The following is a 288,358-nucleotide window of genomic DNA, read 5'->3' on the forward strand; positions in this document are numbered from 1 at the left end:
GTAAAAAATTCTATATTAATTTTTTTTTTCTAAATTTATTTAAATGAATAATGTACTTAGCATATTCTTTTTTTAGTATTGGTATTAAATACTAATGGTATTTAACACTTTTTAAAAATATTGTCTTGCAATTAATGAGCGATACTCTCCGAAAAATTTAAAATTCTATACCCAATAGCATTTTTTCTATAGAACTAACTGAAGTGATGGACGTTTAAAAAGCTCTTAGTTGGATCAAAGACCAAAACTGGCGGAGGATTAGTGTGGAAACGGACTACATACCTTTGTGTTATTCAAGCTTTACAGAGTGTTGTTGCTATGATTTCATTATTTAGTAATGTAATCAATGATTGTAAAGTTTTATTTTCGGAGCTTAGAGATGTTTGTGTCTATTTTGTAAAATGATGAGCGAATAAGATATATAGTTCATAGTTTTGCTAGAACTTCTTTACTTTATTCTAATTATACTTTTAATTTGGCGTCTGTGTTAACTGATTTATTACTATTGTTGGTAGCAGAATTTAATAGTTAATAAAATTAATTTATTACTTAAAAAAAGAGAAATGGTAAAGGGCACTACTGGTGCCTAGCACCCTCCTACGTGTCAATATCGCTATTGGTCCAACTAAATATCGAGTTCCATATAATTTAATATAATAGTTTTTAGGGAGTATCGCAACGCGACATTTCGAAAATTATTCACGCTAATAAAAAAATAACAAATAAAAACCACACTAATACTATTCACGCTAATCAATAAATGGAGTAAATGCTGATTAATGAACGTAAAAATTATTTCTTCTAAAGTTATCAAATGTTTTATTTATATATTTTTCCTGATAAAACAATTGTATATTAAAATCATTAATTTTTTTTTCCAATTTTTTCTATAATAACAAATAAAAACCACACTAACCAATAAATGCAATAATCTTGCCCGAGAATTTTAAGTGCTTTTAATTTTTGATTTAATGCAATGCTTTTCTTTCAAAAATAAATACAATAAATGCTGATAAATAGAAAGTAAAACATAAATTCTTCTAAAATCATAAAATACTTTAATTATATATTTTTCTTAGCTCTATTTTAACTCACTATCTTTCTGAAGGAGGTACATTTTTATACAATTCTTTAAAATTTAGCAAAAAAAGCTATTTTACTAATTTAATAAGCTATTTAGCAACAAAAATTTATAAATAATATTTTTACTTTGCAATTCCATCAATTTTGTTTATATATATTAATTTGTTTTTTAATCAGGCAAGAGTAATATGTATTTATTGTTTTATTGGTTAGGGTGAAGGGTATTAATTTAGTTTTTATTTGTTATGAAAATGTTTAGACAAATAAAGTCTCATAGCAATGTTGTCATATTCTTGTGTGGTGGACAGGAAATAGAGCAGAAATTGTTGACAGAGGATTAATGTTCTTAAGAGTACTCACATGTAAAATAGAAAATTTTTAAAGAAAAATAGGTCATAGTAAATGTTTTAAATTCTTTATTTATTTTAAAATTTCTTTAAAATGTACTATTTATACGTTATATTTGTATAATATTATTCATTATTCTAAATATATTTAATTAATTATTTTAAGTTTTAATAAATATTTTTATATAGGGATATGTGTATATATTAATATTATATATTTAAAATTAATAAAATATAATAAAATTTAAAAAAATGAGTTTTGGTAATGTATTTTAAAGAAGTTGGTGTATGATGTATTGTAAAAGTGTGTTGTAAAATAGAGAAAGTAGAGTTTTAGTGATGTATTTTAAAAGATAGAGTAGAACAATTATTGGGAGTACTCTAATATTAAAATTTAATCTTTGTTATTAAGCATGCACCATTAATATTGTTGTCGGAGAAATTTTGCCAACACTAAAATTATGTGAGTATTCAAATAAAGTTAGGATACTTAAAAGTAGATGTTCGAGTACTCAAAATATAGACTATAGTTAGAGCTTGGTCTGCTCAATCCACTTTTGATAATGATTCCAACTTAGTTTATTTGATTTGAATCACTCCTTTATATAGAAAGCAAATATCCTTTAGAATTACATAATTGATCGGTTTAGAACCGTTTTTATAATACATGATAGTATTTAATCGAAATAGACGTTTAAGGAATGAATTAACGATTTCATCCATTCTTGAATTGTCACAATGTATTTGACTTGTCTATTCATATTCCAACACACGGGCTCACAGACTCTACGTCGTTGTACTCGCAGGATTGGCCTTTGGACTTATTTTGTTTGAATGTCTGCGTTCATCTTTGATCGCATAGTCGAACATTCTATGCATTGACAACGTGGAACATGCGAGTCCCTGACGAGTCCTCTAACACATTAATCATTCAGACCAAAGCTCTGTAAATAAATGATCTTTACTCGTCTCAGGAGATCATATACTTGGTCATCACATATCATCGGTATATATACGTGATACTAGCACTAACGCCTCTTGGTCCTACTTATTATTTTGACTATGCGGGACATAATATGCGACTAGACCCTGTCTCGGTCGTATCTTCTCGCAAGTTCGTGTTAAGCGAAGTTAGCTCTATTAAAGCTATTTATTGATTCATCATCTTTTTCCACCGTGAACTAAGTCCACGTGTAAGCTATTTATGAGACTGTACTCGTATTTTTAGGCAAAAAAAATTCACTATAACAAATACTAGTATTAGGTGACGCCTTATGTGGTTTGTGATATTTTATAATAATTATTAAATTAAATTATGTGAGATGAGTATGATACTTTAAAAAGTACTAAGCACCATTGATATTCTTTAGCATATATATGCGTTAAAAGAGAATAATAAAATTGGCAAACATTTATATTATATCTATGCTATATTAAATGTGAATATATAATAAATATGTTTTTTTTTTTCAAAAGATTACACTTTAAATTTAAACTAAATACACATATCTCTATTATCTTATATCTTATATTAAATATTAAATGTGTCTATATAATATAATTATTTTTTTAATATTGCAATTTAAATTTAAACTCATTGTACATATTTTAAAAATAAATTCTTTATATTATTATGTTTTTTACTAAAAAATAAAAAAAAAGTATATGCTATTTTAAAAACAATGAAAAGTATTATAAAATAAAAGTATTATGATACTTAATCTAAATTTATAATTAATAACAATTTTTACATATTATTATATTTTTTTTATAAATAATACTTAAATTAATTATTTTATAATAAAAAATATTTTGTTATTGAATAATACGAAAAAATTATTTATATAATTAAAATAAAAATTAAGAATATAGTAATATTAATTTAATATATAAGATATTTTGAAATAATTAATGTTATAGAGCATAGGAAAATGGAATAATTACATAAAGTACCAATTTTTGTAAAATATATACATTTTTACGTTTAAAGAATGTTTTTTTACATTTTTACAGTTTCTCAAAAAATAACACGAAAATAACATAAAATCAACAAGAAAACAACATAAAAGTAACATGAAAATAACAACAAAAAATAACATACAGATAACAAAAAATTAACAACAAATGAACAAAATTTTAACATAAAAGACCGTATTTTATATAAATAAAATAAAAAAAATCGTAAAAATGTTTAAAATTCCGTGAAACCGTATTTTTATTGGTTTTGTGCATTTGTGAAATTATCCCTAGGAAAATAGCCTAGACTAATTATTGGTGGATTGATAATACTCTTCTACTAATTCTTTTTTCTTTTTCCCTAATTAATAAACAGGCTGATAATGTATTGATAATACTCAACTGGACCAATTTCAAATCTTAGATGATGATCTGATCCCAAGTGATATCATTGATTCTTATCATTTTAGTGGCTCTTTATAATTTATTTATTTATAATTTTAAAAAATATAAATGGTATTTATTACTTTTATTATTGCAGACAAACCTTGGTTCTTGATTCTTCCACTTGATGTTATTCCAACCAATAGATGGACTCAATTTATTGCAGCCTAAAAAATATATATGTAAGGTATATTCTCAACTTGAGATAATATCTCACAGTGAAGATACTCAGAATTTCCATTCCATACCAACCAACTTGGTTAGTATAGTACACTTCCTTTCCCTCTAAATTAATGTCCTTCATTTCTTTGTTTTCACATTTATCACTTTTTTTTTTGAAATGTCCACATTTAGCACTTATATACAATTGTTTATATTAAATACCCCACTAATAAGCTGACTATTTGTGTATTTTTTATATATTATATCTTTGAAAAAAAAAACAAAAATTATATCCATCACTTAATGTAGAATAATACTTGCTTTTTGGAAAATACTAAAAGATATACTATAATTTGGTACTAAATAAAACTTAATAATATTTTAATCGCAACATAAATTTTTTATAATTAAATGTGATAATTAATCATAATATAAAATTATTTATGAGTAAAATATAGTATTTAGATATATATTTTTACTAATTTAATTTTAGTCACAACAAATATTGTAACTAAAAACACATTTAATCAGAATAAATTGTAATTTTGTGATTTTTGTGACCAAAAGTAAAAAAAAATTATAGTAATAAAAAGTAATATACTGTACTTAGAATATTTTAATATAACTCTTTTTAATTAATAAATAATATAATAAAAAAAAACTAAGAACTAATTATAAGTTTCACTTTGATATAATATTAGACTTAAGGTGTGAAATATATATTAATACTCTTGCTTTTTATGTCCTGTTGCATTTAGTTAACCAAATTAGCATTTTTTTTTTTTAATTCTTATATACAATACACATAACAAATAGTATACTAATGATTCTCACACTATTATACAATTCTTAGCCTAATACAGTTCACTAAGAATACTTATGCAATGAAGTGTAAAACTTGAACAATATTGATAAGAACAAGAAATAATAATACCACCACTACTAAGTATATAGCCAAATTGGCTTTCATCACAAGATAATCAAATAATTAATTAATTAATATGCTGTAAAAAGCCAATTGATCCATTTTTGTATTGTTCTATTCTATATAGTTGACATGATTAATCCTTAATTGGGATTTTTTTAGTTTGTTTCCTAAGGAGTTGAAAAGAGAGAAGTAAAGACTAAAGAGCCTTATGTGATGATTATGAATATCATTGGCTGAAAGAGACTACTTTGGCAAAAGTGTAGGGAATATGTACTACTACTGATTTTTATATATGTGTGTGTATATATATAGTGGTCCTTGTAGTAATAATAGTTATAGTACACACAAATCTCACTGATATATATTTCGAATCCTTATCATCTTAGGTCTACCCCCTCTCTATAAAATTAAAATAAAAAAGTAGTGCTGTGATAGTTGATTCCTTTTGTTTTTACACTACAACACACAAGATTTTTTAATATCAATTATATATCATTTTTAAATTTTAAAAATAAAAAATCAACTCACTCATCATGCTAATTTCTGAAAATTCTTACTGTACAGCTGCTTATTTCATTGTCCATCAAATTTTGATAAATATAACTTTTTTGAAGGAATCTTTGAACAAAAACTGAGGTCATATTCCGCTGACAAAATAAAATATTACAAAATAAGAATCTGAATCTGCATTTTTGGTGATTTTTTTCTACCAATCATAGATACAAGTATAAAGTTTACATACCAATATAAGCAATATGATATAATTAATAGATATATTTATAAATGTATACATTACATACATAGACGATAGACACACATAGAAACCAACGTAACACATTTGATTTATATTTTTTGAAAATAAATCATCCTTTTATTAATTGCAATTCTTTAAGATTACATTATGAAACTCAGAAGAAACATCATTACTTCTGATAATACGATCAGCAACAGAATAGGAAGCTCAAGCCAAATAATGAGCAACACTATTCGCAAACTGTATTCTAATCGTACGTTTTTAACTGTATATTTTTTGGTTGATTAACTGTATATTTTTTGGTTGATTTATATTTTTGGTGTGATTTGTTTTTAATCGTACCTTTTTTGAAAAACTTTCTTAAGAGTTCACACTGTATTCTAAGATTATTTCATGGTTAAATGCACTTAATTTTGGAAATCTCAAGTGATAGGTCACCAAAAATAAGATGCACATCTTTTTGTATAAAAATGAGTACCCATCAATCTATTTAAATTCTTTTAATTATATAGTTTTATACCTATATACTGGCAGACTACTAACTGTTACATAACATATATTAAAATGTAATATTTATTAACGAATAACATTACTTTTTAATGGTTAAGCTACCTTATCAATAAAACTTGCATGAATTCCTTAACCATATAGAAGCTCAACTTATATTGTTATATATTATTGTTGACCGAGGTTTTCGGCAACTAGTAAAATATGAATATAATGATGAGCTGTAAGAAAGCGAGATGAAGACTTTTTACGTGGTTGGGGCGTTAATGAGCCTTAGTCCACGAGCCACTGCTATTTATGGATATCTTTAATACAGATTTTACACTTGGGAGAATGTTTCTCTCTTTAATACAAAGAATGTTCTTGGTGAGTTTTTTCTCTGTTTGCTCTTGAGCAACCAAGATCCTCCGACCCCATTAAATGAGCTTTGAGGGGGTATTTATAGTGTTTTGGTGGGGTAATCCCTAGAATTGTTCTTACATATGTGTCTGTAAGTATCCATAAAGTTGGGCATTTCCGATGAATATACCATGGGTGATGCATGGTCAAATCCCTAGGTGCTGTAGGGTTTTTATGGAGAATGTCCTTTTTGTCTTATGATTGACGTGACTCTTCGCAGAGTAGCCGTCGCTAGACTTAAATGATCATTACTGTAGCGCTGCTGTTTGGGGGTTGTGCCGTCAGACTTTATTGCGTGTTACAGTCCCAACACGCTTCCTCCCATGCAGCATTAAATGCGACTTGATTTCTCGGGAGAGATCTGACACATCCCGGAGTGCCTTCGAGCTATGCTCGCTTCCGGGAGTACCTTGTACTCCGGGTATATCCTCCGGGACCCATACGAATAACGCTTCCTGATGCCATAAACAGACTTAGCAGTTCTTCCCAAGTAATTTGATCCACGTGTCCCCTCTTGACTGGTCCACGTATATTGGGCGATTTTAGGAGCAACATTTACCCCCCAAGCCTTGTTTACTTAGTAAAAATAAACCAAGGCTTGTTCAAGTGTCTCCAGTTGACTCCTCATTTCCCTAGCTCGAACCTCGAGCGCGTGGGGGCACATTAAATGATGTTATTTAATGCGACAATACGTTTGTTCGCAGGAATGTTTCCAGCCGCCTCCTCGGTCTTATGATACGACTTGGGGGCGCGTGAAGGTGTGTCTAATAATGGCATTAAATGCAGTGATTCACTTTTGCAGAGGTCGATTCGTTTCACGCCCCATGATTGATGCGGCGCATTGATGGTGTCAGGCGGATACTCAAACGTTTGCACCGCCTTAATGGTAGATTGATCTAGCCCGTTGATCTTTTGGGAATTCGAATCGTGCGTTTCCCCTGCCGTACGATTGGTAGGTGAAGACGCCTGTTCCTCATGCATTTTTGCCTATAAAAGCCACCACCTTTCCTTCATTTCGGTTACTTTCCATTCCTTACCATTTTTGCTCGAATTTCTCAGAGAGAAAAATTCCTCAAAGTAGCACAAACCGCCTTAACACTTAAACACTTCCTGTAATTTTCCACTGTTCGGTTTTTGCCAGGGCTTCTCAACTCCCGCTCAACCATACCCAGTACCCCCAGTTCAACAATCAACTGTAAGTTTCTTGTATCTTTAGACAGTAACATGCTTACATTTATTTTGTTTGTTTTTTGGGTTCGCACTTAGAGATTTCTGGAGTGTGAGGGTTTGAGCTCTTCGAGTTCTGCTTTTCGTTTGACTGTACTAGCTGTAGAGTCGCCATTGTCATGCCTCTGTCGTAGGCGTACAGTTTTGTTTGAAGAAGGCCATGTATCCTTCGTTTAGCAATCGCTTAGGGCATAGGAAAACTTTTCTCTTTTCTTTTCCTTTTTGCAAAACCACTTTTACTGCGATTTTACCGCACCCGACACTTGTTCAGGGATCCTCTTTTTAGTTTCCCAGGTGACACGTGTCCGGAGGGGGCCTCTTTCCAGCGGTTAGGGGACCCCCACTCCCTTTTTTCTGGTTTAGGGTTTAGTACGGGGCCTAACTGCTGGGTTTTCTTTTCTTTTTGTTTTTCTCAGAGCATAACATGTCTGCTTCTGGCTCGAAGTCTTCAAAGAAGAAAGGGAAGAATATTGCCACCCTGGAGGAGGTCTCTCTGGGACCTGTTGCCCAGGAAGGGTACAAATCCCGCGCCACTGGTTGGGAGGCGGCCGAGCTCCGGTCGACCCTGACCTGCCCTCACCAGCTGGAGAACATCATTAATGTAGCTGGAATCAAACCCTCTACCTCAGGGACCTTCCACCGGCCTCCCCGTGATTCGGAGATGCCCAATCTCAACTATGATGGCTTCGGGGCTTGGAGTCAGACCCATCTGATGGCCGGTGCAATGCTCCCGCTCCAGGATTATTTTGTTAATTTTCTTGTATTTGTCGGCCTTGCGCCATACCAACTTATTCCTCAAGCTTACCGCCTGCTCTCAGGCTTATTTATTTTTTACGCCGCACGCGGCTGGGGGTCTCCCAGCCCGTCGGAGATTTTATATTTTTACGAACTTGTATCCGTCCCCAAGAAAGGGGACAAACTTAAGGATGGTTTTTATGGGTTCCGGATCCACCCTGCTAACGAAGGGGTGGTTCCGTATAATAGGCAGACTCATGTTAAGGAGTACCGCCACCGATTTTTCTTCTCCTCCGGTTTTAGCGTCCAGCTGGTTTCGGCCCTCGGACAGTTATCTTGGAGATGATGCTGCCAGCATTAAAGTTCGGGACTTTGCTAGGGCCGAATTAGGGAGTCCGGGTAGGAGTAGTTTATTTGCTGCACCTTTTTGTAAGCAGTTTCTCGCGAACTTCTAACACTTGCTTATTTTATTGGAACAGGTACCTCCATGGATGCCATCCTGGAACAGCTTGCCGGGGTCCATACTCCGGTGGCTCCTCCGGCTTTCACCCCTTCTCCCCCGGCCCCTTCCTTGAAGGTTTCTTCCGGCGCCCCTCCCGAAACCATTGACTTAGTGGATGACGAGGAGGTGCTTCCGGGAGAAGGCCAGGGGAAAGGGTGGGACTTCTCGGAGGAAGCCGCCGAGGGTGCTGGAGAGCCTCAAGCCCTTCCAGTGGTAGCAGAGGAGGACGAGGAGGAGCCTGAAGTGGCTCTGATTCGCAAGCGTAAGGGCAAGATGATTGCCCAGGATGAGCCGAAGAGGCCTCGGAGGGCTGACACTCCCGCTCATGGCCTAGACGGCGGGGTTTCTCCGATGGAGGAAAATCCTGCTCCTCCTCACATTGAGCTTACCCCGATTCCGGGGGATGAGGCAAGGCAGGAGCTTCGCATAGCCAAACACAACTACGCTATGGACGAGTACTCCCGGGGATATGCCGATGTGGAGGCCCTTAGGAGGATTCTGCGAGCGGAGGTTGAGGCGAGCATTAACCATCCGGACTATCATGATCCGTGGAACCTCAACCTGGATCCTTTGGCAGACTGGTTCCGTCCCCTCCTAGGGCCCACTTTGGCTCCCTTTGCCGCGGAAATGACCGGTGAGTTCGCTTCTCAGCTTACACGCTGTGCGCCCAAGCGGTTTGCCACTTGCGCTTCTCTGAACTCCATCTTCCAGGTCCAGGACCTCAGCCATTCCCTCACAGTGGTAAGTACTTTGCAATTTCTTGCGTTTCCTTTTTTTTGGTGTTTGTATTTTGTTTTCTTCCTTTGGGGAATTTTTCCTTACACCCCGTTATGGTTCAGCTTGCAGCTGAGGCTGGTCGCCTCTCCAAGAACATTATAAGCCATGGCTTCGCTCTGTCCGATTTTGGGGACATGAACGACGTCAAGAAGGTCCTCCAAGACCTTACAGCGGAGAGGCAGATCTACCAGGAGGCTGCCGAGCGCCAGGAAGCAGCGGCCAAGGCCAAGGAAGAGAAGGCCAAGGCCAGGGAAGAGGAGGCCATCCGGAGGGAGGCTCAGGCGGAGGACATGATCCAGGCCGAGGCCCAGCGGAGAGGCAGGATGGAGGCCCACCATCAGGAGGAGCTGAGGGCTCAAACCGAGGCTGCCGAGAAGGCTAGGCGAGACCTTCGGGAGGCCAGGGAGGCTTTGGATGAAATGGCCGCCAAGGTGAGGTCTCTAGAGGAGACTCACCAGTCGGATATCGAATCCAAGGCCGCTCTAGCTGCGGAGTTGAAGGAGCTTCGGGACTACAAAGATCAGTCTATCAGGAAGGCCAAGAGGGTCGAGCTCCTTTCTCCCGTCTCCTGCGCCCGGTGCCCGAAGCGCTTTGATGATGGTGTCTACATGGCTTGGGCCACCAATGATCAGAGTATCAAACTTTCTTTTTATCCCAAACCCGAGGACATGATTGCCAAATTTCGGGAAAAGAAGAAGAGACTTGATGCTGAGCTTGAGGCACGGATCGGACCTCGTCTTCCGCCGCGGGCTGACTGAGCTGCCATATTATTGACCCAGATTGTACCCGCTCTCTTTATAACTCTTTTTTTTTTTTTCTTTGTACATACTTGCTGCTGCCTTAGAACAATTTACATACAGGCGGCAGCTTTTATTTGAAGGGGAGACAATTTAAGGCCTGTCCCCGGGCCATTTATATGTGTATAACCTACCCTTCGGGCTAGGATATTTTATTATTTTTTTTTTATTTATATATATGTGCGATCTTTTTTCACACTTTATATATTTCAACCTGTCCTTTGGCTCAGGGTTTCATACTTACGCTCTTTATTTTTGCGCATGTTTTTGACACCTTACTTTGGGTCAGGATATTTTACTTAGCTTGACCTGCCCTTTGGGTCAGGATATTTTACTTAGCTTGACCTGCCCTTTGGGTCAGGATATTTTACTTAGCTTGACCTGCCCTTTGGGTCAGGATATTTTACTTAGCTTGTTTTTGTTTGTCCGTGCGGTATACCCTAGTACCCACGAGTGGCATAGAAACTTTGTTTTTAAGGCACTCAGTTTTATTTAATATAGAGGAGGCATACATTTGGACGGTACAAACCCTTTGAACAAAAGCTAAGTTTAATTCGCTACTGGTAGTATTTTCTGAGGTGATCGGCATTCCAGGCTCTTGGGACAGTAGTTCCGTCCATTCTTTTCAGTTTGTAAGTGCCAGAACCGATTTCGTCCTCGATTTCATATGGTCCTTCCCAATTTGGTCCAAGTACCCCCACTCCGGGTTCTTGGGTGGCTGGGAAGACCCTTCTTAGGACCATGTCACCAATAGCGAATTTTCTGTTTTTAACCTTGGAGTTAAAATACTTGGTCACCTTCTTTTGATAAGCGGCCATCCGTATTTGGGACTCATCCCCGAGTTCTTCGACTTGATCCAGAGCTTCTTGGAGCGGGGCACGATTAGTGGCGGATCGTAGGTCGTTCTCCTGTGGGATGGGAATAATGTTTCCACCGGGACCATTGCTTCACAACCGTATGCCATTGAGAATGGCGAGTGACCGGTTGTGGTTCTGGGGGTCGTCCGGTAGGCCCACAATACCCTTGGAAATTCTTCAGGCCAGTTATTTTTACAAGCCAGCAGCTTCTTTTTCAAGGTGACCTTTAGGATTTTATTGACTGCCTCCGCCCGGCCGTTTGTTCGAGGTCGGGCTACCGCGGAGAAGCTTTTCACTACTCCGTGTTGGTTGCGAAGTCGAGAAATTCCTCGCAATCAAATTGCTTTCCATTGTCCGAGACTATTTTGTGAGGTAAGCCGTATCGACACACTATGTTTTTGATAACAAAGTCCAACGCCTTCTTAGCGGTTATTGTCTTCATAGGCTCAGCCTCTGTCCACTTGGTGAAGTAGTCTACTGCTACTATTGCATACTTTACTCCTCCTTTTCCCGTAGGTAGAGACCCGATGAGATCTATGCCCCAGACCGCGAAGGGCCAGGGGCTTGTCATCAGCGTGATCTCATTTGGAGGAGCTCTCGGTATGTTCGCGTACCTTTGGCACGAGTCACACTTTTGGACATAGTCTATACAATCTTTTTTCATTGTTGGCCAGAAGTATCCCTGCCTCAATATTTTCTTTGAGAGGCTGGGTCCTCCTGTATGATCTCCACAGAACCCTTCGTGGACCTCCAGCATGATTTGTCTAGCTTCAGGGTCCGATACACACCTTAAATAAGGCATGCTGAGTCCTCTTCGGTAGAGAATTTGATCCATCATTACATAACGATGAGCCTGATACTGAATCTTTCGAGACAGTGCCCTCTCTTGGGGCAACTCACCTGTGGTTATGTATTTTATGATGGGGACCATCCAGCTGGGTTCTTGCCCAACCGTTTGTGTGGTCTCTTTTATTTTGATGCTTGGCTCTGCCAAACGTTCCACTGGTACTACCCCCAGCTCTTCGATCTCACTGTCCGAGGCTAACTTAGCCAGACAGTCCGCGTGAGCGTTCTTTTCTCGGGGGATTCTTTCTATTTTATAGTCTGTGAACTCGTGGAGCAGTTCTCGGACTATTGTTACGTACGCGGCCATCCTTTCGCCGCGGGTTTGGTATTCTCCGGATACTTGGTTTACGACCAGCTGAGAATCGCTGTAAACTTCCACCCTCTTGGCTCCTACAGCTTTAGCCAACCTTAGCCCTGCTATCAGGGCCTCATATTCGGCTTCATTATTCGAAGCTGTGAAGTTGAATCGGAGTGCTGCCTGGAGCCGTAACCCAGTAGGTGATATCATAGCCACTCCGGCTCCTGAACCGTTTTCATTAGAAGCCCCATCTACAAATACTCTCCAAGTGGGGATGGATGGCTCCGGTGTATTGGCTGTTGCCTCGGCTTCATTACATTCGGTGATGAAGTCCGCCAAGGCTTGGCCTTTTACGGAAATCCGGGGCACGTAATGTAAGTCGAACTGACTTAGTTCCATGGCCCATTTGAGGAGTCTTCCGGAGGCTTCAGGTTTCTGGAGAACTTGCCGGAGTGGATGATTAGTCAAAATTCTGATCGGATGGGCTTGGAAGTATGGTCTCAACTTCCGTGATGCCATCAGGAGGCAGAATACCAGCTTTTCAATGACCGGATACCTTGTCTCGGCCCCTATCATGCGTTTACTAACATAGTACACGGGGTCCGAATCTTTTCTTCCTCCGGACCAATGCAAAGATCGACCGCATGCTCGGAGACGGCCAAGTAAAGGAACAAGTCTTCTCCAAGGACGGGCTTTGATAGGATAGGAGGTTTGGCCATATGGTCTTTTAACCTTTTGAATGCCTCTTCGCATTCGTCCGTCCATTCGAACTTTTGGCATTTCTTCAGTATGTTGAAGAAGGGTATGCACTTGTCCGTGGATCGTGAGATAAAGCGGCTCAATGCGGCCACCTTTCCGGTCAAACTTTGCACGTCCTTATGTTTCTTGGGGGATGGCATGTCCAAGAGAGCTTGGATTTTCTCCGGGTTTGCCTCGATCCCCCTTTGGCTGACTATGAAGCCCAGGAATTTTCCCGACTTGACCCCGAAGGTACACTTTTTCGGATTGAGCTTCATGCCGTATCTCCGGACGACTTCGAAACATTCTTCTAAGTCGTTTGCATGGCTATTGCATGCTTTGGATTTGATGAGCATGTCGTCTACATATACTTCCATGTTTCGTCCCAGGAGGCTTTTAAACATCCGGTTAACCATTCTTTGATAGGTTGCCCTAAGGCGTTTTCAGTCCGAAAGGCATGACTAGGTAACAGTATACCCCCTTATCGGTCCTGAAGCTAGTGCACTCCTGGTCTGCCGTATGCATTTTTATTTGATTGTACCCAGCATAGGCATCCATGAAAGATAGTAGTTTAAATCCGGAGGTGGCGTCCACCATCTGGTCGATCCTGGGCAGCGGAAAGCAGTCCTTTGGGCAGGCTTTGTTTAGATCTGTGAAATCTATGCAAACCCGCCAAGTCCCGTTTGGCTTGGGCACCAGGACCGGATTGGCCAGCCATTCCGGATAGTATACATCGCGGATCATGCTATTAGACAAAAGTTTATCCACCTCTTTCTCTAAGGCCTCGGCTTTCACCGAGTCGAGCGGGCGTCTCTTTTGCTGTATAGGAGGCATGTCCGGGTTGACGTTGAGGACATGGGTGATGACATGAGGGCTGATGCCGGTCATGTCCTCTTGGCGCCATGCAAAAATGTCAATGGCGCCCTTCAGTGTTTTTATTATTTTATCCTTTTCCCCCGGATCTAGGCCTCTCCCTATCCGGAGTACTTTGGTGGAGTCGTCGTCGCACACTGGTATCTCTTCGACGTCCTCCATTGGTTCCACGACCCTTTCGGATCCTATACGAGGATCCAACTCGTCTTCTTCAGCCTTCTCTACTTCAGGGGGCCCCCGGACCATGAGCACTGACAAGTGGGTGGCAACGTTGTAACATTGCCTGGCCTCTCCTTGATTTCCCCTCACCGTTCCGACTCCGGCTTCCTGGGTAGGAAATTTTAGGCATAGGTGTCGGATAGAAGTTATTGCACCAAAGTCGACGAGGGCCGGTCGGCCCAAGATTGCGTTGTAGGCTGTTGGACAGTCTACTACCACGAAGGTGCAATACTTGAACGTGCTCTGGGGAGTATCCGGGCACAGGGTAACTGGGAGCCTGACTTTTCCCATCGGGATTAGAGTTGTCCCGTTAAACCCTGTGAGCTGCGATCCGCTAGGAGAGAGGTCCCGGTCGGTCAACCCTATCGCAGTGAAGGCCTCTTTGAAGAGCAAGTTCACGGAACTTCCATTATCAATCAAGACCCTGGCCACTACTTTATTTGCAATGGGGGTCTCTATGACCAGCGGGTCGTGATGAGGAAAACGCACCGTCTTGGCGTCTTCTTCCGTGAATGTTATGGGCTGGTCCATTAGCCGAGGCCTTTGAGCTGGGAGTTGAGTGACCTCCCACACCTCACTGTGCCTTGCGGCCTCGGCATATCTCTTCCGCTCCTTTCGAGTGTTTCCTCCGATATGGGGACCTCCGGAGATCATGGCTACCCGTCCATTAGGCCGGGGCGGTAGTCCGGGTATATGCTGGGCGTCACCTGCGGGAGCAGCTGGAGGCAATGCTCCTGCTGTACCCCCTGGTGTTCCCGAAGGCATGCCCCCTGCCACCTGCCCCGGGTTAAGGTGGGGCAACCTATTTTTGATCCACTCATAGAGGTGGCCCAACCGGATCAGATTCTCAATCTCATCTTTGAGATTTTTACACTCGTTGGTGCTGTGGCCAATATCGTTGTGATATTCGCACCTTTTACTCGGATCTCTCCGGGCTTGTCCATCCAATACAATGGCCGGGGCCTCCCGTGTAATGCGTATTCTGCCTTGTGGCAAAATAGACACGTTCCTGAGAGTCCGTGAGCTCTGTGTACTGGGTGTATTGGGGTGTGTACCCCTTCTTTTGGCACTTTTCTCCCGTTCGGGTGCTGCCCTTGGAAGATCTCTTGCTTCTAGACCCTTGGGTAGGGCCTGTTAAGCTAGCGGTTGGGGCAGCCTGTGAAGGAGCCCGTCCATTCACCCCGGACGGATTGCCGTAATGGGAAGATGCCGGGGCGAGCTTGGCCACTGGCTGTATCCGGGAGTAGCAGAAAACTGTATGCCACTAATCGGAGGGGTCGCGGTCGGGACAGTACCTGAGGGCGATACTCCTGGCATGTATCCTGCTATCCCGGTGGGATAATAGCCTCCGTAAGCCACGATCTGGGCTTCCTCGAGGTTAATATATTTTTGGACTCGCTTCTGGAAGTCCTGAAGGCTAGCAGCGCCTTCTTGCTGTAATTCGTTCCAGAAGGAAGTCCCAGTGCGGATTCCTGCTTGGAGAAGCGCAAGCTGTTGTCCGTCATCGACCTTCTTGGTCTTCGAGGCTTCTTCTCGGAACCTCTTGATGTAATTTTTCAAGGTCTCGGTGGGTAGTTGCTTGATGTTAGTCAAGGCACTAACTTCCAAATTGACCTTCCTGGCGGCGACAAATTGTCTCCGGAAGTTGGTTTGGAGTTTGTTCCAACATCCCACCGATCCTGGTTCTAGTTTCTTGAACCATTCCTCCGCCGAACCGCTCAGAGTGAGGGGGAAGCATAGGCATTTGGCGTCATTGCTGACCCGCATGACTGTCATGACTCGGTTGAATCGTGACAAGTGATCACTGGGGTCGGAGTTCCCAGTATATGCCGCCATTTCGGGCATTTTGAAGTTTTTAGGGAGCTCCGCCTCCAGGATATGCTTGGCACAGGGCTCCCGGTCCTCACTGTCCGAGTCGGAGTCATCTCCCTTCTACCTCCGGGAGACTCGGGCAATATCTTTTCGTAGGATGGCAAGCTCTGCCATAATCCCTTCGTTTACAGTACCCGAGGAGACTTCGGGTCTGTATCTTTTTTGATCAAGGTGATCCCGGAGGTCACCTTGATTCCCATTGATTTGATTTCTCAGATCAATGGGTGGACATCTCTGTCCTCCTCTTCCTCTACCCCCCGGTTCCTGGTGCACGGAAACGCTTTTCCGGTCCCCTCGATCCTGAGGGCCAAGACTCCCTCTTTGGGGCTTGCCCCTCTGCGGACCTTTCCCTTTAGGGAAATCTGAGCGGACCTTTCGCGGATCCTGCGCCTTTTTCTTTCGACCGGGGGCAGAAGTAGGGTTTTTTGCTTGGTTTTCCTCAGCAGGGTGCCTTATAGGGCTAGGTTCCCTAGGCCTTTGCTGCTGGGAATTAGGCGAAGACGTAGCTGGCTCTCCGTCGAGTCCAGCGGCCATTGCCTTGGGATGCACGTGAATGCCACCGCCTCCATGGCTTCTGCATGGCTAGCATCACCTCATGCATCTTTTGATTTTGCACTTTCTGAGCTTCGATCTCAGCTTCGTGATCGATAGCTTTTTGTCTGAGGAGCACCAGCTCTTGGTAGCTTCCATCATCGTAAGCGTACTCGTCGAGGTGTTCCTCGTGGTTTTCATCTGGAACTTCTTCCTCGGACTCCTCTGCTGCCCTTGAGGCTACATCCTCTTCATTGGGATCTTGAGCGTCTTCTAGAGGGCGAGGGTGACGTGTAGCTCTTGTCTCCACCATTGTTGTGAAGTTAAATGCTTGTTGTGAAGCAGCTTTCCTCAGCTCTCAATGAAAGCACCAAAATGTTGACCGAGGTTTTCGGCAACTAGTAAAATATGAATATAATGATGAGCTGTAAGAAAGCGAGATGAAGACTTTTTACGTGGTTGGGGCGTTAATGAGCCTTAGTCCACGAGCCACTGCTATTTATGGATATCTTTAATACAGATTTTACACTTGGGAGAATGTTTCTCTCTTTAATACAAAGAATGTTCTTGGTGAGTTTTTTCTCTGTTTGCTCTTGAGCAACCAAGATCCTCCGACCCCATTAAATGAGCTTTGAGGGGGTATTTATAGTGTTTTGGTGGGGTAATCCCTAGAATTGTTCTTACATATGTGTCTGTAAGTATCCATAAAGTTGGGCATTTCCGATGAATATACCATGGGTGATGCATGGTCAAATCCCTAGGTGCTGTAGGGTTTTTATGGAGAATGTCCTTTTTGTCTTATGATTGACGTGACTCTTCGCAGAGTAGCCGTCGCTAGACTTAAATGATCATTCTTGTAGCCATTTCTTGTTTGGGGGTTGTCTTGTCGGACTTTATTGCGTGTTACAGTCCCAACACGCTTCCTCCCATGCAGCATTAAATGCGACTTGATTTCTCGGGAGAGATCTGACACATCCCGGAGTGCCTTCGAGCTATGCTCGCTTCCGGGAGTACCTTGTACTCCGGGTATATCCTCCGGGACCCATACGAATAACGCTTCCTGATGCCATAAACAGACTTAGCAGTTCTTCCCAAGTAATTTGATCCACGTGTCCCCTCTTGACTGATCCACGTATATTGGGCGATTTTAGGAGCAACAATTATATTTAACACTATAAAAATTTAAGTTAATTATATCAATTTTTAATAGATTTTTTTTTAATTTTATATTGTATACAAAAAATAAAGTATACCATCCTTATTCCTTACAAAAAAAAAAAGGAAAAACTCACCCCTTAACTTAAAATCTGGTTCCGGCACTGTATAATATAATGGTCCCCTTTTTTTTTAATGTGATATTTGAATATATATTTATAAATATACTTTGAATAATTCTATGCATGAACTTGTAAGTTGTAATATATAAAAGTGGGTCATGATCATGATAAAAAGTTTGTGGTTTTTAAACAGTTTACGAAGCAATATATTATCGTTATTGGGTTTGAGATTGAAAAGAAAGAACAACTTATATTTTGTGTGTGTATAATAAATTGATAATTAATGAAAAAGAAAAAAAGAAAATCTAAAAGACGACATCATAATAATAATAATAATAATAATAATAATAATAATAATAATAATAATAATAATAATAATAATAATAATAATAATAATAATAATTGGAGGAGGTGATGAGTTTGGAGTAGTGATTCTATATAATCTGGAGTTTTGTTTTACTGTCCCGACCAATCCTTATGTATCAGACTTATTCAAATCTAGCTAATATATGTTATGTTTTTTTTTGTTAGTTCAGTTTGGAGTTTGGACACCCTATTATTGCAACCTTTAACTGTGCTTTCCTTTTGTCCTATTATTATTATAACTATATAACAATATTTGGGCAAAAATTTTTTAACATTTCTAATTGTTACACATATATATCAATTTTAATTAAAAAGAGTAACGACAAAATATTTTCTTTTACGATTTTGTTACAGTCCTATCTTTTTTGGTTGTTAGGTGTCAATTAAGTTCCGTTAAGTGCCAGCTCAAAAACACATGACGACATATTTCTTTAACTTATTTAATACATAGTCCAATGATATGTCGTCACGTGTTTAATGACCAAAAAATGGTAAGATTGCAACAAAATCGTAAGATAAAATACTTTTGCTGCATTTTTTTTTATTAAAGTCATATATGTAACAATTATAAATATTAAAAGAGTTTCACCATGTGCTGATTATATATACATTAATTATGATTAAAAAAAATGCACTAGTTTTAAGTTCTAAGTAAAAGAGAAAAGAAAAGAGGTGTATACTCTATAACCCCCTACTTTATTTGTGTAGTCTCATACTTACGTTACTTTTTGGCTACATTTTAGAATGATAATTGGCTTTATAAATAAATACAAAATTTTTGTGCATGTTTTTTTTTTTTACTTGTACGCTTTTTCAGAAAAAATTTCTTAGAAAGTTACCTATCCTAAAATTGTTTCATGTCAAGCAAGTTTAATTTTAGAATTTTTAAGTGACGTACTGCCTAAAAGAATATGCATCTTGTGGATTTAAGTAATATCTATCAATTCATTAAGCTTTTTTTAACTGTGTAGTCCCACATATACAATCATAGAATCATTACATTTAATTTTACCCAAGTGTGATGTGGGGTGGCACAACTTACTTAATCTTTTTTCTTACAGATCACGGGAGTCTGATTGTGTTATTGTACTTTATATTATATTTGGTAATTTACAAAAATAAACTTTCAATATTTTTGGTACTTAGACATGTTATGTTCCTTCATTTTTTTTAGATTTAGTGTTAAAATATTTTTATAGTTGGTACTTGGTAGAGCTAATCTTATGCATTGGTAAGCTAGTTCTGTGTCTAGAGTTTTACTTTTTAGGGGCTCATTTGAAAATTTAAAGACCTTACTATTTAACTGTTATATTTGATTACAATCACGAGTTTTATATAGCTAAAATGTGACCAGCATAGTGGTAATCTCAAAGTATAAGCTTTTCTCAAAGGGCCTGAGTTCAACTCTAACAGGTGCATAGTATTCCACTTCAAGCTTTTATTAGGCATCCACCACGAACTTATAACTTTTATACACGGTACTCTTTTCAGTATGTTTTGTCCTTATTTATACGCTTAGTTTTTTCAAGAGATCACCCATCGTAAGACTATTCTAGGTCAAACATACTTAACTTTAGAATTCTCAAGTAATGGGATTGCACAACTTACGCGATCTTTCTTCTTGCGAATAAACTGTTACATGGAGACTAGCTACCTAGGGAAACAGAGCTGGCAAAGTGCTAATAGATGATCCTCATCCAGTCAAGAAAGCTTATTGTCTAACCTAAGTGTATATTTAGCCAAATAATCATCATGGAGTCGCAAAATTAAAGGTGCGATTGACATGATGAGTTAAAATTACCTCTAAAAATTTAGACAATAAATATATATCATTTGCTAATAGCTACTCAGTTCATTAGTATAATCAATACTGTCATTCAAAATTAAAGCGAGTGAATCCGAACAGGTTACTTTTTTTTTTAAAAAAAAATTATAAATTAATAAAAGAAAGTAAGAGTTAGACCTTACGGTCATTACATAAGATATTACCTGTTATGAAAGAAAGCTAAACCATGTTAGTAATATTTTTGGCGAAATCCCACTTAGCCACATTATGGACTGCAAAATTACAAATTCTAGAAATGAACAAAAAATTACAACTTAACAAAATGTTAGAAAGATGTCTGTATTAACATAGATAGTTGTCAATACTCTAACTAGAATAAGCTTTTCTTTAGCGTTTTGATAATCATCTCAAAGTCACTCTCAATCGTCACAAAGAGATGTTTCATCTAAAAAGGTTGCTTGAATATGAAAAGCAACAACTTTTGCTTGAAAAACCAAGATTCTAGAAAGGTAAAACCAATATTAGTAGGGCTATTTTCAAAAATATGGGAAAAATTATTAAGGTTATGATAAATATGGCATAAAAAGTAAATGTCACTAAGTAAGTATGCCATTATCTAACCAATCAAGCTAAAAATATGGTTTTTTTTAGAAAAAAAACCATATAAAACATTAAAAAGAAATCTGAATTTAAAATTCATAAAAAATAAAAACTTAATTAAATTACAATAAAAAATATTAAAATTCCCTTCATATTTATTTTTTTAAAAAAATAAAACAAATAAAACTATAGTGATTGCCGAAGTTGTCACTCGTGCTGGAAAAGTCACCGGAGTTTACTTCCGGCACCGAAAAAAGTCGTCAGAGTAGCTGCCGGTGCTAGAAAAGTCACCGGAGTTGCTTCCGGTGCCGAAAAAGTCGTCAGAATTAGCATTGTCGCTGGAAAAATCACCAAGAAACTGGTTTCTTGATGATAGAAACCGGTTTCTTGGTGATTTTTCCGGTAATTTTACCGGTGACAATGCCAAGTCCGACGACTATTCTGGAGTTTGATGTCGGTGCCGAAAAAGTTACCGGAGTAGTTCCTGGTGTTGGAAAAATTGCCGGAGTTATTGCCGGCGTAAAAAAAGTCGTCAGAATTGGCATTGTCGCCAGCAAAATCATTAGAAAAATCACCAAGAAAGTGATTTTTTCATCAAGAAACTGGTTTCTTCACTAAGAAAGTGGTTTCTTCATCAAGGAACTAATTTTGTTACACAACAATAATAAAGATTATGAAAACAAAACAAAAATGATATACACTGAAAATAATTGAAACCGGTTTCATCAATCAACCAAATAGAGAAAAAAATACAAAAAAAATTACCAAGAAATTGGTTTCTTGATGAAGAAAAAAAACCAGTTTCTTGGTGATTTTTTCGATAATTTTTCCGGCGACAATGCCAATTCTGACGAATTTCCCAGAGTTTACTGTCGGTACTGAAAAAGTCACCGGAGTAGCTGCCGGTGTATTAGTCGTCAGAGTTGCTACCAACGCTAGAAAATTCGTCAGAATTGCCATTGTCGTCAGAAAAATTACCGGAAAAATTACCAAAAAACTGGTTTCTTCATCAAGAAACCAGAAACCAGTTTCTTGGTAATTTTTCCGGCGACTATGCCAATTCTGATGACTTTTCTGAAGTTTACTGTCGGTGCCGAAAAAGTTGCCGGAGTAGCTGCTAGCGTCAGAAAAGTCGTCAGAATTGGCATTGTCAACGGAAAAATCACCAAGAAACCGGTTTCTTAGACTTCAAGAAACCGGTTTCTTGGTGATTTTTCAGTGATTTTTCCAGCGACAATGCCAATTCCGACGAATTTTCCGGCACCGGCAGCAACTCCGACGACTTTTCCGGCACCGACTGCTACTTAGGCGACTTTTTCGGCACCTGCAGTAAATTCCGGTGACTTTTCCGGCATCAATGACAAATAAAACTTCCTAAACAAATAAAAACATTAAATATGGGATTTAGAAACCTAATTACATATATATGGCATATCAAATACCATAAAAAAACTTAAAAACAAAAAAATACCATATAAATTGGCCAAACTTAAATGTGCCATATTTATCATAAGAACTTTTAAAATCACATACTAATTGTAATTTCCTCATATTAGTAACATAAACCAACATATGGGTTTATATTGTAAATATCATTTTATAAGAAATAATTTGTCAAATGCCATGTTTTATATAATTAGACCTCCACCATATGGGTTAGGCAAGGTCTATGGTACATTTTCCCGTTGAATATTTATTCTTTTAAATTTGTTCGATCGTTGATACTTGTTTATTAAGACCATGGGAGATTAAAAATTGTGTTATATTTGGCAAAAAAAAAAAAATAGTTTTGTGGTAAATTTATATAGAATTTTAGTATTGTGTTCTAATACACAATTACAAAATTTTGATATAAAATTTATTATCTAATTAATATATTTTTATTAAAAAAATGAAAATTAGTAACTTTATTATCAATTTTATTATTATTTTAATATATAAAACAATAAAAAAAATAATATAAATGCTTCATAATTTAATGCTATAGTTAAATATATTAATAAAATAATACATATGGCATAAATATAAATAAAAAAATAGTACATTTATTGTGACGTAAATTTTACATTATAGTAAATATTTTATTAAATTTGGCACAAAATTTACTTTTTGACATACTATTAGAACACCTTTTTTGTTAAATAATTTATATTTTAACTTTCCACTATTTATTTGCATCTCCATTAAAAATGCTAAAAAAATTAGTTCATAATTGAGCTGTTGTAGTAATAATCAGGTTACATTTTTTTAACTTGTTTTAGGCTGTTAAAAAAAAAAGGCTTTGTTTTAGGCTGTTTATTTATATACATTTTTATGAGTAAGATACCACTTTAGCCTCCTTTAAAAAAAACATTTTAGCTTAATATAAATCCAAATAATGATAGCAATATCTTTCAAAAAAAAAAATGATAATAAGAAAAATCTAGGACGAAAATTTTCTTGCGTAGATTTAAAAACAATATATATTATTAATTTGGGCCTATTTTGCTTTGTCATTGGGCTTTAATAGGACTTTAAGCTGCAGCCGTCTTTAGTATGTAATTTGCTTTTTCACAAGTGATCCCTTCATATATTCCATTTTATTATTTTAGAAATGCCCAACAACAATAAAAAAAATTTACTTTTTTTTTTTTACGGAATTCAATTTTTTAAATCTTTTTATATTTTTGCTGGCATTTTCTTTTCTTCCCGACAGTTATTTTTTTTTTTAAGGTATAGACCGTTACTTTTAGAGCATCTCCAAAGAAAATGCAAATAAGTGATGCAAATGTAAAATATAACTCACTTAAAAGTATACTATCACCAGAATAAGAAGCTCTACTAGGGTTCCCGAATCCCTTTCCCCTTTGATTCTTATTTCCTTCTTCAGCGTCGGTCGCATTCTGCCCAAGGTGGGATATGCTCTCGTTTTTGACGAAAAGCCAATTGATTATTTCTCCTTGAGAGATGTTTCGATGGAGGACCTGTTGGAGCACACAAAATAATTGAATGTAAATGATGGAGAAAGTTGAGAGATCACTGAATCCATATAGGAATTGGTGGGCAAGCTCTGCCTCCTTGGCCAACTGTGTACCCAGCAAAAACACTGTAAGTCCTTCCTCAAGCATGTCCTGTGACACATCTAGAATTTAATTGAGAAAGATCGGGATTTCAAATTCAAGTGGAAAACTGATTTTAGTCTTTTTCTTATTCTATCTTTCAACAATCTGAGCCACTTGGATCGAATGCTGACAAAGATGTCCTGGGTATTGCAGCACAAATTTTTAATTCTTGCAAAAATGGACCACATTCCCCTTAATTGGGACACAGAATTGATCTGGTTTCCCTTAGAAGGGCGAGTTCTTCAATTACTGAACTCGTCCATGATGAAGAATAACATGACACACCTTGCGAGACTCGCTGGCAAAGTCATCTCTGTTCAAGAACTAGATGTTACTGAAATGGCAATAAATGGCTACTTTCATTTCAAAGTTATGAGCGCCATTCATTCTAAGATTTGTCCTGTTTTTGTATTCCTGACTAAAGGCAATATCCATATATGTTTTTTCAGTGTGGGCAAGTGGGTCATGAAAGCAAAAATTGTAATGCCCAGAGAAAATGTATCAATATGCAGAAGGGAATTTGGAATAAGCTTATAGAACTTGGCTGGCTATTGATGCGACACCAAGAATTCAATTCCTCCGAGAGCCAATTGCGATTAGTGGGGCTCCTCTCCATTCCCTAGCCCAACATATTCGGGACACTCCCCCAAGCCCTGTGATTGTCGCTAAAGCCAACGCCCTCAAAATTCCACTCCTGGGGAATGCCTTAAGGCTGTTATGGTTCCAAAAGATCATTAAGAATACACTCATAAGAATACACTCAAGGTGAGTCCTTGGGTTCTCAAGATGAAGACCAAGCTTCCGCTATGGTGAAAATTAACAGTATATGATCACTTATTACTCAATATTCAAGTATAAATTTTGATTTCTTTATGCTCTGGAAGTCTATCAAAAAATGGGCCAATTGTCCCCCTAAATCGAGGAATTTTGTGGCTCAGAAAGGGCCGAAAAGGACTAGTCCGAAAACAACACGTATTTATTTGGACCCAACTGAGAATGATTATGGGGAGCAAATTGTAGCAGGTTTGACTGGGAAGGGAAATGTTTCCTATGTGTTGGATTTGAACCCTAACAAGGATGATAGATTAGCGCACCATGCCCAGCAGGGCCATCAAGAGCCATGATTTCCTTATTCTAGAATGTCCAAGGGTTGGGGAACTCTTAGACGATGAATTCCCTTCAGTCCTTGGTTCGTGAGCATGTTTTGAGTGTGATCTTTTTGTCTGAAACAAAGACTTCTTTGTCCTAAATGGAGTGGGTTTGTGTGCATCTTGGCTTTACGAGTTTCTTCTGTGTGGATTCGATTGGAAAGAGTGATAGTCTTGCTTTGCTTTCGCATGATCCGATGGATGTTAGAATTCTCTCTTACACTCGATATCACATTAATTTGAATGTAAGTTCGGTGGGGGACATTGATTGGAAGTTTACAGGATTTTACGGTGACTTAGATTTGAGTTAGCATGTGAATTGCTGGGCGCTCCTCAGACGGTTGCATGAGCGTATCCTGGGTCTTCTTAAAAAGAGTGGTGGTGGGACCAAACCGAGCAGTCTGATGAGAAATTTTTAGAAAGCCATTGATAATTATTTAAGGAGATTTCCTTTGAAGGGAGTAAGTACACTTGGTGTTACAGGAAGTCCGAGAATCTAATTTTAGCGGTTGGATAGAGTTCTTGATAATTTGGGGTGGCACAATTTATTTCCTGTCTCTATGGTGAAGCATCTACCTCGGTGGAATTCTGATCATTACCCTTTGTTGCTTTGTTGTAATTTTGTACCCACAAGCAAAAATATTATGTATAGATGGGGATCTCAGTTTCATTATCATCAAGTTAAGAATGATAGTGAGGAATGTAGGTAAATAGTGATGGAGTGTTGGAAGAGTGAGGTCTCGATTGGGCTACCTAAACAATTTGCGAATCATATATACAAGTGCAGTCAACAGCTAGACAATTGGAATGAGCAACAAAAAAGGCCGCCCATACTCGTGTTAAGACCCTTAAGGATTAGGTGGCTTCATTGTCTTTATTCTCTCAATTTGAAGATTGGCAATTATTGTCTAAGGTGGAAAAGAGTTAAATAATTAGTTGGCAAAAGAGGAGATGTTTTGGCGCTAAAGGAGTTGAGCTCTTTGGTGCAGCAATGACAATAGAAACACTCATTATTTCCACCAACAAGCCTGAAAGCGCCGAAAGAAAAACAATATCAATGGTAGCTTCGATGAGAACTATGAATGGCAGGACTCCTAAGATAGAGTTGCTGCAATTTTTACACAATATTTCTCAACAACTCTTTACGTGTCAGCATGGTCAAGACATGGTCTTCCAATAACTCCATTGATTCGTTCTTTATTGTTTATCTTTTTTGGAAAATGAACGGCTGCTGAAGCTGTTTAAGGCAGATGATATAAGGCTGACGCTGTCTCAAATTGATCCTTTGAAGGTGCCTGGGGTTGATGGTCTCCCGAGATTATTTTATCAAGATCATTGAGATATATTGGGGAGATGATCTTAGTCAGTTGTGCTTGATGATTCTTAATAATGATGCAGATTGTGGGGAGCTTAATCAGACTTTAATTTGTCTTATTCCAAAAGTTAAGCGACTAACTCAAGTAATTGAGTTTCGTTCTATAAGTTTGTGCAATATTAGCTATAAAATTATTTTCAAATGCATAGCAAACCGAATGAAACAAAGTCTATCTCGGGTCATTTCAGATAATCAAAGTACATTCATTAAGGGGCATTTAATTCAAGATAATACTATTCTCAAATTTGAAAGTCTCCATTGCATGAAGAAAGGTCAATTCTGAAATGGCAAGAAAATAGTTTGGAAGTTAGACATGTCAAGAGCTTACGATCGCGTGGAGTGGGGCTTCCTTACTGCAATGATAGATTGTTTGGGGTATGATCCCCAATGGATAAAGAAAATTATGAACTGTATAAGGCCAGTTTCCTTCTCAGTTCTCCTTTCTGTCGCACCGGTCGAGGTCTTAGATAGGGCGACCCCTTATCCCCTCATATGTTCCTCATTTATTCAGAGGCCTTTTCCTGCTTATTACATGAAGCAGAAAGGATTGGTTTTATTTGTGGTCAGCACATCAACGTGGATATATGTCCCTTTAATCCAAATTCTGAATGAATATATCTCTTTCTAGTCAACACATCAACATGTATACATCGTAAATATGTATGGGTTAAAGGGTAAATGAAGAAAGTGGGGGAAATATAGCTAATACTCTTGGGTTTATTTGGTTGCTTGCCATCATGTGTATCTCGGTATGCTAGTCTATGTGGGTCAAAGGAAGAAAGAAGTATTTGCCAAAGTCCAAAGCAAAATTTAGAATAAGCTTCAAGGATGGAAATCTTGTTTATTTTCTCAATCAGGTCGGGAAATTTTGATTGAAGTCGTTGTTCAGGCTATTCCAACCTATGTTATGAGTTTTTTTTCTCATTCTTAAAGGCACAATAGATGAAATTCATGCAACATAAGCTTGTTTCTAATGGGGGTCTTCCATGTCAACGCGAAAAATCCATTAGAGGTCTTGGGATAAACTTTGTCTCTCAAAGAATAAAGGCGGTATGGGTTTTCCAAATTTAAAAGATTTTAATCAAGCCATGCTTGCCAAATTGTATTGAAAAGTCATTTCTAATCCGCAATCATTATTGGCAAGGGTGTTTAAAAAGTGTTAGTTTACTAATGGCAATTTTATGGCATCCTGTTTATCGCCTCATGCCTCCTATATTTGGCAAAGCTTGATGTGGGCTTGTGAGCTTCTCAATCAGGGGATTCATTGGAGGATTTGAAATGGGTTGACAATTCGGATCAATGAGGACGAATGGATCCTTAAAGCCTTTCCTTTCTCTCTTTGGACTAAAATCAATATTGTCCCCCTAACACTAGAGTTACCAACCTTTTAGGCGAATAGGGCCCCTAGTATGAGGATAGTATCTAGTCATTTTTTTACACTGAGGATGTACCTTGGGTGCTTAGCCTTGTTTCAATTAAGAATCAAAAGGATGATGATCTCATATGGTATTTTTCTCCTAATGGCACGTTCTCAGTGAAAAGCGGCTACGAGGTGTGCACTTTATTGAAAACTAAAATAGAATGTGTCCATTATTCAACAGCAGAGCGATGGTGGAAGTTCATTTGGGGGTCGGGAGTGAGTCCCAAAATCAAAAAATTTGCTTGGAGAACGTGTTTGTTGGATCCCCGTGAATACCAACCTGAAATAGTGAGGTATGAAAGTTGATATAAATTGCAATAGTTGTGGTTATTCGTTTGAAACCATTTGTCATGCTCTGCGATTTTATCTGGCTATTAAATCGCTTTGGAGCTATATGGGGTGGCATCATTGTATCCCGAAGGCTCCAATGGAGTCTTGAGACTTCTTATTATATCTCCATAACCACCATCTAACTATATGTTCCGACTTGCTTTTTTTTATCTTAGCTGGTGTGGTCTAGGAGGAATAAGAAACACTTGTACCTTTCTACTGCTTTGTTGGTTGGTTGGATCCCTTTGGTCCTGTCTCAAATTGAGTTTCAGCAGGTAGTTCCTATGAAGGCAGAAGCGACTATAATTATGCAGGGGACCCCGAAGTCTTACTAGTTTGATGATCAAGAGGAGACTATTATTCTCAATTGTGATGCAACTATCACGGAAGGTCTTCCTAGATGTGGTGTGGGAGCTTTAATAAGATCAAAACAAGGCCTCGTCCTTGGTGCTACTGCTATTTCCCGGTCTGATTTCTCTTGGTCCCTATGGCGGAATGCCTTGCAATTTAGATGGAACTAGATTTGCTGCACCATCTTGAGATTCAAAAGTTCCAGCTAACTTGAGATTGTCTTCAAGCTACCAATTATTTGACTTAACCTTCTAGTCAGTCGGAGTGGAGTTCTATTCTATATGATATTGTACGCAGTGGTTTGCTATGTAATTGTGTCAATCTTTTATTCTTCTTGTTGTAAAAATAGAGCTGCTCACTTTCTTACTCAGTTAGCTAAAACTTCAGGGTGTCATTCAGTTTGGGTGGACAACTTCATTTGCTTATGCCTTTCAAGCTAATTGGCTTTTGTTGTAGTTGGTTTGTTTGCTAATAAAGAATTTGTTTAAAAAATAAAAATACTAATTAATTTTTTGTTATATTATAAAATAACTAGAGGTCACAAATTAAAGAAAATTCCAATACAACTTTCATTCTATTTTTCTAAAATATAACAAAATTTCACAATACAACAATTATTCTATTTTCTAATTTACCACATTTTATAACATGAGATAACTAATTTACATTACTTAATTTGTGCGCAATTGCTCAGAAATTATACAATTAAATTTCACTAAAATAGTTTTGTTAATTGTTTAATCCATCATTATGAAACAAATATAGCATTTGGTATTTCTTAATTTTAATATATGTCCACTTTTATATGCTCAATTTTTTTAAAATATTGTAGGATCTTTGTGTTTAATAATTTATTTATTATGTGGAGCATGCTCTTTACTATAAAAACAACAAGTTGGCTATGCTATCAATATGTCTAAATAAATTAAAAACTTAATAAAATATTAAAATAAGTACTAATAAGAAAGAAAAAAGAAAAGGTAGACCCCACCCATCACTTTACCCACAAGTCACATTATCATTAGTACCAATTACTCTCAAAGGTTCTATTTTTGCTTTTTCCTATGGCCAACCATTGCAAAAATAGACACGAGAAAAAGCTTAGCAATTCAATTATATATTCTTCTAACATTAAAATATGACAAATTTCAAAAATAAAATATAAAACTATAACCATAAAAAATAATATAAGAAGACTTACCAAACAATAACCATAAAAATAATATTAGAAGACTTACCAAACAAGCGATTCAGGACCTTTCATCAATATTCTTCTTCTTTTTTATTTGGGCTGTTTTGTAAATTTTATGATTATTGGATTGTTCTGCAAATTTTTATTTTGCAAATATAGGCACTTGACCAGACAAGGTGCATGTGTTGTGTGAGCCAATGGGACATGTGGGGTCATTTGCTCCCCTTGATTTTTTGTTTATCATATTTTTGAATATTTTATATTTTCTCTCCAAAAATTACTATTTTATATTTATATCTTTATAGATTTTTTATTTTGTCCCTATAAAATTTATGTATTTTATTTTTATCTTTATAAAATTTATATTTCTTATTTTTACTCTTAAATATTTTTTATCCAACTAAAAATTATATTTTTCTCAATTAAAATTATATTTTTTATTATTAGTACTCTAATTTTTTTTTTGCCCTTACTAGAAATATGGTTGGCTTGGCCACTACCTGTGAGTCCAAAGGAGCTTATAAGAAAATAATGAAAATTACATTTACGTACATGTAAATAAAGTTTCAGCTATGCCCTTGTTAAGAAAAGTAATTTCAACTATGCCCCAATTAAATTTGGAAATTAAAAATTAAAAATACAACAAAGCATTTACACCCCCAAAACTTATAACTACACCCTATTACTAAGTTTACCCCAATTAAATATTGTTTTTATAATCACACCCCATCACATTTACTAAATGGGTATTTTTTAGTACACCCCAAGACTTAAAAAAAAAAAGAAAAAAACTTTTGATCAAAGAACGGGAGAAGAAGTTAGGCTTCAACATAATCGACGTCTTTTCCTGAGCCAAGACTTCGCACCGAACCCACCAGTACTTCATTGTCGCACAAGATTTTGCGGTCTACCACTCTCGCTCTCTGCTCCGCCAACCATTCGAAGAACCACCGTGAGTTACAAAAGCCACCGCCAGTTGACAACTGTTATTTATCTCTGGTCAAGTCGTGTTTCACTCAGTTTCCTTCGTGTGGTTGGTGTCGATGAATGGTTTGGAACAACATCGTTTCATTGCTCACAAGCCCATGACCCTTTTCTTCTTTAAATTTTCTCATATTTGTACTAATAGAACTATACAGATCAAATTTTTGTTTAAAATATTCATTCTAATTATATATATTATTCTATTAGATAATTAAGTTTGGGAATTTTCGGAATATATTGTAGTATACATGACTTTTCATAATAAAAGATAAGACTTTTTTGTGAAATTTTGATTTTTATTTTGAATGGTTGAGACATAGATTTCAATCAAATTTGCTGGGAATAATGATATTTAGTTGAATCTGTGTTGAATTTTTTGAAATAGATGAGCATTTTACTAGTTTGATTTGGATCAATTTTATTGAAGGTCATCAATTAAAATTTTAAGGGAGTAGGTGATTCTACAATGCACTTCCTTAAAATAGATGTATTGATGCACCCTCTACTTTTTTCGGCATCCAGAAAAAAAATTTAGTCTAATTTTTTTCATATTCATATACGTTATAGCTATTTGAGATATCCTACAAAATTTTAAGAAATTCGGAATAATTTACAATATAGAAAACAATGTTCAAACAGTCTATTTTACACGCGTATAAAATAAAATAGTCACGCGTGCAACACACTACTTGAACACAATTTTCGGCGTGTTAAACTTTTCCGAATTTCTTAAAATTTTGCAGGATGTCTTAAATAAATATAATTTACATGACCATGAGAAAAAATTTGACTAAAAAGTTATTTTGGATACTAAAACAGATAAAGATGTATCGGTGTATCCCTTTTAAGGGGATGCATTATAGAATTTCCCGAGATTTATATACTGCTATTTCTCCAAAATATATATTTAAAACAAAATAGGATTATTTTCTTCTTTAAATGTGTATTAATAGAAATTTACTTTTCTGTAACTGCTACTAAGTCCCATGCTCAATCAAAAAACGTAAATATTAAAAATATCAAAGCTTTTTTCTATTGATGAATGCTTTTAGGTTTGAAATCTTTTAACGAGGAGTTTTTTAAAAAGTTCTACAATCAGTTTATATATATAATTCTGTTAAAATTTGAGTGGTGGGGTGTACTTATAAAAAATAAAATAAAGAAAGGGAAATTTGAATTTCTATGCATTTTTTATACCCAAATTAATTATCTAAACTAATACTTATAACTCTTGAAAAACTAGGACTATTTTTACCTAAACCCCAAAATACCCCCCTCATTATTCTCAACCATTTCTCTCTCTTCCTCCTTTCTCTCTCAAATCAAACCCATTCTGAAATCTGAAGAAAAAAAAAAAAAACCAGTTCCGTCCCACATTATTTTGAATATGGGTAGGGAAATTTGAATTTGTATGCTTAATAAATAATAAAATTTGAATCCTAATACAATACTAAACATAATTTGTAAAGTGGGATACATTTTCCCTAAATCCCAATTTTACCCCTCTCATTTCAAAATTCTCTCTCTCTCTTCGTCCCCTATTCTCTCAAACCGAACCCTCTCCAACTCGCAACCCTAACCCCTTCATCAACCGACGGTGACAGCGCAGCCCATTCCTCAACCGACGGTGACGGCGCAGCCCCTTCCTTGACCGACGGTGACGGCGCAGCAGAGGACCGACGGTGACGGCGCAGCAAAAAAATGGCCAAGGTGTGATTTTTTTGTTTTTTTTAGAAAGTGTTTTTAAGATTTATTAAGTGTGTGATTTTGTTTGGAATTGTTAGTTGTTAGATTTAAAAAATTGTTTGGGTTCGATTTGGTGTGGGGTTGTTTCGGATCTGTGAACGGACTGGGTAGATGAAGCTTCGGATGTGTTTCGGACTGGGTAGATGAAGAAGGTCCGATGGTGTGGGGGGGGTCCGATGGTCAAATTTGGTTGGCCCGATTGTGTGGGTCCGATGGTCATAGGGGGTCAGATTGTATGGGTCCGATGGTCATAGTTGGGCCCGATTGTACAAGGGTCCGATGGGTGTTGTTGAGGCCCGATGGTCCGATTATGTCGGGTCCGATGGTGCCAATTTTGTGGTTTTGTATGGGTCCGATGGCTACCAATCGGACTTCACAGTGGGTCCGATTGGTAGCCATCGGACCCGTAGGTTAATTTTTTTTTATTAATTATTAATTAGTTATTGTTTGATTACCAATTAATAATTTTTTATTTATTATTAATTTTTATTGTCTTATTAATTTTTTATTATTTATTGATTATTATTTTATTATTAATGATTAATTATTATATTATTTTTTATTGTTTTATTATTTATTAATTTTTTAGTAATTATTAGTTATTAATTATTAATTTTTGTTAATTATTAATTAATGTTTATGACTTAATTATTAACTATTGTATTAATTTGTATTGTTTTATTAATTATTATTTTTTTACTAATTATTAATTATTAATTTGTATTATGTATTAATTATTGTTTTATTATTAATTATTAATTTTTGTCTTAATTTTTATTGTCTTATTAATTTTTGATTATTTATTGATTATGGTTTTATTATTAATGATTAATTATTGTATTATTTTTTATTGTTTTATTATTTATTAATTTTTTACTAATTATTAGTTATTAATTATTAATTTTTGTTAATTATTAATTAATGTTTATTATTAATTATTAACTATTGTATTAATTTGTATTGTTTTATTAATTATTATTTTTTTTACTAATTTTTAATTATTAATTTGTATTATTTATTAATTATTGTTTTATTATTAATTATTAATTTTTGTATTAAATTTTATTGTTTTATTAATTTTTTATTATTTATTGATTATTGTTTTATTATTAATGATTAATTATTGTATTATTTTTTATTGTTTTATTATTTATTAATTTTTTACTAATTATGAGTTATTAATTATTAATTAATGTTTATTATTAATTATTATTTTTTTACTAATTATTAATTATTAATTTGTATTATTTATTAATTATTGTTTTATTATTAATTATTATTTTTTGTATTAATTTTTATTGTCTTATTAATTTTTTATTATTTATTGATTATTGTTTTATTATTAATGATTAATTGTTGTTTATTTATAGGTTTAGGGTGTAATATAATTTTTTTTTTTCAGTCTTCCAAAGTTCCACGACTTTTACTGCCAGTGTCTGAACATTACACTGGTCGTGTTACTTGGCGGGGCGGTAGTTACTATTACCCCAAAGTAAAAGCCAAGTTTGTACAAATGCAGTTGTTGGAAAGGGTGAAGGAGGAATCCCCTTTCAACAATTTTTTTGAGAGAGAGCCATTAGCGTTTTCAGGTGCTCTTATCCATCAGCTCTTCATGCATAAGATAAAATCAGATAAAGATGATGAGGTGCATTTTTATATTGCAAAGAAGAGATGCCGATTCGGCCGAACTGAGTTTGCCTTGGTGACTGGGCTTAATTTGTTACGTGGACCGACTGAGGCTGAGGTTTCGGAGAGGGCGACGTCAGACCGTTTGATAGTAGAATATTTTAATGGGGATCCATCTATCGACGTGGTCGTACGCGCAGCGTCTTTGAGAGTTGCACCGAGAAGGATGATTGTTACAAGTTGGGTTTGGTCTTTGTTCGTGATGGGTGTTACGGCGGGAAAGAAGAGAAGACCTTGGTTCCCCCATTTATCATTAGAATGGTTGAGGACCTCCCTTTTTTCTACAATTACCCGTGGGGGAAAATTTCTTTCAACTTGTTGAAAGATACTTGGAGTAAGGACTTCGTACAAAAGAAAAAGCATATGGATGAGAAGATTGTGAAGGGAACGACTCAGAAGGAGTCAAAGTATTCGGCCTATGGATATGCTGTAGCATTGCAGTATTGGGCTTATGAGTCCATCCTCGAGCTTGCTGAGAAATTTGCAATCGAAGATCGCATCGCTTTCCCCGAATGGTGAGCGGGAGAGTAAGGATGCCCCACTCGGGAAAGAGGAAGTCATCAGATTATTTGCAAAAAAAGTGAGTTTGTTAATTCATTGCATTTGCTTACGTTTATTTATTTATTTTATTTTAATTTAAGTCTAATAATCAATTTGTTATAATTTGCAGTTGACAGTGTACTTTGTTTTATGTCCGCGGAGTAATGAGGCCGAGTTTTTGAGCCACGTCACTGGAGGTGAGGCGCCTCTATTTGTGGATATGGAAGAATTGGTTATTGGCGATGATGGCCAGCCAACTCAGGATAGTTTGCGCAGCCAAGCTTCAAAGCTTGCACTCACGCTAGAACAGCGAGCGGAGGAAGCTGGAATCTTCAGAGATGATACACCACCACATTCTCCACCATCAGGGGCCCGTTCTGTTCCACCGTCTGCCTCAATGCCCGATTCTGCATCTATGCCGCAGTCAGCATCTATTCCCAGCACCTCACAGCCTCAGGTGCCAATATCTTCTGCCATATTGGCAAGATTGGAGCGTGTTGAAAAGGAACAGCTTGCTTTGAAGCAAAGATGATATTTTGAAAGGGCGAGAATGAGATAATGGGTTACTTGAAGACCCTATTGGCTCTTATGGGAGATCGAGAGAAGGCCCGGCGCGAGAGGCGAGCCACGGCCAGACGCCGTGTCTCAGGAGATGAGTTCATTCTTCCGAATGATTACGGACCTAATGATGAGGAAGATGTACTCCGGACACCTCGAACATGTCGGTCACGTCCATTGGAGATACCCAAGATTCGGAGGTTCGGGTTTTAGAGACCGTTCCAACACGGTGGAGAAGAGAACGAAGAAAAGGCCAAGGTGGTTTGACGAGTACACCGAAATGAAGAAGAAGATGAAGCCATCAACAACCAATGTGAATGTTGACCCACTTCGGCCCGTTGATGAGAAGCTACTACATAGTTTTCGAAATTGGTTAGTGGGAACCATCGGAAACAAGTATCCGAGGGACGTCTTCAGGTACGTGTGGCGTGGCTTGGTTCTCGACCCTAAATACAGACAAACTATGGCTTTCTGATGACGTAAGTTTATTAACTAAGTATTATATGTTGTTATTCTTGCTTTTTACCGTTGTTATTTGTTTTTTTTTTTAATGTTGTTATTCTTTTGACTTATTTATATGTGTTGTGCAGCATTTGGATGCTGCTTTCCATATGATGAGGAGGAGGCAACACTTCTTCCCGGAGTTGTACCCACGTAAGTGTACTGTGATGCCATCTTGGTTTACCTCATCGTTGAGGGGTCGGTGGGATGCTTGGAAGAGCAATACTGACCATGATGGTTTTGTTTGGGATGAGTCCATCTTGGAACTCCTTCGTGGGGATCCAAACCAATTTTTGCCTTCTTGGAAGGGTATGGAGTGCATATACATGTCCATGTTCTTGAACAGACCGAAACATTGGATCGCTATGGAGGTCAATCTTGAGTTGTGGAAGATATTCCTCTTCGATTCGAGTCTTGGATCTCTAACGAAAGACGAACTGAATTCGCTTATGGATGTGTGGTGCCCTTTACTAGCCAAATTGGTGGACCAGTGTGGTGTATGTGACACTCATTACATGGTGATGGTCCCTCAAATGACGACCTCACGAAAGTCGGGTCGGACCCTTCGACTGGGAAATGATGGACAATAAAGTTGTACCTCAGACAAAATCGAGGTAATTTAAATGCATTTTTTTATAGTATGTTTATTAATTAACAAAAAAATTTTATAATATTCTCTATGGTTTATTAAATTTGGCGTTTACCTACTATTGCAGCGGCGATTGTGGAATGTACGTCATAGAGCATATTGAGCATAAGTTATTGGATCTACCATTCGATGGAGTACATGATCAGCATATGTCGCTCTTTCGCCAGAGATGGGCAGTAGATTTATTCTACCAGAACTTGGCATGAACTTTAGATGTTTAATTTTTTATATTTGTTGAACAATGTTTACTTTTACACTTTTCAATTTGAACAAACTACTTTCACTAAAATTATTTTATTTTATCAGTAGAACTTGTTTTTGGCTCAGATTTTTAACAAAGTTTAGAAATAATGCAATGCGAAATACGTAACAGTACAACACATGTTCATGCCACAAATTAAAAATATTTTACACCATAAATATAAATAACATAATAGTCCAGCGCATCACAATACTAATAAACTAAAAATTTATGTTAAACCTCGGTAGGTGCAAGTGCTTCTGTTGTGTCCCGTGGCACCGCACTTGCTACATTTTCGTGATTTGATAATCCTTTCACCATTACAAGCAGTTCGGTTGTTCTTAATTCTTCCAACCTTTTGCTTCTTGGGTCGCCCTACTGGTTGCTTCTCAACAGGCACTCCAACTGTCATGTTCTTTATGTCATCAGGTAATTCCCAATCATCCTCGTCACCAACTGGCATAATTGTTCCTTCGTATGTTCTCCTCCAATATTCGGTTGTGTAATATGGCGAGCATAGTGTGTACACGCTAATACTTCGCTCACGAGATGCGGCACATGCATGAGGACAAGGAAACTTCATGCACCGGAACAAGCGCAAGTGCAACTCTTTTCCTGCAAGTCCACTACGCCACGGTGAGAACTGTTCTTCCGGGGTGAACTGCAACGTGTAAGGCTCGCATGAGTCAACGTTCAAAAACTGACCTTTTTTCAAAATGCAATGCCAAGTCCTCCTCCATTTCTGGTGCTAGGGGTTTCGTCCACTTGTCAGCTTTTTCTTTTCGTGAAGCAAACCACTTCTGGACTTTGGACCTCAGGAATGCTACGACGGCGGTTGATCGGGAAGCCTCTTGCATCCTTAGTTGTGTTGTTGAAGCTCTCAGCCCAGTTGCTCGTCATTACATTGTAACGTACCCCTGGAAAGTACGACCGAACCCATTTTTCAAATCCGATTTCCTCAAGATATTTTGCAACCGCTGGATTCATGGCCCGAATGTTCTCAAATTCTCTGTGAAACTCTGATCTTGAATACGTGTACGCACACGTGTAAATGTGATTCGTGAAGACGTCGATCTTGAACTTGTGGTTCACGTTCATAATAATGTGGTGGTAGCATGCACCGTGGTGTGCATCAGGGAACACGATATCCAAAGCACGAACAATACTTTGATGCCTATCCGAAACAAAAGCTAAGTTCTCAACATCACCAATCGTTTCTTTTAATTTTCTCATAAAATAGGTCCAGGAATTGTGGTTTTCACTGTCAACTATAGCAAAAGCTATCGGAAAGATATGACTCCCTGCATCCAAAGCCACTGCACACAACATTTGCCCACCATACCTAGTCTTCAAGAAAGACCCATCAACGCATATAACAGGTCGACAAAACTTAAACCCCCGAATAGAAGGACCCAGAGAGAAGAAACAATACTTGAAGCGACCATCTTCTACCACAAAATCCGTGATGGTACTGGATTCCACAAGCCGTAGCATGTGCAAGTAACTAGGTAATAAAGAGTACGAATCTTCGGGTGTACCGAGTCGAGTGTATTGCCTTCTCTGCACCTCCATGCCTTTTCGTAACTCATTTGGATCCCGTAATCCTTGTGCATACTTTTTCTTATATCAGAGGGCAACTGATCCGAGCCGTCAGTTGTGAACTTATCCTTAATTAGATGGGCAACTATTACAGGTGATGCTTGACGGTTATCTTTTCCTCGAAGATCAAGGGAACATGTATGTACATTATGAAATGTACTCACCTCAAACATGTTAGAAAGTACGTTCTTCTTCGCTCTTAATCTCCACCCACAATCTGTATCCTTACATGTGACGTACCAAATATCAGTACCGGACTTCCTAACGTAGTAGTCAAACCCTTTCTTCATTGCATACAGGCCAACAACCATCTTTAAATGCTCTTTGTCTCTAAAAAACTTTCCCACATGTAACTCCCCGCCTGGTGTGCCACCCGTAGATATATAATGACTATGATCCTCGATGTCTTCTCTTGTATACATTTTCTCCTTGAATTTACCGTAACTTGTCGAAGAAGAAAATGGATCGCTCCATCCAGTCACATTGGTACCTCGAGCATCAGTAGGACCACTAACATCATTGGTCTCTCTACCATTATTAGGACCTGTACTGTCAGTAGTTCCTCTAGCATGACTGGTTTCGCCTGGACGACTACTACTAGTACCAGGTGTTTGGCAATTTTCTCTACGGGGCATTCTTTTATGTGTCGGTGGCCTCGGTGGCCTCGGTGGTATTTGGTACGATAGTGGAGTCAAGTTCAAAGGTACAGCAACAGGGGCCTCTGTACCTTCGTCGTCTCTTTACGCCATCATTGCCCTCAACATAATATTCAGGGTCTGGACCATCACAAAAACCATCAATGAAGGGCATTTGTGCTACAATATCAGCACTCGGCATCATAGTGTTTAATTCAGGTAATACATCCGCAACCAACACCTCTGGATTTGTTTCTGGAACAAAACTCCCAACCTCGCTACGATTATCCTTAACAGAACTTGGTGTGGGACTAGGATCAACCCAAACATTCTTCTTTAACAAAGTCACAAACAAAGGAATAAATTCATCTGGCTTCTTCGCAAGTGTAGATAAAAAGTACCTTGCACGCTTATCATTTCGAATAACTTCAGCAGGATACTCATAGCCTTTCCTGTACTTGTAATTTACTTCCAATTTCAAGTCATACTCCGCTTTGTCAACATCCAGTTCTTCGTACAAAACATCAACCAAACCTGAGTAGCTTAGGTTCGGATCAATGTCAATTGTCAAAGCGGCACTCCCTTTATAAATCCAATCTCTACCATCAAGCTCCCAAACACCATTATACATAACACACGCATTAACAGTTGAATCTGTCACAAACATTTAAAAAAACACAGTTATAATTTACAACAAAAATCTCACCGAAAAAAATCTTAATTAATCATTAATAACAAAACAATAATAATTAATTGATAATAAAACAATAATTAATAATTAATAAATAATAATAAAATAATTATTAATAAAAAAATGAAAAATAAAACTATAATTAATAATTCATAATAAAACAATAATTAATAATAAAAAATTACAAAAAAATAATAATAAAATATAATTAATAATTATTACTAAAACCATAAAAAATATAACAATAATTAATAAAACAATAATTAATAATAATTCATAATATAAAACAATTATTATTTAAAATAATAATTAATAATAAAAAATAATTATTAATTGATAATAAAATAATAATTATTAATAAAAGAAAAATTAATAACACAAATATTAATAAATCACTACAAAATAAATTAAGCATACAATAATAAACAATAAATAATCATAATTAATTAAATAAAAAAAAAAAAAACTTGCAGTAGGGTCCGATTGGTCCGACCATCGGACCCCATGGAGGTGCATCGGACCATCCTTTAAAAAAATAAAAAAAATTCAAAAAAGATCCAAAAACCACTCGGGTCCGATGTCGGACCCATATGGAGAGCATCGGCCCCAGGGTCAAAAAAAATTAAAAAATCAAATTTCCCATAAAAAAATAACAAAAAAAAACCAAAAGGGTCGGACCATCGGACCCACATGGTCCGACCATCGGACCCATCGGGCCCACATAAAGAGCATCGGACCCAGGGCCAAAAAATACAAAAATAAATAAAAAAAAACCAAAAGGGTCGGACCATCGGACCCACATGGTCCGACCATCGGACCCATCGGGCCCACATAAAGAGCATCGGACCCGAGTCCAAAAAATAAAAAATAAAAAAAAACCAAAAGGGTCGGACCATCGGACCCACATGGTCCGACCATCGGACCCATCGGGCCCACATAAAGAGCATCGGACCCAGGTCCAAAAAATAAAAAAAAAATTAAAAAAATACAGAACGGGTCAGACCATCGGACCCACATGGTCCGACCATCGGACCCATCGGGCCGTCTTCCCTGCCATCAAATTTTTCAGCTCATCGGACCCCCATCGGGCCAGCATCGGGCCCGACGAAAAAAATGCAGAAAACCAGAACAAATCCAGATTTCACAGGCAGCAAACTTTATCAGAAAAAAACGGCTAAATAACGACGACAATCTACAGATCAAGCATCAAAATAACATTCTAAACTAAATATAACAACAACAAACAAGATTGTTCAAACAAAAAAAAAATTACCCATAAGTTAGTGTATGATGCTCGTCCAAAAATGAGAGAAATTATGTGGTGAGCCTTGTGGTGAGCCTTGTGCAGTGTGGTGCTAGTGTAGTGAGGATGAGAATAGAGGAGCAAAATTTGACCTCCTCTGTGTAGCTTCGGGCAGGTTAGAGAAAAGAAGAGAGAGGGAAAGAGAGAAGAAGTGATAGGGGGGTGAAGGAAAAAAGAGAGGGTATTTTGGGCATAATAGAAAAATTGTCATATATTTTAAATATAGGGTATTATGAGTTTTGAGGATAAATTTTATTATTTATTAAGCATACAAATTCAAATTTCCCTATGGGTAAGAGGCACTCTGTCCAAAAGCCACCACCATTGAAGACAGTGCAACTCTCTCTCTCTTATTTCTCTCTCTTTAAGGATTAATCAACTTCATCTTCTTCATGTTATTTTGTCCCAATGTCTAGGCCTTCTTATCCTCCGACTGTGAGTTTTTTTTTTTTTTTTTTTTTTTTTTTTTCGATTTCGAGAGAGAGAGGAAGAGAGAGGTCAGATGGTCGGACCTTGGGGTCCGATTGGTCGGACCCCATCGGACCCCAAGGTCCGACCATCGGCCGTGGTTTTTTTTTTTTTCTTGATTTCGAGAGAGAGGTCAGATGGTCGGACCTTGGGGTCCGATGGGTCCGATTGGTCGGACCCCATCGGACCCCAAGGTCCGACCATCGGCCGTGGGTTTTTTTTTTTTTTTTTTCTTCAAATTTCAGAAAGGGCCGGGGTTGAGCGTTCGGCCGTGGTTCAGTTCGACGAAGGAATGCTCGGGCTCGGGGTCGGGGTTGAGGGTTGGTTCGTTGAGTGATGGTTCGGCTGGCTGCGTTTTTGAGAGAGGGGGTTTGGCTGAGAGAGATGAAGAGAGAGGAAGAGAGAGGCTGATTCAAATGAGGGGGGTAGTTTAGGAAAATTGGAAAAGTGGTCATACATAACCAATTTTAATAACTTTGGATTCAGGAAAAAAATTATAGGTATTAGTAAGTATATTAATTCAAATTTCCCTAAAGAAATTAAAAATATCTATTTCAGTCATTTTATTAAAGGTTAAATATGTAATTATAATTTTGGGGTGTAGTTAGAATTTTGTGGGGTGTAAATATAACTTCCCATAAGACAATAATGAAAATTACATTTACGTACATGTAAATAAAGTTTCAGCTATGCCCTTGTTAAGAAAAGTAATTTCAACTATACCCCAATTAAATTTAAAAATTAAAAATTAAAAATACAACACAGCATTTATGTATTGTAGACCTTATATATTAATACAAAACATATCGACCTTTTGTTAAGTTTTACTGAAAAAATAACTATTAAGATTTGTCACTAAATATTTTGTTGGTTGTAAAAATCAGTAAATAATATATAATAGGGGAATTACTTAATATACTATTTTTTTTAACTTTTTTTTTTTAAATTTACGGTTTTGGTTTCTAAAGTGGTTGCAACACTAGTTGCAATAGGGGTTTCTATACGATTTTTTGTTGCAAATTAAGTTGCAACGCTAGTTGCAATATGAGCTTCTATGTAAAATTCCGTAAAAATGCAAAAAAAAAAAAAAAATAGTTAGAAGTGTAAAAATGAAAAAACCCTATATAGTATGAAAATAAGGTTTTTATAAAAATATTAAATTTTGAGTAAAAATTTACAATTTTATTGTCACATAATTTTTTTTTACAAAAATATAGTCTTTTTATAAAACAACCGTAATATAAAATAGAATAATCAAAACAACAGTAGAACAACTAAAAAATAATTGTGGAACAACAGTGAAAATTTAATACAGTACACAGTATAAAACTTACATATTTTTGAAAAAAATTCTACCCTACAGTAAAAAAATAAAAAATTTAGTATGTGGTGTAAAAACCCCTATAAAATAATTTTACCTACACTAAAATTACTAAAGAGTAAGTCCGACCTTTTTTTTTTGGGAAGAGTAATATATTTTACATCAATTTATTAGTACAAATAGTTTTTTAAATTCAATGAAGATCGAGTGACACCAATTTTTTTTGAGAAATGTAAGTAAATGACTATATTTCTAACTTTATAGATAGTTAATGTCCATTTTTTAAAATAATAAAGCAAATGTCCTTTTTTACTTTTTAATACTTAAAATACCCTTCATTATATAAAAGGTATTATATGTTTTATTCCTTTAATAGAAATTATGAAAAACAATAAATCAAAATCTATCTACTGAATTTTTGTCAACTATTTTTTCATTATATAAAATGTATTATATATTTTATTCTTTTACATTTTGCTGCTGTTGTTGTTGTCTAATATGTTATTTAACCATATAATTAATTTTTTATTAATATATCATATGATATACAAATAATATACCTTAAACTAATATACATATATCACAAACTTAAACTAATATACTATTAAATGAATTGTTTTTCACAATATACAGTAGCATACAAAAATTATATATCACAATCATAAGCAGATATACCATAGTCAAAAATTAATATACCACCAACATAGTGAAAAAAAAAATATACAAAAAATTTAATTTAATATTCCACAAGTTTTTCTTTTCTTGTTCTTTCCTTCATGAAATACCAATGAACATAAAATCAATATACCTCAGTCAAATATAACTATACCTCATACTTAAATTAATACTTAATAGTTTTTTTTTTCTTTATATCCTTCACGATATACATATCACATACAAACGATATACCTTAGACCAATATAAATATACCATAAACTTAAACTAATATACTATTAAATGATTTTTTTTCCACGATATATAATAACATATAAAAACTATATTATGCAATCATAAGCAGAAATACTATAGTGAAAAATTAATATACCAACAATATAGTGGAAAATATATATATAATAAAAATTTAATTTAATATTCCACATGTTTTCTTTTTCTTTTTCTTTCCTTCATGATATACTAATGAACATAAAGACAATATTTCTTAGTGAAATATAACTATACCTCAAACTTAAACTAATATTCCATATTTTTTAATTTCCGTCTTTCGTTCATTATATACCATAGCACATTAAAATAATATACTACAATCTTAAACTAATATACTACCTTTCAGTTATTTCAAAATATATATATATACTACCTTTCAGTTTTTTTTAATATATTATTGCACATAAAAACGATATATTATTGTGCAAAATAACTATACCAAACACTTAATTATTTAAGGTTATAATTGTAATTTTATCATCAAATTTTTAACTAAAAGGACATTTTGTTAATTTTTTTTAAAAAAGGGACCTTTATTAACTTAATTGTTAGATTTAGGACCATTTTACATCTTGACCCTTTTTTTTTTATTCAAGACTCAAGAGTGACACCAAATTAGTGTAAGTAAATTATGACTTTTGCCACAAAAGTAATACTTAGTGACTCAAATGCAATATTTTAGATTTTTTTTTAATTTTTAAATTTAATATTTCAGAATATATAATGACTTTCATGCTATAAAATTAACTAAATAATCACTTTCATGATTTTATCACAAAATTTTATTTAAAATTTAATGATACATTTAAAATAAGGTTTTAAATTTTGTGTGAGATATCATTACTTTTATCGAGTTTAAATATATCTTTATATATTAAAAGTAGCTATCTAACGGTAATTCTTGGTTTAACGATTTTTTTTAACGTCCAGGACGATCCTTTTTATTTTACAAACGGATCTCTTCTAACGCCGTTAACTATTAATCTTATTAAAAAAAAAGTTCAAAAAAAATTAAAAAACCAATCGACTCTTCCATTTCACTCTCCCGATCGCAATCTGAACAACTCTAAGGTGATCTTTGTGATGAGGAAGTCTCAGAGGTCAATCGATTTTTTTCCCTCGATTAGAGTCGACGATTGAAGAATTTCACTCTCCCAATCCCAATCTGAACGACTGTGATGAAGAAGTCTCGGAGGTCAATCGATTTTTTTCCATCGGTTGGACTCGACGATTGAAGGCATAAAGAACGATTTGGGTTCTTAATCGCTACTTTCCAATCAAAAATTGCAATTTTAGCCGCTTCAGTCGCTGAGTGCAGATGTTTCAAATTTGTGATTTACCAAAGACTTGTACAACTTCTTCTTTTGCTTGTTTCTTCTACTACTCTTTCAAGTCCGGAGTCAGTTCGACTCATTCACTTGCAAAATGTTTTTCGCTGATCTGCTATTGGAGATGAATCCACCCCAGCACCCCGCCGCCACTACTAGCCCCAAGGCTCGTAGATCTGACTCCAGATTTCTTTTTTGGTATATTGGACACGAGAATCGGTTAGTATCTCCACGCCCAAAACATTGATTTCAGACCCAACCCAGTTCACAGTGTTCACCATTCTCATCTTCTTCCACCTTGATTTCAGATAGTTTTTTTCGTTCTTAATGGATTTTGTTTGTTGGTGTAGATGGGAATTCTTGAAAGAAATTCTGCTTGGTGATTAGACTGATGAGATATTAATGGGATTTTGTTTGTTGGTGTTGATGGGAATGCTTGAAAGAAATTCTGCTTGTGTGGGAAAGGCAGAACATAGTAGTAGGTACTTGGCTAAATAACTTCTATAGGAAATTGAAGAACCCAGTTCTTATGTCACCCTGTGGTATGTTTGTGTATATAGTATAGTTCTATCCCAAATGAAATAGGAGAATTTGATTGACTGGGATTGTTATCTATTTTCATTTATGAATTGGGTTTTGTGTGAATTTTGATTTTGAATTTTTAAACTTTATTTATTTTCAGGAAGTGGGTCACTTTGAATTTGAGATACAAGAGGTTTTGCGCTGTAAGTTTCCTATATTTTTTTGTTATTCCATCTCAGTTGGGCTCTTCTTGTAACTTTTTCTTAATTAAATATTAATCAGATGATAATTAGTTACTTGTTTTTTGTTCTGTAAATTGAATTGCTTTATTTAGATAGGTCAATTGCTTTTGATAATTCATCTTAGGAGTAAAACCTTATGCAAAAATTTTATAACATAAGCTGTTTGATCCTTGATCATAGCATAGTTGTAAGGTTTAGAACAAAATAGAGCTTAATTAAGGCAGAGTGGTTTTGGACTTTGGTATGCTTTAACTGACTTGTGCTAGGAACGGGCTCTGTATTTGGGATTAATTATGTATGCATTCAATTGTGAATTTTTTCTTGGAATCATTAATAATAATGCTTGCTCATATGTTTCCTCTGATTCTGGTTCAAACATTATTTGGCTTTAAAGTTATTGTATTGGCCTTTAGCCAATGACATCAAAGTTTCTGTAAGTGGAACAACTTTTAAGATCAATATGGTCGAAAGTGTTGTCTTATGATGAGAAATATTTGAATGCAACTACTTTTATTTTTACTTCAAATGATTTTTCTGCCACTATCATCTAAATAAGAAACCAAAAGGGGAGTCATTTTGGTGGTTGATCATTTTATCCAAAATACTTCGGATACTTTCTAGAAACTTGGCCATCGTGTTTAGATGATATAACGATGCACAGTGGCCTTTCTTTGTTGTTGAGGTCTTCTTAGTCTTTAAAGTTATGATGTCTACCTTTGAATCAATACTTTTCATTTGTCTTTCCTTTTTACCTCATTACATTGTCTTCAAATCGACTGCAGACATACTTCATACAATTTTGTTTCATCGAGTTGTTGGTCTTGTGAGGCCCAAAGATGCGGATTTGGAACTTTTTGATATTACATATGTAAGTATTTGTGTTTTCATCATTGATAGTTCTTATATTTTGTTGTAGTAGTCATACTTTGTTATGATTATAAGTAATCACATATGTAATTTCTTACTTATTCAACACATGTTCCTTGGATGATTACTATATTTTTCTTACAACTAGATGACTTTTACTTGTATGGCTGCTATTTCTATGTGCTATCAAATGAAGTTCTCACGTGTTTATGTAAATCATAGGTATTTTATGTACTTCTCTTCACACATCTCTTATTTTATAGGTCCAATGTGGAGATTTGAAAATTGAAAAGAAAATCGAGGAGAAGATTGAGCAATTTATTAGTTGGGTTGAGAAACACCCCAACAAAAAGAGTCAGGTTTGTGGCGTTTGGACTGTTTAAATTTAAACAACATAATGTAGTTTGCGAGCTGGCTTCGAAAGATGTAAAATATATGTTTTTTTCTTTATGCTTTCCAAAAAGTACACTAAATTAAAATGTATGATGTTTATTTTCATTTCTCAGTAATAGGGATATGTTCTTTCTCAACTCATTGATTTGTCACATCCTTGTGTGAAATAAGTTCTGATGGAAAAGTTTATGTGGGAAAGGCAGAACATAGTAGTAGGTACTTGGCTAAATAACTTCTATAGGAAATTGAAGAACCCAGTTCCTATGCCACCTCGTGGTATGTTTGTGTATATAGTATAGTTCTATCCCGAATTAAAAAGGAGATTGATTGACTGGGATTATTATCTATTTGTACTTAAATGTAGATTCTTGATCTTCAAAGGTTTGGCTCCTGGAAAGCTCCTCTAGCTGATAAACTGCTTATAAGCTCCCAGATCATTATCCTTTGGTGATACTAATATCCTATGTTCATATAAAATAACGGTTGTTGGGGTTGGTCAATGCATTCGATGATTGGTTATCACGAATATATCTCCAGTTCAGTGTATTTGGTTACATGTATTGCAGCACTGGCCTACATGTTTGGAATGTCCCTGTGCACGTTTAAATTTAAGTGATTTAAAGTGATTAAGCAATTGCCTTTGTATTTTTCTTTTCTTATTTTTTATAATCTTGGCCAATGTCATATTCCTTAAAGATTATTATCTGGAAAGAGTTTACAATTTATAATAATTGTTTGCCTTCAACATATACGCATATTTTCTCATGTGACTTGTGATCTTTCCTTCTTTTTTCTTTCCATTAAGTGTAAAAGTTAACTATATTTTGACTTTATTAGAAACCATTTTTCTGTTCCTTAGTCTGTGGTTATACTTACACTAATTTAATTTGGTGAGTTAGGAAGGATATGAATGTGTTAAACGTGCAAAGGTTGCAGAATTTCTGATAGATAAGTTTCAAGATTTTGTTTGCCATTGCTATTTATTTATATAATAAACATGAGGGAAGAAAAACTGAATTTTGAAGTATTTCTTATTGTATTTGTTGGGTTGCTTATGAAGTTTCTGTCAGTAAAAGATTAAATCAAACATTATTTTATATCCCTTCCTAAGGTAACATTTAAAAGTTAGTTTGACATAGTTTTCTTTTTTTCTTTAATACAGATTTATGACTTTGACTGAGATTACAAGGATGTTGAAGTTGCTCTTTTCACTACTAAATATTTTGTTGTCTGAAACTGCTTGCCGAATGCAAAGTCAGATATGCTTTTATCAGCATGGAATCCTCCACCAGAGTGGGGAAATTTTCTTAACCAATACTAAAAAATAGTGCCAATAAGGTACTATGGTGCCAATAAGTTACTATTTTCAATTGATCAGTCATTCTACATCTTCTTCTTTCTGTTTCTTTCTTCCTTTCTTTTGTCTTGATTCTTTCTTTGAAGTAATCAGAGTCTAGATATTTTGCATAAAAAGAAAGGTGTAAATTAGAAAATACATTTGAAATTATGTGTTGATAAATTTTCGGTTCAATTTTCATACATGTTGTTAACTTTCACATGATGATTTATGAAATTACGTGTAATCATATAAATATTTTATTGTAAATATATTTTTTATTTTAAGACTTTATTTAATAATTTCTTTTTCTATTTTAAGATCACACATTTTCTTTAATTTTCATTACATAATATTTGCTTTAAATTTTACAAAACACATATATTGTTCATCTAAATTCTCTAAGTAAATAATAAATTTTATTTTCATATATTGTTATGACTTATATATACACAATTATATTTGATTAACCAAATATAATAACACAAATATTACTTTAAGAAAACAAATCATTTACATAATCATACCTTTATTAATAGAAATCTAAGAAAAATGAAGAACTAAACTTTAAATAAAACTAATATTTACGTGCCTCGGCACGTAACTTCTACCTAGTGTATATACTAGGTGGTCAAAAATGTGCCAAAGACACGTAATTTCTGTTAAAATTAATGGATTAATCATATTTCTTATTTTTATTAATTAATATCTAATTAAATTAGCAGATCAAATGTAAAAAAAATAAAATTTTAATCAAAATTACTAAAGATAAGTACATATTAATATTAGTGTCAACTAATTATTGGGTACCAGATCAATATGGTATTGAACACTTAAGGTGTCACATAACAATAATAGTACAAAAATCATTTACCAAAAAATAGTACGAAGATTATTCGTAAAAAGTAAAAATAGAAAGACAAAAAAAAATTACTAACCAATTATTGGGTACCACACCGATATTTTTTTTTTGAAAAATACGTTTATAAATATAATTGAAGTTAGACCTCATGGTCATTACAAAAGATATTAACAGGTATAATAGATATCTCTACCATGCCCGTAACATTGTTGGCAAACGCCCATTTGGTCACATTATGGGCCACACCGATATAGCATTAAGTACATGAAGAGTACCAATAACAAGTACAAAAAATTACTTTTAAAAAATAAAACAAAAAAACATAAAAGATAAAAAAAAATAGTAAATGGTACACAAATCATTCATAAAAAATTACTAACTAATTAATAATTATTTGCCAAAAATAATAGTAAATAGTACAAAGATCATCCATACAAATGAAAAAAATACAAGAGACAAAAAAAATTACAAATCACTTATATTGAGTATCATACCGATATGATATTAAGTACATTAAAAATACTAATAACAAGTACAAAAAATTATTTTTTTAAAAAAATAAAATTAAAACAAATTTAAAAAAGTACAAAAAAATGGGACCATACCGATATGGCATTAAACACATTAATGATAAGGCATTAAGCACATTAATAGTACCAATAATAAGTAAAAAAAATTATTTATCAAAATAAAATAAAAACAAAATTAAAAAAAAAAACAAACTTATAAACCACAAAATAAAATAAAATATTATAAAAAAAAATTGTAAAATAAATATTATAAAAAAATTGTGAAAAAAAAACTTAAAAAAAGACAAAAACAAGTCTTTTCTTTTGTCTTTTTGTGGAGATCCATTTATTTATAAATGTTAGATATATATATTTATGCCGGGACCAATCTATCTACAATTTCAAAGTAATTATTAATAGAATAAATATTATTAAATAAAGTAATGAAAAGTAGACTAATATATGTTAGAACTCTTTACATTGTTAATGTGTGGAAAGATAATATATTATATAAGATGAATGGATGAATGCGTTACTTTCTTATTGTCAATTAATTTTGAGATAAAACCTCATTCACTTTTTTCCAAATTTTAACATGTTAAAATGAATAAAAAAACCTCTAACAACTATCCGACCCAAGTTGTAACAATAACAAGATTCAATTTTATAAATAAATATATTATCTATTAATAATATAATTTATATAAATGTATAGGCATTAGATCTAAATAATATATTTATTGATTCAAAGAAAATAACTCAAATAATGAGAGCGTACCTTAATTCATAAATAGTAAATAATATTCTTTCGAGTATATATGACTTAGGGTTCTTTAGTTATTTCTCTCTTCATGGTGAAAGATGAGAATAATATTACTCTTATTTCTTGAGAGCTACTACCAATATATACTAGGTTATTAATTTTAAGTACTTTTAATTTAATCACTTAATAAATTAAAAATATTCTTAAAGATATTTACACATTTAGTCTATCATACTTTAATATTATGACCCACAATTACTAAATTATATCTTATTTGAGTCAAACTTTTGTATAACAATACATACAAATATACATATGAGCCTATTTTAGTCCAACAATATAATTATAGTAACTCTAACATACTTTTAGAATACACTTTCTATACTCAAGAATATATAATTTAATCTGAAGAATATAACCATTAAAATTATATATAATCATTGTATAAAATTATGTACAATTTTTGTACGTATATCTAGCATTTTATCATTTGAATTATTCTTGGGACATATATAAAAGTCCACACGTATGTAATAGTTGAAAATATTAATCTATCTCTATAAGATTACCACTAAATCTAATACTTCTACTACGTACTAACCGTAGCCACAACCACTAACTACCCATTTAATTATTATTTCACTTAAATAATAAGTAGACCCAAATAATAAAAAGTAAAAGAAAAAGGAAAGGAGGACCACTTTTTTCACAGTTACGTAGAAGCTAGCATGAAAAGAAAATAATACATAATTTTTTGATTATTATTTTCTCAATAAATCCCAATTGGCGTGCGTTTTGACTTATTATTATATGTATTACCACATATAATAATAATAACAAGATAAAGGCAAAAAGACACGGGGCATAGTATTTTAAGTGTAATTAAATATTAAGTTTTATATAATTTTAAATAATAAATTTTAGAGAATATAATTAATTAATTGTAGGATGTCATCATTAAGTGTTGTGCTATTAGTATTTAATAACAATACTCTAATAATAATATATATTACCATTAAAATGTAGAGTTTAAATTTTGTGAGGTCTTAGGCAATTATCTAAGTTGCCTTGTAATTAAGTCGGCCCTGCTCTATTATTGGTACGTGGTCTTTAAAATTGTCAAAAATACTAAAAGAGTGAGGAAGGGATATCCACCATCTCATTATTTTTTTGTTAATAATAATAAAAAAAAAATTAACACTTTGTTACTTGAATTTTGATATATATTAAATTATGTTTTTTAAACTTTTAAGACCGTTAAATTTTTTTTTAAAATATATAAATTATTAGATTGAAAATTTTTTATCTTATTTTTAAAGAAAAATTTAACATGAATAAAAATTCATAAAACATGTATTGGTAAATATCAAATTTGAAAGGCATAATTTAATAGATATCAAAATTTAATTAATAAAATTAAATAAGATATGATAAAAATTCTTAATTTTAACGATGTCAATAATTTTAAATTTTTTTTTAAAGACTAAGAAAATTCGGACCAAAAAAACCAACTGTTCCAGAAAATCTCTGTTCTTTCTTTAATGTATAAAGTTCATCATTTTTACAATTATATTTAATTGTTCAACCAAGTCTGCGCTTTGAAATGTCAGCTCCTATTGTTGTCTTTTATTATTATTATTTTAAAAAAAAATATAAATATAAATAAATAAATTGGGAATAAGTGAGTGCTGTCACCTTTCATTTCCGTCACAGACAACTTGGCCAATCAGAAGCTGACTTCAATCATCACAGTTGTCACAGCCAGGGAGCGTCACAGTCAAGATAGAGATATGAATGGAGCATTTATCTTGGCGCAAACTTTCTCTCTCCTATTATCTCTGTCTCTCTCTCTCTCTCTCTCTCTCTCTCTCTCTCTCTCTCTCTCTCTCTCTCGTCTTATGGTGGAGGAAGACCATGAAAACCAGAAACGGGTTGACGATTTCTCACTCATAAATTTTGTGTCTTACTTAGTCTAGTTTTTTCCTCAGATATTTATTTAATCTTTCTTGTTCTTAAAGTTGAAGACTTTGTGGCTCAGTTTTTCCGGAGAATCAATCAATGATGTTGTTCTGCTTTTGAGAATTGTTTTGTGCTTTTTGGATAAGCTTTATACTTTCGAGTGGGTTTATGTTTATATACCTTGAAAGGTAGCGAAAGCTCTTCTTTTTGGATTGAGAATTTTTGGTATTGGGAAAGTTTATTGGGTTTGAGAAACAAACTGGGTTTTCTGAAGATTATGAATTTGGGTTTTGGGTTGAAGTTACTGAACTACTGTTTTCTCTTTACCTTGCTTATTTACGGTAGGGCTACACGAAAAGATAGCATAAGGACTTTGACCTCTGTTTGAAACTTTACCAAATTTGGGGAAAAGAAGATGAGTGTGGTTTTGAGAACTTGACTTTCGTACTTAGTCTGAATCATAGTGTTTCTTTCCGTTATTTGGTGACGTTTTGGGAATTGGGGTGTGGCTTTGGCTGTATTCACTATTCAGTATATAGTTGTGGTGGTTTAGCAATTGTTGATCAGATTGAGGATTCAAGGAGGAGTTTTTGGTCATTGTTCTGCTTTCTGTCAAATAAGTAAGTCTCATTTCTCTCATGTTAGTTATTAGTAAGTTTAGACTTGATTCTGTAAATCTTATGTTTGCTTAATTATTGAGAGCTTTGATTTGATAAGTTAACACTTAAAGGGTGTTCTGTAGCCAAATGGTCCATGAATCTGTTACCAAGTTCTAATTTTAAAGGATTTTGTAAATGATGATTTAGTCTATTATGATGAATTTTGAAAATTTAAGTGTTTAAGCTTTGAAAATTTTCATATCAATAATTCTGAAAATTATTGGTTGGTAGTTTTTCAGTGTGTTGCTGTTCTTTTTTTAATGTCAATTCAATTTCTTTTCTACTGATTTGTTCATGTCAAGAATGAGGCCTTTTCGGTTATACTCAGTAGTTCATTCAACTTTCAATTTGTCATTTGCTAAATTAGTGTTTTTAAGTGAACAATGATTCTCTTTAATCGCAGCTTTGTTTGGTTTATTCTCAGATTTATGTTTAAAGGGATGTCTTCATACAATGTCATAAATAATTTTTTATATTGTCATATCACTGGGTATTATTTTAGAGACATGAAATTGAATGTTTTTTCCTCTTAGCTTTTTGAATGCTCAGGTATAAAATAAACCTCGTTTGAATGGGAACTGATGTTGCTGAACTTGCGGGAGCAGTCTCGAATGCTCGCTCATTTAAGGTAAATTATTTCACACAACTTGTTTTCAGCTTGAATTTGGTTTTATTGCAGCCCCAGAATGTCTGTTTTTATCAACTCTTCACATGTATATACATCACGAAAGTCCACTCTTTGAACTACATTCAACCTTACTTTGACTATTATTATGTAAATGATGGGCATAATTATTTGGTTCAAATCTAAACAGAATAGCCACTGAGTTCCTAAACTACCAAATTGTATTTCTTTCGAGAGAATCAAATCTAGCCTTTTCATAGAGCTTTGGAAATTATTACTATTATAGATTTTTTTCAAGAAGATAAAGAGTAACCCTGTGGTGCTTCTATAATGGGATGGAAAACTAATCAGTAATGAGATGTTTTTAAGAGAAATTTTCATGAGGAAGCTCAAACTTGAGTGTGTTTGGATCAATGAATATATAAATAAATATTTTAAAATTAAGTTTTCCTTTCTATATTTGAATGCTAGATTGTAATGGTTTTGTACTTTATGATTGCAGGTTCATCGTTTAATGTGCTTAAAGCTCAAGGCATTAGTTGAGAGAATTTTGAATATAAAACCGAAAATAGAAGATGCACGACCTCGGTGCTCAACAGGAATACAAGCTTTGTGCACATTAAGTCAATCCATCGATAAAGCCAAGACAATTCTGGACTATTGTCGCGACTCTAGTAAACTCTATCTGGTGTGTATACTTGGATGTTGCTAAGATGACTTTCCTTTGAATGATATAAATTTCAGTAATTGTTTCAAACAAGTTCAAAGAGGACATAGTATTTACTATATATTTTGATGCAATTATCACTTTGATGTTCATCAATGCTGCTGCTTAGTAAAGAAGACATGATCTGTCTATCCTCTTGTGCTAAACAAGATATGAAACACACTTATTTTTCTAATGTGATTCGCTGACTCAGTGACAACTGTTTCGATCTGCTACTGTCGTTTAAATATTTTGATTCTTGGTAAAACTTGTGAACCCCAGACATGCTTTACTTTTGTTGAACTGTCTAATAATGATTACCATAATTCAATGTAATATTGCCAAGAAAATTAATTTGATAATGTCACTGTAAAGTTCTGAATTCAGCTGTTGATTTTGTAGCTAGAATTGAGTATAATATTTAATGGTGCTTTAAATTACTTACAGGCATTAACGGGGGATGTGATACAGTCAAGATGTAACAAAACGAAGAAGTTAATCGAGCAGAGTTTATCCCAAATTCAAGATATGGTTCCAGTTTTACTATCAGCAGAGGTTTGTTAATTCACATACCTTGAGGCCTGTCTAGTTTTGCTTTTTTTGTTTCTTCGGCACCTAGAAAATATTTACACTTTTAATTTTGTGAAACAATTTGCATTAATGTATTAGATTTTTTTTTTTTCCCGTAGCCTTCAGTCTTCCTACATTTAAGAGTCTAATTTATTAACGCGATTTGCAGATTTCTCATATGGTTGATAATCTTGCGGTGGAAACATTTGATCTGGATCATTGTGAAGAAGAGGCTGGGAAGGTTCTACGGGAGTTGATCCAAAGAGGTACTTCTTCATCAGATTCCATGGAAACTTCTGAAATTAGAGCTCTTCAACTCGCAGCATCAAGGCTCCATATTTTATCACCGAAGGATATTCTAATAGAGAAAAGATCAATTCAAAAGTTGCTGCGTAAAGTTTCTGAGACTGATTCCACTAAGAAGAAGATATTAACATACTTTTTGTATCTATTCAAGAAGTATGGAAACTTGGTCATCCCAGATCAAACAGAAAGTGCCTCTGCTTGTCATCGAAGCTCGTTTTCGTTGGAAAATTCTGGTAATGGCTTTGTTGCTGAAGTGGAACCGCGTATTAGATACAGACAGCATGATGTTGAGAACATAATGATGAGAGGTGTGCTCCCTGAGGAATTTAGGTGCCCCATATCTTCCAAATTGATGTATGATCCAGTTGTCATTGCTTCTGGACAATCATATGAAAGGATGTGGATCCAAAAGTGGTTTGATGAGGGTCATGATACCTGTCCAAAAACTAACACGAAATTAATGCATTTTTCAATGACTTCAAATGTTGCCATGAAGGAATTGATTTCAAGGTGGTGTAGTCAAAATGGGGTCAAGCTTACCGACCCTAGTACAGTACCAGAAGCACCACAGTCATTGGAGTTTTCTTCGACTTCCATTGCTAGCTTTGGGAGTTCCATGAATGACATTCGACTCCAAATGGATTTCAGCAATATATCAATTGGATCTGTAGACAATAGTTTCAGTTCGGATTCTTCACGCAATAAGACAACTAATGGCTTGAGTTCTGCTCAGATCGATGATGGTTTTGGTAAGTTTCAGTCACCTCCTAAAAACAACGAGCCAGAGTTGGAATTTTTATCCAACCTCGGGGAGCTTTCTTGGGAACCGCGATGTAAGGTTGTTGAAGAAGTCAAAAGGCAATTGAAGTGCAATGAAAAAATGTATTATTCTTTGTCAAATGAGAATTTTGTTGAACCACTCATTGCATTTTTGAGGGATGCACATGATTCTAATGATGTAAATGCTCTGAAGAATGGATTGCAGTTATTGTTGGCATTTGTGAGCAAAAACAGGTAATTTGTTTGTTTAACTTAACTGTTTCTTTTCCTAAAAAGTTTATAAATTTGTAATTTTGTTCTCTGTTCATTATGTGGGCATGCTTATTCCATACATGGCTTTTAAGATTTTTATTAAAATTGACTCTTTTGCTTCCCATTGCAGAAATGAAGTATTGTATCTACGTGAGGATGCATTTGATCTCTTAACATCACTTTTGGATTCGTCAGTAGCTGGAGAAGTTTTCACCATCATGGAAGTTTTGTCCTCCTACTCTTATTGTAGATCAAAGATCATGGCTTCTGGTGCTCTAGCATCAATTATAAGAGCTCTTGACTCACAGAACCGAGATTTACAGGAGCGCGCTGTAAAGGTTTTGCACAACTTGTCCTCAAATCATGACGTTTGTTCTCACATTGCTTCTTTTGAGTGCATCCCGAAGCTGGTTTCTTTGCTTTCCAATAAAGCTCTTGTTGAAAAGTGTTTAGTTATAATGAAAAATCTCTGCACTTCTGAAGAAGCAAGGGCATCTGTTGCCGAGACTAGCGGATGCATTGCTTTTATTGCTGAAGTTCTCGAAAATGGCAGCTCTGAGGAGCAAGAGCATGCTGTTGATATCCTCCTCTCTTTATGCTCTCAACGAATTGAATATTGCGAGTTGGCCATGGAAGAGGAGATAATCCTTCCTCTTGTCAACATTTCTAAGAATGGGAGCGATCGGGGTCAGGTGAATGCATTGGAACTACTCCGACAACTAGGAGATGTTAGAACTGAGCCTGAATGCCCTGCATTAGTTGATCTTGATGCTAACAAAGGCTTAAGCAATCAAACTAATGAAAGAAGACCATCCAAGAGATCAGCATTCTTTTCGGTGTTCTCAAAAAACAACGGGAGGAGAAAATGAAGTGCATGTCTTCAGTTAGATTCAGATAAAGTAGTCTCAGAATATTTTTTGGTGTTCATCAATGATCAGTTGTGAGAATTTGAGAGCTCTGTTCTAAAATGGAAGGAAGATGCTGCTTAACTCTAATTATTAGTCAGGCTTGATTTTTTGTTTTTTTAAGCTCTACTAGTAATGTCTTGTCTATTTTTATTATTATTATTATTATTTATTTATTTTATATATATTTTTCTCTTAGGAGTGCTATTTTATTGTCAATCATAATTCATGGATACAAAAAATGTATAGTTTTGTAGTATTTGATGTATATCAGCACTAAACAGTAGACTTTTGGATTGATTTGCATGCATATATAATTTTGTACAGTTTACTTTTGTTGCAAGTTGAATGGTTATTGTTAAAATATGTTTTACAAATTTAAGAATATTTCGTTAGTTAATTTAATTTCATACATTTAAATGTTCAGGTTTAAATGTCTACACCAAATCAAGAACAGAAAACAATAACAGCAAAGCAACAAGAAGAATAAAATCAAAACAAAAACAATATAACTGAAATGCAAACCAGAAATGCTTGGTTTCAACAGACAAAAAACAGAAAGCTTTGTTGGCTGATCCAAAGAAAAGGTCAGCCACATTAATGGCTTAGAATTTTCTATTAAATCTTCAAAAGAGTGATACCAATTCGAGTTACAAGAGCCTTAGCTTTTTAGATTACAAAGCTTTGACATCCCTCCGATTCACCCTCTAAAGACTTGGGAAAATTCAGTAAATGAAATGGGATAGGACTCTATATATAGGCTAGGACAGAAACTCAAAAAACTAACAAATATTTTCCTTTAGAGATCAATTAACAAAACTAATATGACATGAATCATCACCACAAGATATAATTTACAAAAATTTGTTTGATGCAAATATGACCATCTGTTTAATGCCTGCTCCTCAGGAAAGAAGACACCATCTGTCTATCCTCTTGTGCTAAACACAATATGAAACCACACTTATTTTCCTATGAGAACTGTTTAATGTGCTAATGTAGTTTAAATATTTTAATTCTATTCTATATTTCTCCTAAAAATAGTCTCATAAACATGTTTTGCATTACATGTTTTCTTGTGAACCCCAAAAATCGTTGTCGTTTAATTGTCTAAACATTACCGTAATTCGTAGCTCACTAACTCTGAAAAGTTCATTGAAATCAAGCACACCCAAACTTTGATGGTAAGTACAATTACTCATTTTATTAAGTATGCTTTTACAATTACGAATTAATATTTGGTGTCATTTTCATTTAACCTTGATTGAATTGAAGCTATAAGCTACCGACTTTAGTTGTAATATACATTTTTGTGGTTTTTTGTTAATTTGAGAAACCTATATAAATAATGATAGACACACGCTTATTGGGTATATTCTTTTGGATGTGTTTGAAAAAACTGGTGAGAGAGTAGAATCTCAAAAGATTGTAGATTTTATACGGGCAAAGAAAATGGACCAAAAGATGTTTAAGATAATTAGGAGTTATGATTAGTCAAAACTATTACTAGTGATGTTCAGGAGATGCAAATAAGAAATGAAAGTGTGAAGGAATGACTTAATAAACTCAAAGAAACTTCCCATGAGCTAGATAACTTAATAAATGAGATAATAATTGATATTTTGTAAAGCAAGGTGAAAAGTGAGCCTCGAAGTAGCTGTGAAAGTAAGGAACTTTCACTTATTTCAGGTGACAAAGTAGAACCCAAAATAAGAGAGCTAGAAAAAATATAAGGCAATTTAATTAAAAAATATGTTCTTAATTTAAGAAAGGGGTTATGAATGGAGTATTTAGATGATTACCTTGCCTCTTGGTGCAAGAATGTAATATCTTAGGTAAGACTTTTGACAAGAATCATATTGCCTTTAGACTTTTGACAATAATTATATTATTGTTGGATAGTTAATTTCAAATATGTTCTTAATTCATTCACAGTACTTTTATTTCTTATTTGCATTTCCTAAGAATCACTAATAATGGCTCCAATTAATCATAATTTCCTAATTATCTTCTTAAATATCTTTCAGTTTAGTTTTTTTTGCCATTATAAAGTCTACAATGTCCTAAGAATCTACTCTTTCACTAATTTTTTCAAACACAATCTAAAGAATAGAACAAACAAGCGTGTCTATACCATGATTTATGGAGTCACAAATTCCTCAAAATAACAAGAAAATGAAAATGGTACCAAAAATTAATTTGTAACCTAATTGTAAAGTCATACCGAAAAAATATAAGAGTACTTGTACTTACCATTAAGATTGGATGAGCTTTGTTTGTTCTTAAGCAAATCCACTAGCATCCGAATGAGCTCCTTAACTCTCTTTGGGTCTGCAATTGATTTTCAGAGTTAATGAGTTATAAACTGTGGTAATCATTAGAGAGTTCAATAACAAGAAAACAGTATGTCTCGGGTTTACAAGGAAATATCATGTAATGCATGAATAGAATCAAAATATTAATTACACTACCACATCTAACACTTCTCACTGAGTCAAGTGAAATCATATTATAAAAGTAATTGTGGTTTCATATTTGTTTAGCATAAGAAAATAAACAGGTGATATCTTCTTTTCTAAAGATCATTAAATCAAAATTCAGAAAGTACTTAGGATATCATAAGTGACTATTCTGCTTAGATTTGAACTTAATATTATGCCAAAAAAAAATAGTTAGTTTAGGATCTCAGTGGCTATACTAAAAATAGTTGCCTGATTGATTTTCATGGATTAAAATGAAAATAGTACATACCAAGCAAAAGTATTAGTTAGAATCCAATGACATATATATATATATATTAATAGATTTCATGGTCCAGTAATAGCTGCAAAAATATAATAAATAAATAAAATGAGAAAGAGAAAAATCTTGCAAGAAAGAAGATCAAATGTATACAATGCAAATGCAATCCAATAACCAAAAAAAAAAAACACATCATATATAATCGAAACCTTTGCTTATTGTAAAACAAGTAAAGAACAATATGAAGCTTCACTTACGAAAAGAGTGAAATCCAGAACAAGCTGGTTTTGACCATTACGTAAATCTTCAAAATGAACCCCAAGAAACCCTAACTGATTGAACCAAACAAAAGTTAAAATATTGGTAGAAGAAAGAAAGCATGCTCAGCTCAGAGTTTTAATTCTTTCACTCTAATCGAGCCTAACACGAAAAATTGTTCTTACTTTCAAGAGAGTAGAAAAAGAAATGGATTTAAACCAAAAAGTTCCTAACTTTAAATTAAAATTGAAGAACACTCTTCATAAAGGCCCAGATCTACAAGCCTAGAGAGCAACAAAGTCAAATATATAGCAACTGTACTGAAAATGGGTACCTGGGAACGAAAGAGGAGCCGAGTGAATGAGCTCATCATCAACAGCAAACCATTAGAGCTCCATTGAGCTCTTAATTAGTGACCAGCATTGATCAGTTCCAAACATGGTTATTCCCGAAGTTTCAGAAGAAGGACATTAATAAAGGCAAAATGTTTCAGATCCCAGCTACCATATTAATGAAAAGAAGAAGAGTGATTAAGTTTTGAGACATATATATATATATATACACGAGGAGAAAGAAACCCCAACTCTGTTTCTGGGTGGTTTTTGCTAGTAAGATATATCTGTATGTGAGTAGCGAGTGAATGTGGGTGGTTGGGTTGGGTTTAATAACCAAACCAATTCAAGTACCGTTGCTGGTTAAAAACCATTAAATATTTGTCCCTTTATTCATAAAGTTCATGCGGTACGTAAATCTCTGCAGCAAAAAACAACTTATTAACGTAAATGGCCATGCATTCAAATGGGTTTGGTTATTGTTCCAATTACACATTCCTATTTGGCAGAATAGTCAAATCAATGTGGGCTCCATCGCACTATAGGAGAGAATGGTCAACAGTTGGGTTGGGTTGGACCTATTGCCAAGGCATGTGCTGAGGTTGGCCTTTTTAAAAGTATATAAAGTTAAAAAAATGAAATTGAGATTTTTAAGAACTATGGTCAAACTGAGTAACTATATATATATCATAATGCACTCTAAAATTACAAAACACAGTAAGTGTGAAAATAACAAAAGGTTAAAAGTAAACTGAGACAAGTATTTCTCTCTCCATACAAAAGAACAAGTGGGTAGAAAAGCAACCTTTTTAGAAGTGAAAAGTAATCAGCTACTATTATAATTTATTTTTGAGGGATGCACATGATTCTAATGTAAATGTTCTGAAGAATGGATTGCATTCAACCAAATCCAAAAGCAATGCATGCTCCGAGGAGCAAGAGCATGCACTGCTTTTGGATTCGGTTGAACGCATTGGAACTACACCGGCAACTAAGAGATGATACAACTGAGCCCGAATGCCCTACATTAGTTGATCTTGATGATAACAAAGGCTTATTAAGCAATCAAACTAATGAAAGAAGACCATCCAAGAGATCAACATACTTTGGGAAAATTTTGGTGTACACCAAAAAACAATGGAGAAGAAAATGAAGTGCATGTCTTCAGTTAGATTCAGATAAAGTAGTCTCAGAATCTTTTTTGGTGGTGATCAATGATCAATTGTGAGAGCTTGAGAGCTCTGTTCTAAAATGGAAGGAAGATTAATAGTAATGCCACGTCTATATATTTTCATTATTGTTATTATTTATTATATATATTTTTATCTTTTAGGAGTGCGAATTTATCATCAATCATATAATTCATGGATATGAAAAATGTATAGTTTTGTAGTATTTGATGTATCTCAGCACTAAATAGTGGACTCTTGGATTGATTTGCATGCATATATATAATTTTGTACAGTTTGATTTTGTTGCAAGTTGAATGGTTATAGTTAAAATATGTTTACAAATTTAAGAATATGTCGTTAGTTAAATTAATTTCATATATTTAATGTTCAGGTTTGAATGTCTACACCAAATCAAGAAGAGAAAACATTAACAACAAGAAGAAGAATAAAATTAAAACAAAAACAATATTAACAAACTGAAATGCAAACCAGAAATGCTTGGTTTCAACAGACAAAATAGAAAGCTTTGTTGAGTGATCCAAAGAGAAGAACAACCATATTAATTGCTTAGAACTCTTTATTGATCATGAATCTCCAAAAAAGTGATAAAAATTCAAGATACAAGAGCCTTAGCTTTCGAGATTACAAATCAGCTCACTTGAGAGGCAATGATCAAACACACATTGCTCTCTTTAACATCCCTCCAATTCACTCTCTAAAGACTTAGAAAACTTTAGCACAAAATGAAATATAGGATAAGGACTATAGCTAGGACAGAAACTGAAAACTAACTAACTAACATTTCTCCTTAGTATTTATATTATTTTGTGTGATGCAAATATCACTTTGATGTATATTATTTAGTGCTGCTCCTGAGAAATTAAGATACCATAATCTGTCTATCCTCTTGTGCAAAACAAAATATGAAACCACACTTATTTTTCTAATATGATTTCACTGACCCAATGAGAACTGTTCGAAATGTAGTTTAAATATTTTAATTCTATTCTATATTTCTCCAAGAAATATTGTCTCATAAACATATCTTGCATTATATGTTCTCTTGTCAACCCCATACAACTGTCTAAATGATTACCTTAATTCATTGCTCACTAACTCTAAAAAATCAAGCATACCCAAACCTTGATGGTAAGTACAATTACTCATTTTAAGCATGATTTTACAATTACGAATTAATATTTGGTGTCATTTTCATTTAATCTTGATTGAATTTAAGCTTCAAGCTATCAAATTTAGCTGTCATATATATTTTTGTAGTTTCTTATTAATTTCAGAAATTTATGACTCCATAAATCATGAACAGGCGTGCTTGTTGATTATATTCACTCAGATGTGTTTGAAAAAAATTTGTGAAGTGGTAGATTCTCAGGAGATTGTAGACTCTATACAGGCAAAAATATAAGATCGAAAGATGTTCAAAAAAAATAATTAAAAAATTACGACTAGTCAATATCGTTACTAGTGATGCTGAGAAGATGAAAATAAGAAATAGAAGTGTGAATGAATGACTTGATGAACTAAGAGAAGCTTCCCATGAGTTAGAGAACTTAATAAATGAGATAAGAACAAATATTTTGGAATGCATAGTGAAAAGTGAGCCTGGAAGCAGTTGTGAAAGTTAAGCACTTTCACTTATTCTAGTTGTCAAAGTAGAACCCAAAATAAGAGAGCTACTAGATGAAGTAGAATGCAATTTAATTCAAACAAATGTTCTCAATTTAGGAAAAAGATATTAAAAATAAAGCATTTTGATCATTACCTTGCCCCTTTAGTGAAAGAATGCGATATCCTAAGTAGGAGTTTTGACAAGAATCATATTGTTGGGTAGCTAAATTCAATTGTATGCAGTACTCAAACTGATGTCCTTTCTATAGTATGAATGATTGGGATTGGGGAGACAAATATAACTAACTCATTTATAGTGATGATAGAGTGAACGATTATTTTAATAGTATTGTCAACTTAGAGAAAATGAGTCTCAGATACGAAAGCTATTATAATAAAGAGCTTTACGATAGCAATGATTTCAACTCCAGATTTACTTGAAATGCTTTTTGGCCAGCAATTTCTTTTTTTGTCCTAGATGACGTATAAAACGAAATTACAACAAGTGAGATTATCTTAAAAGTTATTTTGAGTCTTGAGCTTGGGGAAGTAAAATCGTAATGACTACTAGAAGTTAAGTTGTAGCGTCGAAAGTTAGTAATGCCACAAGCTATCACATGTATAAACACTATCCAATGATTATTGTTGGAGATTGCTAAGCATGCTTTTAATAATGCTCAAAACTCATGTGGACATTCAAATTTAGAAACAACTGATAGGTAGATTATTACAAAGTGTAATAATTTTACATTGACAGTGAAATCAATCAATGGACTTTTGCGTTCAGAATTAAATCCAAAAAAATGGAATATTTTACTTAAGAGCGACATATGAAAGTTACCCGAGAGAGAAAGTAATATCATTCAAACTTTGTGGTTGAGTTACTATTATCTGCTAACACATCTAACGAAATAAATAACATATTGCTCGATACTTTCCAAGCATTAATAATTTGAACAAAAAGAATTAGTCTGGATGTGGATGAGAGAAGATATTTTGCAATGCGAGATAGAGAAAAAGATAGAAGATGTTGGGGAAGAGTACTTTGAGCATCTTGTAGCTAGGTCATTGATCCAAAGATCAGGGATAAGAGGTTTTATTATGCATGGATAATTGAATGACTTGGTAAAATTTATTTCGGGAAATTTTAGTTGCAGGATAAAACTTGATGAATTTGATAACATTAGAAGCAATTTACTCTTCATATGTCAGATAAAAAAAGAGACATTGACAGTGTAACGAAATTTATGGACTTTGCTGAAATAATATTTTTGCGACATTTTTACCATTAGAATACTCGGAAGCTGGCGAGGAGCTTGTATGAAACAAACATGTATTAGATAAACTCTTGTAGTTTGCTAAATATTAGCAAATTCTTTGTCTTTTTTATTATCCTATACCATAATTGTCTAGTTTTATTGCCAAATTAAGGTGTTTAAAATACATGGATCTATCAACAACTCTTCTTATATTGTTGTCGGGTTAGATTTGTCATAATTATACAATTTACAAACATCATTGTTGAAAAGTTGTAAGTACCTCACCTAGTTACCCGTTGATATAGGATGATTGGTAAGTTTGCATTATCAAAGCAATATTGATACAAAAATAACATAAATGCAAGGAGTAATGTCTAATATGAACGATTTGCAAACTTTAACTAATTTATTCTGGGAAATGATAGCATAAAATCAATTAAAGTTTGCACATCTTTTATGTTTGACATTCCTGCTAGCATTTTTGTTACTTTTCTATCAATAATGTTTTGATAATGCAAACTTATCAATCTTCCTATATCAACGGGTAACCGAACGAGGTACTTAAAACTTATCAATAGTAGTGTTTGTAAATTGTACAATTGACAAATATTCTTCGACAACAATTAAAAAGAGTTGATGATAAGTCCAAGTACCTCAAATGCCTTGATTTGCCGATAGAACTACACAATCATATTATACGATAATAAAAAAGGGAAAGAATTTGCAAATATTTAGCTGATGAGAAGAGTTTATCTAACATTTATTCATTTCATACAAGTTCCTCGCCAATCTTCGCGTATTTTAATTGAAAAAACATTCGCAGAGACGTCATTTCAACAAAGTCCATAAATTTTATTACACTATTAATATTTATTTTCAGATGACAAATGAAGAGTAGAACTGCTTATAATGGTACTAAATTCATCAAGTTCTAATGTGCAACTAAAATTTCTTGAGATAAATTTTCTAGGTCATTCACTAATCCATTGATAATGAAACTATTGTTATCATCAATCTTTGGATCAATAACCTAGCTACAAGGTGCTCAAAGTACTCTTTCCCAACATCTTTTATGTTTTTTTCTTTCTTGGGTTGCAAAAGACTTTCTTCCATCCACATCTAAACTAATTTCTTTTGCTCAAATATATAATATTTGAAAAGTCTCGAGCAATACGCTTGCCATCTCCTTAGATGTAGCGACAAATAGTTGTAACTTAATCATAAAGGTAGAATAATATTATTTTCTCGCTGGGATAACTTCCATATGTTGCTCTTAAGTAAAATATTCCACTCTTTTGTATTTAATTCTGAACGTAAAAGTTCACTATGTGATTTTACTGCCAATGCAAAGTTATTGCAATTTCCAATAATATGCCTACTAACTATTTCTAAATTTGAATGTTTAGATGAGTTCTGAGCATATTATTAAAGATGTGCTTAGCAATAAACTCCAACAATCATCAATGAATGGTGTTTATATAGGTAATAGCTTATGGCATCACTCATTTTTTACGGTACAATTTCACTTTTAGTAGTTATTGTAATTCTACTTTTTCGAGCTCAATACTAAAATAACTTTTAAAATAATCGCAATTGTTGTAATTTTCATTCCACATCATCTAGGATAAAAAAAAATACTGGCTAAAAAGCAGTTGCAAGTTAACTTGGAGTTGATAAAAGTCATTGTTATCATAAGACTCCTTATTTTACTAGCATTTGTATCTGAAATTCATTTTAGCTAAGTTGACAATGCTATCAAATAGCGTCTTTATCAGCTTATATTCATCGTACTTGTAAGATGCATCAACTCTTGTTATAATATCAAAATATTTTTTTATTCTATCATCACTATAAATAAATTAAGCTATATTCGTCTTCCCAATCCCAATCATTTATTGAATAAAAGGACACCAAGTTTAGTATTGCATACAACTTAAACCAACCACCCAACAATATGATTCTTATCAAAATCACACATTGAATATCGCATTCTTACACCAAAAGAGCAAGGTAATAATCTGAATGCTCTATTTTTAATCCTATTCCTAAACTGAAAACATCTTTTTTAATTAAATTGTTTTCTACTTTATTTAGTAGGTCTCTTATTTTGGATTCTACTTTGACAACGAGAATAAGTAAAAGTTCTTGACTTTCACAATTACTTCCAGTTCACTTTTCACCTTGCATCCCAAAATATGGATTCTTATCTCATCTATTAAGTTTTCTAACTAGTATGAAGTTTCTTTTATTTCATAAAGTTAGTCATTCACATTTCTATTTTTTATTTGCATATGCTCAACATCACAAGTAACAGAGTCAACTAACTGTAATTTTCTAATTATTTTCTTAAAACATTTTTCCATCTAATTTTTTTTACCCGTATAAAATCTATAATCTCTTAAAAATCTACTCTTTCACTAATTTTTTCAAACATGACTAAGAGAATAGAACCAACAAGAGCATGTGTCATGATTTATGGAGTGACAAATTCCTTAAAATAAGAAGAAACCAAAAATATGTATATGACAACTAAATTAGATAGCTTAAAAGTTCAATTCAATGAAAATTAAATGAAAATAACACCAAATATTAATTTTTAATTGTAAAATCATACTAAAAAAATTTAGTAATTGTACATACCATCAAGATTGGATGAGCTTTGTTTGACCTTAAGCAATTGCAGCGGCATCTGACGAAGCTCCCTAACTTTCTTGAAGATTTACAAAATATGGTTTGGGCCTGTTTGATTTCCATAGATTTTCAGAGTTAGTGAGTTTTGAATTCACAATGGTAATCATTAGAGAGTTGAACAAGAAACATTACAGTAGTTTGGGCTTTAAAAGTAGTTTTACTAGGAAACATGTAATGCATGATATATATATGTTTAATTATGAGACATTTTTTTCCGGGAAATATATATATATAGAATAGAATCAAAATATTTAAACTACATAATCGAATATTTTTCATTGAGTCAGTGAATCATGTATTAGAAAAATAAGAGGTATCATCATATATATTTTGTTTAGCACAAGACAGATAATTAATTGTAAATATATCTTATACTATATATGTTCTGTTTGAAACATAAATATATATATATAAAAGCTTAATTTTTTTAAAAAAAATATAAGTGCATATTCATCCATGCAAAACAGTACGTAATACTCAAGTTTAAGCTTAAGATTTCTTTAATGCCTTAATACCTCTTATAGAAGAAGCACCACAGAGTTACCCTCTATCATTTTGAACAAATTCCATAAATAGTAATTAATTACTAATTCCATAATTATTTGAAAAACCTAGATTTGATGATTCTCTTGAAACAAAGATAATTAATTTGGTACTTTAAGAGATCTCTCAGTGCCTAATATTTGGCTTATTATTAGATTTGAACTTAATATATATTACGCCCTTATATTCAATTGAAGAAGAGTATTAGTTGTACTTATAACCATTAAGATTAGATTGGTCACTGACTTTTTTGAATCAAATGTAGGTTTGGGTCTGCTGGATTTTCATGGATTATTTTAGAATTTAAGGCAAGCAAGAGAAACAACAGTACCACACAACTTTTTAGCCATAACCTAGAAATAACCAATAAATTGAACTAATAAACCCATGATTGAGAAACTAATTAATGAATAAAATCACTTACCCAACTAAACTTTCTTGTTCAATCGTTGTAATGCAAAAGATAGCTATGGCAAACCAAACGGCTTCTGCATCATGCCTCCCAAGAAGCACAGCAGCAAAAATCCCAGATACAATCCACTTACTCTGTCCAAAAAAGCTACTCAGCTAAAAGTTTCTATGTTCATATACACATTATTATGTCACAAAGAGATATTGCTATTCTGATGAGAGCCCAAGTCCAATCTCAACTTTCATTACTAATTAATCTACACACTAAGACAACCAGACAACATAAAATTGTTAAATTTGCAAAATAACCAGATTGAATTTATTACACTGTCCAATATTAATGCTCTCACAATGTAAATTTATGGTCACAAAACGATCTCACAGTGTAATTTTGGGCTTCTCCACCAAATAAATTTGTAGAATTTAAGGCACAATAAAAGCAAGAGAAACAACACCACAAATCTGTTTAGCCATATTTTTCATTTAAGATAATGAAAATCAAAATATAAGTATGCTTAATCTATCAGATAAATAAAAAATAAGTGGAACCCAGAACTCTAATAACCAATAAATAAATAAAGCTATGATTGAGAAACTAATCAATGAACAAAATCACTAACCAGTCGATTAAGGGTTGACTCAAGCCCATTACTCAACAACCCAGAAGACCCACCAACTAAAGCTTCTTTCTTCAATCGTTTTAACACCTTCTTCCCCATTATCTTTCCTAAAAGCAGAAGGTTTAATCAATTCAAACATGGTGTTGGGACCCAAGTGAGTGAGTTTCCTCCGACTCTGAGACAGGCCTTTGGAGAGAAGAAAAGAAGTTGAAAGATTCGATTTTGATGTGGGGAAAAGGGCAAGTGAGGGATGGAGAAACTGTAATGGGTTTTGAAGAAATGCCGGGAAAGAAGTTTAGACTTTAGACACAAACCCAAACCCAAACCCAGTAAGATCGATCGAACCCTGAAAATGAAATCCAAAAACCAAAAAGAAAAACAGATCTGAATTAATAAATATGGAAAAATAGAGCTTAATTACTGTAAAACAAGTAAAGAAGATTTTCAAGCTATATTCACTTACTTGCTGTACGTAGTAGAAGCTTAAAAGACCCGTCCAAAGATGAAACCCTGAATCAAATCTTCAAAATGAAATTTTTGAAGCTCTCGGAACTACCATTTGGAACCCTAGCTAACTGATCTATCTGGGTTTTTTTGCTACTGAGATTGGTTATATATATAGAGAAATGTTAAAAGGGCACCCATGTGCCTAGGATCCTCATGAGATCTCACCCACACCAGAACAACCTATTAATTGTGGCTTTATTGATAAAGTTTGCATGCGGTACGTACGTACGTCCCTGCAAGAAACAAACAAACTATTCACGTATATGGCATGCAGTGAAATGGGCTTGGTTATTCATCCAACTAAACATTCCTATTTGGGTCCGCACCACACTTAAGGTGAGTTTAGTTGGAATGGAATCTTTAATCACATTAAATCAGTAAAACCTAATAATTTTATCATTAATTTTATAATTAAAAAAATATAAATACTAATGTATTGTTAATTATTCTAATAAAATAATATAAATGACGCAAATGTGAATAAAAAAAAAATATATTTATTATGATACAAATTGTACATTATAGTGTTGTGCCAAATTTGACACAAAATTTGATATGTGCTAAATTCGCGTCACTTTTTTGCACAGGGCACACTATTACTTGGAGATGCTCTTATAAAGTATTGAAATGTCATTCCAATGAATGATTTTTTTATTATTTTGGTGGAATGACTATTCTATTTTAAAGTTGAATGAATTATCATTCTAATACGATGAGAAAAATTATAATAATTTTTTTTATACAATTTAAATTTGATTCCACCAAATTCATTTTCATATTCCTATATAATCATTCATGGCAATCAAACACCACAGTTTGCCCCCAACGGATGATGGATCAGTAGAGATCCCCGCCCGAAGGGCTGTAAGTTGTGTACTATCATTTAAATTTCTAACCCTTGCAGCAGCCGTGCAAAAATGACTTAAGTATGCCTTAAGTGTCTCGCCTGACTGTGTTGCTTTATGTTGGTTAGCGAGGCACCTCGGGTCGTCTCCCTTACGACCTAGAATTGTTTCTTAAAGTCCTTAGACAGCTGTTTCCAGGAAGTTATGGAATGACGAGTAAATTTGTTAAACCAACTGCTTGCTGCTCGGGAAATAAAATACAACGTAAATTGTTTGTCACATTACTATAGCTCGCATTATTGTGTTGAAGTTATTCAAATGCGAGACCGGATCGGTGGTTCCATCATACGATGAGACATGAGGGTTTTTAAATGCCAGGGGAAAAGGAGTATTCATGATATCTGGATGGTACGGCTCGAGCTCCTTGCCTGAGTCGTATCCAGATTGTCTCCCTAATTCCCCTACTTGATATCTCCTGAACTTATCCTCCAACTCGTCTATTCGCAATTGGATAGGATCCTCTTGCTTTGGACCAAGTTGTTGGCAAAGATCAGGTTTTTTCCAATTTTAGTGATCTTGCAGATCTGACTAGGAGTAATTGCTAGCAGATGTCGTTTTACTCACAGACTGTGTCCTACTCACGTACCTTGTCTTGCTCATGGACCTTGTCCTCGAGTGACTCACGAATTTACTGGTTCTCATGTTTTCTCGATCATTAGCGCTCGTCGAGCACTTTCTCCTCTTCGAGTTGATCGACTATGGGTCCTTGAATGCCCTGAGGTCACATTTGCTTCTTCACGCTCTGTTCTTCTCCCCTGAGTGTTGTTTATCGTATTTCCTTCACCGGGGTTTGTACGAGCCCTCTCTCTATGGGTTCGGGAAAAACGCTGGGTTGACTGTAATCTTTACAACGTTTATCCCCTGAAATCGTGGGGTTTGATTACATATCACTTAGTATAAATGCGGTTATTATTTGAATATCACACAGCTGTGATTTATCCGCTTTTACTGGATCAAAATGATCGTGTATTTAAACACGTTTTAAATCATAGCATTCTGGGATGTCTCGACATGAACTCAGTACCAATGACCTTGGTAGCGAGCTAGAGCTTTTCCCCTATCTTTTTGAGGTTGATGATGTACGCCTCGTTGTCTCTTCGCTTTGAAGGCATAACACTTCATTTTGACAATCACAGTTCTTAATGACAAAAAGAGTACTTCAACAGTCATCATTCGAATGTGAACAGCTTCCGACTCGTCAAGACTATAAGTCTCACTGAAAGACGTCCACTACTACAAAGTTGGTTTTTCCCAACGGTTAATAAGGGGGTCAATTATGAAAATTAACTGTTGGAAAAATAAGAGGAGATTTTTCTTCAACGGCTTAGAACCGAAACAAAGAAACCGTTGGGAAAAATAAATGCCAACAGTGGAGAACCGTGGGCAAAACTAAATGGATTTTTAAAAAAGGAACAATAAATGCCAACAGTTTATAACTGTTGGGAATACTTAGTATTCCATATTTGTTTTAGTATATAATTTTTTTTTTTTGCTTAATAGAAAAAATTTGTATTTAATAAAAAAAGAGTTTCAGATTTAAAAAAAATTGTACTCTTTTTTACTTAATAAAATAAATATGTATTTAATTAAATAAAATACAAGAAAAAATTTTAGATTTAAAAAATAAAAAAATTACTTAATAAATTTATAAAATTGAGAAGTTTGGATTTTATATATTTTCAATTAGAAGATAGTTTTATAAATTAGTTGTATTTAAAAAATTATTATGAAATTTATTAAAAAAATTATTGTGAAAGAGAAAAAATATTTTAATTTTTTTGTCTTAATATTTAAAATATAATTTATTTTTGTTTGTTAAGTATATTTTTTAAGAATATAAATTGGAAGAAAAAAGTTAAAAAACATAGTATAAAAATATAAATATTTTAGATAAAATAAAAATTGTTAAAATGAGATGCCTTTTAAAGTTTTGTTTTTGGGGTGTAAATAAATTTTTTCTGAAAAAGTATATATATTTTAAAGAATTTTTCTAAAATAATTAATTGGGGGTAAAATCAAATTAGGTATAATTAATAAAATAATCAGATTTTTTTTTTTAGAAAATAAAATAATCAAATTTAATTTAAATATTTTGGTAAATAAATTTAACTTTGGGTATAAAAGAAAAATAAGAAACCCTAACCAAATCCAAACCCTATTTCATCTTCTTCTTCCTTCCGCCCCTCTTCTTCCTCTCTTTCCTCTTCACCCAATCCGCCTCCACAGACCACCATCACCATCATCCAAAGTTGCCTCCACAGTCATTCGGTGTCTCCACGACCTCAAGCGGTTTAATTTGACAAAATTTGGCATAAACCTTGGACCCTTCCTTGTAGTAAGCTAAGGCCCCCTTTGATTGCAGAGGGAGTCGAGTCTCTAAATCTCAGATAGTTCTCGAAACTAGAATTTTAGCCACGGAGCAAGAAGAAGAAGAAAAATGGCAGAAAACAACATAGGAACTGATGCTCCTCACAACGTGACCATCTACATCAACAATCTCAACGATAAAATCAAGCTCGACGGTACTCAATTGTTATTGTTTTTGAAATTTTTCTTGTTGTGGGAATTTGAATTAGATTTGGGGACCAAAATTTTGTGAGCATTGTTTGGTTACAGAGTTGAAGAAGTCGCTTAAGGCAGTGTTCTCTCAATTCGGCAAGATATTGGACATCTTGATTCGACTCCGGTACAAATAAATCAAGCGGCGGTCGGGGTCTCATCTAAGAATCTCAAGAAGGAAAACTCGAGGTGTTGTGGCCTCCGATTCGAACCTCGAATCCTCTGCCTCAAACATGAACCGATCAACTGCGACGAAGAAATTCATCGAGGTGTTGTGCTCCTGTTCCAGTACGATTGAGACGAAGAACTGGCTCAAGGCGTGGATGAGTGCGACGCCCCTATTCCAGTGTATTTGTTCTGGGTTCTCTTGGATCTTCGAATTTCATTTTGAAACTCAAAGTCTATTAATATACATTTGAGTGTAATTCTGTTGGGTATAACTTATTTATTATTCAGTGTATTTGTTTGAGTTGAATTTGTTGTTTGTGAATCAAGAATTTGTTGTTGTGAATCAAGAAGTCTGCTAATTTTTTTTTTCTTATTTCTTTAATTTTTATTTATATTATTATTTTTTTTTATAATTTATTTATATTATTATTGTAATTAGATAATTATTCATATATAATAAATTAGTTTAAATGTATTTTTTTAATTTAGATAATATTTTTGCCAACAATTATAAATAGTCATTTAAAGTTATTTTTTCTAACAGTTTATAATTGTTGGAAAAAATAACTTTTCCCAACAGTTATAAACTGTCTTTTAAAGCTCCGTATTTTTATGACACCCACATAGCCAACGGTTTTAGGAACTGATGAGAAATAGTATAAATGAGAGTTATAAACTGTGAGAAAAAACCAATTTTGTAGTAGTGGTCTGAAGTTGATTGGTGAAAGTAAGAGGAGCATGCCTTCCTATAGAGAGATAGGAGTCTCGCTATTAGTTGTTTGGATTCGCCCGACCGCTATACTTAGTTTATATATTATACGCTAAGTATTTTCACAGTTATTATGCATCGCTTTCGTCTTCCCAGGTGTAACGAAGTTGATGTCTCACCTTCCGCATCAAATGTCGTATGATTTCTCGTTAATACATGAGGCAACAGTTTGTATATCTTTATCTCGCATAAGACTTTATAGTCAGCAAGTTACCAATATACTCTGTCACTTCTGCATCTAATGAGTTATTCGATTAAATGTGATTACCGTTACACGCATCGATCCGTACACTAAAAGAAATGTCACTTTTTACCAGCACATTTTTGTACCGGCAAAAGTTAGTATTCCGCTGGTAAAATAGAATTTACTTGTGATGTGTTGGCAAAAATGGGTTGGCAAATCAATGTTGGTATGCCAGCATAAAATGAAAAGCGCTGGCAAAGATGACTTTTCCCAGCACGTAAATGCGCTGGTAAAAGTTAGATTTTAGCCACTGTAAATGTACGCTGGTAAAACTTTAACCTCTTTGTCATCGCAGTTTGCAAAATGCGCTGGTAAAAATTACTTTTACTAGCGCAGTAGCGAACTGTGCTGATAAAAGTTACATTTTTTGTAGTGGTATTCCCCTTAACTTGACACGTGTTCTCCATTGAAATGGTAGCCGAATTTCTGGTATAACAAACACCCATACCCATGTGCCTAGGATCCTCATGAGATCTCACCCACACCAGAACAACCTATTAATTGTGGGTTTATTGATAAAGTTTGCATGCGGTACGTACGTACGTCCCTGCAAGAAACAAACAAACTATTCACGTATATGGCATGCAGTGAAATGGGCTTGGTTATTCATCCAACTAAACGTTCCTATTTGGGTTGGCACCACACTTAAGGTGAGTTTAGTTGGAATGGAATCTTTAATCACATTAAATCAGTAAAAATTGTATTATATTTAACATAAAAAATTATTTTGTGAAAGATTTGCATTAAATTTTAGTATTGTACTTCAATATACAATTAATAAAAAATTTGATATCTAATTAATATTTATATATTAAAAATATAAAAACTAATAATTTTATCATTAATTTTATATAATTAAAAAAATATAAATAGTAATGTATTATTCTAATAAAATAATATAAATGACGGAAATGTGAATAAAAAAATAGTATATTTATTGTGATGTAAATTTTACATGATAGTGTTGTGCCAAATTTGACACAAGATTTGATATGTGCATGCTAAATTTGCGTTACTTTTTTGCACAGTGCACACTGTTACTTGAAGATGCTCTTATAAAGTATTGAAATGTCATTTCAATGTAGTGACTTTTTTATTATTTTGGTGGAATGACTATTCAATAAATTATCATTCTAATACAATGAGAAAAATTCTAATAATTTTTTTTATACATTTTAAATTTGATTCCACCAAATTCATTTTCATATTCTTATATTTTCATTCATGTCAATCAAACACCACTTAAAAGTGAATAATATGAAATAATATAAGTGAGAAAAAATTAAATTAATTTAATTTTAAAAAAATCACTTTTTATATTTTAAAATTTTCTCTTTTACATTATTTTTTTTAATATCAATAATTATTTTAATTTTAATTTTATATATTTTAAATCTTGTATAATTTTTTTTTATAAAATTTCATATAATTTTTTATTTTATTTTTCTGGTTCCTAATATTTAAAATATATTGAACTTTTATTTATATATATATTGTAAGAATATGAGAAGGTGGAAATTATTTAAAAATTAGAATGAATTAAAATAGGTGTGCTTATAATTAATTACTGTAATATGAAGATTAAAATAGTTTTTAATTTTTTTTTTGGGATATTAATAGTGCGAGGATAATTATCTCATTTATTTGTGTTGTTAGTGAGTAGAGACTATTGCTTAAAGTAGTTGTACCAATTTTCTAAAGAGAGTTAAAGTTGTATTAACTACGAAAGTAAAATATTATGGTATTTTCATCAGTACGTAATCGTTTAATTAAAGCCCGATATGAAAGTCCATTAAGTTTTTTTATAATACATTTATTTGATTTAAATAATTGTATAAGTGGTATTAAATAATATTATTATTTAATTAATGTGAGAAAATTCGTAAGTTTAGAGAAATTCGCAGGTTTAGAAACTGTTTTACTAAAACGACCATATCTGGAGTTTTATAACTCTGATTGGGGTGATTTTAGTGGCGTTGGAAAGATAATTCAAAGATCTATAAATTTTGTAGAAATAACTATATCATAATTCGTAATTTTTCTAGGTCAAAACTAAGCCCTAAAGTTACGAGATTGAGAACTTACAATTTAAATTTAAAAGTTGGATATTTGTTTATTTAATAATTTATCATATTATTATTGTTATTATGTTATTATTATAATTATTCATAAAACTAAAGAGTCAGGATAGTATAGTTTCATTCAACCCTAAAATTATATCGTTCTATTCTTCCCACCCATCTGAGCAAGACTAACCCTAAAATTTTCAAGTCATCTTTCCATTACATCCTTAGCCAAATCTATACCACTCTTCACTCTCATCTTTGATCACCATCATCTTATGTCTATCGATCCAAGTAGCTTGATGTATTTGAGGTAGTAGTGACGAGATAACAAGTCTTAAGCAGTGGAATTTGAGGTAAGGAAATTAGATAGTTTTGTATGTGTTTATCTGCATAAATTTAAATTCTTTATGTATTGAAATATGATTTATGATTTGTTATTATGAATATGTATATGGTACTGAGAATGTGTGGTATGGACACAATATGAGTTTGTGAATTGATACATAGATTATGGTTGTATGAATTGTATATGTTGTATGTTGTATTTGTATGTTGCATGTTGTATGTTGTATGCTAACGTCTCAGGTAAAGTGGGGGGACCATGGTGGGGTATGATACGGGATAAGGCCGTTGAATGTAGAGATACCCTACCCTGCATTTTACTGAGTCGTGTATGAGATTGTTATGGTGGGTATGATACAGTGATGTTACTGTTGAATATAGAGATACCCTATCCTATAACAATGGTAGTGAAATTTGCACATAGGCCCATGTTATTATATGGGCAGATTAGGCCCAGGATATTGTAGGGTCAGGCTAGGCCCGGGTTATGTAAGTAATGGCTATGATATGCCAATGTTGTGATAATGACATTATTATTTATAGTATTGATATGATTATGTTATGAGTATGATATTGGAGTTATGATCTCTGTATATGTGTACGGTGTGAACAAATAGTATAGACTTGTATGATAAATGTTTCCATATGTACAGTTATTTGGTTATAGTTATAAAAGAGCATGTATGATATTGCTAAAACTTAATAAATACATTAATGGTATGTGTGATATTATATGGTATTATTTGATAAGTATTTTCTTACTGAGCTTTTAGCTCACCCCCTTACTTTCCCCCTACAGGTATTAGACAAGGAAGTATGTATAGTGAGCAGGGTCAGTTCTAGTACGTATACTGTGAGCGGCTACGGGCGGACAAACGATCTAGAACGCCGGTGGTGCCTTAGTTTTATTTTAAACAGTTGATAAATCTAACACAGTGGAAATGCATTATTTAAAATTATTTACTTACTGTATCTTGTTTTACAAATGAAGGATCCTTCTCTGTTGCATTTTGATTTTTTTAAAATCCACTGTTGTATTTAAATTATTTTTTTTATCTTTTCAAATTATGCATGAAAATAGTATTTTTGGTAAAATAAGGCAAAATATCGGAGCGTTACAATTACTTTAAAAATGAATCTAACAAAAAAAACAAACAAATTCAGCCTACGGAATCTTGACTCTCTTAAAAATGCTTTCTCTTGAGATAAGAGGTCTTTTTCTTTTCCCCTTTTCTTATTAATATTATATATTTCTCTGTCAATTTGGATCTTAAATTTTATTTCTAGCTCCCATTCAGTTTCAAATAAAAAATAAATAAACTTGTGTTTATTAATTACAGGTAATTACTTAAGTGGCGTTTGGTTGAGAGGAATGAAAATATAGAAATACGAATGAGAATGAAATAAAATTTAAAATGCATACAAAAATGATAAAAAAAAATCATTAATTTTTTTCTCATCATGCATTGGAATGGACTTTCCTTCCATTTTAAAATGGAATAGTTATTTACCAGAATGGTAGAAAGGTCCTTCCATTATAATAACATTCCAATAATTTATTATGCAACTAAACAAAAAAAATAAAATAAAAATTATTTCATTTCCATTCTATTCTATTTCATTACCTTCAACAAAACGCTGTGAGGTAATACTTGTTTATTTATTTATGAATATAAATCATAAAAATAATTCTTATTGAACACATTAATTGCTGTAGAATTTGTGCCAATTGTATTTCTTCCTCTTCCTCATATATATTTCTGTTTTTTGATTAGGAGTGTAAATGGGTTGGGGTCGGATCTGATCCGGCTATGATTCGACCTGATCTAGATTATGTAAGGATCTGCCCCGTCCCGCCCCGCTAGATCAGATACTCGGATCGGATCGGATCAGATCTGACTCGACTCTTTTTTTGTTTAAAAAATTTTAATATTAACTTACAATTTTATATCCATTTTAATTTTGTATTAAATACAAAACTACATTTGATATGACATGTATTAATAGATTGTGTAAAGATAATATATTTTTAATAAACTCTACCCCAACACCAACAACGGGTCGAGTCCGGGTCCAAGTTTAGGTCCAGCTCCGAGTTTGGGTCTGAGTTAGGGTCCTGGGTTCGAGTTCGAGTCTAGGTCCGGATCTGGGTTCAGATCCAAGTTTGGGTCTGGATCCGAGTCTGGGTCTGGGTCCGGGTCTCAGTCCGGGTCCGGATTCAGGTCCCAAGTCTCGGTCCAAGTTCGGGTTTGGGTCCTAGGTCAGGGTTCAGGTCCGGGCCACGATCCCAGTCCGGGTCCAACTCTGGGTCTAGGTCCCGGGTTAAGGTTCGGGTCTCAGGTCCGAGTCCTGGGTCAGGGTTCGGGTCCTAGGTCTCGGGTCCCGGGTCTTGGTCCGGGTTTGGGTCCCGGCTCCCGGGTTCCAATCCGAGTTTGGGTCCTAGGTCCCGGGTCCCGAGTTCCAGTCCGAGTTTGGGTCCTGGGTCCCGGGTCCCGGTTTGGGTCCGAGTTTGGATCCTGAGTCCGAATTTGGGCCCGGACCAGGTCTAGGTCCCGGGTCCGGGTCCGGGTGTGGGTTTGGGTCCCGGGTTCGGGTCTAGGTCTCGGGTCTAGGTCCGGGTCCCGGTTCCCGAGTCAGGGTTCGGGTCCCGGTCCTGAGTCAGGGTCCGGGTCCCGGTCCCGAGTCAGGGTCCAGGTCCCAGTCTCGGTCTCGAGTCCCGAGTTAGGGTCTGGGTCCCGAGTCAGGGTCCAAGTCCCGGTCTCGGTCCCAAGTCTCGGTCTGGGTCTCGGGTCTCGAGTTCGGTCCTAGTCTTGGGTCTCGATCTAGGTTCAGGGCTGGGCCGGGTCTGGGTTCGGGTCCGAGTCTGGGTCTCGGGTCCTAGTCCGGGTTTGGGTCCCGGGTCCTGATCCCGATCTGGGTCCCGGGTCCAGGTCTGGGTACGGGTCCGGGTCCCGGTTTGGTCCGGTCCCAATTTTTGTCCCGGTTTGAGGGTTTTCAGGTTCGAGGGTTTCTTTCTCTCTGGAAAACTTGAAAAATTTTGGTGAAAGTCTGAAAGTAACCAAATGAAGTGAGAATGGTGGCTTTTCTAGGCCAAAGCGCATGTGGAACAGGGGCGATCATCTACCAATCGTGCAGTTGGGAAGGCACACGATTCGAATTCCCAGGATCCAACGGCTGAATTGGTTTGTCATCAAGGCGGTGGAAACGCTTGAGTGTCCGTCTGACACCCATTAATGTGTCGTATCAATTAATGGACAAGAAACGAATCGACGCCTGCAAAAAGTGAATCGCTGCAGTAATGGTGATCATTAAATACACCTTCACGCGCCTAAAGCACGTGCCAGGAAACCGAGGAGCCAACCGGAGGCATCTAAGCAAGCCTTGTTCATTTCACAATTAAACAAGGCTTGGGGGTAAATGTTGCCCTTGATTTTGCCCAATGTACATGGACCAACCAGACAAGGACACGTGGACACAAAGGGTTTAGCACTTAAATTAATAGCTAAGTCTTTGTGAAGAAAGGCATTATCCTGGACATGCCTCCCGGAGAAGGCATGCAAGGTTTTATATGCTCCCGGAGATCAAGACAGCATCAAAGCACCTCCGGGCGGTGTCAGGCTTCTTCTGAGCAGTCATCTCGCATTTAATGTCGCATGGGAGGAGGCGTGTTGGAACTGCCACACGCAATAAAGCCTGACGACACAACCCCCGATCTGCACCTACAAGACTATGACCAATAAAGTTTAATGACGGCTACTATGTGAAGAATCACATCAGTCAAAAAAGAATAAGGATAGCCCTCATAAAATCCCTACAGCACCTAGGGATTTGACCATGCATTACCCATGGTATATTCATTGGGAATACTCAACTTTATAGATAGTTACAGAAATACATGTACTATAATTCTAGGGATCACCCCACAAAAACACTATAAATACCCCTTCAAAGCTCATTAATTGGGGTCGAGAATTCTGGGTTGCATAAGTGCAAGAAGAGTAAATACTCACCAAGAACATTCTCTGTATTAAATACAATCATAAATATACAGACTCGTGGACTAAGGCTCATTAACGCCCCAACCACGTAAAAATTTCTCTCTTGATTTCTTACAGCTCTCTAAACTCTTATTATTTCATTGGTTGCCGAAAACCTTGGTCAACAATACTAATTTAATAAACAAAATAATAAAATTCACATATGTTTATTATATCACTCTATGTGTCATGTTTATTTTTAGTAATTTTAAGTATTAATATATATATTTATATACATTTTTTTTTTGAATGAATATATTTATATACATTAATGTTTATAATTTTGATATTGTATTTTATTAAAAAAAAATCTTATTAACTTATAATAATTCGTACTAAAATAGATAATAAATATTTATTTTTTAATAAAAAAAATATTTAACTTGTTTATTTTTATAAAACCGTTTAATTAATTTTACGAAATTATTTATTTTGAGTTTTAATAAACATTTTTTTTTATTTAATGATTAAAATGTATGGTTTCATGTAATAAGTTTTTAAAATGTATAAGTTTTTAAAATAATTTTTTTTTGCACATTTTCTGTAATTATGTTATTTTTGTTGTACATTTATAAAAAAGTCCCAAAAAAAAGTATGAGGATTTAAAAATACAAAATCATATATATTAAACAAAATTAGATTAAACGAAAAATTAAAAAAATCATATTAAAAAAAACATACCAACAACAGAGAGATTGCTGGTCGGGGGCAATGTCAAGGACAAGCGGCGGAGAGAACATCACCGACGAGAGGGAGAATGAGGCTCGAAGCTAAGGAGAGAATGGGCTGAAGAGGAAGAGGAAGAGGAAGAAAGGAAGAGAGGAAGAGAAATGAATAGAAATGAAAGGATTAGATTTTTTTTAATACATAACATTATTAGTGGTGGGGCCCGCTGTTAATGGTTCTAATAACGTAACAATTATTTTTATTATTTTTAATGTTATTAGTGGCAGTCCCTATCGCTAATGTCTTTGTAACGTCCCCGCTACAAGCATCTATTGGGTCCTTACACCCACAGAATAATTGCTCTTATACACGAGTACGCCACTCTGGCTGCTTTATAGATTGACGACTGACCTTACAGACCAACACGAGTGTTTCTAGCGTGCTTTGTCCTCACTCGCACGCTTCTTGGAAAAACTTCCCAGGAGGTCACCCATCCTGAAATTACCCCAGGTCAAGCACGCTTAACTGTGGAGTTCTTTCGTGATGGGCTACCGAAAAACAAGATGCACCTTGTTGATATAGGTAGTACCAATCAATATATTTAAGCCCTCTTCAACTGTGTAGTCTCATACCTACACAGTCTCAGAATCATCACACTTGACCTTCCCCAAGCGATGTGGGATTGCACAGCTTACCCGATCACAGGACTACTGACTGTCATAGTCTTACTACTAATAATAATTTAAACATAAAGAGCAAGAATTTTCCCACCTAATTATTAGCGGCGAGATCCGCAGCTAATAATGTTTTTAATTTTTTTTTAAAATTCTAAAGGCATTAGTGACAGACCTATGTTATCCGCTGTTAATACCCTCACTATAGCAGGAGATTTTGCCTGTCGCTAATACTCTGCGGCTATTAGTTGTTTTGGAGGCCAAAACAATAAGGGTGCATCTTTTTTTAAGAGGTACATTGTAGAAGCACCTTATATTATTTTTGAGAAAAGTATTAGAAATAAAATATTTTACGAAAATTTTACATTGTAGATGCATTTATGCACTCCTATTTATTTCGGCATCTGGGATGATTGTTTAGTCCAATTCTTTTTTATGGTTGTGTAAGTTGTAGTTATTTAAGACATCCCGCAAAATTTTGAAAAATTCGAAAAAATTTAACATGTCGATAATAGAGTTTAAATTATTGGTTGTACGCGAGACTCTTTTACTTTGTACGCATGTAAAATAGACTATTTGAACATTACTTTTTATATTGTAAATTATAATGAATTTCTCAAAAATTTACAGAATGTTTTAAAAAATTATAACATATACGACCATGAATAAAAATTAGACTAAAATATTTTCATGAATGTTGAAACAAACTTTTTATAGTTTATAGGGGTACATTGTAGAAACACATTTGAAACCATGCACCAATTGAATTGTAGGAGCATTAAATACTACACGGTGATTTGGTGAAGACCCATGGCGCCTAGCACACTTGTGAAGTATAATATCACTATTGGTATAACTCAATATTAAGTCTCACTTATTTTACTTTCATATATATTATAGAAAATCAATAATCAATTATAGGACAACATTTTATCGTGGTGCTAAGTACTCATAACAATGGTCATTTACAAAATATTATAATTGAAACATACTTTTTATAGTTTATAGGGGTACATTGTAGAATTACATTCGAAATCATGCGCCAATTGTAGAAGCATTAATTACTGGGCACCCATAGTGCTTAATACTTATTTTATAATTAATAGGGGATCATGTAGTAGAGATCCTTTTCCCACCCTTCAACCATTTAAGCCAATCATGGGACTACATGTCTTTTTTTTTTTTATTTAAGCGTATATATTACAACTATGTTTTACCAGTGACTCGAACCAAGGACCTCCAAGACACACACCCACCTATGGCCACTTGAGCTAACCTCAAGTGGTTGGGACTACATGTCAGTTATAGGACTTTATACCTCAACCAATCTTAATCTGGTCATCGGTATTCCACCTCAAAGGTTCCCATCACACAAACAACAGGACTTTCAACAAGCTTAGCCTTCAAAGGGCAAGCTTTAGTGCTCCCAACACAGAGATTGAAGTGAGTTTCGAACTTTTGAAGATGAATAAAGATAATCCCTATCACTATACAAGACATGTTTATTGACTAACACTCTTGTAAAGTTTAATATACACCTAGCAACTCAATATAATTCCCACTTTGTTTTACTTAATAAATATTGGAGTTCCGTTACAAATAAGTGAATTTACATTATACAAATTTGAAAGAGAGGGGGCAAGTGTTGGTGAGACTTGGAAGGAAGAAGAGTGAGCGAGTGAGTGAGTGAATATGGCCACAGAAACGTCTGAAGGAGAAGAAGAAGTGAAGATCACTGGAGGAAATCAAGTGCTTCTCGTTGACGATGATCTCAGAGAAATGGGTAAGGAGGCTGCTTGGAGTGTCAGTTCTTGCAAGACCGGCAATGGCGTCTCATCTCTCCGCGACGACAATCTCGATACTTATTGGCAGTTACTACTCTTCCTTCCTTTCTTTCTTCAATTTACAAATCCCTATTGTTGCTTATGCTAATTTTTTTTGTTTGCAGATCGGATGGAGCTCAGCCTCACTTCGTAAACATTCAATTTCAGAAGAAAGTAAAGCTTCAAGTATGTATGAATGAATGAATGAAATGAAGTATTAATCATCTAATTCATTTCGTTCAAACCCTATTTTTTTGGTTTATGATCCTTTTTCTGTTTTAGCTTGTTGTTATATATGTGGATTTCAAGCTAGATGAGAGTTATACGCCTGGTAAGATATGTATACGAGCTGGAGATGGGTTTCACAATTTGAAGGTAGCACTAGCCCTAGCTTAGCATTTTTTGTGGTTTTATCTCAGTACCAAAACCCTTGATTTTGTTGTTAATGATCTTTTCTATAACCTAATTTTGTTTTGGGGAAAAATGTTTAGGAGATTAAGACTGTGGAGCTTGATAAGCCAACTGGTTGGGTTTATATATCATTGTCTGGGAATGAAGCAAGGTAAGCTCTAATAGTTTTTTCTAGTTCTTCTTAATTAGAACATGGTTTAGAGTTTAGACACAAAGAGATGATATCTGTGTTATCCTTATCTGTTGATTACTATCACTTTTGTCTGATACTTCCTTAGTTTATGTTTTCCCAAGAGAATGAGTTATTTTTCTTGATGGTTGAGACTTGGGTGTGATTTCAAGTAACTGTGTGTTGTACTATTTTGTTTGTATTATTTCAAGGGAAGAACATTTCGAGGATTGAAGTTTTGGTGTAAAGGGATAAAAAAAATTCTGTCCATTAGGCTAGATAGCACAATTACAAGGTCAAAATTTAAACATCATTGTGAACTTAGAGAAGTAAAGTACCTAGTTTTTTTTCTTCTTAAATGTCTTGGGCATTTCTGAATTGCTTGTTGTAGCTAGATTTCCATTCAAGAAAATTCTCAAATGTAGGCAAGAACACATTCCTTAAAAATTGGTGGTCTGTATTAACACGGTATCACCATGTAATCTAACCTTGAAAATTACTGGATCTCTCTTTCTCCAGGGTACTGAGACGAAAGTATATTAACACAAAGATTTCTTTCTTAAGCAATTTGATATAACAATTTATATTTCCTTCAGTACTGAATCAAGTTTTGTACCTATATTGTGAACAGGGAAACTTTTGTCAACACTTTCATGTTGCAAATTTCTGTGTTGTCTAATCACCTTAATGGGAGGGATACTCATCTCCGCCAAATCAAAATTTACGGGCCTCGACCGTGCGTTCTCTTTGCACATTCTTGCTCATCAAAGTTTCATACTAATTCTGCAAGTAATTTTTTTCCCTTGAAATTTCTCTGCAGGAATCCTATTCCTCATCAGCCATTTCAGTTTACATCTCGTGAGTTCACCACCTATTCCATTATAAGATGATGCAGCATATGGAAAATGGATTGAGCCAGGAGCATAATCTGTGAAGCATATAGGATTTAGAATACTGCAAGATTCTAATACATTGCCACCGTGTGAAATTTTTGTTTTGTTTTTCACCTAATTCATCTTGAATGGGTTTTGATAGAGGTGTGTTACACAATCAATGTTTATATCTCAGCTAATAGTTTGACAAGTGAAGGAAGTGTTATAGGAATTAAACTTTATGTTTGCCTAGCTCTCCCAATGAATATTAGTCTACACAAGTGGTTTTCAAAGTCAAGAGAATGGACTAAATTTATGACTATTATTAGTTTTCTCCTTCATATTTATGGACAGATTGACTTATAAAGATTATTGAGACAGCACAACTAAAATGGCTTTAACAATGATGTGATAAAGTTGAAAAGGAAATCTGTAACGAAAGTAATTATCTTTTATTAGATTTGTTGAGCAAGTGATGGCAACATGAGATCAGATTCCAGGGTTAAATAACAAAATTGTGGTCCAAATCTTCAACCAGATAGGGCTGAACTCGGCCAATTTTTCACCCAAACTGAAGATTTTGGTAGTAAAGATATGTAATGTAATGAACTTATAACAGATGAGCAGAGCACTTAAAAGTTACAGGTCCAGAATAGTGCATGTTTGAAACAGTAAAAGATTCAATTGGAATCACCACATTATAAATAAATACCCTTAAGTTACATCCAAATTTCAGTTAATACAGATAATGCAACATACAATTCCTAACATATGATAAAGATGCAGAGGTAATGGATGAAAATTTCATTCATTCAAGGGCAAATTTTGATCAAAGTATGAGTGAGAGATCTCTAGCCAACCCGAGCTTTCATTCACACGCCGGTTTAGTGTCAAAGCTACTCAAACAGATTGAAAAGGCTTGGAATGCAGAGAGTGGATAACGATAATCCATTGTGAATATGTCTTTTCCGATCTTTCCAAATTGCAGGATCACCCTCTCTTGCTCTGCCTCTGATATGTTGTGTGATGGATTAACGGCTGCGACTAGCTGAAAATTCTTGACAGATGCCACGGTAACACGTCCTTTGAAATTGAGGCACCAACATTGAAGTTGCTCGTGCCATCTTGGAGCCTTGTTTTTCAGAACTAGAGGCTCTTCATCACCCTGAACCGACGATGGCAGCTTTGCCAAGCTAGTGGAGCTGAACTCTGTGGCGGGCTCTTTTCCCTTTAAGCTCAGTAAGGGAGAAGAAAACTGCTGCTCGTTATAGGTGGTATGCAATAACGGTTTTTGTATCGGTGTTGGGGTAGAAGCACCCTCCTTAATACAAGAGCCAGGAATCGAGTGCATAACACAATGTAATCTCCTCGGACCTCTTGTTCGAAGAACATTAAGCTCATAAGAGATACTCCCAACACTGTAATTACAAGCCGGTACTCTTGAAGACTGGTGCTTAGAATGGAACCTTCTACTCGAATGGTTACTCGGTTGAACTGTAGGAGCAGCATTGCACGGTGACTCGCTGTCGTAGATAGTGAACTTAGTACCCAAAAAATTGGACCTGACAAGATTGATAAAAGGGTATAAACAAACTAAAACATAGAACAACAAGAGATACATTAACATAACTAAGATCACTTCACTTGCCTTAATTTACCAACATATTTAGAGCTGGTCCGGGAAAAATCATCTGAAACCAAAGATATAACAAAGTCTGTGTTTGTTGTCCTTCTAATCTTTTTGGCAGCTAACAACAACTTATGCCTCTCGCTCTCAGCTATCAATTTTGATAACACTGTAAGTCAACACCATAATGAATCTGATAAGGTTGAAAGTTTTATTTTTTGGAGGGGATTTGATGTTAAGAAAACTCACAAGGCACCAGACCCAAGTACAGATAATATGTTGATGTTGCTCTATCCCTTCTAATGAAGCATTGTATTGGATTTTCACGAGGACCAGACTACACAAAAAGACAGTGTAAAAATCACAAGTAGAAATAGCTAATAACACATACTAATCTAATTAATCATTACCTGTTTTAATGAGATTGGAAATGTGATTCTTCCACATTGCTCAGGAGTTTTGACAATCTCAATTATAATATCTCTCCAAGACCTACAAACAGAGGCACAAAAGATAACAACAGCTCTAGCTGGCCATGAAGTTTCACTATCCTCAACTCTTCTCAAAATGTCTAAAAGCAATTCAGGTGGCAAATTTGCCCACTGAGATTGAGGAATTGAAGGAGTTGAGGATGGCACTGCAGCTGCTGCTTCATCAGGAACAATGGCAGTTTGTGACCTTGTTCTACTTCTCCAATGCTTTCCTTCACTTACTCTTTTTGACATGTTCCCAATCCCACCTTTCATTTCCCTAAGCTCACGAACTATGCTTCTAAAAGACATTTCCCTTTTTTTGTGGGTATTCTGCAAAATCAAAATAACAAATCACACTAAACCATAATCCTTAAAATTCAAATCAAAAATGAAAAAGATAAAGAAACCCATCAAAGACTCTAAATCAGCTTATAACCCTAAACCCCCTTTTTTACCCAGATCTCAGAAAAACGAATTACATCAAAATGTGTAAGAAAAATTGAATCTTGATCCAAAAAGATTTCTTCTTTACACTAATTAAAACAACCCAAATCACTGGAAAAAGAGAATCAAAAAGAAAAATTAGAAAATCAAACCTGCCCAAATCAACTAGGTGGGAAAATGCCGATGATAAGATTAAAAGAAAAGCAGTAGAAAGAAAGGTGTGTAGATTCAAAAATGATGAGAGAAAACCATAATAGACATGGAAAATCAGTAGAAGAAGAATATTAAAACTTGAGGTTGCTTAAGTGTGAAAGAAAAAGGTAGATCAAAGGGCTAAACTGGATCCAGACGGACATAAATGACCTACTTGCTGTGTGATTATGGATAAGAAAGACATAAAAAATGAGTTGTATTTTTTATTTATTAAAAAAGAAAATAAAGAAAAGATATTTGTTGTGAATGGGGAATCTAATTAAGTATTGTACGTACGTCGTCAACTGAGTTAAATAAGTAATTGGGTTAAAGTAGCTTAGCTTAGGTATACGTAGTCAATATCTCAAAGTGTGTAGTTTTTGGTATACGTGTCCTTTATTCCACTTTACGGTTGTCTACTTAAAAATACACACAATATCTACTCTTTAGTCTTTACATAGTAATAAAACAAATTTTCATTATTTGTATAAGACAATTCTCTCATTATATTTTAACTTTTTTTTTATATTAATAATAGTATCATTATTACAATACTAATATATTTATTGGTTTTTTTTTTATTAAAATACTTATATAATATATTTGGCTAATTATAATTTTTACTCCTGAATTTTGGCATGTACCAAATTATGTCCCTGAACTTTTAAGATTATTGAAAATGCCTCCTGAACTATTGAGATTGTTGGATTTAAGGACTTTTTTCTAATTTTAGTAAAAAAGTCTAACATGGATGAAAGTTCAGGGGGCATAATTTAGTACATGTGAAAGTTCGAAGGGCATGATTTGGTATATATCAAAGTCTGGGGAACATGGTTTAATACATAAACAATCATTAAAATAGTAAAATTGAATAAAATTAGACAAAAGTCCTTAAATCCAACAATCTCAATAGTTTAGGGGGCATTTTCAATGGCCTTAAAAGTTCAGGGAGCATGATTTGGTACATGTCAAAGTTCAGGGGACAAAAATCCTAATTAGCCTATATATTTTTATGAAGTATTACTATTTGACACTTTGCCTAATATTAGTTATGTTTTTCATACTATTTGTTATATTAAAATATTTAGAACTTAATATTAAAATACATCAATAACAATATAATATTTTTATAGTATTTGATATTTATTTTTTTTTTTGAATAATAGTATTTGATATTTTAAAGTGTCCTTTAGTATTTCTCTATTTTTATTTTTATTATTATTTTTTTTTGCTAAATAAATACAAAATCACATAGTGCAGAGTCATTTTCCACCTCTTCGGTAGCTTAGACAGTCATGGGGACCATATTCTAGTTATAAGAGTCTTATACCTCATTCGTTTTCTCTCTCTCTCTCTCTCTAGAAAATCATATGTGGAGAGAGAAACTCGCAGCTTACATATGAGAAGATTCTAAACCAATTTTCTCTCTATCCAAAAAGAGTCTTATACCTCATTCTGTCTTAATTGGATCATCAATACTACTATCTATGAGAGTTTTCATCCCATGATGGCCCCACCATCAGTGGCGGACATAGGATTCAAAGTGAGGGGGACGTAATTTTTTTTGTAAGTGAAGAGGGCAAAAAAGTAAACTTAAATAGAAAAAAATGCATTTAATGGGATTAGAACATTTATCCTCTAACTTATATGCTAAGTAAGTAGCTTAACCATTACACCAAAGTTAATATTATGCTTATAAATATCATCTTTTATTACAAATACATGTTGTAACTAATTAAATTGTATATATATTTTTTTTCTGATTTTTTTTTTCACGAGGGACGACTGCCCCACCTCGATTATATGTGGATCCGCCCCTACCCACCATAGCAAGCTATAGGCCTTTAAGGTCCAAGTATGATTCCACACAAAGGGTTGTAGTGTAATTCGAATCCTTGACAAGACCAGTCCTAAGGTATATTGTAACACCCTAACTAACATAGGCGTATTACGTGATTTTTAAACGTACTGTGCAGCTCGTTGCTAATCAACGAAGTTTATGGGAATCGTGATTAATTAAAATTTTTGCTTTTTAATTAAACTTATATAATATTTCATACAAAATACTTTGGGATCCCATTTACAAAATACTTTACAAAAAGTTTACTGTCTATTACAAAATACTTGTCGCCCAGCGACTAACTACAAAAGCGCTGCTGTCCCGAGGATCGTACGCTCCAGGCCTAACCGCCCCAACATGTACAATCTTCATCGGCTCGTCCTCACGGTTCCTCAGCCTTGGCCTTGCCCTTACCTACACATAAACATAGCACTGTAAGTCGACAGACTCGGTAAGAAAAGCATAAATCATAATCATACATAAATCCCGGGTTATGATCAGACACCCATACCCCTGACCATAACCCTAACTGTCGTGTCCCACACGATACTGAGTCACGAACGTTCGTACGACTGTACTTTTGACAAAGTAACAGCCTATACTCGGTACACTGGTCATACTCCAGCTGCTAGTCATACTCTAGCTTTACCGATGTGTTACCGTATCAGCCTATACTCGGTACACTGGTCATACTCCAGCCGCTAGTTATACTCTAGCCTTACCGATGTGATACGATCAAACAGTACAGTACCACCGACCATATTATCAGCCTAAACTCGATACACTGGTCATACTCCAGCTGCTAGTCATACTCTAGCTTTACCGATGTGATACTGTCGGATGGTACAAAGCCAATATAGATATCTAATGTAATCTAACAGGCTTCCTAACATGCACGCTAAACATGTAATACATATGCATACTGTTATACTAATCTTACCTCGATTCCGAATTCAGGTGTGCCGGTCAACCTGAGTGGAACGAACTGCACGGCGATTTACAGGCTCCTAAACCATAACAATCACAACACTGATGAGTGATACGCTAAATCACTTCCCGGGGACTTAAACTAGAAACTAAAAGTTTCCCTATCGATAAAAAGCATGGCAATACCCTAAACAACATAAAAATGGGAAAAACTAGGGTTCCCAAAAATCCCCCAACCGGCAGACTGGTTCTACAACCAGAATTTCGGTTCTGGGAATTCCTGGAACACCATTCAGAATTCCGGTTGCTGAACCGAAATTCCGGTTCTGAGCAGGAAACTTCAAAATTTCGTTTCTCACTCAAAATAAACCCAATCCAAACCAAACCTTCCAGACCTGTTCTAAATACCCAAATAAATATTTCCAAAGCATCAAAACAACCCAGAACTCACAGATATGAAAAATGCCATGTGAGCTCCAAGCTTTGAGTTCAAAACTCAAACTTGGCTAAAGCTCACCTACATGCATTAAAACTTGATTTAAACTACTCAAATATGCATATAAAACCCTCTGCAAACAACACTAAACAATTACAACAACTACAACCACGAAATCCATCAAATTACCTTGAAAATCATAGTTTTTGAGCCAAAATTTAAAGCTTTGAATAACACAACTAGCATGCATCACAACCAGCTCAATTCTACTCAATTAAACAAGTTTAAACTTCAGAAATTAACACACAAACACAGCAGCAACAACACTCCAAATTAAGCATGCAATTCACCATCTTTTTCTTAATTTTCAAGAAATTTAAGGAGAGAAAAAGTAAGAGCTAACCTAGCTTGGTTTGAACACAAAAAGAACTTGAATTCACAAAGGAAAAGTGGCAAATCCCTGCTGCTCAAAGGGCCGAAAGAGGGAGGAAACTTGAGAGGAAAAATTGATTTTTCTTTTTCTTTGATTTTTCTCAATTTTGTAACTTTTGAATAAAAATGAAATAAACATTAATTCCCTTCTTATTTCAGCCAACACACATAAAATAAATCACATAATTCCCAATTAATAAGATCACTAAAGGACAAAATATTAATGGGGCAAAATGACCAATTTGCCCCTCCACACTAAAATAACATAAAGGGTACTAAAAGGGTATTTTGGGAAGTTCTAAATTCCCGACCACTCCCGACATTTCCAATGTCTAATAAACTGTCCCAATATACTAACATGCTAAGTTGTGATTCTACTGAGCCAAACACCGAGTTCCATGTTGCCGGGCACCGGAAATACAAAATTATGAAATTTCACTATATGACATAAAATGCATTCAGAATTTAAATAACAGCATAAATAATTATTTAAATATCTATAAATAATTTTCCATAATTAAATCATAATTAATACTAAATTCTAAATTAAACTAAGCGGTCTTTACATATATGGAGCCTAAGGTAAATTAAATCTTAAAATCCCTATATATAGTTTAATTATTATCAAATTAATAGTTATAGTACTTTGGTGTAATGATAAAGTTTTTTAAAACTCTGTTCCAAGATTCAATCCTTCATAACAATACATTAAATATTTTTCTAAAAAATAAAAAAGTAAAGATTGAGAACTAATCACTCGATCTCTTAGTGTAAGACTCTTTATCACTATACCAAACAATATTTGTTATATTGTTTTATTATTTAATATTTTATCTATGTACTAATATTTTTTTCACAATTTTAGGGCCCTGAGAGTTCAGGGGCCTGAAGTCCACGCCTGACTCGCCTACCCTCAAGGCTCGTCATGACCCTTGACTTAAATAAAGAAGGTCACCAATAAAATCTTTCATACCACTACACACAACATGTGGTCTTTATATTTTTATTGTTGATTACTTAAGATTATCACAAAATATGAATGTAATATTTTTCAATCAACATAAATATTTAGCTTGAGATTCACTAGTGATAATATATTTAAAGCATTTCTAATAGTGACACCTATTATAAGTTGCAATGTTCTCCATATCATCTTAAAATATTATATTTTATTTTAATTTTTTTACACATTATTTTTAGTACTCTTACTTCTAAAATACTCTAATAGTAAATACTCTTGAATTTTGCTCCAATGATCCTACAAAATATTTTTTAATATATTATTTATTTTAATTTATTTTTTTTAAAAAAAAGTATGGCTCAATGTTAATTTTTAATTTGGCACTCAAACATCTCTAATGGTTAACTTCTATAAGTATTATGTCATATTAGCGGGAAGTATTTTCTCCAAACACTACTATTAGAGATACTCTTACATTTATAAATTGTTTAACAAGTTATATATTACTTTAAGATGAGTTTAATTTTTATTAATTTTAAAAAAAGAGTGAATACCATTTTGGACATTGTATTTTATAAAAGTTGCTAATTGAACTTTCTGTGTTGTTAAATGACAAAATGGACCTTATGTTTTCCAAAATGATAAAAATAGGACCCTGAGCTTAATTTTCAACAATTTTTTTTTTTAATATAACTAACAAGACAATTTCTAACACGAACAGATACAGAGAATGCAACCAGTTTTGTCATAACATCTTTAGATTAGATAATTATTAAGTTTTATTTTGACAAAAATCATTTTAGGGTCCTATTTGTATAATTTTGGAAATTACAAGGTTTGTTTTATTTAACAAAATAGAGAGTCCAATTAGTAACTTTTACAAAATACAGGATCCAAAATGGTATTTACATTTAAAAAATTACTAAGTGTGAAAAATATATATGTACAAATATTAGTTACAGTACCTCTAAAAAAAATATTAGTTAGAGTAATTTGCTACATATATATTTAAGTTTAACTCATAGTTGCAAATAAATACTTAAATTTAATTTTTGGCAGGTATAATACCTAAGTTATAATTCTGGAACTTCTGTAGGTACCTGACTGGTGAAATGAATTGCCACGTGGTAATCCTTAATTGGTCCAAGTCATTAAATTTTTATTCTAAAAATAATAGTTTAAATATACTAATAAGAAAATGGTACGTGAATAATAACTTAACATTTAATGGTTAGGTACCTACAGAGTTGTAAAAATATAACTTTGATGTTATTACAGTGAAAACTTAAACTTAAATATTTATATCGTAAATTATTTTATTAATTATTACTTGTTTTAAAAATAATATCATCCTTTTAAAAATATGAATAATAATAATAATAATAATAATAATAATAATAATAATATATTATTGTAGATAATATTTTAGTGCTCGGATTATAATTAACTATTCTCACGTTATGTACCACACAATTCTCAATACTAACTATAGTAGCTAGCCTATGGAGTGGGAGTAAAGTCATGTTGTGGTAAATTTTAGAGATATTTTATAACCTAATTAATTAATATCTCAAATACATATATAAAATTATATATTAAATAATAGTAATAATTAAATGATTTCTTTTAAAAAAATTAACAAATAAATGTATATTCTTATAAATTCTAAATAATAATAATTTGTCATTAGATAGTAGAATTGAAAGATGTAGAAAAAGCAATAATAATAAAGATCTGTAATTAGCTATATAACCTAATGAATACGACACCTATCATACTCTCCAATTATCATGTATGGAAAAAGCTAAGCCAAAAAGGGGACTACAATGAGTTTGAGTACTGAAATGAATAATATTAGCCCTCCCAAAGAAAATGACATACAAGAAAGCCATACAGATATTAGAAGTTGCTTTAATATCATTTTTTAATGTTTTCTTTTTTTTAAAAAAAAATATATATATCATTTTTTAATTTATTATAATCTTTTTTACATTTTTGCCTCTAAATTTTTCTGACAATTAAAAATTCTCTTTAAATTATTGAAATTATTAAATATAAAGACTTTAGTTTAATTGCATCAATTTTACTAATTTAATAATTGTTTATGTACTAAATTATACTTCCTAAATTTTGATATCTATTAAATCATCTTTCTTGAACTTTGACATGTAACAAAGTACGTCTCTTGAACTTTCATCTATATTAATTTTTCTTTACTAAAATTAGACAAAAAATATTTAAATCCAACAATCTCAATAATTTAAAGAGATTTTTAATGATCTTAAAAGCTTAAAATTATTATTTAATACATGTTAAAATTTAGAAAGTAAAAAATCTTAATTAATCTTTTTTTATTGCCATCTACACCATAAATTATATTTTATATACATGTTAGTGAATCCCATAACTAATGTATATATATATTTAGAAACATTAGGATATTTATAAGAATTTCTTCATTCAATATTAAGTACTAGCTAGAGATAGAACTCTGGTTCAGAAAAAATATTACTAGATAGAACTCATTTATTTTATTATTGTTTCCAAACATACTCGATACACTTGAAATTGAAAATTCTCCAGACCCTTTATTATTCTTGACAAATAGTATATATGTATCGTACTGTGATTATAATATTATAGACTATATGAATCGATTCGTATCTTTCTCACCCTATAACCACATTTTTTTTTACAGAGTATTTTTTTTTTTGCCTTTCTTAGCAATCTCCATAGAGAGAGAAATATTAACAAATCACTACTACAAAATGAGTTATTGCCAACGTTTATTAAATAGAGACAATTATAAATAAAAATAATGATAATTATAAGAAAAATAAGGTGATCTTTAAATATAGAATTTCCTAATAATATATCTATAATAAATTAATTTATTAAAAATTATTATTTATTGAGTTCTAAATATTTAATATAATTACAATTTTATAATATATATTTTAATTTTATGTTATTAAGAGCAATAAAATAAGAATTTACATGCCTATACGTAATTTTTTTTAATGGCTAATTTATCGGTGGAAAGTAAGCGAAGGTTATTCATTTTTCGAACCAAACTAATATGTTTAGATGTGATTTGAATGAATAATTAGTCAATGATCTTGATTTTGATTTTTTTTTTAGAAAAAAAATTGCTACATTAGTTTAATTCGAAAACATAAACTACAGACCAAATCAATATGTGAACATTACACAGTGCTATAAACAGTTGCTAAATAGATTAACTAACTCCATTTATTTGTACATATAATATAGAGGAATGATGATGACTTTTTGTTGCCAAATTTATACATAATTGTAGTTGGGTATGCCACTTGGGTTAACACTATAACAGACAGCAATATACATACTTATTTTTATATCTATTCATAATTCATATGTATATGTATGTATTCTCGATGTGTATTACCCATAAATGGTTAAAATTAGAAAAATTTAAGTTCTTATGCTTAATTTTTTTATCTAAATAAAAAAATCTCCCACTTTTACATCATATGTGCTGAGATTTTTCTATCGGTTGAAAAAAAAAATTAAAAAAAAAGTTTTTAGCAAAAAAAAAAAAAATAGATAAGTAAAGTTGAGTTTAACTTAAATATTTTTATATGAACATACTTTTGATATAATATAAAAAGTGATATTTTTTTATATTTTTTCTAATTAAGTAATTAAACTAAGCATATAAATTTAAATTTCTCTTTTATTATTCGTTATTATATCAAAATTTAATGATTTAATATTTTTAAAATTAATATTTATACAGTTAATTAAATTTATTTAGTAACCATTTATAGATAATCCCCGTTAAGAAATCATCCATATATATTTGTTTCAATGAATAAATTATTGAATTTTATACTATAAGATTAGGTGAAATGGGTGATGATGATTGGGACATTTCGATTGAAATTGGGGAGCGTGAAAGAAAAAAGAAATAGTCCAATTCGATCCATCTTTGTAATAAAAATTGACAGTACATATATGAAAAATGTTAAAATGTAACTGTCTAATATTTTTTTTTAATATTATATTAGTAGGGATATGATTTTGTCCCGATGTACTTTCACAGAATGTAGTCCGTGGTACATTAGATGGGTCTGAGGTACATTAAATTAGTGTCAGGGTACGTTTCTACTTTTTAACCCTAATTACCCCTAAATCAATTTCAGCCGTCAAATCAAATAACTCCCTCATCTGACGGCTGTCGTACATCACGGATTACAATCCGTGAAAGTACAATAACGGCACAAAATCATATCCCTATATTAATACTGATATAATTAAATATTAAATTTTATATAATTTAAAATAATAATTTTTAAAAAATATCGTGACATAAAACGCCACTTTTAAATAATACTAAATACTACTAATATTCAAATTCCTTTGTCATCATCTTTTGGTCTTTTAGTTCATAATGTTCGTACTTTTCTCTTATTTTTAAATAATGTTGAGTTGTATTTTTGTTAAACGATCTGCAAATAAGCTGACTCATGTTTTAGCCAGAAATCATTGTTTCTCTCCAGATCTTATGCTTCAATTGGAAAATTATTCTAACGAAGTGCGTTCTATTATTATTAACGATTGCTAATTAATAAAGTTGCTAAATTTATTCTAAAAAAAAAAACTACTAATACTCCATATCAATATCTAAATATACAGCAAGAAAATAAAAGTAATAAGGTGACAAAATTTTGGAAATGGGTTCAGTGATTTCCTCCAGATTGGTAATTTGACTTCTAAGAAATTGGAACTAGTGTCCAAAATCCAGTAGAATAGGTAGAAAGAAACAAATATTTATAACGTACCATTTTTATGTAGCATCTAAAAAGTAAACTTAAACAGAATGAATTTTAGATTTATTGATACCAACCAAATCTACCAATTTGAAATTCAACTTTCAATGATGTACTGGCCTACAGTAGAGGCTATATTAATTGGTCAACCTACACTTAAAACAGTTCAAATAGTAATAAAGCTTATGGATATTTCAACAAGGCAACATGATTAATTCTCGAAATCATTTGATTCAAAAATTTCTGTGGATTTTTTTATTTTATTTTATTAAGGCGATAATTATTTATATATTAAATTATACTTTCGAATATTAAAATTAATTAAATTATGTTTCGAATTTTAATATTTATTAAATCATGCTTCATAAACTTTTATTTATATCAGATTTCTATTAGTAAAATTAAACAAAATTCTCTAAATCTAACAATCTCAATAGTTTCAAAAGAATTTTTAACAACTTGAGAAAAATTCAAATTACATAATTTAGTACATATTAAAATTCGAAAAATAAAATATCTAAGATCGTGAATCCAAAGTTTAGTTTTTAGAATTGTGAAGAGATAGAATCTCTTCTTTGAGTTATTAATTATGGTATTTGAGGTTGTTTTTATTAAGGCTAATTAGTAATTTTTCCCCCCAAACTTTGACATGTACCAAATCTTGCCTCCTGAACTTTTTTCGCCGTTAAAAATTCCCCCGGAACTATTGAGATTGTTAGATTTAAGGATTTTTGTCTAATTTTAGTAAAAAATATTCTAACATGGATGAAAGTTCAAAGGGGCATGATTTAGTACATATCAAAGTTTGAGGGGAATGATTTGGTAGATATCAAAGTCTGGTGAGCATGATTTAGTACATAAACAATTACTGAAACAGTAAAATTAAATAAAATTAGACAAAAATCTTTAAATTTAACAATCTCAATAGTTCAGGGAGAATTTTTAACGGCTAAAAAAGTTTAGGAGACACAATTTAGTACATGTCAAAATTCAAGGGAAAAAATTACTAATTAGCCTTTTATTAATGCTCTAAGTTGTGTTAATAAAGGTTACACTAGAAATAGGTGTCACCAATTATGTTTAGAGCTTAATTCCAAAAAGATTATGTATTTTTTAAGGGAAACTTACAAAAATACTGGAATTTAGGTTAATTTTTACAAAAATACTGTCACACGGAAATCTTTACAAAAATACTGTGTTTTATAAAACACTAGTAAAACACAAAGCAGAACAGCTCAAAACAACAGTAGAACACCAGTAAAACACCAGTAGAACACCAGTGAAAACTTAACACAGTATACTGCAGTATGAAACTTATAAAAAAACACAGTAAAAAAGTAAAAAATACCGTCTGGCAGTATTTTTGTAAAAAAATGACAAAAGTTAGTACACCATGTAAATTACCCTTTTTTAAAAGTCATTTAAGATTTTTGTCCCCTTTTTTTTTGAAAGGAAGATTTTTGTCTTTTGAACAATCACTTATACATTATTGTACCCTTTGATTCTTTTTTCAATGGTTAAATATAGTCCTTTAATTATTCACAATATTATAATTAAGTAGCTTTTTTGTCAGTTTTGTTACAAGTAGCAAACATAAAATTGACAAGGCAATTAAATTTATTGTTACGTCATTGCCACATGTATTATTAAAAAAATGATTTAAAAGTTTCTAATATTACTTTTAATTTTTTAATTATTAATTAAATTTTAATTTAATGATTTTAAATGCAAATTTTTAATTATTAATTATTTTTATTTTAAATTATACAATTGGCGCTGACTGATGTGATAATGGTCGATGTTAGCAGTTTATTTGTTAAGTATTACAAAACTTAATATATAGATCATTTCACAACACTGTTAATTGATTTGCAAAAATGTTACTTTTACAAAATTATTTTAATTTAAAAGGCCCCAAATTTTCTCTTTCTTTCTTCTTTTCTAGGCCCAATTATCATTTTGCCAAAGGCCCATTTATTTCTAGGATCGGCCCTATCGATAATACCACCAAATTAAAATGTAAACTACAGGAAGAATTATACAAAAGACACAAGCTAAAGTCAAACAAAGGATGAGAAGATAAAACATAAGTATTGCAACAATAATCCCAAACAAACTAAACAAAAGTAAAAACCAAGCACATATCTAAAACACAAACAAAACAAAGACTAACTATATATTGCAACAAACAACTTGAACCTGATGAGTTACACCATCATTGAAAGCGCAACACCCTAGCCACCCCACTCCGCCCACACACCCAAACACCATAGAACCAAAGCCATGTTGCCAAACACTAAGGAGGCGTTTGATTGGGAGGAATGAAAATATAGGAATAAGAATGAAAATGAGAATAGGAATATGAATGGAATAAAATTTAAAATGCATCAAAAAAATTGATAAAAAAATTATTAATTTTTTTCCTTGTTACATTGGAATGGTCATTCCTTTCTTTTAAAAATGGAATAGCCATTCCACCAAAATGGTGGAAAGAGCATTCCATTGGAATGTCATTCCAATACTTTAAAATGCAACCAAACAAAGGAATGAAATGAAAATTGTTTCATTTCCATTTCATTACCTCCAACCAAACGCTACCTAAGATTTTAACGCCCGAGAGCCGTGAAACTCTGCAACAAGAATGCCAAGGCTCGGTCGGGCACACACCCATTGCCAATTGCCAATGTGCGGTGCCCCCTATTCAGGTGAAGAGAGAAAAAAAAAAGAAAATTTTAGGGTAGGGTTGGCCCTGAAATTTAGTGGGTCATAAAAAATATTTATTTTTTGACCCTTATTTAAAAAAAAAATTGTATTTTTCAAAATAATTAAAAATATATGTGTAATTTTTTAAAAAAAAAAATATTTTTTGAATCTCTAAATTAGGTGGGTCCTAAGCACCGCGTATGTCTAAGACATGCCTTAAGGGCTAGGGTTCGTGAGAGAAAGCTTGAGAGTTAGATAGAGACCTCATGATCATCCCCACCAAATTTACCAATTTAAACATAAACGTAATATGTTTTTAATTTTATTAACAATCAAATTTACTATTAATTGTATTGTAACAAATCTTATTTTCATATCATATGTATGCATTAAAGTGGTGACACAAAGCTATAGAGTATAGTTGTATGTATATTGTTATTGGTATAGTTTAGTAGGTAGTAACTTTCATATTAGAATTAATAAAAATTGAATCTGTGGGATTCACATTCATGATTTTTATCAATTACACCCTAACATGCTGCTCATTAACATTTCTATAACATTACTACACTTCTAAGCTTTCCCATAAATAGCCTTTTTTAGAATTTTTCTTCATGAAAATTGATATAGAGAATGGAACTAGGTTCCCAATACTTTTTTATTATTATTATTTTTGAAGGAAATTTGAAATATTTTTCAATTGTTTTATTTTTATACTTATTTTTTAATGGTAAATATACTAAATATTTTTAATATAATTTGATTTATATTTGCTACTACCCCAAGGAGTTGAGGCTTTCTCTACATATTATCAGTTGTATATATATTCTGAATATATATAATAAAAAAATTCAAATGAAGTACCCAGAAGCAATAGGTAAACTCCAGCAAAAGTAGCTTAATAAGAAAACGAGCCATGAAAACAGGCAAAAAAAAAAAAAATAACAAGCTCCATTGAAATAGACTTATATATATTGGCTTTGGATGTAATCATTTTCTTTAGTGGTCACATTTCATTATCGAGTAATTTTATAATTTTAAAATAATACTATATTGATGATAATGTAAATTATACTCTGAAAAAAGAAGCAGACGATAGATTAAATATTAAATGTTACTTTATTTTTACCTCATTTCATCACTATCATTCTGTAATTACCTATGGAAAAAAAAAATACACGTGTAATGTCATCTTAGTTATTTCTTTGAAAAAAGAAATAATCTAATATTTATTTTCAAAAACTTATATTAATAATATAAACTAAATCTATTCCTAAATATAAACCTAAAATCTGTAATGAATTAAAATAAAATAAAATAAAAATACAGCCCCCATTCTCAATCCTAATTAAGAACAATTTTTCATATATGTATATAATTATGTTTTTATACATAATTCCAAATGATTAATTAATGAGTGGGCAACCGCCAAAGGGCATTGAGAAAGCGATTTTATACTGAGACTGACTTTTAACCAATACTATATTCAAAACGTATAGTAATTCCATTTCAGTTGGATGAGAATCACTTTGAAATAATAACACTTTTTTTATGTATATATATACATCTCACATGTCTATATATATATATACATACATATGCTATATAATATACCTCTCTCTCCTATTGCTTAGCCATTTTCATTTTTCATCTTAAAACTTTTTCCTTTTTCTTAACGGTAAAGCTTATCAGCTAGTAGTGTAGAAGTATTGCTTTTTTTGGTGTTGGCTTAACGTAACTCTCTTCCCAAACAAACATATCATTCTTACTCTTACACATTAAAAACATATAATTATATAAATATATATATATATATATATATTTCCCTTTAGAATTCCAATTTACCTCTAATAAGTTGGTCAAAGACCATATATGGAGTCTCTTTGAATATGTTATTTTGCTTGAAAGATTTATATGTGAACCATTTTTGAAGCTCTTACCTAATCAAAATTCAAGACCCTTTAACCAATTAATATACAACATTATTATATATATGTATAAATACTTGACCTTCTCATTATTATGATCATCTCAATATACCATATATCATATAACTTAAGCAAGAGTTTGGAGTCATAAAAGAGAGTAAAATGGCTCCAACACACAGATTTTTTTTCAATCCTTTTACTATTCTTTTCTTGGGTTTTCTCATCAGCTTTATTATGATATATTTTCCTGCAGAAGCTGCCATTAAAAAATACAACTTTGATGTGAGTTTGTACTTTTAATGATATATTATATGTACCCTTTAAATTTAATTAATATTTGATCTCAATTTGATGAGTTTTTTGTTTTTCAGATTCAAATGAAGAATGTGAGTAGGTTATGTCATGCAAAGCCTATTGTGACTGTAAATGGAAGGTTTCCAGGGCCAACTATATATGTCAGAGAAGGAGACAGACTTCAAATTAATGTGACAAATCATGTTAAATATAACATGTCCATTCATTGGTAAAAAAAAAAAAAAACTCTAAATCTTATTACACAAATAAATCATTTTATTTGTGAGCTCGAGTCATGTGATACTATGTGAGTAGTAGAGGCTATTATAAAAGTAAATCATTCTATTTGTTGCACTTATGGTTAGGCCCGACCTTGGACTAAGGTAGGTTAGACCCGTGTTTAAAGTTTAGGTCTACCTAAATTCAGAGCCTAAAAATTTTATATAGTATATTTTATGTCATGAAAAAATAGTATTATTTTTGTAAAATTTTGTTAAATAAATTTAATAATACTCTAACTCCACCTTAGATATAACACACACAAATAAAATTAAGTCTATTAATACTCCAGGCCGGCCCTTGAAAGGGAGAGCTAAGTGCAAACGAAGGCCTTTGCTCTCCCAATTTTATTTTCTAAAAATTTTTTATATAATATTACATAATTATACTTAATATTTTGAAAAAAAAAAAGTACATTTTGGCTCCTCTTAATTTGTTTTTGGCATTTTGACTCCCTTAACTGATGGGACGGCCTCTGTCCTCGTAATAGAATTAAACAGTTCTAGTCATGTGACATCACGTGAGTAGTCAGTAACCATTAATTTAAAGTTTTATTGTTGATTTTTCTTTTTTAATTTATAGGCACGGAATGAAGCAATATCGAAATGGTTGGGCAGATGGACCGGCTTACATAACACAGTGTCCAATCCAAACAGGGAATAGTTACACTTATGATTACAATGTAACAGGACAAAGAGGAACACTTTGGTGGCATGCTCATATACTTTGGTTGAGAGCCACAGTGTATGGTGCAATTGTTGTGATGCCCAAACAAGGAACTCCATTCCCATTCCCACAGCCAAACAGGGAATTTGAAGTTGTGCTAGGAGAATGGTGGAACTCTGATGTTGAAACAATTGTTAAGCAAGGGAATGCAATGGGTTTGCCACCAAATTCATCAGATGCACACACCATAAATGGAAAGCCAGGACCACTATTTCCATGCTCTGAGAAACGTAAGTTAAATTTACACCAAGCTATATTAATATCTTCTATATGTCATTTTGTATTTCACAAAAAATTACAGAGTTAAAAAAAGAAGATAAAATTATTATGAATATTTATTTTTTTGAACAATATTGATTTAATATTTATTGCATACATGTAAAAAAATATAGTTTTCTAATTAACTTATTTGTTAAAAGTAAAATAATTAATTAAGTGAAAATATATATATGCTAAATAATAAATTATAAGAAATAATAATTAAGGGTAAAAATGTAAATAAAAAAGTGAGTATATATTGTCAAAGGGGAGCTCTATTTGCACCCCTTAAACTTATAAATACACCCCATTATTAAAAAAAAATATAAACTTAAATAATTTTTAAAAATTACTCTTAATATTTTTTTAAATTTTTTTTTCACATTATTTTATGTTAATTTCAATACTTATTTTGATTTCATTTTCATAATTTTTTCTAACTCATGTGTATTTTTTTTTTATTTTTTTCTTAAAAAATTTCACATAATTTTTTATTTTAATTTTTTTTATCATAATATTTAAAATACACTTTATTTTTGTTTGATAGGTATATTTTTTAAGAATATGAATTGAAAGAAAAAAGTTAAAAAAAAGTAGTACAATTAAAAATATAAATTTTATATAAAATAAAAATTATCAAAATAGGGTGCCTTTAGAACTTTTTGGGGTGTAAATAAAATTTTCCATTGTCAAATATATTATTAAAATAGGTTGCTTTGCTAATAGTGAGTATAATTGTTGTTTAAATTTCTAAGATAATTTCCAAAATAATTTAGTCTTATATAAGTTGCTTTGCATTCTGACTTTGTATATCTTTAGCTAGATAATTAAACTCTTATTAACAACAATTATTATTAAATATATTATTAAAATAGGTTCTTTTAATTTTTTTTTTTAAAACTAGTTTTCAAGAGATGAATTCAAAAATGGATTGATTGTGAAAATAAAGACTTGCTTATATATGTGTAGATACTTTTGCAATGGAGGTTGAACAAGGGAAGACATACCTATTGAGAATAGTAAATGCTGCACTAAACGACGAATTATTTTTTGCTCTTGCGGGCCATAACATGACTGTGGTCGAAGTAGACGCAGTTTATACAAAACCCTTTATGACACAAGCAATATTAATAGCACCAGGTCAAACGACAAATGTTCTGGTCAAGGCTAGCCAAGCACCTGGCCGATACTTTGCAGCAGCTAGGCCATTCTTAGATGTGCCACTTCCCGTAGACAACAAAACAGCCACCGCCATATTCCAATACAAGGGTATCCCAAACACTGTTATCCCAACTCTACCCCAACTTCCTGCACAAAATGACAGTTCGTTTGCATTGAACTACAATAAAAAACTCAAGAGCTTAAACACACCAAAATTTCCTGCTAATGTTCCGTTAACTGTTGATCGAAACCTCTTTTACACTATTGGTTTAGGAAAAGATTCTTGTCCCACTTGTCTTAATGGGACTCGACTTGTTGCTTCGCTCAACAACATCTCCTTCAATATGCCACAAATTGGGCTTCTTCAAGCCCATTACTTCAACATTAAAGGAGTTTTTAAGACTGATTTTCCTGATAAACCTTCAACTCCTTTTAATTATACTGGTGCCCCACTCACAGCCAATTTGGGGACTTTAGTGGGTACTAGAGTTAGCAAGATTAAATTTAATTCTACTGTTGAGTTGGTTTTACAAGATACTAATCTTTTGACTGTCGAGTCTCATCCATTTCATTTACATGGATATAACTTTTTCGTGGTGGGAACTGGTATTGGAAATTTCAATCCTGCTAAGGATCCAACTAAGTACAACTTGATTGATCCCGTTGAAAGAAATACTGTTGGCGTGCCTACTGGAGGTTGGACCGCCATTCGATTTAGAGCTGATAATCCAGGTATGACCACTAAAATCCAAATTAATATAAACTATCAATTTTAAATTTCTTTTCACAAAATTAAAATGCCTATACAATCATATTTTGATGGTTCATAGGAGAAAATCAACAAAATAATTTAAGTACATAAATTTTGAAATTAATGATTTATAATAATAATAATTTAAATATAACTATTTCAAAATAGTAATATATAAAATTTACTTTTTGAATATTAATTTGACTAATCAATGTGGGACAAGTGTTTAAAGGATACTAACCATTTGTTTTACCAAAATGTTCTATAATTATTGAAAAATGTAATTCTTCTTCTAATTAATAAATTATATAATGATTTTTTAGTTTTATTGATTTATATATTTTTGATATTGTATTAGGAGTATGGTTCATGCATTGTCATTTGGAGCTCCACACTGGATGGGGATTGAAAACAGCTTTTGTTGTTGAGGATGGACCAAGATCAGATCAAACGGTTCTGCCTCCACCTAAGGATCTTCCATTCTGTTAACAATAATAATAACAATTAATAACAACTAATTGTTGTTAAGCAAAATAAAAAAAATAATTACTAATTGTTCAAAACATTTGCTTTTTTCTTTCTTTTTTATTTTAAAAAAAATTATTGTATGCATTCATTATATAGTTTTTTATGTTGCAAAAATGGCACAAATTGTTATGTGTATAACCTATGAAAGTTGTAGGTTGTTTGTTTATAATTTAGTGTGGAATTTGAGGAATGTGAACAAATTGTAAGAAAGAAAATATTTGTAACATTTCTATTGAGATGAATAAAATACACAAATACCTTTATTGTCTATTTTGAACCTTTTATCAAAAATTATTTGAGAGATAATTCAATTAATTTTTAAAGATTATTATTTATTTTTGAGATATTATAACTAGCAAATATTTTAGGTTTGTAACTAACAAGTACCTAATAAAAAAATTTTGGGCCAAAATTACCAAAAGTTATTAAAGTTTTAATTGTGTCTACGTAGCTCCCCAACATGTCCCAATTATTTCAACAACAATAAAATTTTCCTAATATGTCTGGTGGCTCTTTTCAGTCGCCTCAATTATATTACATGTTTGGGTTTCTCTCTTAGTCTCCTCCAATTTATTTTTCTCACGTCGCAGGAGAATCCCAAACACAACAACATATGATTAGCTAGTTCGGAGGATTATCACAACAACAACATGTATGGTCAATTAAGATCATTATTGCAGCAACAACCTATGTATAGTCTATGTATGGTCATTTTTTCACTCTACAAAATCAACAACAACAATAACAGCAGACTACTTTGGTTCATCCACAGACTCAACAATTTGTGGAGATTTTACCTATGCAACAATCTCCTCAACCATATTATCTTTCACCTCCACTGCATCACTCTCGTGATAATTGTGAAGGTTTAACACTTAGCTCTAATGTTGATGATTTTGTGGAATTTAGTGATCAAAATAATGCTAGTTAGTATATGTTTTTTTTTTTTTTTTTTAAATTTTAACTAAAATAATCTTATGTTTTTTTTTTTTTAAGTTAAGACAATTTTATCTTTTTAATTAAAGACAATATTAAGGCGCTATAGTTGATTATTATTGTTTGATGAATGAAATTAATTTATGTTAAAATTATTTATTTTGTAAAATATAATTATAAAAAATAATTATTTAAAATTAATAATAATTTTAAATTATAAAAATAATTTTGTAAAACATTATTATATTATAAATTTTATTTTATTTTATTTTAAAACTTAATACTGGCGGACTATTAAGGGTGGGGTCCGCTGATATTAATGGATCCGCCGGTATTAATGCTTTAGTTTCATAATTGACGAAATCTAATATTGGCAGGGTCCGTCCCTAATAATCCGCCAATAATAAGTTAATAGCGGCGAACTTTATTTTTAGTTGTTATTTCTATGAATTAGCGATCGTTTATTAATAGTGGGCCTTAACTGTCTGGACCCGTCGATAATAATCAATACCGACAGTTTCACTCTTTAATATTGGCAGGTGTTCTCGCCCCTAGTACCATCATTTGTTGTAGTATAATAGTTTTTTTTTTAAAAAAAAATACCTAGTATTAGTGGCGGGATCCGAATTTCGCCACTAATACTACCCATATTAGCAGTAGATTTTGCCCACCGCTATTGATGAATGTTATTGTAGTGATATGTGGCACCGAGGTGACAATTAGTTAAACAGTCCCGTCAGCTATTTATTTACCCTCTACTTGTTTCAGCATCCAGAAAAAAAATTTAGTCTTATTTTTTTTTTATATTCATATACGTTATAACTATTTAAGATATCCTACAAAATTTTGAGAAATTCGGAATAATTTACGATATAGAAAACAATGTTCAAACAGTTTATTTTACACGGGTATAAAATAAAATAGTCACGCGTGCAATGCACTGCTTGAATGCAATTTTTGGTGTGTTAAAATTTTTCAAATTTCTTAAAATTTTGCAGAATGTCTTAAATAACTACAATTTACATGACCATGAGAAAAAATTTGACTAAAAAATTATTTTGGGTACTAAAACAGATAGAGATGTATTGGTGTATCCCTTTTAAGGGGGTGCATTATAGAATTTCCTTTAATTATATATTCTTATAATGATAAATCAAAAAAGAAAAACCTAATGGAAAATTCTACAATGCACCCCCTTAAAGGATACATTGATGCGTCTTTATCTGTTTTAGTACCCGAAATAATTTTTTAGTCAAATTTTTTCTCATGATCATGTACGTTATAGTTAATTAAGACATCCTGCAAAATTTTAAGAAATTTAGAAAAATTTAACACGCCGAAAAATACGTTCAAACAGTGTGTTGCATGCGTGACTATTTTATTTGATACACGTGCAAAATAGACTGTTTGAACATTGTTTTTTATATTGTAAATTATTCTAAATTTTTCAAAATTTTGTAAGTTATCTTATATAGTTATAACGTACATGAATATAAAAAAAAAATTAGACTAAAAAAATTTTCTAGATACCGAAACAAATCAAGAATGTATCAGTACATCTCTTTTAAGGAGGTGCATTGTATAGACTGAGATAATTTTCACCTTAACATTTATTCACGCATAAGTGTATATCTAATGATAAAAGAGGTAATAAAAAAAAAAAAGGTAATTTTCACCTAATCTCTTTCTTTCTCGGAGGAAAAAAATCATGAGAATATCCGAATTTTCAGTAGCATTTCTTTTCTATCTAAAACGCCATTTTCAAAAAAAAAAATAAAGCCGTTTTTGTTTGTTTTATTATTTTTTTTTTTTAAAAAAAAAAAACTGAACGAGTAGTTAGAGAGAGAATATTGGGTGAATCATTGGCTGAATTCTAACGAAGTGACTGATCCATTTGTAGAGACAGAGATGGCGATGCTTTCTATGCCCATTTCACTCCCAACTCCGACCCCTTCCTCCTTCCGCCGAGTTAACCGGTAAAGCTTCTCCTTTTACTCACTATTCACTTTTACATTTCATTTTTCAGGAAGACCCAAATTTTGATTTTGTTTTATTTCTTCATTTTGGATTTTAGATTCAATTCTATCAATATTCTTATTATGAAAATTATTGAATTGACATTTGTGGACAACTCAATTGTGTTTGTGATAGGTTTAAAGGTATGACTTTTGCAAGCTTAAGCAGTGAGACTACTTCTGTTGGAGTTAAGGTCACAGAAGGAGAAGGGAAATTGCCCAAGGTTGTCCTGACTTCTTCTCAGGGTAGGTATGTGAATCCATTTTCCCTCAATTTGTTCATTTGAGTTTTCTTTTGGGTGCGTTGTTTCTTGTTTTCATTTCAAGATAATAACTTTTTAGAACTTGTTAAAGTTTAGCATATAATATGATAATATGAGCTTTGAGATTGGATTACTAGTTAGACTTTCACTAGTGGATAGATAAAGATAATACTTTTTTGTTTGTGGTTGCAGTGAAGCTGATATATACTTATATGGTGGTTGCATTACATCTTGGAGAGTTCCAAATGGCAAGGACCTCCTTTTTGTTAGGCCAGATGCTGTATTCAATAAGAAGAAACCAATCAGGTTGGTTTTTTTCTTTTTGAAAAATTGTTAGGACAAAGGTTTCTTAATACCTGCAGTTATGGATTTGTTTGTGCTGAAGAGCATAATTTATCTCAGATACTAACAATGTATCCTTTTTTGGGATAGTGGAGGTCTTCCCCATTGTTTTCCGCAGTTTGGACCTGGTCAGATACAACAGGTATGGTTATCTGTAATAGCACAAAGATTTTTCATTAGAGACATTGATATTACTAATTACTTGCACGTTCAAATAGTACTTTATCAATGTCTTGTGTTCTTCTTCATTTTATGATCGTGTATTGAGCCTTAACAGGTGTGAGTGTGTACTTAACCTTGGAGTCATTTATGCTGCTTACAGCATGGATTTGCAAGAAATATGGATTGGTCTATCATTGATTCCGAAAATGTTGAAGGAAATCCCGTTGTAACTTTAGAGCTAAAGGATGAGCCTTACAGTCGTTCCATGTGGGATTTTAGCTTTCAGGCTTTATTCAAGGTTAGTTGTGAAAATAATGCTATTGTAAAGAGATACTGATAACTCACTAGGCATCTTGTTTGCCCCACCCAGACGGTGGTGAGTGATCAATGTTTAGACAACTCTGCTAACAGTAGCTAGTAGCTATAGTGTTTGGGACAACTCGACAGTAATATGCAATGTGTATGATTTTTACTGAAATTTTTCTTACAATCATTCTATTTGTTCATCCAGGTGATTCTGAAAACAAACAGCCTTTCCACAGAACTTGTAATTACAAATACAGACAACAAGCCATTTTCATTTAGTACAGCCCTGCACTCATACTTCCGCGTAAGTAGCCTTTCTTCGTGCTTCGTAATTTCAATTTCATTTGTTTGACTCTAAATTCAGAATATTCTTATGATTTGATTTGATGTTAAATTGTTTAGTAACAAAGGGACCAAGAATTTAGGAATAAATTATAAAACGTTTAGAAAAGAAGTTTCATTGTGCATTGTATTCTGCATCTCTAATTGCACAGTAATACTTATCATGCAGGCTTCAGTCACAGGTGCATCAGTTAGAGGTTTAAAGGGTTGCAAAACTCTAAATAAAGAACCTGATCCAGAGAATCCATTGGAGGGCAAAGAAGAAAGGTTTGTGTCAAATCTCATCATTTTCATGTGTAGACATGATTTTATTACCATACAATAATAGCAAAAACCGAAAAAGGAAAACAGGCTAGTTGATTGGCTGAGGTTTGAGCTACACTTTGATTCTTACACAGCTAGACTCATCAATGCATGTGAACTTATAAATTTAGTACTGATATGCACATCCATTTCCATTCTAGGACAAGAACATATCTTTAATCTATACATTTTTTACTGAGGAAGAAATAAGAGTTAACATACCAAAAATATAACTGTTTTGTAAAGAACTAGCCTCACTATTTCTATTCTGGTAGTTTGATTATCTCTATTTATTCCACATTACCATTGCTTAAATAACAACAATCTCCTTTTGAATATTCTAGCCATGGTTCTTTCTTTCTAACTCTTATCGTAAATACACAGGGACGTGGTCACTTTTCCGGGATTTGTTGATTGCATATATCTTGATGCCCCTAATGAGTTACATCTTGATAATGGCTTAGGGGATACAATATCCATCAAGAATACAAAGTGAGTTTAATTGAACTTTGAACCTTGGTTAACTCTGGTTTTGGCTAAAAAATTCTTTTAATCAATATCACTATGGATACGTTTCACATTCTCCGCTTGCCTGTATTTTTCATCCTTGTAGTTGGACCGATGCTGTGTTGTGGAACCCACATCTGCAGATGGAAGCATGCTACAAAGATTTTGTTTGCGTAGAAAATGCTAAGGTACACAAAATTCCAGCCTTCATATTAGTACCTACCAACCAAAACTTGAACAAACAAAAACCAAGTTTGTATTGAGTTGTTTTTCTCAATAATAGTTTTCCAGCATGGTTTTGTTGCTAATTTTTCTGTTCTTACTTCCCTTTTATGGATACTTTTAGATTGGAACCCAACAGTTGGAGCCGGGACAATCTTGGACCGCTACACAGCTTCTCAGCGTCGAGTGAAGTGTGCCAATTTTTGTAGATATGTCTTTTGTTGTTCATTTTTTTTAAACAACATATATATTGCCTTTGAGCGTTTCAGCTATAAAATAAAATAATTGGGGTTGGCCAAGATCATAACTACCACTTCTTCTCAACTTAATCTTCCAAAAGTGATGGATTTAAGTGATAACAATTCGTAAATCCTCTTTAAGGGCTAGTTTGTTTAAGCTTAATTAACAGATTAGAAGCACTTGCTAAACAATAAAAGTCAGTTTGGAAATACAAAATCAGAGGTTTATTCAGAAAGAAAATAGTATAATCTTCAGTCATTTTGTTAATGTCATTTTTTGAGCAACATTGCTTATTTGATAATTATTTGATCACAATTGTTATCCTTATATTGTTATTCCTCCAATGGCTAATTAGATTGAAATCATTAATTTAAAGCCTGGATCATAAATAAACTAATGCAGTTCTTGTTACTAATCTGTTCACCAGTAATCTCCACAAGAGCAGTTCCCCTCCTTAAAAATGTGAAATCGAACTCGATCACGTAGAACAATATCTCTGTGATAAATCTTCGAAATGAGTTTAGCCACCTTATGACAGTCTTCACAAACTCGAAGATTATTGAAAACTCGAATAGTTACCCCTGGTTTACTTCTCATTAATCCGAAAGCTATTGCTAGTTTCTCACTGTGTTGCTGTATTGCAGTTTCTTTCTCCTCATCCATAAGATCAAGTAACAAATCTCTTGTTGCAAATTCATGCCCTTCTTGTCTCAGTCTCTCTACTATCGATTCCCACACTTGGTAAATTTCTTCCATGTGTGGATAAGAGCCTCCCCCGGCCAAGAACTCGTGAACAACACCGTTCATGCTAATCAAACTGCAGCCTGGAACTTTCAAAACTCCTAAATCTGTCATCTGTTTTCTCACTCTTACTGCTTGGTTCCATTCTCCAGCTGCAGCATGAATGCTTGACAAGTGAATGTACCTTCCGCCGTGTGAAGGGTCAAGTTTGACAAGGATTTTCCCTATCTTTTTCCCTAATTCAAGGTGTCTATGAATTCGACAGGCATTAAGCAGCGCACCCCATATGGCTGCATTCGGTTTTATAGGCATTTTCTCAATGAACTCTTGTGCTTCTTTCAGAAGACCAGCTCGGCCTAGAAGATCAACCATGCAACCATAATGCTCTAATGAAGGAATCAACTTGTGAACATCTTTCATGCTTTGAAATAATGATTTTCCTTCATCAACTAGTCCTGCATAGCTACAAGCAGTAAGAATTGAAGTAAAAGTGATATGGTTTGGTTTAATGCCTTCAATCTGCATCTGTATAAACCAGTTTAGAGCTTCTTTTCCCTGTCCATGAATTGCAAAACCTTCAATAATTGCTGTCCAAGAAGAGACATCTTTCCTCTCCATAGCTCTGAATATTTCAAGAGCTTGTTCCATGTTGCCACACTTGACATACATGTCTATAAGAGCACAACCCATAATTAGATCAATGTGGATTCTCTTCTTGTTGATGTAGGAATGAATCCACCTACCTTGATCCAACGCACCAAGGCGAGCGCAAGCTGAGAGAGCGGTTGCTAGAGTTACACCGTCTGGTTCAACGCCAGCAATTTGCATTTCTGAAAATATGTTCAATGCTTCCTTGTCAAAACCAGCATTGACATATCCATAAATCATTGTTGTCCATGAGACAACATTCTTCTCTGGCATATTTCGGAAAAGCTCGTTGGCTCTGCTCATTTCCCCACATTTTGCATACCCGTTGATCATCGAGTTGAAAGACACAATGTCCTTTTGTGGGATTCTATCAAACACAAGACTCGCTGCTTCGATGGAGCCTGTTATGGCGTAAACATGGAGTAAGGAATTCATAGCATAGACTTCTGAGCTAAAACCCATCTTTATGATGCGTGTGTGGACTTGTTTTGTTTCTTCCAAAGCTGATAAACAAGAACAGGCTTTGAGCAAAGAAGGGAAGGTGTGGTTGTTGTGTGGAACTGATTGACAAATCATTTGATGGTAAAGAAGTAAAGCTTCTTCAGCTTGATTATTGTTTGAGTATCCTTTGATCATGGTGTTCCACATGAAAGTGTTTGGTTTGCGAAATCTATCGAAAAACATCTGGGCATAGGCTAAATTTCCAGAATTTGGTAAAACACAAAAGGTTAGGAGCTTGTTGGCTAAGATGGTATCTGAAACAAGGCCTGTTTTCAACATTTGGCCATGGATTTGATTTAGTTCCACCATGTTTGAACATGTCTCAAGCAAAGACAACATTGCAAAGGAGAACTTTGGAGACTTATTTTCTATGGTTCTTATTATTAAAGCAATTCAGATAAGGTTATTTGATATGCTCTTTTCCAATTATATATTTTTTCAATTGAAATAAGTACAAAATCTTTTGTGTGGTCCCTATTGTTTTGTCTTTTAATATATAAAATGCAAAGTAAAAACAAAAAGAACAACCAAATCTACATTCGCAATCATCTTCTATTTATTTAATGAGCATTAAGTCAAAATGTATCAAAACAAGAATTACATTAAGATATACTAAAACTGAACACTAGCAGCCATTAGAGATGAACATAAAACCCTCTTGAGCTCAGAAAGCTCAGTAAGACATGAATAGAAAAACTCAAAACAAAACAAAATCCCAATATACCAAGATTTCAGATATAGTTGAACTTTCAAGAGGCTAAGGTTGATATAAGACAGACCAGAAGTATCATCACCACCACAGCCCAAACCCAATAAAACCATTTGTTCTTCTTCTTCATCTGGTTAGCATAGTAAAGACTGTTAGTGCCACCACTGATAAAATCACCAGCATTGGCAACATTCTCTTCAATATCATCAATCTTTTCGCCTTGAATTTCAACAAGAACAGCCATGTCAAGAAACACCTGATGAAGTTTATTCAAACTTCTTTGAATATCCAACACTGTCTCATGCCTAACTTTATTCTCCATATCAACTTCTGTTTTCCCTTCAAACATTTGAACTTTCATAGCCCCCGAAACCATCTTTTCGATCACTTCCTCACTCGGTAACTCGCCAGTAGCACAATAGTACTTTCTCCTCAGATCTTCCTTGTGATCTTCAACAATTTTGTCTCTCAAAGTCTGGAAATTGTTCATCATTTCTCTCAACTTGACTCTCAAACCATTGGTTACCGAAATTCTGGTTCGATCAACATGGCTTCCTTCTCTATAAGCATCTAAAACATTTCGATTGTTAATGTTGGCCTGATCAAGATTCTCAAGTCTTGTCTTGACTATCTTCACTTTACGAAGTATGGAAACTATGTCTGAATCCATACGATCTCTAAGCCCACGAAGAATCTTTGTACTGTGAGTGGATTTTGCTTCTTCATTCAAGGTTTGAAGATCAAACAAGAGATTGGTAATCTCTTCCATTTCAGACTTGACTTCACCAACTTCTTGGTAAAACTTAAAAAGGTTTTCTTCATCTATTGGGTTAAGAATTTGGCCTATTTCGATATCCAGATTCCCCTCAAGGTCTTTCTGGGCTTGTTTCTTCAGTTCCACATAACTTAAGAACGATTTTGTCATCAAATCATTCATCTTTGCAAGATTTCACAAAAACAAACCCTGCAAATATGTTTAAACAAGAAGCTTAAATATTACAAAACATCAAAGAAAATTTAGTAGTTAAACAAAATCTTCATAAAATTTACCTTTTTCAACAAATCAAGAATTGAAATCGGGTACTGGAATAAGCCTCTGCTCCAAGAATCTGAATTTCAAAAAAAAAAAAGATACATTTTTTAATGGAAAACTCAGATAAACAATAAAACCCAAAAGAGCAAAAACGATCAAAGGGAGAGAAATTCTAAACTGGGGTTATAATTATTCGAAATGGAGTTCAAGAAAAAGTTCATAAAAACAAAACCTTGACAATCAAAGTTCATAAAAAAAGATACTTTTTTTAAAGAAAAACTCAGATAAACAACAAAACCCAAAAGAGCAAAAACGATCAAAGGGAGAGAAATTTAAAGCTGGGGTTATGATTATTGAAAATGGAGTTCATTCAAGAAAAAGTTCATAAAAACAAAACCTTGATAATCAAGTTCATATTTCTTAAAGAAAAACTCAGAAACAATAAAACCCCAAAGAGAAAAAACGATTAAAGGAAGAAATTCAGAACTGGGGTAATGATAATACGAAATGTAGTTCCAGAAAAGTTCATAACAACAAAACCTTGAAAATCAATGGCCTAGTTTGAACCGGTGATCTTCTTTTGCAACGAATGTTCTTGTTGTTGCTCTAAAAGAGTGATGATTGTTCTGTGTTGAAATTTCAAGTAAAAGAATTCTCTGAGAAAGAGAGAGAAGCAGAAACTTTTAAGAAAGAATGTTTGTGAAGAAGAGAGTGGAAAAGTGTGATTGCATTGTTCGGTTTTGTAGAGTTGACAGTTTATATATGTACTCTGTTTCAAAATTCGAATTTTAGTTTTTTTTTATATAGCCGTTAATTATCCGAAAGGCGTTGAACGTAGAAGAATTCAGTTATTTTCCACATGAAACAGCACCAAATATTTCTCAACAGTCATAAAATAATTAAATATTATTATGAATAATTGCTCTATTTGTAGAACAAATTTGAAAAGGAAAAAAAATAACGACACTCTTTTAAATGTGGTTTATTTAAGTTGTGAATAAGGTAATGTCTAAACCTTTTCCTAGTTGTTTTCGACCAAAAGTGATAGAGACGTATAGTCTGTATAAATTGTAATATCTTACAAATCTTCAATTACCAGTTCATAATCTACTCAAGCTAATGCTTTTGATTTTCATTAGTGTCCAATTTTCCTAGAGTATAAATTACCAATATATATATAAATATGTGAATACTGCTATTCATTTATTAGCTAAGTATGTTCTCCGATGATTAATAATTAGAGGAATTGCTACTTCCTTTCATGTCTATTGTATTATGACGCTTTGTATTAATATGATAGCAATTTATCTCAAAAAAACAGAAAGTTGTGAATAAGGCAATTTATTCATTTGAGGATAAAAATAGAAGGTAACTTGCTATTGATTTTCACACTTTATTTGATTAACTTTCTACAAATTTGCAAAGTGAGAGAGAATACATGGATGAACATTATGACAAAGCAATACAATTTTTTGAAGAATTTCAAAGTAAAAAACTAAAAAGTGGTCATTTTTTCAGAGCCTTTAAGTCTCCAAAGGACATTAAATTTTTGAGCCATTTTCAATTTCTTCTGTAGTAGTAGTAGTAATAGAATCTCTGGTTAAAGTATTTTTCTTGGCCTTCTCAGCCTCAAGTTTTCTCAATGTAGTTGAACTAAGCTTATCTCCACTAGAACCTTCAGAAACAAGATCCACCACTTCAATCTGCATTAAATTTCCCCAACAACAATACATGATTAAAATCTAGAACTGGGTTTGATAATCCAATATCAGAAGAGGGTAAGAAAGAAAAAAACAAAGTCAAAACCTTCAGTTGTGAAAGACCTCTTTCAGCTCTCTTTTTATTTACTGAAATTCCACCTGGTAAAGTCTCCTTACTGCCATAACCAAAATCAGTCAAACTTTTCTTCTTCTATTTCAATAAAACCCAAAACAATATTTCAACTAATTCATTTGAAAACCCCACTATAATGACTAAATCATATTAGTTATCATCATAATATATAGATTTCAATGAAGTGTGAAAACTAACCTGACCACTATTGCTTCCAAATTTTCATCAACTATAGAAGGGCCATAAGGGTCTATGATTGGCACAGCTTCCACAACGAGCTCTGGTTTTATAGACTATCACCCCATATGTATTGTTGGTCACTTAGTCATATAATTATAATATAAACAATCAACATAAAAGAAAAGAAATTCGAACTTTGAATTTAGTTACCTTAATATAATCTTTAACATTACCAATCCTTTCCTCAATGGGCTGTATTAATTCAGCAAACTGCAATATATATATATATAAATACATAAACTAATTTTGTTAAAGAAAAAAATTGAATCTTTACATAATTTCATCTGAACTGGCAAAGCAAAATTACCTGTTTCTTGATCAACATGGGCTGGTCACAAACTCCAATCACAATCCGACTCCTTGCGAGCTCGGCCGATGCCTGAAAAATATCAATTCTACCATTCAAACTTTCGAGAAATAAAAATCAAAATCAAAAGGTGTGAGAGAGAGAGAGAGATAGAAAGAAAGACCTTGAGGAAACGACGGTGACCGTCGTGTAATCGGTCAAACGTACCACCGAGAACCACCGCTGCATAAGTGTTGGGTGGCGAAATCTCCCACTTTACCACTGATTCTTCCATTATCGCCATCTGTACAAAGCTTGAACCTTTCGTTAAGTGGTTGGATGGTTGGGTTGGGTTGGTAGTTTTGAGCCGCAAATGGTTTTTTTTTCCTCTCTGGACGTAAATAGGAGATTAGTTAGAGTAAATACTAAATAGGAGATTAGTTAGTGGTGATGAAACTCAAGTGTTTGGGTTGTGATCAGGTACAGCGAACATAGACAATGGAACATTTTTGTTTCACATTACTTGGAATATTGGGCACTGACTTCGATGACTTTTATGATGATATCATTATTAGAGTGCAACCACATATCATAGTTAATGTTTATTCACATGAATGAATCCACTAAACCAGCAAGAAGGGTCAAACATTAATTTGGCAAAGAATTAATGAAAGTCAATGTCATTGTTTTCTTTTTAGCCTAACAAAAATATCTCATCTAGTTTATTGGTGGTAAAATATGAAAGGAGTGTAAATATTGCTTTTTTACCTTTGTCTGTACTCAAGCTTTTGAGCTACGAATTCTTTCAGTTTTGGGACCTCACCAACTAGATTTCCACTACCCAATCCTTCAAAAATTCATCAAAGTTAGAATTTTTACACAAGAGTAAATAGAAAAATAAATGAGGTAAAGGAAGAAAACCAAGAATGACTCTTATCTTTTGCAAATTTCTTTTGGGGAAGAGAGAGAGATGGCCTTCATTTTTTAAAAAGAAATGAGAAAAATAAATAAAAAAAAATGGTTTTAAGAAAATTAAAGAAACAAAATTAAATTAAATAAAAACATTAAACAAGAAAATGACTACCTATACCCTACAGCCTTACTCCACCAACCCAAGTTACTTAATTTTTAAATTTCATTCTTAATTATTTTTAAGTTACTAATTTAAGAGCAATTTTTTAATTTAATATTTTTTAACAAATTTATAATTTAATAGAGATTCTATTTCAGCCATGACACAAACACATTATGTATAACTCAAAACATTTTGAAGCAAATACAATTTATTCAGAAATTTCATCAAACAGTTTACATGCACACACATTTCATAAATCTGTAAAATAATTATTAAGCTCAAGATAGAATGGAAGTAAGGAATTGTTTCAGAAATTTAAATTGAGTACAACACATTAGTTTGGGTGTGGAGTTATTGAATGAAGAAACGCAGATGATCTTTGATGAGTCATGATCTGTATTTGGATTTAATGAAAACGTAGATCTCTCGTTTATTATTTTTAGAAAAGGATTTGGATTGAGAATTTGAAAACAAATTACCAACCTGTAAAAACTCAATATGCGGCGACGACTTTCGGGTGCGAACATCGAAGCTCCTGGACGTTCAAGCACCTTCCTCTCCGTCGTCGAAGGTCTTGGCCATTCAAACACCTTCGTCAGAAAGAGGGGATCGGGAGAGAGAAGAGAGAAAGAGAGGAGATTAGGGCTCTGTTGTAGAAATTTTCTGGTTTTGACGATGAAGTGAGGTTGAAGAAGATGACAAAAAAAAAACGTACATACTATTATTTTTTTTACGGTTTTTTTTTTATTTGTGTTGTTATTTAATGGTAATAGCAATGGCAATATAATAGAATAAGAATCATAATAAAAATTGATTATAATATTTGTTTTGTAGTTGGAATGAAAATATAATAGAATAGAATGTGTATTGACTTTCTTTGTAATGAAATGTGGTAATTATAATGGGAATTATATTGGTTTCTGTAATTATTATTAAGAAAAAACAAAGAATGTAATAGATTACAAAAGTTACGATTACCATTGAAAGATATAAGTATGATTTAAAATAGAAAATTTTTAAAATATTTAAAGAAACAAATTAGTGTTCAATAAAAATTTAAAGTAAAATAAAAAAATAAATTTTTTTAATGATGAATTTTAAATAAAAGAGTAAAAAAAGAGTGTTCTAACATCTAAATTGTAACAATGGTGTATATTCGGTGCATTCAGGATACCACTTTGCAACTAAGCTAGCAGACCAGAACAATTCATCAAGTTCCACAAACCACACATCTTGGTGGAAATTTTTTTGGTCGCTGCAACTACCAGAAAAGGTTAAGATTTTCGCATGGCGTGTTATTCATGATGATCTTCCCGTGGCTACAGCTTTAGTCAAAAAGAAAGTTATTACTGATGCTACTTGTTCGGTATGCCGTAATGCTTGGGAGTCAATTGGACATGTGTTTTTTGGATGTCGATATGCAAGGGCTGTCTGGCGTTATGCTTCTTCAACTTTCGATTGGAACTTGGCTACTGCTTTACATAAGGGAGATTACCTTAAACACCTCTCCACTATACACTCAAAAACTGAAATGGAGCAGATTTTTTGTACTCTCTGGTGCATTTAGGCTGAGCGGAATCAAGTTGTTCATGGTAAATCGGCCAAACTTGCTGCATCACTTGCTGCCTTTTCTTCCAACTATCTGAACAATTATCGAGCGGCACAACTACGATATAAAAAACCAGAAACTGCCTCTCCTGCCTCTACAACTATGGCACCTGTGGTTGCATCTTCACCTGCTAGATGGCAGCCACCACCCCCAGGTCTCTTCAAACTGAACATAGATGCTGCCATAAATACAACTAAGCATACTATTGGTGTTGGGGCGGTTGTAAGGAACTCTTCAGGCCATGCCATTGCAGCTTTCTCCATGCCGATTGTTGGTCTCTATTCTTCGCATGAAATGGAGGCTAAAGCTATGTTCCTCAGTCTTAATTGGGCTCTTCAATTACAGCTACAAGTATCGATTGTGGAAACTAATGCTCTTATGGTCTCCAATGCTTTAAATAATAAACTAATGGCTGTTTCCTCTTTTAATGATTTGATATTAGATATTATTAGTCTCCTTTCCTTTTTCCCTAACATAGTTGTTACTCATGTAAAGCGATCTGCGAATGCGGTTGCTGATTGTTTAGCAAAATATGCACTAGGGCGGGATGAGTCTATCTCTTGGATGGAAAATTTTCCTCCATCGATCAACTCTGTTATTGTAAATGATTATCCTCTTTAATTTATAATAACACAGTTATCTTTTCAAAAAAAAAAAAAACATCTAAATTGTAACACAATTAAAAAGATTACATAAATTTATGAAATTTATTTGTCCAAAAATTACCATTAGGAATGATGCTCATAAAATTTCTATTTTCCAATAATAACATTCTAAATAATTCACGAATCACAATATGTTTTATGCCTAGAAACAATTATACCATAATCATTCAACCTTGTTTATTTTATCAGAGATTTCATCTGATTAGGTTTTCAATGGGGTCAAACAGTATTAAATATCAGCTAAAACATGGGCAACATAGTACTATCAAGTGAATAGGTTAAACAGAAAACTAGAACGGATTTCAAGTCTGCTTAACAATGGCAAAACACTCTGTTAAGAAATTCTCAAGTTCCGATGAGTACAAGTTGGGAAAGCTTCGATAGTGATCCACATGAGGAGACGAACCAAAGTTGAAGGATTTCACTTCTCTTCCCATTTCCTTTTGTTCTTCAATGAATGACTCGATCGACTGATATGGTACCACTTTATCGGCTGTACTATATAGGTAAAGCTGAGGACAAGGAGGCTGTTTTTTTGAGAGGACGGAAACTACATTTGTTAACCTCCTGCAGCCGAAGAAGAGAAAAAAATGATAGTGTCAATCAATTTCGGAAAACATGATTTGTTAGTTGTGACATTGGAATGATGAGTCTGCTGAATACTTACCGATTCACATCTGGAAAGTTTAACAAAATCGCAAATAGTGTCTCCAATAGTGATAGAAGTACTACTTCAATAACTGGTTGTTCCTTTTCTTTTGTGTTTGAAAGTGATTCGATATTTGTTTGCAAAGTTGATGCGCTTCGTTTCTTCAGAATCGCAGCAGAAAATCCTGCCGCCCAAACCTGCCACGATTAAAGGAAGTTTACAAATAGAGAAATACCCAAAATCTTGTACAAACAATTATAGACTACCTTAAATTTGAATTATGTGTGGAAACAAAAATAAACTACAGTTACTAGATAGACTTGAGCTTAATGTAGCAAAATGAGGATTAGCAAAGATATAATCATGAAAATATATGTGAATTTCAACAAATTGAAATCTCATGTTTAGAATCTTCAGCCACTTTCATACAACTCCCATCACAGAGTTAAACTCCTCTTGAAGTTGAGATATTGTGAGATGGGATTGTCACAATTTTTTGTTTTCGGCTATCACCAGAGCCAGATCAAGACCAAAAAGGATTACACATTCAAATTGACTTGTCACATCATGTAAAATTAACTTGTTGCAGCTCTAATCTCCAATTGCTCTATACTCATCTCTAATCGGACTTAAGGAAGAAATCATTACAATCAGGATGCCCCCTCACCACACCAACCAGAATGAAGATACCAACCCCTCATGATATTGAGGAGAGATCAAAAAGGAACATCAAATCCAAAACAGAAAAAATACTGTAACATATTGATAAGTAGAAAATTCAACCTAACATTAATTCTAAAAACTAAAAAGGACTTATTCGTTTCTTGTCTCAATTTCCCAACAACCCTCATTATTAGGAGGCACTAGGCAGTGGAAAACTCTCACCATATTACTAGGTAAGTCTCATGTTGTAAATCAAAGAAACTAACATATTTTTAGGTAAGTCTCCTTCCATGAAGAATCAATCCCTAGACTGTAACAGATCATATGAACAAGATGAACTAAACATAATACATCTGATTCTAAAACTAAAAGAAAAACATTTAGCAAGATCTCTATAAGAAATTCATGTTGATTAAAAGCATAATATAAGTAAAAGAACCTTGGGACTGAATGGCTCAGCAGCTCCTGAATCCACAATACACCCCTTAACCTTATCTACCAAATCTGGTCTAATATGCAGAGCTTCAACAATGGTTCCATACCTGCAAAAACAAAACACCAACAATACAATCATTCCAAATTCATATCCCAAATTGAATAATTTTCTTTCTTTAAGCAAATTATTCATATTCAAAGAGTACCTACACAAACCAACCCGTGTTGCTGAAAGTATGAAAAACCAAGCACCGTTCTTTACCGTCGGGTCCTTTCTCGGAGACCCACGAAATAAGCTCATCGGCCAAAGTCAACACCCTTTCCTCTGCTCTCCGAGCTAAATCGAACCACAAAACCTCTCTCACATTCGTAACGAACGTTACAGTGTGAAAACCCCTTGAATTGTACCACTCAGCGTACCTCTTGAGATGCCTCGTCTTGCACCCAAGCCAACCCAGTAAAACCACCGCCACTTCACAATCGTTTTTTCCCCCCAAAACGCCGTCGTTTCCGTTAATCGGATTCTGCGAAGCTGAGCTCCAACTCGAAACGCCGTCGTTCGTTTGAGAAAGCGGCGACGGCGAGTGGTAATGACTGATTTGGGAAAGAGAAGAAAAGGATTGGAAGGGTTTGAAAGGGTTTGGTTCCGAAGGGAATGTGGATGATCGACATATGGGTGAGACTGAGAGCTTGGGTTGGGCAAGCTTCGCTAATCGACGATGTCGTTTGAGGGGTAATGTAACAAAGGACGGTGTCGTTTTGTGAATGAGGTGGTGGCGATTTAGGTTGAGAACGGTAGTGGGTTTGAGGAAGATTCTTCTGACTGGAGCTTCCATGGCGGAAAATTTTCACAATTGGGTCTCCAAACACATTCGAAATTTTTACCAAACAAAGGTTAGTCTTTCTTGAAAAAGGAAAAACCAAAACAAAGGTTACTACTTTTTTCCAATATGAACAATCATTTATACAAAAAAGGGTACAAATTCACCTATAAATTTCAGTTCTTTATTGGCAGAGCAGAGCAATCAATACTCAACCTAATTCAGCAAAAATCAATAATACTCAACCAAAACAAAAACAAGTTGTAAGGGGTGGCGATTTGGGTTATGATACACGTGTGTTTGGCATGAAATTTTACACACCGACGAGTAAAATCTTCCAGTGATTCCAAATTAACAATAAAGAATTTGTTAAACTATTAACAGGAGTAGAAACTGCAGCAGTTAAAAAGTTACATCAACACAATAAGAAAGAGATATTTGAGAATTTTTTTTAAAATTAAAATAATTTATATAATTTGAAATTTACTCATAAAACATCTATTTAATCGTTTGTAATTGATACTGTCATACCTATTCCGCTGCTAACGAACAACAGTTATGGTGTTTAATACACTTGTCATACTTATTAGCTAGTTTGTTTTGCACGTAAAATCCCCACCTATATTTTCTCGGAATGAGACAAAATAGTTGAGCGTACGACATGTCGTTCCATATCGATACGACACTAATGAAACAAAACAACGTGTCTTGTTTTGTTGGATACTTTGGGGTCTGGTCCAGAGTTGGCCACCACTGCCAAAACTACATGAACCACTGAAATTGTGGCCTCAAAAATGAAAGCCCCATTTTTTTCTTTTCACATTCTTTTATAGCTCTGTGCTTGTCTCAGACCAGAGTGCTTTAATTATTATAGCAGTGGTTTGGTTACAAACAATGTCTTCCTCTTGTGCTGTGTCCACACCACTCAGAACAGAGCTCTTTAACTCCATTGGTAGCTCTAACAGGCTCATAATTAGCCCATCAAGAACATTTCAACACAACAGTAAGCCATTTCTTTTCTTACTTTACTTATTTTTTATTAATTATTATTTATTTGATTGAGACTTTACTTTTTCTTGTAAGGAAGCAAATGTGAAATGAGTAGAAGGGGTTTTGCTTTTAAAGGAATTGTAGCTTCTGGGGTTTCAGTCATGGGATCTTCTTTGGCAGCTGCTCCTGCTAAAGGTTAATTTCTTCACCATTTCACAAAAAGAGAAAAAAAAAAAAAGGTTGCATTTTGAAAATGGGGTTTTGTTTAATTGGTTTAGGTGTTGAAAGACTAGAATTTAAACCAGAAGGATACAATTTTTGGACTTGGAAGGGTCGTAAGATTCATTATGTTGTACAAGGTGAAGGCTCACCGGTTGTTCTCATTCATGGTTTTGGTGCTTCTGCATATCATTGGAGGTTTAATACTTAGTACTCATCTTACTATTCTTCCCTTGTTCTATAATTTCTAATTAGATTGCTAAGGAAGTAGTGTAAAGTTTTGAGCTTTATGTATAATATTCAGATATATGTTTCCTTCACTTACTTTATGACAATAATTAATTTTATTTCAGATATAACATACCAGAGTTGGCTAAAAAACACAAGGTTTATGCCATAGATTTGCTTGGATTTGGGTGGAGTGAGAAGGCAATTATAGAATATGATGCCATGGTATGGAAAGACCAGGTGGTGGATTTTTTGAAGGAGATTGTGAAAGAGCCAGCAGTTTTAGTTGGAAACAGGTAATAATACTAATAATCTACAATAAAATGGCTAGGTTTTCTACTTAACTTGGGATGAACTTGTTTGAATGGCAACATTTTTCAATCTAATTATTCTCTAAGTGAAAAGTTTCTCTCATATATGAATGTCTGAGCTTTTGAATTGGAAATTGTAAAAATTGATCATATGAATCACAATGCATTTGCAGCCTTGGGGGTTTTACAGCTCTTGTTTCAGCTGCTGGATTGCCAGAACAAGTTATTGGGGTTGCCCTGCTAAATTCTGCAGGACAATTTGGAAATCCAAATAGTGAAACTAATAAAACTGAAGAATCAACCTTTCAAAAAGTTTTACTGAAGCCATTGAAGGAAGTTTTTCAGCGATTAGTACTCGGATTTCTATTCTGGCAAGCAAAGCAGCCATCTCGGGTTTTATCCGTTTTAAAAAGTGTGAGTCAGTTATTACTAGGCTTCTCCTTTCATTCATTTAAACTCAGAAATGTGCTCATTCTTAACTAGTTTAATGTTTGATCTTCTCTCACCCCATTGCAGTGGGGGGTTCCAATTTCGATCTCTATCACATTTTGCAAAATTTATAATGTTAAATGACAAATCGAACTCTATTTTTTAAAATGGTTCAAACAGATGCAAAAATTGTCACCATAACAACTCTAGCTCAGGTTATTCATATGATACATACATATTTTATTATACACAGGTGTATGTAAATAATACCAATGTGGATGACTATCTTGTGGAATCTATAACAATGCCAGCAGCAGATCCCAATGCTGGAGAAGTTTATTACAGGTTCAGATTAAACTTGTTCCTTCTCATATCTCATATCATAACTTTCATGGTGTGTAGAAATGTTTCTCATGGTTTGAACTTTGATATGCTTGGTTTTACAGATTGATGAGTAGGTTCATGGTGAATCAAACTCAATATACTCTAGACAGTGTCTTAAGCAAGTTGAGTTGCCCACTCTTGTTGCTGTGGGGTGATTTGGACCCATGGGTTGGCCCTGCCAAGGCGATTCGGATCAAAGAGTTCTACCCGAATAGCTCTCTGGTTAGCTTACAGGCTGGGCACTGCCCACATGATGAAGTTCCAGAGCTTGTGAACAAGGCTTTACTAGAATGGTTGTCAAATTTACCTACTCAAGCCTCTCTCCAAACAGTTTAATTTGAACACTAAGTTGTAAAGATTTTGCAGCATTGACATTCATGTATACGTATACAGAATATAGTTGTAATCTATACTGTAAATTCATTAATGACAAAAAAAAGTTCTCATTCTTTCTTTTCTTGGTACTGGAGCATTGTTACACATTCTTAGTATAAAATATTATATCGCTATTAATTAAGGTTAATTAAGTATTAGTTCCATATGATTTAACTTAATAATTATTAAAAATTATTACTAATTATTTAAAGGGGATACCTTATAATAACGAACACATGTCAAAATAGTCAAGTTTGTGAGCAGTTCAGACTTTATTTCATCAAAATTATAATTAAATATCTTGATTTGATTAGGGAAATTTCAATTTTTGACCCTAATAAAATACCCCATTTCAAAATATATACCCTCCACTAATTTATACAAATTAATTCCACTATTACTCATTTGTACCCAAAATACCCCTCAAATTTAATTTTCCTATTCACACTCTCTTTCCGTCTTTCCCTCTCTTTCACTCTCTCTCTCTCTCTCTCTCTCTCTCTCTCTCTCTCTCTCTCTCTCTCTCTCTCTCTCTCTCTCTCTGTCGTTCCATCTCTCTCTCTGTCGTTCCCTATCCCTCTTCGACATCGACCCAGTCCCAACAACACCCCACCACGACCAGTGAGCACCACGAACCACGACCCAGTGACCACCACGAACCACCACGACCAGTGACCACCACGACCCAGTGACCACCACGACCAGTGACCAGTGAGCACCACCACGACCCAGTGACCACCATGAACCACCACGGACCACCACAAAACGTCGCCACCACCACCACCCGTGATCGTTGATACCGAACAGAGGCCATCGCCACCACGAGCAGTACCCGTCGCCACCACCACCCGTGATCATTAAAAGGTAATGTTTATTTTTGAGAAAAAAATAAATTTTTCATAGATTTGGATGCCAATTATTGCATGTTGTTGAGATTAGTGGATTTTGTGTAGCTTTTGTGATCTTTAGGTTGTAGATTGTAGTGTTTCAATGAAATCTGTGTAAATTACAGGGTTGTCGATGACATGTCGATAGGTTGTCGATAGGATGTCGATAGATTGAGTGTCTGTTTGAATTTTGCTGTAATTTGTATGTCGATAGGATATCGCTTGTATGTCGATAGGATGTCGACTGGTAGTTTAAGTGTATTTCTGCCCTATATTGTCGACGACTTGTCGACAGTATGTCGATGGCATGTCGATTAAATTAACTTGTTGATTGTTAGGTTGTATTGTCGACTGAATGTCGACAGTATGTCGACAATATGTCGATATATTGTGTAATTGTTATTTGATTGAATTGTCGACTGAATGTCGACATGATGTCGATATTTTGTCGACATGAAAGTATTTTGTCTGCTTTTGATAATGTCGACATAATGTCGACGGTATGTCGACATAATGTCGACATGTTTGTTTTGAAATTTTTGTGTGCTTACTGTTAGATAATGTCGACTGAATATCGACATGATGTCGATGTTATGTCGACCATTTTAAATTTTTTTGGCAGCTTTATTTATTTGTTTTTTTGTTTTTTCAGATGGCTCCCAGACTCATTATTCCAGCCACCGAGCATTTTACTGGCCGCGTCACATATAGGGGCACTGGAGTGTTTGCAAAAATCAAAGCTCGGTTTGAGGAGTTCAACCTTAATAACACGGCGAAGGAAAGCCGTTTCGGGAACTTCTGGAATGTCGTTCCCTTGACATTCTCCTCGGTGTTATTTCACCAGCTGATGCTCCACAAAATGAAAGTGGATGCTCAGGAGGAGTTGAGGATGAGATTTTATGTTGGTCGGAAGGAGGTCCGATTCGGGGTGCTGGAGTTTGCACTCATTACGGGTTTGGACTTCTCCTCGGGGCCAACAGAAGAGGAGAAGGTTGCGCAGGTCGCGCGCTCGGGGTCAGATCGATTGATCAACAGATACTTCAACCGGTCTGATAGTGTGAAGACAGAAGCACTCTAACTTCAGTTCACAAACTGCCAGAACCCGGAAGACTTGTACAAGCTCGGCTTGTGCTTGTTTGTGGAGTCAGTGCTTCTGGGCCGCGAGGCAAACGCGCTGATTACGCCTCACATACTTAGATATGTGGAAGACCTCGAGTTCTTCTTCCGGATTCCTTGGGGGAAGCACTCATTCGCCAGACTCATGCACTCGCTTCAGAAAGACATATTGAAACAGAAGGCCAACTACGAGAAGAAGCTGAGTTCGGATGTTCAGCACGAGTGCAAATACACAGCATATGGCTTCGCACCTGCAGTACAATATTGGGCGTACGAGGCCATTTTGGAGGTTGGGAAGAGGTATGGCACGAACCACGGGATTCGGTTCCCCAGGATGCTTAGCTGGACAAGCAAAGGCGATATTGGGAAGAAAGACGTCAGCGCATTATTTTCTAGACGGGTATGATTTTCACTTATGTTCAGAATAATTATTTAACATAAATGCTTGTAATAAATGCTAAATGGTTTTATTTTGATATTTTTTAAACCATAAACAGAATCTGGAAGTGGTGAAGGGGCTACTTCCACGGACAGAGGAGGAGGCATTTGTGAGGACAATATCTTACAATGGTGTGGAGAACCTGGTTGATGATGTTGTGGATGACACAGAGGCTGAGGCAGGTAGTCAGGTACCAGAGACTCAGGTCCCAGACACTCAGGAAAGAGACACTCAGGTACCAATTTTTGGAACTTTTTTTTTATGTCTTTATTTTTTATTGTTTTTGTTTTGTGATATTTGTTACATTGTGGAATTATCGTATGCTTACCGTATTTTTTTGATATATATTTTTTCAGGCCACTGGTTCAGAACCTCAGCCCAGTGCACCATCTTCATCAGGCGTTCGGGGTGCCGAGTACACTGATTTAGTGGCTCGGTTGGATAGGATCGAGGCTGACACTCAGGGTCTGTATGCTGCTCATGTCGAGCTGAAGAAGGCATACGAGACCAGCCATGTAGAGCTGAAGGGTGGTCAGAACGTAATTATGGAGCAGCTCAGACACATATTGGCCATGTTGAATCGTCCGCCAACGACAGCTTCAGCACCGGAGGCCCCAGCAGATCCATCTACCCCACCGCCAGCTGCTTCACCCCCAGTAGAAGAGGATGAGGTCTTCCCCGACGATTACGATCCTTATGAGGGAGCTCCAGCGACTCCGATCGAGGCACAACCTCTTATCCATGTACATGACACCGAGTCCCAGGGTGAGATTCTGTCCATAGAGGCACAACCTGTAGTGGTTAAGAGTCGGAAGAGGAAGAGAAAGCCTCCTGTATGGTTCGGTGACTATACGGAGATGAAGAGGAGACATAGGCCATCTTCGACTTTTGATCCCCTGGAGCCACCGGATGAGAAATTGTTAACCACTTTCCGATAGTGGTGTGTTGGACTCATTTCGAACCACCGACTTCGGGATTTGAGAAGTGGTGATTACGGTCCAGGATTCTTTTGGATAATGCTCACACCAAAGGAATGGCTTACAGATGACGTAAGTAAAGTATTTTATAATATTACTTCACTTTACAACTTTATGTGCAATTAATATATTTTTTTGTCTAACTGACATTTCCCTTTATATGCAGCATATAGATGCAGCAATGCATATGCTGAGGAGGCGACGCACCGACTATCCACTGACATTTCCTCAGAAGGGTATCATTCTCTCCACATTCGTGACCGCCATGATCAGCAGTGCATGGACGAGCCACAAGGGTCCGAGGAAAAACTTTAAATGGGAGGATTATATCCTGGACTACTGCACAGGGGCTCATAAGGTATTGTTTTAGTAAGATTTTAAATGTTAATTGTTTGGGAAGATTATTATGGTTTGTTAATTGTTTCGTTGTTCTCTGTAATTACAGTCCCAAGTCTTTGAGAGATGGAGGGGTAACGAGTTTATTTACTTCGTTCTGAACATTCCCACGGCAAGGCACTGGGTCACAGTTGAAGTCGACATAGAGCTGTGGAAAATTAATGTCTACGACTGTGATTCCAGCGTCTGTCATTGGACTGCCTTGGAACCCATCCTGAAGGTTTGGGCGTAACCGCCGCCCTCGCTAATCCTTGCAACCGGGAATTTCCACATAACAACCAGATCATGGCGTTAGCTAACCGTGACATCACGGTGCTTCCAAAAATGCACGCGACTCGAGCCACTCACGACTTAGTTCCGAAGTCGGCAACTGTGCACATAGCGATAAAAAAGTACTATAGTATTAAAATATGTTTTACGTTAGACTGACTTTACATTTTATTTTGCATTTAGTGGTGATTGTGGCGTGTATTGCATTGAGTATGTGGAGCATCTCATGATGCAGCGTGGATTGACCGATGTGACGCCAGACCGGATAGCTATGTTTCGTCAACGGTGGTGTGTCGATTTATTTTACCAAAATGTCTACGATTATATGTGTAATTATTGGGACATTGTATATTTTGTGTAATTAACATTACAGTTATGTATATATAGATTTTCTTTTCGTTCAAATTTTGATAATTATTCGTGGTTTCAAATATAAAATATCAACATTATTCAACAAAAATAACTATTAAACCTAAAAATAATTAAAATATTTGAAAAATATTCAACCTCAACAAAAATAACTATGACAAAATATGCATCATTACAATATATCAAATTTCCCAACGAATACGTATAAGACGCCTCGTATGCGGGCTTTGCATGTTGCTCGTTGTGGCTCGAACCGCCACAATGGCCGCAGCTTTCGTGGTACGTAACCTTTTTTATCACCGGACGGAAACGGTTCTCCCGTCTTCTTCAGCGTTGCTTTTTCTTGGACGACCTATGTGCTTCTTTTCCACAGGTACCCCAACTTTCATATTCTTGATGTGTTCTGGGAGAACCAAATCATCCTCGTCACCAGCAAGATTGATGGTATCATCGTAAATCTTCCTCCACGTTTCTTTTGAATAATAAGGTGAGCAAAGCGTGTACACACTTGTGTTCGTTTTCAATGCCGCGGCACATGCATGAAGGCAAGGGAGTTTCAATAACGTGAACACGCCGCAGGTGCATGTTCTTTCAACTAGATTCACATCACCACCTCTTTCACCGTTAGGTCCCCTACCAACGTTATACAAATTGGCTCCATTTCGTTGGACGCGCCTGTACCTTGCATTTTCATGAATTTTTGCCAAGTTTTTTTCGAAGAGCGTGGCCAAAGGGGTGGCACATTTGTCAGCATTTTCGAGGCGATCGGCCGAACCACGATTGGAGTGTGAACTTGATAAATTCAACCAAAGTAGTTATTGGATATTTCCTGAACTCTTCTGTGACACTATTGAAGCTTTCAGCAGCGTTGCTCGTCATGATGTTGTATCTATCGCCCAAACAATAAGGGTGAGCCCACTTCTCAAACCCTATACTCTCCACATATGCAACAATGGCCGGATTCATCTTTCTAAGCTTCTCGAACTCTCTATCGCATTCAGTCTTCAACCATGCGTAAGCAACATTATATATTTGGTTGTGAAAAGCATCAGTCTTGAATTTTGCGTTCACGTTCATAACAATGTGGTGATAGCATGCATAGTGGACTGCTTCGGGAAAAACGAGTTCAACAGCATGATCAATGCTTTGATGCCTATCTGACACAAACACTAAGTTCTCAACCACGCCAATTGCTACCCTCAACTTCTGTAAGAAATACGTCCAGGAGTCGTTATTCTCACTGTCAACGATACCATAAGCAACCGGCAACAATTGGTTGTTCGCATCGTATGCCACAGCAACTAACATTATACCGCCGTACTTCGTCTTCAAGAAGGTGCCATCGATACTCAAAACAGGACGACAAAAAGAAAAGCCCCTTCTACATGCACCGAGTGATATAAAACAGTACTTGAACCGTTCATCCTCTAAGTACAAGTCAGTAATGGTACCTGGATTCTTCTGTTCCAGCATGTACAAGTACCAAGGAAGCTTCATGTATGAAAACTCAGGCGTACCCCTAGCATACGTAAGTCCCATCTCCCTGCACCTCCACGCCTTCACATAACTCATACTGATACCGTAGTTGTCAAACATGTCCCTCTGTATGTCTTTAGCCCTGTACTTAGTTCCGTCTTGGGTGTACTTCCCCTTAATAAGGTGGCCAACTACCCATGGTGCTGCTTGACGGTGATCTGAACGTCTCACATTCAAGTTACATGTGTGTTCATTGTGAAATACAGTGACCTCAAAGTTGTCAGAATGCATCTTCTTCCTCCCCCTCAATCTCCATTTACAATCTGGAGCCTTGCATGTAACGTACAACACATCAGGGGATGACTTCTTCACCATCCACTCGAAATTGTTATTAAGTGCAAACCTACCCACAACTTGTCTCAGTTCTTCCTTGTTTTCATAAAAATTACCAAGCTCTATCACCCCTGCTTCCTTACTTTGTAAACAAGTAGTTAGCTCATGATTTTCCATTATATCTTCCTTTGTCCACATGGGAGCTTTGAACTTGGTACAAACTTCAAAAGAGGAGAACGTTGAGAACGTTGCATGACGAGCATGTTCTTCGGTTACGCCGCTGTGTCGACTCATCGCTAGTTCCAGGTGTAGTGCGATTTTCACTACGAGGTTGTCGTTCTCGCTGTGTACCTTGGTTACTCGGTACACACTCTAACCTCAACAATGGTCCCGCTACGGGTTCATCGACTTCTAAATCATGCTCATCGTCCATATTCAAATCTACAATAGGATCGTTATTGTAGAAGGGTGTATCGAACTCTTCAAACTGATGAAATCCTGTCGCTTCTTGTTCTTGCCCTACATTGGTCGGAACATCAAATTGGTCGGAACCTCTAAATTGGCCGGAACCTCCTCATTCACACCAATCCCAACATCTGTTTCGGGAACGCAAGACCCTACCACACTTCAAGGGAGAGGATTAGTAGGCGGCGTAGGCTCCGAATTCCCAACTTTTCTCACCTTGGTCACGAATAATGGCATAAACTCTGTATTTGACATTGTTGCCCTCATCTCTAAAAAAGTTCTCAGTTGGCGTTCTCTCTTAATAACCTCTGGCGCAACCATTTTTCCCTTCATGTACAAGGAACAAATCTCCAACTTTAAATCATACGCTACCGGATCAACTTCCAACTCTTCATATAAAATTTGTCGCAGTTCTTGTAGGGTTGTCTCGGTTGTAACTGTCAACGTCAAGCTGCTATTTGCTTTGTAGATCCAATTATAATTCTCACATAACCAAACACCATCGTACGATACAACAAGGAACACTTTGTCTCCTGCAATTGCAAACCAAAAAAACAAGGTGAGTAAAGGAAAAAACACCCAAAAAAAAATAAAAATCGACATCCCATCGATATCAATAGACATAATGTCGATAATCACAACATCAGAAATTAGGGCAATGATTGTCGACATTGTGTCGACGTACTATCGACATACAGTCGACAACCACACCAAGCATGCTCGCCATCGACATACCATCGACATTCAATCGACAATTAACAACGGTTGCACATTTAATGTTAATAAATTTTACCTACGTTCCCAACAACCCTTCCCAACTGACACGTTGCATGTCAGACACGTGTCCTATCGACAACATGTCGACATGAAGTCGACATGGCGTCGACAAATGTGTTAGCAGTGGTACTAAATTGGCATGTTGTCGACATGATGTCGACATACTATCGACATTCAGTCGACAAATACACCATTTCATGCGTTTTCCCTGTACAGTTACGCATTTAATGACCATCAAATTTTCATACATTCCCAACATGTTTACTGCTCTATAAAAGCAAATCCCTTTCTTATTCATAAGTGCTCTTGTCTTCTACTTCTCTCTTACTCTTAAAAATGTCTCTTATTCTCTTAAGTTCTAAATATGGCCCCAAGAAAGAACGGCAAATTCCCCATCTTAACTCCTGAAGAGCTGAAGCAGGAGCCTGATGTTGGCATAGTTACTCCTGAAATGCAGAAAGTTTTTGACGCCCAAAGAGCTTTCGAAAGAGAACGATGTGGGAACGAGTTCAGGTTCAGGCAACTTGAAGCTCATTTTTGCAAAACTGGTGTATGGCCGGCTCCACCACCAGGGTTCCCCGAAGGATGCCGTCGTTGCAAACTAGGCATCTTTAACGGTAAACCGGTGAAGCCTGGAACATTATGCAAGTATTGCAAGGCTCACCCACAAGCCAAAGAATTTAAAAAAAAATAATTTCTTATGTTATGGCTTGTGGTGAGTTTTATTTAATGTTTGTTTTTTTTTTATGAACTTTATTTTCTGTTTTTTTTTATGTTATTTTATGTTTTTAATGAACTCTATTTAATTTTAATGTTATGTTATGTTTATCTTTTATTCACGGTTTTTTTTATTTGCATCGATATTTTGTCGACATCATGTCGACAAAATATCGACAACTACTAAAAAAAGAAAAATGCTTATTGTCGACATTCTGTCGACAAATAGTAAATACCAAGTTGGTTGCATGATGTCGACAACATGTCGACATTATGTCGACATAACGTCGATAATGGTCGTCACTGACCTTCACTTTTGTAATCATCGACAAACCATCGACATAGTATCGATATATCATCGATAACTCTGGAAAACCTGCATTCGGACGAAAACCGGATCCGCGGATCTCAACAATTTCAGACCAAAAAACAGCAGTTCCAACAATAAACACACATATAACAATTTTAAACTACATAAAGTCAAACAAAATGCTTAAAATACAACTTACTCATTATAATGGTGTAAGATTCTTGAGTGATATTGAGTTGTGCTTCGGTTTTCCACCAACACCCACCGAGAAAACAACCATTCAACAGGGAATAAAGAGAGTGGGACGGATAGAGGGAAATTTTTTGATAAATTTTTCAGTTTTTTTCTAGAGAGAGAGAGTGGTGCACGAGAGAGAGGGAAGAGGGAAGAGAGAGAGAAATACCAATTTCAGATTTTAGCTTTTTTTTTTTTTTTTAAAAAAAATGGGTAAAATGGGAAGTTCATGTAATTAATGGACTAAATTTGTACAAATTAAGGAAGGGTATAAATTTTGATATGGCTTGTATTATTAGGGTCAAAAATTGAAATTTCCCTTTGATTACAGGGGTGTCTATACATTGAATGCAATCATCATTATTTTGCTTATATTTTGCCAACATTTTTCTTTCTACTTATTTTTTCCATGAAAGTATCAACAATGATAACTAAAATACAAAATAATAAAATGAAATAAATAAAATGACTTTGACTAGTACAACGATTACATACTCTTTCAACTACTCTCGTCTTTATTTTCCATTGATGTTGACAAACGACGTCGTTTCGTTTCCCTCCAAAATTTCTTATAGTTTATTCCGTTAAAACTGCCAATTTCTTCATATTCTTCATATCCAACACCAACAGACAAGAAAAAGACAAAAAAGTCCTCGAAAGCCAGCTTACAAATCACTGGAAAAACAAATTTTCACTTCTTCTAAATTTATTATGATTAGCTGGATTACTTAGATATAATAGCACAAAACGTTGTCGTTTTACTCAAATTTCACTGTCATTTGTCACAAACAACAATGCTCCTTCTTTGTAACCATCGTTAGCTAGCCTTAGTCTAATCCACCAAAGTTAAAAGGGTTCAATCTTTTGAGCTTTTCCAATGTTTAAATCCATCTCAAAACCATTTTTGATCAAGTGGGGTTGTGTTTGTTTTGACTATATATAGTATATAGTACTTCAACTTATATTGATTTGGTTTTTTTTGTAATGCAACTATGCAAAACTCACCTAGATTACATGGTGGGAGCAGAGTGGCCTTTCATTTTCAAAACAATTCTAATAATAACGTGTTGTCCAAGCAAAGGCGTAGCGGTTATGAACCGTCTGATACCGAGACAGATTTCAATGAAAGTCCATGGCGTGAACATAATAAGCCAAAAGATGAAGAAGATCATTTGGAGTTTGTTAAGCCAAGGAACAACATTAGCCCTTTAAAGCTAAGCCGAAGACACTCTTCGAGGTATGAATTCGGTGCTGCAGAGAAGAGAAGACAACACAACAGTAAGTCACCTTATAAGCCATCAAGAAGAGAAGAACAAGTCTTGGATTTAGAGCATAATTTGGATAAAGATGATGATGATGATGAGTTGTTTATGTATCCATATAGAAAGCAAACTAATAAGGTTGTTGAAGTTAATAAGAAACCAATTTACATGAGCAAAAGATCAGTAAGTGCTCCAAGAGTAAGGCAGAGAGATAAGGAGAGAACAATCTCACCATTTTCGAAACCAAGACAAGCTCCTCCTCCTCCTCCTCCTGATCAAGCGAAAGTGGTGGTGGCGCCTTCAATAGGCGAAATCAATGAAAGAGTTGGGTATGCAAAGCTTCACACTGCAAATTTTGAGAGTACTGACTCAATTTCACCAGGTGATATATTCTTTTCTAGAGAATGGAATGTGTTGGCATTGCCTAAAAAGAAAGGTGGTTCAGGAAACCATTTTTGTCCAAAACCGAAAATAGTATCTCAAAGATCAGATTCTGTGCCTCACTTGAGAAGAGCAAATAACAATGTTATTGACCATCATAATAAGTCATCATCAACTACAATCTTTACTACTTCATCTGCAAGTAGGCCAGGAAGAAATGGTAAGTTTAGTAGTGAGAGTAGTAAACTGAGTGATGTGAGTGAGAAAACAACTGAGAGCATGAAAAATTTCACTGCTAATAGGAAGAAGAAACATCAGAAGGAGAAGGAGACATGGTTTGGTTGTATGAAGAAAGGGCCTTGTAGGACTTCAAAGTCACCTGACAAAACTCCAAGAACTACTTTCAATGAGACCTTATTCATTGAGAGAGCTTATGTGGTTGAAAATCTCAGACAGTTCTGGGCTGATAAGTATCAACCTGCTTCATTGAATGGATTCACTTTGCATAAACAAGAAGCTCAAATTCTCAAACAACTTGTAAGTCAGTTCATTGATCCACTCACCATATCTCTACATTTTCCCATGTTTTGTCAACCCAACTTTTATTTATTGCAAAAATTCTCAATGAACTATATAAAAATCAATGCAAATAGTCTTATTTAGTTACATTCTACTCATTTTTTAAATCAATTTGCTTAAATGTTGTAGTTGAAATCTAGTTTATTAGCATTAAACCTACAATCATTAGTTCTAAGATTACACATACATATTATCATAACTCATTAATTGACTCTTATTTATGTATATATTTTTTGTTTGGACTCTTTAATTGAACCAGATTAACGTCATATTAATATTACATGCATAAATTATTTTAAGAAAATAAGCAAAATGTAATTGCAGGGGTTATTTGCATCAATTTATAAGAGTCATAATTTAGAGGAAAAAAAAAATGATATTTACCCTTTGGCATATTTTATCAAAATTACTTATGAATAACTTTTTTCCCTTTTGAGATTTTAGGTGTCAGATGAAATATGTCCCCATATTTTGCTGAAGGGGCCATCTGGTTCTGGAAAAAAAGCATTAGCAATGGCTCTTCTGCGCGAATTATATGGCGATGAGAGTTGGAATGTATGTTCTTTATAATCAAATTTCCACTGTTTAACCTTTCAATGGCTAAGATGAGTTCATTTTCTAATCATGTTTTGCAGATTTCACATGATTTAAGATACTTTCAGATTCAGGTAACACACTAAAAACTTCATATATTGCTTTTTTATGTTGAACTGGTTTGACATTAAATAAAGTACATATCATATGTCTATAGGAAAACAGGCCAATGCAAGTGGCTGTTCCAATAACATCAAGTCCTCACCATTTGGAACTCAATGTGAACTTGGAATCAAATGCTAAGTATGCTCTGATGGGATTAGTTAAAGAAATTGTCAAAGATTATACAGTTGCACCCGAAATCAGCATTGCTAATCTCAGCTCAAATTATAAAGGTCTGATCTTTTGAAGAAGAAAGAAAAATGATCAATTCCCTTAGAAAAGTTGGCCCCTTAACACAAATTTTAGTTCTAACTGTTAAATAATTATTTAAATTTATTTTAGTCTTTTGCCCGTCATTTAAATTGCTGATAACTCGGTTTTCCATGAATGTACTAAGCATATTGAAATTAATTTTCATTTTACTCATCACAATCTAAAGTTGGGCACTATTATTTTGCCTTTTGTTCCTTCTTCGTTGCAGCTTACTGATTTTTTTACTAAGTCGCATACAATTACTCATTTTTCGTTCTCTTGTAGGCGAACTTTTGATGTTTCTTGCTGCAGCATCACAGAGTTTAAGAATGAATGTTAAATAATTATTTAGGGATATTTTAGTCTTTTATGGTAGTAGTCTTTGTTCTCTAATATTTATTATTCTCAAGTAATTATTACTAACATGTTTTTTTTACCATTTTTGTTCTCAGTAATAGTTCTTTATGATGTTGACAAAGCAGCAGATAACACCATCCAACATCTTATAAAATGGATTTTTGACTGTTACTCACATTCATGTAAACTCATCCTTTGCTGTGAAGATGATACAGAGATAATTGAGTCAGTCAAAAGTCAATGCAAAACTATCAAAGTCAATGCTCCTGTAACTCATGAGGTTAAGTATCATATCAGAACAACTATGTTGTTGTCTAATAATTAAGGCTAATTGTGTGTTATGTTCCTTTGACTTTGTCAGATCATGGAAGTACTGATTCAGATAGCAAGAAAGGAAGAATTTGATCTTTCTATGGAGTTTGCAGCTAAGATTGGTATCAAATCAAAACAGAATCTTAGAAAAGCAATCATGGCCCTTGAAGCATGCAAGGCTCACAAGTACTGTGACTCATATAATTAAATAATAAGATTGTTAAATTTAGCCATTAATTTAGATTGATTCAACTTATATGGGGTAACTATGTTTTCATTGCAGCTATCCTTTTTTGGAGGATCAGCCAATTCCACTTGGATGGGAAGAGGTTGTGGTTGAAATCTCAGCAGAAATTCTAGCCAACTCCTCATCTAACATGTAACTAAATATGTACATTGGTATAATGTATTGGTTTGTAGGGGTGTTTGACCCAAAAAAAAAAAGCTTCTTTTTTATAACCATTTTGCATAATAGTCTCTTTTTGATAATTTTTTTACAAAATGACCATCCACACACACTCAAAAACCTATCTTGAAATGTCATTTACAAAAGAAATTATTTTGCAAAGAGATATTAATTGGATTTTATGGTTTTTGAGGCAAGGTTGCACAAATGTAGCTTTTCCTCAAAAAAAGTTATTTTATGAGAATTTTTTTAAAAAAAAATTAAGCTAAATTTTTTTCTAATTTTTCCCATATATATGTTTTTTTTTTTTTTAAAAAAAAAAAAAAGGTCATGTTTTTTACACATATTGTATAGAAACATATAAAATGTGTAATTTCCTCATATTTAAAAAGGAGATTTATTTTCACTAATTAGTCTTAGACTGTGTGTGAGTACATATAACCTCTTTTTTGAAGTCATTTTGCACTTTCACCTAGTTTGGATAATTCCTTACAAAAAAACCTTTGACACTAACAACTAATAAAATTCAAGTGAAGAAGTGGAGAACATTTAGACATCTAGTCGAACTTTTACCATTTGGTAAGAAAATATCAAAACTAGGCCAAAATGGAAAATGACTCTAAAGAGAAACTATTTTGCCAATTGTTTCTTTATGTTTATGTAAGTTGGTAAGTATAATAGTCATTTAGCATATAAATGGTCTTTTTCAGGTTATTTGCCATAAGAGGAAGATTTCAAAAGCTTCTACTTGAGTTTGTTCACCCCAAACTGATTTTACAGGTATTGCATAATTCACTCTTTCATTCATCATAATTGGACATTAATACAACACAACAATGATTTTCTTTTTCTCTCTCTCTTTTTTGTTTTGTTAATTTATTGAGTAATGTATTTTGAATCTGCAGAAGCTTGTGGAACAATTTCTAAAAGGAATAGATGCTAATATTAAAAGGGAACTTTATTACTGGCATGCTTATTATGTAAGTTCAACCTCAAATTATTCTAAAATTTTCATTTTTATGATTTTTAAGATACAACTTGTAAAAATATAATTTTTTTAAAAATATATATATATTTTATGAGATTTTTTTAAAAAATAAAAACATAAAAATATATATATATATAAAAAAAATAAAAAAGTTAGACAAATGTCATAACTTGATAGGACCAATGTGGTATTTGACTTTTAAAACAACTCTAGTGCTCTATATATCAAAGTTGTTCATCAGAGCATGTCACGGGTGGGCTACTTTTAATAGTAGCTATTGCATTAGAGTAAAATAATTGTACAACTGCCATAACTTGATAAGACCAATGTGGTATTTGACTTTTATTTTTTCTTCTTAAATAAAAGTTCTTTGCTGAAACAAAAAAAAAATATATTATAAATAAAATGAATGATATATTAAATAATAATGAATTTATTATTAGTGAAGTTAGTTAATTATAGCTAGGAATGATAGTTATTTTTTGTTAGTTCTCGTGCCTTTAGGTGGAGTTGTTACTCCTTCATAGCTATACCTTTTGTAATAGATTTATGTTACTCTTCTTTGTACTCTCTATGTGTATATATATCATTATCAAGAGCCTCTATTCAATACAAGCTCATTTTTTTTTCATCTTCTCAACTTGGTATCAGAACTTCTAGGCTCTCTTTTTTCCTTTCTTTGTTCGACTCTTCTTGAAGCTTTCTTCCATGGCGTCTTCCTTTGTTGCAGCTGGCCTTCGGCCTGAAGGTTCTTCATCTGCCACTATCCACGCTCCTCCAGCTCTTGCCATTCAAGTGATTCCAAATCACATTGTGTCCCTTACTTTGCGTTTAGATTGCAATAATTAATTCTACTAGATCTCAAGTTCTCTCCACAGTTTGAGCGCATCAACTGAAAGGATTTTTTACTGTAACACGCGCAAGACCCCCGGCAACCATCACTGATCCAACTGATGAATCGAGAACCATTCCCAGCCCAGAGTTGGTTGATTATCTACGATTGGATCAATTTCTCATCAGCTAGCTATTCATCTCAATTTTTGAAGGCATGTTGGGTCATGTTGCAAGATGTGCTTCATCTGCAGAACTTTGGAATGTTCTGCTTGAACTTTACTTTTTTCAAACACTTCTCCTACTCGAGTTCTACAACTTCGTGGCATGCTTCAATCAACAGAGAAAGGATCCACTCCTATAGATGAATATATTCTCAAGATGAGATGTCTTGGTGATGCTTTAATGGCAGCAAGCCATAACATCACTGATGATAAGTTTATATTCTACATTCTTTGAGGTCTTGGAAGTGAGTACGATCCTGCAATCATGACTCTAACCTCCAAAGAATCTGTCACTATGTAAGATGTTCAATTGTTGCCATGAATCTGCATAATCCAATTGCTAACTATACAACAGCAACCAAGAAAGGTTCTGCACCACCTCCTTAAAGTGGTAACAACACCAACAACCGTGGTCGTAGTTTTAATCATGGAAGAGGAAATAGGCCTATCTGTCAAGTTTGTGGTCGATCTGATCACACAGCTCTCAAGTGTTATCATCGGCTCGACTTAAGCTACCAAGGAGAAGGTACCTCGAACCAACCTGAGCAAACTACTAAAGAACCTCAGCCTATGCTTGCCACAACAACTACTGTTGCAGATCCACAGTGGTACTTAGACAGTGGAGCCTCTCATCATGTTGTCTCTGATGATACTGCTCTCACAGATAAGGTGGATTATAAAGGCAAGGGCAAATTGACAGTAGGTAATGGATATTCTCTTCCTATTCTTGTTATTGGTCAATGCTTTATTTCCTGCTCTATAACACTTCTCTTAAATCGTGTGTTACATGTCCCTACAATTCATAAAAATCTCATTAGCATCTCTCAATTCTCCATTGACAACAATGTGTACATTGTTTTTTATGCTAATATCTGTTTTGTCATTGATAAGACAATGAAGCAGGTCCTTCTGTAGGGAACCCCTAGTCAAGGTCTGTAAAAAATCTCCAAACCTCTCTCAAGTCAATCTGCAGTTTCTTTCTTTCAGGATCATCCACTTGTGTATCAGCCAAATGTGAATTCACCATGTCTAGAATTTGTAATAAAGTTGATTGTAATCTTTCCTCTGTCAATAATGATTTGTGTAAGGATTCTAATTATATTGTTGCACTTTGGCACAATAAATTCATCTATAATTCTTGCAAAGGTTTTACATTTCGATGAATACAAAATTTTCTAATAAAGATCTATCTTTTTGTGATGCTTGTCAATTTGGTAAAAATTATCTAATGCATTTCAGCAGCTCCTCCATTAAAACTACTAAACCTCTTTAATTAATCCATGCAAATGTTTGGGCCCCTCTTCATATCCCACAACTAAAGGATATAAGTATTACATTCTCTTTGTTAATGATTTTACAAAATATAGTTGGATATATCCAATGAAAATAAAAACAAATGCCTACCCTATATTTCAAACCTTTAAAACCTTTGTTGAATATCAATTTGACCACAAAATGAAAGGTCTACAAATTGATTGGGTGGGGAATGTAGAAAGTTACAGCGACTTCTACAGAAACTAGACATTCTTTTTAGACATCTTTGTCCACACACTCACCAACAACAAGGTAGAGTGGAAAGAAAATACAGACATGTTATTGAAATGGGCTTAACCTTGCTGGCTCAAGCCAAAAAGCCATTGCATTTTCGGTGTGATGCATTTGTTTCTACTGTTTACTTGATTAATAGACTCCCAACCATTATCAATGCTTATATGTCACCCTTTGAGTGTCTTTACACCAGCAAACCATATTATACCTTCTTAAAATATTTGGTTGTGCTTGTTTCCCCTTGCTCATGCCATATAATCAACATAAGTTTCAGTTCAAAACATCCAAGTGTATGTTTTTTGGGTACAATCCCTTTCCTAAAGGGTATAGATGTTTGCATTCCTCAGGTTAAATTTACATTACAAGAAGTGTAAATTTCAATGAAAAAGAGTTTCCTTATAACTCATTGTTTCCCCAACAGATTACTCAAATATTTCACAATAATTTGCTTGCTCCAACATTCATTATACCAACTATATCCTCTCATGATCACATTCCTCCCAAACTTTGGCTCTATAAATATTAATCAAGATGAAACAGCTTAATCTTCACCAACATCACCTTCCTCAAACCAAAGTGCTCATCCTGCTACTCAATCTACTTCACCAACTCCTACAATATCCCTAATTTCTAATACCGACTCCACTTCTGGTACTGACAGTATTGAAGAAGTTGTTATACTTGTTGTTCATATATCCCCATCTCCTCTACCATTACCTATAGGTCATCCCATGCAAACTAGATTGAAATTTGGCATCTCAAAACCAAAAGTGTTTCTTGTCAAAGCTTCCCAACAGCAATTGTATAAGGAACCAAAAACTGTTCAGCAAGCCCTTAGTGTACCACATTGAAAAAAAGCTATGGACTAGGAAAAACTTGCTCTGGTTAAGAAGAAAACTTGGGTCATGGTTCCTAGAAGTCCAAACATGAATGTTCTAACCAATAAGTGAATATCCAGGACTAAATACAATAAAGATGGCAGCCTTAACAAGTTTAAAGCTAGATTAGTAGTGAGAGGATTTGAGCAAGCTCCTAGTTTGGATTTCAAAAATACATTCAGCCATATCACTTAAGCTTCTACAATAAGGGTAATCTTCTCTTTAACTGTGACTTATGCTTGGGACACCCAACAAATTGATGTCAATAATACCTTCTTAAATGGAAAATTAAAAGAAAAAGTCTTTATGCAACAACCACAAGGTTATGAAGACCCTTCCAAACCCAATTATGTGTGTCAATTAAACAAATCTCTCTATGGCCTAAAAGAAGCTCCAAGAGTGTGGTTTGACACACTCAAAAGTACTCTACTTAGGGTTTCTCAACTTCCATATCAAATTCATCATTGTTTTATAACAATAATCAAGGGTCTCTACTACTTGTGTTAGTATATGTGAATGATTTGTTAATAAGAGTTGCCAATAATGTTGCAATTTCTACTTTGATAACAGCTCTTAATCAAAAGTTTGCTCTTAAATCTTTGGGTTATGTTAGTTATTTCTTGGGGTTTGAAGCTTACAAAAATAATTTAGGGTTGTATCTCACTCGATCAAAGTATGCAGCTGATCTCTTAGCCAAAACTCAGTTTGAAGATGCTAAGGAATGTGACACACCTATGATTTTGGCCAATAAACTAATACTTGATGATAATCCCGTTTTTGACAAACTAGAACTATATCGCAGCACAATAGAAGCCCTTCAATATCTTACTATGACAAGACTAGATCTTGCCTATTCTGTTAACAAGCTAAGCCAGTACTTGAAGACACCTACTATCAAATATTGGAATGCTTGTATGAAAGTGTTGCGATACATTAAAGGAACTATTCATCTCGGCCTTCATTTTAGACCATCCACATTATTAAATCTAGAAGTTTACTCGGATGTCGATTGGGCATCTAGTCTTGATGATAGAAAGTCAACAAGTAGTTTTTGCCTGTTTCTTGGAGGAAATCTAATCAATTGGAGCTCAAGAAAATAAAAGGCAGTTGAACGGTCAAGCACAGAGTCTAAATATTGTGCTCTTGCTTCTGCAGCAACTGAATTGGTCTAGATAAGTTCTCTTCTTGGTGAACTTGGCATAACTCTTCAAAAGACACCACCTGTTTTGTGGTGTGACAATCAAAGTGCCCAAGCCTTAGCCTTAAATCTAATCTTTCACACAAGAACAAACACACATCGAGTTGGATGTGCATTGTATTCGAGAACAAATTGCAGAGACTAAGATTGAAATTTGCTACATTCCTACTCAAGATCAAATTGTTGATCTATTTACTAAACCTTTATCCTCTCCAAGGTTTCAATTTTTATGTAACAAGCTTCATTTGGTTAACACCAACTATTGCTTTAGGGGAGCATTAGTGAAGTTAGTTAAATATAGTTATTTTCTGTTAGTTGTTGTGCGTTTAGGTGGAGTTGTTACTCCTTCACAGCTGTACCTTTTGTAATAGATTTTTGTTACTCTTCTTTGTACTCTCTTTGTGTATATATATCATTATCAAGAGACTCTCTCCAATACAAGCTCATTTTCTCATCTTCTCATCTTATTCTCAACTTGTATGAGACAATTTATAGAGTTGCTTAGCATTAGAGCCTATTTTAGTAAGAAGTGGTCAATAATGATGTGGACAAAAGACAAAATAAAATATTATATTTTAAAATATAGAATTTTATGACAACTTTAAACATTAGCTGCATTGAAGATACTCTTAAGGGTTATCCCCTTACCCTAAGGATACTTGTTTTTCTATATTTTTAATTTTTTCTTGAACTTTTTTCATAATTTTTTCTTTTTTAAAAAAATCACATTTTTACACAAAATTAATAAAACCCAAAAATTTGTAATTTTCTCTTATTTCATATTGTTAAGTTATTCAAATTGTGAAACATAACTCTTATTATTGTGATAGGACAAGAAATTACCAACTGGACCAAGTGCTTTGCTAAAACTTGAAGGTAAGATGTAATAATAATATATAGTTTCAATAATATGAATGAAGTAATTTGTCATTTTAGCAACAATCTTAGCTTAGTTAATTATGACAATAGCTTTTTTATTTACTTGCAGAATTTGTGGCCAAATTCATGAGCATATACAGAAAAAGTTCAAATAATCGACAGTGATCAATAAGTGTATTGTGTAATTTTTATCTGATCCGTTATTAGAGCTAGAAGACTTTTTTCAAATTGTGAGATAAATGTTTGCTATTTAAATAAATGTAAAATAAATAAATCTAGAATTATTTGTGAAAAAATGTTAATGAATTTGCCCATGTTGTTTTTTTTTTTAAATATAATAAAGTGTTATCACTGTTACGTTTTATTGGGGATGTTAGCACAAATGCCCTTGAATTTTACACTATTTAGCAATTTAGTCCTTTAGAAAAAAAAAAATCAACAATCAAATTGAAATCTTGGTTAAATTGGTAACCACTACAATGTCAGATTTTTTCTGGCCATCCACACCTGATCGGAATCCAAAACCCTCACCTCACGCCAGAAACACCACATCTTTAACACATATATTAGATGTGGTTGAAAATTAATTTTATATATCAAAATTTAAATGAAAATTATTTCAGCCCATTAATTCATATTTATTAGTTCAATCATATATCTTTATCTTTATCTTTATATATTAAAAGTGTCTATCTAACGGCATTTCTTGGTTTAACAGAATATACTTTAAAAATAAAAGAATATTCTGTTAAATTTAACGATGTTAGTAGGTTTGATTCTCCTATTAACTTTAAATAATTAAACCCAAAAAATATTAATATTAATATTGTTATACGATTAGCTTAACAGATTAGCCTTACACAATTTTTTTTTTAAACCAAAAAAATTAAACAATCTTTTTTTAAACGTTTAAACCTAATAATTAAACCCAAAAAATTTAACAATCTTTTCTTTTTTAAAATTAAAAAAAAAAAAAATACACCAATACCCACCCTAAATAACAATCATCAATATAAAATTTAAACTCTATACAAAAAAATCGTTTATAACATAAAATATTTGAATAACAATGTGTATATTATAGGTTTATATACACAATTATAACATTCTTAACAATTAGTTTTATAAAACATATCGTTTATAACATAATTTACAATTAGTCACTAAATTCTTAAACAAAAACCACAAGAACTTAAAATAAAACTAATATTTACGTGGCTTGCCACGTAACTCTAATCTAGTATATATATATCAGTAATTTAGTGTCATTACAAAAATCCATTCATCCAATTTAATTTTTTATTTGACGAAGTGATTAGAATCACTCATGAATTTACGACGCAAACATCCACAACTTGAAACCTTCTCGAACCAGGATAGTTCATCATCTAATCGCAGAGCATGCTTTGTCAAACTATGGACCGTTAAATTCTCGAAGCGAGCCACATAGGACAAAATTGCCTTACAAAATTTAGACAATAAAGCTATGATATCTTTAAACAACGCTCGTAGTATTGTTATTAATTATACTAATAACGGTAGGAAACTAAGAAGAGTAATAAGCACCAATCATATTTTTTAACAATTATTTATTAAATATTATTTAAATACTCTAAATCATTATTAGGCAAGGTATTCAAACTCATTTTCTTTCATTCAATGGTAATAAAAAGAAGAGAAATATTAAAAGTTGCTATTAGTCTAACTAAATATTAAGTCTTATATAGTTTAATATAATAACTTTAAAAAGTATCGATAGTCAATTGTAATATAACATATAATGCTAAACACTACTAAAATCTAATAACAATTCTCTAAAAAGGAGAAGAATCTAGTACTCACTAACTACTAGTAGTGGCATATAACATGTGAAGAATATTATAAGCAAATATTCTATAGCCTTTCCAGAAGTGACAACCAAAAAGCCAAGCAAAGTATCTAAATAATGTAATTAGTGAGCAATTAGAAAAGACACATGCTTAAAGGTATTTGGAACATTAAAAAGCTCATGCCTCCTAATAATATTTCTCCTTCTTTTTTAAGAGAGGCTAATATTGTAGTCTATTGACTATTGTTTAGCCAAGTATGCTCAATAATGTGGAGTTAAGCCCAAGTGTGCTCAATAATGTGGAGTTAAGCCCAAGTGTGCTCAATAATGTGGAGTTAGTGCTCAGTGAAATAGGAATCTTTCTTTTATTATCAGTGTCAAGTGTTGTGAGACCCTTGAGTTTAAGAGGCCTCCTATTCTTCTTTTTGATTGTGTATTAAATTTGTGTGTAAATTATATGTGTATGTATTATTACTCAATTTAGGACTATTGGCAATATTCATCTAAATCTAAAGTTGAGAAAAGTACACGTGGACAAGTTTTATTGGATTAGAAGTATTTTATTTTAACAATATCTTTTTTTAGTTTAAGCAAAACAGAAAGGAAATTTTCTTTTCAGCTTTCCAAAACAAGAAAATTAAATTAACTTAACATGGAAAAAAGGTTTTTGCGTACGTATGCCGCCATTATTGGAATTCACATGCGATTTTAAATACCATTTTTTTTATTAATTGTTTTATTTTATTCAATTTGACTAACTTCGAGAATGAAAAATACTGAAATCATAACCGTTAGATTAGCTTACTTTCCTACATCGAACGACTAGTGTTGACTTATGGGTAATCACTGAGATATTACTCTGCCAAATACTTTAACGTTATTATAAAGAAGTGCTCGTAGTGAGTGCTCTCTTTCTGTGTCTCCATTTCTGTACCTTCCAACCAAAAATCAGTGCTCAGCTCAGCAACATTGCTACTCTCTGTAAGTGCCCTTGATTCTTTCTCAGTAGCTTCATCAACCATTTCAGCTTTCAATCTCTCAAAGCTTAGTCATTTTCTCTGTGTGTGTGTGTGTGTGAATCTCTTCTATGATGTATATTACCGTTACTTTGCTGGGTTTTTTCTTTTGAGCAAATTTAATGATACCCATTTGAGTAAATCTCTTGAAGATTGTGTATTTGGTGAAAGTTTGTACAGATTTTCTCTTTATCTATGTTGTTTCTTTGATGGGTTTGTACCATTTTTTTTTTCCTTTTTTTTTTATGATGCTGAGTTTGGGTTATTTGGGTCTGTATTTAGTCTGACCACCATTTTGTAATCTCATAGTTATTTGAGTTTAATTTGTGTTATTTGACCACCATTTTGATCAATTGAAAATTCTTTTTCAAATTGTGACCTTTTTGCCCAAATTTGAGTATGAGCTTAAGAAAATTTTGGATTTAATTTTTTATTGTTATATATTTTGAAATTAGGATCCTACCTAACCCTACAGATATTTTTTTGGGGACTGTGTATAGAAGGGATTAGAACCTCAAATTTGTGGCAGCAAATCACACACATGCCTAACTAGTAGTACTAGTAACTAGTCTATGCCTAATCATTTGAGCTATAGTGTACTGAATTTGAATATATGACCCAGCTCAATCCAGTTTTGGTCAAGGCTAATATTAATACTTTTTCTGCTTGTAAAATCCTATTTAGTTGCTTCTAAAAGAGTAACTATACAATTAAGTTTTCAATTTTCTTAAAAGAACATAATCATAATTTTACTATTATTATCATTTGTGAAGCTATTACAAATTATGACTTTATGAGCATGGATAACAGGTTCAATATGGCTGAGAACAACAATGGGGAGTCAAGTGTGAAAAATTCTGTAGCCCGTCCTGCTTTAAATGAAAGGATTCTTTCTTCCATGTCACGAAGATCCGTGGCTGCTCATCCCTGGCATGACTTGGAGATTGGTATAAAGTTTGATTTTATGTTTTCAATTTTGCTCCATTTTATGTTAATTAGCTTTTATTAACTACTGTGATTGAAGAGCTATCACAGCTGCGTACTTGCAATGGTGGTGAGATTATAAAAAATCCAAATTGCTCTGTGTATTGTAATCATTTCCAATTTACCTGGTAACGTTTGTTGTTTGCTTTATGCAGGACCTGGTGCCCCTGAATTTTTCAATGTTGTAAGTCCATTCTCTATGTACCGATAATAGCGTAAGCTTTTAGCTGGGAATTAGGCATAGGCAGAAGTTCGGTTAGCTGGACCGAAATCACTTAACTAGAGGGGAATTGTTGTTTTGTTTGTTTCACTTCTTTTTTGTTACTTCTGTTTTGCTTAACTGATTGGATGTGGCTGCTTGATTTCGTTTTGTCAAACCTTTATTAGTACTGGTATTTGAGAGATTATGTATTTGTCCAACTGATGAAATTAATCCCATTTGAGGAGTTATGTTTTTCATCCATTGCCTGCCTCATTTATAGAACCTTGCTCACTGATGAATCAAACACAACCAACCATTTACTCTGATTTATGTCTTCTTCAGGTGATTGAAATTGGAAAAGGGAGCAAGGTTAAGTACGAGTTGGACAAGACAAGTGGCCTCATAAAAGTATGATCACTTTTATTTCATTAGTCCATTAGATTGGAATCTTATGGAAAACGTTTTTATTGTAAACGAGAATAGCTAATACATAAATTTGTTCAATCTAGGTTGATCGAATTCTTTACTCATCAGTTGTATATCCACACAACTATGGTTTCGTCCCACGAACCCTTTGTGAGGATAGTGATCCTATTGATGTTCTGGTACTGATGCAGGTACTGCATTTTGGTATTTTGAATGCACCATTTTCCATTAATTCCAAGTTCCAACTATAAGTAATTAAACAATCCTTCTGGATTATTCTCTGCAGGAGCCTGTGCTGCCTGGTACATTCCTTCGTGCTCGGGCTATTGGATTAATGCCTATGCTTGATCAGGTAAAATGACCACATACACTCAATCAAACATCGAACAATTAAAAGCTTAAAATGATTGCTCTCTAGTTATGAGTGTCTACAGATGTGGAATTTTACAGGTGGGAGTCATGAGACTGCTTTTTCTGTCCACAAGTGAAATGGTTTATAAATTGTTGGTTCTAAGTTGCAGTATCTCTTGAATCCTAGATTATAGTTTGTATAGTTACAGTCCATATGCATTGCTGTGTCAACACGAAAATGATATTGCAAGTCTCTTCTGTTTGTTTTGTAACATCTAGTAATGTCTTACAACATTATTTACATCCAGGAAGAAACTTAGTATAATCAAACTTAATGTTTTGAGATTCTTGTATAATTGCTTATGATAACATAAAATCAAATTGCAGGGGGAAAGAGATGACAAAATCATTGCTGTATGTGCCGATGACCCTGAGTTCCGCCATTACTCTGACATCAAGGAGCTCCCACCCCATCGACTTGCAGAAATCCGACGATTCTTTGAGGACTGTATCCACATAAATAAATCACTTATTACATTTTTGTTATCTCATTGTTAATTTTGATTGGTCATAAGATTGAAGCACCACATCTTCACAACCAGCATTCTTCTTCATAGATCACTCATTTATTCATGCTTTATCTTAAATCTATATCAAAACTTGTAATGTATGTGCTTAACTTGAAAAATAGACAAAAAGAATGAGAACAAGAAGGTGGAAGTTGATGACTTTTTACCATCTGAATCTGCCATTGAAGCCATAAAGTACTCCATGTGAGTTACCATTTCTGCTGCTCATTTCATCATGAATTACTCTTTAAGAAGAAAAACATATGATTGTTCTTTACATCTTTTTGGTGCTACATTTTTAATAAAAGTGACTTCTTTAGAACTTGCTCTACTGTTCTTCATCTTCTTAAAGAAAAAATGTCATCTTTTTTGCAGGGACCTGTATGCGTCTTACATCATCGAAGCCTTGAGGAGTTAGTGACTCCATGGGAGAGCAGATGGGAGCTGACAACATACCAAATAATTTTAGCATGGCTAATAGATTTGGTTGTTTCTTGGTACAATTAATTAGAAGTTATGTTATTAAGACTGTGATCTTCTGATACTTTTCTAAAATTTGTAAGTGTTGAAAAGCTGCTTTTGAAGTAATCTATATTTCTGTTTTATTTTTGTTCTTTAATACACAAAAGATAGATAAACATACACACCATCTCTATTTTCAAAAGAGCTGCAAATCCCACATGATTTTATTTTAAAAAACTAGCTTAAAATTCAGATACAAATATTAGTTTGGGAAAACATTCAACCAATTCAATAATCTATGCTTTTATAAATATCATTTTCTTCTCATATTAAAATCTGGTTTTTGTGGATGTAAATGAAAAATTGAATGTTGTTTTAGTGTGATCCATCCACATGAGTTAGCAGTTTCACACATGTCTATAAAAAGAAGTTGGAGGTTTGGAAGAAATTCTATGTATGTATTAGTACAATTATTTATATTTTTGTTTTAATTTTTTATTCTTTTGATATGTTTTAGTTGGGGATCTTGATTTTTTCATTCTTCCAATGAATTAAAATGGTTCTCTATCGAATATATATTTAAAATTTATAATTGTCCAACCCAAAATACTTTTAATTCATAGGTTTTTTTTTCTTTCAAAATTCATACATTACTATTCACTTTTCAATTTTTTTCCTTTTAATAATAGTTTAGATTGGGATCTAAGTTTGGGTCTACTCTCACGTCCTTATTCCCGTTAAGGATTCTAATTTTTATCCCCACTTCATCCTTGCTTATTCTCCATCAAAAATAGGGTAAGAAATCCTCTTATGGGGCGGATAAGGAACGAAAATTCCCTTAATATAAAAATAAAATTAATTTAAAAATTAAATGTATAAAATTATTTTTTTTGTCATGAAATGTATAAAATTACTAAATTACACATCATTTATTATTTAATATATTAATTATTGTACAAAAATACAACTTTAAAAATTATAAAAATAATACTTAATATACTAAAAAAAATACAAATACATTTTATATAATATAAAATATAAAATATTAATAAAAATATAATTAATAAATTCAATAAGTTCCCGTCGGGGCAGAGAGTGTCATCCTCGTACTCGCACCGTTTAATATTTGGGGACAAAAAATAATCCAAATCCACACCCCATTAGGGGCGGGTCCCCGCAGACTCCTATTCTAATGGAAAAATGTGCATCCCTAGTTTGGGTTTGAGGTTCAGGGTTCGGTTTTAAGTTCTGATTCGAGGACCAAGGTTTGAGGTTCGAAGCCTCGGGACCCAAACCCGACCCCAGGCATTGAGTCCAGATCTGGGGTCTGGACACTAACGTGTGCCTAAAGGTTCAATCAGTACTTATTGTGACGTGACATAAATATTTGTTCACTGAGCGAGTGCCTCAATCAAATTCACTCATTGATGAGAGTCAAAGGGGTCATGATAGTTGTAGAAAACAAGTGGGAATATGTCTAGTTTCAAGAACTTGAGACAAATATTAATCTCTAGAGTGAGCAAACCCTCGTTTTGGGGAATCATAAAGATTGACTGGAGGGGGAACTTCAATGCTCATAATTTGACTGAATGAGTGCTAAGACGGAATTTGTCTTGCTTTGTTTTGGAGTCTATGACTCACACGAAGGTCTTTGTGGAAGATGTTGAACTTGATTAGTTGTTGTTTCTAATGGGAAATTTGAATTTTTATGCTTACATTTGGTTAACAAAAAATTTCTAAAAAAATAATAACTAATATTTGTAAGATATGACAACTTTTATGATATCCCTAAAATACCCCCATTTACATCACCCCATTTACACCATCGGGCCACCCATCGGACCACCCATCGGGCCACCATCAGACCACTCATCGGGCCAACCATCGGACCCATCGGACCACCCATCGGACTACCATCGGACCAAATCTGCTACCAATTTTTTTTTATGTTTTTGTACATACAAAAGTAGCATCAGGTGACCATCGGACCACCATCGGACCCCATCGGACTATCAATTTTTATTTTTTTTTTATGTTTTTGTACTAAAAAAAAGTATGGAAAATTTGAGAGGGGTATTTTTGGGTTTTAGATAAAGTGGTTATATATTTTCAATGGTAATATGTATTAGTTTAGAAATAAAATATTAGGTATATCTAAGTATAGAAAATTAAATTTCCCTTTCTAATTTTGTTTTGTTTGTGTTTTCTTTTTGTTAGTCTTGTGGTGGGAGATTTGTGACTTTTTTGATACATGTCCACCTATTTACACCAATTCAATTATGTTGTAATTAAATTTAAATATGAAATTTTTTGTAATTTGAATTAGATTGCAGTTCTATTTACAAAAATATGGGAAAAAAATCAAAGTTTTGATAAATATATATATATATATATATATATATATATATATGGCATGCAAACTTAATTATACTAAATATGATATTTTTTTAAAAATAAAACTTAAAAATGAGAAAAATTATTATAGATAAGAAGAAATACCATAAAATATGGGTTTGAATATTAGATTTACAAAAATATAGCTTATCAATTAACATAAAAAATCTTGAATGTAAAAAAATATTATAAGAGAGTGGCAAACTTATAGGTAAATTGCGGCATAAATACGTAATATTTCCGAATTTTATATACTTAAATATTTTATCTGTATTTTTGGAGGCAAAAATACATAATGTTACAATTCTCTTACTTTCATTAATATCACCTCCGTTAACTCATAAATATGGACACATGGAGGGTCTAGATACATTACATTTTAAAACTTAATATTCTTAATATTAGAAACTAAATGCTATTTTTTTCAAAAAAAAAAAAATCAATTCTCATAATAATTTTCACATAGTATCGGCACTTCAATTCGATAACTATGTTTCATATACTGCACTGGTTCACTCAATTATTATGATAATTCGGTAATGCATCTCTCTCATTTTTTTTTAAATAAGCAACATTTAGTTTCTGATATTAAGAATAGTAAATTTTAAAATAAAATAAATAAATATAATGCATCTAGGCCCTCCATGTGTCTATATTTATGAGTTAACGGAAGTGGTAGTAACAGCGTAAGAGAATTGTAATATTGAGTATTTTTACTTCAAAAAATAAAGATAAGATATTTAAGTGTATAAAAGTTAAAACATTAAGGGCCAGTTTGGCACAGATGTGCTGTGGGGAAAAGCAGTTGTAGATGAGCTGTGAGAAAAAACAGCTGTAGCAGAACTGTAGAAAAAAGCTGAGCTTAGTATTTGGCAAATTATAAATTTGAAAGTGTTGCGAGTTGTTAAGATTCTATTATAATAATTATAATATTTTAATCTAGTTTAGTATAATCAATATGTTATATAATATTTTTATTTTCTATATATTTGTAATTATTTGTTTCTATAACATAAATTTATATGCATTTAATAAAAATAATTTTTAATATTTTTAAATTATATTTTCATCACTTGCAAAAAAAAATTGTAGTTTGTAAGAAAGTTAGGTCGATATTGTTTGTTAATAATAAAGATATAAATATAAATATAAAATAATTTTTAAAACAAAATAAAAAGTTAGAAATTTAAATATTTTTTCTTCGAAAAAAAAAATATTTTTATTTTTTATAATATATAAAAATAATTAAAAAAGAATAGTAAAAAATAATATTATTTTCTAAAAGTTGAGTTATATCAGCTTTAGATTTTAGCTGTAGTTTTTCTATAAATTTTTCAATAAGTTGTTTTTTAACTGCTTACCAAACACTTTTTTGTAACAGCTTTTCTGAAAAGTAGCTTTTAGCTTTTTTAAAAGCTGTGTCAAACAGACCCTAAATATTTATACAGTAATTTACCCCAAATTTATAAGAAGAAATTACACTTTATACCATTTTTATATTGTCCTCTTTTAGTTTTACCTTCTTTTTTAAAGTCTATTATTTTTATTTCTTTTTTTAAACATTGTACCAAGTTTGTCTCTGTCACTTTTAGATACTCTCCATGTGACTATCTTATGTCAGAGTATTTTGGGTACAATACATATAAAAAAAAGGTATGTTTCAATTAAATATAAAATTAGAGGTAAATTTGATTAATTGATTAATAAAAGTGGTATTTTTCAACTTACCATGATTTATAAATGCCATATTTTTATAACTTTATTATTTTTTTTGAATGAAAAGGATGCTTTTATTTAAACTTTAATATCATCCAGTACAATTCTTAGCAAATCAGAAGGAGATGTATCCTTAACAAAAAAACAATCTGACAAATAACAAGAATTACGCGCAAGGAAATGCGCGGCCTTATTAGCAGAACGCTTAACAAAACACAAACTAACATGAGACATCTGTGAAAGCAGGTGTTGACAATCTTGAACCAACATACCAAATGTAGAAGGCAAAGCAACACTGGTATGTATGGCTTGAACCGCCAGTAAGCAGTCGGACTCAAGCACAATTCTGCCCCATGATTTATCCTTGATCCAACTGAGAGCCTCTTTGATGCCAATCAATTCAACAAGCTCAGGAGAAGATGTCCCATTCTTATTAAAAGAACCAGCTTCAATGATCTCTCCATGACAGTCTCGAGCAATGAAACCAAAGCCAAGAGAATGCATTGCCTCAAAGATAGCCCCATCCACATTAACCTTTACCATATTCCTTTCCGATTTCGTCCAGTGCTCTGCCTCCTTCCCTATCTCGAAATGAGACAAAGGAGGCTCCAATTTAGATTGTTGAGCACACTGCCATTGGTAAAGATGAGTTCTTGCAGAAAGAATTACCTCAGCTGCTGTAGTAGATTTTTGATTCCATAGCAAATTGTTTCTTGCATTCCAAATGGCCCAAGCGACCATAAGAGCTTCCTCAAGTTGTTCGCCTGAGTTACTATAATTAAATCTTGGAACCAAGAATAAAAGTAATGCTGAGAGAAAGAAGTGATGTTGAGAGAAGATCGAACCCAGCAAGACTTAGCAAAGTTACAACTGACTAAAACATGCATTATAGACTCTTCGGCCATGTTGCAGAAGCTACATAAGTTGTTAACATGGACATGTTTAGTGTTGAGTTCAACCTTAGTAGCAAGTATACCAGACATAGCTCTCCACCCGAAGTGAAGGACCTTCGGTTGCACCCTCAGCTTCCAGAAATTTTTCCATAAACCCGAATCCATACCAGCAGGAATCGAGTGGTTTCTTAGCCACCTGTATGCACTTTTAACAGAGTAAAAGCCAGTTTTTTCTTTACTCCAAGACCAGCAGTCCTCGTGTACAGTTAAAGGCAATGGAATACTTAAAATTAATCTTTGATCTCTCTCATTAAACAGGTCCTTAATGATGTCCATATCCCATTATTTATCATTAATACACATTAATGAAGACACCAACTGGTTTGTAAGTGCAGGGTGATCTGATTGAACAAAAGGACAATCTTCATGAGGCAGCCACGGGACATCAAGGATAGGAGTTTGCAAGCCACTAGCAATACTCTTTCTTACCCCTGCCAACATTAGATTTTTAGTTTCAAACAAGCTTCTCCACACATAGCTTGGGTTGTTTCCCAATGGGGCAGCCAAGAAAGAACTTTTAGGAAAATATCTTGCTTTGAATACCCTTGTTACTAATGCAGATTCATGCACCCGCAACCTTCATGATTGCTTTCCCAATAATGCAATATTATACTGTCTAAGATCTTTAAAACCAAGACCCCCACTATTCTTATGATTGCATAACTTATTCCAGCTCAACCAAGACACCCCACGGCTTTGCTTTTGTGATTGCCACCAGTACTGGCTCATAACACTTTCAATGGCCTTACAAGTCTTCATAGGCAAAAGAAAAACAGACATTGCATGATTCGGAATAGCTTGAGCCACTGTTTTAAGAAGAAGTTCTTTACCTGCCTTTGATAAGAACCGTCCTTCCCAGCTAAGAATACGCTTACACACTTTGTCCTTCACGAAACCGAATACCGCATTCTTATTTCTTCCAATGGTGCAAGGAAGACCCAAGTACAGGTTGTTCTCCCCTGCTTCCTGAATTCCCATCTTTTGACAAATGAGAGTACGCGTAGCAGGCTGCGTGTTACAGCTGAAGAAGACAGACGATTTCAAAAAGTTTATCTTCTGTCCAGAGGCAATTTCAAAGTCATGAAGAAGAGTTAATATCTTGTCGGAGTCATCATCATTAGCACGACAAAATACATAACTATCATCCGCAAAAAGCATGTGCGAAATGACTGGAGCCCCATTAGCCACTCGAATGCCTCTTATCTGATGCGAGACTTCATAATGTTTAATTAGTGAAGAAAAAGCCTCTGCACAAATTAAGAACAAATATGAAGAGAGCGGATCGCCTTGGCGTATTCCTCTAGTGGGCATAATTGGACCAATATGCCTACCACTATGAGTAACAGTATATTCCACGGATGAAATACAAGACATCACAAGAAAAATCCACTTTGCATCAAATCCCATTCTCTTAAGGACAGCTTCAAGAAAGTGCCACTCAACTCTGTCATATCCCTTGCTAAAGTCAAGCTTCAAGGCCATATATCCTTCTTTTCCCAATCTTTTTCGTTTAAGGTAATGCATTACCTCATACGAAATCATGATATTATCCGTCATAAAACGTCCCGGGACAAAAGTACTTTGTGTTTCGGAGATCAATTGTGGTAAAACAACTTTCAGACGATTCGCCAAGACCTTCGAGATAACCTTATAGAGAACATTGCATAAGGATATCGGTCTTAAGTCTCCCATGTTGCTAGGATTTTTCTTCTTTGGAACCAGAACAATATTAGTTCTATTCAGCCCGTGAGGTGTAGACCCATCAGTGAAAAATTGACGAACTAAGGCAACTATATCATTCTTCACAATATGCCAACATTTTTGAAAGAATCCCGGCGTCATGCCATCGGGTCCAGGTGACTTCTCGGGCTGCATTTGAAAGAGTGCCTTCTTCACTTCCTCCTCCGTGACAATTGACAATAAATCATGATTTTGTTGAATCGAAACCGAAGGACCAATATGAGCAATAACCGAAGCAAAATTATCAGGAGAGGAGCAATATAATTCAGCAAAATAGTCTTTAATAATATCAATCAAACCTGTATCCCAGTCACACCATGTTCCAGTTGCACTTTGGAGTTTAGTAATTGAGTTGTTCCTCCTCCGAGTAGTTGCTGCAGCATGGAAGTATCGGCTATTTTGGTCACCATCACGAAGCCAGAGCTGCTTTGATCTTTGTCGCCAAAAGACTTCTCGTTGAGCATAGACTTCAAATAATTATTTTTCGGCTTCTTTGAACCCAGATAAAGAAGCAGCATCCCTGCCCCTTTTGAAATGAGCAGCCTTTTTCTTCCAAAAATTAATTCTTCTTTTGAAATTCCCAGTGAATTCCTTGCCCAATTCTTCAAGATTAGTTGCACAGGAGGCCACTTTACCCATAACATCCATATGACCACTAGCTCTCCAACTATCTTCAACAATTTGGATACATAAAGGTTCCCTTAACCAAGAGTTTTCAAACCTGAATTGTTTCTTGACAGGTATGAAATTATTGACAATAGGCTCCAGTAAAATTGGGCAATGATCCGAACTACTAAGCTCAAGATTAATGAGTCTAGCCGAATGGAAAACAGATAACCAACTTTGAGACACAAGGGCTCGATCAAGGCGAACTTCAATCCAATTTAATGATCCTCTTCCTTTCTCCCAGGTGAAAGGATAACCCGAGAGATTAAAATCACATAGTTTGCTATCCACCAAGGCTTGATTAAATCCCTCCAACAACCATTCCAGATATGGCACGCCTCCTTTCTTGTCTTCTTGTGATAATACATTATTTAAATCCCCTATTACACACCAAGAGAGATTATTATCTGCAGAAAGAGTCCTCAAAAGATTCCAAGTACGTATCCTCATGCTCCTATTTGGTTCCCCATAGCACCCAGTTAACCTCCAAATGACTCTATCGGAATTAGTAATCTTGACATCAATATAATCATGACCATACCCAAGTAGATTAACCTCATCCTTATTCTTCCAAAGCATAGCTATCCCACCACTCCTTCCTTGGACATCACAAGAGAACGCACCTTCGAACTGTAATTGAACTCTAATTTTCTCAATGTTGTCTTTTCTACTCAAAGTTTCACAAAGAAATACAAAGTTGGGCTTCTTTTGGACTACAAGGTCCTTAAGGAATTGTAAGGCCCGTGGGTTCCCAAGCCCACGGCAATTCCAACTAAGGACACTCATAATCCTTGGTGGGCCTGAGAACCATGACCCACCATAAACCCATTTTTTGAATCAGAATCAATTGCATTATAATTTTCCACCTCATCTTCTTCCATTACTTCCTTGCCTGCCACCTCAGTTCTTCTACGCTTGGTATCAATAATCAATAAAGCTTTTTGCTGAATGTTGACTTTGTCCAATACATTCTTCTCTCTCATAGTATTAATACTTGGATGATTGATTCCCTCATTAACACAATCCATTCCTCCATGATTTTCGCCATTTTGAGAATCAATTCTCTTTCCACAATCAGCTCCTAGCACAATTAAATTGTCGATCCCTCTATCACCGTTGCTCTCCAATGTCAATCCCTGATTTGTAGGGATCGGATTAGCATCAGTATTCAATGACTCATCTCTGGCTGTTGCACTTTCATCGGAAAACTGGGCATTCGCAGCTGTCCCTGTTCGAAGCCACCGTGCTCCTATCAACTTGTTTTTCCGTGGTGGTTGGGCCTTCATCCACAAACCATAAGGTTTTTCTATCAATTCCAGCGGGGTATCATAGAGTCTAGAACAAAGCCTCTCCGAATGGCCAATGATGCCACATATGAAACAGAACGTGGGAAGAAATTCATACTTAAAATTCGTCCACAACCACTGTCCATCTGTTCTCTTCAGTTTCATTCTCCTTTTCAGAGGTTTCTCCACATTGATCGTGGTTCTAACCCGCAAGTAGTCTCTCCAAATGCCATTAAAAATTTTAGGATCTGATTTTACATACGTACCGATGTAATTACCAACATTCCGCACCACCATATCAGACATAAAGCCAGGCCGAAGGTTGTGTAACTGAACCCAGATGTCCAGCTGATTCAGTTTCATGGTGAAAGGATCATCGCCTTTCTTCACTCGTTCAAACACCAATTGGAACTTGTTAAAAGTCCATGGACTACCTTCTATCACCCTCTGTATATCATTCTCATGATAAAACTGAAACAAGTACAAATTAGTCTGTAGTTCTTTCACAAACATACCTTTTCCAGGTTGCCAAAGAGAAGCCATTGTATGATGCATTGACAGAAAATCAATGACCCGACTTGTTAAAAACTTTCCAACCAAACACCACCTTTCATCAATCGGTTGCCCAATATCAGCAGCAATGTCACACAAAGAGTTCCTTCATCTTCCTCCTCTAACTGGATTTTCGAATAATGATCCTCAAGATCATTAGCCATAGAACTGCTTGAAGCCATAGGACAAAAATCAAACACAAACAACCAACAGAATAGGACTTTCGAACAACGACAAACATACACTTTTACCACTCACTCATGTCAAAAGACAAGACCTTTACTATTAGGCTGTATAGTACTTTCTTAATTAAAATGGAAATTTTATAACTTTATTATTAAATCTCATATTTGATGTAATTTTAAAGGCATGTATTTTTAGGAGACTTAATATGGACAAAAATATTAACTAAATTTAATGAGATATATATGGGTTCGGGTCGGGTCGGATCATGGATGGTCCATGAACCGGTTTCTTCAAACCCTACCGCATTTTCCATCTCTTTTCTTTCTTCTTCCCTCAATCGACACAGAAACTTTGTTCTTCTTTAATCTTCAAATCCAACCAAACCAAATACAGAGAAGAGAACACAAGGCCTAACGAGATGGGGACCTTGGGTAAGGCAATCTACACCGTCGGATTCTGGATCCGCGAGACCGGCCAAGCCATGGATCGTCTCGGTTGTCGTCTTCAAGGAAATTACTACTTCCAAGAACAGCGTAAGCCTTTTTTTTTTCTTCTACTCTCAATCTTAAATCTCTCATATGCTTTCCAATCGTATTTTGAATATGAAAATGCGACGAGTATTTTCCTATTTTTAGATCCACGAATTTGGGGCTGACTTCGATCAAATTTATGTTCTTTGTTCTGTTATAGTGTCGAGGCATCGGACGCTTATGAATGTGTTTGATAAAGCTCCTGTGGTTGATAAGGAGGCTTTTGTTGCACCCAGTGCCTCTGTAATCGGCGATGTTAGGGTGGGACGTGGCTCCTCCATTTGGTATGGTTGCGTTTTGAGAGGTAAAGTAAAGGTTTTTAGCTCTTTGATATCATAATTGGTGTTTTCTTAGAGACCTGTTGTGATTTTTAGCTTTTTCTAAGCCAATTGCATAATGGGTTGTCGCTTATTTTTTGTAATGATCTGTACCAGACTGACTTTTCAGTGTTAGGGCTTTTTTTAAAGACACCATTTTTTTTTTTCTGTTTTTGGGGATATTGTGGTGTGGATTATGAGTGATGAGTCTATATGAGGAAATGCATTTCATAATTGTGAAATAATGACTTGAAGAATATTTGAGAACATTAGAAGAACTATTTGTAGCTAATTGCAAGTTCAGATAATGAAACCACATAAAAAAGTGTCAAGTCCAGTCCCAAGTATTTTAGTGTGAGTTTTGTAGGTTGTCAATCATGGTTGCTGCTCATTCAATGCAGAAAGGAATGAAATTGCTTATGATGACTGAATTCTTCTCTTAAAAACAGTATGGGAGTACCGAAACTTATTGCTGTATAATGGCGTTTTATCTGCTATAACTTACAAGATATTATCTTTTGTAATTAGGCGATGTTAACAGTATCAGTATAGGGTCTGGGACCAATATACAAGACAATGCCCTTGTTCATGTTGCAAAATCTAATTTGAGTGGAAAGGTGTTGCCAACTATCATCGGAGATAACGTTACAGTAGGTGAGTTGTGCCGTGTTTAACATGATATCAGATAACAGTCCTTTTTCTCAACTTCATTTTGTGATTTTGTTTGATGACTTCAAATGTGAACATAACAGGTCACAGTGCTGTTTTACATGGGTGTACTGTGGAGGATGAGGCTTTTGTTGGTATGGGTGCAACCTTACTTGATGGAACTCTTGTTGAGAAACATGCCATGGTTGCTGCTGGAGCCCTTGTAAGGCAGAATACAAAAATTCCTTACGGAGAGGTCAATACTACACTCCTATTGATTCGCTGAAATTCTGATGGCTTGATATCTAATTTGTTTACCTGAGTGCTTTGTTAGAATGCATTTGTTGGGATACCAAGATTCAATGAGCTTGCATTTATGAGTAACTGCAACATTTGTCCTTAATACAAATTTTGGATTCAACTTGGGTTTCAAATTTATTGATTGTTGATTATATTTTTATACAGGTATGGGGAGGTAACCCTGCAAAGTTTTTGAGGAAGCTAACCGAAGAAGAGATAGCCTTCATCTCCCAGTCAGCTGTAAATTATACCAACTTGGCACAGGTTCATGCAGCTGAAAATGCAAAGGGCTTTGAGGAGATAGAGTTTGAGAAGGTGCTCCGTAAGAAGTTTGCACGCCGCGATGAGGACTATGATTCAATGCTTGGCGTTGTTCGTGAAACCCCTCCCGAGCTTATCCTTCCCGATAATGTTCTTCCCGATAAAGTAGCCAAAGCTCCTTAAACGTGTGTGTTCATATTGCCCTATTTGATACCTACCTCTTTTCAGTTGGTATCCATGGGTGTTTTGTTATGCCCAGATGTATGGAGAACATCTACCTTTTTATTAGTTTCCAATAATTTTCGGGGTGGAATGAAGTGTCACGGTCAATCGTGGTGTGTGCATTTCTGGCTTAAGGCTCTTCAATCGCCCTGTCTGATTGATCGGAAACTTCAATTTTTTTCCTTTTGCTTGTTGAGAAGAAAACAGAAAAAGAAAATTAAAAAAACTGCAGTAGCGGAACACATTGAGATGATTTAAATCATCTGGGACTGTCTGATTGGTTCGTAGACTAGATCACAATTGCTTTGCATCTAATAAAAAGTTATCAAATCAGGTAACTGGATCTTGCTATTGCGTTTTAGGCATCCTTTGATTAATTCCAGTTGTATGATGATGATGATGCAGGAGGTTATCTCTTGATTTATTTATTGTTTAGTTAGATTTATGTCCTTTCAATCAGTTCTTTTGTTCCCAGATATGCACGTTTGCTGTTTGTGTTTGTCTCCTTTTTTAGGGTCAAAATAAATTAAGCAAATATGTCAATTGAGACATGCACAAAAGAGGTCATACAAACTAGATAGTAAGATACCAAAACAATTCCAATCTCTTCATCATTTTTGTTTTTTGAATAGGATCGGTTAAACTAGATTTAAGTTTCAAAATTATTTTGACGGCTTAAAACAAGGTTTTGAGATGCTAAAAGCACATGTGAAAATCCAACTAACCAAGTTTATACTTTTGTACTATTCCATAATTTGTTATAGTATAGAAATGGGCTTAACTAACTATATAAATAAACCCTCTTAGAGTTCATTAGTAATTAGGCTCATCACTTTTTTGAGAGATTTATAATTCTATTTTTAACGAGCATTATGTGTTCGATTTGTAATTGACTATGTAATTTTATTTATATCAAATGACCAATGCTCATCGAATAAAAATTGAAAGTACAATGTTTAAACGAATTATCTTGATTCTCTTTTAGATGATATTTTTAGTTTTATTGTTCAATTTTTTTGAGATGTTCCTAATTCATGTATGTCGGTTGTCTGATAAGGTCACTCATAAATTAGTTGTATACACACTTAGAGTGGATGGTGAGCTCGTTAGGATGAAGAATATTTCATCTTTTCTTTACGATGTACTATACCTTTATTTTTGCAATAAAAGTTTGTTCATTATTCAATTTGGATCATCACTTTTGGGAGATTTATAATTGTATATTTAATGAGCATTATGTGTTCAATGTTCAAATTATATGGTGCAACATTGGCCAACCAAATAACTTGAGTATTCATAAGTACATTCTTAGCTAATTTATAAGCCATAGTGTTAACGGGAGAAATACCGAAAGTGATAAATAATGAGTAACTCATGATATCAGTTAAAAGAGAACTTCACTCAGAAAATAGACTATGCCCTTATTACCATTGAATGAAATCTTTACTTTTTATGAATAAATAAATGGTGAAGCATTGTTTGTTTTAATAAGTTTATAAAATAAGTTCATATAGTAAGAAATTTTTGGAAAACAAAACATGTCCAGTAATTGGTTTTTGTTTGGGCCTGTGAATTTGGAATCAGGTTTGGGTTTGGGATTTCTTTTGAATATGGGTTGGGTTGGAAGCTTACTAAGGTAGGTATTAGGGACCTCTTCATTTGTTTTTGTTGGGTTTGAATTTGATGGTTACCAATGAAGGTTTTGTGTTATTATGATTACAATCTTCTTCAGTTGTTCACTTAGTTTAAATTTGGTCTAGTTGCAAATTTAGTATTAATACATTTACTAAACACAGGGGCTCTTTTTTTGCTATTAAAGTTATTAATAGTTAAAACCACTCATATCTAGTGATGACCAATAGTCCTAGGTTACTAAGTTACGCAACTTATCATATTGCCCATATTTTCAATTCAATATAATCCCAACTACATGATTTAGAAGCTATTATTATTACTATTTTTATATAAAAAATGGATAAATAGAAATTCCATTCAATAGTTACAAGGATATAGTCCATTATAGATTCTAGCTTCGAACACAACTGTAATACATGTGTGTCGTACTAGCTCGATTTATATTTTTCGTACTTTTTTAAAATATAGGTCGTGTTATGTTGGGTTATAAAAAAAAGAATGTGTCCTGTTATGCCATAAAAAATATAAATCGTGTTGTGTCGTGCCATACAATAAAAAATATGGATTATGCTGTGTCGTACAACAATTTAATTGAGCCCGATACGACCTGCAAGTCTGATAATTTTGTACCGTGCTCAGATTTATGCAGTGTTTTATGTGGGCCAACCCATTTTTATTAAATAGATCAACCTATTTTTTTTATACGAGCTTAAATTCATACTCTATATTTTCACATTTTTAATATAATTGATGAACTAAATACTAAAATATATATTTATTTTATAATTTTAGTTATTTTATATCTTTTTTTAATAATAGTTACATATAATCATTTGCAAAATAATTATAATTATTATAATTCTAATACTACTATTATTTTAATTGATAACTAAATATTTATCAATGTTATTATTATCAAATTACTAGACACTTTCGAAATAATCTATTCGTGCTTACGTCTCGTGCCTAAGCTCATATTTTTTCGTGTCGTGTCGTGTCGTGCCTAAATCTATATTTTTTTGAGTGTAATCGTGCTTATGCATCTCGTGCTCGTGCCAATTTAGTATTGTATCAAAAAATCTAACCCATATTTAGAGATTCTAAAAACAAACATAGGCAAGTAAAAATTAAACTTAACGTACTATTTTTTTATTTTACCTTTTACTTTTACTCATTAGTTTTAGACAAACACACTAACCAAAATATCCTAGTGAATAATGATTGAGATACATTTCAATCACACACAATAATGTATCACTAATCCAAATCCAAACCATAAATGATGGATCACACAAAAATATTTGACTTCTTAAGATTGATGACACATCATAATGTTTGATTTGAGTATGTATTTTTTTTTATTATGTCTAGCATTGCTCTATGCTAGTAAGTTGTTTTTTTTCTTCTTTAAAATGAAATTTAAATTATAAGTGATGTATCTTGTTTGGTTATTAAGAGATACTATTTTCACATTTAGCTACTATAAGGTATGGAGTGAGTGACTATACTATCACCTTTTGGTATATTATTTTTTTAGGTCTTGTAATATGATGTGTTACCTAACAAGTTACCAATGATTTTCTTAAACTTATTCATAGGTCCTAATCTCACAACCCACCATAGTGAATTATCAACATTACTTATGGTAACTTGTCATGTGATTCGAAATTGGTTATTTTTCGATAGATAACTAAAGGTTGGCCTCTTAAAACACTCAATAACGACTAGGATGCTGTCCCATTCGAAGAATGTTCTTTTTACATTAATAACAACAATAATAATATTCTATTAAAAAAACAACAATAATAATAATGTGTATGTAGTTTAATCGGGATGTGAAAATTATAGTCCTATATAGTAAACCCATTACAGTGAGTTACAATTTCTATGTTTTGGCATAGAAGAAGATTTTTTAGTTTTTTTTTTTTTTTCATAATCATATACATATTTTTTTTTCAGATTATTTATAAATTCAATTATTTATCATGTTAAAAATAAAATTCAATTATTTAACATACGTATATGAAAAAACAATTACAAGTACAATAAATATTTAATAACTTACAAGTAATTTTAAATAATTATATTATAAATTAACTAAAAAATTCTCCAAGATACTGAAATAAATAAAAAAGTGTATCAAAATAATCTTTTTACAGAATACAATATAAAATTACCCAAAATTATGAATACTATATTCTAAAAGAATCAATGAAAATGAAAATTACCATGGTACTTACCGTTGGTTGTTCTTATTATTAAAGTTAAAGTAAAATAAAAGTATCAATATTAGAGAAGAAAACAGAATCCCCAAACTCTAGAAGCTTCCTTTATTTATTTATATTTATGATAGTATATCAAATTTATGTGTAACAAATAAAAAGGAGTTTACCTTAAAAATAATAATAAATAAATAAATAAAAGGGATTTTTTATTTTTTGAATTAAAGTACTCAAATTAATCACATTTTCCTAAAAGTATATTCAATTAACCATGTTAATATATTAATATTCATTATTTTTAGTTATATTTGCCTAAATAGCTATTTAAGATATCTTATAAAATTTTGAGAAATTCAGAATAATTTACAATATAGAAAACAATATTCAAACAGTCTATTTTACACGCGTATAAAATAAAATAGTCACGAGTGCAACACACTGCTTGAACATAATTTTCGGCGTGTTAAATTTTTCTGAATTTCTTAAAATTTTGCAAGATGTCTTAAATAACTATAATATACATGACTATTTGACTAAAAAATTATTTCGGATACTAAAACAGAAAAAGATGTATCAGTATATCCCTTTTAATAAGAGGGTGCATTATAAAATTTCCCTTTAAATATGTAAATTTCCAACTTGAATTCAAAGATTAAAAAAAAAAAGAGAAATTTACATGGTATACTAACTTTTGCTATTTTTTTACAAAAATACTGCCAGGCAGCATTTTTTACTTTTTTACTGTGTTTTTTTATAAGTTTCATACTGCAGTATACGGTGTTAAGTTTTCACTGGTGTTCTACTAGTGTTTTATTGGTGTTCTACTGTTGTTTTGAGTTGTTCTGCTTTGTGTTTTACTGGTGTTTTATAAAAACACAGTATTTTTGAAAAGATTTCCGTGTGACAGTATTTTTGTAAAAATTAACCCAAATTCCAGTATTTTTGTAAATTTCCCAAAAAATAATAAGTACAAAACCAAACCAACTAATTTTGTTTCTTTATATGTCTTTAAAGGTATAACAGATAATTTGCATCATCTTTGAGTACATAATTTGTCTTTTAATGCCAAAAAAAAATTTAGAGGAAACAGCTAATAATGTTATGTTCAAGTAGGAAAAAAAATTAAGAAAAAAGAAAATAGTAGTAAACTGTTAGTAAAAACTTCATATATAAAGTTGTCGGGTCCACAAATGAGTAGGGTTATATATAGCAATAAATAAAGAGCATTTTACAATTTTGTATACATTATTTTAATTAATTACAAAATATGTGCAAAAAAAACTTATTATCATTTTCTCATACACTTTTATATATAATTAAAAACTTTTTTTCAATTTTCATTATAATATATATATGGTAATAATTATTGATTAGTATATATATGGTAATATTGGTTATGTTTATTTTTATGTTTACAATTATAATAAACATATTAATAATATAAAACATTTTATATATGTGTTTATTGGGTATGTTTATTTTTATGTTTACAATTATAATAAACATACTAATAATATAAAATATTTTATATATGTATTTATTTTATTTTCTATTAATTAAACATACTAATTTAATAAACAAAATAATAATATTCACATAAGTTTATTATATCACTCTACGTGTGTTATGTTTATTTTTTTAGTAATTTTTTAGAAAATAAATAATATATATATAAAAAATTGTTTATCTTTATCTTTTTTTTTTTTGTTTATTAATTGTGTCGTGTTTATTTTTTTTAATTAAATAATTTTTGGAATTTATAAAGTTATGTTTGTTTATTTATTTTTTGATGTAAGAATTATACTTCAATAAAAAACTCGTTCACTAACTCATTAGAAAATAATCAATATATAGAAACAATAGAAAGAAAATATACTTATTTTAGTATAGTATAAATTGACTATGTCTATTTTTATGTTTACAATTATAATAAACATACTAATAATATAAAATACTTTGTATATATATGTTTATTTTGTTTTCTATTTATTAAACATACTACTTTAATAAACAAAATAATAATATTCATATATGTTTATTATATTACTCTACGTGTCATGTTTATTTTTAGTAATTTTAAGTATTGATTTATATTTATATACATTAATGTTTATAATTTTGATATTGTATTTTATTAAAAAAAATCTTATTAAATTATAATAATTCATACTAAAATAGATAATAAACATTTATCTTTTAATAAAAAATATTTAACTTGTTTATTTTTATAAAACTGTTTAATTAATTTTACGAAATTGTTTATTTTGAGGTTTAATAAACATATTAAAAATGTATGGTTTCATGTAATAAGTTTTCAAAATGTATAAATTTTTAAAATAATTTTTTTTTTGCACATTTTTTGTAATTATTTTGATTTTGTTGTACATTTATGAAAAAAAGCCCAATAATAAATTTGAAGTTTGATATTTAATTAAAAAAGATATTAAAAAATTATTTTTTTACACTATATTAAAAATATATTTATATAAAAATATTTAAGTTAATTTTTTTTTATATTTTATATTTGTTGAATAATTTTTTTTTTTCAACAATTTCAATCCATATAATATAAAAATAAATATTTTTTTTAATTAAATAAAAAATTACGGATAAAAATTTATTTTTTTCGATAATACATATTCATGTGTAATCCTTCTTAATAGTACACCCTTTTTATATGTAATAACTATAAATATTAATTTCGAAAATATTAAGCTGTTGATCTTATGATGAATGATAAAAAAGAAAATTAAATTTTTATGCACTTTTATATTAATAATAGTATTAATATTTTTAAAATTATATTTTTTTTAGTAAAATATGAATGAGTAATACCTATTACAAATTGTGACATATATATTAGCACAAAGTTTTGATTGATATACTAGTACTACTCTAGCAAAATCTTAGGAGAATAGTTTCTCTATTTGGGTAAGAATATGATCATTTATAATTAAAACTTATTTAATTTTCCTAAGCCAGCTACACCATAAAGCAAATTAGGCTCAATTATTATTATTATCATTTAAGAATAAGACTTTAGTTCTAAGATTCTTCTTAAAGATATTGAGGTCAGATGAAAAATGAAAAAAAAAAAAATAATCAAAGATTCTAATAATAACTTTTTCTTTCATAATATTTCTAAAACTAACCTTCTATTTAATAAAGAAAAATAATAACAATTAAAAATCTATACTTTTAATCAACTTATAAAGTAAGGAGTCCAAAATTTACAATTTTACTAAATCTTAATATTTTTCAAGGTCACATCCTTATATATTCCTATTCCTATATTTATACTAGCCAATAGTTACATCCTTATATTATTATTATTAATAAATTATTATTATTATTATTATTATTATTATTATTATTATTATTATTTATACTAGATTTTATTTCTATTTTTATTTATATTCTCATTTCACTTACTTTTCATTAATTTCAACTTTTTTTTTTTGGAACAAATTTTCAACTAATTTGTTGAAGGCAAATTATATTTTTTTAATTATTATTTTATTAATTTTTGAGTCTTTGACTAGGTAATCTAGCTTAATGAAGATCAACATGCTCCTCCACTCAATAAAAATCTAACTTATGAACCAAGATTTTTCCTTTAGTACTTTGTGTTTTAGTATTCTTAAACAATTATATGCTATGCAGTTTTCCTCATAAATATTTCCAATACAAACATGAATAAGACTTACACTACCCTAATATCCAAGTATGTGCTCCCCACTAAGCATGCCCAAATGTTTTATTTTAATACTAAAAAACATTGTACATTATATAATTGAGTTGGTAAGAAGAGGGGGGTCCAATCCCATACTTTCCAATACTTCATGTACTCACAATTCTAACAAAGAATCATTATGTGTAATGGTCCATGATTGGTTTGAAAATAAGGCTTTATGATAGTAATGAGGGGGGTGACATGCAGGGAATAATTTCTTCTTGTATATAATTAATTTAAACTTAACAAAGTTTTGTGTTGCTTTTGATTATATAAAAACAACTAATTGATTAATTTTGGAAGACAAGAATGATTACTTTTGAGCTTTTTTAGAATGGGTCTGTCATAAAGTGGCCAACATATGGGCCCATTAGGCCCACTCATTGCATTGGTATTGGAAATTAGCTTGAAGCTTGTGAGGTAGCCAACCTGGTACTAACCAACTAATACTTTTTTTAATGTTTTATTTTATTTAAAATCAGAAAATAAATAATGGAATTCTTTGAAATCCTTCACACTTTTGCTTTTTTTTTTTTCGAATACCCAATTTCTTTGATTGAATCTTGGAATGCTTGTTTGAATCAGATAAAGATATTGGATTTATTTTTTTAATGTAAAAGGAAAACATTGGTACTTTTTTTTAGGGAGATAATGACTGATTATGTGGGGAACAAGCTTCTTACTAATCAAAATAGAAGATACTGATTATTGCCAATTTTTTTTAATAAAAAAAGGGTCTAAATTAATTCTGATTCTGTCAATTTTTTATTTTATTTTTTCAAAATTTCCATCTTCACTTATACAAAAGACAGATCCTAGGAAGTTCACTTTGAAAGTATTAACTAAAAACCATATAGTATATACATATGATTACAGTTAGTGATAATTAAAGTATACCTATTGAATTGTTTATTGGAAAATTCAATAGAACATTATTTTTTTACTTGTCGATATGAATGTTTTTATTTTGGGTAAAAATGTATAGTTCAAAATGTTATAACACATAATTTACTTATTCTTTAAAAAAATTTAAAATACTTTATTTTTTTTTTAAAAAAAGAACAGAGTTTATTCATTTAATTATGCCCACACACGTATTTTTTTTCATATGCATGTAATTCATTATTTTAAGCTTTATTTGTGATATAGATCTAGATCATTATATATGAAAAATTTAATTATAATGTCTTCAAAATTAATTAGTATGGACAAAAGTGAGACCTTATATTTTTTTTTATTATAAATGTACATTAATATTTATTTACATTTCCTGTATGTAATTTTTTTCCCATTCTACCGTGCTATAATTCAACTTTGAAGAAAAACAAGAATTTTTTCAAAAGATAAACAGTGGGGAATTCTAGCATTAATTTAATAATAATGATATTGTCTTTTTCTGATTTCATTAAATTAAGGGTTTTAAAATGTGTCCTATTTGATACCATTTATTTTGTACATTCTATATCAATTATTTGTTGAAAAATTTGTAGATAAAACCCACTTCCCACTTTAATATACAATGTAATAATTATTAAGATGGGAATTTTTTTTTTTTGCCAGCTCCATTGATGCAATACAATGCTTAATAAGATAAGACATAGATGAGTTATTTGATGGACCAACCTCAAATCTTTAATATTTATATATATGTATGGCAGAGAATTGTGGACCAACTAATAATAATTGAACCATAAAAAAAAAAAAAAAAGAGAAGAATAGAAAGGAAGTGTATTAAGTTCAACTCAATTTGGTGCACCAATTTAGAATGATTGGCACTTGGCCCAACTTAAGGTTCAAAAATTGCTATCACAATATTGGCCTACTCTAGGGACAGTTAGGCTTCTAATTAATGCTATCTTCTAATGTTACTTTCATAACATTTACTAATGTAGAAGTGTTTAAGTTTGCATGTTTTCCATATTATTATCATCATTATTATTAGTCAATTATATTCAACTACCCATTTTTATATATATGTAATCTCTATCTTTACATAATCTTACTTAATTTCTAAGATAGGTTTTGAATTTCATTAATTGGTTAAAATGGAGCCAAATTTAATTTTATACATATCTTTAAAACTCAAAAATGGTTGTGAATTTCTTGAAAAAATTATTAGGTAACATGGAAATTAGGTAAATAGATACATAATGTAATAAATCTCCTTCAAAATGTTATTAGTTTTGGTCTAATCACTAATGGTGGATGGAGATGAAAATTGAGATGAGTCTTGAGACTCCAATGTGTGTTTTTGGAATAATTTTGAGATTTAGCATATTTGTTCAACCAAGTAGTCATACAATAATTATATAATTAGAGATAATTGATCTTGGTTCTTAATTATTAATTACATTATATAATTATAAAATATTATTATTTTTTAAATAATTAATATTATTTTCTTATGTAACTATTAATTTTTCCCTTAAACATAAACATAAAAAATAAAAATTCACATGTAATTCCTATTTAACATCCACACATATTTAATATTTTAAAATAAAATATAATTATTAAAATGTGTGAGTAGTAATTAAAAACTCAGATTTCTTGGTATTGATATTCTTTAAACCAAGAGAAAATATATCATAACAAATTGAAATGAAAAACTAAAGCTAAGAAAATATTGTTACTTCTCTACCATGCAAGAGGAATATTGTTACTAAAGTCAAAACTTTCATTATGTCATTCCCATTCTTTTTCAAAAATCTACAATTTTATTTGATTGATATTATTATTATTATTATTATTATCATTTCATTTCATTCATAGTACAGAAAACTCCATTTAAACTGACAGTTTCAACATTCTTGAATGCATTGTCTATAATTTATTTATGAATATGAGTTAGGTAAATGAAATCAAAAGAATGAGTGTTTTTTTCCTTTTCTTCTTCCACACCCAAAAAAACAAAAAAAAAAACAAAAAATTGTGAAAATGAGATGGAATTTAATTTTAAGTTAGTTGTTACTTGGAATAAATTAAAACCATTATTCTTTTTAATCAAACCAACTGAAGTGATAGTGATTTAATAAATGCACATGACTGTTTTTAAACTCTCAAAACCAATAAAAATAGACAATATTAATATTAATAATAAATTCATCATAAGTAGACAAATGGGTTTTAAAATTTATTCCTTGTATGAATTATTAAAGCTGAAAAAAATGCATTGAATTGATAAATATGGGCAGAAAAAGATGAAAGGTTTTAAAGAAGAGAAGAACAGTATAGAGGCAAAGGCAAGGTTAAGGAAGGGTTGTCCTTATTCACATATCAAAATCCTATATTGGGAACCAGGTTAATATCCTGTTCCCATTTTGGGACACTTTTATTGGAACATATATATATTTTTTCTGTTTCAAATTAATAAGATTCCACTGTTGTGTTAAATTACATTTTTACCCTCACTCTCTCTTTCTTTCCCCCTCTTTTGATTCCCGCCTCCTCACCGGTTCACCTGCTCTACCTGTCATTCTCAGCTTTTTTTCCCGGTTATTACAGCAATACCGCACCTTATTATTATTATTATTATAAAAAATAAATTAAATTGATCGTAATTCCAAACATTTCACAAGTAACCCTGAATTATCAATTATTCACTAATTTGTAATTTAAAGAGAGTAATTATATGTGTACCTAAATATTATGGAGAATTTTGATAAACTCCGTATTTATCTACACTCGAAAAAATATTTTAGTCTAATTTTTTTATAATTATTTAAAATTATTTGTAAATTTTTTTAGAAAATTTCAATAATTTATAATATTGAATTTTTTTTTATAAAATTATTATGTGTGCGATTTTTTTTTATATATATACATAGTAAGTAATTGTTTAAACGTTATTTTTCAGTATTATAAACTATTTAAAATTTTCAAAAAATTTATAAGTAATTCTAACTAACTACAACGTACATAATTATCATAAAAATAAGCTAAAAAAATTTTCTAGCTAACAAAATAAATAGAAAATCTACCAAAACAATAGAATCTTCTACAGAAATTTCCAATATCATATACACCAACAATTTAACTTGACAATTTTTTAACAATTTATATTTTATTTTATACAAGACCTACTGTTTAAATGTTATGTGTAATATTTTGATATACATCTTATTATTTTTTTTTAAAAGGTTGCATTTATTAATTTTGAATTTGGGTTGCTTTTATAGATTTATCATCTCCTTCCATAAATATATTTATTTTATTTGGTCAATATTTATTAATTTAATTAATTAACTTCAATACTTTGTGTTGAGAAAAAAAAGGAAAATCTTGTCAAAAAAAAATGTGTGGAGCTGTAAACTTGTTTTTAATGGACATAATCTTAAAATATCAGTTTCCAATGGTTACTTAAATTCCCTTACTTATGGGTGTTTTAATGAGCTCGAGGTGTTGTTTGAGGATGTTATAGCTTTATTGTCTAAATTTCCGGGGGCAGTTTTGTCCTATGTGGCTTGCGATAAGAAATTCTGCAGCTCATAGTTTGGCAAAGCATGCCCTTCGGTTAGACGATGAGCTATCCTAGTTCGAGGAGATGCAGCTGCTGATTATGGATTGTAACGTTATTAATCATGTGTGATTTTGATCACCGCGTCAAAAAGAAAAAAAAAATTCCCTTACTTATAACGATTTTTATTTAATTTAATTTATTTTAGCAAAAGAAAAATACATTTTTTTTTCGAGCTTTTTTATTTTTATACTTTAAAACAGTTTTTTTTTCTTATTTTTACGAAATTCTACATAGAAATCTCTATTGTAACTAGTGCTACAACCTAAATTGTAACAAAAAATCGTATAAAAACTTCTATTGCAACTAGCGCTGCAATCACTTTAGAAATTAAAACCGTAAATTTAAAAAAAAAAAAATTTAAAAAAATATATAGAATAATTTTCCTTCTTTTTTTACCACAAATATGTAATAAAAAGTTTATAGAGATACATAATTTTACACAGAATACTTATCAAAACTTTACCATATATAATTTAAAGTAGGAATTACATCATTTTTAATTGTACCATAAAAAATAAGTATAATTTGAGTTTATCATAGTCAGTATTTTATAAATTACATTTTACATTTATTACATTTTATTTGCTTACAATTTTTAGTTTTAATGTTTCTTTAAGAGTGCCTTTAGAAGTAATCGACTAATCGTGTAATTAATATAAAAAATTGTATATAATAATTTTTTTTATATTTGACAAATGAATTAGTAATTATATAGTTTAATAATAATAATTATCTAAAAAATAATAATATTTCATTTTTAAATAATGTAATCTAAATCTCTCAATTATTTCTAATTACATAATTATCGTGTAATTACTTAATCCAACAAATAGACCAAATCTTATAATTAGACTTCATTATACTTATTCCAATTGTATAATAGCTTTCCAAACGAACCTAACAAATAATTTTCATTAAAAAAAAAAAAGAATAAGTTAAAAACAAAACCAAAAAAGAATAGAAAGGGTAAAAATGTAATAACACAAAAAGAAAGAAAAAAAAGGGAAGAATTTGAGATTGTGAATAAAAGGAGTCTTATTTGGTAATTTCACAAATTTCCTTTTCAGGTCCTTTCGTCGTCGTCGTCGTTCTCCTCAGACTTTGTTCTGACTATGCAACCCAACCTCTGCAGAGAGAGAAACTAATAAATCAAAAAAAAAAAAAATAAATACACTTGTGACGTTTCCAAAAGTCAAGAAACCCTAAAATCTTCTCGTTTTCATGGAAAATTTCTCACATTCCCGGCATCCAAACAGGGCTACGGCGGCGTTTTCCAAGAAAATTTGTGGCAATGCCGCCGGTGGCTTTGCGCCTTCAAAGTCCCTTTACGATGATGTATACGGAGGTCCACCGAAGTTCGGTGTTTCCACTCTATCTCCTCGAATGGAAGACTACGGTGAGATTTTTGGAAGTTTTCAGGCTTCTCGAGCTTCGTCGATTCCGGTGTTGGATCTTCCGGCGGTCGATGAAGCGGAGGTTTATTTCGATGTTAGGAGTTCTAGTTTTGACTATTCCGAGGTTTTTGGTGGGTTTAATGGTCTAGATTTCGCTGTCTCTTATGAGGAGTTGGTCGATCAATCTAAGGGTATGGATGGTGATTCTTCCGACGAACCTTGGTATGATCACGTATTCATATTCCTTTTCTTAAACTTCTTAGCTTTCACTTTTTCCCTCATTTTGTTAAATTGTGAGAAATATTTTTTGTCAAAATGTCTGAAAAATATGTCTATTTTTAAGTTTTTTGTTTTCTTCCTTCAGAAAAAAACAATTTTTTTTTTTTGGCTTGTCTTAATTTGGGTATGATAATATTGCTTTCGGAAGCTCCTCCATGTGAGCTTGCGGGAAAAAATGCTGTATGTTTTCGAGCATTTTTAGGGAACATATGTGGTCAATATTATGAATTTTTGAAGTCAACACTTGGGGAGTCTGGCTTTGTAGATTATAGTTACATAAGCAAACAGCTCGACTGAGCTAGAGTTTTTTTTTGTCTTTCTTTTTCTGGGGTGGGGGGCTTAAATTGTTTGTGGAAAATGACAGGTTTTACTGTCTAAATTAAGCTTGTGAAATTAGGTTATTGATTGATAAAAATACCATATTTTTGTTTCAGTGTATATATAAGTAGAATGAAAAAATGGCTTTAGCTAGTGCAGTTAGTTTTGAGCTGTACTTCACAGTTCAAATCCCACATTCAATGTTAAATTTAATCCCTTCACTTGATTAAGTTTGGGATTATCTTTAAGAAAGATCAGAACTTTACTGTTGTATGGTGTGTTCTGTTTTAAATGGCTGTGGCATAAGTGATGGTATTTATTGTTCTTGTTTCATATTGATAGGTCTCCAGCAGAGTTTGAATCTCTATCGGAAGAGTCAGATATTTCTGGCAAAGATCGTTCCTTTTCAAATGGAAGTCCTCATCACTCGCTTGATGGTAGTACAGAGTTTAATATATCTTACCATAAAACTAATCAAATGAGCAACGACGATTTTTCAAACGGGACTACACATGTAACTCAACTTCATGGTGTTTCGGGATTCTCTGTCATGGTTGATTCATCACCCTTGCAGGAGGATGAAGCTAGCAATGTCAATATAGATTTGATTGTTGATAAGCTGAAGGCGAAGCATCTTAAAAAAACATTATCGCACCCTCCTAATGGTAGTGCCGCTGGACATGCATTTGAAAATGATCTTAGAACTCAGAAAGGAAGTGATAATAATGGATTTTTCCATAGAGAAGCGTTTGTAGGTATATCTGAAATCAACCTTCGAACTCAGCCATCGGAATTGCCTCCACCTTGTCGGCCACCTCCTATAGTAGATGGTGAGAAGGGAGGTTCTAGTAAACTGGCCCCATATCATAATTGTTTTACTTCAGAAGGATTCTCGGGAGATGATTCGCCGCCTTTCTTTGATGTAGAGGTAGATGCCAGTTCGTCTGCTGCAGTCTCTGCTGCTGCTATAAAAGAAGCAATGGAGAATGCTCAGGCAAAGATTAAAAGTGCAAGAGAATTAAGAGAGAAGATTAAAGATGGACTTCAAACCAGCCATAAATCAGGTTCGAAAAAGGATGTGAAAGGGAAGCAAGGGAAGAGAGGTAAGATTATTGATGGATCCAATAGAATAAAAGACGAGATTGTGAAGGGACCTTGCGAAAAAGCCAGCGGATCAACTCTGTTCGTGATGGAGGAGAAGCAGAAGGTGACTACGGCAGGCCCTGAAGTTCCAGAATATGTAGAACCGGAAAAACCTCATGCTGCTGCTCAAAAGTATGCGAAAGACATGTCTGAGAAGGAAATATGTTCAAATAGAGGAGCTTATACCATTGATGAAGCTAGTGAATGGAAAGAGGCAACCGAATTTTTTGAATTAATAACAACAGAGGAATCTAAGAAGGTTGTTGAACAGGTAGATAACAAGAATACTGCTGTGCAGAATACGATTCACGAGCATGGACAGCTTGAGAAGGCAACTGTGGAATCTTTTGATAAGCACTCAGAAAATGGCGGGAAACAAAATGCTGCCTCGAAAGATCATGGGCCGGAAAATCCTGAGCTGAAACAAGGCACAAATGAGTCTTTTGGGTACGAGGAAAACCATGTACAGTCAATGTTAAAGGAGGAGGCATGTGAGCAAAAAGATGGTGAGGATAAGGTAAAAGTAACCAATGAAGTTTGTGAATGGGGGGAAGTCGATAACAGCTTTACAATAGCCAAGCAGCTTCTGGGATCCAACAAAAGAAGCGGTGGTAATAAATCCACTAGAGAGAGAAAAAGATGGTTTGAAGATTCCAAAGTTGAGCAGCCTATAAAGCTAAAGGAGAATGATAAAATATCGGAGGCTGACAAAATGATTGAAATTGAAGAAAAATGCAAGCTTTTCCATGAAAGTGTAGACATCGAAGAGAAGCAAACAGAGGCTTTTGAACAGAATATAAGTTTTGAAGGGGCATTTGACCAAGAAGAAAATGAGAAAAAATTGCAGAAGGATATTGAACAGGAAGAAAATCAGAAGGGGCTAAACCGTATGTTTGAGAAAGTAGAGAGTGAGAGGAGACCTAAAGTAGCTGTCAAGCATCATGAGAATGGAATGGGATTGAAACAGTCCCTTCAACAGGAAATTTACAAGAAGACACAGAAACAAGCTCTTAAGCTGGAAGAAGAGAAAAAACGTGAAAAGGCTCATAAAAGAGAAGCAAACAAGAATGTACTTAAATCGGTTAATGGGGAGAAAGAGACTAGGAAAAACATGAAGGCCTATCAGCAAGAAATTAATGAGAAAAGATTCACAGAGGAGGGTCTAGACAAAGAAGATATAGAAACAAAACTGTCAGACAATTTTGAGCTGTTGGATACTCAGAACATGCCAAGTGAGATTATTGAGCAGGAAAAGACTAAGCAGGTGCTTAAAGATCCTGTTGGTGGAGAAGCTGAGAAGGATCTAGACAAGGCAGATGAAGTGAAGGAGAAGATTGAAAGTAGTAAGGAAGTAAAATTGGCCAAAGAAGCTCAGTTGCTTGTGGAGGAAGATGATCTACCGCAATTTGATGTGGAGCATAAGCTGGATTGTAGTGAGGAGAACAGTCAATCAAGCCAGTCCACTAGCGACATTGATGAAAACAGTGGAAAAGTGAAAACAACTCAGGGCAGCTTTAGCTTTGCCCATGAAGAAAGTGGTGATATAAGGACTAATGAAATGCAACCAGGGGCAGTTGGAAGGAAAAATAAATTCATTGATAATACTATCAAAGCACCTAACATAGCTGAAAAGTACTTCAGAACAGAAGGCGCAGGAAAGGACTTTAATTTGGATAACACTGTGAAGAAAACAAGTGGAGAAATAAAGATTAAACCGAAAGTTAGTGAAACAGAATTAGAAGCATTTGAAATAGAAATTAAGCCAAGCTGTGGTGAAGGAAAATTGAAAGCAGTTGGCCAGTCACAAGGAAACTTAGAACATGGAAAGAACCAATGTAAAGGGGAAGATGCCTTTGAGCTGCCTCATCTAGATAATCGAGCGAAGAAGGTGGGGCAATCAGCCTCAGTTATTGGACAAGCCAATGCCAATAAAATCAAGAGTTCCTCTCAGATGGGATCTGTTTCTGAAAATCAAGAGAAAGAATTTGCTCGTCAGTGGAAGGAGAGAGAAGATTGCACCCAGGCCCAAGCTACCATGAATCAGGAAGAGAAGAGAAAAACAATGCCAACTCATATGGTGAAAGAAAGCAACACCGAAGATAAGAGAAAAACAGAAGCAGTCCAACCGCCTAGGCCTGAAGAGAAGCTAAAGAACCAGAAATCATTTCAGCAGGTTAATGCAGCTGCAGAGAGAAAAGAGAAGACATCTGGAGAGGTAGAAACTGAAAGGATGAAAAGAGAAAGAGAGATAGAAAATGAAAGACTCCGAAAAATAGAGGAGGAGAGGGAGAGGGAAAGAGAAAGAGAAAAGGATAGAATGGCTGTTGACCTAGCAACACTTGAAGCTCGTGAGAGAGCATTTGCAGATTCTCGTGACAGATCAGAAAGGGTTGCTGTGGAGAGGTTAACAGCTGAAGCTCGTCAAAGAGCAATGTCAGAAGCTCGTGAAAGATTGGAGAAAGCATGTGCAGAGGCCAGGGAGAAGTCATTATCAGGAAAGGCAGCTATGGAGGCTAGGATCCGGGCTGAGCGTTCTGCAGTAGAGAGAGCAACTGCTGAGGCTCGTGAGCGTGCTGCTGAAAAGGCAATGGCTGAAAGAGCTGCTTGTGAGGCCAGAGAACGAGTACAAAGATCTGTTTCTGATAAATTTGCAGCTTCCACAAGAAATAATGTGTTGAGACAAAGCTCATCATCCTCTGTGAGTAATCTCTTTTCTGCTGATTTATTGTTCCTTCAGTTAACTTCAATTTTTCATAACAATCTGAATCCAATGGTATTGTGCAGGATCTTCTCGACGGCTCACACCTTAGACATCAATATTCCTCAGTTTATGGTGGTATGTAATCAAATTTTGATATTTACTAGCTGGCTTTTAATATTTTCTTTACATTCTGCCCAATTTGTTTTGAACTTGATTTTTTTTTTTGTTTTACAGAGAGATTTGAAGGAGCTGAAGTTGAATCAGCTCAAAGATGTAAAGCTAGGTTGGAAAGGCATCGTAGAACAGCCGAACGTGCGGTATGATAATTCAAGTATTTATAGTTAATGAAACAGCTTTTGTTTTATATTTAACTTATTTAACATCAAGCTTGTCCATTTCAGGCGAAAGCTCTTGCAGAGAAGAATATGCGCGATCTTCTTGCCCAGAGAGAGCAAGCAGAAAGAAATGTAAAAACTTTGTTGATAGAACTTCTTAGGATTCAGATTTTCTTCTCTTTTCTGGTTTAATGAGACTGATCTAATTGTGTTTGCAGAGATTAGCAGAAACTTTGGATGCTGATGTCAAGAGGTGGTCAAGCGGGAAAGAAGGGAACTTGCGCGCCCTGCTTTCAACTTTACAATATGTACGCATTTGTTATTTCTCCTTCGATACACAATAACACATTTTAATTTACTAAAAAAAAAAATCTTTCTTTGGTGGCAGATCCTCGGGCCTGATAGCGGTTGGCACCCAATTCCCTTAACAGAGGTTATTACTTCAGCTGCTGTAAAGAAAGCTTACAGGAAAGCCACCCTTTGTGTTCATCCTGACAAATTACAACAGCGCGGTGCAAGTATTCATCAGAAGTATATATGCGAAAAAGTTTTCGATCTTTTAAAGGTAATTTACAACGGACACAACCATGTTTTATCAGGGTTATGTATATTACATAAGGTTCACCTTTTAAACCTTTCTGCAAGACAATTGTTACAAAATAGAAAAATTAGTTTTAGTTGATAACTACCGGACACTTACATTTTTGTGGTCTGTCTGAATTTACTCCAGGAAGCTTGGAACAAATTTAACTCGGAAGAACGGTGACTCGGCCTCTCTCATACTTTATAATGCTGTTATACTGCAACAGCATGTAATTTTATAAAGCTGTAAGTAGATATAGTCTTATGTTCAGTTTTTCCTTTCTATCTTTCACTTATTAATTTAAGTAGATATTGAATGTAAGCTTAAAAGCTCAAAGAAAATAGTTTAAGGAAATCCAAGTAAATGAAATATGGTTGGCCCCCTCTTTTTTTTTTTTTTTCTTTCTTCTTTTAAACTTTATTAAATTGTCTACTTAAAATTTGCACTCAAATATTACGAAACAGTTAACGCTATTAGATATTATGGTGTCTATTGTCTAGTAAAATAGTTAGCGATTTCCTGTAATTATTACTAAAGTAAAATATGTGGTATCAGATATTAAATTACATTAGTAGCGATATTTCATCTCCTAGAAGAGTATTTTATTTTTGGGTGTTCAAAATATGGCTATGCAATTTTCACTTTTCATTTTCCACAATCAATAAAAATTGAGTGGGTGAGTATTATGAAAGGGAAGTTGCTGAGGAAATTTCCCAATTGAATTGAACAAAGATGGAATGAGGAAATTTTCTGAGAAGATTGGGTTGTGTCACTATCAAGTATTAAAAATAATAATAATAAAAATTGAGAATCTAATCTTTTTCCCCACCTTAGATTCAGAATCTTTATGGTCATAAAAGAGAATAGTATAGTCCACGTGTCATGTACCTATTGGGACACTTTGCTATAGTGCTTGACGATGTGATGTGAACGGTGTCGTTGGCTATGCCTTTATGGAGAAGTTGATACCTGGTCTACTGTAGTCCTCAAGTTACACATTTTTCAAATTTGTTGTGCTATTAATTCTTATATTCAATTAATTAATTAATTATATTTGATCTCTTTCAATAATAATAATAAGGGCTTTTTTCATAAATGTACAACAAAAATAAAATAATTATAAAAAATGTGCAAAAAAAAAATTATTTTAAAAATTTATATATTTTGAAAACTTATTACATGAAACCATACATTTTTAATATGTTTATTAAACCTCAAAATAAACAATTTCGTAAAATTAATTAAACGGTTTTATAAAAATAAACAAGTTAGATATTTTTTTATTAAAAGATAAATGTTTATTATCTATTTTAGTATGAATTATTATAATTTAATAAGATGTTTTTTTAATAAAATACAATATCAAAAGGGAAATTTGATTTTCTATGCTTAGAAAATCAAAAAATTTGATTTTTAAACCAATAATTAAAACCCTAAAAAAACTATACCTTTTTTTTCAAAACCCCAAAAATACCCCCAAACTAAAACTATCTCTCTTTCTCTCTCTATCTAGCCGGTCCCAATAATCCCACACCCGTGTCGATGGTGGACCTTGGGGTCCGATGGGGTCCGACCAATCGGACCCATCGGACCCCAAGGTCCGACCATCGGAACCTCTCTCTTCCCCTCTCTCTCTCAAATCGCGGGAAAAAAAAAAAAAAAAAAAAAAATTAAAGCTAGGTCGGACCTTCTCGTCCGATGGGTCCGACCATCGGACCCATCGGACCCGAAGGTCCGACCATCGACCCTTTCTTCCTCTCTCTCGGAATCGCAAAAAAAAAAAAAAAAAAAAAATTTCAAAGGTCCGATGGGTCCGACCATCGGACCCCCAAGGTCCGACCATCGGACCTTTGTCTTCTTCCCTCTCTCAAATCGCAGGAAAAAAAAAAAAAAAGTTTCAGAGAAAATCGCAGGAAGTGAGTGGGGGCGGTCAAGAGTGGGTGGGTGCGATCTAGGGTGGGTGGGTGCGGTCTACCGTCGGTGGGTGGGTGCGGTCTACCGTGGGTGCGGTGGTTCACCGTGGGTGGTGGTCGATCGGCGTTTTGGGTGGAACGCCGGAGGTGGATCGGTTGGATTTGGTGCTTTCTTAGTTGGGTTTCGGGTGGGATTGCTTTGAGAGAGAAAGGAGGAAGAGAGAGAGATGGTTGAGAATAATGAGGGGGGTATTTTTGGGGTTTTGAAAAAAAAGGAATAGTTTTTTTAGGTTTTAAATTTTTGGTTTAAAAATCAAATTTTTTGATTTTCTAAGCATAGAAAATCAAATTTCCCTATCAAAATTATAAACATTAATGTATATAAATATAAATCAATACTTAAAATTACTAAAAATAAACATGACACGTAGAGTGATATAATAAACATATGTGAATATTATTATTTTGTTTATTAAAGTAGTAGGTTTAATAAATAAAAAACAAAATAAACATATATATACAAAGTATTTTATATTATTAGTATGTTTATTATAATTGTAAACATAAAAATAGACATAGTCAATTTATACTATACTAAAATAAGTATATTTTCTTTCTATTGTTTCTATATATTGATTATTTTCTAATGAGTTAGTGAACAAGTTTTTTATTGAAGTATAATTCTTACATCAAAAAATAATAAACAAAGATAACTTTATAAATTTCAAAAATTATTTAATTAAAAAAAATAAACACGAGACAATTAATAAACAAAGAAAAAGATAAAGATAAACAATTTTTTATATATATATTATTTATTTTCTAAAAAATTACTAAAAAAATAAAAATAACACACGTAGAGTGATATAATAAACTTATGTGAATATTATTATTTTGTTTATTAAATTAGTATGTTTAATTAATAGAAAATAAAATAAATACATATATAAAATATTTTATATTATTAGTATGTTTATTATAATTGTAAACATAAAAATAAACATAGCCAATAAACACATATATAAAATATTTTATATTATTAATATGTTTATTATAATTGTAAACATAAAAATAAACCTAACCAATATTACCATATATATACTAATCAATAATTATTACCATATATATATTATAATAAAAATTGAAAAAAAGTTTTTAATTATATATAAAAGTGTATGAGAAAATGATAATAAGTTTTTTTGCACATATTTTATAGTTAATTAAAATAATGTATACAAAATTGTAAAATGCCCTAATAATAATACTTATTATATTTGATTCTCATTATTTTTCCCACAATGTCAAACACAAGATATGTAGCTATGTTTTCTTTATTCAACTACTTATTTTATGTGTTTTAACACTTTAAATTGTTATTAGTGCAATTGAATATCTAATTAACTAATAATAGTTTTAATCAACATTTATTTTATCTAACACAATTTTTTTTTAATTACTATTTAATTTTTTCTACGAGCTCCCATTTTCTATTAATTTGTATATATATAAAAAAATTATTTGTAAAGCCCAATAAAACTAATGATTCAATAATAGTAATCAATTGTTCAAGAATAATTTTTTTTCAACAACTGTGAAAGAATATCTTGTTAAAGATAAAAGAGGTGTGTATTCAAAAAAGTTTAATCAAATTTTTAGTAATAATATTTTTCAAAAACTAAAATAATAATAATAATAATAATACGGTAAGTAAAATGGATTGAGATTTGATGAAATTGACCTTGTTTTTTGTAATATTTAACAATGCGTGGAATAAATCTTATTATTATTATTTTAAAAAAAAAATTATTACTCTTATTAATATTATCTCTTGACGTAAAAAAACACGCTGCACTTTTAGGTCAGAGGAAAAAAAAAATTAAAAATAGTAACAAATTTATTGTCAACTTTTTTTTGGACAAAAAAAGTGTCAAACCTACTTGTCCATTCATTTTGTACCACTAATTAATTTAATCATTATTATTAAAATCGTAGTTGAATATTTTGTCCAAACAAAAAAAAAGTAGTTGAATAAAGAAAGCGTGGGTGCTGGCTCTTCTAGAGTCACGAAATGTGAAATGCATTTACTTTAAAAAAAAATAAACAAATAAGAGAATAAGTCCTTTAATATTTCCAACAATAAAATAAATATATTAAAATTAAAAGTCTTTGTTACTTTAATAGGTTAAATTTACGCTCTAAGAAAGACACCAAACAATAATGAGTAGTAAAACATTTAATCACTTAACTTTATATTTAATTTATAACCATTTATAATTAGTACATTAATTGGCTGATTATAATTTGTAACGATTTCATAATGATCAAATTTTTTCGAGCTGAATTATTATAATTTTTATGTATTTTATTGGTTATTTTCTTTCAAAGATTTATTCTCGAGTGTTTAAATATAATTTGAATATTTGAGTATTTAAAAAGAATTAACAATCTAAATTATAGATTAATACAGCTACATTATACTGTACTACTAATCTAGTTTTCTAATATTGTCACGTTTTGGTTAAAATCAACTTTTTGGGTTGATTGGGAAAGTTGTTATAGATAGATCTCAAGTGATTATAAACAAAACCAAAGATTTGATACTAAATTAAACAAAATGAATTAATTAATAAAAGACTTTATAATTTAAATTTCAAAAACAAAAGAAAATAAAAATAAGTAAATGAAATCATGGGTGAGGTGTGAAGTGTGACCCTACCCACTTTTATATTATTTTATTCAGTTCTGGTTTGTTTGACAAGACAAAGCAAAGCCCACGTGCTTATTATAATATTAAAAAAAAAATAACAAAACCCACCCAAACGACGTCGTCTTCAGAAAAATGAAAAAGACATTATTATTCACGCTCAAACGCCGTTTCAGCTGTTGCAAGTAAGGGCAATTTAGACATTTCAATAAATAAGATACGTGGAAGTTTCGAGCCGTAATAAAATAAAATTAAGCAAAAAGGTTTTCAAATATTTTCGGAAGTGATCTAACCCCGCGTGTGTGTCAAACTCCGATCTCAAAAGACCAATTTTAAATTAAATTAAATTTATTTTTATTTATTTACGTCAAAAAAAAGAGAAGAAATTATTTATTTATTTTAAATAATTTTAATTAAATAGAGAGAGAGAAAGAGGCGGTCGTTATTGGAATAAGAGGAAATGGGTTTTAAGCTATTTTTCCAAAAAATTGTGAAGAACAGGGCAGAATAGAATCATCATCGTCAAGAAAAGCCCTCAAAAATTATGCACCTCAATCTTTATCTTCTTCTTCTTCTTCGCTCCCATTTTTTATCTGATCGACTTCGTTGTTTTCGCGCCTAGGGTTTCCCTCCCCTCCATTCGCAGCTCATCGCTCTTATCGCAAGGTTTTTTTTATATATATATATTTTCCGTTTCTTTTTTCCTTGGCTGCTTTTTTTTTATTATATATATTGTGTATATGTGCTGTTGGTTGTATGTTTGCTTGTTTGGTTGATGAGAAAGAGACATGTAAGGGTGGTAAATTGTGGTTTTTTTTTTTTGTTGGATTTCTTGTGATTTGTTTGCTTTTTTTCGAGGGTATGACCTAAAAGCTTGGGTTGGATTGCTGTGTGGAAATTTTGGTTTGAAGGTCGATTATGTAATGCTCTCTCTCATGTATTCTCTGTAATGAATCGGAAGAGCGTTAGCTCTTTTGGATTTGGAATCGGCTGTTTTTGAATTGTGCGGTTTTTGATTTCTTCATTTTTGTTTTGGTTATCGTAAGAAGTATTTTGTTTTAGGGTTCGTTGGTATTTTGAGAATTAGCTCGGGAGTTTGGCAGCATTACTAAACTAATTAGATTATAAGATAGAAAAAAAAATTATACTTTTAGACATTTTTTTTTCACTTGAATGAGATCACAAATCTTGTATGGGGTTTAGGATTAAATGAGCTGACTATTCGTTTTTTAATTCTGTTCTTGTGGGTTGTGGATTAATGCAGATGAATTGTTGTTTCTACTGTTATGTAATGTTTTTCTCTCTTTTTTTTTCCTTTCCAAAATGTTTGGAGCTCTCTTTGCATCAAATTAGATAGCTGTCTTTAAATTTTTACTCTTAAACGGCTAATTGAATGTTAAAATTATGCAGAGCTATGCCGACGTTTACTGCTCTAGCCTTAGATACCTTGTTGGAACCTGGAGCTTCAAAATCAGTCGACAAATCTGTTCCAAGACCTGTACCGAAACCACAGCCTGGTCCTAATTCAAAGCTGGAGAGGAGGAATAGTACTTCAGTTGCAGAAAGAAGAAGGAATCGCCCTCCAATAACTCCTGCACTTTATGCTACTCCCGAATCAACCCCACTCCCTGATTCGCCTACATCATTCCCCCCTTCTCCTTACATTATCAATCACAAGCGGCGTGGACCACGCCTTCTTAAGAGTTCCTCAGAGGCTAGTGTATTGTCACGCCCAAAAGGCCAAGATGATGAAAAGGTTGATGGGAATTTGAATAATGGAGAAACCAAGGTTACCAGTTTAGGAGAGGAGGATTCTTTTACTTTCCCTGTTGCTAAAACAATTCCCGAACCTCAGGTTACTGATTATCCTGACTGTGAAAGCAGTAATGGAAAACATGGAAATGGTAGCTTGGAACTTGAAAGCAATACTGGAAAACTTGTTAAAACTAATGAGGAACTTGTGAATGGTAAGGTGGAACATGAAAGCAGTAGTTGGAATAATGATCAGGTTATGTTTCTTGATTCAGCAAAACAAGCTCCATTGACTCCTGGAAGAGAGAGCGACCGGGAAGATTTCTTTGATCCTCGTGATTCTATGAGTTTTACAAGTAATACTGATGGAGAGGATAATGCTGAAGGAGAACGGTCGGCACAACTCACTACACCTATGGGCGAATTTTATGATGCTTGGGATGGTACATAAGTTGACGTTTTCTCTCTATTTATTATTTTGAGTAATATTTGAGATACCTGTTTTACACCCAAAATGCATAAAGTATACAGTATACTTATTAATGTGAGCTAGTTTTTAGTTTTTACCACCCATAAAAATTGTGATCTCACTTTGAAAAAAATGACACTCTAGTGTGAGATTTTTTGGTGTAAAAAAGTATTCTTAATGAGTGGAATGGAAAACTATTGGGTTGTAGGGTATAAAATTTAATTTTTGTACAACCTCAATTCTCGTGTGCTTTAAACTCCTAGTTTTGCTCGCTAACAAGTTGTGTTGTGAGGTAGTTCAGTGCTAACGGAGTTCTTCTCTTCTTTAGTTTAATTTTTTTTTTTCATCCATTCAATGATAACAGTGTTCTTACTGTGATGTTTTTTTTTTCAACGATAGAACTTTCTTCTGAGAGTGGGCAACAGTCGGTTCATCGTGATGTTGAAGCTGAATTTCGTGAAATGAGAATGAGTTTACTGATGGAAATAGAGAAGCGGAAGCAAGCAGAAGAAACGTTAAGTGACATGCAAAAACAATGGGAAAGGATCAGGCAACAGTTGTCACTTGCGGGATTAACGCTACCTGCCAAGGCCACTCCTGTTGAAGGGGAAGAACAGCTTGATTCCGATTCTGGAGAGGAGCTGTGTAGACAAGTATACATTGCTAGATTTGTTTCAAATTCTATTGGGAGAGGCTTAGCCAGGGCAGAGTTGGAGGCGGAGATGGAAGCACAGATTGAGGCTAAGAACTTTGAGATTGCTCGATTGTGTGACAAACTTCGAAACTATGAGGCTATGAATCAGGAAATGGTTCACAGGAATCGAGATGTTCTTGGTGAGGCTTCTGTTCTTAAGTACTTAACATTTTAGCAAATTGTTATTTGTGCAATTTAGTAGTGGGCCTTATATAATTTTAATTTAATTTAAATGTGGGACTCGATATTTGTACCAATAACAATATAGGATGTTTGAGCACCAATGGTGCGCGTCTTCTCTTAGTGTTTCTTTCACAACTAAATTTCATTTGACCATCTAATCATTCTGTGTTATCTTTGTCGTTATGGTTTTCAGAGTCGGCACGACGAGAGAGGATGAAAAAGGAAAGAAGGCAAAGGTGGGTATGGGGCTCCATTGCTTCTGTTCTTACACTTGGCACGGTCGCATTAGCATGGTCTTACCTTCCTTCTTCAGGAACTGGATCACCGACCCCCGAAATCCAGGTTCTTGAATCTGATGATGGAGCGAAATAATACTTATAATCTTTCGAGTGGTAGTACTAGTTGTGAATCTGATGATGCCATAACATAGATGAAAAAAGAGAATAAAAAGAAGAAGAAAAGAAAAAGGTCTTATCCACCCTTGTGTTGTGTGTGGATAACATTCTCTTGTTGTTTTTAAAGTTGCATTTCCCTTTGATATGAGAATGTACAGCTCAATCATAAAATGGGGAGCCGTTACCGGCAAAAACCAAAAAAAAAAGTTGATAATAGGTTACAATATAACGACATGAATAGGATTAGTCCTTATACTGAAAGATGTTTTTTCATGGCTTATCTTTGACATTGAGGTGTCAAAGGCTAAAAATCTCCTTAATCTTTTCTGCACACACATAAGCTTCTTTTACAGGAGGAAATTGTTTCATTTTATTATATATATATTTTATATAATATGATCTTGTATCTAATCAAATTGGAGAACATTTTTGAAATGTTATTATTAACATGTAAGAGTATCTACTGAGATTGAGGTCTCAGCTTAAACTTTTAATGAGCAAGATATCTTGTTCAGTTTCGGCAAAAAATGTAACTCGTGAACCCTTAATTAGAGATTGTGTTGTTTGTGCCATGTTCCAACAAACAAAAGCATTTTATCTACAATTGTTAATTTTTAGTATATATTGACCTAGAGGTTTTAATTTATTGTTTGCAGTTAGAAATAAAATAATAATAATAAAAAATTGTTGCATTTGCAACAATTATCCCAAATTTCGTTTTTTTTTTTAATTTTTGCTTAACCTCAAATTTCGTTTTGAGTAGAAGATTTGTCTTTTAAAATAATTTTTAAAAATAGAATGAGTAATTTAAACTATATATCCTGCATTTCGTGTATACTAGTATACTATTGATCAAAACGAAGCTAATGGTTCCTGTTATGTTGCCAAAGTCTAAGGAATCAAAGAGTTCCATTTCAAAATGGAGTTCTATGGAAGGAAAAGGATGATTGAATTTTCTTACAGGAAAGAATTTACTAATAATAGTAATAAAGAGTTAAAGACTTTGTCAAAGAAAAGAATAAGTAATATAGATTGACACGATTTTTTTTTAAAATGAAATTCAGGGTTAGAGTGGCAATTTGTGTTGGTGTGTTGTGTTTGAATCATGTTGAGGTTTTAAATTTATTGAAAACCTACTAACCCGAACGCGACTTTTGGCACGAAAAAATTTATAAAGCATGACTCGAATAAATTTTGTGTCATGTCGAACTTGTAAAATGTTGTGTTGTGTTCATGTCGTATTGGTAAGTTGTAAGTTAAATTGTTTTTTTAGTCAGTGACGGAGCTAGAATTTCAATTCAGTGAAGGCTTAAATATATTTTTTTTAAGAGCTTGAATAAAAATTGAATCAAATGATTTATTTTTATTTTAAGAAAATTAAAAAAATTGAAATGATATAAAAAAACATGTTAAATAGAGAGTTATATATGTACTTAGAAAAAAAAAAAAGTGTTAATTGTCTTTTGAATTCGGTGTTAAATTTTAGTAGTATTAATGAAATTGGATAGGAGATAGTGAGGGCTTAATATACAAAGCAAGTGAGGGTTTAGTATTTACATTTATAGTAAACAAAAATTTAAATAAAGCTAACTAACATACATGTAATATAAAAGTTTTTTAATTTGAGTGAGGGGTTAAGCCTACATAGTGGCTTAAGTCCCTCCGTCCCTGTTTTTAGTGTTGTCTTTAAATGTATTTTAGATTGTTGACACGACTTGTAATACGAAAAGTTTATAAAACAGAAACACGACCCGAAGATAATTTTTGAATTGTATCGAATTCGTAAAATTTCGAGTCATGGTCGTGTCAAACCCACGAGTTGTAACCTAAATTGCCACCAAGATAGAATTTAAATACCTCAAAAAAATCTACAAACCATCGATGTAAGATTCATACACATACAAAAAGGACAAGAGTCTTCATAACAAGAATTTTAGAAATTAGTAATTGTAAAATTAAAAAAAATTATTTGGGAAGTCATTCTTTATCAATTGTTGGTTTTCCAAAATTGAAATATTGTGAATTTATGGCTTCTTTGTTTCTTCCTATCTCAAGCTTACCCTAATACGAAATTTTTTTTTTTGTAGGGTAACCGATACAGGTTAAAATAACAAAGGTAACAAAGTTACACAACCAGAGGAGAATTTTCTTCCATCTATAATAGTTTATTGTCTATCCTAAGAGCATGCAGAGATACCCTAAGAGAGCTAGACAATAAAACCATAATATCAGAAAAGAAAACCTCAAAACTGAGAGTTGTCACTTCTGAACCACTAGTAAAACACCTGCAAAATAAAGAGAAATTAATTAATACATAATAAATATTTAATAAAAAAAATGAAATTTCCCTTATAAATAAAATAAAATAAAATATGAAATTTTATAAATAGTCACATAGAATTCTCTGACGTAGATACTTATCTATTTTCATCTCCATTCCTGACGGTGATTACACTACATTTGATGTGTTATTATTAGACCAAACTGACCTTACAAAATTAAACTAGCCATATAATAACTTTACAAAATCAAAACTAGTCATGTTAGCCTTACAAAACTAAAAATAGTCATACTGACCTTACAAAATTAAAACTAGCCATACTGGCCTTACAAAACCAAAAACTAGCCATACTAGCCTTACAAAACTAAAATAGCCATACTGGCCTTACAAAACCAAAACTAACCACATTGGCCGTACAAAGAAAACTAGCCACATTGGCCATACAAAAAAACTAGCCACATTGGCCTTACAAAATCAATAAAAACAAACAATTTACAAAACTAGATATATTGCCTTACAAAAACCAAAAAACACGTGCCATAAAAACTAAAAAACCATATTAGTCATAATTAAAATAACAATATTGATAATTCCAATACCTTTAAATTAATAAAGACAATTTGACTCATAAAAAGAGCAACTACAATAGAGAACTTTCTGTAATGTAAATAAAAGGAAAGAAAATCATGTAACTAAGATAATAAAAAATCATAAATAATCTAAATCATATTTAAAGGTCAATACAAAAAAGCCACCACTCAAGCAATTACATAAATTGTAATTAAAGACTTAACAGATAAAAATAATTAATAAATTAATGATAAAAAAAACTTACTGTAATGTAAATAAAAGAAATGAGAAAGTAAATAATAAAAATAATAAAGATCATAAATAAGGACTTAAAAGAAGAAAATATAATTAATAAATTAATGACCAAAAAATCCACTAACCTTAAATACAATAAAACAATAAAATTAAATCATTAATAGCTTTATGAAAAACAAAATCATACATTTTAAGTAAAAAATACTAGTAAGAAGATCTAAAATATTACACTGAATTATAAATGGTAAGAAAAAATAAAGTGATAATGTAAAAATAAATTTCATTTAATGTAATTTAATGAGTTTCGTAAATCTTTTCCTAAAAAAGTATCATATATAATAATCAAGATCAATTAAGATATTGAAAATAAAATTGAAATCAATCACGAGATAAAATTGGCTCAACCATTAAAATTCAATCAAATTCTTAAATTAAATATATCATTAAAGATAAAAAGTCAAAAACCTATTAAGTAAAATTAGCCTAGTAAAACCTAATATATTATAAAAGCTATTAAATTACAAAAAAAGTAATTATACTCTTTAATTTGAAAGAAAGTCAAAAACAAACATAGGAAAAACGTCGTAAATAAAGAAAATATAATTACTATTTAAAAAATAAGAAAACAAATTAATCTTAATAAATTGACTTTTATCACATTAAAAGACTAAATAAATGAAAAAATAAAACTAATAATCTGACAATTAAAAACTAATTGTAAATATGCTTATAAATAGAAAATTTTAAATATGCTATAATTATAATTACCATAAAAGAAATAAAAGTCAAATTTATTTCTCGATTTGGAACAAAAGAGTCAAATTTAGGCCCAGCGTAGTGGGAATATAGAAAAGAGAGAAGATAATGGAGGTTGCAACTAGAGATAACATGAACACTTTGATACTCATTTTTGCAGAAAAACAAAGATGAGTTTGAGTGGGAATATACAAGTCAGTGAGTTTGAGAATAATACTACAATACTAATATATAATAATAATAATACCAAAATAATAAAACCAAATATATACAGATAGTAGAAGATAAATATATAATAACACCACAATTAATATTCACTCTAGGTACTAATGAGAATACAATCATCACACAGTGTTTTTTGGGTCATGTATCTCAACACCAAAACTACATTATTCTTTGATCTCTTTCATCACTTCCCCTGAATCCAAATACACTACTCAAGCTTTCAATAATTTTTCTAAGTCGCAGTATTGAAAACCATCCAAATACAAATTCAGCCACGCATTTAATAAAATTGAAAATTAAAAACCACTTTGAATCTCTACATATATCAAATCGCATCACTGGAAAAAAAAAAAAAAATTGATGCAAACTATATGCATACATCAATAACAGAGTGGCAAAAAAACTTGGAAGATCAAATCAAAAAAGAGAAAAACTGTTTGAAAAAATCATACCGAAAAATTGCATAATCCCCAAATTCAAAACCGATTCTCAGTTAACTTCGTAGTAGAGAGAGAGAGAGAGAGAGAGAGAGAGAGAGAGAGAGAGAGAGAGAGAGAGAGAGAGAGAGAGAGAGAGAGAGAGAGAGAGAGAGAGAGAGATACCTGGTTCAACAGAAGAAGGATGAAGATGTTAATTTTCCCTCAGTGTAAATTCCAGTTCCAGGCAAGGCTATCTTTGCCGGTTAGTCAAATACTTATTCTAGGAATCATGTATAATAGATTTGATATATAATTTGACTTGATAATCATCAAAAGTTGTTGTTGTACCAAAAAATACCTTTGTTATTGTTAGGAGAAGATTCATAATTTGGCTCAACATAAGCACACTCCTTAGCCTCTCTCCACAGAGCTTTAATTATTGGAGTGTCATCAAAATAGTAGTACTCTCCCAATATGGGCTTGATAGCTTTGGTAGCTTCATTTACATGGTAATGAGGTATTGTTGCGAATAAATGGTGTGCCACATGAGCATCTGTAAGGTGATGAAAAACCCTATTGAGAAGTGATCCATAATCTCGTTCAACCGTTGACAATGCTCCTTTCAACCAATCCCACTCGGACGAGTCATAGTGAGGCAATGCAGGGTGAGTATGGTTCAAGTATGCAATCACTACAAGGATGCTATTCCCTATCAACAATTGCATCCCATACACGAACACAACCCAACTCAACCCTTTGGTGGAGCCAAGTTGGTATAACACCAATGTGGTGATTAAAAGTCCAAAATCACTAGCAAAATGCTTGTTTGTTCTTCCTCAGCTGCTTGACTTAACCATGATGCTATTATCATCATGCCACCTTTACTTAAAAACCAACATAATACTGCAGAATTTTTCATCTGCAAAATCCACTCTATCAGCTTCACTTGCCCAGAATATGTTTCTTCTTTCCGCATCCAACTGAAAATATTCTCAACAAATTGCTTATCTAAGCCATCTATGCCGGGTAGAACATCATCTTCTGTTGAGCAAGATGGTGTTTCTTCTATAGACATACACGGCGCGTGATTACCACGGTCGGAGTAAAAATATTGAGATAGTAAGATATATATGAGGTGAAGATGCACACATACCAGTCGTAGACAGTTGGAGAGTTCGGTGAAGATGCACACATACCCTAATACGAAATTATGAATTAACACATTGTATACAGCTAGTTTATAACTTAAATAATTTTTATGAATAGATATGTTCGTAGATTTATATATTATAGTATTGTTAAATAAATATATCTATTAATAGAATTTTTGGTTTATGAAAAATTATTAGGTGACTTTTTTTTTAAAATAAAAAAATAACAAATTATTATTATTATTATTATTATATAATATAACCATTTGTACAGTATACGTTTAATTAACAAAGTTGTGAGTTGTGGTTTAGGATATATACTAGATGAGAGTTACGTGGCGAGCCACGTAAATATTACTTTTATATAAGTTCTAGTGGTTTTTGTTTAAGAATTTAGTAATTAAGCAACGGCAACAACAATCGTAAATAGATCTATTTAAGTTTTTCATATTTGTAAAGATTATAAATCTAAACTTTTAATTTTCTTGATTTGAGATTTTGAATTGTTCTGATTTATTTGTTTATGAATTTATTGAAATACTTGAATATTTATTTGTTCTGATTTTGAATTGTTCTTTTTTATTCATACTTGAATATTTATATTGATACTTGAATATTTATATTGTTGATTGTTAATTTGAGAATTTATTATAATGAATCATAATCATAAAATAAGTTTGAGAATTTATTATATTCAATGTTGGAATGAAAATGACAGCATGTCATATAAGTGTCCTCAAAGCATACAGGTACATGGGTTTTAGATTGAAAAAAAGTTGAATAAAGTGAATTGTGGATATAATACCAATAGTCCAATATTTTTCCCCATAAGCATTTGCCATGATGGCTCTGGTAAGAGGTGCAAGGTAGCAAGTTCCTCCCCAAGTGGTACCATTTCTTGCTGCCGAGACATTTCTTTCGTGCAGCTTTTTCATAAGATAAGTAACAAGATTAGTCGAAATCACATAGTAAGCCAAACGTTCACAGCCCTAAGCACAAATATAGAGTAAAAATGCTTATAGTTAGAGCAATATAATACCTAGATTGAAGGGACAAGCTTTTCAAGTTCCAATATTATGCTTCAACACACTGTTTCTTTTAAGCCAACAGAATCATCATTGATGTAGTCTACTTTCTTCAATCTAAAATGAAATACTCAAAAAATTATGTCTAATGACTCTTATCCAAGAATCTATATCAAAAAAATACCATTGTGACTAATACAAAAACAAATCTTATAAAACTAAAAGATGTGATTCTTCTCTTACTCCCTCTATAATACAAACAATATTAATTAGTGGGTTATACAAACAATATTAATTAGTGGGTTTCCATCTAAAGCGAGCAAAAATTAAAAAGAAAAAAATGATACTTTGGCAAAGATATATAGCAGAAGAAAGTTGATCATAAATATTCTAATTACATCTAATCCAATCATGAAATAGGATAAAAATAACCATGGAAGTTATTCCCCCAACAAACACAAATATATAGTAGCAATAATTAAGAGAAAATTAAAAATTCGTCCAATAATTTACAAAATCAGTGGTATCATAACCTATATTGGATGATTTTGCAACAAATTAATTCATTTGCTGATTCAAATCATCAAGAACATTTGCATTTGCAGACAGTTTGCCTTCAAATAACTCCTTATCTTTCTCAGCTATTAAAAGAAGGAAACTACAATTAGCATTCTTTTCCTTTCAATAACATTAAACTCGTAATAAAAACAGATTAGAAAAATAGAGCTCCAAATATATTGTATATATATATATCCATAATGTATGTACCATCATGAACTTGACTGGCTAATTGCTTTAAAGTTTCAGCGAGTTGATCGCAGTGTTTTCGTAAGAAATTTAGATTCTAAGCCATTCCACAGCTTCTCATCCTCTTTCTGTTTCACCTTGAGTTTAGCATTTTCATTAAACGCATTCTATAACTTTTCTTCTAATGTTCTGCATTTAAATAGTTGATTAAATCACCATCAGTAATATCTATATCACTACATCTTCAGCCTCCCAAAGAAAAAAGGAAGAATACCAAACCTTAACGATCATATATTGGTAAAAAATTCTTGTGTGCGAGCTTGATCGAACAAATTAAACGAAAGCACCGACAGACACAGGAAGAAACAAAGAGAGGTACCGCCATGTCTAGATCTGTCTTCACGGAAGCTTGCTCTTTCACCAGTTTCTCTAAAATAAAAATATCTGACGAAACAGTGTAAGGAAACATCCAAATTTTCTGAGAAAATAAGCCAAACAACCAACAATTCTCAGATAAAAATAGAACCTATAGTGCTCTTCAAATTCGTAAAGCTTCCAATATATAGTAGGAACAAATAAAGATAGTTCCTAAATAGAAAATGGTCAAATAAAAATCATGATGTGAGAAATGTATAGTAGGTAACATAGATTGTAAAGCCTTTGATTACTTTATAAGAGTGGAAATTCTCTGTTTTTCTCCTTTTTTCTGCAATAAACATGAAATTTTGGTGTCTGCAATGGTTATAAATTGGGCTATGAAATTCATATTTAAACAAAAACAAAAAAACAGAAAAATCTATCTAATTAAATCACAAAAATTATATTTTTTTTGCAAAGAAATATTATCACTAAAATTATGAGTAGTTAACAACTTTTTTTTTCTGATTAAAGAGTAGTTAACAACTTTAGCTACTAATTTAGTTTTTTCGTTTTTTTAGTTCATAAAATATATATACAAATATATATTCTCTTTTAGCCAAATTTAACGGCGTTGAAATATAAAATTGCCAGCTTTTATAAAATTGCCCGGGGATTGTTATGCCAGTATGCAAATAGAAAATTATAATTGCATTGAAATGCAAGAAGAAACTTACATGAGGAATGGTATAAGGCCTGAGTGCAAACCCACCAACAAAATGTATGCATGCAACTCCCACTGCCACACTCCAAATCGAAACAGCTCCCACACCTGTGAAGAAATCCACAAGCAATATACAAGCTTAAAATGAATATATATATCTATCTATCTATACCATTACCAAATTGACCATTTTGAATTTAAAATTCATGCACGAAACAATAGCCAATAGCCACTTAACAATAGAAAAGGCCTCACCAGAACTGGAACCAGACCCGGAATCCCTCCGGCAATCCAAGATCTAAAATTCATGCTTCTTCACAAAATAGAATACTGGTAATGTAATCGCAAGCGATAATTGAAAGGATTTCACAGTGTTCGGGGATTTAAAGAGTTGGGCTATGAGCTGACGGTGCTCTCCCTCCGGCGTCCCCCATTGACGATCTCTCCTCGGTACAGGCCTCTTCTTGCTCGTTCGTCCTCTTCTTCTCCGATATATAATAAATTGGGGATAGATGAAAATAAATTGGGGATAGTTGGGCATGCGATATACAGTGTAGTGTTTGGGGATTTAAAGAGTTGGGCATGCGATGAAAATGAATTGGGCTTCTTTTCTTCTTCTTCTTCTGATTTGATAGACCTCCGCTGGTTCAGTCGCACATATTGTTGCAGCAGCTGGAATTGCACCTTTTGATAGGGCTTCTGAGATTGGAATCGATAACAAATTTAGAGAAAAATGATAGAGAAAAATCGATAACAGTGTTAATTTTAAAAATGTATTTTGGTTCTTCTCCGTTAAAGTTAACAGAATATTTTTTTATTTTTAAAGCATATTCTGTTAAACCAAGAATTGCCGTTAGATAGACACTTTTAATATATAAAGATACCAAAACTTGTTTGTGTTTCATATATCGATCTCAGCCATGTCACTATCAAATTTCATCATTTTCATAAATTCATACTCTAATTAATTGGCTGGTTTTACCAATAATTTCCACGCACAAATTTATATGAAAGAATTATTTTAATATTCTTACCTTTTTTTAAAATAAAAAAAATAACAAATTATTATTAATATTATATAATATAACCATTTGTACGGTATACGTTTAATTAACAAAGTTATGAATTGTGGTTTAGGATATATATACCAAAACTTGTTTGTGTTTCATATATCGATCTCAGCCATGTCACTATCAGGTTTCATCATTTTCATAAATTCATACTCCAATTAATTAGCTGGTTTTATCAATAATTTCCATGCACAAATTTATATGAAGTAAATTTATTTTAATATTCTTACCTTTATTATACATAGATGTAGAAAATACTCTTACTTATATGTTTCTTTCTTTTTTTTTTTACCCATACTCTCATATCTCATCTCAAATTTTTTTATTTTTTTGTTACTTAATTAAAATATCTTTCGTAAAATAAAAAATTTGTTCTACAGTTCAAATATATATCATATATATCCAATTATTGTGTGGTATATATCTATTCTATATAAAATTACAATTAATAATAAATTTGTTCATATTGTTTATTTTTTTATTAAAAATTATTTTTAAATTTTGATATTTACTCTGAAGATCTGAAGCTAAATAATAGCATAATAAAATTTTGAAATCACTATTAAAAATTATTACAATAATCCTAACGTCATTTTTATTAATTCCGAAGATAAATTTAGTACGAATAATAATTATTTTTTAATTATTATTACAAAGTATAATAGTAATTTTTGTTTTTATTTAAATCACTGTGATGTTTTCAAATTTTAATGATTATCACTACATTGAATATTATTAATTTTAAAATTATGATATTAAAAAAAACTAAAATAAAATTAACATACGTGACTTCGCACGTAACATCTATCTAGTATATATATATATATATATATATATATATATACTAGGTGATTGTTACGTGTCAAAGTCACGTAATGTTAGTTTTATTTAATATTTTAGTTTTTTTATTTTAATTAATAATTAAAATAGTATAATTATTGGAACGATTTGTTTTATAAAAATAAAATATGTGTCAGTATATTTAGTAAGTAAAACATATTTGTGTTATAATAATGTATATTATTAATAGTAAAATGTACATTAATCTTCTAATTGAAAAAAGTTCTATTATCTCATTTCATATCTAATAATAGCTACACAACTATATATTTATAGACTTTCACATTCTTTGCAAATTACTAATAAGCACCAATAATATTTTCATATTCTAATATTTTTCAACCTTCTGTTCTTGGTGCTAAAATTAAAAATAAAACTAAAAATAAGCACAAACATATAAGGTAAATACTAATTACAGCCCATTTTATCTTCTTTTTATTTTTTTTAAGCCCAAGCCCAAAAATCTCTAAGCCAACACAATCAATGTTCTTATGAGTTGACCCTTCTGTAATTATTTATATTATTTTTTTAATTAAATTCTCTTACATATAGAGTCTCACATATATATATATTAATCTATACATTTTATCTTTTCTAGGTAATTACAGAAGGGGCAACTCATATACAGTCTCACATTTATATTATCTTTTCTAGACATTTTATCTATATTTTTCTTTTTTAAAAAATAAATAAAAAAAATTATTAATATTCTCCCAAGGTTTGTTAGAGAGATATGTGGCTAAGATGATTTTTTTAATTTAAAAAGAGATTATTAATATTTAAAAGATTGTTTAATTTTTTGGTTTAATTATTGGGTTTATTTGTTAACGGAGATCAAACCTAATCGTTAAATTTAACAGAATATTCTTTTATTTTTAAATTATATTCTGTTAAACAAAAAATGCCGTTAGATAAGCACTTTTAATATATAAAGATATATCAATTAACATTCTTTCATTTTTTTTCTTCTTCTAGAATCACTTTTTGAATTTTTTATTCTTTACTTCATTCAATATTTAAATCAAAATTATAGATTTTTATTGTTATTAATATTTGTACATTTTTTTTATGAGTTCCATTTTTCAAGTTCGCTATCTAATTTTCTTTTATTATAAATAATTCTTTAAAGAATTGATGAATATAATTATATTTAAATTATTATGAGTTCGTTTAGTAGGCCGTATAAATATAGTATTATATTAAATAATATTATGTTTAAATAAAACAACATATTATATTAATTATTATGACTAAATTTTTTAATACAATGTAAGTTGTGTTATTTAATAGATAATAAATGGTATGTATTAGCTAGCTTGTATTATAGTATTTACAAAAGATGTCCTGGACTTGGGACCCGAATTCAAATCCGAGACTTGGACCGGGACTTAAAACCTAGACCCAGACTCGGACTCAGGACCCAGACTCAGACCCGAGACCCAGACCGGGAAATGGACCCGGAACCTAAACTAGGACCCGGACCTAAACCTTAGACCCGACCCGCAGTCGGTGTTTGGGTCGAGTTTATTAAAAATATATTATAACTTTACACAATCTATTGTATTAAATAATATTAACACAATACAATCTAACACAATAAAATTCAATACAATAAGTTTTTTTCTTTATTATTATTATAAGTGAAAATAATCCAAGAATTTTAACATTGAAAGATGGTTAGTTGGTTACCCTCACTACCAGTCCCAAACCAATCCCCATAATTAAGGTCTTTATGCTATTTTAAGGAGTTTGTGGCAAAATACTGTATCTAAATCAAAAGAATAGGGGTCAAAATAGGATAATACTATAGTGAAAGGACTATTGAGAAAACTATATAAGTAGAATATATTTGCATCAGACGCAGAAAAAGGTTGAACTGGGAATCATCACACTCTGTTTCAGTGTTTCTGAAAATTAGGGTTTAAGGAAAGAGATGAAGCAAGTGGTGGGAATGGTGGTCTCCAACAAGATGCAGAAATCGGTGGTTGTGGCCGTCGATAGGCTCTTCTATCACAAGCTTTACAATCGCTACATCAAGCGCACATCCAAATTCATGGCCCACGACGAACAAGATCAATGCAACATCGGCGATCGAGTATGTCTTCTTTTTGCATCTCTATCTGAATCTCTCTACATATATATGTGTGTATTGAAAGGCTTTCGATTCAATTTTCAGGTGAGATTGGATCCTTCGAGACCTATAAGCAAACGGAAGAATTGGATTGTGGCTGAAATTCTCAAGAAAGCACGCATTTATGTCCCACCATCTGCTGCTGATTCTACCAAAATTAATGCTCAACAATCGCCTTCTTCTTCTTCTGCTGCTACTTCGTCCTCCTGAGGTTTAAGGTTATAATGCCTCAACTTAAAACCCTAATGTTTTTTGTGCAAAACTTCATTTTTAAGTTATATCAATTTTGGGATTTGATTAGAATATCTATTTTGGTGATTAAGGAAATAATTTGGAAGATTCTGTAGCTCTTATATGAAATTGTAAGACTAGCTTGATAATTGGACTGAAGATGTTAACTGTTTGATACTTGTTCCATGAAATAGTATCAAATTGCAATCCTTTACTAATGGGTTTCTATTTACTATTAGGGCAGCTGAAAGTTTGTGCTAAAAGCCTAAAACATTATGAAAAGTTTGGATTTTTAGATAGGAGAAGAAGGTCCTCAAGAATTGCTTTTTCAACATGCTCTGAGTTAAGGTTTGATACATATATTGTTGTTGGTTTTTTGGAAGTTCAAGAATGCTACTTCTCTTGTTTTGGATCTTTTCATTTGTAAGGATGGATGGTCTTTTCATGTACTAAATCTTTATAAAAACAAGAGATTTGTATTCCTCACTACTCACTAGTGCATAAGCTTTAATTGGAGTTGTTCTACATTTCTTTATTTCTTTCATTGCTTTTGTTTCATCATTTGACAGGATTGCCAACAAAGAAGGCCATGGAAAAGCTTTTTTCTATGAGAATCTGTATCTATATGTGTATATTGGTGAAGGTGCTTTGGTGAATAGTTAGTTAAAAGATGTGTTCTACATTTTTTTTGAGTTAACAATGATGAGGGATTTTTACTTCAGTATGGTAGCCAATCGAGTTTTTAATACAATTTCATTCACTAGTAATTCTTAAATTTAAAAACCAAAACAAGCGTTTTTGAAACACCGTTTCCAAATTGCAAATCAATCTACTCCGTACGGGCCTGTTTTGTTTGTTAATGTAATTTTAGAATAGCATTTAATTTAAAATGAGTAATTATTAAGAAAAACAAAACAAAAAATGATTTGTCTGGTAATTTTTTGGGGGCTTTTTCATATTTATATTTTAAAACAATTTTTTTTACATTTTTACGAACCTCTAAATAGAAACTCCTATTGCAACTAGCGCTGCAATTTAAATTGCAACAAAAAATTGTATAAAAACTCCTACTGCAACTAGCGCTGCAACCACTTTAGAAACTCAAACCGTAAATTTTTTAAAAAAAAAGTCAAAAAAATAGTATATGGGGTAATTCCCCAATTTTTTATTTGAATAGTTTTACGGGCGGGCATCTCCCGCAACGCAAGTTGCATTGTTTGCCACCACCCAAGCTTGTTTACAATATTTGGTAAATTCTTGTTCGATGAACAACAACTCGTTTCTATTGGCTGGATCTACCTGCGACTCGTTGTTTATGAATCGGGGTGTAGTCAAACAAAGAAGAATATAAAGAAGAAGCGGGAGATTTAAAAATTGGAAATTTGCATACTAGTAAAAATGAGAAACTTCGATAATGATATGAATTCGTCCATACATAAATGCATTGCATACCTCTCGCCTAAAACTACAATCTGGGGTAGAACAATATGCTGAGTAACCTTGTTGTTACACCATATAATGTAATGCAACCTGGTTTTAGACTTTAGTAATGCAAAAACAAAATGATTAAAACATTACATTATATGTACATTAAGCTAACATGTTTGATCATTTCTGTTTTTTGTACGAACACATCAAAAAAAATCCTCTTTCTGAACTGTCACCAAATACTAACACTATGTATCATACAAGAAAATGCCAACTGTGTTGCGCCCACCAAAGTTCGTTTTCTGCCGCCACTGGCCAACTGTTGGGGAAACACAACCCCCTCTTGGGGAAACTGGGGTGGAAGTCCAACAAGCACTTGCTGTAGAAAGGGCCTACAAGCAACCGACCCTGATTCCGAAGTACCAGGCTCATTTTTTTACATTGGTTCCATTTTTTCAGTATCGTTTCATTTAAGCAAGCCAATCATAAAAGCAATTCAACCCTGAAAAGAGAACAAAGAGCAAGTCCGGTCATCCAAAACTTTTACTTGAAAATATTCAATGAAACAATAGTTGGAGATATTACAATTTCATTGTTTAAATTTTCGGAGACAGTTTTGTCTCATGTGGCTCGCGATAAGTATTCTGAAACTTATAGTTTGGCAAAACATTCGATTAGACAATGAGCTATTATAGTTTGAAGAAGTTCCACCACTAATTGTGGTTTGCTGCTTTATTAATCATGTATGACTCTATTCACCATGTTAAAAAAAAAAACAATAGTTGGAAACTTTGTGAAATTTTTCATAATCTAGACTACTTGCTGCAGTTTGAAGCCATAACACCAAAAGAAATATGAATTTAGAAACTAATCTGTTAAACTTAAACCCCCAAAACTTAAGCTCAAATCCCTTGAATCTCTATCGAGTTGTAATGGAAGAACTCAGTGAGAATAATCAGTGGACTGTGTGAGATACATAGTACAAATAAGAGAGAAATGAAGAGAGATTTTCAATGTTTTGGGGTTTATAAAAGAGGATCTGAGTTGGGTACAAAATGAACCCAGAAGTACAACACAATTTTTAATTAAAGAAAAAGAATACAAAAACAGCTCAACACTATGAAGAAAAAAAATTGTATGCTTATGACTACAATGGACGAGTAACAAATCCCCTAGCAACCATCTTCTCCACCAATTCTTCGTGCTTTTGTAACTGCCCGGCTTGCCTTAGCTGCTGCAGTACCATTTCGTAAAGAGACAGACTCGGTTTCAAACACTTCTCTTCAATCATCTCCCTAAAGAACTTGTAAGCATTATTCCAATGCCCCATCCCACAAAACATCACAATGAGAACCTTGTATGTATTCACATTAGGCTCAACTTCGTTTTGGTCCATTTCTGCTTTCAGCTTCAACACCATATCAGTAGACTTGAATTCAGTAAACATTTGCATCAATATATTGTAAGTAACAGTGTTGGGCTTGCAATTCAAGTCCTTCATCCTCGCATACATTCGATGGGCACCATTGACATCTTTAAGCCTCACAATCAACCTAAATATTGGATTAAAAGTTGATGCATTCGGATTACACCCTTTCTTAATCATCGAATTAAGTACCTTATTAGCCTCGTCCAGATTCTCATCTTTACAATGACACTCTATAAGAAAATTATATGTAACGGTATCAGCAGGGCACTGAAGCTTCCTCATCTGATTAAACACTTGCAAAACCTTTTCGGTACGTCCAGCCTTGACATGAACACGCATCAAGTTATTGAAAGTAATTGAGTTTGGTTGGCAACCGACGTCGATCATCTCTGAGAAAACATCATGAGCACGAGTAGTTTGCCCGCATCTACACAAACCGTCAATCACTATCGTGTAAGTATACACATTAGGCTTAATCCCTGCTACCTTCATCTCCTTGAAAATCCTCTCAGCTTCAGTAATGTTACCAGAACGACACCACCCATGAATCAAATTTGTGTATAGAACAACATCAACCTCAAACTTGTCCTTTAAGCTATCGAAAAAGGCTTGAGCTTCATTTGCTCTTCTTTTCTTGCACAAATTACTGATCACTACAGAGAAAGCAATCTTATCAGGCTTGCAACCATAATCCTCCATACGATTAAAGGCGTGCACTGCTTCTGCAGCAAATCCGGCCCTAACATAACGCCGCACAAGGATTGCTAAGGTCTCAACAGTGATCTCCACATTTCGAGCTTTCATCAAATCAATAATGTACCAAGCAATGTCAAACTGTCTCACCTTCCCAGCAAGGTCGATCATCTCATTGTATGGCTCGGGCGAGTGATTGAAACTGTCAAGTGCAGTGGCCCAGTTGAAGAACGCCAGAGCTTGGAGGACAGGGATGCCATGGCGAACCCCACCACATTTCTCAACCACACGGCGAACAACAGCAGGTGAGATAGAATGGAGGGCTGATACTTGGGAGAAACCGAGAGAAAGATCTGGGATTGTGAAGTTATGGTTTGGAGGAGAGGGATTAGAGTCTGGACTAGGATTCTTTTGGTGGTGACTTTTGATAAGAAAGTGTAATTTTTCAGTGACAAGTGTTTCGTCTGCGGATAGATTGGTGTTACAGGTAGTTTGGGGAATTTCATTGACATCTTCATCTGAAAGATGAGCTTCTGTAGCTGAAGAAAAAGTGAACAGGCTGACTTGGCGTTGGAATGGAAGAGAAAGAAGCTGAGTTCCTGATGTACACAAAGCATAGTTAATAGCATCCAAAACGTATATATATGCCAGAACAAGAGTGTTTTGTAAAACATGAAATTGTTAAATTTGCAATAACAACATAAAATTTACATTGTGCACTATTACAAACCAACCATTTTGGTCGTTTTATGGTTTTATGGTCGCACAGTGTAATTTTTAGTCACTCGGCGACCAAACAAGGTTATTTTAATTTTTCTGAAAAGTTATTTTACTAATAAAAAATTTCATAACTATTTTCACAAAACACTCGATGCATTCAAAGTTAAAATATGTTTCTTCCCCTAAAATCATCATATTCCACCACAAATTCTCAAGCCACAACATAACACAATCACATTAGCTATAATGGAAAACAATTCAATGAGAAAAGACATAATCACAATCTTTCAACTCTATGATCCTCTGCTCAAATCGGAACCACAGTACTTAATAATAGGGGAAAAAAGAAATTCCAGGAGCCTAAATACAGGAACACAATCAGCTCAAGTAGTACCATACCATGCCCTTCAAGGCTTCAATTAAAAGTAGCTTAAACTCAACTATTTGATCACGAAAGAACCTAAACCAATTCTAAGTTTGAGAATAGCTTTCTAATCCTTAACACCACATAAGTTAGAGTAACATAACATAAAGCTAATTTATAAAAATTAACGTACCACGAGAACACTTATTAACCAAATTCATAGCCATTGTTCTGTGATTTGAGCTACTGTTCTGAATCAAAGTGAAGAACTTTAATTTCTATTGCCTGCAAATAACAAAACCCAAAACCCAAAATTACGACATAACACAATAGTTGTCCATTCTTACAAGAAAGAGTTGTAAAGAATAATTAAAAAAAAAGATCTTCAAACCTGAAATGAAAACAAAAAATTTACAGAAAATTAAGGTTACTTACCTGGCTGTGTTATGGAGAGAGAGAGAGAGAGAGAGAGAGAGAGAGAGAGAGAGAGAGAGAGAGAGCGGTATTAAAGTGGCGAGGGGTGGTGGTAGTGGTTGGGTTAGGGCACTGCACTGGCGGGAGAGAGAGCGAGGGAGGCCACTGTTGTGAAGAGTGGCTCCACCGGTTTTTCTTTCTCCATTCTTATACCTTCAATTTTCTTTTACACAAAGCTTATCACGTGACAAACACGTGAGATTTGTTTTAGGTTTATGTTTTTGCATAGTCATCAAAAAAAAGAATAGAAAAATTTAATGTTTTAAAAAGTCTACCGATTTATTTATTTTGGTATTTAGAAGAATATTTTAGTTTAATTTTTTTATAGTCGGTATACTATAATTATTTAAGATATTTTATAAAATTTAAAAATATTTTGAAAAATTTTCGAAAATAAAATAAAACAGTTTCTCATGCAACAAACTGTTTAAATTTTATTTTTAAAGTGTTAAAAAAAAAAAATTATTATATCTTAAATAACTAAAAAAAATTCTTCCAAGTCAACAAAACAAATATTGTGTGCATCGATAAATGCAATATAGAAGTATGCCAACAAATATTGTGTTCAGTGATGAAGCCAGAAATTTAGTTGAGTGAGGGCTTGAATAAATATTAAGTCAAAACTAATAAAAATAATTGATAAATGTATCTTTCAAATTTTTATCTTGAACAAAATAAAATAATACTATTGACAAAAATAAAATAAAATATTGTCAATAGTATTATTTTATTTTCTAATAAAGTTATTATTTTTTTTATTATTTGTATTGGACTACTTTTAAAATGGGCTTGATTCGAATAAGAGTAGGCTCATGAATCATGATTAAGATATTTAGTGAGTGCTTTTGTGAATTGGGCTTAATAAATTGAGCAAAGTGAATTAATATATGTATATATCTATACTAGGTAGGAGTTACGTGCCGAGGCACGTAAAGATTAGTTTTAGGTAAAGTTTAATTTTTTTTATTATTATTATTTCTTCTCATTTAAATTGTATGTAAAGGTATGATCATACGAATAATTTGTTTCATCAAATTAATATTTGTGCTATTATAATTGGTTGGTAAAATATAATTAGGTATATATAAATCATAATAAAATAATACTTATTATTTACTTTTAGAAAATTGGGTATATGAAATACTTGCATACACTACTCCATGTAAATCCATAAATACAAATAATAATATAATTTGTTTTATTTTAAACAAATTTATATTTATTTAATACAAAAAATATATATTTAATTCAAATTCATATTTAAACAAAAACAGAAAAACAGAAAAATCTATATCTTGTTACATAATGTTTATACAGGTGGGGAGCCACGTATAAACATAATGTTGTTTCCTGAAAAATCTATATCTACTATCAAACCACGTATATTATAATTGGACAATGACAAAATAAATCCACGAAAACGCCTTATATGATATCACGATAGGAAGATTTATAGTAATTATATATAATTTCATGGAATATTATTCAACCCATTATTATAATAACTTAAAACCCAGCAAATCCCTTTCCAATTTCGTTGTTCGAAATGTACGGATACGACAAGGTTCCGACGAGCTGAGAAGAAGTACAAGCCGATTCAACTCTCAAAAACCCATATCTGAAATTAATGAAAATACCAATATATATAATCAATCAAAATGCATGCATCACTACTTTTTTTCATGATTGGGTAGTCGTCTAAATATTAAGTATATAACTCTTCACAATACTAATGGCTTTACTTTTTGAAAAAAAAAATAATAAAAAAAAATAGGAGAAAAGTGTGGCATTGTATTTCACTGATGGAATGAATTGATAAATTGAAAAGTGAAGGGAATCAAAAGAGAAGAATAATGTACCTTAAACGATCTTGTCCAATGTAAGCTTATATAATGCGAACATACACAGCAAAAGTTTTTCATTCTGCTGTTGGAATGTCTTGCAGATTGTTGTTCACCCAATATATATTTTATACTAAGAAATCTGAAACAACAAATATAACATAGTGAAATCGAATAAAAATAAACTCCACCCAACACAAATGATACCCAAAACGTAAATGACTCATACAATGAACACATAACTTATACAAATTCCAACATAAATGCTCAAAAGACATGGCACAACATCAGTGAATTTGAGAATAATATACTGACCTGAAAAGAGGTAAATTGACTTGAAAATGCTTGACACCCTGTGACTTGGTGATGTACTTGGCTTTCCTTCTTCTTCCCTGTAAATAAAATCACACAAAGGTCATTCTTGCACCCATCTACATTAAAAAGATAGTACGAAGCTTAAATAATAAATTCCTATAATGACAAAGCTAGTATTTGGGCAAAATTCAACACAAAATTATAATTCAGAAAGAGCATTAACTTTCTCAAGAGAAAGCTCAAACATCCCAGTCCCAGAATAACAAACAAACCCAAAAGAAGAGTAACAAAGAAAATTCAATTAATTAATATTAATGCTTCCTTTCCTCATTTTTACCTCCATCAGTGTTACTAATTTTTTTACACTCTTGCACTCGTTTTTTTTTTTTAAATACCCTTTTAACATAATATATGTGAAAATAATCATACATGGAAGAGTGTAAAAATTAATTAATATTAATGCTTCCTTCCCTCATTTTTACCTCCATCTGTGTTACTAATTTTTTTTTTTATGATAATAACCATAGTGAAATGTGAAGGTACTTCCAGAAAAAAATTGCTTTTTTTTTTCATTTATTTATTTAATATTATTATTATAACTTCTTTCCTCTTTTTCTATACTCCCATATGGCAATTGTTCATGGAATATCACAGTCAATCCTTGTGAGGGTAGGAGTTTGGGAGGAACTTAGCATACTGATCAGCCTTTTTGCACGTTCGTGGTCATAGTATTCCACCACTGCTGCACCAGCTAACGCAGCTAAGGTGAGAGCCTGAGCATGCAACCTGAAATCATAAGATGAGCACAGATCAATACAGTTAATAGGTTACAGAATGAGCAAACAAATAAATGAGATTTGACATGATCCAATTATTGTATTGGCAAAGAAAACCCCCATAGAACTTCTATATTACCACTGTGCCTAATAGCAAACATTAATCGAATTCATTTTTTATTTTTGTGAGAAGGGAAAATCAAAATAGGGTCTAATTCACAATCAAAACTCTCACACAGAGCCATCTAACTGAATCTTTTGCCAGACAGGAAACTCTAGGCCGAGAAATTAAACCACATATCTCATGGTAGATTAGACCTCTCCCACTGATAGTCCTGACCAACAGACCTAATCCTCATGGGAGTATTTTATACATCGATAAAAGCTTTTTCCTCCACATAGATGTAGTTTAAACCCCATCTCAGGCCAATTTATTTCTCAGAACAACCAAAACAAAAATGTGAAATCAATCAATCAATTGTTTGGTTGCTATTCAATATTATATATAAGAAAATGATTGGAGAACAATCAGTTGCTTTGATATATGTTGCGAAGGTTAGCAATGGGTTATCAGGTAATCATAACAGAGCAAATATAACAATGTTTACAAAGGCAGCAGGGGTTTATGATGTGCAATTAGGGTCAAAGGGAATTATCACAATCAAAGTGGAACCACACATGAATGTTGAGCTGAGTGAACTTGTGGTTATAGCTGATGGTGTTCGAGCTTTATGAGATCAATGTCTTCACACACACACACCGAAAAAATACCCATAAACTAAAACAAAAACTCAAACCAAAAAAACGAACCTTTCCACAAAATTCAATCCAAAATGTAAGCATTTCATTTCTATCCCCAAAACCAATAAACCCAAATAAAGAAAAAACAACAAAATAAGAAAAACCTAGATAAGGTTTCAGTTAAAGTTACTCAAATTTCATATGCCATTTCATTTCTTTCTATCACAAAAACAATAAACCCCACAAAACAATTATTCACAAACAGAAGAAACTAAACAAAAAGACTGAAATTTTAATCCAATAAAACAACAAAATAACAAAAACCCAGATAAGGTTTCAATTAAATTCACTCAAATTTCATATCCCATTTCATTTATATCACAAAAACAATAAACTCCACAAAACAATTACTCATAAACAGAACAACCTAAACAAAAAGATTCAAGCTTTAATCCATTTAAGTTGATTATACTTACAGAAGATAACTGCAGAGGTGGTGAGAGCTTTTAGGGTTTAGGAAGAAGATGACAATGGAGGTGGCTGGTGGGTTTTGGATAAGAAAAAAGAAAAAAGATAAAAATAGTGAGAGATCCTTACGTTTTCCTCCACCGAAAACCTGGTGAACTGGTCTTTCTCGCCCAAAAAGCCTGAAAATCTTGGTCTTAACAGAAGACGGAGATTCCGGTTTCACTTGCTCCGATGCAGAGTCGGATGAGGAGGATGAAGAGTCGCCATGACCATGGATCTTCTCTGTAATCTTCTCGATCAAAGACTCTGATTTCGCCTCTGCGCTCTCAGTTCGCTCAGCCATAGTTTTTCGAATCCGATCCGATCCGAATGAAATACACTGAAAACGTCACCACTAAACTAATATAGCATCAAAACTATATTGAGTATCCAGGAATTTGAATGGCCATCGGATATTGCTGAATATTACTTACCTTTGACCATTATGCGTGAGAAAACATATTATGAACATTATGCGTGAGAAACCTTTGAAAGATTTTCCATAAGAGAATGGTGTACTCCAGCTGCGTGAGAGAGAAACCTTTGAATGGCAATTATTACCTAGTTAAAACATTATGCGTGAGAAAACGATTAATTGTGAGTGAGAAAACGTGGACGATTCTTTTTGGGTTAAATTTAACAGAATATTCTTTTATTTGTAAAGCATATTCTGTTAAACCAAGAATTGGCGTTACATAGGCACTTTTAATATATATAAAGATATATATATATATACTTTCTTATACTAGTAAAAAGTTACGTGCGATGCACGTATACTAAATTTTATGCTAGTTTTTTTCTACGTTATTAAAAAGTGATACAATTAAAAATTAAAAAAAAATATTATTAGTTATTAGGTTCAACATCATTACCCTGTGTTCATTTTTAAGGAAAAAAATATTTATGAAATAATAATTTATTGCAACGCGAGTACAGGCAAAATTCAGAAAATATAGCATTTATTAGTAGAGTATTGACAATTTCAACAATAAATTAACTGATTGTATACTTTTTTGTCTGCTAACATGCGCTTTTGATATTTGAGTGGTGAACTCTTATTTGTCCGCTTTTCAAATTTTTCTAACACTCTCATTTTATTCTTCCAACTTTCTGTAGTTGGAGTGGTGTCCTTAATTGCTGTATATAGTGTAGTCATTTATTCACATGTTTTCAAATAAAACAATAGATATACAAAATAAAATTAAATATAACTAAGCTCATATTAAAATCAATCTCACCTTTGAATATAGTAAAAGGTTTTTAAATTGATTCATTCTCACTTAATAATAATTGTGACAGAAATAACGAATAATAATATTATGTTACCTAATAACAAAATAGGAATCCACCAAACAACATTATGAAAATTTATTCCAGGTATAATTATATAAATCTATTACTCATTGAAGTCTATAAGAAACTCTCTAAAAAGCTCACAATACGAAATTTCACATCAAAAATCTAAAAATGATCAACTATGTAGCAGGAATAATAATACAATAACCAAAATTGCCTAGTCATATACAGTCTTAAAACTTAAAAGAGTGGCATTATTCATTCAAGTTTCGACTAAGTGTTTCTGAGTTTGAGTTATAATATTGTGTCATGTGTTTATGTCCAAATATTATGTGTCTCTGGCTAATCTAGTGAAGAAGATTGAAGTTTTGATTCTCAATAAATAGAATGAATATAAGTGTATACTTTGTAGTAGGTCATTATTGTGTCATTTTTAAGTTAATGTGTCAACTTGAAAATAATTCATTTAATAAACAGAATGGAGTCAATCTAAAAATATTTTTCTACCTTAATAAGTAGAGCTATAGAAAATAAACTCAGTAACTTTTTGAGTGTTAAAAAATTGTAAATGGTTATAAATTCAGAGTAAGTAAGTTGTGTGTGGCAGCTGGTTAAAGAAGCCAAAATTGAGGTTTATGGTTAGAAAGTAGAAGCACCGCTAGAACTTTTCTTTGTTTGAAGTAATAGTATAATAACTAATATTTTTTATTACATATTAATAATTAATTCAAGATGAACTTTTCAAAGTATTTTTGAAACATCGTGGGATATATAAATGCAATACTTTTGCATCTTTAGCAATATATATATATAATATATAAATAGTAGTAAATTCTTATTTAATTTTTAATTGTATCATGGCATAAAATTTAATATATAGCTTTTTACTTACCATGCATGGTCGACACCTCAATTGAATAGAGTCCTATTCAATTAGTTTCTATTTTTCGTGTCTTGATTTCAGATTATAAGAAATTATTATTTTTCTTTGGACCTTGACCACTTAATCTATGATCGTATAGTTTTAGAATAAAATTCTTATATGATCGTAGATGTGTATTTATGGTATTGTATTAATAATTAAGATATCAAATTAAATATTTTAAACCATGAATTTCTCATAAACCATTTTATTTTTATTAATAAATCATTTTATTTTTTATATAAATATACATCTACGATCATAAACTATATTCGGTTCCCTACTCATCCTTTCAACCTCAATTATCTCTTTGTGATTTACAACCAATTTCGTCATTTTTTTCACCTACAAAATTAAATTTATTTAAAAATCCACCCCATATATATCTATTATCAAACTGTACATATATACAAAGGTTTGATTAGTTTAAAATTCAAAAAAGTTTTATGTTTCTGAAAATTTAAAAGATGAGTCCACACAAAATTTTTTGATTGGTTGGTAGTTTTAAAAAATCTGTTTGGTTTTGTTTTGTTTTTACTTTTTAATTTTTAAAATTGTATTTTTAAAATTAATAAACCATTTTATTTTTATTAATAAATCATTATTTTTTAATATAAATAAAAAATCACTCATAAATTTTTCATAAATCAAAAATTATGTTATATAGGCACACTTTATATAGAATATAAATAATTATATAATATTCTTCGCTTTTATTTATTTATATATATCACAATTGGTATTCTTTTTTTTTCCTCTCTCAATGCGATTCTTTGAGTGTGTTTACTGAGAATATTTAATGCTTAATAATCTCTTCTCATTCTTTCTTAGTTTACTATGATTTTGAACTACATTTGTGTTTTTGCCACTTTTTCTGTTCATTGTGATCTTGAACCACAATGAATTATTTTAAATAATATAAATAAAATGGACGATTATTTTATATATATATATTTTTAATTTCTAGAGTTATAGTTGTGATTATATATAGAGTTGAAATATACTAAATATCAATTCAAATATTAATAGGATTTATTTTATTATATATAAATAATACTTTATTATTTTATTAAATAAAAATAAAAAGTCACCCATAAATTTCTCATAAACCAAGAATTTTAGTTATATAGACACACTTTATATAGAATAGATATAAAAAATTTGAAGTATATATTTGAGTGAAGGATTTAGCCTATATATGGACTAAAGCCCTCCGTCCCTGATTGTGTTCATTGCTTAAAAAATATATTATATGTGCATTCTTTTTTAAGTGATTCTATTTTTAAGTGCATTTAATCTAGCTAATATGATTCTTCTAAAATAAATTTAATTATTGTCGTTTATAATAAGGTATATATATTTATATGATTTAATTGATTTTATGAAAATGCTATTTAAAAGAAAAATAAACCTAAATGAATAATTTTAGTGAAACACAAGATTAAATTAGATAAGACAAATATTACAAAAAAATATAAGTTATATATTATAGTTTATAAATAAATTTACATTCACTATAATTATATAATTTATATTAGAGCTGTAAATTCGTGCTGGCACAGTCCAGCCCGGCCCGTTTTGAAAAAGCCCGAAAAATATGGGTCGTGCTGTGCTGGCCCGTATAGAAATTTGGATCGTGCCGTGTTGGCCCATATTTCCATAAGTCAAGCCCAGCCCGGTCCATGGGCACGAAAAAATCGTGTTGGGCCCAGGCCCAAATCGTACTTTAAACAGGCTTTGTTAGACTGACCAATATATGTACAGTATATTTATAATATTACTATTTTTTTAAAAAGTATACATATAAATAGTGTAACATATAAATAAACTTAAGTGAAAATTATTTTTTAAAATAAAAATATGTATATAAATATTAAAATATATAATTATGAAAGTACAAAATTAAAAAATCATATTTATTTGTGTGTCGTATTTTTTGAGCTTTTAAATTCGTGCTTTCGGGCTTGTCGTGCCGTGTCATGCTTAAGCTTATTTTTTTCGTGTCGTGTCGTGCTCAAGCCCATATTTTTCGTGTCAGATCGTGCTCGTGCCTCTCAGATTCGTGCCGGTTTCGTGTCGTGTCAAAAAGCCCGACCCATACTTACAACACTAATATATTACTACAAAGATCTAAATTTAATTAGTAAAACTTAAAATACCATAAGTAACATAATCTAAGTTTTGAGATTGAAACTCAGATGTTAAGGGTGTATTTAGAAAGACACAGTATAATAGGAGGTAATTATTTAATTTGATATGTTTATCTGATCATGTAGTTACATTGTACCTAATAAGAACTGAGTAGTAATGATTGAGTTTGAACTCTTGGCCTAAAGAGTTTGTGAATTGAGTTAAGTGGACAGAGTTATAAAGAGCTCAAAATATCTCAAAGGAGCTGAAGTATGCGGCTTTAGTCAGGGTAGCCTATAGCATTTGGCTTAATAGGAACTTATGTATTTTTGAACAAAAATGTTTGTCAATTGATTGTATATTTAAATTGATTAGAGGGAGCATGAAAGTGTGTTTATCACTTGTAATTGGGGAAAGAATACTAAAAGAGAAAAGTTGGTTAAGATGTGTACAAGTCATATAGCTTCTTTGGAGCTGTTTGTGTTGACTTTGTTTCGATTATAAATTGTCTAGTTGATTAATGAAAAATGTTAAAGGAGTGGTGCTTAACACCTTTCTATGTGTCAATATCGTTATTGGTCTAACTAAGTATTGAGTCTCATATAGTTTAATATAATAACTTTTAGGGAATATCGTTAGCCAATCACAACGCGACATGTCAAAAAGGTGCTAGGCACCAGTACCTTTAATCAATACTGTTGATTGATAAAGTTCTTCTTTGATAAAAGAAAAAAAAAATCCCTAAGTGGCCATATAGAGGATTTCATGTGATAATCAATGTATGTAACTAAAAAATGTAATATAAAAAAATAATAATCACATGAAGTCAATCGAAACGACACCGTATCGGTGTTTTCTAAATTTTGGAGTAATCCTTTTCCTCTGTATGACATAGAAAATGTTATTTATTTTATTTATTTAAAATAAAAAAGCTATTGATAATTCTTTCTGGTCTGGAGCTCCGGCAATGGAGCTTGTTTCCTACAACTCTGCAACTTCAACTCTTTCAAGACAAAATCTTTTAACTGGTTCCTCTTCCTTCTCCAAATTCCGAACAAACCCAGATAACCGAAGGCCTCTCTTTCCTTCTTCTATCAGAAAATATCCACTACAAACTCATTTCCATGTCCAACCCAGAAACTTTACCTATCAATTCGTATTGTTGAGTGTACGACAGCAGATTTTGGTTAGCGAACAAGAAAATGAAGAAGAGGAAGACGAAGAAGAAATGAGCTCTTATTCGGATGGTGAATCTTCTTTACTGTCTCTGAGTGTGAAGCCTGACAGGAACATGGCGTTACTAGACGACTATGAATTGGAGGAGCTCGATTACTCTGACCCTAACCATCGAAGCGGTTAGTTTCTATGGTTCCTATTCCATTTGGGTTTTATGTCTACTGATTTTTCCACTTACCATATATGGGATTCAAATGATTATATATGAAAGAGTGCTTATCATTTTCAGCTGCTAAATTCATCATTTAATCTTTATGGCGATTTAAATTTAAAGTACCGCATTTTAAGCAATTCATGAGGACAATCCACACTTAGCAAGCCGGTTATGTTAAGTTGAGTTAGGCTAATTAGCTTTCCTAATATACTATAGAGTGGGCACAATATTATAATGTTGGGTGCTCCTAATATCGATTTGTTCATAGTTGCTTGACATGGTTCAGGTTTTGCTAGAGAGGGCATATTAAAGTCCCACATTGACTGGTGATATTTACACAATCCAGTTGAGGGCAATCCTCTCATAATAAGCCGGTTTTATTAGGTTGAATTAGACCCAATATCCTTCTGTATAACGCGGGTTAGTTTTTCAATTTCGGGTGTCCTTAATATTGATTTGTTCACAGTTATTTGGTATGGTTCATTATACAATCCACTTAATAAGGTGAGAGCAATACTCCAGATAAGCCGGTTTTGTTAGGTTGAGTTAGGCCCAATATACTTCCTAATAATTTATTATATAAGTGTTTCAAGTTGGAAACAAGAATGATTGGTGAATTTGTTTTGGTTATGTTAAAGATGATTGTGCTTCTTTGGCTGTGAATTGATACTATAATTCTTGGTTTTGAACTTAAAAACCAGTAAAAGACACAAAAATTAGAGATTTTTATTTGCTTTTGATTCAAATGCAGGATATGTGGCTGTACTTGGGAAGCCTAATGTTGGAAAGAGTACACTGTCAAACCAAATGATAGGTCAAAAGTTGTCAATAGTTACTGATAAACCGCAAACTACAAGGCATCGAGTTCTTGGTATATGCTCTACACCAGAATATCAGGTTTGTTTTTCTTAATTACTTGTATTCTTAATGTTGTTGAAACTGACATGAACAAGTTACAATGCCTGAAACCATGGAATCAACATAGTTTTTTAACTACTGGGATTCATTCTAAAACCTTAATTAGGTGTACTTCATGCGTTAATGTTAGGGGGTGATGAGCTATATAGGGTCTCTACTCTTTGATAGATTTGAATGCTAAGAGTTCTAATAGTTGTGTACTTTTCTTGGAGATAGCTATTGCTTAACAGTGATACTTGACAAATTATTGATCAGGGCCATGTTTTTTTTCTTCATAAGTTTCGGGTTTGATTCTTTACGTGACCTACTTAGCAAAGCTTCCTGCTTTCTTCTGTTTGGTTTAATTATGTAGGGTTAATTTTCAAGTGAATATTTTATTCTTTAATTCTCTGCTCAAGTGAAAAATTCCATGTAAGTACATTCATTTTTAGTTTTAGATTTGCTTTTCTGATGCTTCCTAATCTTCATGGATTTATCGGGTTTGTTTCAGATGGTACTTTATGATACACCTGGTGTTATTGAGAAGAAGATGCACATGTTAGATTCTATGATGATGAAGAATGTCAGAAATGCTGCTGTCAATGCAGACTGTGTACTTGTTCTTGTTGATGCATGTAAAGTGCCCGATAAAGTATGCTTCTTTAAGTTTGTAGGAACTGATCTAGTATTTTTTCTACTTGTCCTAATGTGTTATTGTTACTTTTGTAGATTGATGAAATATTGGAGGAAGGTCTTGGTGACTTCTCAGAAAAAATGCCACCCATTTTGCTGGTTTTGAATAAAAGAGATATGATTAAACCTGGTGAACTTGCAAAGAAGCTGGAGGTAAGAATTTGTAGATCGATATACATGTATTGAGGTTTCTTTGATTTTGTGATTGTAGATTTTCTTAATTCCATGAATTTTTACTGTAAATGCCTTGCAGTGGTATGAAAAATTTACAAATGTTGATGAGGTCATACCGGTGAGTGCCAAGTATGGTCAAGGAGTGGAAGATATCAAGAATTGGATTCTGTCAAAACTTCCCACCGGGCCTGCTTATTATCCAAAGGTACTCAGAATGTGAAGTTCCTTATTATTTTTTCGATCACCTACGATGAAGATCATGCCATACATTTCTTAGCCTGATAAACTCTTTGTCTATCTGTTTCCTTATGTCTCATCTCATCGGACAAAGTGAAGGGGTTTGTGGGATGAGTCTTTGCAGGATAACTCATGTTTCGTTATATGTTTTCTCAGGACATTGTCAGTGAACATCCCGAAAGATTCTTTGTTTCTGAAATTGTAAGGGAAAAGATATTTATTCAGTATCGGAAGGAAATTCCATACGTATGCCAGGTACTTATTCGATTGTAAGTAAAAAACGACGGTAGTAATCTATTTTTATTTCTTTGTCTAATACAGGCCTGTTTTTTATAATGTTGTAGGTGAATGTTGTGAGCTACAAAACTAGGCCAACTGCAAAAGATTTTATACAAGTGGAAATTGTTGTTGAAAAAAACTCACAGAAGATCATCCTTATAGGAAAGGTAATTCTTGATTGTAGAAAGTCTTGACAAATAATTTCACTCCATTAATTTATAATTAACATTTGTAAGGGTTCATAGAAATTTTCATTTTCATACAAATTGGCACAACCATAAATGGCTACTATTGTCTCACATGATGATATTTTGTTGTTTTAAATCGCAATATAGGATGGTAAGGCTTTAAAAGTGCTTGCAACAGCTGCGCGGCTTGACATTGAGAATTTCTTACAGAAGAAGGTTTATCTTGAGGTACCACTTTCTCCATGTTACATATAAGAGTTTACTTGAAGATGTCATTAATGTAATGCCATTAAAATGAATTTTGATCAATCAGGTTGAAGTGAAAGTGAAAGAAAATTGGAGGCAAGATGAAGGGTTGTTGAAGTATTATGGCTATGGAGGGCAAATTAAAGCATTATGATAATGAGAAGAGTTGATCAACAGCAACAACAACAACAAGAGCTACCTCATCTTTTTTGATATTGTAATTTGTAAGTTAATTTGGTCATGTTACTCGTGTATAATTATACTAGATAGCTTTAGATTTTTCATTGTTGGAAACTTTACTAGTGAATTTTGTAGTTTTGACTTGTTTCACATTCCATTTTTGACTTAAAGTCGAAATGGTTCTTGTAATTAGTAGTGTTGGGCCTTGACTTTCTTTTTTGTTCAACTTTATTAAGGCCCATTAGAATTCTAAAAGAGAGAAAGCCCATTTATGAAGTGGATCTAGTTTCAATGTATAATGGGCTTGGTATGGCCCAGGAAGTTCATTTTAGTGGTTGAAGTGCTAACATGCGCAGGAGGAGTAGAGGCCCTGGCCCACAACATGGGATGCTCCTTGGAGGCTGTACCTTTCTAGACATACGGCCAATGCCCACATTCCAATACTAATAACCTCCGCAATTCTAGCATTTAATTCTTCCATCTTAACTCTTTGTTTTTTTTATTTTCTTTTTATTTTTTTTTTACTTTTTTTAATTTTGAAACAAAAGAATAATTTAATTAAAAGGTACAAAGCCAAATGGCTAATTAGTAATTTTTTCTCCCGAACTTCGACATGTACTAAATCGTATTCCCTGAACTTTTTTGGTCGTTAGAAATTCTCCCCGAACTATTGAGATTGTTAAATTTAAGGACTTTTGTCTAATTTCATTCAATTTTACTGTTTCAGTGATTGTTTATGTACTAAATCATGCTTCCCAGACTTTGATATCTACTAAATTATGCTCCTCAAATTTTGATATGTACTAAATCATGCCCCTTGAACTTTTGTCCATGTTAGAATTTTTTACTAAAATTAGACAAAAGTTCTTAAATTTAACAATCTCAATAGTTTGAGGGGAATTTTTAACGGCCAAAAAAGTTCAGGGGGCACGATTTAGTACATGTCAAAGTTCGGGGGAAAAAATTATTAATTAGCCAAGCCAATAAATCAAAAGATCAATATAAAACTCAAAGCTGATGGCCAGGAGGAAGACCCGGCCACTAAACTTAGGAGACCTCAAACAAGAGCAATAGGGGCAAGAGAATGAGCTAATCCATAATAGGACCACTTAAGAAAATAATATAGGACCAGCCATTTTTAATATTTTTAATAATAGTGCTAAATTCAGTGAAATATTTTTTTTACTCAAAGTAGCTTGCACTAAACGGAGACAATAAGAGAATATTGTCAGATTTGTGCACCCTAATCGACGACAATGGAGCAAGCTTTGCAACAACGTTGTCCCCTCTCACACATGAGGCTCATAGGGAGCGGAGCCATTACTGTTGACACCCCTGAGCAAACAACCTCTCCTGATCGACTCAACATTACAATCCCAAGACCAATCTTCCACTCATCGGTATTTTTCAAAATAGTTCAAAATATTATCTTGAGCTCAATTTGATATTTTTTTCATTGAAAAAAGCAAAATGCTCAATCAATAATTTTTGCAAAACACAAAATACAAAATAGTATTTACTTTATTTTTATTTTATTTTCCAATCATTTTGTTTAATAGTATTTTGTGAAATTCGTTATAAAATGATTTTACGTAGCACCCCTCTACACCCTCGATGAAAAAGTTATGCTATGTTTGGTAGGAGGGATGGAGAATAGATTAGATGGAGAGTTAATAAAGAATGTAGAAGAGGGAGGGAGAGTGAAGTAGCATTCTTTTTAAGTTGTTTGGTAGAACGGATGGAGTGGTGAGACGATAGAGAGTATTTGTTTTTGAAATTATTATATTGTCCTTATACATAATATTTTAATAATATATTTAGAGGGTATAATTGTAATCTCCAACAATTAAGAAGGGAGAGTATGGATTCTTCTATTAATGGAAGGATTGTAAATTGAGAATTATGAAGAATTTGCTCTCCATTCAACTATGCTTTCTCTCCTCCAATCTCTCATCCCAAACAAGAAGAATTGTTATCTCCTCTCATCTCTCTCCCTCCACCAACCCTCCTCCTACCAATCCTAGTGTCAGTCACAGGGAAAAAATGTACTACATTCTAGGCCCTAAAGTCAAATCTCTTTGTGAAAGTATTTCGTAAAAATGGTTAGAAAAAGGTCGTCATGCAAAGTGAGTGTAAAATGGTTTATTTTCATCATTATTCAAAGGAGTATTGTTTACACAATTCATTTATATTTTGAATGTTAATATAATTAGGGACTTTAAATTATCAATGAAATTAAATGTACATGATTAAGCATATTATTTTGGTCTTGCTTAGACAGATTTTGAACTCCCTATTAGTACAACTATAGAATAATAAAAGTTTGGTTTAGATTCTAATTATAACTTGGTTTCCAATTTTAGTTTGGTTTGGTACTTGTCAAAGAAAATAATGAAAAATTATGATAAAACTAAGTTGCTCACATCACATCCATTAGAGATATTGTGTTTCCCCTTATAAAAGGCACCAAATCTGAGCCAGGGGACCATTAGTAGAAATGATATAATACTCTTCACATGGGTTCATGTCTATCAACATCCATGATTTTGTACAAGCTCTCAAGCAAATGGAAACTTGTGGAAGATTTTATTTGTACCCTTTTAGCCCCTTTTTCCATCACATATTCTTCCATATGTAATATAATGTACTTTAGGGTAATTTTATACCACACCCCAAAAATAAATGTTTCAGTACACTAAATATTTCTTTTTGTATTTATGAGAAGTAACTATTTATGCAACAAATATATTTAAATTTTATTTTTGATACTATAAATTATTCAATCTTTTTAAAAATTAACAAGTGATCATAAATGACTACAATGTACATAATTTTACAAAGAGAAATTAACTAAAAAGATCTCTTAAATAACAAAAGAGATAAAAGATATAACAAAACACACATTTTTTTTTGGGTAGTGTACTTTAGATTTCTCTTATACTTTATATAACATCTTTAAATTGAAAACTTTGAGTATAGTGGAGTGAGCATCACTTAAATAAAATAAAAAAGGGGTACTCTTTCCTTCTATTCAATTTGGTGAGTGCCCAAATTGTCATGAATGAAAAAGCATTGTAAAAGAAAAGAAGAAAAAACCTTCTCTTTTTGACTATGTCACCGGCTTTCTTGGCTTTAATTGAACTGTGTATGAATGGAGTTAGTATACGTACACATTTGTACGGTCAAATTTTGTCGGTTGGAAAAAATCAGAGTTGTTTGTTTATTTTATTGGTACCTATCTTTATTTTATATTTAGATCTTATAATCTAGTTGAAGAGAGCCCATGTAAAGGGTATGCATTAATTAAGATTTACATGGAAATTTAAGGAGTGGAGAGACTTTTAGGTGACTGTTTGGTGGAAAATATAAGTGAGAATTGATGAGTTTGTTTTAGATTTATTTAGATCCGATTTAATTATATATTAAATGTTAAATTTTATAATCTAATCCAATCTAATTAATTTCAGCCATTTAATAAATAAATTGAATCAATTTTATATATATCTAGTGTAGCAGAAACAATATTTTAGTGAGGCATAACAAACTTTTTGTAAAACATTAATGAAAAATATAATTTTTATTAAAAAAAATATAAATTTTACGATAAGATATATAAAAATATGTGAGAATAGTAAAAATAGATATAAAAATATATAAGAATAGATATGAAAAAAATTATTTTTATGGGGTCAAAATATAATACCAAAAAATTTATATACAAAGTTTATATGAATAAAAAGTTGAAGAGGACAAATGACCCCACATACTTCCCTCCGTGTATACTTATTGGTTTGATTCAGGTTTATCTAATATTTTAATCATAACATTTTTTAGATTAGATGGATCTATCTAATATTTTAGATCCAGATTTATTAGATTGGATCAATCTAATCTAAAAAAATATATAAAAATTTAATATTAATTTTTTTATATATATGTATATATTTTACCTATAACAACATAATATTTAATTACTCGCTTGAATTAAATAAAAATGCTAATTAGTTTGATTGAATGCTGGATGTATTGGATATTTGGATAGTACCCCATTCAACATTTGATCTCATTCAATTAGATATTAAAAAATAATATTTAATCTGATCTGATCATAATTAGAAAATAATATTTAGCAGTGAATTATAATTAAATTGATCAATTATTATTGGATTAAATCAATTTATGCAACTCCTACCCCATATATGGTGAGCAGAGATGGAATCTGTTGACATAATAAATATTTGATATTGAAACTTCATTCCAGCTACCCTTTTCATGGAAACTTCCCATGTTGCATGGTCTTTAAGTGTGATTGAAGCAAACAATAGCTTGGACACTTTTGATGTATACATATTTAGGCAGATTTTACTATTATTATTATTATAAAAAAATCAAATAATTTATAGATATTGAAAGTAAAGTTTAAAACAACCTCTTAATTAGTTATTCAGAAATACCCCATATGAGAATCTTCCAAAATATTTATTTATTTTAGCAGTAAGATATTGTGTATTTTTAGAATCCATCCCTAGATTTGCTCTGTCTTTGATCTTTAAGTATATAAATCTATGGTCATCTTAATGTGAAATTTAAATTTGGTGTTAAATTTACACCAAAAAAGTACTATTTCAGTATTAAATTTTTTTCTATTTCGAACCATTGCACTAAAAAATACTTTATTATTATATTATTTTATTAATATAATTAGAACATTTACTTAATAAATAAATTATTTAATTACTAAAAAGTTAAAAAAAAAAAAAAAAAAAAAGAATGTTGGTGTATAACATCTCACTATTATTAGTGGAACAATGTAGACTCCTATCAAATTAGGATGAGTTTTAAGGTGAGTTTTTAGTGTGTCATTGAAGATGACCTAATTCAGATATGAGAATTTTCCAGAATATTTATTTCTTTATTTATTTTTGCAGTAAGATATTGTGTATCTGAGTCCATCCCTAAATCTATTGAGTGTTTTGTCTTTACTCTTTAGTGTGAAAAAAAAAAGGTAGGAAAAGGGTAAAGGGCATACTTCCAATACTAAATTTTAGTAAACCAATCTACTGAAGTGAAGACAAAAAAGAAAACAGAGGAAAATATGAAGTGTGAAAAAGAAAAGTTGAATACTTCATTTTCAAGGTTTTTGAGCTAGTTAGCAATTACCAAACCTTGTCCCATCATAGAATTTAATGTAGTTAAATTTATCAAAATGAAAGTATTTTGTCCCACATTCTTTCTACATTATTAATTTGTGGTCTTTATATTACAAATCAACCTAATTTAATAATTAGGTAAATGTTGTCTTTACTATAATTAAATTTATTTTTTCCCTCCATATTAATTGCCTAAACATCCTCCCACTCTTCTTTATAAGCTAACTTTTTTTTTCTTTCTTTCTCCAAATTGAGAGAGTGAGAGAAGAAAAATGAAGCACTTTTCTTTGGCCATTCTTTTGGTAATTTTGATCCACCAACACAATTTTGTAGAAGCAACAAAAAATGGTTTCATCAGAACTTGGGGGCACCATTTTATGCTGAATGGTAATCCATACTATGCAAATGGATTCAATGCCTACTGGTTAATGTATGTAGCTTCTGACCCATCTCAGAGGTTCAAAGTTTCATCTGCTTTTCAAGAAGCTTCTAGCCATGGACTCACTGTGGCTAGAACTTGGGCTTTCAGTGATGGAGGTTATAGACCTCTTCAGTATGCTCCTGGCTCATATAATGACCAAACTTTTAAGGTTAGTATCCTATAGATCTACCCTTTTATGATTTTGTCTTTAATTTTTTAACAGTGATAATGTTGTCTAATCTTTCCTTTAATTGGGTCCTGAAGGGGCTTGATTTTGTTGTAGCTGAGGCCAGAAAGCATGGGATTAAGCTTATACTGAGTTTGGTTAACAATTATGAGAGCTTTGGTGGGAAAAAGCAGTACGTGAATTGGGCTAGAAATCAAGGGCAGTATTTGACATCTGATGATGATTTTTTTAGGAACCCTATTGTCAAAGGCTACTACAAGAATCATGTATCTGTAAGTTCAAATTTAAAAAATTGAGTCTTGATTATTAAATTGGGTCAATTTTTTGTTTGTGCTGTAATTCTGATTATATATGTATATATATATATATATATATTTATATATATCTTTTGTAGACTGTTCTTAACAGATACAACAGTTTCACTGGGCTTCACTACAAAAATGACCCAACAATCATGGCTTGGGAGCTTATGAATGAGCCCAGATGCACTTCTGATCCTTCAGGAAGGACTATTCAGGTCTGGAAACTTCTCATAAATTTTAAAGATTGAAATTTTAAATTCAGCTACTACTATTGATTAGGTTTAATAAAATTGTACAATGCTAAATACTTTTTTATTGATTCTAGGCATGGATAACAGAAATGGCTGCTCATGTTAAGTCCATAGACAGAAATCACTTGCTTGAAATTGGTTCAGAAGGGTTTTATGGACAATCATCTCCTCATAGAAGGAGTCTCAATCCTGGTTTAAATATTGGGACAGATTTCATTGCAAACAACAGAATCCCTCACATTGATTTTGCTACTGTTCATTCTTATCCTGACCAATGGTAATTTTCAACTATTTACCATACTTTCAAACTGCATGAAAAGTACTACAATTTGATATGGAAAACATCTAGTTTATACTTGATTGTGTTAATCTGAATTGGGTTCAAAATTCAAATCAATGGCTAATCTTGATAAGCAATTATCAATTAGTACTAAGATGATATCTGACTGGAGTTGTCCATTTTTTTCTTGTTTACATTATCAGGTTAACAGGAGCAAATGATCAAAACCAGCTTTCTTTCTTGAACCAATGGCTAGACTCACACATCCAAGATTCACAAAACATTCTTCGAAAGCCATTACTTCTAACCGAATTTGGGAAATCTTCGAAAGATTCTGGCTACAACACATACCAGAGAGACCAGCTCTTCAACACAGTGTACAACAAGGTATACTCATCAGCTAAAAGAGGAGGAGTTGCAGCTGGGGCAATGTTTTGGCAACTTTTAACCGACGGGATGGACTCTTTTCGCGACGGTTATGAGATAATTCTGAGCCAAAGTTCCTCAACTGCAAATATAATTACTCAACAGTCTCACAAGCTTGATCAGGTCAGAAAAATCTTTGTAAGGATGAGAAATGTTGAGAGGTGGAAGAGGGCAAAAGCAGCTAGAAGAGCCCAATGGTTAAGCCGAAACAGAGGAAAACGCATAGGAAACTAAAGAAAAATAAGGACTTTGACTAAAAATTATAGAATGAACAATGCCTTAAAAAAATACTTATTTATATACTTGTTTAAGCTTAATTAGTTTGTTTAGTGTTTTGCTTGGAATTGTTTCTCTTAGAGATGAATGTGTTATTCGTCCAGGAGGGTAGTGAGTATTGTTTTTTTGTTTCTTCGTTATATGTCCCAAGTTGCTATTTTTTAATCAACAAGAGTGACTAAAGTTTGTGTCATTTTGTTTCAAGTTGTTGTAACCAATTAAAGAACAAATGTCATTTGGTGTTCAAGGTATTTTTTGTTCTTTGATGTTTTTTTTTGTTTACTGAGTTTAAAATAAATTTGTGGAGTTTTGTTATTAGGTACTAATACTAGATCTTAAGGGCTCCTTTGGTACCCAAAAATGGATTAAAAAAGATTGGATTGGAACGGATTAGATAGAATTATGCTAAATTTAGTACTGTGTTTGGTAATGAATAAAAAAAGCACTAAGAAGAAGTTATGTACACTACATTAGTTGAGTTTCTAAAAAGAGTGGTCCATGTGTTGTTATCTTTCTTAATCTCACTTTTTTTTTGTTAAGACTATTTATCTCATACCAACAAGATTAATTTTGGTCAAATGAATTATTTATCTGATCAAACATTATCACCAAACATGAGATTGTGATTATTTATCCTAATCCTAATTCCAATTCTACTAGCCAAACCGGCTCTTGAAAGAAGTTGTATGTTGTTATTGGTGCAATTGAGTAACGGGTATACATCATAACATCCTAAGTGATCTTTAGCATTTTAACTAAAGCTAAACACTTCTAAAATATTAAAATAAAAGAAAGACAACTAATTTCACATAAAATTGAATGTTTAAAAGGATGGGCATAAAGGAAGTTATAAGTGGTACCATAACCATAGTAATAATAGTACCTACCTATCTAATAATACCAATTCCTCTCTATTCTACCACTTTTAAGAGAAATAAAAGATGTTGATTATTGTCCTCCTCATTTAATAAATTTAATTATAATAAATATTTGGTTCGCTTTTGGCTGATTTGTACTATTTTTTTGTCGCAACATTATTTATTTAGCTTTAAAGAAAACCAATTTAATAATCCAATAAATTGAATAATTTGAAATGATATGATATTTAATTTATACTTAACAAAATATAGGAATTATTATGTCAATATATGTATATAATATATAGGATAATACGAACTTGACAAGATGACCCGCTCTCTCTCTATTTATTTATCTTGTGTGTTGAAGGTTTAACAGCGTTTCTTCGTAAGTTTGAACAGAAGGGCTGGATACATGGTTGTAAAGTAGCAAACAGGGTCCTTAGAATTTCGCACATGTTTGCTGATGATAGTTACTTGTATTGTAAAGTAACTAAGGGTGAAGCTCGTCGAATTCAAGAAGTACTTGGGAAGTTTGAACTTGCTTCAAGGTGAATTGTTCTAAATTATCTATCTTTTACAGCTTCAATACTAAAGCTAGTTTGAAACATAAATTAGGGCAATTTCTTGGAATGTGGTTAGCTACTGATAATAGTTTCTATTTGGGTCTTTCTAGCACTATGAGCCACAATAAGACAATCATCTTGGGTTACTTAAAAGAAAGAGCGCAGAAGCGTCTCCAAGGGTGGGAATCTAAATTTTTGTCTCAAGCGGGTAAAGAAATTCTAATCAAAATCGTGGCCCAATCCTTAACAAGTTATGCTATGAGTGTCTTTCTCTTGCCTTTTGAAATTACACGAGACATTAAGAAACTTATGGGCAAGTTTTAGAGGCAATCATCGAATAGCATAGCGACTTCGGAATCCATTGGATGTCAATATATATATAGGATTATAGGAACTATATTTTTATCAACTTATATGGGAATTATTAGTAAAACTATGGCTTAAATCTAACTTTGTACATTTTTGTTAATTCCCCTTTTAAGCTAAAGTTCACAAGTTAGCCAATGGCCAGAAAGTATTCGATGAAATGCCACAAAGAGATGATAATAATATTAACATAATTTTTGGCTATGTCCATGAATCAATAACAACCCTCTTATACATCATTTGATCCATTGCCTATAAGAATCATAGACAGAGTTTGGGATGAACATTATTATAAAGAGCTGCATTTCGTATAACAATTGAATACAAGTAAATTTTTACAATTCAAGAATAATTGGTACACAACAGTTAGTTGGAGCTTACAATTTTATGTGAATTTGTATATTTTGTACAGTTCATTATTCATCCCTAAACCAGTACTGAAACACGTAGAAAACAAATCCCAAGCATGATCCAGCAGCTACAAGTAGGACAATTATTTGAACCCATAAAGAGGATTCAAAGGCCTGCAGCAAGAAAGCATTCCATGACCAATACCAAAAAACAGAGAATATTGAACCTATAATTGCACCAACAACCACTTGGCTGAGAGTATGAAGTCGTTGCGAGACTCGTAACCATGTCTGTAAACATAGATCATAATTAGCCACAGATCAAAATGGCTTCTGTTTCAGAAGCAATATGTTTATGGAAATGAAATTGAAAGAGCTATCTGTTTTTCAACGAAATAGTATCAAAAGGATCATCATACTTACAAGATATGAACCAAAAATCAAGATAAATCCACTGATTGCAAGTGTAATATCATTAACACCTAGCCATTCCACAACTGCCAAACATGGAAGAAAATAATAACATCACCATATGATTAAGATAAAGCTAAAGGTAGCTGTAAACAAGCTAATGTAAGGGAATTACTTGAGAAATTGGCAAACATGAAGTTAAAGAAAATGGATTGAGCATGTGAGGAGGGCATTCCAGGGTCTGATTTCACTGCAGAAGCAGGTCTTTCTTGGTTTAGTATTCGTTTTAATGCAACAGATAGCAAAGCATTTATAATAGATCCCATGGCAAACCAAACGGCTTCTGCATCATGCCTCCCAAGAAGCACAGCAGCAAAAATCCCAGATACAATCCACTTACTCTGTCCAAAAAAGCTAATCAGCTAAAAGTTTCTATGTTCATATACACATTATTATTTCACAAAGAGATATTGCTATTCTGATGAGAGCCCAAGTCCAATCTCAACTTTCATTACTAATTAATCTACACACTAAGACAACCAGACAACATAAAATTGTTAAATTTGCAAAATAACCAGGTTGAATTTACACTGTCCAATATTAATGCTCTCACAATGTAAATTTATGGTCACAAAACGATCTCACAGTGTAATTTTGGGCTTCTCCACCAAATAAACTAATTTGTAGAATTTAAGGCACAATAAAAGCAAGAGAAACAACACCACAAATCTGTTTAGCCATATTTTTCATTTAAGAATGAAAATCAAAATATAAGTATGCTTAATCTATCAGATAAATAAAAAATAAGTAGAACCCAGAACTCTAATAACCAATAAATAAATAAAGCTATGATTGAGAAACTAATCAATGAACAAAATCACTAACCAGTCGATTAAGGGTTGACTCAAGCCCATTACTCAACAACCCAGAAGACCCTCCAACTAAAGCTTCTTGTTCAATCGTTTTAACACCTTCTTCACCATTACCGTTCCTAAAAGCAGAAGCTTTCATCAATTCAAACATGGTGTTGGGACCCAAGTAAGTGAGTTTCCTCCGACACTGAGAGAGGCCTTTGGAGAGCAGAAAAGAAGTTGAAAGATTCGATTTTGATGTGGGGAAAAGGGCAAGTGAGGGAGAAACCGTGATGGGTTTGGAAGAAAAGCGGGGAAAGAAGTTTAGACCAAGGGTGGTCGGTCCTGACATCTTCGGTCCACTTGAGATGGGAGAAAGTGTCATATTATACAACATCATTAGCCTTAGCCAATACCACTAATCACTAATGCTTTTTTTTTGGATTAAAAAAAAAAAGAAAAGAAAAGAAGGAATAAACATTTTCTTGGCTTTTGTAAGATTAAGATTTTCAAACTTTTGTCTTTTTCTAATAACAACTCTAACTATAAATACTATAATTATATTAGTTTAACACAAAAATAATAGAGTAGTTTTAGAATTATATTATTTTTCGACTCTAACCATCAACACTAAAAATTACAAAAAAAAACAATTTCTTAATTAAAATATAATATTTTTGTACTTACTATTATATTATTAAACATAGCAAAATATATATATATATATTTTTTCTTTTTTTTGTTTTGAACATAAAAATATATATATGTATACTAGCAAAAAGTTACGTGCGAGGCACGTATACTAAATTTTATGTTAGTTTTTTTCTACATTATTAAAAAATGATACAATTAAAAATAAAAAATATATATAAAGTGGAGAAGATTGAAGTTTTGATTCTTAATAAATAGAATGAATATAAGTGTATACTTTGTAGTAGGTCATTACTGTGTCATTTTTAAGTTAATATGTCAACTTGAAAACAATTCATTTAATAAACGGAATAGAGGAGTCAATCTAAAAATATTTTTCTACCTTAATAAGTAGAGCTATAGAAAACAGACTTGGTAACTTTTTGAGAGTTAAAAAATTGTAAATGGTTATAAATTTAGAGTAAGTAACTTGTGTGTGACAGCTGGTTAAAGAAGCCAAAATTGAGGTTATGTATATGCTGACAACTCAAGTTCACATTTCAAGTTTTGTAAGACTATACTCTCTTCCATGGCCTATTAACAAAAATTTAACGTACACATAACACATGAATATGACTTTCTGCCCGAAACCAAGAGATGATTAGAAAGTAAAAGCACCGCTAGAACTTTTCTTTGTTTGAAGTAATAATATAATAACTAATATCTTTTATTACATATTAATAATTAATTCAAGATGAACTTTCAAAAGTATTTTTGAAACATTGTGGGATATATAAATACAATACTTTTGTATAATAGCATGTAGCATGTTGTCTTCATTAGTATTTTTCAAATTTTAATATGAAAATTAAAATTATAAAATATAGCTTAAGAAATTATAACTAAGGTTATAAACTGGTAAAGGTTATGTTGGAGGCTGGGATTTTTGCTCTAGAGAGAGAAATTTGTTAGATTAAATTTTGGTAGGATTATTTATCTAAAATTAATCAATTATAATTAACGTTTTCTAATCGAAATATTCTGTTAATATTTTGACAGAAAAATAAATAATAATATTAAACCAAGAATTATGTTACATAGCCACATTTTATATAAAAAAAGATAATATTTTTTAAAAAAGTCAGTCAATAATTTCTCATAAACCAAGAATTCGTTTATATAGCCACATTTTATATATTCAGATTTAGATGTGGAAGCAAACAATTATAACCTGATCGAGCCAAAAAAATAAATAGAAAAATTATTTAGCAATATATATAATATATAAAGCAAAAACCCAATTGTATTTTTTTAGATTTAATGAGATTTATTTTATTTATTTCATTATATAAAGTAACCCATGAATTTCTCATAAACTATATTATTTTTATTAATAAACTATTTTATTTTTAATATAAATAAAAAGTCATCCATGAATTTCTTATAAACCAAGAATTCTGTTATATAGGCACACTTTATATAGAAAATAGATATAACAATCAATTTTATATATTATAATAATTATTATTGATATTTATTTTAAAATCTATAGAATAATTGTTTTAATAATATTCTACATATATAACCATACATATTATTTAACGTAGTTAATTTTATTAATAATAATATGCTATATTAATTAATTTAAAAACTTAGTCATACATATATAATGTGAAAATATATACATATTCTAAAATAATTCTTAAGATAATTTGAGAAAAAATAAAAGTTATATATTTTTTGAAAAATATCTTAAGTATAGTTTACATTTAAATTTAATTTAATTTTTTATTATCATAATTTTTTAATTGAATTATTGTTTTAATTTGAAAAATAAGAATTGATTATTATTGTTTCAAAAAATATCTTAGCAGTATATGTTTTGAATTTTCGTAGCTTCACTAAATTCATGCTCAAACTTTTTTTTTCTTCATTTTGAATTTTGTTGCTAAACTTGAAAATAAGATTTTACTTAAATTGTATTGAGCTTTGTTGTCAAAATCTTCATAACTAAGTATAAATTTCAGAGGTTAAGGTAATTATTTTACCTTACTCAATGAGTAACTTAAAGTATAATAATTAGTTTAATAAGACAAAAAATTACGAAAAAATAAAACCAGATAGTACCAACAATTAGCCAATATATGAAATTGAATATAAACTCTACCTTAAGAAAATATGAGATATATATATATATATATTACCACTTTATAATTGGCACATAAAAAATATAAAATAAAATGAGCACATAATTATAGAAACCAATAAACTATGTATTGCTTAGGGAGAATGGAGATTTCATGAATAGTACTAAATATGATCACTATAAATATAAGAATTAGATTAATGAAGAATAACTATACATGGAAAGAAAGTATATATATAACTCAAAATTTGAGATTTCCACACAAATTATAATTGATTCACTAAATAAATGTCTTCTTTATAACATTTGTAACAATTTTTCTTATTCTTTATTGTATTTTCAACAAAATACAACCTCAAGCATCTCGAACCCAATGTTATCATCACTGAAATTTGCAATAAATTAATAAAAATTATAAATACAAATATAATTCAAAGAGATAGGAGATGAAGAGATAAAGAGAAAAGAAAGAATACCTATACTATTTGTACTCGCTCTTTACTCACACATTGATCGTCTATCGACCTCAAGTACATTGTTGCAAGAAAGCCACTACCACACTATCACTGAGATTAGTCAAGTCAAATACAAATTCAATATGTAACGACAACAATTTATAATAATAATAAAAAAGAATGCACACTATTATATTTATGGGGAACAATGAAAGATTAATCAGTGAGAGTAAAATATATGTCATTATATAATATATATACTTGAGACATTTAAATTCAGTTAAAAGTATAAGATTAAAGAAAACAAACATCAGAATCTTAAATATCAGTTCAAATATTAATGAGATTGGTTTTATTATTATTTTATTAAATATAAATAATATTTTATTATTTTATTAAATAAAAATAAAAATTCACCCATAAATTTCTCATAAACCAAGAATTTTAGTTATATAGGCACACTTTATATAGAATAGATATATACTAGATTAAAGTTACGTACAATGTACGTACATTTAATTATATTTTAGTTAACTTTTAATTATTATACTATACAATATTATTATAGTTTAATTAAATAAATAATCTTATTTTAAACTAATTATATATCATAAAATAAAAAACATAATGATATATATATTGGAAAAAAAATAATGCGTAAAATTTCAAAACTAAACTCTTATTTCTTGTTCATAATTTAAGATAATTAATGTATTAGCTTTGATAAATAAATCAACAATCACTAAGAGCATCTACAATAGAGATGCAAATAAGTGGTGAAAAACTAAAATGTAATTTATTTAACAAAAAGTATACTCTAAATCTAATGATGTGCTAAAAAGTATGTAAATTTAACACGTAAGACTATCTTCCATTAGTAATAAAATTGATAATAAAATTATGAGTTTTTATTTTATTCTTAATAAAAACATTAAGTAGATATTAAATTTTATATTTTCGTAATTGTCCATTAGAGCATAATACTAAAATTTAATTTAAATCTACCACAAATTTATTTTTTGTGCCAATAAAATAATAATCAATAAATAATAATAAATAGTCGATAAATTTCATTCAAAAGACGACACATGAATCTTCACATAGTCCTCTATAATGCAATAATGACGAGTCTATAACACATTTTGTACACATAAATGAACACAATCCTAAGGAATATTATGTAGAAAAAAAATAATCCACGTAGATTTGGATATTTTGTCAAAGATTTTACACAAATAATAATATTGGAACATGAATCCACAAATAATTGAGTACAGAGAGTCAATATTTAAGCAACATAAATTTAGAATTTCTAATATGGGTGTAATGAAAAAAAATAAATAATATTAAAGCGTATAAATAATTAGCATCAAATATCAGTTCAAATATTAATGGGATTTGTTTTATTTTTATTTTATTATATATAAATAATATTTTATTATTTTATTAAATATAAATAAAAAGTCATCCATGAATTTCTCATAAACCAAAAATTTTGTTATATAGGCACACTTTATATAGAATAGATATATTTGAAAGCTATAATATTATATAGGAAAAAAAGTAATTAATAAATAAAAAATATAAGTTTTAGTGTCATGCCTTATTAAATTTGATAAGGTACTATAGACAATGTTATATATAAGATAGATTTTAGAGTTAGGTTAGAATAGATTTAGCGCTAAATCTTCACAAATTTAACATTTTAAAGTTTTATTAAAGATGCCTAATAGGTAATTTATGAGGATTGAAGTGATTGGGTAATAATCAAAGTTTAAAAAGAATTGCTAACTAATTCCAGTGGTACCAATATCTAATATGTCATGTTAATATATTTGTGTAATTTTATATACAGTAGAACATCTATCTAAGAATACACTTAGAACCAAGTAAATTATATTCTTATTGAGAGGTTATAACTAAATAGAGTTACACTAGAAAAAAAATTAAAAAACAAAAAAAAATATCAATGTAACAATAATAACAATAAATAATCATTAATACTATATCATAATAGAAATATTTTAGAGTAAATATATATTATAATTTCATACATGTATTATAATTTAAAATAAAATTATTAATTTTACATAAATAAATTTACAAAATACATGTATATATTTTATTAAGATGTAATTATTCTTATATAGAGGTATACTTTGTTAATACGGGACTTAGAAAATGTATAACTAATTACAATTTAGAGGTTATTCTTATTTATAACTGGCCTAATTAAATCGGGACTTGATTTTTTTTATAACAAATTAGAAGTTATTCTTGAATAGAGTATTTTTAAATAGAGATTCTACTGTACTTTAATTTAACAATTAATTCCCAGTTGCATTTTACGTGTAATTAACTCTCAAAATCCAAATTTAGGCGGTAAAACTCTTAAAACTACTATAACCGTTAGCACTTTACAACTTCCATCCAAATTTGACTGTTAACTGCTATGGTGGATTGTACACATAAACATAGTGTACACGTGACACAATTTTATTAGTCCACGTAAATAATTATATTAAAAAAATTAAAATAAATAATAATTTTTTTTTTCTACCATATCATATATTTGTAAAAAAAACATTTATTTTTTTTAATATTTTTTTATTCTTCTTCTTCAATCTATATACTGTCACCACCACCACCATCCATAGCCATTGTAACCACTCCACCCACCACTATTGAAACCACCATCATCCATAGCCACCGTAAACACTACCACCCACCACTACCGAAACTACGTACCACCACAACCTATTTTTCAAATATATATTGCACAGAAAAAAATTAAACAAAGCTTAAACCAAACTTAAATTAAATTTAAATAAATCTAAATTCAACAAACAAACACACACACATATACACACAAAATTTCAGTCTAAAAACTCAAACCTTAAAACCCTAAATTTATTTCTATCCACAACCATTATCTTTCCATAGATCTAAAAAATAAAAATCACAATAATACCTAAAAGGAACATTTATACACATATCTATTAACAAGAATGTAAAGAAAAATTGTGGAAAACCCTAAATGAGAGAGAGGTATCGGGGCAGACAGAAAGAGAAAGAGAATAGGGCTAAGAAAGAAGTGATCGACTTACCTAAGTCGGGGTCCTCGTAAACGGCCAATGGCTCGGTGGTCTTCGTCGACGGCAACTGGACCTGGACCTGCATCATCAAGAGAGAGAGAGAGAGAGAGAGAGAGAGAGAGAGAGAGAGAGAGAGAGAGAGAGAGAGAGAGAGAGAGAGAGAAGAGGGATGAGAGAGAGAGAGAAGCGGGCTGAGAGAGAAAGAAAGAGAAGAGGGTTGATCGACTTACCTGGGTTGAGGGACATCCTCAGCAATAGTGTGCGCCTGGCACGGTGGTCATCGGCAACAACGTGGGTTTAGGTACTTGCATAGAGAGAGAGAGAGAGAGAGAGAGAGAGAGAGAGAGAGAGAGAGAGAGAGAGAGAGAGAGAGAGAGAGAGAGAGAGAGAGAGAGGGGTAAATGAGAAAATGAAAAAAATATAAAGGTATAAAATATATCTTCTTTATTTTTTTTTAATATAATTATTTACGTTGACCAATAAAATTGTGCCACGTGTACACTATGTCTATGTGTACAATCTACCATGACAGTTAACAGTCAAATTTAGATGGAAGTTATAAAGTACTAACGGTATCGTAATTTTGGAGGTTTTACCGCTCAAATTTGAGTTTGAAAGTTAATTACAAATAAAATAAAATTATTGAAGGGTTTTGCCACCATTTACCCATATATATTATATAATGGATTCTGGGATTGCATGCATTAGGCTCACTTATTTGGTTTTTTTTATTTTATTTTATTAAAATTTCAACACAAAATAAATGCTAAAAGTAGCAAGGCCGGCCGGCCATAAATGATTACAAAGTACCACATTATTGATTATTATTGCAAGGAAAAAATGTACTTTTTTACAAACCCTATGCTATATATAAAACCAATACTTATATATATATTCAGCTTTCATTGGAAGTATTAATACTTAATTCTTAGAATGAAATGTACTGAATATTGGTGATTAATTAATGGGTACATACATGCATAAAAATTATGAACTATACATATATATAAATATTGTGTTTGATTTGATTTTATTTTTCTTAAAAAGGAAATATATTCTTTATATATGTACATTTCATTTTATACTTCTACTAATATTTAAAATATTATTTTGGATTTTAATTTGGTATAATCAATCTTTCAATAATTAATAATCGTTCCATAAATAATCCAACATAACTTGAGTGAAACTCCAAGCATTTTCTAGTTCAAATTCAAAAGCGGTTTTTTTTTCTTTTTTATTTAAGTATTTATATGTTATAATACATAATTTGAGATTCGAACCTAAAATTTCTAATATACGCAATTTTAATTTTTATAGCTAGCCTCAAATAATTTTTCTCGATCAAAGAGTCTGCAACTAATGTCACCTGACTCGGAAAACTAATTCTATACTGCACAATATATTTTTCATATATAGAAATATTGTTCTTTAATTTAAATTTCATATTCTTATTAATATATCTCTGTTAGAAACTTATGTACATACATATAAATATGCATGGTTTTGAATAATATGATGTAGAGATAGGAATAAGACTTGTTATTAATGATAAATAATAATGCATATATTTGTTATTAATGGGAAGGAGTTCCGTTAAGAGATTGATAACTATATCTTTTTTTGTAAAAGCATCTCCTCTTTTTTTATTGGTTGTATGTTTCAATTTGTTAGCAGACAGTGTAATTTTATGGCCCATAATGTGGCCAAGTAGGCATTTTTCTGTCAGAGGTTCGGCTCCATACCTCTATTCTCTATGCCCGATATTATCTTTTGTAATGACCGTGAGACCTAACGGATTTTATTCTAATGCATGCACACTTTTCTCCAAAAATAAAATAATAATAATGCATATATTATTGAGTAGAGATGTGTACATAGCATTGTCAGCAGCCTATAGCTAGCTAGGTAGTTGTAAGTACTACAAAAAAGATAAATATATAGATATAGGTGACAGAGTCTAGTATGTACGTATGATAATATAGTTCACATAAAAATCGACACACAAACCCCCCAGTATATATCTATATATAAAAATTATAAATATACTAACTCTCTGATAAGATATCATCATCCGTTTCTATAGTACTTCTCAAGCCGTGCACACACTACTACTACTGGGTCGAATGATAAAGAGAAACGCTAAACGTGCCAAAGTAACATATATTGTACGTACATTGTAATTTAATATCATATTTAACATTTACCAAATTATGACTCTGAATTTTTTTTATCGTTAAAAATTTCACTTGAATTATTGAGATTGTTAAATTTAAAAACTTTTGTATAATTTCATTTAATTTTACTGTTTCAAATACTAAATCGTGCTCCCAGACTTTGATATCTATTAAATTATGTCCCTCAAACTTTTATGGGCTCGTTTGGAACGCCGTATTAGGTCGTATTGTATTGTATTGTATTATATTGAATTGTATTTTATGCAATATTTTTATGTAAAACTATATGTGATAATAACTTTTATGGACACCTAAATATATAATATTTTAGTATAAATTAAAGTTTAACATAGTATTATATAAAAATATGATATATAATCCAATTCAATATAATACAATACAATACGACCTAATACGGCGTTCCAAACGAGCCCTATATGTATTAAATTATGATCCCTGAAATTTCATCCATGTTACAATTTTTTTTACTAAAATTAGACAAAAGTCCTTAAATTTAACAATCTTAATAGTTCAGGGAGAATTTTTAACGGCTGAAAAAAATTCAGGGAGCATGATTTAGTACATGTCAAAATTCAGAGAGAAAAATTACTAATTAGCCATTTAAGAAACATGATAGGAAACTGATAACTATTTACAACACACGTGTAATATAAATGTATATATTAATAGGGATATGATTTTATCCTGTTATTGTACTTTCGTGGATTGTAATCCGTGATGTACGGCAGCCGTCAGATGAGGGAGTTATTTGGTCTGACGGCTGAGATTGATCTAGGGATAATTAGGGTTGAAAAGTAGAAACGTACCCTGACACTCATTTAATGTAACCTGAGACCCATCTAATGTACCACGGAATACATTCCGTAAAAGTACATCACGAGATAAAATCATATCCCTATATTAATATATGGTTAATACATATGTGATAAATATAGTTCAATCATACACTAAAAAGTAACATAAATATGGTTACAAAATTATCTGAAATAGAAATTATCAATGTGATTGTCTTTTTGTATCTCTTGTCATAGAGTTGTATTTTTTGGTTTATTATTTCTATTGAAGCACAACATATTGAAATGAGAGAAATCAATATATGTGCCAATACAATTGTAGTATATTGAAATTTATTATTTTATATAATAATAATATATATTAACATATATTTCTTTGTAGAGATATAAATTTTAATATGTTAATATATATATATATAAGTTATATCTATGTATATATAATTTAGGGGTGTTCATAAAATAGCCGATCCAATCCAATCTGCACGGTCCAATCCAATTCAATCCATAAAGTACGGATATCTGCACTTGTGCGAATTGAATTGGATTGGAAAATTCAAAATTTGCACTTGTGCAGATTGAATGTTGATTGACATGTAAAAATAACCGATCAAATCCAATCCATACATATTTATAAAAAAAATTAAAAAAATTATATATATAATTAACATTTTAATATAAAAAAAATAATGATTTAAAAGTATAATACACATAATACAATTATATTTCAAAACTTATTAATAGATCAAATGTATATTTTATTCTTATATATAGTTTTTTTTCTACATACAATTTAAAACAAAATTAAACATTTCTTTATACATATATATTTTTTCTTTTAAATTTGTTATTATTTATTTTAATTTATTGTTGGAGACATAAAATAATAACAATTTATTTTATTTTATTGCTAGTTATGTAAATTTTTTTTTTTTTCATAAATATTAAATAATTTACTGTTAAAAAGTAACCAATCCAATCCCCACTTTTGCGGATTGGATTGGATTGGATTTAAGCTATTGTGCGAATTGAAATATTGGATCCAAAATATAAAATCCACATTTAGTGTGGATCAGATGCACTATAAGCAAAATAGTGCGAATTGAATTGGATGAACACCCCTAATATATATATCATATAATATAAAGATATATAATATAATATTTGAGTATATGTTACATGATAAATTGTATATATACGTGAGATTTATAATATATACCATGTATATAATATAAGTTATATATAATATACATATATTGAGTATATATATGATATAATGTATATGTGTGAGTTTATTTAAATAATATGCATATAATATATATTTATGATAAAAATATTTATATATGTAGAATAGTTCCTCTAAATTATAAAGTTATATATTCCTGAAAAGTTACTTACTCGCGAAAGTAGATTCTGGAAGGTTTTATTGTCCTATCGGGAAGGGTCCTCAGAAAAGTTAGCCTTCCTCCGAAGTTTTGAATGGCTAGTTGTTCCACCTAAAAAAGAGTTCTAGATAGTTGACTCCAACTAGCTCTATCCTATCCAGAAGTTCTTTCTGCGAAGTGTTTTTGAAAGCTCTCATACACGTTTTCAGAAGCACCATGCTGTGAAGATTTCGCTCAAAAGAGAGTTGATTAAGTTAATTATTGCCTAACTAACTTAACAACCTCGCTTCTTGCAGCCATCACCGATTTTAGGATCTTGATCCTAAGCCTATAAATACCACCAACACTCATTTTAGAGACAACGATCAAAGTGAGTTTCGAGATAGAGAAAGAGAAAAGATTGAGAGGTAGAGAGAGAAAGGTAACGAGAAAAGAGAGAGATTAGATTTGGATTTTTGTATGAAGAATCATCTTTAGATAAAGAAGATTCTTAGGTAAGAGTGAGAGTTGAAAACACTTTGAGAGAACTCATCACAGAATCTATCTCGGCTGTAATGTACATTGTTCTTGCTCAATTAAATAAAGAGGATTTGGTGGTTCCAGAACTGGAGTAGAGTCATATATCACATCAATCTACCAAACTTGAACATGTATATATCTCTGTGTTGATTTTATTATTTCTTGCTTTGTTTTCATTTCTAGTTTTATACTATGTTCATCCATGTTCTTCTCCAACTATTGATCGTGATTTGTTATTTTTATCATTGTTAGTTATTTGATTTTGTACCATTAGTTATAATTTTCTCACAATATATATTATACATTATGTGGAAAAAATATATATTATATGAGTTTATATGTTAAAATATATATGTTATATGTATATAAAATATGTAACATATATATATTATTTTGTATTATGTGTATGTTACATGTGAAATATTAGTACCATATAATATTAATTAGCATTAAATTTTGAGAGTTATAGTTTTATGCATTATATGTTATTTTGTATGTATAGTAATATATATATATATATATATATATATGGAAGAGGTTTTAATGGTTACATTTTTATTGTAACCATTATGATTACATTTTTTTAAGCCATTGGATTACTATTAAATGGTTGTGATTAATTTAGAAATTAAATAAAAATAAATAATAAATAAATTGTAACCTAAAAGTAACCTAATCATTTATTTCCTTATAAAACTTTAATTAAGATTAATTATATTTTAAAATTAAATTAATTATAATTATTAATTAATTTTTTGCAATTTATTACTATATAAGGATCTTTTAGCAATTTATTTTTTTACACTTAAATTATTTAAAATTTTATAGCAAAACTTTTTATAATTTAAAATTATACACATATAATTTCATAATTTAAATTTTATTATACTTGTAATCTTAATTTTAAATTATCACTTAATTATTTAATTTTTTTATTTAAATATTTAAAAAGTAAAAAGTGAAATAAGTTGAAGGATTTTTTAGAAAAAAAAATGGCTGCACTTGTTATCGATTGATTAGCTTGAGGCCTCATACTTAGTTCATCTAATTGTAAGAAAATAATTAAATATCATTTAAAATAATTAATTATTTAAAAATTTATTATAAGAAGAGAATTTTAATTTGTGTCAAAAGAAGTTTATTTTTTGCAAAAAAAATAAATTTTATTGTAAATATTATAATTAAATGGCTTAATTATTAAAATAATTAAAGTAAGGATTTAAATATAAATATTAATTGCTAAAAGAGGTCTTGTTAAATATTTAATTAATTATTTTAAGAAAATAGTTAATTATAATTAATTAATTCTAAAAATGGAATGTCTACCTATTAGTAACCTGCTATTACAGGTTAAAGAAAAATGTAACCATATGGTTACAATAAAAATGTAACCATTAAATATATATATATATATATGTAAGTATCATATACAGTATACGATAATAATAGTGATGAAGATGAAAGAGATGTGTTTATGCTTTTGAGAATAAAGAGATTTTAGAATTACTTTTTCATTAATGATCATTATCCCATTTTATGTGAACTATGAGAGTTACACTTTTTTTTTGCTTATCTTGTCATAACTAAGAGCAAATAAATTAAAGTGGAATTAAAATTATGAAATGAGTAACAAAATTGGAAGAGCATTTTTGGACTAATAAAACTTGAGAAGCTATAAATAAAATAAATTAAATATTAGTACTTTGACATGCTTGGTGTCAAAGTTAGTGAAAATTTATTTCAAGAAAGAAATAAAATATAAAGAGTTAGAGACAAATATTTATTTTCACATAGATGTGTGAAAGAGTGGGGTGATATCCGAAAAATTATCAAGTCAATTTGGTAAAAGAATGAATTATATGTGTATTTTAAAGGCATGCTTGGTACTTAAAACTTAAGTATAACTTAGATATATTTGGTGTCTAAAATTAGTGCATAATTTTCATATGCTTTGTATCAAAATTTGTGAGAAATTGATCAGATTGTGTGAAAAATAATCCTCTATAATTTAATTTTCAAATCTTAAGTACACTTAATGAGAAAAGTTGTCACTCTAAAAGTTGACACTAACTTTTAGTTAGCAAAATATGCATGTGGTTATAACAAATTGCTTAATCTCCGTATAAAATTGAAGCATAAAAATTCGAGGGATGAGACCTAAACTTTCTTAGAGTTGTACTATTAAGTTAAATTTATAGGTAATAACAAGTCAATATAGTGAAAAAATAGTACTCAACTTGTCCCATCTATGAACGAGTACTAGTGGGAAATTTTGGAGGGTTAAAACCGAAAAGTTTTTTAATAGAAAGATGTGTCTAAAAAGAGAAGTTGTGAGACATTAAACTCCATCTATATGAACTAGAGGTGGTGCTTCCTCTTATGAGAATTGAGAGTTATTCTTTAGATAGTCCATGAAGTGGATGTTGCACATGAGCATTAATGGTGCACAAGCAAGATATATTGAGGTCTCAAGTGAATTCTAACAAATGTGTGTATTATTACTAGTTTGTATTAAATGAATAATATTTTAATGCTACTAAAATCAAAATTTTAACAAACTTTGTTAAACACTAAGGTTAAATTCAATAGTTGAAAGATATTTTACTTTATACATTAAAGTAAGGTCTCTATAAGTGTTTGATTTATTCAATTAAAGTAGAGGTATATATGTGATATTTGATTGATTAAATAATGTTACTGTGATAAATTTTTATCTAGTTATTATTTAATATAATATAATATTGATTAAAATAGTGTATGTGGAGATATATATGTGTATATACTATTTTATGGTTAATATATGTGATATATTTGATAATTATAGTTTAATCATGAAAAAAAAAGTAACATAAAAGGGCTACAAATCTTAAATAAAATCTGTAACTCATAAACGTGATTAATTGTGTAAATATATGAGTTATTACACAAAGATATTAATTATGGGATTGATAATGGTGATAATATAGTTGTTATAAACGTTCATAATTCATTTATATAATTAAACCGAGTGTTTGAAACATTTTTTGAGGAATTGGCGTGAAGAAGAGTTACAAAACACATTAAAAATGTGTGCTGGAAAACCACCATGAGTGACGATATATCGCTTGAACATGCAAATGGGGAAATCACGAAGCAACGTTACGAGTTTTCGAAACTGGAATGCAGAAATCATCCCAGGCAACATGTTTTCTGGAATACTTTTTTCTGAAATACATTGCAAAACTGTAACGCCCCGATTTCCCGAGACGTCACACTAGCTAGTCCGTTTAAAACCATTTAAGATAAAGACAATAAAAGACTTCTTTAATGAAAAATAACTAAGCATGAGATCTCATTATTTTTAAAACAAAACATTTATTTATTCATAACCTTAAAATATAAAGCTTTACAAAAACTATTTGAATCATAATCTTAAATGAAATATTTTTAAACCAAAACACCGTGACAATCCCCTAACATGTAATCCACGCCTCGAGCTTGCCACCCTCACTATATAGTTTTGCCTTTACCTGCACACAGAGTACCCGTGAGCTAACGCCCAGTAAGAAGAGCTATGTAGGACATAACCCCCCCAACCAGATAACATAGTCATAAGTATAACAATATCACAACATCAAATCAATTCATACCATACTTGCATACATATACCAACATATCATATCACATACTATTCTCAAATACAATATAACATCATATCACAATGTAATCTTAATGCATGCTATACTCACACACATAACACATAGTATTTTATCGCACATTGTCCTCACATACGATAATCTACTCCCACTCATGTTGATCAGACATGAAGTGTAACTTGCCCTGCCTTGTGCTGTTCTCACACTCGGCATCCAATAGGGCAATCCCTTATCACAAGTTGTACTCACCCATGATAGGATAACCTACAAGTAAACCCATACAAGCAGCCAAAAATATATCCTGCAGTGCTATGCTCACACCAGCAGCAGAAAACCTATCCTATAGGTGCTATCATCACACAAACAGTCAAAAGCCTTATCACTATCACACACTAATAACATTAGCATAAAACAACAATCTACCATAAAACATGTAAATACAAACCCATAATACAGTTGTATGTTTCAACATACACCCTGTGCACAGATGTCCACTCTTCTTACCTTAGTTGTTAAGAACACCTTCTTGCTACTCCAAGCACCTCAATAAATTTTCTTGTTGAGGACAAGATCCTCAAATCCCACTGCTTAAGACTTGTTATCTCGTCACTACTACCTATAACAACACATGGTTCAAGGCCCTAACATTAAAATTCGTACTCTTACAGTACAGCAGAAAGATCACTATTTTTGACCAACAAATATACTAATTCAGTGAAAGTTGTCTTCATAAAAATTATAGAAAATTTCATTATCTTTCCAATGATATAAAGATCATTAAAAATGGATTAAAACTGAGGGAGTTATGATTGTTTTACTGAAACTATTTCTGAGATAGAATATGGAGTAACGAATTACACAACTTAGCAAAAATACAAACTTTTGACATTGAATGGTTCAGAACTAGAAGATAACATCTTCATCAAAGTTTTAGGAAATTAAATTCCCTTTCCAATGATACCAAAATCTTTGAAATTGGAATTATATTCAAAGAGATATTATAATTTTACCAAAACAGTTTTGCAAGAACAAGATTCAAGAAACGAATCACATGATATTGAATAAAACTAACTTTTTGACATAGTATGACTTCGAATTAACAAAAAGTTTCTTCATAAAACTTATGGGAAATCGAATAAGCTTTCTAACGATATAAAAATCTCTAAAAACGGATCAATATCAAGAGAGATATCATCACTTTACTGAAACTTGTTTTTCTGAAAACGAAAAAAATATAATAGATCCGAACCCTAGATAACATTTAGCATTATTGAGCAAGAAAATATTTCATACCTCTTCACATATTTCTATTCGATGTCTCAAGCTCGCAAGCCTTCATTATAAATCCAAAACTTTAAGAATGAAGGTAGAAAATAAGAAGAATTGTGGAAGGTTTGAGAGGAGCAAACATGAAGAAGAATGAGGCTTTGACTAATTGGTTTGGAGAGAAAAAATAAAACTATGATAGTTTAGGGTTTGATAAAAAGATTATGAGATATCGTATTCTGATAGGTTTAGGTTAACTAAAAATAATAATATATAATAAAATGCTAAAATATTATTAAATCAACAAATATCTAAATTTTTAAATTTTAAAAGTAAGCCCTTTATTTCGTAACTTTAGGCTGAGTTTTCACCTAGAAAAATTCCGAATTATGATATAACTATTTCTACAAAATTTATAGATCTTTTAATTATCTTTCCAACGCCACTGGAATCACCTCAATCGGAGCTCTAAAACTCTAGATATGATCATTTTAGTAAAACAGTTTTTAATCCTGCGAATTTATCAAAACCTACGAATTTTTGTGACATTAATTCCATTATAATGTTATTTAATGCACTCATACAATAAATTAAACCCACTAAATAATCTATAAAACTCTAATAGACTTTCATATTGGGCTTTAATTGAGTAATTAACCTAATTCGTAAAAACACCATAATTTTACTTGACACTTACTATAATTTCAACTATGTTTAGAAATCTATCAATACTATTCTAAGCAATAGTCTCTATTCACTATTAGTAGAAATAAATAAATATTTATTCTCACACGAATTGTATAACAAATAAAATTTAAAATATATGTATATTTTTACCGGGTATTACATTCTACCCTCCTTAAAGAAATTTCGTCCTCGAAATTTAACTACCAAATACACGAGAGACTTCATGTTTGTCACCACTTATTACATGACCTCCTTATCTACCTTATGGACCCAACAAATATGTACTTAACTTTTATCTTATTGGTCAAACTACAACACATATAACATATACAGCCTAATTTAAGTATTGTTATTCCTTTATATATTACTTAAATAACAAACATACTCCATCACAATACTTACATATACGTGCTTTAAATACATAAATTTTGCAATAACATGCTCGCAATTTTATATAAAAAAAAAACTCTTCTCTTAAGAACATCCTTATATGCCACTTAAGAACACATTATACAATACAAAAATAACAAACAACAAGGAGTAGGGTAAGAGAACTTATGCAAACTTCTCTTTAATTGTTCCCATTCTTTTATTGAATGTTATTTTTTTTTTAACTTAATTTCCTCCATAAAGCTACAATTCCGTTATTATAGTTACGTAGCATAATTATTAAGAATGTTGCCCTACACATAACGATCCAATATATCATCAACAAACCGATGTCATTCAAACAGACCACATGTCTTCTATAAATTACATGAACTACATGTAAGCTAAAGATCGTTAAAGGTCTTCTTACACATGCGAGCTAGCCAATATATAGGCTTAGAAGCATACAAGTTAACATACTCTCAGGAATGAGCTACATGCATATCACTATAAAAGAAATATTTACTAATCCATCCAACTAATGAAATATGAATAAAATTTTCTATCAAAATCACTCTTTCTAAGAATAACTCGAGAACGAAAATCGCTTAATCGAATTCTCATATATATTTTTCTTTACTCGCTTAATCATATACCATTTATTTGTACTAAACGAAACCATTACATATATGTAGGGATCACAACCCTAACATCATACTCATAGCACAATCATAGCAATAACATATAAAAATTATTTCAATCATATCATGTCTTTACCATAACATTGGCATATCATAGCCATTACTTACATAACCTGGGCCTAGCCTGACCTTACAATATCCTGGGCCTAATCTGCCCATATAATAACCTGGGCCTATGTAGCCCTACTATTGTTATAGGATAGGGTATCTCTATATTCAACAGTAACATCACTGTATCATACCCCACTATAACAATGTCATACACGAATCAGACAAATGTAGGGTAGGGTATCTCTACATTCAACGGCCTTATCCCGTATCATACCCCACTATAATAATTTCAAACACGACTCAGAAAAATGCAGGGTAGGGTATCTCTACATTCAACGGCCTTACCCCGTATCATACCCCACCATGGTCCCTCACTTTACCTGAGACGTTAGCATACAACTTGCAGCATACAACACACAATATATGAATGCAACATACAACATATACAAGTCAAAACAACCCTAATCAATATATCAATTCATAAACTCATATTGTGTCCATACCACACATTCTCAGTACCACATACATATTCATAATAACAAAGCATAAACCATATTCCAATACATAAAGAGTTTAAATTTATGCAAATAAACACAAACAAAACTATCTAATTTCCTTACGAATCACGAGGCTACTGACTGTCACAATCTATTCTTCTATTATAACCTTAATGATTAGATTTCACCCTTAACAAAATTCAACTTAATTATTTCTAATAAAAGAGTAGAGCTTAAAATTATCTATCCATTAACACTTAAAAAAAACAAACTTAAGAACGTACCAATAGTTATATATGTCTAATTTATTAAACCTGAAACATACACTCTCGTTAGAAATACTAATATAACAACTAAATTCTTTTTTTTTCCTAACATACTCTATTCCAATCTGCTTATAACACAATTCCTTTTGAAAAACACTCTTCTTATGCTCCTTATTTAAGAAAATAAGTACAACTTATCAAAAATCAAACTTAAATTACGTAATATAGCAATACCTTGAATTTTTTTTTTTTCCAAAAATATCTCATAGATCGAATCCTACCCATAAAATTTTAAGACATATTCTTCTAAACACAAAGAAAACTTCTAGTTACACTAAATATGTAACGCAACATAAAATATGTAAGACTAACATGAACAGATTAACTAAAACTTACAGTACAGTGAGTCGAGCTCGTCTTGTGGCAATGAACTTTACATGTTAGGGTCAACCACATCCTTTAGGACCGTATTGCTCCGATACCATATTGTAACGCCCCGATTTCCCGAGACGTCACACTAGCTAGTCCGTTTAAAACCATTTAAGATAAAGACAATAAAAGACTTCTTTAATGAAAAATAACTAAGCATGAGATCTCATTATTTTTAAAACAAAACATTTATTTATTCATAACCTTAAAATATAAAGCTTTACAAAAACTATTTGAATCATAATCTTAAATGAAATATTTTTAAACCAAAACACCGTGACAATCCCCTAACATGTAATCCACGCCTCGAGCTTGCCACCCTCACTATATAGTTTTGCCTTTACCTGCACACAGAGTACCCGTGAGCTAACGCCCAGTAAGAAGAGCTATGTAGGACATAACCCCCCCAACCAGATAACATAGTCATAAGTATAACAATATCACAACATCAAATCAATTCATACCATACTTGCATACATATACCAACATATCATATCACATACTATTCTCAAATACAATATAACATCATATCACAATGTAATCTTAATGCATGCTATACTCACACACATAACACATAGTATTTTATCGCACATTGTCCTCACATACGATAATCTACTCCCACTCATGTTGATCAGACATGAAGTGTAACTTGCCCTGCCTTGTGCTGTTCTCACACTCGGCATCCAATAGGGCAATCCCTTATCACAAGTTGTACTCACCCATGATAGGATAACCTACAAGTAAACCCATACAAGCAGCCAAAAATATATCCTGCAGTGCTATGCTCACACCAGCAGCAGAAAACCTATCCTATAGGTGCTATCATCACACAAACAGTCAAAAGCCTTATCACTATCACACACTAATAACATTAGCATAAAACAACAATCTACCATAAAACATGTAAATACAAACCCATAATACAGTTGTATGTTTCAACATACACCCTGTGCACAGATGTCCACTCTTCTTACCTCAGTTGTTAAGAACACCTTCTTGCTACTCCAAGCACCTCAATAAATTTTCTTGTTGAGGACAAGATCCTCAAATCCCACTGCTTAAGACTTGTTATCTCGTCACTACTACCTATAACAACACATGGTTCAAGGCCCTAACATTAAAATTCGTACTCTTACAGTACAGCAGAAAGATCACTATTTTTGACCAACAAATATACTAATTCAGTGAAAGTTGTCTTCATAAAAATTATAGAAAATTTCATTATCTTTCCAATGATATAAAGATCATTAAAAATGGATTAAAACTGAGGGAGTTATGATTGTTTTACTGAAACTATTTCTGAGAAAGAATATGGAGTAACGAATTACACAACTTAGCAAAAATACAAACTTTTGACATTGAATGGTTCAGAACTAGAAGATAACATCTTCATCAAAGTTTTAGGAAATTAAATTCCCTTTCCAATGATACCAAAATCTTTGAAATTGGAATTATATTCAAAGAGATATTATAATTTTACCAAAACAGTTTTGCAAGAACAAGATTCAAGAAACGAATCACATGATATTGAATAAAACTAACTTTTTGACATAGTATGACTTCGAATTAACAAAAAGTTTCTTCATAAAACTTATGGGAAATCGAATAAGCTTTCTAACGATATAAAAATCTCTAAAAACGGATCAATATCAAGAGAGATATCATCACTTTACTGAAACTTGTTTTTCTGAAAACGAAAAAAATATAATAGATCCGAACCCTAGATAACATTTAGCATTATTGAGCAAGAAAATATTTCATACCTCTTCACATATTTCTATTCGATGTCTCAAGCTCGCAAGCCTTCATTATAAATCCAAAACTTTAAGAATGAAGGTAGAAAATAAGAAGAATTGTGGAAGGTTTGAGAGGAGCAAACATGAAGAAGAATGAGGCTTTGACTAATTGGTTTGGAGAGAAAAAATAAAACTATGATAGTTTAGGGTTTGATAAAAAGATTATGAGATATCGTATTCTGATAGGTTTAGGTTAACTAAAAATAATAATATATAATAAAATGCTAAAATATTATTAAATCAACAAATATCTAAATTTTTAAATTTTAAAAGTAAGCCCTTTATTTCGTAACTTTAGGCTGAGTTTTCACCTAGAAAAATTCCGAATTATGATATAACTATTTCTACAAAATTTATAGATCTTTTAATTATCTTTCCAACGCCACTGGAATCACCTCAATCGGAGCTCTAAAACTCTAGATATGATCATTTTAGTAAAACAGTTTTTAATCCTGCGAATTTATCAAAACCTACGAATTTTTGTGACATTAATTCCATTATAATGTTATTTAATGCACTCATACAATAAATTAAACCCACTAAATAATCTATAAAACTCTAATAGACTTTCATATTGGGCTTTAATTGAGTAATTAACCTAATTCGTAAAAACACCATAATTTTACTTGACACTTACTATAATTTCAACTATGTTTAGAAATCTATCAATACTATTCTAAGCAATAGTCTCTATTCACTATTAGTAGAAATAAATAAATATTTATTCTCACACGAATTGTATAACAAATAAAATTTAAAATATATGTATATTTTTACCGGGTATTACAAAAACGTTCACCTCTTTATCTTGTCTACTGCCTTTATTTCGGCTGGTAACATCTTTTGGATGTGAGTTTCAAATGTGGTTTACTTATACTAGTATAATGGATTCATTTTATGATATACTAGAGTTTCTATTGAAGAGAGAACTTTGTTAGAAATTTATAGACTTGATAAATCTAAAAAATTATTTCTATTTTTCTTTTTTAAGTGCTTGTGGTAAGCAAAAATAAAATTTTAGACAAAGTGTAAAATCTTGTTCAAATTTTAGTGATTCCCCTGCTTATTATTTGTGGTTGTGGTGTTGTTGTGGCGTTAAAATATTGTTCTCACATCATATATATATATTATTTATTATCTTGCGGTTTATACATCATATATATTGTTCTTTTCATTTTCATATATTCTTTATTTTATGTATATTTATGCTATAGAATTGTAACTATTTTGTCAATGTTATTATCCTTATATCTCTTGTCTGTATTTCTTATTTTATTAAGATCAGTATGGCGTTTAACATTTAACAATGCTCAATAATAAAACTTGTCCAGTTCAACTGAACCAGTCAACCTTATCTAGCTCAGAAAGAAAAAGAAAAAACAAAAAAAAAAAGAACCAGTCAACCTGATTCATATATATTCATTTCAATATTCTAGTCTATAGCCCCCCATCCCTCTCCTACTACTACTACCTAACCCCTCAGTAAAAATTATTACACCACCATCTACCCCAAAATATATATACATAATAATATAATATATATATACACATGCATTATGCATGAGAGAAATTAAACATACATTTCATGTCTTAATTAAATTTGTCATGCATTAATTATATACATCTGATATATATAATATATAAGGGAAATTTGATTTTCTATACTTACATATACTTAATATTTTTTTTTAAAACACATAACATTTAATATTTGTGGGATATGACACATTTTAGAATATCCCTAAAATACCCCCATTTACATTACCGCCTCCCCACTCTCTTCTTCTCTCTTTGTTATAAAAAAAAAAATAAATTAAAGTGGGCATCGGGCCCTACATCGGGCCCATCGGGCCAGTCATCTGACCATCGGGCCCATCGGGCCAGTCCTATAAAATGAAAAAAATTAAAAAAAAATAAAGTGGGCATCTGACTATCGGGCCGACCATCGGGCCCTACATCGGGCCCATCGGACCAGTCCTATAAATAGAAAAAATTTAAAAAAAATCCAAAATGGGCATCTGACCATCGGGCCGACCATCGGGCCCTACATCGGGCCAGTCTTATAAATAGAAAAAAAAAATAAAAAATCCAAAATGGGCATCAGACTATCGGGCCATGCATCGGGCCTTCATCTTCAAGCTCATATCAAACCAGAAAATCAGATTTTCTTGCCCAGAAAGATCACAGACCCTAGATCTACTCCATCTAACCCTAGATCTAATCAAGAATGCACATATCCAACCTAAATCTATCAACTAACAACATTTTCACCATAATCAATAAGAAAAAAAAATTAAAAAATCGAAAGGGGAAAGGCTCGTCGCGTGCTCAGTGGATGGGTTCCCTCCGTGGGGTGGTGGGTTCGGTGGGTTCTTCGTTCGAGTGGGGAATCGTGGTGGTGCAATTTCAAACGCTAGAGAGAGAGAGAGAGAGAGAGAGAGAGAGAGAGAGAGAGAGAGTTTAGAAATGAGGGGGGTAAAATTGGGTTTAAGTAAAAGTTATCCTATTTTACAAATTATGTATAGTTTTAGATTAGGATACCAATTTTAATCCCTAATATGGAAGTTATATATGTTATATGCATATGCATTGGTATAATGAACTACACTAAAGACTGGCGGCATTGATCCATAATGTGTGGCTCTCCAATAACAAGCCCTTCAATAATTCTTTTTAATTTAATTTTTGAGGCTAGCTGCTATTATTTAATTGGGGGCACACAAAATTAGCTTCTATGAAATAATTTTGATCTCAATTAAAGAATTTATTAGCATTATTTTTGGCTTACTTAATTTAAACTCAAAATAATATAAAATGTAATTTATTAAAAATAATAATAAAGAAAGAACAAACCGTACTACTTTGGATTTCAGGGCCCCGGCCGTGACAAAAATAAAACATATCAGTATCAGGTAGACTGGGTGCTTCTGTTTCAATTTTCTAAACCGTACGGACGCCTTCTTTCTTTTATTTTTATTTACAAGTAAATTATTAATTACAATGATACACACATAATTCTAAACTGCTGATACCCTCAACCTCATATTACAATATCTCAATTAATAATTAGGCTAATTAGTAATTTTTTCCCCGAACTTTGACATGTACTAAATCGTGCCCCTTGGACTTTTTTTGTCGTTAAAAATTCCTCCCGAACTATTGAGATTGTTAAATTTAAGAACTTTTGTCTAATTTTAGTAAAAAATTCTAACATGGATGAAAGTTCAATGAGTATGATTTAGTACATATCAAAGTTTGAAGAGCATGATTTGGTAGATATCAAAATTTGGGGAGCATGGTTTAGTACACGAACAATCACTGAAACAGTAAAATTGAATAAAATTAGACAAAAGTCCTTAAATTTAACAATCTCAATAGTTCAGGGGAAATTTCTAACAGCCAAAAAAAAGTTCAGGGGCACGATTTAGTACATGTTAAAGTTCGGGGGGAAAAATTACTAATTAGCCTAATAATTATTTAAAATTTTCTAAAAATTTACAAGTATATAACTAATAATTACATGAACTTAAAAAAATATTGACTAAAAAAATCTCAAAAAATTCTAGTTCTACAATGACTAATTGAAAGATGTCCACCAATACGCTTTTTATTTGTTTTGACATCTAAATTAATTTTTTAGTCTAATTTTTTTATAATTGTCTATGTTATAATTATTTAATACAATAAGATATAATATGTTGAAAATAAGATTAATCTATTTCACGTGTGTATAAAATAAAAGAGTTTCACATGCTAAAAAAATTGTTTTAAGTAAAAAAAAGTCCAAATCTAAAACAAATAAAAAAAATACCAAAAGCTCCTTATGAGAGTGCAATCTTTTCAAATACTTTTTCTTAAAGATACATGTAAATAAATTAAATGAAATTACTTTGTATATCCACTTTACTTTATTTATTTTAATTTTTACTTCTTTTTTTATATTTCTTAAAATATACTCACTTTTATAGATGATGTCCCTATTAGTGCAACTCCAATGCAGTTGCTATTGAGAAGTTGCTTCAGAAAATAATATTAAATGTCAGAAAAATATTGACTTTTCAACCTTAAATATAAGGTGGGTTGCTCCTGGAGCAATGCTGTCCACTTTTTTTTTTCAATTGATTAATTTATTAATATTTTAATTAAAAAATATTAAAATACAACAACTAAAATAGCTAGCATTGGAGCTAGCCTTAGATCCCTTAAGTTAATCTAAATTATATGTTAAACTTAAGTAGAGAGTATTATATGTTAAACTTAAGTAAAAATATTTTGGGCAATTCACTCAAAAAAAAGTATTTATATTTTAATAAAATATAATATAAAGATATTTTTATAAATAAAGGTAAAAAAAAGATATTTTTCAACTAATCTCAATAATTAATTATGTGGTAAAAGCTGAGAAAAAAATTGTGGTAAAAAAATATAATATTTTTAAAAATGTTGCGTGGCTTTAAAGCATACATGTAAATATGGCTCTCTCTTAAGGTTTGTAAGCTCTGAACCTCTCTGACCAGTCTTATTATGATATCTGTAGAAAGACCCACCCACTCACTCTTTACTTAACTCAACTCACCAGTCACCACACTCCCTCTTTCTTTTTTCTTTTTCTTTAAATAATTATAGGACTTTATTTACACACATGGCATTCATTAGTGGGTCCCACTCCCAGTCCCAATAAACATAAGAAAAGACTAAGCCATTGGTGTTTCCACGTCCCAACTCGGAGAAAGCTCTAGTTTGGTTGATTAAGACCCGTAACTCCCACATAAATAAATGCTAATAGATACTCCCATGCCTCTAATATTATTATTTAAAATTAAATTTTATTTTATTTATTTTAATAAATATTATAAAAATATGTAAAATAATTATAGAGTACCACTTTATATTGATACTAGACAGTCTAGTACCCCATAATAATACAAAAATTAATTTATATTTGACATAAAATTAATATTTTTTCATCAACTTTTACTATTATATATTAGTACATAATTATAAATCTTCATACAAAATTTAATATTTCATTTAATGCTTACCTAATAATTTATTAAAAATATAAAGTGATAATAATAATACGAGCATTGTTATTGGGTATCAGTAGTACTTAGCATTTTTTAGATATATCGTCTTGCGATTGGCTAGTGATATTTTTTAAAAGTTATTATATTAAACTATATGAGACTCGATACTTATTTTGACCAATAATAATATTGACACATAGGAGGGTGCTAGACATCACTTGTACCTTTTAGTATTTCTCTTATAATACAAAAATAAATATAAAATTTAATAATAAAATAATAATAATTAAAAAAATCATTTAATGTAAATTAGCATGCTAACTAAACTTTAATAATAAAATATTAAAAATTGTATAATGATAAATATAAAAATATAATATTTATTGTAATACAAATTTTGTATCATGCTATATTGTAATTCAAATTTAAATTATTTTTTGTTATGTGAGATATTTGTATTATAATTAGGCACACTATTAGAGTAGAATTTTGACAAAGTTAGCTATATTTGGTATTTTCATCACTTATTTGCATTTATGCTTTACATTTAAAGAATATTATTTATTACTCTAAATAGATTTTATTAATTGTTTTGGATGTTAATAATTCGGGATTTTTATATTTTTACACTTTAAAATAATTTTTTTTTACGGAATTTCACACAGAAACTCCTATAGCAACTAACAAGGCAACTTAAATCGCAACTAAAATTTGTATAGCAACCCACATAAAAACTACCAGAGAAACCACCGGAGGAATCCAAATCGTAAATTTGAAAAAGAAAGTTAAAAAATAACATATATTGGGTAATTTCCCTAATAATTTTTTTTTGAATAAAAATCATAAGATGTATTAATTAATAAATTCGTTCAAAACAATAGAACGCACTTCAGAGGAACAGTCCTCCAACTGAAGCACACGACCTGTAGAGAAACAAGAGTCTCTTGCCAAGCAATAAGCCAACTTATTTGCAGATCATTTTACAAAACACAAATTGTGAAGGCATAAAATACCGCTTTGAACTTGGACACACACCAACCTATTGTTGGGTTTTATGCCCTAAATAAAACTCATTTCAATATAATCAGATTTACTTATTAATATAGATCAGAAATAACATTTAATGTTGCATGGTTCACATGATTTATTTCATGATTATATGTACATAATGTATGAATTCATCTGAAACCCTTTTCACATACTTAATCCTGTTAATTGTGTTGTCAACATATTGGAAAGTAAACATGACTATGTGAATAAAGTTTCCTAGATTTATCAGACACAGGGTTTTACTGATATGATAATCTACAACAGAGTTTACTTGCATTTGGAGAAGTGCTATGTTCTTTCCAGAGCATTGGTTAAAGTAAAGCTCAGGTTGGATGCATGGAGAGAATGCATCGGAAGGGACCGATATTGAACTTTGACTTAGATTTATTAAACTTACCGTAATATCTATTCAAGTCAATATCGCCTAGTTGATCCTAGATCAAATGATCTTAATCCTGTTATGATTAGGCTCGATCTCGAGAGGCTATTCGTGTTCTTTGATTTGTTAGTTAAGCCTACTTTTGGGTCAGGGTGATACGTACATTTTGGGAACACGGTAGTGCAATTGAGTGGGAGCGCTAACATAAACATGGAATCTATAGCTTCTATCTGGCGAATAGTAAGTAAAGGATGATCTCCTTTGATCTTGACCAAACGAAAATAAATGGTGGAGTACTCATTTCACATAAGCATAAATATCATTTATACGGGGTCAAGTGTTTTAAGGATAAAATACATTGTAGGGTATAACGGTAATCTAATCCCTTTACATTGTAGATCATTCATATAGAGGATAATTGATCAAATTAGGATTATAACAATGGATAACTAATGATGTGTCTATATGGTGGAACATATAGAGCATTCTATATACTGAGAGTGCAATTCTAAGTTCTATGCGTGGATTCAATGAAGAATTAATAAGTCTGTGAATTTAGGTTATAAATTCTTGATCTGCTTATTGGAAGCTCGGTTATATAGACCCATGGTCCCCCCACTAGTTGAGGTAATATTGCTTGTAAGACTCATATAATTGGTTTTGATTAATCAATTATAATTCTCTAATTAGACTATCTCTATTTGTGAATTTTTCACTAAGTAAGGGCGAAATTGTAAAGAAAGAGTTTTAGGGGCATATTTGTTAATTATGATACTTTGTATGGTTCAATTAATAAATATGATAAATGCCAATATTATTTAATAATTATTTATAGTTATTAAATAGTTAAAATTGGCATTTAAATGGTTGAATTTGAAAATTGGCGTTTTTGAGAAAATCAGATGCATAAAAGATAAAACTGCAAAATTGCAAAAAGTGAGGCCCAAATCCACATTGCATGGTCGGCCACTTTTATAGGAATTATGCTATGATATTTTCATTATTTTAATGCCAAATAATTCAAACCTAACCCTAGTGGATTGCTATAAATAGATGGTGAAGGTTTCAGGAAAATTACACTTTTCATTCAGAAAAACCTGAAGCCTCTCTCTCTCTACCTTGGCCGACCACTCCCTCTCTCTCTTCTTCCTTAATATTTCGAAACACTTAGTGATTAGAGTAGTGCCCACACACAGCAAGTGATACCTCAATCATAGTGAGGAAGATCGTGAAGAAAGACTTTCAGCAAGAAGGAGTTTCAACACTAAAGAATCAGAGAAAGAGATCCAGGTTCAGATATTGATAATGCTCTGCTACAGAAAGGAATCAAGGGCTAGATATCTGAACGGAAGGAGTCATTATATTCCCCTGCACCCAATGTAAGGTTTACTAAACTTTATATGTGTTTATTTCATCGTTTTAGAAAGTTCATATTTAGGGTGTTAATCAACATACTTGTGAGTAGATCTAAGATCCTGGTAAAATAATTTCCAACAGCTATCTGTTTCCAACATGACTCTATCCCACGAATGAGTTGCAATCCAACTCAATGCTTCTTTAATGCTTATTATCTCAGCAATTTCGGGTTGAACTCATCCAATCTTCCCCTTCTTGAATGCATTTACCATAGCACCATAATGATTCTGAGCTACACAATCCATGCCAAAAGACGAGACTTGAACCAGAAAAAACTAAAAGGAAAATACTAAAAAACTATGTCAAAAGACAAGACTAATGGAAAATCTAAATTAGTTTCAACATATAAACACGATCACAACATTAAAATTAATTAAGGAATGAACTCCTTATAATTCTAACCCCATAAAAACATTAATTGGAATTAAACTAATAATAATAAATTAATAAATGAAAACAAAAATCTAAAACGAAGGACGTTATTGAGCTGAATCGAACCACTCTCAGATGACTGCTCTTGAACCCCTCATAGAAGAAGACGTTGATATGGGAAGAAGACTGAATATATAATAAATAGTACAACGTACTTTTCACTCTTAATTTGAAATCAAATTTAAATTAGTTAGGTTATCGTTATTTCCCTAATAATTATAATTGTATAAGATATGTGTATATATTAATGTTATATATTTAAAATAAATAAATTTTAAATAAGTAGAATTTTGGTGATTTAAGTTGATGTATAATATAACGTAAAAATATGATATAAATAGAGAAATAGAATTTTAGTAATATATTTTAAAAAGCTAATTAGAATTTTTACTTTTTAAATTTTGACATGTATTAAATTATGTTCCTGAATTTTTAAGGTCGTTAAAAATGTCCCCTGAACTTTTAACGCCGTTAAAAATGTCTCATGAACTATTGAGATTGTTGGATTTAAGAACTTTTGTCTAATTTTAGTAAAAAAAGTCTAACGTGAATGAAAGTTAAGGGGACATGATTTAGTACATGTCAAAGTTTGAGGGACATGATTTGGTAGATATCAAATTCTAGCGAGCATAGTTTAGTATATAAATAATCACTGAAATAATAAAATTGAATAAAATTAGACAAAAATCTATAAATTTAATAATTTCAATAATTCAAAAAAAAAAAAAAATACATTTAGGGACAAAAATTCAATTTCTCCGTTTAAAAAAGGTAATGTAAAAATCTGATATATTTTAGTACTCTAATCCTTGCTGGCTTGCTCTCTTTATCAAATCAAGTCAAGTCAAGTAATTTCTTTTTCTTTTTAATTTTTTATTTATTTATAAAGACAAAATAAAAAAAAAATTGTTATAAAAGCAAATATTATTTGTGATTTCTCTCCAGAGACAAGAGAGAGAGGGTTCAGTTTCAAGTTCTTGAAAGCTATTTTCTCACTCACTCACTCACTTTCTCTTCGCTTCTATATAATTTTCCTTTTAACATTTTCTTCCCAACCAAACACCTTCAAACCTCCTCTTCTCTCTCCATAAATACTTTCCCTCTTTCTCACACAAATGAATTAAATATTCTCTGTTTTTCAACTTCCAATCCAAACTCACCTATTGTTCTGCTCTCCCTCTCTCTCGATTCTGTAATGGATTCGTTCGATTTCCATGGCGTCGCTGAGGAGAAGACGAGTTCGACATCGAAGGAGTTTTACAATCGCATTATAAGTCTCGCGAAGCTTTTCCGTTTCGCGGAACTCTGCGTCGCTCTGTTTCTTGTCATGTGGATCTTCAATCGGCTCCCACTCGCCGTCGAGATCTCCGGTGGTTACTTTCGCCAGGTTTCAAGCTTCTTAACTAGTCCTCTCTTCGTTTTCTTGCTCTGTAACATCATCGTTGTTACTATCATCGCCAATTCCGGAAAACTCTCTGATCAAAACCAGATCGCCGACGATACAGAGTCCGAACTCTACGAGAAAATCGTTAAGAACAGCAGGGACTGTAAAAAGCTAAAAACCGATATCGTTTTGAGTGAGACGGAAGGGACAACGGTCTACGAAGACAAACAAGTGATATCTGAGGTGAATACGACGGTCGTTATTAAAGAAGCTGAAACAGATCACTTCGATCCGTATTCGGACTTTCCAAAAGTTTACAGGCGATGGAAATCGGAGCAATTCGAGAGAGAATGTGTGGTGGAGGAGGATCGCCATCATCTCCAACGATCGGAATCGGAGAAGTGTATGGAGATAGTCGTTTCTGATCGCGAAAGACATCCGATGGAAAATTTAGCTTCTCACGATAAATTGAGTGACGATGATTTCAACCGTACAGTAGAAGCATTCATCGCGAAACAGTTGAAATTCCGTCGCCGGGAGCACGGTGGTGGTGATGGTGGTGGTTGTGGTGTAGAGCTTCAACATGGGGATTTGGAATACGAGAAGTCTGAGGTGTCGTGTTCATCTCAATCCACGATCAAAATAATCAACGGCTGAGATTAATCGCAATCCACTACTACTACTAGTCTACTACTACTAATTTTGAATGAGCACTAGAAATTTTTAGAATAAAGATAATTTCTGATCTTCTTCTTTATTTGGCTCAAAACTAAAAGCTACTACTACTACTGCTAGTCTACCACAACTAGTTTTTCTGTAAATGGTTAATATTTTCTCACCAAAAATGGAGTAAAAAGTTAAATCTAGTTTATTATAAAAATATTTACTGAATTATTGAAGAACAAAGAAAGAAAGAGAATTTATTCTGATTTTGAAATCAGAATATATATTAATGTTCTTGGATGAGATTAATTAGTGCTGTTCACTAATTGGATCAGATATATGTTTCTTTTTTATTTTTTTTCAAATTAATCTTGTTAAGATAATTGGGTTGGATTTATATATAATACATTATTGTTATGAACTTATGAGATGAAGTAGGAATAGAATTGAATTCGAAGTTGGAATAAAGTGAGAATGTGCGTGAATATGCTTTGATATGATATTGTACATACACTCAAAAAAGTTATCCAAGAATGCAAATTTCAAATGAAATAAATAATACTATACATAAAAATAATAAAAAACTACGTAGTATATGTAAAAATAATAGTACTTTAGAAGCAACAACATAATAAATAATAATGAGAAAGAAAGGACATTAAAGGAAAAAATATATATAATTATTATATTTTTTTCGTATTTTTTTTTGAAAGCATTTTTTTTCGTACTTGTAAAGCGTAATAATGCACATAAGTTCTACCGATAAATTTATTGAGCCATATGTATTTCTTACCTATTTATATCTAAAGAACAAAATGATTATTACTATTAAGAGCTTTGTTACCGTGTGTTGACTGTTGAGTATAATTGTCAAATCTTAATAACCATTTCCATTATAAATGGGATGAGTTACACGTAATGATAATAAATAAGTGGGAAGGGAAACATGTTGTAATAATAATAATAAATAAGTGACCACCATTTAAAAAAACAAATAATAATAATAATTAAGTGAAGAGCACTCCCCAATAATAAATAAGAGAAAACAAAAAAGAAGAAAGAAAGAAAAAAAAAAAGAGCACATATATTAGTATAACAAGAGTTTTCAATCATATATAATCAATAGTAATGTATTTATATCAATATCTCTCTTGTTTAAATGATGATATAAAGAAAAGATCAAGAAATTTATGTATCATAAAAGGCTAGAATGAAAAAAAAATATATCATGAATTTGGTGGTGTTATATACATATCAAGATTGGAATAAATTTTCAAAATACTTAAATGATGAGATGATTATATTTCTTTCACTTGTATTAAAAAAATATTAAATTATATTTGTATTATATTAAATTAGATTATATATCATATTTTTATATAATATTATGAAATGTTAATTTATACTAAAATATTATATTTTAATATGCCCATAAATTAATACCACATATAGTTTTATATTAAAATATTATATAAAATATAATTTAATATAATATTATATAATATAATACGATATTATATTATTAATACTGTGTACTAAACACTCTTGAATTTTATTTATCTCATATTTATTAATATTTTTTCAATTGATGCATAGAGTCTCTAAGAAAATATGAAAAGAAAATAAAATAAAGGGATTATTGCTTATTATTTCTTGGGAAATCAATGGAATAGATAAAAAAAAAATAGCAACTATATATGTTGATCGGATTTCAAGTAATAATCACACTTATATTGAGAAAAGGGTGTAGATTCCAATCATTAAGTTGTCAATAAAAGAGTGATTGTTCTTAGAAAACCCCCCAAAAACAATATGCATTTGTTTAATCAAGCTTAATTAATTTCTAGTAATCCTACTAATTAAGCATGTTGCCCCACACTTGTATACATAATGAAAAATCATAACTAAAATAAATCTGTAGTGGATGAACAGTATTAATTGACAATTAAGTCATTAACTTCTGGATTTTTGTACTTTATAATTTAACTAATCTATATACCTTTCAGGGGAGAAAAAAAGTCACTTTTAACTTTCCCATCAAGAGATTAGATTCTAAAAAAGAAAGAGATTTTTCACTTACTTTAAATTTGCATGCTAGAACTTTTAATCCATTTTCCAATATATATGGCAACATGTGATGAAAAAGTATAAGTAAATGGGGTCTTCTAAAGAATTTTACATATCTTTTATTTAAAATTTACTTTTGCCTCCATTAACTATCACACTTTAAAAAAAAAAACATTATCAAAGAAGAGCATTGCAAGGATTTTAAGGTATCCAATTATATAATTGATGAAATTTTATAAGGAATAGCAATTTTTTCTATTATTTATTAGATTATTAATTAATTATTTTTTTTTAAAAAAATTTTAGGCATGTTGCTTTACAGTGGCTACAACACCATATAAATTTAACAATTTTAATATTTCTTTCTTTCACCTCACTCAACCACGACCTATACCTGACAAGCAACCTCCAAGACCACCCTTATTAAACTTGCTATTGTAGAAATACTAAATAAGGTATAGTAATATTTAGCATTAGCGTAATACTATATCACTATAGCGTAATACTATAGCATTAGCGTAATACTATATCACTATTGATGGAATTCAATATTATCAGGCTAACTATTTATAAAAATCAATTTTACAGTGGTAACTACCCTTAACCCTACATGTGACAAGCAACTCTTACACTACCCTCATCAAACTTGTCCTTAGAAAGGCACAGTAATGTCAAGCACCAACATAAAGTGTCATATTTACTGATAGAATTTAATTTTAGATTAACTAAATAAGACATTAACTTTACGGTGTCACTCGTTATTACTAGCGCGTAACCACCCCTGACCTCACACCACCCTCAGTAAACTTGTCCTCAAAATGATAAAGGGCAAAGTGATATCTAACGCTATTGATGGAATTCAATATCAGGCACCTAACTATTTCTAAAACATCAACTTTATAGTAGTACTAAATATTACTGGTGCAATGCTCTTAAAATAAGTTATATGTAAAACTCATTATTAACAAATCAATAATAATATAACTTATTTATCTTTTTTAAGGTTTTTTTTTTTTTTTGGTGTTAAGCCTTTTAAGTTGCTCTTTATTTCTTCTAGGAATATTTATAAAATAACCGATTTAATTTAATTCGCACGATCCAATCTAATCTAATCTAATTCGCAAAGTATGGATATTCACACTTGTGCGGATTAATGTTGATTGACATGTAAAAGTAACTGATCCAATCAAATCCACACATATTTATAAAAAAAATTAAGAAATTATATATACAAATAACATTTTAATGCATGTAAAGAAAATAGTATATTAAAAGTTTAATACATATAATATAATTATATTTCAAAACTTAATAGATGAAATGTATATTGGATTCTTATATATAATTTTTTTTACATAAAATTTAAAACAAAATTAAATATTTCTTTATACATACAATTTTTTCTTCTTCTTTTGAATTTATTATTTGTTATTTTATTTATTTTAATTTGTTGTTGTAGACATAAAATAACTATAATTTATTTATTTTGTTGCTCGTTATGTGAAAAAAAAATAATTTTTTATAAATATTAAATAATTTAATATTAAAAATAATCGACCCAATCCCTACTCCAATCCCTACTTTTACTGATTGAATTGGATTTTAATTATTTTGCGGATTGGATAAATTCCGCTATCAAATGATCCATTATGAATAAAATAGTACATATTACATTAGATTAGATGAACATTCTAATTTGAATCTTCTCTGATTCTTCTTTAATTATTGCCTTAAAGTCTCTTTCGGTTTTATTTTATTTTTATAAAGCATGAGAGAAAAACTGCAAGTGGAGGGTGCGGCGTAAGATATATATAATAGTTTGATTATATATAAATGTAGTAGCTAGCTTAACCTGGTTTTTCCATAAGTGTTTATTAATTTATTTTTTAATTTTGAATAGATAAATACTCTATTATTTTTCCTAAAGTTTTTCAACATCTTCCTTTGATCAGTTGAAATTTGCAAAAGGTCACTATCATATAAATATATTTATATATATATATTTGATTTGTTTATTATTGTTTCTTATAAGATATATTATATTAATGGAAAGTTTTGGAAACTATTTCCTAATCATTCAAGTTCAACTGATTACGTTTAGATTATAAGTGTATAGTTATAATAGACATTATTATATTGATTGGTGAACAAACACAGATAATTCTGGTTTTTTTAGGTCCACTCTATGATTTAGGGTCACTTCTTTTAATTTTCTTCCTAGATTAGAAGATTATCATTTTTAATGGTTCTAAAGGCTCATTTTTTTTTTTTTTTTTTTTTTTTTTAAATAAGCGTAGATTTATAATAGAATAAACTAGACCTCATGGTCGTTACATAATATGTTTTCCGGAACAGAACTGATCGGGATCGATCCATACACCTGGTGAGTAAAAGCCCACTTAGCGACATTGTGTGCCGCAAAGTTACAATTCCTACTAACATTAGAAAAATTACAACACATTAAAAAAGGAGAAGACTTAGTACAAAAGGAGACATAGTTCTCTAGAGTCCAATGGGACGCCTTCCCATTGAGGGCATTGATTACTAGTCTCGAGTCACTCTCCACAATAACATAATTATACTTCAAATCTAAAGCAACCGACACCGCCAAGCAACAGGCCGCCGCTTCTCCACAAAGAGCTCCCGCGAAATCCAACCGGGATGTGTGAATAGAAACCACCCTCCCCAGATGATTCCTAGCCACTACAGCTGTGTACATACTCTCCAAGCCCACACGAACATCACAATTTAATTTTACCCAATCTAGAGGTGGAGGCGTCCAGCTATCCTTCACCGGCGGCGGAAGACAAGGCAAGAGAGAAGTATGTGCCTCTGCAAAAGAAGAACAAATATGGTCAATACATTTAAGAACATTAGGAGAGCAATTATTGTGTACGACGTCGTTACGCAATTTCCAAATGTTGTCCACAACAAGCGAGGCATAGAGAAACACTTCCTCCACTCGGAGACTCCGCCTATTGAGGTTCCAAATGAACTTCACCTAATGGTTCTAAAGGCTCATTTATTATGTTCCCAATGCTTTTTAGTATTTTTCATACATACATATATAATATACTAAAATATTAGGCTTATACAATGTATTCTATTACTATTAAATTAAGATAAACACATATTCATTTCATCTATTTCGACATTCAGAATAATATTTTAGTTTATATTTTTTCACATTCGTATATATTATAGTTATTTCAATTATTTTATAAAATTTTGAGAAATTTAAAATAATTTACAATATAAATTATAATATTCAAATCATTTATTTCAAATACATATAAAATAAAATAGTTACGCGTGCAACAAACTTTCGTAACAAACTTTTGTGTGTGATTATAATTTCGGCATGTTATATACAATAACGTGATAATTTTTTTTAATCTGTTATATATTTTAAAATGTAAGTTTTGTGTACAAATATCATTAATAATTGCGTAATTTTTCTTTCTCTAGGTTTTTATTAATACCAGAATCCCACTTACTTGTACAACAAAATAACACTTGAATTACTGTGAATAAAATAAAAATTATAATAAGACAAATTTGAGTTCAAACTTTAGATACTTTTTCTCTTAATGTGACGAAATCAATTTAATGTTTACAACAATAAAATAAAATTAAATAAAAGCCACAAAAGAGAATAGAATCGATTCCATTCCATATAGTTAATTAGTCAGCACACAGCTGCAACACCATTCTCTCTGTTATTCTTTTCTTATTTATTATTTTTTTTTTTTGTATTTTATTTTTTCATAAAAGATTATGGGATGGCATTAATTTTCTTCAATTTAGAAAATGAAATCATCTGTCTTTTTCTGTGGTCTATAATTTATATAATTAATTATATGTCTGTTACTGAATCAGATTCCATTCCAAGTAGGGTTCCTTCTTTCCTTATATAATAATATTACAAAAGCTATATATGTAAGATTTCAATGTAGCCCTTTCATTTATGGTCTATTCTTCTTAAATAGAAACTAAGTTAATAATAATAATAATGAATTTTGAACCCTCATTTTTAACTCTTTACTATGATTTTGAAACTGAAAAGAATAAAAGAAACATAATTATGGACAAAAGAACAAGCCAGACAAAACACTCTGTTAGGTTATCATTGTAAATGGAAAAGTGGAGGTGCCAACAACAAAAAAATCACATTATTTATTTTCTTCTTATTGTGGAAAGTTTTTATTTTTGGAACTTGTATTAAAAATGTCTTTTTTGTAAAAAGGCATTTGGGAAATTGGTAATATTGCAAGAGAAATTGTTTTTAGACTGAAAACGACAGCAACATTCAGTCTGTCACACTTGAAAACGACAAAGAACTCGATACCCAAAAGGGGAATAGTGCCATTCCCATAACAGAACGTGTCTAGAAGAGAACTTGCCACAACAGGTGAATAATTCTGTAAAATAGGGCCCCTACTGAAGAAGAAAAAGAAAAAAGAAAAGAGAAAAGTGGGAATGTGACTATTATCAATACATAATATAATTTGAGTAGAAGAAAGAAAGAAGAGCTATATTGTCCTATTGCTTTTTATCCAAAACAGTTTTATACTACTCCCAAGTCACTCATTGTTCTGAAAATTGGAATTTTACTGTCATTTTTCACTTTTCTTTTTTACTTTCTCACCTTGCTTATAGAGTTCATGCTTGAATTAAAATGGTCAATTTTAGTTAGTGTTATGATAGGATAGGATAGCATAGCATAGGCTGGAGCTCCATTATTGGAATTTGGAAGAGACTAAAGAATGGTTCAAATTGATTGGTTAAAAAAAATTTACTGTGCTTTTTTGGTTTTTACTGTTATGACTAGTTTTGGATGAGGAGGGTAAGTAAATGGGGTAGTAGTAGTAGTAGTAGTAGTAGCCAAGATAGATGGGACTTATGCATGGCATAAATGAACCTGATCTGTTCCTTGGAATTTTACCCTAACCCCACCCCACAAATTTTACTTCTATTGGTTAGGAAAAATGGTAACTAGCTTTATAGCTAGGTTTTACTAATTAGTGTTTTTTCTCCAAACTATTGGTATTTTATTTACTATTAGATATATTGAGGTACTTAATACCACACTCACACTGATGCTGTTAACAATTTTTTATATAATTTATTAAATTATAATATATGACACTCCATATTTAAATAAAATAATAATAGTATGTCACTTTTAAGGCGCCCCTTTAGCATTTTTTTTTTTTTGCTTATAGTTACATTTTGTTTTCCTAATAATATTTGTTAAGTTAAAATTTTTATTTTGTAAGAGTTTATTCATCATAAAAAAAATATTTGAACATATATTATAATTACTCCTATTAAATTTATTTATTGTGTGGTCGCTTTTTTATTATTTTAGTTTATATAATTAAATTAAAAAATATATATTTAAATAAATTAAAAAATATATATTTAATTTTTTTTAAGTATCATATTTTGTTTTTTTTTTTTTTGATAAAAAGTATAATATTTTGTTTAGTGGAGCTATAGTTCCCATAAAGCAATGAATGAGTTTGTCCTATGTAAAACTCAGTGATAGTAGTATGACATCTCATATATTGATACTTTTTATTAATTTATTTTTTTGTCACTTTAGTGTTTTTTTTTTTTTTTGGTCTATTGTCCATAAAATTTGTATATGTATAGGGGTCCTTATTGATAGTTTGAATGTTGGTTTTTAGTAGGGTATCCCTCCTACATTTCTTCCATTAAATTTATCTTTCTTTCACTTTTTCAATAATTGCCATACTAGAACAATATACTTTTTTGTTTCATGGAACACCCTTGTGACATAATTTTCTATGACAAGTGGAAAAAGGAGAATTCAATCATATATAAGCCATTGCATGGTTTACATTTATATATACATAAAAAAATTAGTTGAAATATATATTTATAATAAAATATTTCAGTGCATTATTGTAGGAGTTTGTGGACTAATTAAAGTAATGTTATCATGCAATATGTACTTATTTTTATTTTATTTTCTTCTTCTTTTGGGGACATGAATGGACTATTATATCATTATTCCCTTAATTACATGATTACATATAGTCAACATAAACCCACCAAATATTAAGTTGACTTCTTTGCTTGTTGATTTGTCATTTTGAGTATATATGTATATTAAGATGTGTATTTGCATGAATTAATTCAATGTAGTATTTAGTTATTGGGGTGTGTTCATAATTTTGAAAGGAATTGACAAATTAAAACTATTTTTATTTATGATAAAGTGGGCAAAGAATTGGTTAGTCAAAGTATTAGGCGATAATATCTATTTTTGAAGTCATATAAATAAATGTCTAAGACTAAGAAAATAAGTATCAACACATTGAAAAAAAAGAGGAAACAACACATGTAGAAAATAAATGTACTCACCAACATTTTATCTTCTGAATGAAAGTTTTTTGAGGTATTACAGCCAAAAAAAAAAAAAAATCTCACTAAAACGACATTTAAGAAAAACAAATGATTTTCATGAAAATGACATTGCGTTTTTATGCGGAATTCTATATATAAATTGTTATTGCAATTAGCGCTGCAACCTAAATTGTAACAAAAAATCAATTGTACAAAAATCTCCTATTGCAACTAGTGCTACAACCACTTTGGAAACCTAAACCGTAAATTTGGAAAAAAAAAAAATCAAAAAATAGTATATGAAATAATTTTCCTTATTTTATTTTATTTTGATGAACCAGCTGAATTTCATTACTCCAAAAAACCTTTCACAAACTTTTACATAGAGAGACTTCATAATTAGTAATTCCCCATATTATTATCATTATTATTATTATTATTATTATTATTATTATCTTTTAAATTACAGCTACAAAAGTTGATGCTAAATTTATCTATTCCGTGCAATGGTAGTTGTAGATTAATGAAGGAAATATCTATGATTTTTTTTTTGAGATATATATCTATGAAGTTGAACATGAACATAATTGCATTTATTATAATTATAATTTTACAAATATTCATTATAAATATAGAAAACTTGTCATAGAAAAATATAGGGTTCCATGAGGGATAATTACATAATCTACTATATTGTTCGTAAAAAATTTATATTTTTATATTTAAAGATATATTTTTTATATTTTTACAGTACTCTATAAAAATAACACGAAAACAATAAAAAAATTACATAAAAGTAATAAAAATTAATATCCAAACAATAACAAAACAATAACAGAAAATAACATATAAGTAACAAATAATCAACAACAAATTAACAAGTATACAACGTAAAATTATATCAAAAGACTGTATTTTTTGTAAATAAAATTATAAAAATCGTAAAAATATTTAAAATTTCATTCAACCGTATTTTTATAATTTTTTTGTTATTTTTGTGTATTTGTAAAATGATTTCTTAAAAAAACCAATTCTTTTGAAAAATGTTTTCTACAAGTAGAGAGCTAGAGCTTGTGGAGGAAATTATACTCTATACCCTTTTTATATTATCCTCTTTTATTTTTACCTTTTTTTTTTAAGTCTATCATTTTTACCTCTTTTTTTAAACATTGTACTAATTTTGCTCCTGTCACTTTAAGATAGTCTCCATGTGATTATCTTATGTCAGGGTATTTTGGGTACAATACATATAAAAAGAGGTATGTTTCAATTAAATATAAAATTAGAGGTAAATTTGATCAATTGATTAATAAAAGTGGTATTTTTCAACTTATCCCTGTTAAGGCTTTTAGGCCCAATAATTCACAATATGAATTAAAGAAATTTTCAAAAATGCACAAAATTTTAATAACATTTTAAAATCTTACGAAATTGCATATATATATATATAAATATATATATATAGATATTTTGTAAACAACTTTTACATATTTATATACAAATTTGTAAATACATGTAACATGTTTGTAAAAATATAGAGGTCTGAACAAAAATATTGGATTTTCGATAAAAGATTACATTTTTATTGCCACAAAAATTTTTGTTACAAATTGTTTTTTTTAAAACAACCGTAAAATAATAAAATAAAACAATTAAAACAACAGTAAAATAACTAAAAAATAACTGTAAAACAATAATAAAAGTTTAATACAGTACACAATATAAGACTTACATAATATTTTTTTTTTTAAAAAAAAAACATAGTATTTCTGAAAAAAATTTCACTCCACAATAAAAAAAATTTAAAAATTAAATTTTTTTGTATGTGGTGTATAAACCCTAATAATATATACAAAACTCAATAAATTGTGTTTATAATATAAATTAATTTCGAACTTATTATTGCAATAAAATCGTGCAAAATGTAATTTTTTCTCACAAAAAAAATAAAAAATAAAATAAAGCACTTTCACAATTTTTTTGAAACAATGAACCTTGATTCTTTTTCACTACATTAATTGCAAGGAAACCTTTTCAAAATACAGCAAAATCTAAAACATACAAAAAAAAAATTACGGTTCACAATTTGTTAAGAACAGCAAGAAAAGTGATAGGCCTAATATCTTGTTTAGCAATTTCTTGATCTATCATGTTTGCATAAATTTCAAACAAAGTATCCAAAATGTCTTCTCCAAAATGCTGAGTAATCATTGATTCTTGTATAGCCCTTACTGTCATTGCAATGGTTCTTCCTTGGCTCATCTCATTATAATTAATATTACTATTCTTCTCTATTTCGAACATGTCTAATAGTGTCAACTCGAAAGAACCCTCTCTTCTCACTTCTTCTTCAATTTCATCTTTTGATGGTGCATAAAAATGCACATCATAAGAATCAACCTTCTCTTCCTCAACTACACCCTATATCACAAAATATGTACATAATAAATTGGTGAAATGTTTACTTACTTCACAAGCTAAAATTACTAACTAATTAGGATTTGTCACAAAATTATTACTACTTATTTTTTTTTTCAAAATATAAGTGCACGATTTGATAATAATAATAGTTCGAGAGGGCAAAAATCTTATTTATTCTATTCTTATTAGCGCGTGTACCTTGGATACTAAAACGGAAAAAGAGCGAGATAAGAGTTGCCAAAAGAAAGAGTTGCCTCTATCAAGATGATGATCATGTTCTTCTCTTCCTAAAAATATTAGCACCATTCTTCCACCTTGGATCACTTCTTCAGATCTTGATCCAAGGAACAATGACAAATCCTTCTTAAATTGCTTCAAATAGGCTTCTGAAATCCCTTTTGGGCTACTTTCACAGATGTAAATGCTTCCTTTGTTTGTAGACATTCCCTTCTCATCATATAAACCTAGAGGAACCTATTACATACATACATATGTAACATAATATATATCAATCAAATATGATTCTCATAATAATGATAAGAAAGTGTCAGATCTAACCCAAGACATCTTGAGTAATGTGACAATATATTTATTAAAAAATAATCTAAAAAAATGAAATATAAATTAATAAAATAAAAAAATTATAGTGAAAAATAGGAATTTTGTAAAATTTGGTAAAATAAGCTTAATAATACTCACTCAACACACAATATTTTGGAATTTTTATAAAAATACTGGATTTTGAACAAAAATTTATAATTTTACTGTCACACAGAATTTTTTACAAAAATATTATTTTTTTATAAAACAACCGTAAAACAACAAAACAGAATAATTAAAAACAACAGTAAAACAACTTAAAAACAACCGTAGAACAACAGTAAAAATTTAACACAGTATACAGTATAAAACTTACACAGTATTTTTGAAAAAAATTCCGCCTTACAGTAAAAAAAAGAAAAAAAGTTGAAAATTACAGTATGTAGGTAGTTTAAAAATTCCCAATATTTTTGGCCCAATTGGGCCGGTTCTGTCTGGACATGTTAGTATGTAACATATACAAGAAGTGTAATGTTTGGTATTTTTAAAAAGACAAAAAAAGTGTATAAATTCAAAAATATTAAATATTTATACAGCAAATATTTTCATACTATATTTATATTACCTTAGAGAGCCAGTGCAAACTGTAGGAAGAATATACAAAATGAAGGCAGTTATTGGGGAAGAGTCTTCCATAGAAGGAGCCAGGATAAGCCCCTATGAAGATAGAAGGAGTACTATTATTATTATTATTATGCTGTGTTAATTCTTTTGAGAAATCTGGTAATGATTTAAAGATGGAATTGAAGTCGTTTGTTGGAAGGTCATTTAGGTAAATATGAAAATCTGGTGGTGAAACCATATTCATCATACGACTTGTCGTTTGGACAGTTTTGACTATGTCTTTGATAATAGATAAGGTGTTTGGCCCAGAAGAACAGCCCAGATCAGCTATTCCCAATACTTTTGGAGTTGTTGTAAGATAAACTTCTTTCACTACTTCAAGGGTTATATGTTTCACCATATCTGAGCCCTTCTTCTATAAAATTTAATAATAATAATTAAAAAAAAAATTAATTAAGGTAAATAAATGAAATTAAAAGAGATTAGAGGTATAATTAATAAGAGTACCTGAAGAGAAGAATTATTTGTGTAGCTAGTTTGGCCATTTCCTCCAGTCATATGGAAAACATTGGTTACATCCATGATGATTTGTTTTGGGTTTTTTCTTCTCTTCTTCTTTATCTTTTTAAAGGTGAGATTAGGCTCAATAATAATATGCTAATTAGTATATTATATAATGACTTTTATTATTAATTATATATATATACACAAAAAACTACTACTACTACCAAGAATTATATATAATATTTTGGACATATATGCCTTCTTGATTCTCTATTTTTTTATGAAAGGATGCTTTCTTGATTTATTCATCTTTTTCTCTCAATTTTTTTAATGTAACTAATTAGTTAATTTGTATTATTTTATTATTAGTCTTTAATGATGAGACTATTTTATTACAGCAAATGTCAGCATACTATTTAAGTTTGTTATTATTTTATGGTTAATATTATTGTGTTATTCCTTTATGAGATATATTACTACTCATCTTTATGCAACTATAATATATATATTACTTACAATAAAACATGAATTGAGCTTGGAAATATATGCAGACTCCCTATGTCATTATATTCCTTGTTTTTTATTATTATCTTTGTTAGCTGTGTGCATCTTAACTATATGTGACTTTTTATATGTCAAAACAATAAATATTAAATTAATCAGATTAGTACATACCTGCAATATTACCAAAAAAAAGGTTAAGATATTTCATGTGTTTCATTGTTGGATACTGTTACATTGATAATGTATAAACATACAATTTAAACTTAAATAAGCCTAAATATTTAAATTTGATCCCTTTTTCTTATTTTGTGCGTATAGGATGGAACCCTAAAATCCTCACATTATTTATATATATATTTTATATATATATATATATATATATATTGAAAGTTAGCATGTACCCTTAAAAAATAATTGACCAAAAAATATATAAATTGTCAAAATAATAATTTTTATTAAATAATCACATAAATTACATGTAATGTTCCTCAAAAAATTTAAATTTATCTAGAAAGCTTTTTTTGGATAATTGGATTGTGTTGGGAAAACAATATATTTCCTTCTCTAAATAGTAGTTTCTATTATATTGATGAATAGAAACTTAAAATGACCCAACAAAATAACACTACTAAAATAAAATGCTCAAAGAGAAAATAAAAGCAAAAATGTATAAATAAATAAATAATAAATTAAAGTTTAGTATACAAAAGTTACCTACGTTCCGGGCAAGATTAGAGTTAGGAAGATTGAGTAAACAACCACCCTTTATAAAATAAAATGAATACAAATTTTCAAATGAATTACAAATAGTAATGGGACCTGTATTTATTGGCCTAAATATGGGTTAAATTTTCATTTAAAATTAATGTGGGACTTTTTACATAATTACTCACACTACAGCCAAAACATAACAAATCTTCACCTTGACGACTTTGGCAACAAATTCTTTTTATCTCTAAATTAGCGACGCCATACCCAAATCAAGTTTGCAAGATATTAATTAAATAAAAATAATATTTGAACTTGACTTTTGATACGACTATAGTCATCATATCCACGTGATTATCAATTGTTTCGATCTTCTAAAGGAGATTATTACCTTCAACATTTTGGCAACCGCTGCTCTTGGTATTCTAGGCTTCTCTTCGAGCTTTGAAACTCATAACGAGCAAAAAGTGTTGGGTATAATTTATTTACTATTTAGTGTAATTTTTTAAGTTGGATATAGCTTTGTGAATTAAGAATTTATTGTCTAAATCAGTGGTTTGTATATAAAAATGTTGCAAATAAATTAATTTGAATTTATGTTTTACAATTCTTATTTCTTTAATTATTATTGTAATACAAAATAGTAGAATTTAAATAATAATTCATATAAAATAAATTAGCTAATATGTATTTTTTTTTAATTTATATAATACTTTTGCCAACAGTTATAAATAATCATTTAAATTTTTTTTTTCCAACAGTTATAGTCATTTAAAATTATTTTCTCCAACAGTTTTAAACCATTATTTAAAGTAACTTTTTCTAATAGCTGTAAACCGTCATTTAGAGTGACTTTTCCCAACAATTATAAACCGTCTTTTAAAGTTTTGTATTTTTATGACACCCACATAGCTAACGGTTTTAGGAATCGATGGGAAATAATATAAAAGACAGTTGTAAACCGTTGGGAAAAGCTAATTTTGTAGTAGTGCATCCAAAGTTCATTGTATTGCATTCCACAACAATATAAAAAGTAGATTTTTCTTCATTTGGATGAAGACCAAAAGTTTTCCTATTGATATATAGCAAATCTGATTCGATATATCAATGAATTTAGAATGGTTAAAAATGGGGTAGGAGACCTCATTCTCAAGTTCAAGAACCTTGAAAGTATCAAAACGAGATCTTATATAGAGTATCCAGCGCCCAGGTTGACAAGTGGTTTGGTGCGTTGGATTCTGCTTATTTGATTCTAATTTTGTTTCGACTGTCAGTCTAATTTTTTATAATAACAAAGATCTATGAAGTCAAAGAAGTCAAATTAACCTAAACAAAGCATTTAAAAGTTAAACCCATAACATAATTGAAAAGAAATTCAAAGCTCAAAGACGGGAAAGACCATTGGTTTGTAATAAAATGGTTGCTAAGATATTTGATTGGAACAAGTGAAAAGGGACTGGTTTAAAAAATAATGGAGAATAATATGTGAGCTTGGAAAGGTATAGTGACTCAGATTATGCTGGTGACAAAGATACAAGGAGGTCTACCTTAGCCTTTCAATTCAGGGTGTGTGTGGGAACTTTGTTAGTGGCTTACTCGTTTTAGATTTAATCTCTTTAGTTGTAGGTTTTTTTTAATTGCTAATTATTGATGGCCATTCTCCCATTAGGTGAGGATATATGGAGGTATGTTAACAGATGCTCAGAAAAGCATGCTAGATGATTGGTTTAAAAAGAAGGTTAGTATATATGTATTTTTATGACACTTACATAGCTAACGGTTTTAGGAATCGATGGGAAATAATATAAAAGACAGTTGTAAACCGTTGGGAAAAGCTAATTTTGTAGTAGTGCATCCAAAGTTCATTGTACCTCTTGTTCAATGAATTTAGAATGGTTAAAAACGGGGTATGAGACCTCATTCTCAAGTTCAAGAACCTTGAAAGTATCAAAACGAGATCTTATATAGAGTATCCAGCGCCCAGGTTGACAAGTGGTCTGGTGCGTTGGATTCTGCTTATTTGATTCTAATTTTATTTCGACTGTCAGTCTAATTTTTTATTATAACAGAGATCTATGAAGTCAGAGAAGTCAAATTTAGGGATGGCAATTATACCCGTGGGTTCGGGTACCCGGCCCAAATGGGGCGGGTACGGGGGTTGACTTTTGGGGGTGGGGCGGGTATGGGTTTAAAGATTCATATCCGAGTCAGAAACGGGGCGGGGGCGGGGGAATAAATATCTGCCCCGAACCCGCCCCGATATGATATATGTATATATTTAAGTATTAAAATCATAATTACTACAATTAAAATAACTTCATGCTTTAGGCTTTTTATTAATTATGCTCTTTTTTTTTTACTATACATACTATTCCACTTAAGTTTATTGTTTTACTAAGTTTTAATGATTATTTTTTTTTAAATTCTCTTTGAGACATCATTTTTTTTTTCAAAAATATATATGTAATGGGTACCCGATGGGAATCCTTCTCCCGTCGGGTAATCCCCGCCCTGCCCCCACTTTAATTTAAACGGGTATTGGGGCGGGTATGGGTTGAATTTAAGAAGCGGGTATGGGGGTGGGGGAGCAATCCCCGCACCCGCCCTGCCCTGTTTACATCCCTAGTCAAATTCAAAACTTCACATTTTTCATTTCTGACATGAGAAACTCACTCGAAAATGAAGAGTTTCTAGTCTCTCATTTATGCAGAACAACAACATCTCTAAGAACTAGTGACCAGCTTCACCAGAACATAAAAACAGGTTAAGTAATGCCAAAATATCACTTAGGAATCTTAAAGTACATCCATTGGACGTTTTTACACTTACCCAACGTCTAGATTGAGATCATATGTGGACCTAGGTGCTGGGATGTCAACGGTGTTGGGTCATGAATTGCATTCAGTAAAATAACCATAACTATATATTGATTCGATTGATGCAATTCAACTTGCGTTACAAAGCTAATTCAATGCTCTATCAAGCCATATCTCCCACTTCAATCAAAATTATAAAGCTATCGGCATTAAATTTTACCCTAAGGGAGTTACAAAAATAAGTTTCGAGTACCATTAGCGGGTCTCGTCAGGATCTGAGAAATGGCTATTTCCACCAAGAGCTAATTTTCACTGTTAGATCATGTATGGTCAAAAACATCTAATTTATATTTTTTTCTATTTTTGTGGGCCTCCTTCACCTATAAAATGAGAATTTCCTTAGCTGATTTTTCACTTTTAAGAAACTACCCACAAGGTCAAAGTCTCTTTAGTTTCTCTTTCTAGAACCTAGAGCTTAAATACTTAGTTTTTTTTTCTTCTGTAATTCTTGTGAGAAATAAAAACTCGAAGTATATAGCTCCATATAAATTTTGTACATCTCTAAATTATTTACATAAACTTATTAATCATCTCACCAATCTAGTAAATTGATGTTAACCACTTTTCAGTGTCAAAAAGTTCATATTCACAATGTATTAATGAATAAAAACTTAAACTAGGGTGACAAAATAAAGCTATATATTGAAATAAAATGCTAAAAAAGAAAATAAAAGCTGACAAAACTTATAATTATATAGAAAAAATAAGAGCACAGGAAATTTATGAGGTTCTAACATATAAATTACGTCAGTCCCGAACATCGCTAATCATTTCACTATTAAATTGGATGACTTCAAAATTAAGATCTAAACAAACCACTGTTTACAAAAGAGAATGAATCAAAATCTTTGGGATAATTACAAATGATGAAGGGGGATACTTTTTACACAAAGGAGCCAAAATCCAACAAATTCCAATTACCTTAGCTATAATTTTAAGAGTAACCTTGATATAGATATATACTACTTGTCCCTTGTGTTTTAAGGTGGTGGAGTCTTGCACTCTTACTCTTTGGGCATGTTGTATTCACCATGATTCTTTCTATTATCTTTAGCTGTTTCGTGTTTAAAGCAAAGGGAGTTCGAGAGATTGATGGTGGTGAATATATATAGTGTTGCATGAGCAAACTTTTCTGAAAGTTGACCCGGTGTGGTAGTGGGGCTTGACTACCATGATCGATTTTCTCAAGCAACATTTTTGATCATCTCCTCAAGCTAGGCGGTTTGGTCTCTAACATTTATCTAGCGATAGCCGAAGCTATATTTCCATACTTATTGAATATGATTGCCTTTTTTGTTGTGAATGCTTTGAAAGTTAAAAGTTGTAATAACTTCCCACCTAAAAACTATTGTTAGAGATGTCATAATTATTGTTTGTACTGATTTTTTTAATGTTTATATTGGTTATACATAGCCCTCATGTGGTGAATTATGATGTGTGGTGGGCTGACTGCTTTTATATTGTCTTACTTTTGTTATAATGAATAATTTTATTCATCAATGTGATCTCTTTGCCACTCCTTTTTCCCTCTTGAGACTCTCTCTTGAGTTTTAATTTCAATGGGGCCGGCCAAGCTTTTCGAAAGATGAAAAATGGTACTAGAAAAACTATGTGCATTGTGCAACCCATTTTTCCCCTTTCATTTTATATGGCAAGTGATAAACTTTAAGTCCAAACATATAAAAATGAATTTTATATATATGAGACCTTTACATAGATCAAATATATATATATACTAAACTCCTGTCCTCTCATTCTTTAAGGGACACTTTCTTCATATCATTATTACTTTTTGAGACAAATGCTTTCGATCTAACATGTCATATATACTATTATTATATGTTGTCATGTTGGTATGAACCCCTAGTTTGGATAACTAGACAGAACAGATGTAAGGCTTTTAGACCCAATAATTCACACTAACTGGCCCTCCATTAAGGAGTACTACGCATGCGCAATTTCATTTCTAAAAAAAAAAGAAAAAGAAAAAAAAGGCACTTTCATTACATTAATATTTCTAAACTTTTTTCACTTTGAAATTCATCACAATAATAGTTCACAATTTTTTAAGAACAGCAAGAAAAGTGATAGGCCTAATATCTTGTTTAGCAATTTCTTGATCTATCATGTTTGCATAAATTTCAAACAAAGTATCCAAAATGTCTTCTCCAAAATGCTGAGCAATCATTGATTCTTGTATAGCCCTTACTGTCATTGCAATGGTTCTTCCTTGGCTCATCTCATTATAATTAATATTACTATTCTTCTCTATTTCGAACATGTCTAATAGTGTCAATTCGAAAGAACCCTCTCTTCTCACTTCTTCTTCAATTTCATCTTTTGATGGTGCATAAAAATGCACATCATAAGAATCAACCTTCTCTTCCTCAACTACACCCTATATCACAAAATATGTACATAATAAATTGGTGAAATGTTTACTTACTATACAAGCTAAAATTACTAAACTAATTAGGATTTGTCACAAAATTATTACTACTTATTTTTTTTTTTCAAAATATAAGTGCACGATTTGATAATAATAATATTTCGAGAGGGCAAAAATCTTATTTATTCTATTCTTATTAGCACGTGTACCTTGGATATTAAAACGGAAAAAGAGCGAGATAAGAGTTGCCAAAAGAAGGAGTTGCCTCTATCAAGATGATGATCATGTTCTTCTCTTCCTAAAAATATTAGCACCATTCTTCCACCTTGGATCACTTCTTCAGATCTTGATCCAAGGAACAATGAGAAATCCTTCTTAAATTGCTTCAAATAGGCTTCTGAAATCCCTTTTGGGCTACTTTCACAGATGTAAATGCTTCCTTTGTTTATAGACATTCCCTTCTCATCATACAAACCTGGAGGAACCTATTACATACAACATTATCATATCAACAAAATATGAAACAATACATGATATATACATATAACTATATAATATATAGATGTATATAATTATACCTTAGAGAGCCAGTGCAAACTATAGGAAGAATAGACAAAGTGAAGGCAGTTATTGGGAAAGAGTCTTCCATAGAAGGAGCCAGGATAAGCTCCTATGAAGATAGAAGGAATATGGTGTGTTAATTGTTTTGAGAAATCTGGTAAAGACTTAAAGATGGAGTTGAAGTCATTTGTTGGAAGATCATTTAGGTAAACTTGAAACTGTGGTGGTGAAACCATATTCATCATACGACTTGTCGTTTGAACAGTTTCTACTATATCTTTGATAATAGATAAGGTGTTTGGTCCAGAAGAACAGCCCAGATCAGCTATTCCCAACACTTTTGGAGTTGTTTTCAGATAAACTTCTTCCACTGTTTCTAGGGTTATATGTTTCACCATATCTGATGCCTTCTTCTACATAAAAACATAAACAAAAACAAAATCTTGTAAATATATATAAATATATATTTGAGAAAAATAAAAATTGAGAGAGAAGATTTGAGCTTGACCTGAAGAGAGGAATTATTTGTATAGCTAGTATGGCCAGTTCCTCCAGTCATATGGAAAACATTATCTACATCCATGCTGCTTGGAGGGGTTTTTTTTTTTTTTTTTTTTTTTAATATATGTATATATATTATATTATTCTCCCACAAACTAATGCTTCAAATTTTGGTGGTGCCTTTCTTCAATTGTCCTTTTTAAAGGGTAAGATCATGACTCTCAATAATTAATAATGATATTAGTATATATACATGAATTTTATTGCTAATTATATACCCTTATTTCTTCTTGGTACATTTAACCTAGAATTAGTGCTTTTTTCTACTTTTTTTTAGAGTAACAATAAGCTAAACCAATAATCTTTATTTGAGACGAATTGTGGTGTAGTGGAAGGAATGTTTTTACTGATATCTTTTTTTTGTTAGGGCCAAGAGTTAGAATCTTATTAATAGCTCGTAATTGAGAGGGATTATGCTTGACCTTTTGGGAGGCTAACTTGATGTGGCGGTACCATTCTCAATAGGATGAGAACTTTTGAAGTGCAAAATGATGATCAAATTAAGATTGGATGAAGTTTTAGACCTTTGTAATTGGCACGTGGTCTCCATAATTATTAAAACTGAAGAAATGGAGAAGAAACTTTTTATTGAGCAAAAGATTTTTTTTTTTGGAGATGAATTCCTCTAATTAAAAGTGATTTGTTATATAAGTATTCACATATCAATTTTGTGTATAATTTGTGTGGACATATCATATTATTCTTTTTTTAATAAACGATATATAATATATCGTTAGCAATTTACATGTATTATTCAAGTGCAACGATGATGATGATGGAAATTGTGACTAGCTAGACAATATTGGATGACCCTAATCATCATCAAGTTTTCAAAACTAATTAATGGACAACAAGAGTGCTACTAAACATTGCTTATTGGTTAATTAAATTAGAATTTTTGGCGGCTAATATCATCCGATTAACCGCTACCGTAATTGTTTATGTTACACGTATCACATTTATATTAGTACTATATCTAATATTATTATTTTAAAATTCATTTTAAAATTAAATAAATATTTAAGAAAATAAAAAATATCAAAAAATTTTTAAAAATATTTTTTTTATAATCTTAAATAATAACATTAGATGTATCAATATATAAACGTGCCACGTGTATATAAAAGTGTACACATAAACCGTCTATGTTGACAATTAACTGTGAAAAATAGATGATACCTTAAATTTGCTAACAGTTCACTAGTTTAGAAAATTTTACCACTAAAATTTAAGTTTAGAGAGTTAATAAGTACAAATAGAATAATATTTGAGAAGGTTTAGAAAAAAAAACTCATTAAATTAAGTTAACCCTACTTATTAATTACTAGTAATGATAGGAACCCTATCATGTTATGTTGGCGTTTGAACTACTACTACTTTACTTTATTATCTTCTTCTTTATATATAGTCAAATCATAGAGAGTAAAGATAACAAATTGTACACAATGATATAACTCTAGCAAATATTACCATACAATTATATATAAAGTGGTCCCATATTTAATTATATATTTTAGAATGTACTTATTTTTGTGTGTGTATTATGCAAATTAAAAGTGTGTCCATCATTATTTGGTAAACACACTCATATTATTACATACGCACACTTTTTATTTACAATAATAATGTGTATTTAATTTTAGTTATAGATAATTTTAAGTATGTCATAATCATTACTCATAATATATATGCACCTTTTTAGTGTTTTTATATAAAAGTTAAACAAAAATATAGTTGTACTTCTGCTAAAAAAGAAATATACATATAATTGTACTTTTATCAAGTTAATAATATATTATTTTGGCCAAATCTATCACTTTTTCCTTTACTAATTTTAAAATATGTTTTTTATACTAATTATATAACTACAAAAAATGTCACTTTTATCAGCGTTCACAACTGCGCTAATAAAAGTAACTTTACCAGTACATCTCGTAAATTGCGTTGGCAAAAAGATTAAAGTTTACCAGCGCACATTTGTACTGGCAAAAATCTAACTTTTACTAGTCCATTTACGTACTGGGAAAAGTCATTTTTGCCAGCGCGTTTCATTTTGCGCTGGCAAAAGTTCTAATACCAATATTAATTTACCAACCCCTTTTGCCAACACACCAAACTTTTGCCAGCGCAAAAATATGCTGACAAAAGTAACATTTCTTGTAGTGTATACATAAGTACGAGCATATATAGCAATAATAATTACACAGTAGGTAAGTTTACATTACACATTTTAAACAAATATTTTGGTAGATTTTTTATCTATTATGGTAGCACTTATGAGAATTTTTTAATCTAATTTTTTTTATAATCGTATATGTTATAGTTATTTAAGATCACCTGTAAATTTTTCAAAAAAATTCGAATAGTTTACAATACTGAAAATAAGATTTACATATTTTATTGTACGCGAGACAAATTTTTTATACACATGGTAAGTAATTATTTAAATCTTATTTTCGGCATTATAAACTGTTGACCAAAATTTTCGGCATCAATTAATTTAGATCGTGTGGAACAATTAATGTGAATTAAAGAGGAGAATTTTTACGTAGTTGGGACATTAATGAACCTTAGTCCATGAGTCACTTTTAATTCTAAGTAATTTATTATAGACAATCCCTAAAAAAGGTCACATTCCATACATCACTGGAGTATTTATAGGTTCATAATAGTGGTAAAAAGACCACTATTTTCGTGCTTGTATGAACCATATTTTGCACAATTTCCCAGACTTGATTATAGGGTATGATTGCCTATTCTTCATGATGTACTTGGGCTTAATGTAGGTGTTTGGTGAGACTAGACTTGCCTCTTGCCGATGACTTGATAGCTCATAATGAAATCGTCAATTAATGCATAAATGATGCATAAGGCGTCGTGAAATCGGGGAATCATGGGTTTAAACCCATTGAGCACGTCTTTTCAGCATAAGGAGTAACTTAAATGTCGTTTTAAATGCGTGTATAGTAACTTAGCCTCAAGCGGTGTGTCATGCTCTTTACATCCCTCTATCTTCTCTTCGGGTTGAGTTTCGCTTGCGGAGAAGAAGAGACAAAACTACTATCCTTTTGGTGGGTCTTTCTAGAGGTGACTAATCTCCTAAAGCTCCTGCCAATTACTAAGCTCCAAAGGCGGTTTAATATAATACGTCTCGTATCGAGGGTCTTATTACCACATGGCTTATTCTTGAAGTGCCACGCATTTAGGAAAAAATCCTAAGCAACATAACATATATATTCAAATTTTTTTAAATAAAAATTTATAAGCGATTTTAATAAATAGTTACAACATACGTTATCATGAAAAATAATAAATTAAAAAAGATTTTTAAATGCCAAAATAGATAAATATCTACCAGAACAACTTTTTAGAAGTCTACTACAGAAATTTTGTGTAATAATTAATAGAATTAGTGAGGATATATAGTTTTAGAAATTTTTGGACTAGATCCTAAAAAGTCGTTATGATAGATTTCTTACCTGTTTCTGCATACAAAATAACTATTAAGTTTATTTTTTTTATGATCGCGTATGTTTTAGCAATTTAATATTATTTGTAAATTTTTAGAAAATTCCGAATAGTTTACAGTGTCGAAAATTAAGTTTCAACATTTACTTACCATGCGTATAAGACAAAATAATTGTGCATGAAATAAAATATGTAAATTTGATTTTCGACATTATAAATTACTCGAAATTTTTTAAAAATTTACAAGTGATCTTAAATGACTAACGTACGTGATCATGAAAATAAAATTGACGAAAAAGCTCTCTCACAGGGCCGGCCCTGGGCATAGGCGGGCTAGGCCTATGCCTAGGGCCACCTAATCCAGAGGCCCAAAAAAAATTTACCCTTTTAAAATTACACAATTTTTTTTGTTGATTTTGAAAAATACTATTTTTCTAAATAAGGGCCCCAAAATAATTTTTTTGGTATAACCCACTAAATTTTAAGATCGGCCCTGCTCTCTCATATATCAAAATAAATACAGAATCTACCGAAGCACCTTTTTAAAGGTGTATTGTATACTTATCTTATAGTTTATATATTGAAATATATATTAAGAAAATAATGTAAAAAGAAGAAAGCTATCAAATAAGATCCAACCCCTTAATATTAATGTTGTAATCATACAACACAAACTCAGATCAGTCTAATGGTTAGATAATCAACAATAATTAAATGACAAAACCAAGATTATAAACAATATAATTTGAACAAGAAAAACAGAGAGAAAACACAAGCAATTATCCTGGTTCGGATCTCAAATCTTGAGTCCTACTCCAGCTCTCCCCCAAGGAGATTTCTCCACTATAAACTTGCAATTACAAACACCAATTTCAGTACAAGATCATCATGAACACTCTTAGTCTTTCTAGGCTCTTGAACACTCAAAACCAGAGCAATTTAGCCAAACTAGACTTAAGTTTCATCTGCACAATCTCTCTGATCTCTCTCTCTGTATCTTGTCTTCTCTACCTCTTTTCTGCTCTCTTTCATCAAGAGAATTGAGCCTATATATATAACCTGTTAGATGCTGACATGTCCAGCTCTTAACAGTTCAACCGAAGTTAGTTAATAACTAACACAATAACTAACAACTAACTGATACAAGATGAAAGAGTTATAACTGAAAGTAACTAACTTTCAAATAACAGTGGAGGTAAAAACTGGTTTAGTTTTGAGTGGATTATTTACCACAAATTCCACCTTAATCCATTCTAAACTGAACCATATTCAATAATCTGCACTTGGGGAAGTGATCCTGTTGAATTAGTCAGGACCTATGTTGAGTAAATCCAAACAATGTTGGAATTTACTCACTGGCAACACCTTGGTTCCTGCATCAGCAGGGTTCTCTTCACTTGGCACTTTCTCGAGATAAACTTCACCATCTTCTATCTTTTCTCTTATCCAAAACCTTCTAATATCGATGTGTTTAGATCTCTCATGGTAAACGGGATTCTTACTTAAATGAATTGAAGATTGGCTGTCTGAAAACACAACAGCTTTGCCCTTTATCATCTGTAGTTCACCTAGAATTCCTTTGATCCAAACA

General features: G+C 31.8%; 26 protein-coding genes, 5 long non-coding RNA genes and 1 pseudogene across 54 annotated transcripts; 19 read left to right on the forward strand and 13 right to left on the reverse strand.

Annotated features, from left to right (window-relative positions):
* Positions 1-31,725: 31,725 nt before the first annotated feature.
* Positions 31,726-34,536, forward strand: LOC133037172 (uncharacterized). Its single transcript, XM_061114022.1, has 2 exons — positions 31,726-32,492; positions 33,931-34,536. The coding sequence occupies exons 1-2, from the start codon at positions 32,484-32,486 to the stop codon at positions 34,534-34,536; spliced, it is 615 nt and encodes a 204-aa protein (XP_060970005.1). The 5' UTR covers positions 31,726-32,483.
* A 1,836-nt stretch (positions 34,537-36,372) lies between these two features.
* Positions 36,373-36,788, forward strand: LOC115706912 (uncharacterized). Its single transcript, XR_004009661.2, has 2 exons — positions 36,373-36,427; positions 36,530-36,788. It is a non-coding gene; the product is annotated as an uncharacterized LOC115706912 (long non-coding RNA).
* Positions 36,789-44,707: 7,919 nt separating this feature from the next.
* LOC115710328 (uncharacterized) lies at positions 44,708-47,382 on the forward strand. Its single transcript, XR_009687502.1, has 4 exons — positions 44,708-45,535; positions 45,676-45,718; positions 46,540-46,625; positions 46,888-47,382. It is a non-coding gene; the product is annotated as an uncharacterized LOC115710328 (long non-coding RNA).
* A 4,920-nt stretch (positions 47,383-52,302) lies between these two features.
* On the forward strand, positions 52,303-57,592 carry LOC115714397 (U-box domain-containing protein 5). Its single transcript, XM_061114577.1, has 6 exons — positions 52,303-53,066; positions 53,639-53,733; positions 54,233-54,418; positions 54,884-54,991; positions 55,176-56,326; positions 56,475-57,592. The coding sequence occupies exons 2-6, from the start codon at positions 53,677-53,679 to the stop codon at positions 57,211-57,213; spliced, it is 2,241 nt and encodes a 746-aa protein (XP_060970560.1). The 5' UTR covers positions 52,303-53,066; positions 53,639-53,676; the 3' UTR covers positions 57,214-57,592.
* A 144-nt stretch (positions 57,593-57,736) lies between these two features.
* On the reverse strand, positions 57,737-69,579 carry LOC115714483 (uncharacterized). Of its 12 annotated transcripts, none has more exons than XR_009687510.1 (8): positions 69,367-69,579; positions 68,904-69,249; positions 68,297-68,418; positions 62,850-67,377; positions 60,936-61,002; positions 60,584-60,749; positions 59,503-59,580; positions 57,737-58,190 (listed from the first exon to the last, which is right to left on the reverse strand). It is a non-coding gene; the product is annotated as an uncharacterized LOC115714483 (long non-coding RNA). The 12 variants fall into 12 exon arrangements; XR_009687505.1 differs by adding an exon at positions 60,249-60,319 and having other exon boundaries at positions 57,737-59,580; XR_009687506.1 differs by adding an exon at positions 60,249-60,323 and having other exon boundaries at positions 57,737-59,580.
* A 13,606-nt stretch (positions 69,580-83,185) lies between these two features.
* On the forward strand, positions 83,186-85,437 carry LOC115714461 (anaphase-promoting complex subunit 10). Its single transcript, XM_030643183.2, has 6 exons — positions 83,186-83,711; positions 83,789-83,849; positions 83,946-84,038; positions 84,155-84,225; positions 84,875-84,979; positions 85,064-85,437. The coding sequence occupies exons 1-6, from the start codon at positions 83,533-83,535 to the stop codon at positions 85,131-85,133; spliced, it is 579 nt and encodes a 192-aa protein (XP_030499043.1). The 5' UTR covers positions 83,186-83,532; the 3' UTR covers positions 85,134-85,437.
* Positions 85,438-85,777: 340 nt separating this feature from the next.
* LOC115714423 (tubby-like F-box protein 5) lies at positions 85,778-88,175 on the reverse strand. 2 transcript variants are annotated; one of them, XM_030643125.2, is made up of 5 exons: positions 87,812-88,175; positions 87,153-87,545; positions 86,992-87,079; positions 86,764-86,911; positions 85,778-86,677 (listed from the first exon to the last, which is right to left on the reverse strand). In XM_030643125.2, the coding sequence occupies exons 2-5, from the start codon at positions 87,522-87,524 to the stop codon at positions 85,984-85,986; spliced, it is 1,302 nt and encodes a 433-aa protein (XP_030498985.2). In that variant the 5' UTR covers positions 87,525-87,545; positions 87,812-88,175; the 3' UTR covers positions 85,778-85,983. The 2 variants fall into 2 exon arrangements, with proteins under 2 accessions (XP_030498985.2, XP_030498986.2); XM_030643126.2 differs by having other exon boundaries at positions 86,764-86,893; positions 87,812-88,154.
* Positions 88,176-101,803: 13,628 nt separating this feature from the next.
* LOC115714409 (laccase-11) lies at positions 101,804-106,154 on the forward strand. The gene is made up of 5 exons (XM_030643107.2): positions 101,804-102,171; positions 102,261-102,412; positions 103,045-103,418; positions 104,416-105,339; positions 105,717-106,154. Exons 1-5 carry the CDS (start codon positions 102,052-102,054, stop codon positions 105,845-105,847), a joined length of 1,701 nt encoding a protein of 566 aa, XP_030498967.2. The 5' UTR covers positions 101,804-102,051; the 3' UTR covers positions 105,848-106,154.
* Positions 106,155-108,556: 2,402 nt separating this feature from the next.
* LOC115714444 (putative glucose-6-phosphate 1-epimerase) lies at positions 108,557-111,583 on the forward strand. The gene is made up of 10 exons (XM_030643157.2): positions 108,557-108,798; positions 108,974-109,087; positions 109,293-109,406; positions 109,533-109,584; positions 109,765-109,902; positions 110,116-110,214; positions 110,422-110,519; positions 110,940-111,047; positions 111,169-111,250; positions 111,409-111,583. The coding sequence occupies exons 1-10, from the start codon at positions 108,731-108,733 to the stop codon at positions 111,472-111,474; spliced, it is 939 nt and encodes a 312-aa protein (XP_030499017.2). The 5' UTR covers positions 108,557-108,730; the 3' UTR covers positions 111,475-111,583.
* A 242-nt stretch (positions 111,584-111,825) lies between these two features.
* Positions 111,826-113,871, reverse strand: LOC115714407 (pentatricopeptide repeat-containing protein At5g66520). Its single transcript, XM_030643105.2, has one exon. The coding sequence runs from the start codon at positions 113,751-113,753 to the stop codon at positions 111,945-111,947; it is 1,809 nt and encodes a 602-aa protein (XP_030498965.2). The 5' UTR covers positions 113,754-113,871; the 3' UTR covers positions 111,826-111,944.
* Positions 113,872-113,948: 77 nt separating this feature from the next.
* On the reverse strand, positions 113,949-119,325 carry LOC115714478 (syntaxin-112-like; annotated as a pseudogene).
* A 1,609-nt stretch (positions 119,326-120,934) lies between these two features.
* On the reverse strand, positions 120,935-123,653 carry LOC115714432 (uncharacterized). Its single transcript, XM_030643137.2, has 4 exons — positions 122,822-123,653; positions 122,616-122,718; positions 121,532-121,710; positions 120,935-121,431 (listed from the first exon to the last, which is right to left on the reverse strand). The coding sequence occupies exons 1-4, from the start codon at positions 123,445-123,447 to the stop codon at positions 121,167-121,169; spliced, it is 1,173 nt and encodes a 390-aa protein (XP_030498997.1). The 5' UTR covers positions 123,448-123,653; the 3' UTR covers positions 120,935-121,166.
* Positions 123,654-124,019: 366 nt separating this feature from the next.
* Positions 124,020-126,442, forward strand: LOC115714433 (pheophytinase, chloroplastic). 2 transcript variants are annotated; one of them, XM_030643138.2, is made up of 7 exons: positions 124,020-124,435; positions 124,516-124,617; positions 124,701-124,839; positions 124,995-125,165; positions 125,354-125,594; positions 125,863-125,954; positions 126,056-126,442. In XM_030643138.2, the coding sequence occupies exons 1-7, from the start codon at positions 124,327-124,329 to the stop codon at positions 126,327-126,329; spliced, it is 1,128 nt and encodes a 375-aa protein (XP_030498998.1). In that variant the 5' UTR covers positions 124,020-124,326; the 3' UTR covers positions 126,330-126,442. The 2 variants fall into 2 exon arrangements, with proteins under 2 accessions (XP_030498998.1, XP_030499000.1); XM_030643140.2 differs by having other exon boundaries at positions 124,285-124,435; positions 124,520-124,617.
* Positions 126,443-128,848: 2,406 nt separating this feature from the next.
* Positions 128,849-129,755, forward strand: LOC133037393 (uncharacterized). The gene is made up of 2 exons (XM_061114578.1): positions 128,849-129,045; positions 129,167-129,755. Exon 2 carries the CDS (start codon positions 129,356-129,358, stop codon positions 129,746-129,748), a length of 393 nt encoding a protein of 130 aa, XP_060970561.1. The 5' UTR covers positions 128,849-129,045; positions 129,167-129,355; the 3' UTR covers positions 129,749-129,755.
* A 97-nt stretch (positions 129,756-129,852) lies between these two features.
* On the forward strand, positions 129,853-130,415 carry LOC133037173 (uncharacterized). Its single transcript, XM_061114023.1, has 2 exons — positions 129,853-130,145; positions 130,233-130,415. Exons 1-2 carry the CDS (start codon positions 129,948-129,950, stop codon positions 130,413-130,415), a joined length of 381 nt encoding a protein of 126 aa, XP_060970006.1. The 5' UTR covers positions 129,853-129,947.
* A 3,822-nt stretch (positions 130,416-134,237) lies between these two features.
* On the forward strand, positions 134,238-146,011 carry LOC115713803 (uncharacterized). Its single transcript, XM_061114024.1, has 11 exons — positions 134,238-134,386; positions 136,144-137,314; positions 137,801-137,911; positions 137,992-138,024; positions 138,108-138,285; positions 138,757-138,941; positions 139,023-139,159; positions 139,257-139,352; positions 140,090-140,159; positions 140,285-140,359; positions 145,877-146,011. Exons 1-11 carry the CDS (start codon positions 134,238-134,240, stop codon positions 145,931-145,933), a joined length of 2,262 nt encoding a protein of 753 aa, XP_060970007.1. The 3' UTR covers positions 145,934-146,011.
* Positions 146,012-148,492: 2,481 nt separating this feature from the next.
* LOC115714456 (soluble inorganic pyrophosphatase 1) lies at positions 148,493-151,906 on the forward strand. Its single transcript, XM_030643175.2, has 9 exons — positions 148,493-148,734; positions 149,580-149,716; positions 149,909-149,937; positions 150,298-150,363; positions 150,465-150,572; positions 150,668-150,733; positions 151,120-151,240; positions 151,424-151,505; positions 151,677-151,906. The coding sequence occupies exons 2-9, from the start codon at positions 149,587-149,589 to the stop codon at positions 151,717-151,719; spliced, it is 645 nt and encodes a 214-aa protein (XP_030499035.1). The 5' UTR covers positions 148,493-148,734; positions 149,580-149,586; the 3' UTR covers positions 151,720-151,906.
* A 4,045-nt stretch (positions 151,907-155,951) lies between these two features.
* LOC133037174 (uncharacterized) lies at positions 155,952-157,102 on the reverse strand. Its single transcript, XM_061114025.1, has 2 exons — positions 156,742-157,102; positions 155,952-156,637 (listed from the first exon to the last, which is right to left on the reverse strand). The coding sequence occupies exons 1-2, from the start codon at positions 157,100-157,102 to the stop codon at positions 155,952-155,954; spliced, it is 1,047 nt and encodes a 348-aa protein (XP_060970008.1).
* A 4,416-nt stretch (positions 157,103-161,518) lies between these two features.
* Positions 161,519-163,888, forward strand: LOC115714449 (gamma carbonic anhydrase 1, mitochondrial). The gene is made up of 5 exons (XM_030643164.2): positions 161,519-161,789; positions 161,947-162,090; positions 162,632-162,757; positions 162,856-163,007; positions 163,217-163,888. The coding sequence occupies exons 1-5, from the start codon at positions 161,675-161,677 to the stop codon at positions 163,493-163,495; spliced, it is 816 nt and encodes a 271-aa protein (XP_030499024.1). The 5' UTR covers positions 161,519-161,674; the 3' UTR covers positions 163,496-163,888.
* Positions 163,889-176,622: 12,734 nt separating this feature from the next.
* On the forward strand, positions 176,623-182,792 carry LOC115714393 (auxilin-like protein 1). The gene is made up of 8 exons (XM_030643080.2): positions 176,623-177,259; positions 177,977-181,475; positions 181,562-181,613; positions 181,713-181,795; positions 181,880-181,945; positions 182,032-182,121; positions 182,202-182,378; positions 182,544-182,792. The coding sequence occupies exons 1-8, from the start codon at positions 176,865-176,867 to the stop codon at positions 182,577-182,579; spliced, it is 4,398 nt and encodes a 1,465-aa protein (XP_030498940.2). The 5' UTR covers positions 176,623-176,864; the 3' UTR covers positions 182,580-182,792.
* Positions 182,793-187,291: 4,499 nt separating this feature from the next.
* LOC115714420 (uncharacterized) lies at positions 187,292-190,589 on the forward strand. Its single transcript, XM_030643122.2, has 4 exons — positions 187,292-187,679; positions 188,424-189,208; positions 189,634-190,068; positions 190,305-190,589. The coding sequence occupies exons 2-4, from the start codon at positions 188,428-188,430 to the stop codon at positions 190,481-190,483; spliced, it is 1,395 nt and encodes a 464-aa protein (XP_030498982.2). The 5' UTR covers positions 187,292-187,679; positions 188,424-188,427; the 3' UTR covers positions 190,484-190,589.
* Positions 190,590-197,936: 7,347 nt separating this feature from the next.
* On the reverse strand, positions 197,937-199,501 carry LOC133037487 (uncharacterized). 2 transcript variants are annotated; one of them, XR_009687582.1, is made up of 4 exons: positions 199,272-199,501; positions 199,030-199,124; positions 198,215-198,364; positions 197,937-198,124 (listed from the first exon to the last, which is right to left on the reverse strand). It is a non-coding gene; the product is annotated as an uncharacterized LOC133037487 (long non-coding RNA). The 2 variants fall into 2 exon arrangements; XR_009687583.1 differs by having other exon boundaries at positions 198,215-198,379.
* Positions 199,502-202,775: 3,274 nt separating this feature from the next.
* On the forward strand, positions 202,776-204,009 carry LOC115714470 (uncharacterized). Of its 5 annotated transcripts, none has more exons than XR_004011047.2 (4): positions 202,777-203,021; positions 203,103-203,275; positions 203,528-203,636; positions 203,858-204,009. XR_004011047.2 is itself a non-coding variant. In XM_061114910.1 (3 exons), the coding sequence occupies exons 1-2, from the start codon at positions 202,860-202,862 to the stop codon at positions 203,265-203,267; spliced, it is 327 nt and encodes a 108-aa protein (XP_060970893.1). In that variant the 5' UTR covers positions 202,776-202,859; the 3' UTR covers positions 203,268-203,275; positions 203,858-204,009. The 5 variants fall into 5 exon arrangements, 3 of the variants coding, with proteins under 3 accessions (XP_060970893.1, XP_030499054.2, XP_030499055.2); XR_004011048.2 differs by having other exon boundaries at positions 203,533-203,636; XM_061114910.1 differs by lacking the exon at positions 203,528-203,636 and having other exon boundaries at positions 202,776-203,021.
* Positions 204,010-205,591: 1,582 nt separating this feature from the next.
* Positions 205,592-208,548, reverse strand: LOC115714411 (pentatricopeptide repeat-containing protein At1g20300, mitochondrial). The gene is made up of 3 exons (XM_030643109.2): positions 208,358-208,548; positions 208,116-208,207; positions 205,592-207,437 (listed from the first exon to the last, which is right to left on the reverse strand). Exons 2-3 carry the CDS (start codon positions 208,147-208,149, stop codon positions 205,864-205,866), a joined length of 1,608 nt encoding a protein of 535 aa, XP_030498969.2. The 5' UTR covers positions 208,150-208,207; positions 208,358-208,548; the 3' UTR covers positions 205,592-205,863.
* A 904-nt stretch (positions 208,549-209,452) lies between these two features.
* On the reverse strand, positions 209,453-213,300 carry LOC133037394 (reticulon-like protein B5). 5 transcript variants are annotated; one of them, XR_009687514.1, is made up of 5 exons: positions 212,667-213,177; positions 211,250-211,338; positions 210,553-210,629; positions 210,256-210,379; positions 209,453-210,014 (listed from the first exon to the last, which is right to left on the reverse strand). XR_009687514.1 is itself a non-coding variant. In XM_061114582.1 (5 exons), exons 1-4 carry the CDS (start codon positions 212,878-212,880, stop codon positions 210,371-210,373), a joined length of 510 nt encoding a protein of 169 aa, XP_060970565.1. In that variant the 5' UTR covers positions 212,881-213,232; the 3' UTR covers positions 209,453-210,014; positions 210,256-210,370. The 5 variants fall into 5 exon arrangements, 4 of the variants coding, with proteins under 4 accessions (XP_060970565.1, XP_060970564.1, XP_060970563.1 ...); XM_061114582.1 differs by having other exon boundaries at positions 212,546-213,232; XM_061114581.1 differs by lacking the exons at positions 209,453-210,014; positions 210,256-210,379 and having other exon boundaries at positions 210,439-210,629; positions 212,546-212,931; positions 213,011-213,300.
* A 4,515-nt stretch (positions 213,301-217,815) lies between these two features.
* LOC115714990 (GTPase ERA-like, chloroplastic) lies at positions 217,816-221,484 on the forward strand. The gene is made up of 9 exons (XM_030643769.2): positions 217,816-218,279; positions 219,066-219,211; positions 219,723-219,863; positions 219,941-220,057; positions 220,158-220,283; positions 220,472-220,570; positions 220,660-220,761; positions 220,930-221,010; positions 221,096-221,484. The coding sequence occupies exons 1-9, from the start codon at positions 217,892-217,894 to the stop codon at positions 221,180-221,182; spliced, it is 1,287 nt and encodes a 428-aa protein (XP_030499629.2). The 5' UTR covers positions 217,816-217,891; the 3' UTR covers positions 221,183-221,484.
* A 4,897-nt stretch (positions 221,485-226,381) lies between these two features.
* Positions 226,382-228,752, forward strand: LOC115714108 (mannan endo-1,4-beta-mannosidase 7). 2 transcript variants are annotated; one of them, XM_030642652.2, is made up of 5 exons: positions 226,382-226,948; positions 227,044-227,238; positions 227,361-227,483; positions 227,594-227,796; positions 228,003-228,752. In XM_030642652.2, the coding sequence occupies exons 1-5, from the start codon at positions 226,631-226,633 to the stop codon at positions 228,457-228,459; spliced, it is 1,296 nt and encodes a 431-aa protein (XP_030498512.1). In that variant the 5' UTR covers positions 226,382-226,630; the 3' UTR covers positions 228,460-228,752. The 2 variants fall into 2 exon arrangements, with proteins under 2 accessions (XP_030498512.1, XP_060970894.1); XM_061114911.1 differs by having other exon boundaries at positions 226,499-226,952.
* A 1,824-nt stretch (positions 228,753-230,576) lies between these two features.
* Positions 230,577-232,363, reverse strand: LOC115712125 (lipid phosphate phosphatase epsilon 2, chloroplastic). The gene is made up of 4 exons (XM_030640359.2): positions 231,937-232,363; positions 231,227-231,452; positions 231,064-231,137; positions 230,577-230,931 (listed from the first exon to the last, which is right to left on the reverse strand). Exons 1-4 carry the CDS (start codon positions 232,300-232,302, stop codon positions 230,707-230,709), a joined length of 891 nt encoding a protein of 296 aa, XP_030496219.1. The 5' UTR covers positions 232,303-232,363; the 3' UTR covers positions 230,577-230,706.
* A 2,587-nt stretch (positions 232,364-234,950) lies between these two features.
* Positions 234,951-236,714, reverse strand: LOC115712329 (uncharacterized). The gene is made up of 2 exons (XR_004010841.2): positions 235,155-236,714; positions 234,951-235,063 (listed from the first exon to the last, which is right to left on the reverse strand). It is a non-coding gene; the product is annotated as an uncharacterized LOC115712329 (long non-coding RNA).
* Positions 236,715-262,054: 25,340 nt separating this feature from the next.
* Positions 262,055-263,386, forward strand: LOC115712296 (uncharacterized). Its single transcript, XM_030640557.2, has one exon. The coding sequence runs from the start codon at positions 262,318-262,320 to the stop codon at positions 263,161-263,163; it is 846 nt and encodes a 281-aa protein (XP_030496417.2). The 5' UTR covers positions 262,055-262,317; the 3' UTR covers positions 263,164-263,386.
* Positions 263,387-273,559: 10,173 nt separating this feature from the next.
* On the reverse strand, positions 273,560-277,113 carry LOC115712365 (probable methyltransferase TCM_000336). The gene is made up of 5 exons (XM_030640633.2): positions 276,923-277,113; positions 275,704-275,853; positions 275,198-275,611; positions 274,231-274,506; positions 273,560-274,032 (listed from the first exon to the last, which is right to left on the reverse strand). The coding sequence occupies exons 2-5, from the start codon at positions 275,776-275,778 to the stop codon at positions 273,691-273,693; spliced, it is 1,107 nt and encodes a 368-aa protein (XP_030496493.1). The 5' UTR covers positions 275,779-275,853; positions 276,923-277,113; the 3' UTR covers positions 273,560-273,690.
* Positions 277,114-281,770: 4,657 nt separating this feature from the next.
* Positions 281,771-283,497, reverse strand: LOC115711977 (probable methyltransferase TCM_000336). The gene is made up of 4 exons (XM_030640177.2): positions 283,247-283,497; positions 282,756-283,151; positions 282,387-282,662; positions 281,771-282,186 (listed from the first exon to the last, which is right to left on the reverse strand). Exons 1-4 carry the CDS (start codon positions 283,319-283,321, stop codon positions 281,845-281,847), a joined length of 1,089 nt encoding a protein of 362 aa, XP_030496037.2. The 5' UTR covers positions 283,322-283,497; the 3' UTR covers positions 281,771-281,844.
* Positions 283,498-288,358: the final 4,861 nt, after the last annotated feature.

Source organism: Cannabis sativa, chromosome 4 (assembly GCF_029168945.1).
Source record: "Cannabis sativa cultivar Pink pepper isolate KNU-18-1 chromosome 4, ASM2916894v1, whole genome shotgun sequence".
NCBI lineage: Eukaryota > Viridiplantae > Streptophyta > Magnoliopsida > Rosales > Cannabaceae > Cannabis > Cannabis sativa.

Bases quoted from the DNA above. Each gene is read 5' to 3' on its own strand.
- LOC115714470 (XM_061114910.1), top strand. From the start codon at position 202,860: ATGAAGCAAGTGGTGGGAATGGTGGTCTCCAACAAGATGCAGAAATCG. The intron at 203,022-203,102 runs GTATGTCTTCTT...TTCAATTTTCAG, and splicing joins AATGCAACATCGGCGATCGA to GTGAGATTGGATCCTTCGAG.
- LOC115714108 (XM_030642652.2), top strand. From the start codon at position 226,631: ATGAAGCACTTTTCTTTGGCCATTCTTTTGGTAATTTTGATCCACCAA. The intron at 227,239-227,360 runs GTAAGTTCAAAT...TATCTTTTGTAG, and splicing joins ACTACAAGAATCATGTATCT to ACTGTTCTTAACAGATACAA. The intron at 227,797-228,002 runs GTAATTTTCAAC...TTACATTATCAG, and splicing joins CATTCTTATCCTGACCAATG to GTTAACAGGAGCAAATGATC.
- LOC115714411 (XM_030643109.2), bottom strand. From the start codon at position 208,149: ATGGCTATGAATTTGGTTAATAAGTGTTCTCGTG. The intron at 207,438-208,115 runs GTACGTTAATTT...TGTGTACATCAG, and splicing joins GGTTAATAAGTGTTCTCGTG to GAACTCAGCTTCTTTCTCTT.
- LOC115713803 (XM_061114024.1), top strand. From the start codon at position 134,238: ATGGCCCCAAGAAAGAACGGCAAATTCCCCATCTTAACTCCTGAAGAG. The intron at 139,353-140,089 runs GTAACTAAATAT...GGTCTTTTTCAG, and splicing joins GCCAACTCCTCATCTAACAT to GTTATTTGCCATAAGAGGAA. The intron at 140,360-145,876 runs GTAAGTTCAACC...TTATTGTGATAG, and splicing joins ATTACTGGCATGCTTATTAT to GACAAGAAATTACCAACTGG.
- LOC115714449 (XM_030643164.2), top strand. From the start codon at position 161,675: ATGGGGACCTTGGGTAAGGCAATCTACACCGTCGGATTCTGGATCCGC. The intron at 161,790-161,946 runs GTAAGCCTTTTT...GTTCTGTTATAG, and splicing joins TTACTACTTCCAAGAACAGC to TGTCGAGGCATCGGACGCTT. The intron at 162,091-162,631 runs GTAAAGTAAAGG...TTTTGTAATTAG, and splicing joins GTATGGTTGCGTTTTGAGAG to GCGATGTTAACAGTATCAGT.
- LOC115714397 (XM_061114577.1), top strand. From the start codon at position 53,677: ATGGGAACTGATGTTGCTGAACTTGCGGGAGCAGTCTCGAATGCTCGC. The intron at 53,734-54,232 runs GTAAATTATTTC...TTATGATTGCAG, and splicing joins CGAATGCTCGCTCATTTAAG to GTTCATCGTTTAATGTGCTT. The intron at 54,992-55,175 runs GTTTGTTAATTC...CGCGATTTGCAG, and splicing joins CAGTTTTACTATCAGCAGAG to ATTTCTCATATGGTTGATAA.
- LOC115714433 (XM_030643138.2), top strand. From the start codon at position 124,327: ATGTCTTCCTCTTGTGCTGTGTCCACACCACTCAGAACAGAGCTCTTT. The intron at 124,436-124,515 runs GTAAGCCATTTC...TTTTCTTGTAAG, and splicing joins AAGAACATTTCAACACAACA to GAAGCAAATGTGAAATGAGT. The intron at 125,166-125,353 runs GTAATAATACTA...ATGCATTTGCAG, and splicing joins GCAGTTTTAGTTGGAAACAG to CCTTGGGGGTTTTACAGCTC.
- LOC133037174 (XM_061114025.1), bottom strand. From the start codon at position 157,102: ATGGACATCATTAAGGACCTGTTTAATGAGAGAGATCAAAGATTAATT. The intron at 156,638-156,741 runs GTAACTTTGCTA...ATAGTAACTCAG, and splicing joins AATGCATGTTTTAGTCAGTT to GCGAACAACTTGAGGAAGCT.
- LOC133037394 (XM_061114581.1), bottom strand. From the start codon at position 212,880: ATGGCTGAGCGAACTGAGAGCGCAGAGGCGAAATCAGAGTCTTTGATC. The intron at 211,339-212,545 runs GTAAGTATAATC...TTATGATTTCAG, and splicing joins CACCTCTGCAGTTATCTTCT to GTTGCATGCTCAGGCTCTCA. The intron at 210,630-211,249 runs GTATGCTAAGTT...TTTTATTTACAG, and splicing joins ACGTGCAAAAAGGCTGATCA to GGAAGAAGAAGGAAAGCCAA.
- LOC115714423 (XM_030643125.2), bottom strand. From the start codon at position 87,524: ATGTCTTTTAGAAGCATAGTTCGTGAGCTTAGGGAAATGAAAGGTGGG. The intron at 87,080-87,152 runs GTAATGATTAAT...CTTTTTGTGTAG, and splicing joins TTCCAATCTCATTAAAACAG to TCTGGTCCTCGTGAAAATCC. The intron at 86,678-86,763 runs GCAAGTGAAGTG...CAATCTTGTCAG, and splicing joins AAATATGTTGGTAAATTAAG to GTCCAATTTTTTGGGTACTA.
- LOC115714409 (XM_030643107.2), top strand. From the start codon at position 102,052: ATGGCTCCAACACACAGATTTTTTTTCAATCCTTTTACTATTCTTTTC. The intron at 103,419-104,415 runs GTAAGTTAAATT...ATATATGTGTAG, and splicing joins ATTTCCATGCTCTGAGAAAC to ATACTTTTGCAATGGAGGTT. The intron at 105,340-105,716 runs GTATGACCACTA...ATATTGTATTAG, and splicing joins ATTTAGAGCTGATAATCCAG to GAGTATGGTTCATGCATTGT.
- LOC115712125 (XM_030640359.2), bottom strand. From the start codon at position 232,302: ATGATGTTGTATAATATGACACTTTCTCCCATCTCAAGTGGACCGAAG. The intron at 231,453-231,936 runs GTTAGTGATTTT...TTTTTTGGACAG, and splicing joins AGTCAACCCTTAATCGACTG to AGTAAGTGGATTGTATCTGG. The intron at 230,932-231,063 runs GTAAGTATGATG...CTATGTTTACAG, and splicing joins TGATTTTTGGTTCATATCTT to ACATGGTTACGAGTCTCGCA.
- LOC133037173 (XM_061114023.1), top strand. From the start codon at position 129,948: ATGCAGCATATAGATGCAGCAATGCATATGCTGAGGAGGCGACGCACC. The intron at 130,146-130,232 runs GTATTGTTTTAG...CTGTAATTACAG, and splicing joins ACTGCACAGGGGCTCATAAG to TCCCAAGTCTTTGAGAGATG.
- LOC115714444 (XM_030643157.2), top strand. From the start codon at position 108,731: ATGGCGATGCTTTCTATGCCCATTTCACTCCCAACTCCGACCCCTTCC. The intron at 109,585-109,764 runs GTATGGTTATCT...TGCTGCTTACAG, and splicing joins GACCTGGTCAGATACAACAG to CATGGATTTGCAAGAAATAT. The intron at 111,048-111,168 runs GTGAGTTTAATT...TCATCCTTGTAG, and splicing joins ATATCCATCAAGAATACAAA to TTGGACCGATGCTGTGTTGT.
- LOC115711977 (XM_030640177.2), bottom strand. From the start codon at position 283,321: ATGGATGTAGATAATGTTTTCCATATGACTGGAGGAACTGGCCATACT. The intron at 283,152-283,246 runs GTCAAGCTCAAA...GTTTTTATGTAG, and splicing joins CAAATAATTCCTCTCTTCAG to AAGAAGGCATCAGATATGGT. The intron at 282,187-282,386 runs GTACACGTGCTA...TTTGTGATATAG, and splicing joins TTTCCGTTTTAATATCCAAG to GGTGTAGTTGAGGAAGAGAA.
- LOC115712365 (XM_030640633.2), bottom strand. From the start codon at position 275,778: ATGGATGTAACCAATGTTTTCCATATGACTGGAGGAAATGGCCAAACT. The intron at 274,507-275,197 runs GTAATATAAATA...TGTATGTAATAG, and splicing joins GTTTGCACTGGCTCTCTAAG to GTTCCTCTAGGTTTATATGA. The intron at 274,033-274,230 runs GTACACGCGCTA...TTTGTGATATAG, and splicing joins TTTCCGTTTTAGTATCCAAG to GGTGTAGTTGAGGAAGAGAA.
- LOC115714461 (XM_030643183.2), top strand. From the start codon at position 83,533: ATGGCCACAGAAACGTCTGAAGGAGAAGAAGAAGTGAAGATCACTGGA. The intron at 83,850-83,945 runs GTATGTATGAAT...TTTCTGTTTTAG, and splicing joins AGAAGAAAGTAAAGCTTCAA to CTTGTTGTTATATATGTGGA. The intron at 84,226-84,874 runs GTAAGCTCTAAT...TATTGTGAACAG, and splicing joins TTGTCTGGGAATGAAGCAAG to GGAAACTTTTGTCAACACTT.
- LOC115714456 (XM_030643175.2), top strand. From the start codon at position 149,587: ATGGCTGAGAACAACAATGGGGAGTCAAGTGTGAAAAATTCTGTAGCC. The intron at 149,717-149,908 runs GTATAAAGTTTG...TGCTTTATGCAG, and splicing joins CTGGCATGACTTGGAGATTG to GACCTGGTGCCCCTGAATTT. The intron at 151,241-151,423 runs GTATCCACATAA...CTTGAAAAATAG, and splicing joins CCGACGATTCTTTGAGGACT to ACAAAAAGAATGAGAACAAG.
- LOC133037393 (XM_061114578.1), top strand. From the start codon at position 129,356: ATGGAGCAGCTCAGACACATATTGGCCATGTTGAATCGTCCGCCAACG.
- LOC115714393 (XM_030643080.2), top strand. From the start codon at position 176,865: ATGGAAAATTTCTCACATTCCCGGCATCCAAACAGGGCTACGGCGGCG. The intron at 181,614-181,712 runs GTATGTAATCAA...TTTGTTTTACAG, and splicing joins ATATTCCTCAGTTTATGGTG to AGAGATTTGAAGGAGCTGAA. The intron at 181,946-182,031 runs GTAAAAACTTTG...TTGTGTTTGCAG, and splicing joins GAGAGCAAGCAGAAAGAAAT to AGATTAGCAGAAACTTTGGA.
- LOC115714990 (XM_030643769.2), top strand. From the start codon at position 217,892: ATGGAGCTTGTTTCCTACAACTCTGCAACTTCAACTCTTTCAAGACAA. The intron at 218,280-219,065 runs GTTAGTTTCTAT...ATTCAAATGCAG, and splicing joins TGACCCTAACCATCGAAGCG to GATATGTGGCTGTACTTGGG. The intron at 219,212-219,722 runs GTTTGTTTTTCT...GGTTTGTTTCAG, and splicing joins GCTCTACACCAGAATATCAG to ATGGTACTTTATGATACACC.
- LOC115714420 (XM_030643122.2), top strand. From the start codon at position 188,428: ATGCCGACGTTTACTGCTCTAGCCTTAGATACCTTGTTGGAACCTGGA. The intron at 189,209-189,633 runs GTACATAAGTTG...TTTCAACGATAG, and splicing joins ATTTTATGATGCTTGGGATG to AACTTTCTTCTGAGAGTGGG. The intron at 190,069-190,304 runs GTGAGGCTTCTG...TATGGTTTTCAG, and splicing joins CAGGAATCGAGATGTTCTTG to AGTCGGCACGACGAGAGAGG.
- LOC115714432 (XM_030643137.2), bottom strand. From the start codon at position 123,447: ATGGAAGCTCCAGTCAGAAGAATCTTCCTCAAACCCACTACCGTTCTC. The intron at 121,711-122,615 runs GTTCTTTTACTT...TAATCGTGGCAG, and splicing joins CTGAGCCATTCAGTCCCAAG to GTTTGGGCGGCAGGATTTTC. The intron at 121,432-121,531 runs GTAAGTATTCAG...CTTCGGCTGCAG, and splicing joins AACTTTCCAGATGTGAATCG to GAGGTTAACAAATGTAGTTT.
- LOC115714407 (XM_030643105.2), bottom strand. From the start codon at position 113,753: ATGTTGTCTTTGCTTGAGACATGTTCAAACATGGTGGAACTAAATCAA.
- LOC115712296 (XM_030640557.2), top strand. From the start codon at position 262,318: ATGGATTCGTTCGATTTCCATGGCGTCGCTGAGGAGAAGACGAGTTCG.